The following is a 288,358-nucleotide window of genomic DNA, read 5'->3' on the forward strand; positions in this document are numbered from 1 at the left end:
ATCGTCAGCCATTTGAAAGGCTTTTCTGGAGGGTGCATGCTTTTTTTGAGCAATACACTGGATATGACTTACCTGTTGTATTGCGCTAATGATGAGGGGTGGCTCATATGTTGTGACCTCACCATTTCAGGTCAGCAGTGATGAATTATTTGTGTGTATGCAACTTTAAAGCAGCAAGATAGAAGCATGTCTTCCTTGTTATTGGCAAACCTCCTACGTATGGATCAGGAAGTTTTACTGCCAGGAGATTTCAGTCATGTATGTAACAGTGAGGATCAATCAGTATATTACGAACGTTAAGACCCCAGTTCTGCTGTTCTCACCGGCTTAGTTTGTGAGCATAACCTTGTCGACATTGGCCGACTAAAAAGCGATAGTATACATTTCATACATTTCCAAACCGCTTCGAATGCTCAACTTGATAGGATTTACGTTTCTGCTGGCACATTACCTACTGTACATGGATATTGGGTGAGGCCGATATTTTTCAGGGACCACTGCATGGTGTCTGTCCAGATAGGAAGGTACACTCGGCGCCTTCTCCAACCATGGTGGGAGCTATGGAAGCTAAATAATTCCCTCCCATTAGATGAAATTTTTCAGCATGCTGTAGCTGCTGTGCACGTGCAGATCTCTCAGTCTTTCAAAATGGGACTTTTTTAAACAGGAGGTTAAGAACATTGCTATTGAAACATCAACGCAGATCACATTCTTGAAGCGCCTTCACCTTTGTGAATTTAAGTGCACCCTGAACAAATTGCGTGAGCTGGAAAGAATTTCTCCGGAATCATATCTTGATGATATCAACACTATTAAAGCGCTGTTGCAACAGTTCAGTGCAGAAAAATATCCGGGTGCCTTGATTAAGTCGTGAACACGGAGGTTTGTTGATGAACAACCGTCTAGCTACGTGTTTAATGATGAAAGGCAGGCTGCTCTAAGGAGGTTTTAGAAATTCGTTGTGGAAGGGATACGTACACCGACACACCAAGTATTCTAGGTGCTTTCTTTAACTATTATACGCTGCTCTTCGGTGGTAGTAGTAACCCGATCAGTGGGTCCAATTTCAGTCACTTAAAAGAAGCATTTCCTCAACTTAAAGAGAAGCAGCGTGCAGTCATTGAGGGATCTATTACTTTAGATGAGGTCAAATCGGCCATATCTTCTCTACAGGGTCAGAAGTCTCCTGGCCCGGATGGTCCAAGTAGTGAGTTCTATAAAGCGTTTATGCCCAGCGTAGCACCTGCCTTGTTGGAAGTTTTCAGTGCAGCTTATGACAAAGGCTTTTTGCCTTCCACATTCTACATTAGTCACATCATATTAATCCCAAAAAGCACAGATGCAGATGAGTTGAATACAGTGGAAGGGTATCGTCCGATATCCTTATGCACTACGATCCAGGCACCAACTTCCAACTGTTTATTATATTTCCAACTGTTTGTTATATTAGGCTGATATGTGCGTAAGCAATCCGTTTCACTAACCTGTATTTGGCGGAATCTGATTTTCTATGCCAACATGCTAGTGCGGTTCGATAAGTGGCGGCTTCTGATAAGCATTGAAAGAAATGACTGTGGGCGGTTCTGCGGTGTATAAATGCATGTACCTCGTTCTTCGAATAATCCTTGTGCAACATGGGTTATAGGATATTTGCGAAGGTTCCTTCTTCTCGTCTGCAGGTGCTCGTGGCATTAGATTTATTAGGGCTGCACCAAATGTGCAGGATCAAAGGCTGTAGTATTGTAAGCACGATATGCGACCTTCGTCTTCATCTATACATATCCATCATCATCGCTCATCTTCTTCTTCGACGGGTTGGTCGCCATATTTGCGGGTGCCATTAAAGGTCGCTCCATCCTGCGCTCTGCCTCCCGTCTCACAAGTGGTGGAGTGTGCTCTCGATCCCTGCGTCCTCTCCGCCGCCAGACTGCAGCTACGTTCCGGTCGCCACCTGCTCGTACCATCCGCACCGATGGATACCGTCAGCGACAACACCACTCGTACTCCCGATGGGCCCCCCGTTCTTCTTCCTCTCGATTCGAACCGTCTGGAGCCAGCAATGATGACCCAACCCGGTCCTTCCCAATCTTCTGGACACCCTACTTGGACCATCACCACGCGCCAGCGCGAGCCTCCTATTTTTGCTGGTCTTCGTGGGGACGATGTCGAGGACTGGCTCGACCAATATAACCAGGTCAGTGCCTATAATCGTTGGGACTCAGCGATGAAACTTGTAAGCGTGTCGTTCTACCTCACTGCCGTGGCCAAGACTTGGTTCGTCAACCACAAAGATGCCATCCCGGACTGGGCTCACTTCTCGGCACAGATACGACAAATTTTTGGCACATCTGGTGCAAGCCCCGCTGTCTACAAAAAAAAGCTAGATACGCGCGTTCAGCTACCCGGTGAGTCCTACACATCCTACATTGAAGACGTGCTTGCCCTGTGTCGACGTGTCAACAGCGCTATGTCAGAGTACGATCGGGTACGTCATCTTCTGAAAGGGCTTGGGTCATTTGCTTTCAATACGCTTGCTGCTCAGAATCCAACGACAGTCCAAGACATCCGAACAACTTGCCATTGTCTTGACGACCTTCAGTCCCTTCGCTTAAAAGACACCTGGGACACCCCAATTTCACCCGACGTGGACTTACGCTCCCTCATTCGCTCCATTATCCGGGAGGAACTGCACGGCTCCACCTTACCGCCAGCCGACTACCACCCGCACCCAGCCCCGTTGTCCTCGCCTTTGCGTGAGCTCATCAAAGACGAGCTCGCTTTGGTCACTCGTCCCTTGGCTACGGAACCACCTGTACCGCGTTTTGGACGTACCTATGCCCAGGTTGCTGCGACACCTCCTGCTGCTGTTTATCCGTCCCATCCACAGCCCGTCCAGCAAACTCCGGTCTCTGTGTCCCCAAGCCCCGCAATGTGTCCTGTTTGGAGTCCGCTTGCACGTCGGCCGGTGTGTCACTACTGCGGAATTCGCGGACATGTTGCCCGTGTATGCCGTCGGCGTCAGCGCGACGAGCGCGAGTGGTACCCAGACTTTCGCAACGGAGCTACGTACTTGTCACCTGCTTACCGCCCGACGTTTGCCACCAGTCCTCCTCGTCGCCCATCGTACGGGGACTTCTCCCAAGACGCTCCACACACGCCGTACGCTTACCACCCCTCGTTTTTCGACCATACTAATTATCGTCCCTCCTCTCCCTCTACCTCTCTGGACCGCTCCTCGACAGTCAGGTCGTCGCGCCGCCGCTCCCCATCGCCTTTCCGCCGCTCCTCGTCGCCTCTACGTCCACCATCCTCCCAGACAACTGGCCACACGGAAAACTAAATTGTGCAGTTTCCGGAGGTAAAACTGCACCGCACGCCGATCTCTCAATTCCTCCTGCACAGCCATCGAACATGTTAACCGTTGATATTGAAGGCATTGTAGTAGAAGCATACGGGCGCCGCCATTTCTGTAATTAGTTCTGCTTTATGTTCTCGTCTTCGCAAGGTGCGCACCCCTTACAGTGGTCCTTCTCTCCGTGCTGCCAATGATGAATCAATGCGTCCTTCCGGATTGTGTACAGCACGAGTCACTATCGACGGCATCCTGCACTACATAGTATTTGCTGTGCTTCCCTCCTGTGCTTATCCCCTCATCCTCGGCTGGGACTTCCTCCACTCTGCGCAAGCTGTAATTACCTGCTGTCCCCCTACTCTACAAGCTACTGAATCCGACCTTTCTGCCGTTTCTGTCCTGCCTTCTCATCATCTGGTTACCACCGCTGATCATGTACTTTACCCCGGCTGCGAAGATGTCCTCTCTGTTGCTTCTGCCCACGTCAACGCTGGGGACGTTTTCGTCACACCAAGCCCCCGTCTTTTCTCAAGGGGCATCTTTCTCGTCGCGTCCCTGCTCCGCTTCACCAATGGGTCTTCCCTACTGTCTGCCTTCAACACTACGCCGGAACCCATTCTTCTGCGTCAAGGCACAGCCATCGCTTCTGTGGATACCACTCAACCTGTAACCGTTCTTTCCTCTGCCCCATCAAGCTTCGCTCTTTCGACCCCTGCTTCTGCCTCTGCATCTATTTCAGCTGCTATCAGCCCCGGTCTCACCCCGGCTCAAAAAGATGAATTGCTTGCCATCTTAAACAAGCATGCCGCTTCCTTCGATACCCAGACAACAACCTTGAGCCAAACCACCGCAGCTAAGCATCGCATCTACACAGATGGTTCGGGCATCATTCGCCGTCGCCCGTATCGTGTATCGTCTAGTGAGCGCAAGGTTATACAAGATAACGTAGCCGACATGCTCAAGCGCCACATCATACGCCCTTCTTCGAGTCCTTGGTCTTCGCCTGTTGTGCTGGTTCAAAAGAAGGATGGCTCAGTACGCTTTTGTGTTGACTATCGCGCCCTTAACAAGATCACTAGAAAAGATGTTTATCCGCTGCCTTGGATTGATGACGCCCTCGACTGTCTCCAAGGTGCACAATTTTTCTCTAGTCTCGACCTAAGATCCGGATACTGGCAAATACCGATGCACGAGGCCGACAAGGAAAAAACTGCTTTCGCCACTCCCGATGGATTATACGAATTCAACGTTATGCCATTCGGCCTATGCAATGCTCCGGCCACGTTCGAGCGCATGATCGACACCGTTCTCCGAGGCCTGAAGTGGAAAACGTGCCTATGCTACCTCTACGACATCGTCATTTTTCTTCGACTTTTTCTGAACACCTTATTCGTCTCGATGAAGTGTTAAGCGCACTTTCTGAGGCCGGCCTTCAGTTAAACACCAAGAAATGTTGCTTTGCTTCCACTTCTATCAAGGTCCTCGGTCACGTCGTTAGTCAGAAGGGTGTAAAGCCTGATCCCGACAAAGTGGCTGCCGTTTTGCATTTTCCCCGCCCATCCCGCGTCAAAGACCTGCGCAGTTTTCTGGGGCTAGCGTCATACTTCCGGCGCTTCATACGCGACTTTGCCTCTATTGCGGCCCCTTTGCATAAGCTCCTCTGCGCTGGCACGCCGTTTGTTTGGTCTGAGACCTGTGAGGTTGCTTTTACTACCTTAAAGAAGGCTCTCACATCTGATCCGATACTGGCACATTTCGACAACAATGCTCCAACGATTTTACACACGGACGCCAGTGGACATGGCATTGGTGCCGTTCTTCTGCAGCGGCAGCACTCCTCGTGCGAGCAAGTCATCGCCTACGCCAGTCGTACATTGACTGCAGCGGAACAGAACTACACGATCACTGAGCAAGAGTGCCTCGCTGTTGTCTGGGCCATTCAGAAATTTCGTCCTTATTTGTACGGCCGCCAGTTCACAGTTGTCACTGACCATCATGCCCTGTGCTGGTTGTCCTCGCAGAAAAACTTGTCTGGGCGCCTCAGCCGCTGGATTCTCCGTCTCCAGGAATATGACTTTACCGTCACCTATAAATCGGGCAAGAAACACCAGGACGCCGATGCGCTATCTCGTAGTCCTCTCGCCCAAACCCAACCTCCGTGCGTGTCCTCCGCATCCTCCAACTGCCAAACTACCCCTTCGACAGCTATCTCAACCTTGACCGCCGCACCCATTGACTTGATGCCCGATCCCAGTCTTGGCGATCTCGCCTCAGCGCAGCGGGCCGACCCTTACTGCCGGACTCTTATCGACCGTCTGAGCGGTGCTACGCGGCCACCGAATGCCCGCCTACGTCGCCAACTTAACTCTTTCAAGCTAGTCGACAACATCCTTCTTTGGCACAATTACAGCCCCTTCGGTGACTCATGGGTGCCTGTTGTGCCCCGTTCTCTTCGCCGAGAAGTTTTGCAGGCCTTTCACGATGACCCCACGGCTGGCCACTTAGGCTTTCAGAAAACTTATGACCGCATCAAGCGCCGTTTCTTTTGGCCTGGCCTCTCAACCGCTGTTGAAAAATATATTGCGTCTTGCATCGCTTGCCAACGTCGCAAACGGAGCACGTCTGCCCCTGCGGGCCTTCTACAGCCTCTCCCCTGTCCTTTCACCCCTTTTGAAGTCGTTGGAATTGACCTCTACGGTCCCTTACCATTAACACCAACGGGCAACCGTTGGATCGTCACTGCCATCGACCACTTAACAAGATACGCTGAAACGGCCCCTGTTCCTTCCGGCTCTGCTTCAGAGATCGCCCATTTCTTCCTGAACGCCCTCCTTCTGCACCAAGGAGCTCCTCGTGTCCTTATTAGTGACCGCGGCAAGTCCTTCCTCTCCAGCATCCTTGCCGAAGTTCTTCACGCCTCCCGAACCGTGCACAAAACCTCTTCAGCTTATCACCCTCAGACCAATGGGCTCACAGAGCGCTTTCATCGCACGCTGTCCGATATGCTAGCCACGTACATCCAGCCCGACCACACCAACTGGGACACCATGCTTCCCTTCGTTACCTTTGCATACAATACTGCCGTGCAAAGAACCACCAGCTTCTCCCCGTTCTTCCTTATGTATGGACGTCAACCGACATTCACCCTCGAAGCGTCTTTCTTCTCCGCCCCCTCAACCTCTTCCAGACTCTCTCACGAACAGTTTACTTCTCGTCTTACCTACTGCCGTACCATTGCCCGCCTGAATACCGACGCCTCCCAAGCCTCCCGGAAAAGCACCTATGATTTCTCCCACCGTGCCATATTTTTTCACCCTGGTGATGAGGTACTGCTGTGGACTCCAGTGCGTACCCCGGGATTGTGTGAAAAATTCTTGAGCCGTTATATTGGTCCGTATACTGTACTCAAACAAACGTCCCCGGTGAACTATCGCGTTGCCCCTGTTCATCCTGTTAATGATCGTCGTTGCCGAGGTGCCAAGATTGTTCATGTTTCCCGCCTAAAGCCCTTCGCCCGTCGCCCTCCTGTGCTATAACCTGCGCCCGGGCCGGTCGCTTTCGTACGCGAGGGGACATAGTGTAAGCACGATATGCGACCTTCGTCTTCATCTGTACATATCCATCATCATCACTCATCTTCTTCGACGGGTTGGTCGCCATATTTGCGGGTGCCATTAAAGGTCGCTCCATCCTGCGCTCTGCCTCCCGTCTCGCAGTATCTAAAACCATATAGTACATTCTGTGTTCAAGACAGTGTCAGATGAGGTCAGTCAAGTGGCTCTTATTCAGATTGATTTGGCAAAAGCTTTTGATAAGGTGCGTCATGAAAACAAATTCATTTGTAACAGCTCCCAACACGGATTCCACAAAGGCTTGTCAACTATAACGCAATTAGTTGAAACAGTACATGAGCTTGCCTTAACTATCAACAATTGTCGGCAAACAGACATTTTATTTCTCGATTTATTCAAAATATTCAATCAAGTATCATGCACAAAAATGTTTCACAAACTACACTTATTATTTGGCTCCGGGAATATAACACAATGGCTTTAGGCTTACCTGACTAATCGGCTCCAGTTTGTTGAATATGAAGGGCAACGTTCCGGATATGCTGAAGTAGTATCCTGCGTGCCTCGAGGCACAGTATTAGCTCCATTTCTTTTTCTTATCTTCATAAATGACACTGCAGACATCAACTGTACGGTTCGTATGTCCGCAGATGACTGCATCATGTACAAAGAAAGTAGTAGCTATGAAGATCAATTAATTCTTAACAACAGACTAGTGCAAGTACTCGAATGGTGCCAACACTGGCAGACGACACTTAACTTAGATAAAACTATCTCTATGACAGTAACCAGGAAAAAAAACCACTAATATTCATTATGGTACTGAGAACCAGAAACAAAACAAAGTTGATGAACATGAGCACCTAGGAATTCTGATCTCATGAGATTTGAAATGGAATAGACATGTTTTATTTATAACATCTAAGGCACTCAGTGTGCTTTATTCATTAACGTTTTTCCTAGCATCCGCTTCACCTGACACCAAATTATTAGCTTATAGTACTTCACTTGTTCGTTCAGTACTAGAATATAGCATCGTTTGTTGGTTTCCATCGACTAACCACTGCATTTATCAATTAGAAAGCATTCAGCAAAAGGCCATTAGATTCATTTATAATAAAAGTACCACCACAGCGAATCCTCAACAGCACTTTCACGCAAAGCTAGTCTTACAACAATACAAAATAGGGCCAAATTCTTGTGGCTAAAGTTTCTTTTTCAACTTTTAAAGGATGCTTTCAAGATAGATAAAAAAAAGCACTTGTCAGTTTCTAACTCGGTAAACTCGAGAACAAAGCGTACCAAGCACAGCGAATACAAATTTTCTAGCAACACATTCAAATTTTCGTTCTTCTGCAAGCCATCAGAGAATGGAATACTTTGCCGAATGATGTTGTCACCTGTAATTCTTAGATGCTTTTTGGAAGGATTGTCAAATCTTGAATGGGAATAAGTGCCGTTTTTAATTTTGTTTTTTTGTTTTCTGCGTGCGTGTTTTATCGCACTGAATTGCCTTTTCCTTTTCGCACTGAATTGCCTTTTGACCAAGATTTTTATTGTTTTTTCTTTTTATCGTTCCTGCAGTAACCTGACAGTACACATGTATTTTTGGCGTGTATATAATTTGACCCTGTCCTGCGAAAGCCTCTACGGTGAAGCTAGCAGTATGATGTAAATAAATAAAATATCTTGAGCCCTATGTCACAGCATGATCAAGAACACAGCAATTTGTGGCTTCTCACCATCACAATGCGAAATTAAGATTTTATCTTATGCTGATGACGCTGCCCTTTTCTGTGCTGATAAAAAAGTGTGCTCGAGGTTTTGCGTGTAACTGAGCAGTTTGTGATAGTCCGGATGCATCTCTTAACCTTGATAAATCAAAGGGTTTCTGGGCAGGTCACTGGGGTACAAAACTGAGCTTTTTTTGGTGGCAACAGGTGGGAAGCATTTACAGTACGTCGGGGTTCCCTTGCATCAGTATCGTAATAGTGGACCTCGCTGGAATTCTCAGCTCTCGTTAGTTAGGCGAAAAACCCAGGCTTGGCTGGGCAGGGAGCTGTCTCTATTTGCACGAGCAAAAGTTTGCAATATCATCTTATCTATGCCATGCAGGTGTTGCATTGTGCAAGGAAAAAAAGTACAGGCAATTCAAAAAATTTCTGCATATTTTGTGTGGCGCTCTCAACGGAGCCTATGCGTCGAGACAATTTGTTTCTCCCTCTGGAGGCTGGTGGAGCTGGTCTTCAGCTTGTTTCAGGGTTTTTCTTTTTTGAAACAGCAAACCATCCCTTCCTCTTAGCTGTGTTTAACAGACGAGATTAAGTGCTCATTTGCCTATTCTGTTTGGCGCCCACTGGTCATAGGAGTGAGGGGCCTTTGTGGGGTCTTCTTACAGAATTGGCACTTCTGGATCAAAAAGAGTATATTTTGCACAATTTCGAGATAAAACAAGTTGTTGTAGGCGTATTTGTTGACTTCACTCAGGCATTTGATTATATTCATCATAACATTCTCTTCGAAAAATTATAGCATTATGGCATCCGTGGGCTTCCGCTTACTTTGTTAAAAAGCTATCTTTCATATAGGTGTCAGTTTGTTTCTGTTAACACTTTGGTATCGAGCAAGAAGCAAATCATATCAGGCGTCCCGCAGGGTAGCATTTTGGGTCCTTTGCTTTTTATTTTGTACATAAATGATCTGGTTAATATAGCTTCAGAAACTAAATTTATTCTTTATGCTGACGACACCAGTATATTTACTGCCTCTCCAAATGTCAATGACGCAATTGTAAAAGCAAATGATGTCCTGCGAGCGTTAGATATATGGACGAGAAATAACCACCTAAAAGTTAATGCTACAAAAACAAAAGCAATAATTTTTCAACCTAGAGGTAAACAAGTGACCATGTCTACTGACCTAATATTTAAATCTTTAAAGATAGAAATCATGCTGTGCGTTAAAGTTCTTGGAGTATATTTTTCCGAACACCTGCAATGGGATGATCATGTAAATTCTGTGCTGAATAGGTTAAGCAGTACGATAGGGATAGTAAATCGAAACAGATGTCTTTTACCTGAGAGAGTTAAGTTAATCATATACAGGTCTCTGTTCGCATCCTACTTAAATTATTCATTTCTAGTGTGGGGCACAACCACAGAGGGTAATTTAAACAAGTTATTAATAGCACAAAAGAAATTTCTATGCATTATTGCTAACGTACCATTCCCGCAATCTACCGCTCAGCTTTTTAAAGAGTTCAATATACTTAGAGTTAGTGAGCTATATAGGTTTAGGTTATCACGAGAATATATTAGTCAAAAGCACGGAAGCAATACCCTAACTGACATTGCCAGACTATGCTTAGCCGATCCAGTATACACCACCAGGTCTGCTCAATTTTGGAAAATATCTACCGGCCGGACTAATTACGGTCGACAAATGCTGCGCGATCAGTTACCACGGATGCTAAATGACTACATAAATCAGGGTATCGACATTACTAAACTGACACTTTCTGATTTCATTGCCATGTTCACCTGTTGAAACTATGTAATGAATCTTACTCTATTTTGTGCACCATGTGATATGCGCTAAATTGGTGTATGTAGTTTGTTTTAAGAAGTTGCATGTTTGTAACACTTGGTATGGTTCCATTTTTATTGTTGCGTATTTTGCTTTGTTTTTGCGCTGTTCTCACTGCTGCCAGTGCTTGTTGTGGGGCCAAGGCCAACTCAAGCCGTGCCTGAACGGCTTTTCCCTTGGTTCCTTTTTTTCACTGTATAGTGAGAAAAGAAAATAAAATAACTGTCAACTGTCAACTAACTGTCAAGTTGCCGACACATTCCATTTCCTCACTGTACGGTTTTCCTCAAAATTCCTACACAGTCTATCCAGAAAACAGATGACAAAAATTCTGACTAAGAGACGTTGTTTCCTGTACCGATGTATTGGCAGCCTTACCTCTCCTTTCTAGACAACAATGTATTAAAAAGGATGCAATGGACGTGTGTTCAATCGGCCGCCAAAACTTTGTTTTTCACCTTCACAAGTCAACCTTACCTGTCAAAACGTGGCTTCATGAAAAGGGAACTTCTCTGCCATGGTCTGTGAACTGTCGTTTGTGTCAGCAGCCAGGATCTATTGATCATTGCTTCATGTTTTGTCGTGGTGCCATGTTTTTTTTTTTAACATTCTTCAACGGACTCTCAAAAAGGACATTGAGATTGCGCCCTATACTATAAGATTTGTGGCTACAGTGGAAGGTTCTAAGGTTCCATGTGTTCTTTTAGTGCTCATGAGACTGTTTAGCGTGTGGAAGAGATGCATGACAGATCGGCACGCAGAGCCACCACGTTCATGTTCAGAGAGCAGTGTGCTATGGTGCAGAGGGTATATGCCGCACAGGATCGCCCTCCTGCCTGGCTGCTTTTACTCGATGCATGTGTGTGTCTCCAGGAATTTTGATGTACAGGCAAAGTGAGAAGAGGATGCTGGTGTGAATGTGTATGACGGATTGCAGGATGCGACTTGGCCAAGTCGGGCTAGAAGCCTGTCAGGGTGGGCGCACTTCCATGCTATAAAGAAAAAAACTGCGGTGATAGCGTATAGTGCTATCAAGCAGCAGCCAGCAAAGCTGAAGTGTTCACGCCACCACGGGTTGAAATTCCAGTCGCGGCTTTTTTTAATTTATTTATTCAAGGTCATGGCTTCAGCGGTGAATTGGCTTTTGCAGCTTTGGTGATGAAGTAGAGCTTTAATTCGCTCTAAAAAGCAACCTTCTTGGACAATCTTTGTGACACAGTGGGGGCAAGGAGCGCATGCCATCAGTTTTCAGTTGTGTGCAGACCGTGTGAGTGCTCAGTCGATCGATCTCCGTGTGTACGTATCCCTGAGGGCAGCACAGACCCTTTTTGAAACTCAGGAACCCAGCTTTCATGCCGATCCTAGGATCGGTTTGGTTTGGCTTAGTTCATTGGGGTTTAATATCCCAAAGCGACTCAGGCTATGAGGGACGCCGTAGTGAAGGGCTCCGGAAATTTCGACCACCTGGGGTTCTTTAACGTGCACTGACATTGCACAGTACATGGGCCTCTAGAATTCCACCTCCATCGAAATTCAGCCGCCGTGGCCGCCATCGAACCCACGGCTTTCAGGCCAGCAGCCAAGCACCTTAACTACTGAGCCACCGCGGCGGGGTCCTAGAATCAGAAGTCGGGTGGAGCTCTCGGCTGTGTACTTGGCGAGCAGCAGCTTGGCATAGCTCTTCGAAAACATAGCGCAAAAAGGACATGGACGGCACAGAAGTGGACAGGACAGGCGCTAGCATGCAACTTGCAAAAGAAGCTGCCCTTCTTTTTTGTTGCGAATGCAATGCATGGCTTAATTCCTTTACTGCGACCCGTAAGACATATGACACTGATGGCAGGAATGTGTAGGCATCAGCACTGCAGCCGTGATTTCTGCCTCCAAAACAGGTGGGCCGCATATAATGAAAGAATTTTCACTGCGCAGGAAACGTGGTCAAAACAACAAAGCACAGCTTCAGCACACTTTCATTTAGAGCGCTGAAGCAGAGAAAACCACGAGAATAAAGGCGCGACTTAGAACAGAGCCAAAACTGCCTCTGCGCGGGAGATACTATGGTTCTCTGAGATGCGAGGATTTCTTTCGAGAATGTCGAATAAATTTATCTGTGTTCCATCACACAAGTTCTTGCAGCAGAGTGAAAGCTATTCAAATGTGAGCTCACGAGCTAAACAATGAACCGGCTATACACAATTCTCAAAGCCTTCGGCTGTTAGTTGGTGTACATATGTTTCCCATAAGACTATCTACAATTTTTAAAAACAGGCTTTTTGAGTCAGAAGAGCGATGTATAGTGATGTAGTACATCAGAGTACAGCTAAGATGTGCTAACTAGCAGGCATGGTTAACTATAACATTGAATAGCTAACTTTTTAAGTTCTTTTAGGCTCCTTAATTACTGAGAGGCGTGTTGCCCACCGTAAGTAATATCCATATCAGTTTTTAGAATTTCGAAAATGCAGTTACCCTCAGCACTGTGGCCCAACAAATTTTGGCTGTTTTGAGTTATGTGCACCCGAGAGGTCACTTTGCCTGCAAGTTTCTCGAAACTGCATGTATTTTGGTGTGATGTAGCCATAATTTGCTGAAAACAATGGATGTTACTTACGGTGGGCTACAGGCCCCTCAGTAATTAAGGAGCCTCAGAGTAACAGTTAAGAAGTTACTAAATATTAGTTAACCAGCCTGCCAATTAGCAAGTCTTAGTTCACATGCTCTGATGCATTACGCGACTGACAATTAACACTGTGCTGAAAAAACACTCTCCTAACACAAAACGCCTATTTTTAAAAATTGCAGCAAGTCTTAGGTAAAACACACTGCAGGCTCATGAACAGTTGGTTAAGCAAAGCTGTTTAGTTTATGGGATTTTTAACGTTCCAAAGTGACTCAGGCTATGAGGGACGCCGTAGTGAAGGGCTCTGGAAATTTCGACTGGGTTTCTTTAATGTGCACTGACATCGCACAGTACACGGGTCTCTAGAATTTCGCCTCCATCGAAATTTATCGCCGTGGCCGTGATTGAACCCATGTCTTTCAGATCAGCAGCCCATATGGAAGCCTTGAGTGATCAAGGCTTCCGTATGGAAGCCGAAATGTCTTCATATTAACAACAACCTTTGGTTGGCATTCCTTCCATTAAATTTATGAATCTTCTACTCGACCAGACGAGTTTTCATCGAGCGTTAGATTTCAAATTACTTAGGTGTTCTCCGTTAACTATTATCCCTAACTGTTCCCAATCCAAGCCTCGGAACATCTCCTGTAAACAGGCGGTGAATAGCATTGGCGAGATCGTATCTCTCTGCCTGACACCTTTCCTTATTGGAATTTTATTGGCTACTTTATGGAGAGCTATGGTAGCAGTGGAATTGTTATAGATATCTTCCATTATTTTCACATAAGACTCTTCTACACCCCGATTCCGCAATGCTTGCATGACTGCAGAGTTTTCCAGTGAGTCAAATGCTGTCTCATAATCAATGAACGCTATATACAGGGGTTGGTTATATTCTGCATATTTCTTTATCACCTGATTGATAGCGTGAATATGGTCTGTTGTCAAGTATCCTTTACGAAAGCCTGCCTGATCATTTGGTTGATTGAAGTCTAAGGTTGTCCAGACTCTATTAGCGTTTGCTTTAGTAAATACCTTGTAGGCATTCCTTCCTCCATGCTTGTAGGCAACAAGACAAGGACTTGGCCACCCTGGTGTAGTACTTGGCCACAGCCTTCTATGAACAAACAAATTAGCTCCCAACTGGAACCCAGAAAACACACAGGAAGCTGATCTCCCAATTGGAAGCTTCATTTGGTGCCATTTGGGAGATCCAATTGGAAAATATAAATGTGGAAGTCAACCAATAGGTATGCCACTGAGATCAATTGGTGAGCCATTTGGAATAGTTCGGACACCAGTTATTTCCAATTGGGAGCACCAGTTGGGTTCAATTGATCTAGCCCAATGGGTAGTGAAAACACAATTGGTTTGTGACCAATTGGTTTCAATTGGACCCAATGGTTTTTTTTTACTTGCATGAACAGTGCCCCCCCCCCCCCCCCCCCCTGATGGAGAGACCTGTGCATGCCTACACTCCACATCATACTTATGTTCTCCTATTTAATTTACTCTGGTGGTCTGGATCTGCAGTCTTTACCATCCAACCCCTTAAGTAGACATATACCCTTACCACTTCCAACGCTTCACTACCTGTCGTAAACAGCCGAAATTGTTGAACATAACTTCCGTTTTGTGTATATTAATTCTTAGACACGCCGTATTGCTTTGCCTGTATAGGTCTTTGATCTTTGCATTTGCAACTCGTCCGCCGAGTTACGCATCAAAGACAATGTCATCAGCGAATTGCAGATTGCTAAGATGTTGGTTTATTGGGGTTTAACGTCCCAAAGCGACTAAGGCTATGAGGGACGCCGTAGTGAAGGGCTCCGAAAATTTCGGCCACCTGGGGTTCTTTAATGTGCGCTGACATCGCACAGTACATGGGCCTCTAGAATTTCGCCTCCATCGAAATTCGACTGCCGCGGCCGGGATCGAACCCGCGTCTTTCGGGTCAGCAGCTGAGTGCCATAATCACTGAGCCACCGCAGTGGCGATTGCTAACATGTTTTCCAATAGCTTTTACTCCCAACTCTTCCCACTACAGATCTCTGAATACCTCTTGCAAACACGAAGCAGAGTACTGGAAGAGTAAAGAGATCATGTCTCCCTGTCTGACAGCTTAATTGGGATTTTATTACCTTACCTATGGCGGACTATAGCAGCCGTGCAGCTGTTCCAGTTGTTTTCTAGTAGTTTTACATAAGCCTCTACACCCTGGTCCCATAATGCCTGCGTAGCTGCTGAGGTTTTCACCAAGTCAAATGTTTTCTCGTAACCAATGAAGGTTATATCCAGGGGCTGGTCATATTTTACAAATTTCTCAATCACCTGGTTGATGGTATGAATATGGTCTATTGTCGAGTAGTGTCTCTGAAAGGCAGTCTGTTCTTCTGGTTGACTGAACTGTAAAGAGTTTGAATTACTGCGAGTCTACTGTGCATATACAGGGTGCCCCAGAAACTTTAGCAAGGGATTAAAATTATGCCACGGCACTGTAAAAAAGACGAGCAGCAGGGAAGAAAAGACGTTTTATTCCATAACGCAGCTGTATTTAAGGACGCGTGCGATAAGCGGTCTGCACAGGATACATGCGCAGTTGTCCGTTTTAAAGGCATGGAATATTGCTATGTCACATCTTCCCTTCTTTCAAAAGGAAAAAAAATGCAAACATGAAAAAAAAGAAAGAAAAGTTATGAACTTATGCAAACCAGGTTTGCTTTGCTATGTTTTACGTTCTGGTAGTGGATAATGCTGCGGTTCTTTGCGTATGCGTTCACTTCTTCGTAGAGTGCCATGAATTGTGTCCATAGGCGAGCTACTTGAAGAGACAGCACTGGAGGCTCTGCTGGGGATGCAGGGGCATGCGCCACAGCTTCTGTGGCCCTCAGATGCTCTCTCATGCGGCATAACAGCTGTCCGCTGCCTGTAGCCACGACGTAGGATCGCATCAGTCCTGCTGGACCGATCACTGTGGCGGGAGCCCATGTTCTGCTGTGTGTGTCGTACACAGACACCCGGTTTCCACTGTGAAGGTCTGGCAGATTGTGTGTCATTCTGTTGTAGTAACAACGCTGTTTGTCTTATTAAAGGGATACTGAGGCGGTTTTCGAATCAGCTAATTTTTTAGGGTTTTGAAGTAGTGTCATTGCTGATCACGTCTGTGAAATTATTTTTTTGATTTTGGCCAAAACAGTGGCGCAATCACCAATTAAAAACGCGATGTTTAAATCTCCCGTGCCCCACGCGACCGCAGGAGAGGAGAACAGCGGAGAGGGAAACCTCGTCCATGTCGGCCAACGTGACGTCCCGTTGAGGAGCCGGGGATACTTCGGCGCCCCCCGAGAGATTTTTCAGCGCACGTTATTTCTCGTGCTGCATGCGTAGTTCCTCATACTGCGTGCGTTGTGACATACAAAGCGCGTCAGCTGACCTTGAGAATCAGATTCAACATGAGGTACTACTCTGCTTTCGTGTCCACGAACTACGCCCGCGACTGTATCGTCCTCCACTGTTTTCCGCAAGATCATACGCTCGCAGCGCAAGCGCTCGCTGCTGTGACGAAGAATCCAAGCCGACCAAAGCAAGCGTACTCTGCTCGAAGCACTTTCGTGAGACCGGCTACATGCAGAGCTTGTCCCTACTGTGATCTCTGTCGCGGCTGAACCATGACGCAGTTCCTTTCATTTCCTCGCGCATGAGAGGCGTGTCACCATTTCGAAGAAGCGCCTCTTCTAAAAGTAGAAACATGCTCACTAAGCCCCTGCAGAAACCTAATAGAGGCTCAAGCATGTGTTGCTCTTCTCAGATTAGGTGCGGCCAGACCACCTGAGGCGTGCTCAGCAAGGCTCGGTTAGGGATTTTATACTCGGTTCGACGTGTGCAAGCAAGCAAACAAAGCAAAACACAATAAAGCAAAGCAAGCAAGCATCGAAGCTCTTCATATGCGTCATCTCGTTTAATCGTAGCTAAGCGATTAAAATGAAAGCGTTCGACGTTCTGATTTCGGATGCAAATTTAACAGAGAAATGAATGCCAACCAAGTTTTTGCAACAAAAAAAAACACCATGTCTCGCTATCTTAGTCGGTTTCTTCATCAAGTTGTGGCAGCGAACGAGTTGCAGCTAGCTTGGCTTTTAAACACACATATAGTTGGCCACTACTTCACTGAACCTAAACTGCAAATCTAGGAAGGGCGAACGTTTCCGAGGCAGCGATTAATATTTTCTGGCATCTGCTGAACGCGCCACGAGTGAAGCAGCAGCCTTGTGCGCATATTTACCTTGGTTTCCAGCGCACAATGATTCCTTCAATATCCTGTGGTCATATGCCTCGCAGTGCTTGGCCACTGCGCTTCGCTAATTTTGACATCAGCTTTGTGCTGCTTCATCGTTTCCTTGAAGTACTTTCTTGCCCCAACCTACCCTGGGTAGTGAGAATAGGATTTTTTGTACACAGCGCTTTGGGCCTTTTCTTTAGGATGACGCTCTTTCGGGCGAGCCAGGAGGTGTCCGGTGGTATTGTTCGCACCCCTTCCTTTCCGAGAATACCAGCCGAGGTTGTGCTGGCACCTTTTACATACGCATGGTCTGCATACATGTATTTCACGCTAGCGTATGCTTGTGCTAGGCGTAGAATTTTTGGCTCGTGTCTTTTTTGCTGTCTGGTGATACGTGGAATGAACAAACTGTGGTATCCTTTTCTTTGGAGGTCAGTAAAAAAGTAGTCGCCATATTCGCTTTTACAACGCCACGGAAAACTGCGATCTGCACTCAGCGCAGCGCCGAATCCGCATCGGCAGCTTCTCCAGTCCTCAAAGTGACGTCACGACCTCTCTTGACCAATCACGGGCGGCGGCGTGCCCCGCGGCAAAGGCCGCATATTTCTGCTAAAAAAGGCAATTCGCGCTTGTTTTTGCCTTATTTGGATGCAATATTCGAGCATACAGCATGAAAAACTATAGGACGCCGCTGCCAGCCGGATTTTCAAAAAAAGTTCTTCAGTCTCCCTTTAAGGCGGAAGGAAGCCTTTAATGCCTCATCGTTGTAAGCAGCTGTTGTCGACAGAAATGTCACGCTTTTCAATTGGTCTAAACGGTCGTGACGTCACAGTGCGCGAATTTCAAACGGGGCCAATTGTACTTTGGCTACTAACCATGCAACCAATTAAAGGGATCGTATAGTGATGTTTCAAATAAGTGGGACTGAGTTTAGTTAATTGCTTACTTAACCAATTAGCCTAATTAACCTTTCTAGTCAGGCCAGATAAATAAATAAAACCGAGTAGGAAATTGGCCGAGCTTGGGAATCGAACCCCGGTCTCCAGAGTGCGAGATGAGCACGCTACCACTCCGCCATGCCAGCTCGATGGTTTGGAATGAACAAAGGCGCGTCTAGTGAATACGGTGTCTTCGTTCACTCCCATCTTCCTCCCTTCCCGTTACGGCGAGGTTTAGGTGTCCACCAAGATGCGAGAGGCATATACATTTCCTTTCCTCAAAAACCAATTTACCGACGAGCAAGGCATAGAACCGAACGGGCGATGGAATTCTATGGACTCTCTGGCAGCGTTGCAAGACGCTGTCACGTTCCGCTCTGAGTCGAAGCTTAACATCTTAACCACACATCAGTGACACAAGCAGCAACACTGCACTTAAGGCTTTTGCCTCACTGCACTTTCGGTCAACAAAGTGCCCCCCTGAATTTTATTTCTTGTAGTCGCTGTCGAACAGCGTCGGTGGGGATCATCTTCGGCTCCAGGTGACAGTTGAGGACCGGAAGTCGTGTTCTGGTGTGACGTCCCATTAGCCTTTGAGTAGGGGATTGCAGACGTTCGTCCCTCAGAGTGTTCCTCCATTCCAACAACACACTGTAAAATTCAAGGGAGGAAAACGGGCATTTGTTGAGCAGTTTTTTAGCTTTCTGAACGGCACGTTCTGCCAACCCGTTGCCCCGAGGGTAGTATGGGCTAGAAGTGATGTGGTTGATGTTGAACTGACTCATAAAAGATTGGAAGTTTGCACTGCCAAAGAGAGGGCCATTAACACTACACAAGTTGGCTGGGATGCCATGCGTCGCGAATATTTCCACACTTGCATCAATTACAGCAGCAGCGGATGTCTGATTAAGCTTGCGAATATCGAAGAAAAACGAGCAATCGAAGAAAAACGCCTATCAACCCTCCAATCACCTCGTGCATTGCGCGTTGGAAAACCTCTGGTGCCGATGTGATGCCGAATGGCATCCGCAGAAACCTGTACCTGATCGAAGGGAATGCTCATGGTGCAAACACGTGAACTTTCTTCATCAAGGGTGATTTGCCAAAACCCTGACGCCGCATCGAGGGTGGAAAAATTGGCTCCTTGCAGCCGCGGTAGTACGTCTTCCCAAGTAGGCACATGGTAGTGTTCTGTTAGAATCGCCTTTTTTAAATCTGAAGGGTCCAAGCATATGCGCACCTTTCCATTTTTCTGCACTACAACCATATAACTGGACCAAGAGCACGGCTCCGTCACATTTGCAATGACGCCGTCGTGTTCCATTTCATCTAGTTTTGCTTCCAGGGGCTCTTGCAGGGCAACAGCAATTCTTCTTGCTGGTTTTACGGTGGCTCGTGCTTCGGGCTTCAGCTACAGGTGATAGGTGATATCCTTAAGTTGTCCTAGGCCTTGAAAGCCGTCTTCAAATTCCTTTATGAAATCCTGAGAGTATTCTGCGTCGACCGCATTTATGCGCTGTATCAGGCCCAGCGCTCCGCAGCATCTCTGCTCAACGTAAATGGCATACCTTGAAAAACAACGAAGAAGGTTGCTTCTGTACTTTGCGTCTTGTTAGAGACGAGAAGGTTTATCTTCACAATAGCCTTTCTTGTGTGGCCAAAAAACGTATGTAATGTAGCCGAGCAATTTTGCGCTGGCGCTGTTGCTACCTTTCGAAAGATCGTTTCTGGCATGACACAACAGTTGGCTCCGGTGTCTATCTTTCATTTCACTGTGACACCGGCGACATTTACCGTTGCTGACCAGTGCTCATCGCCGACTACTGCATGAACTTCCAACGTTTGAAGAAAATATCCTTCGTCCTCGGCCATGTCTACTTGCCGTATGCGCCGTCCTTCTGGTGGCGCTTACGAGCGGGACGTGCGGCACACACTCGCAAAATGATTTCGGATGTTACATTTCTTGCAATACCTCCCTAATGCAGGACACCTTCCAATTTTGTGCTGTTGTAAGCCACATCTTGAGCATGCGGTCGTATTTGCTTTTACCACGTCTATGCTTCTTCCTGGTGCAAAAGGCGGGACGGTTGCTGCTTGGATCTGCGCGAACTGCTCTTTACCGTGTTCCTTAGCACGACAGATTTCTACTGTTTTGGCATAGGATGGATTTTCCGAGATGAGTCTTTGCTGCAATTCTTTGTCTCTCATACCAAGGATTATTTGACTGCGTAGAAGCTTGTCCTCAAGTTCTCCAAATTCGCATGGCCTCGCGACAGTCCTGAGCTCCGTGAGCCAATCGTTGAATGACTCACCATCCCGCAGGTTCCTGGAACCAAACCGGAACTCGTTGAACGTGAGGTTTGTGGCCGGTTTGTAATACTCTTCAAACTTCAGGATTAAAGACTCAAAATCCTTTTTTCTGCTCCTCTTTTTCAAACTTGAAGGTACGGCACGCATGCCTTGCCTCTTCGGCAATAGCCATCGAAAAAGTAGCAGCCTGAACATCTGGGAGGTTGTTCGTTCAGCTTCGTCGCAGTTACAAAAAGTTCGCACTCACATTTCCAGACAGTCCAGTTGTCGAAAACGTCGCCTGTAGCGTCTAGAGGCCTTGGTGGAGGTAGCAGCGTCGAACTCAACGTTGTGGCTGCGTTCTGGAAGACCAGCTGCCTCGAACTGGGGTCTCGGGGACACTCGCCGGTCATTAGCGTGACGACTTGGCTCACATGCTACAGCTCGTTGCACGGCAGAAACGAACTGCCGGCGCCACTTCTGACACCATGTAAACGAGACGAGCAGCAGGGAAGAAAAGACGCTTTATTCCACCACGCAGCTGTATTTAAGGACACGCGCGATAAGCGGTCTGTGCAGGATACATGCGCAGTTGTGCATTTTACAGGCATGGCATATTGCTCTGTCACAGGCACCTGAACATGAAGCGACCGAATCCATGTTGTTGTATGGTGCAAGCCGCTCTATTTTTTGTATTGGGCTTAATTAAATAATTAGTCAATATTAATTGGTCTCTGCCCTGTCGCTTTCTAAGTGGCAGCACACCAGGCTAAATGAGCTGTTCATTCCTATGCGGAACATTTGAGAGCATTGTAATCGAGGCACGCAAGTGGGCATGTCACTTAGTTTTTTTTGTATTTCGCGGGCATCTGCAATGAGCGAAAAAAAAAATAGTGTGTAACAAATGGAACAGTTAGGAACTGTTCAATTCAACGTTTTGCGCCCCATTCTACAACTTTCTGATTGGAATTTTTTGGCTGTCTTTGTTGCCTGCGAAGTTGGTAAATAAATCTTGACTTATTAGGTAGTTAATTAAGCACAATACAAAAACAGTGCGACTTACTCCACACAATGGCCAGCATATTAAGCATTTCGTCGCGACGTCTTAGAATGCCACAGGATACCATGGCTAAAGTTAGCTGGGACACCCTGTACACTCTTAGTGAACGAAGGAAGAGGGAAAAAGGTGCCACAGCAGAGGGTTCTGGATTGATTATGACCACCTGGGCTTTAACATGTTCTGTGTGACGTCAGTACATGTACTGACATCACATCAAATAGTTGGAATTAATCCGGAACCTTCCACTATAATGCCACTTTCTTCCCTCTATTCTTTCCCTCACGCCCACTGAGAGCGAGACAGTTACTGCACCTATATTCCTGAGAAGTTTGTGTTAACGATAAATATGGAGCTTTCTCATTGGCTCATAATAAAATCCCAGATGCTATGGAGACATCAAAGTGCCTTTGCCAAAGCTGACATTTCATGAAATTTTAAACACGTTTCACAGAGGGGTCCACCCTGCTCACATAGCTATGCACTGGTGCAGCTGTGATAACCAATCTGTATACCTCTGAATGGCCGAAAAGCATTAGGCAAAAGTCTCAACAAAATGTGGTCCCAAAAAGGTCCAACAGCACTGCCCAAAAGACATCCTCGTGTGGTCAAGCTGACCAAGATACATCTAGTTCAAAGTGCCCAAGAATCCTGAAGTGCCCTCACTTCAAATTCTGTAGGCTGTACTACGTCTTGCTTCCTCTTGCATGCACATGTATGACCACAGACAAAACTGTAGACATCAAATATTTACAAGCAAAAAGAAAAAGCAATTGTGACATATCACACATCTGCAACACAAAAATACCACTAATTCATAATTAAATTCAGCATCAAGATTCAGCGCGAATCCACACGAGATTTTTGTGAAACTGATTTCCAACAGGTGAAAGTAACACCACATTCAGAGAGCCCATTTACGTGACTCGGTAGACAGCAGCACCTTAAAGGTTAGCTACAAGTAGACTTTCGCACCCCAAAGCACCAACAGGCTACGTGAGGCGCCACAGTCAGGTGCCACAATGTGGACCACTGCTAAGGCTCTCCCACTGCCCGACCACTGTGTGAGCTCCTGGGGTGGTATTCTGCCGGTGTCGCCTTTTGCGACATGTCGCATATGGGCGGGGCCTGAAAAAGTGCTTACAGATGCTAGAAGAAACGGAAAAAGCCGCCGGCACTTTCGTCTGCGGTGCATTCATTCACTCCGAGGAGCGACAATTTACCACTGCTGATCCACTAGCAGCAGTAGTTTCGTATCTTTTATAGCAAGAATATTTGCCATCACATGACGTCTAATGTTCAAAAAAACATTTGCAAATTTAATATAAACTCGCTTTACTTCATTTAAGTCTATAAAACGAAAAAGCTCCAAATCTATTTTTCTTTCGTTCCGGACGGTTGTGCTAGGTTTCGGCTGCGTTTCGGGCAGTTGCAGACGGTAGCAGTGTAGCTGGAGGTCCCATTAGGCTTGCGCGCTCCAGAATCGAGAGCGTATCTAAAAAACTAGGCTGAATTGCAGCTTAAACTTTATCGTCGAAGCAAGGTAAGTCATAGCGAAAAGTAACAACACCAGTAGTTGCCGGTAAACATGCCGACTGGAATCGCAAGGACTGCTGAATTGGCTGAAGCGGGCGGCTCTCGCTTGAAAGGACGTCGCCATGTTTTCACGCCAAGGGCGCAAAAGCCGCAACTGCCGATTGCGTTCGTACGCTAACGTCGCCTGCGCGAATCGCTTCAGCGCATTCCGTTGTTCGACTAAGCGTAGTAAATTGGGGCGACGTCACGATGACGTAGCAGGAAGGCGGGTCTGTGTCGTCACACCGCCGTCACCGCGGCTCGAGCCAATCAGCGACGAGCGAATGCGACATGCCGCAAAAGGCGACACCGGGAGAATACCACCCCTGCACATTAAATGCAGCGCCAGGTAAAAAAAAGCTGCTCTCCTCTGTTGTCAGTACAAACAAAACTTATCACTGAAAACTGATTACCGCTGTTGTCAACAAATGCCCTCCATGACATCGTGTTTCATGCAAGTACAGATGGAGCATGTGAAGACAGCGATGTAAAAAAAATGTGGCTGCGCTTGTTCCACCTTTTAATCCTACAACCCAGTGCTGCTCACTTTAGATGAAAAAAAGTTGGCAGTCATGTGAAATGTCGGTTCATGTCATGCTGACCGACACTAAACATGCTTTGAGGCCACGTACCCACTAACGAGCTTTCGCACAGCAACACTCTAAACCTTTTTCAGTCAGACAGTTACTTCATCAGAAACAAAAGGGCTAGCAACAAATGTGATGCTTGGAAAACTGCAGCCATAACTGCAGTTTCAGTGAACACCAACATAACAAACCACAGTACTTCAATATTTCATTTGGTTGTCGGAACCTTCAGTGCCACTAAATCTGTCCACTGTGAATTTTTACTCACAGGCCCACATACCTCGATGCAACACACTGTACTTCAAAATTCCAAATGCGGCACTTGAGCAGACGTGCAAAGAGCACCACTGCACACCCTATCCTTTGCAGCTAAAGGGCTAAGGAGGGAGCACAGTTGGGCACTCTACATATACTGTGCACCAGAACATGGTGCTCTGGTTCATTAACCATAAACACTTCACGTACAAACAGGAGGGACCAAGTGGGCCTAATTTCACGGGAAGAAAGGAAACCAAAGTGGGCATTGTCCGAAAACGCTAGCTAAATGTCAGGAACACCCCGAGCAGTTTTTCTGCACAGCTTTGTGGTGGAGAAAAGAGCAAACGAAGGCCTTCAGTTCCTCACTCATTGGACTTTGCCCCTGTAATGCTGCACTCATTATATAACTGCAGTGATGTGTTGTCCTTCTTCACTGCTGGTGGATGCGACAGTTGGAAGGAAAAAAATCACCTTGAAACAGAGTTGTCAAAATACTAGAGGGGTATGAATATTAAAGACATTAAAGCGGAAGCTAGGGCGAGTTGGTACGACATTTTCCTGAATAACAGCACGAACTTGGATGAGGACAGAAGAAAGACACATGGACGGGCGCTGACTTGCAACTGAAAATTTTATTGCTTGGACAGTGAAAATAAATGGGTGGCCACCAAACAATAAAGGAAAACAACACACTCAATCATACACACTCATCATTCATACACACTCAATCATGATATTGAAGGAGCCATACAATATATCCCTAGTATGTCGATAAAAAGTACAATTCTTTAGATGAAAGTGCTAAGGAGGGGCTGCTGACACAAGATTCTGCTGACCGGGTGATTTGTTCCGCTTCAGTGATATTACGCGTTAGCTGATTTTTGTGTTTACTTATCACCTTGGTTTTCTTGAAGTCAGACTCTTCCACAATCTCTGCAGTGAACGCCTAGATTCCCTTTCACGGTGTTATGCACGTTGTTGCTGTGTTCTTTTAGCCGTTCGTTTATATCTGTCCTCGTCAAAGTTCGCGCTGTTATTCACGAAAGGACGAATATTAAATTTTGGGTTGCGAAGCAAATAGTAATTCGTTCGAATAGTTTCTGAGGTCACTGCTGCTGGTTCACTAAAGAAGCTTGAAAGGGTTTTGATCTGAATTTCCACTGCTTTTCGGGCTGCGCATGACTCAGAGTATTTTACACTGTGTTTGTTTATTTAGAATGTCCAAACCTTGGTCAGAGGCCCTTCAACACTCATCCACCGCTTATAAAGCTCTGTCTAAATCCAAAATTTAAACGCCTTAGACCTGTTGGCCTACAAGTAAAGAATTCACTCTCTCAGCTCCCATTCCAAACAATGATATGTGGTATTGCACAGTTTCGATAAATCAAGCAGAAACAAAGCTCTGTTGAGTACTGACTCAAGTACACACAGCCCAGCTGAGAACAGTGCATGCATTGCACTGACCACACCTCTGCGTAACCTGCAGGTGCTTCAGAATGCAAAACATTAAAGCCCCAGCATTTTGCCACTGTTGCGAAGTGTAACACGACAAAACTAAGCATCAGAACTCGCAGCACCGCGCGGCAAACACTGAAGCACTCAACGTACCCCCTAATACCGCAATGTCACACATGCTGCACTACAGCACACAGTTACTACAGCACACACACAACAGGGGATCAGTGGGGGTGCTTGGCTAAGGATGAGCCAGACCGGGGCAGGGGCTCGCCCCGGCTGTGGTGATGGTGCAGAAGCTCCTGGATGGTCTGCACAATCAGATCGATGGCCACTGCAACCGAATCAAACACCGCATGGTCATGGAATAACAGTCGCACCTTCCACTGCTCTTGGCATGTGCTGAGAGCTATAATAACCAAGATGGTGAGACGGAATACGTGCAAATTTTGTAGGAAATCCTTCATACAAGCAAGAAGGCCTTGGGAACGTATTGACACCACAGAAAAGCATATAAAAATGAAGTTTCAGTGAAGATTATCTCACTACACAAAGGATGCAAGGTATGTAGAAAACCAGCGAAAAGGACGCATTCACAAGGAGGAGAAGTACACAGGACAACGCTGGAAACACAACTGAAGATTCTTTACTTCGCCAACATCAGAACAGGGCGCACATGCACGAGAGCACCACAAACGCTATCAAAACAGCAAACACAAAACTGATTAAGCGAGCGAAGAAACATGTGGCAACCTATGTCCCATTCATGAAAGTGTAAAAGAAATGTAATGTTAAACACCAGAGCATGTTCATCAAATGCACAACCGATGTTGTTTACTCGCTCCCACTGTCCTGTGGTAAGGCCTACATAGGTCAAACGGGTCAATGCGTCAATGACCGTATGAGGCAGCACCGCACTTTGCTGCAGCCAGGCAACACAGCAAATCTTCCAAGACATTGCAACCACTGCAAAGACTGCACCCCTCTGTTCCATAATGTAAAAATCATCGGCCGCGGCAAAACACAGATAGAACGAGAAATCTTAGAAGCTTTTAAAATCAAGCAGTTAGGAAGTGAATGCGTCAGCGACAGCTCTGTCAGGTTCACGGGAAAAGAGTACACTTTCATGAATGGGACATAGGTTGCCACATGCAACCTTCGCTCGCTTAATCAGTTTTGTGTTTGCTGTTTTGACAGCGTTTGTGGTGCTCTCGCGCATGTGCGCCCTGTTCTGATGTTGGCGAAGTAAAGAATTTTCAGTTGTGTTTCCAGCGTTGTCCTGTGTACTTCTTGTGAACGCGTCCTTTCCGCTGGTTTTCTACGTACCATGCACCAACTGGCCCAACAAGCTACGCTTCTTCAAAGGATGCAAGGTTTTGTTACATCCCCTCATAGATGTCTGCAAATGTGATACCTTGATACACATGTGTATGTACAGCAAAACCTTATTGATAAGAGAGCATCCAAAATGCCCAACAGAGTTGCACTGTTTTTCTTCCAGGTAATACTGTCGGGGATACAGAAAATACAGGAGATGCCCCCCCCCCCCCCGAGAGAGAAAAGGCCCCACCAACGGGGACATTCACCCTGAACCAAGGTTGTGAGACGGCCGCAGTCATCTCAATGGTGTCTCCTCTAGCTGTCCTGGCCAAAAACTGCAGCTACGCCATCGCAATGACTCAACCTTCAGGCAAAATGGGGAAACTCTCCCTTAAAGATGGAGACCGAATGGGTTCTATAAGTGGAAAGGGGGCGTGGCCTTCCTTGACGTCGTCATAATCAAAAATATGCTGGCACATTTGGTGAAATATCTTGGCAACATGTTGCAAAGACCCTAGAACACTAAACAAAACCACTCTCATCCTCTACAAATCAAGCGCACTACATAAATTACAATGTGAATGGTAAAACGGATCACGTCCGAGCACGCACTGATGTGCCCGGCTTCCAAAAGACGAAGTCTCGCTATCAGAACTGAGATCCAATCATTCCACATCACTTTCTAACTCGCCACTGCTGCTCTAAAAAAAAATTGGCAGCACCAGAGCCAACTAAAGTGCTTGATGTGGCCTCTCGCCACTAAGGAATGCGCGGCAAAACAGATGCCGTGATCACTGACCAGCGGACTACGTCCGGTCGAGGTTCATTTTTCACGTCGCCCTCCTCGTGTTAGAAAATTAAAAAACAAAAAGTAGCAAACTAGTTGGCGCAGCTTATCCAGGAGCGCCAACTTGAATTTTTGGTGGCAGGCTTAAAATGTCGGTTATCTATGGCCTATGGTGCGGTAGCGAAAGAGTCAATCAGTGCCCCGTGACACTGCATGTGGCACATTTGAGCCCACAGCCTGCTTTAGCTGGCGTGTCTGTTTCTGGGCCCTCTTGGCTGCTGGACAGATTGGCGGTCACCCCGCTGGCAGCCCCTTATGCCACACTGAGGCATGATTACTTGGCAAAAAACTGTTGCAGGGCGCAGATGACGGCCTCAGTCTGCGGAAATTTGCAGCATCCACGAAGAGCAGTGCAACAGTGAGGCTCACAAGAGGCACCATGGTAGCAGATGTCACTTTAAATTTAGAGCTTAGCCGGGGACATTACATCACAGTGCAGTCTTTCAAAGCCACACTCTGGACTGACAAGGGACTCTAAGAGGGTGCTGGCAGGGTGTCCGGCAGCTAGGAGGGCGAACAGACGTCCACGCCAGCTAAAGCAGAGTGTGGGCTCAAATGTGCCCCATGCAAAGTCACCAAGACAGGGGTACTGATTAACTAAAAACGTTAGAGGGCACTGTGAAAACCGCACTGGAGTAATGCGGAAGCTCCTCACCACATCTCACTGGTCCTCTTTGCCTCTGTGTCGATTGTGACGTCGTGTCTCACAATCGAATCACGTAATTCGCCTTAAACCACACTTAATGCACCTTAATCTATAATTATATCGCATTTATTTCACAATTAATTCATCTAATTCACACCTAATTTGCTTAATTCGCAATTTTGACACAATTAATCTATTAAATTCACAATTAATCTATTTAGTTCCCAATTCATTCACAAATGATTTATTCTAATTCACCTCTAGTTCATTCCAATGTATCATTAAGCCACATTATACCCACATTAATCCACCTTAATTTATAATTAATTCACCTTAATTCACCCTTATGCACTTTAATTCATCTTCATTTACTACTGGCGCTTCTATAATTCAATATTGACTACATTTTGATGAACTCCAAACCCCCCATCGTTTCACCTCGGTATTCATTTCGGACATTCAAATTTCGCGCCGCGCATTGGCTCCGCCCACCTTTCCAGTCATGTGGGCGAATCATGTGGTACATCACATGGTGTGTCACGTGGCACCACACTTCCGGCGATATCCGCGCCACTCCAGGTCCGACCAAGCCCACTTTTGGTCACTTTTTCAGCTCTTAATTAATTAACTAATGATCCGATAGGCACCACAACTTTTGCACCGCATCCTCACTTCATCCTCCTTCAATTATAACCACTTTTGAGACGATACCTCTTTATAATTTCCCACAATCGCTGCAGACACAGTTTTGATGACAGAAAGCCGCCAACATAGCCTAGTAAGGCTTTCAAATTAATAAAAGTTGGAGGACACTACATGAAGAGGAAGAGCGCTGTGGCAGACAGCTGTCGTGACGGCTTTCCAGCAATTCATAGGTGCAAGGGGACAAAGTATCCAAAAATGACAGAGATTTCGGATCCTTTCACCACTGCCATCAATGGACTGGGCGTTTTCGAAGTTCCTTTCATACCTAAGGTAGCACAAATATGGACAAAAGTCTGCGAGCACCAGAAAAGGAGTTGTTCACACCTGGTGCCAAGAAATGCTAACTGAAGTTTTTATGAAACCAAATTGTGAATAAAATGCTTTTTACCTCATTCAGCAGTTACATTTTTCAAAATTAGGTGTTCTGGATCATATGTTTTTCTAGATTTTTTTTTCTTCGCTTTCTTTTTTTCAATAATGTATCAGTGAAGTTTTACTGTAGTTGACATTATCAAAAATGCCTTCCTCAAAAATCTAGGACCACAACATACCCTTAACTATTACTACAAGCAAAGTCTGGCAGTAAACTATCTTCACTGGATTAAATACCTCGAAACCTTGGGCTCACATCTCGAACTACAATCAGCTATTTGTCAGAAGAGATGCCCTACCACATCCATGAGCTTTCACTCTGGTTTTCACCCCCTTGATCAGCAGAGAGGTGCTAGTGACTGAGCTGGCCTGCTGCACATTCAAACCACACTACACATGATGGCAGAACTGTGCAAAGAGACACAGGACAACAGCACACTTCTCTGTACCTGTTCTGTAACTTTTTGTTGTCCGCCATCATGTATACTGTTTACCATCAACAGCCTGACTACGCCCACTGCAGGGAAAAGGCCTCTCCCATGTCTCTCCAATTCACCCTGCCCTTCTTTGCCAGTAGCGGCCATCGTATTCCCGCAAATTTCTTAATCTCATCCGCCCACCTGACTTTCTGCCGCCCCCTGCTACGCTTGCCTTCTCTGGGAATCCACTCCGTTACCCTTAAGGACCAGCGGTTATCTTGCCTTCGCATTACATGCCCTGCCCAAGCCCACTTCTTCCTCTTGATTTCAACTAGGATATCATTAACGTGCGTTTGTTCTCTCATCCACACTGCCCGATTCCGATCTCTTAGTGTTACACCTATATCATTTTTCTTTCCATAGCTCGCTGCGTTGTTCTTAACTTAAGCTGAACCCTCTTTGTTAGCCTCCATGTTTCTGCCCCGTAGGTGAGTACCGGTAAGATACAGCTGTTGTATGCTTTTCTCTTGGGGGATATTGGTAAACTGCCATTCATGATCTGAGAGAACCTGCTACTATATGCGCTCCACCCATTCTTATTCTTCTAGTTACTTCTCTCTCATGATCCGGATCGGCTGTCACCACCTGCCTTAAACATTCTCTCCTACTACTTCCAGCACCTGGCTACCAATTTGTGAACTGCTGTTCCCTTGCTAGGCTGTTGAATATTACTTTGGTTTTCTGCATGTTACTATGTACTTGCTATGTACTGGTCAAAAATGCAGCAGATGCACCCGTCCACTCTTCACATCTCGTGCAGGGCTTTTCAGGACAGCAGGGCCCCATCTAGGGCTGCCAGCCATCCTAGAGCCGGCTGCAACTGTTTGTTGTGCCTAGTACAGACCTGCACAACACTCCGCAGACATTTCGCCCCAGCTGGCTCAAGCTATGTAATCAGATGGCCTGCAAGCACCCTTAGCTTAACCAATTAAGCAGCATGCATTGTTGGGCAAGTTGGTTCATACTGCATTAGAAAGATGGGATGCGCACATGGAACAATCAGAAGAAAGAAGACGGCACGGGCGTCCAATTAAGCTAAGGAAATCCAAGCTTTAGTTTTGGACTTGAAATGTTCATCTGCATTCGCTGAACTTCTGAAGCTAGGTTTGCATGCATCCCTAGGCTCTCAGAGAACAAGCACACTCATCTTGCATGCAAACTAAACTCCCTGAAGCTCAGTAACACCATGCTCTACCGCTCGCTGTAGCATACTTGTTGCCTCAAAAAACAAACAAACACATCCTCAAGTTTAACAGTTTCATTATTACACACAAAGCACCTTGTGACAATGCTACAAAATGCTTTGAACATGAAAGAGCACTACCGTGCAAGTATGTTCCTGCAAGTATCTTTTTTTTTAATGCACTGTGTATAAGAGAAGCTATCAACTATTGGAAGTCAATTATCACCCCCTTCCTTCACCCTCACTACTACCACGCAAGTCGTGCTGCCTTCCCTACATCTGAAACAGACATGACTTCTTTAATCCCATAGTTAGCCCCAGTCGGAGTCTCATTCCATGCTAAAATCAAAATAACGGCAAAAATCTGAAACAGACATGACTTCTTTAATCCCATAGTTAGCCCCAGTCGGAGTCTCATTCCATGCTAAAATCAAAATAACGGCAAAAATCTGGAACAGACATGACTTCTTTAATCCCACAGTTAGCCCAGCCACAGCTCAGCTATCTTTCTTCACTGCTCAGCTGTGCATGATGCGTCAGAAGGCCATCTATGCACTTTTGACTAAAAAAATATGCACTCAGCCCCAAAATATAGTAAGGATTTCAAACAGGTACCAAGCCAACTTCTGACCCAGGCCAGCTTTCCTGACAGCAACTATGATAGGCTCACAGTTTGGTCAGCAACTCATGCCTCATAACGGCACGCATTCTTTAAAGATTGGAAATGACAGTGGCACATACAACCTCTGCTCGGCTTTCTAAGCTAAGCTGTTAGTCTGTGCAAAAAACAAATTCCCCTTTGTCTATAAGACAAACAGTGGACTGCCCTCAATAACACCTTTTCAGCAAAAGAACATATGCAAAGCCACAAACCTTCATTGTCTGCACCCCTGGGAATTATAACATCAGCATACTTCTTGGTCTGCGCAAAAGACAGAGCACACAATCACGCACTGCAAACTACGGAATGCAGACAAAAACAGTTCCACACATAAAAAATTGGCAATGGCTTAGCTGTGGTTAAGCCTGGATACACAAGAGAAAAGGCTTGGTTAATGCACTGGGAGCACCACGATAACGGTGGAGGCGTTCGGCCGTCCACACACTGTCTGTACAGAGGCGGAGCAGGAGACGAACACGGTGCTGTCTTAGAAGATTGCTTTACAGTCAGGTACCGCGGTGTCCATTCCTTTCGGGTGTACACCAAGATATGAGAGACAGGCATTTCCTTTCCCTAAAACTAATTTTCATTTCATTTTCCTGAAGGTCCTTAGGGCGCGGTTAGGGTATCCACCGAGATATGAGAGAGACAGGTGTCGTTTCCTTTCCTTAAAACCAATTTTCTTTTCATTTTCCGTCCCTTACGGCGAGTGCCTTCGAAACGCCACCAAGACCTGAGAAAACGTCTCTCCATTCCTCTAGTAACGATCACCAGAGTCGCTCTCCCTTCAATGACTGAATTGAGCTGCTGTTGCGCGCGTTTGTGAAGAAATTTTATATTACGAATTTCGGGTATAGCGAACTACTTTATGATTTTTATGCGTTCGCTATAATGAGGTTTCACTGTAACAACGCCCAAAATCATACAAAATGGCACAGCTATTTCATCACTCAAACACACTTTTCCATGAAGCTTGTTCAAATACCAAACACTATTCACAAGACGCAAATGAAGTGAAAACTAACACACCGTTGATGGCAGCTATAAATTTCAGGCAGCAAAACCTATGGCAACAGGCCTAAGATAAAAAATTCAGGAAATGAAATGAAACATACCACTATTTTGCATATTTTTTAATCCGCAAAGCAAGTCATGCGTTTAATGCAATTAAAAAGCTGAGCGGTAACACACTGAATGATATAATGAATTGCCACCAAAAATTTAAAGGGGGAAACAAACTAAACTAGCCTCGTCTAGTAGCAGAGATGACGGTCACCTAGTGCAAACAGCAGTATTGCAATAGTGCACTCTATAACAGAAGGTCTAAAACACACAGAAACAAACAGCAAAAATGGACATAATTTCACTGCTGCCTCAAAAGAAAACCATACAGAAAAAGCCACGACTCAAATCCAGCAAAACCTGATGAATTGCACAAGGACTTACTGGCAAGCAGAATTCCTCAAAGGCAGGCTTTACAAAATTTGTATACTGGTGCAGAACTTTCTCCAAGTCCCGGCCTCGCTCTTTCACGTCACGCAGCACTGCAAAAGGATAGGACACGTGTAGCTCAATGCTCTCATTTCGGGCACCTTCTCCACCTGACCAAGCTGGATTAGCATGCATCAACTTTGGTCGCCGAGCTGCAAGAGCGTGCCAGGGAAGAAAAAGCGCACTTCTCCGACAAAGTTTGGCTCATTCAACAGGGCTTGTATATAACAGCTCCCCTGCAGCCGCAGAGCCACGACAGACAGCAGGACACCTGAAGCCACTGTCCATTCGGAAAGCAGAACTATAGACACGAAATCTTTGCTTGAGTGTTTTCTTATTTCAAATGATGCGTTAGAAATTAATATACATGAATCACTGCATGATAATCGCTTATGACCGCTAAATACTTTGAAACCTGAATTTCTTCTTGGCGCTATTTTGGTTTCGTCATCCGAACAATGGCTGTGACATGCAGTGGGATTTAGGATCAGGAAAGAAACAACCATATTGCCACCAGCCCTAAAGAGGGCAACAAAGATTTCGGAGGAAGAAGGGTGCGGCTCACGCTCCCTCCTCGGCCGTTCTTGCTGACCGCTGCGGTGCTCAACTCTTCGTTCTTGATTTGCCCGCAAGGCTACTTACCTACGTGACAATATGTCTGCTGATACGTTGTTTGTTGTCATTCCAGCTCTTGAAGCATTTTAGGGGATTAAAACTGCATATCAGCATTTATATTGCATTTCTTTGGGGCCTCAGGTGGACTAAAGTCCAATTAGATGTCACAGTCATTGTTCAGTTGACGAAACTGAAACAGCACAAGAGAAGATATTGAAGAATAAATTATTTAGTGGTTGTAAACAAATACCACACGGTTATCCGGACAGTGCATACTAACGTCTAGCGAATTCATTTGAAAGAAGAAAACACGCAACTAAAATTCAGTGCCTATAGTTCTTTAACAAGTCAGGCTAAGCAGGCATCTATTAGAATGCCACAGATTAGGGGGACGCAAAGTGTTGAACATTTCCAGGGCCTACTTGGCAATGCAGAAAACGTAGAGTGCAAGTTTTTATCAACACCAACATATTCTGCTGCACCAATGTGAGAGTAGCAGTCTTTGTGATGAAACTTATTGGAAGGTACAGAAGCAATGCAGGGCATGCCAATGCACCGGCCGACATCCAGCCATGCGTCTCCCGTTGTTGGTGTGCAAGGATGCTCCCCGGTCTTTCACATTCCTCGGGAGGGACTTGACTCTTTGCCACAAATGCTGCACTCACACTGGTGACCTTGGGGTGGTCACAGCCTTCTGTTACGACATGACCTTCATGGCAAACCTAATCTGATACCGCTACACATGCTGGTGGGTCATGAGGAACCAAAAGAAACGCAAGCAGCAGTTAATTTTCTTTTCAAGCCTGGTCTTGAAGAAGAGAAAATTTTATTAATCTAGTCATAGTAATGAAATCTTCAGGGAACATGTATTTTTGTGTACTGATTCTAGATATGTCATTTAACTTCATGTCTTGAGTACTTATGCAATTTTTATGCACGTATTTTGCAAAGAGTTTTGAAGAAAATTTACTGCGGTAAACTCGCTGAAATGTATGCCATTGGGTTCTCTTGACGCCAAAGAATGCAATAAGGGTAAAATTACCATCCTGGCTATCATAGAACTTGAGTTATAGGGTACTGAAGCTGCCACTTCAGAAACAGGAATACACACTTTTCGTCTTATTTCTGAAGCGACAACTTCAAAACCCTATAACTTAGATTCTATGATAGGCAGGAAGGCAATTTTACCCTTATTGCATTCCTTGGTGTCAAGAGAACCCAATGGCACACATTTCAGCAACTTTCCTGAAGCAAATTTTCTTCAAAACTCTTCACAACATACTTGCATAAAAATGCATTAGTGCTCAAGGAATTGTTTTACATGAAATGAAATGACATATTTAGAATCAGCACACAAAAATACATATTGCCTGAAGATTTCTTAACAGTAACTTCCTTAATAAAAATTTTTTCTTCAAGAACCCCCTTAAATTGGCCCCAGGGATCTTTCCTGCCTAGGAGAAGAAAGGGCATGCGGCCCCCTCAGGAGTGAACGCCCGTGACTGGCTGCATACTGGTCCCATGTGCGACTACAGTAGTCCAAAAATAAAGTGGGTACAAGAAAGGCGGGGCCTATGGCACTTCACTGCCCAGCACAAGTCCACGACCTGAGCCAGCCACCTCTCAAAGGAGGCAACCAAGATTTTTGTGAGTGCTAAAGACAGTCCCAGGACGTTGGAATTAATCCATTTCCAACTATGCCTCACAGCCAACAGCACTGCTTTTGTGCACAAATATTAATTTACCATTAACGTCCCATTTCAAAATCCAATCTGAGGACAATGGTAGACAATGTAAAATGGATACAAGCAAGCAGCGCCCTATCTGCATTGTGTGGTTTTCATACCGAAGAGCAGTGCACTAATCAAGTCAAACATGGAAAACCAACTAGGCCCATAAGCAACTTGACTTGCTTTCAATTTCTGCCCTCCCAGTTGAGAAAAATAGATGACACCACTCAGGCACTGAGTTTAAGCTTGAGCCTGGTCCAATAGCAAAAGCCGGTTCATGTGGGTGCTAAGCATCAAATCCAAAAGTGATTCTTTCTTTTGCCATTCACTGAAATCATGCATATGCAGCATTCAGTCAGCTACAACTTGTTTGGTTCGTTGGTTTATTGGGGTTTAACGTCCCGAAGCAACTCAGGCTATGAGGGACGCCGTAGTGAAGGGCTCTGGAAATTTCGACCACCTGGGGTTCTTCAGCATGCACTGACATCACACAGTACACGGGCCTCTAGAATTTTGCCTTCATTGAAATTCGGCCGCTGCAGTCGGGATCGAATCGGCGTCTTTCGGGCCAGCAGCCAAGCGCCGTGACCATTCAGCCACCGCGGCGAGGCAGCTACAACTTGTAACAAAGAGCACTAGCTCCCACACACACAAGCAGATAACTTCTGCATCGGGACCACTCATCTCATCAAGTTGCTCAACTTGGAAATGCATTTTTCTGAATCGGTACTGCCCAGCTTGCAGTAGCGCACTTCACGAGCATAGCCAAACTGACACAGTGTGGCCAGATGTTTGCTCTTTTCAAGCAGGTCTGCCGGGACAAAGCAGGCAGAAGGAGGAGCAGCCAGGCAAGGACGGTCACCTCGGCGGGCAAGCCGCGTGTCCGGGTCCGTGTCCACGAAGAGCTTCATGTGGAACATGTCTCGCAAACGCGGAAAGTAGAATAGGAGCACTCCTTCCACCAGAACCACATCAGCAGGTGCTATGCTGATCCACTGATCCCGCACCCTGCAACCACACAAGGGCATACAATGCACCAGAGCCGGCACACACCACAGCTAGCAAGTACAGGGCTTCGCAAAACAGGAAAGCCGCAGGTGCCTTACACATGCCACAGCAAAAGCAACAATCATGTTTCAAATTTTTCATGATCACCATCAAGTTCAGTGGCATAAGGGCATCTGTGGCCAGAGAGCGCCATGGCACATGGCTTGATGAGATTCACTGGCCACTGACCATGGTCAAAGCACAAACGACGTTTCAGGAGCGCCACGGCTCCCTTGTTCACAATGAGCAACCGGCTGGACGTCCCGAAACGTCATTTGTGTTTGGCCATGGTCAGTCGCCAGTGAATCTCATCAAGCCATGATTCCTGACCAGACGGTATGCCGTTGAACCCTCAACTACATGGCACAAGGTTTTTTCTCTGACTCAAGGTGGGGTCAAAGACCCCATTTCCCAAGCATTTCGCCCTAAAGAAGCCGAGCACCAGGCAGGGGAGAGCTTGTACCCACTGTATCATTGGTGGGTACCCAGCAGCACCAGGGATCGAACACCAGACCTCCTGGCGGATGAGCAGACCACTCGGCCACCGCTGCGGTCATGTTTCAAAGCTTTAAGACATCCTTAAATTGCACTAGACTGGAAGACAACAATGGCAGCCTAGTGCACTGTACTAGACTCCCTTCAAGGTAAGCATGACTGGTTCTCTCTTCTGCTTAATTAATACATGTGCCTGAAGGATCATGTCGCATACAAGCACAAGGTGACTCCTCCGTTACATGCTGGCAATGCAGAAACATTCCCTGCCAAAGTTGCCACGTGGAGGCTACACGGATGAGCCTGGTCCGGTCCAGCCAATGGTATTGCTTCCCTCTGGTGATGTCACCGACAATATCACTGCCTGCCAGCCAATCAGGATTTCTCCAGACGGCACCGGGTTTCGCTTCAGTGAGGGTTCTACGCTATGGCGTAATATATTCTCAGAGATCCAAAAGACACCCCCTGCCATCAACTACTCAGTTAATGAGGGTTTTGGTTTCCCAGGCAAAATTAACTCTTACCAGACAGGATCTCTGTGAAATATTCGCTCAAACCTTTGGCAGGCTATGCACACAATTGTGTACAAAGTGAACTCGCACCTTTTTCTAAAAGTGGGCTGCAACTAGCACTGATTTCTTTGTTTCAAGTAAATTTACATCCTTCATCGCACAATTAAGCTGTTTTTTTTGCACCATATTGCAAACACAGGAAATAATATTTCGTGAAACAGTGAGTGGAGTAGCACATTGTCCGCCATTTCTGTGCAAACATATTTTTCCACCGGTAGTAACGCCATTTCCCCCCCCCCCCCCCCAATTTCAAGCACGATGTGCACCTTCAAAATAGAAATCATTTCCATGATACTTCGAGTGTTTACTTGATAAGTCGCGCGATTTCGATGTTGCTGTTTACATCAATCACGACACTTTGTATGAAATTTTGCACATCTCTGCAAAAAATCAACCGAAAGTATTTTGCACTGGAAAACTAACAAATTGTCTTTCTTAGGGCCTGAATGTGCTATTTAGGCTGAAAAATAATTAATTTCACTGGAAACAAGAAATGATATGTCAACAAGTTAAGGCTGCTCCAGAAAAAGAAAAAAAACTTAAAAAGAGCCAGACTTCAAATCATATGAAATGTTACACTGCTCCTGCCCAGCTGAAACAACATTTCCTGTTCTTCTGAGCCTATTTTGTGTCTTTGCTCTTTCTTGCACTTTACATCAGAATTTGCACCCATGTGCACAAATTTGTGCAGATATTTTTTTTTTTTTTTGCGCTGTCCACACGAGCTAATCAAAACCGCCTGAACTGTTCAGCCAATGAGAATTCAGCTTTACTAGGTCATCCAAATCAGAGCCTTGCCAGCATGTATCAGCAATTTTATGTGCCTTCAGCATGTGTGTGGCTAATCAGATGTCATTACAGCACCCTGGGGGCAGTGGGTGTGGAAAAGCAGAATGGCACCTTGCCACCTGGGGCCAGATCCTACTTCGCTTCTGTCTCTGAACCGTTCCTTTACGGAGTGATGTAAAAATGACGACAGCGAACTAAACGGGGAGAAAGAAGGGAAAGCGAACGGCCAATCGGTGAGCGCCTGACCTTGCGGGAGCCTGGCCCACGACTGCCTGGATTTTTCAGGGGCCGTACACTAAAATATAGGTTGTTTTAAAAAGAAATCAAATATAACAAATAAATAGTAATACATATTATTTAATAAGAAGTCGCAATACTAGTAAGAGCGCGCAGTAAACAAATATTTTCACGTTTCTTTTGGTGCATGTTTTTTCTTCATGTCGGCAGATGGGATCGCATGCGCGCGCGCGGCACCGTCTGTGTGCTATTGACAGCAGTTCCCGCGAAGAGGACCTACTCGCCGCGGTTCCTGTGCCGGCAGGCGAAACGGTTCCTTTCGGTGCCGTGGCCACACCCCGTGACATAGACGAAAAACGCGGAGCTGCCTCCGGAAGTTTTTCGTCACGCCGGACATGACGACGGTCGGCCAATGAGAAGGACCGAAAGGAACTGGTTCCCGAACGGAACCACAGTGGGATCTGGCCCCTGGGCAGCAGCCAACAGTAGCGAACAGTGAGCAATACTCGACAAACGCTTAATCTTGAGCAAAAGTGAAGTGTGGGGGAGTCAAATAGTTCAACTCAAGAATTAAACAACCTCTTGAATAATTCTGCCAGTTAAGTGAAATACGAAGAAAACCTGAAACTGTAGGAACCATTCATATTTACTACCCCACACTGGTTGCATCTGGTGCTCTGGTGATCAAAACCTTGCTTTTCACTTTTTAACCAAGCTATTACAAGAAGAAACGTTAAAGGTTCGCCACCTGGCTAGTTCCTTTCCCTTGATGCCACTCAATCACAAAACTGGCTCGACAAGTACTGTACCGTGGCAATGAATGCTGCAATAAGCAAGCCCCACTTCTAAGGGCCGCACGTGTGTGAAATTTTTAGCATGGCTTAGCTTAGAGGAGCATTCACATCCCCTTTTTTTTTTTTGAGGCCAAAAAAAAAAAAAGGGGGATGCTCCTCTAAGCTAAGCATGCTAAAAATTTCGCACACGTGCGGCCCTTAGCAAAAAAAAAAGCGACGCGACCAAGGCACACCCTCACCGAGTGCTGGTGATGAAATCGTAGACAGGCACCTGCACCACCTTCTCCTGCAAGATGTCGCCCAGGGTCGCTGCCATCAGCTCGTCATCAAACACGTCTGCGTACAACCATGCCAGAGACTGTCACCAGAGACATCGGTTTAAACAAACGCCAGCTGAGTGGCAACGCAGAAATCAATCCTGCAGACGTTTCTATCCCCCCTCCAAACCATGCCATTTGACGATGCACGCCTGGTCTGCATACACGGTTTGGGTCAGAGGCCCCATGGAAACGCAGTGCTTCACCACAGTACCTGGCTTCTTCACAGCCACCCTTTCGAAAACAGAGCAGCAAGATTTGTTTTTTCTCATATACACACATGCATTCTGCTATATTCGATAACTTACCAACATAATGACAAGTCCTCAGAAGATGCTTCAACAATGTGTGCTGCAATCACCGCACTTAACGGCACAATGAACCAAGAACCAGTGACACTCGTACAATCTTGGACCCTTTTGCATGCGACCTTGAGCGGAAGTGCCACTCAGCAGACATTATCATATGCGTCAGCAGCGCGAACACCACACGGGAAGAAGAAGGAGAAGATGGTACAGAGCGCTGAACTTCAAAGTTTTATTTGAACAAGAACTCAACCCTCACTTATATACACACACCGGGTAAAAGCCCACCAGGGGGAGTAATCAAGGCGCGCGATCGAACTGGGACCCACACGATGTCCAGGGCATCAAAAGATAACAAGAATCACACTCTACACTGCGTTGCATGAAATGAAGCACAAATGACATGCGGAAAAAAAAAGGAAATGGGGGAAAAAAACAGGGTTGAGTGTACACTAATGACAAAAAAGATGGAAAAAAATGAAAAAACAGGGTTGAAGGCGATGGTGTTATTCAAGCAGACATTATTGAGCCTCCTCAAGTGCCGTTGCGACTAGTCCTTCCTGTTCACAGGCTGCAGCATGCGGACGGGCAGCACACCCCAGTGACACCAACATGCAGTGGAGAAAAGCAGACGCTGTGCCACACACACACCACTTGCAGGGCAGGGGTAGAAAGCAAACAGCAGGCACATTACATGCACAGCTCTGAAAAGGCAACTGGCTTGATAGGATGGAGTGACTAGGAGGATACATGGTTATTAACAAATTTTCAAATCTTGTTCATGAAAAAAAAAAAAACTGACGGTCAATTTGCCTAGTTAGGCCAAATGCGAATTACATGTGCTAGCACTTTGGTTTGGCTGTTCGGATCCACTGTTCATGGATGAAAGTTGTTCGGATGGTGATAACGGGTTAACGTTCATATATGCGGAATTTGTCATTCTCTACTTTGCATTCACAGATATACCTGGGAGCCCTTGTACCACTTCTGGTGCAGTGGTTAAGCACTGCCCTGCATTGCTGCCATCGATAGGGCTGGAGAGACAAGGCTGCCCTGAACCAGTCAGTTGGGCAACTTTCCACGTGCAGTATGAGCGCGCACACCTGGAAGGTTGGTAAGCCCAGCCAGGCTCGAATGCTCCTTAGACTCGGAAACAATGCCCCTTGGCAATGTGCAGCCTCCTTTTGCTCTGCCCTCCTTCACCTCTGGCAAGCTGTGTCTGACACATGGCAGCCGTTATAGCAGAGCTTTTGTTATATTAATACAGACTGCATTTTAGGCAAATGCCTATTTTTTTCTATGTGTCGCAGCTGCACCATTTTCATATACAAGTACCAATTGTTTGTTGATAATGATTTTAGTACAGTTTTTATAGTGCACATAAATACCTATTATTGGTGTTAGCACCTATACGAGTATATGGCTATTTCGTATGCTGGCGTCTAAAAATAATTCATTTTGGCAAAAAGTGCGTTTCGCTTTCCGTTTTCTTTCAGATCCATTTCGGTTCTAGTAAACAGATGTGGCAACATTAGACTACCCCGTCAGGTGGCTGTGGAGAACATTGTATCAACACACGCTGTGCAAACAATGGCAACCACGTCAGCTCAAAATTGCAAAACAACTAGTTTCCTGCCTCTGTCATCCTCTCTGCGATGGAAGATTGCAGCACAATTCGGCTGGCAAAGTGATAAACTGCCGTATGGTGCTGCAATTCGGAAAATATATGAAATGGGCTACGCCCACACGTTGCTAGGTGGCGCTCCTCTCTCTCTGATCAGCTACAGATCAGGTGTACAGCCATGCATGATCTGCATGAAGTGGCTAGTCTGTGGCAAGAGCACGCCATGTGGGAAAGCCGTCAGACTTAACAGGCGAAAAGGGCCTGGTTTACTGGAATCACTGCGGTTACCCAGTCACCACCACACGACCCTCGTTTGATCGCACCGGTTTATTTCATCACATCCCACAAAGTCTGGGATGGTGTCTGTGTGTTTGTCAAAAACAATGTATTGCCCCCGTATGGTGTTGTTCCACAAACGCTTAGCGGTTCAAACTATCTTAGCCTGCTAGTAAAATATTCAATTTATGTCGTCTGTAAGCGATGTCCATGCTCTTTTCTAGATTACTTGGAAGAAAGGAAGCACGTAAAACCTGCCGGGCACCAGGCGAATGTCTAACGCCGGGAGCCCTCAACCTCCAAGGAGTTCGTGAGAGTAGGTTGTAAGGAAGAATGCTTTATATGCTGATTTCATTCCATGGGAAAAAAATCTGGTACTGAAACAGCTTCTAGAGAGGTATAGCAATAACAATGTGCCGTCAGAATCTACACCTCTGGCATCTGGATGAAGCAGCCCTTGGAAATATATATGAGATGAGCTCCTGCATTTGGGTCTCTGTAGAAGAAACAACGGATGTGCAAGGACGCTTTGTTGATCATTTCCTAGCAGCTTGAATCAGATGACCTCTGGAGACGACCAATGGGGAAACCAAAGCCTACTCTGTTAGCCAGTCGTTGAAAGTACTCTACCCACCTGGTGTCGCTCGCCTAACACATAGCAGGCAACACGTATTTGTAAAGAACTTTAAGGATGTTATCTTCAGACAAGGCTGTATTTCTGAAAGCGCCTTCTCATGTGTGCTCGTTTAAAGAGCAGATATCTGAAGGGCATCTCCCGCGCTTCCCATTCCAAACGGCAGGTACCACAGAAGACGGTGGGGCTTCAGACACCAACTGCACAGCACTGCCTACATAAGTGGCAGCATATTTATTAATGCTGAAGCACCAGGTGTGTGCAAAGTGGATGAACCTAATTGCTGTAGGAATGGAGATTTTGAGGTCATATGCCTAATACTTTTAAAATAACGATAAATCTAGCAATTTCTATACATACAGTCTCCTGTCAATGCGTTTATTGCTCACCTGTAAATTTGTAGCATGACTTGGCTATTTTTTTGCTGAACATAGAACAACTCGCATTCTAATAAGTACCTCCAGAATTTTCAAAACATGTATTTGCATTTTATTGCTTGTTGCCGGGCGCATCAAAAGTGTTGGTAAAAGCGCTGGTAACACCATTTCCCCCGAAGATCTCGTGCAACAGAAAGTGACCACCCCTTCTTCATTGCTGACGCACGTGAATCGTCGATGATATATGTTGCGGTACAGCCTTAAAAGAGCTGCTCTTAAGGCTGGTGCCTTTTTCATGACCCCAAATCATCCCTCTTGCTTTTCGCCTTTTTTTGCGACAGATACTGTGCGCAGATGTTTAGATAAGAAATCATTTGAACCTGTGCTATAATTCACCTATTTTTTCTTGTTCGGTGCCTGAACTATACTGTTAACCGCCTATTTCTTGTGCCTAAAACATAATTTCTTAAGCATCTGACAATCCAGCTCCTAGTACTGCTAACTAATCAGATATAGAGCACAACAATTAATAATTAAAATGACTACAACCATTCTCTTAATATTTCAAAACTCATACTAAGCAGTCTGTGGTTCTCAGTTACCCTGACATTAACAGAGGCACCATCTTTGACCAAGCCTTAATGCAAAGCAGCAGGTTAACAAACTCTGCTGACATTGCTGTGAAGAGAAATGCCATTGTATTTCGAAACAACTCGCATACTGTTCTAGAGAAACCCCAGTTCTGTAAAAGCTGCTTTTTTTTTTCTTCACCGCAAAAAGACTCGGCAGTACTTCAAAATTACCTACCACCAGACCTGACCTGAATATGAAGCACTCCTGCGTGTTGCACACAGCCACTGCCTGTGCCAAGAGAAGAAGGCTTCAAAAGGAGTCCTGCGCAACATGTGGCATGCCTCTCCACAGTGAACAGGATACACTGCACGGATGACCACTCTCCAGCATTTGGAAGAGGTTTTACATTAACACATTCAGGTTGGTTAAGCATCTTGAATAAACAGCGCGAACGACGACGAGTACTGACTAACAATTAAGGTTTATTATTGATCATACAAGTATAAATACATAGATGTGTGGAAAGATATACAAGGTGCAAAAAAAAACCATAAATGTGACAACAACAACAACAGAAGCATGCTAGAAATCAGCAGGAGTGACAGCTCTTTTTGCAGTAGTGTTAGTGAAGGAGTGCTGATACATGCATTTCTCTGCTTCAATATGCTGTAGGCCTCGATAATTTCCCTTGCAGTTTTTTCCCGGTTTTTGGCAATGATTGTAGTTTCATGACTGTAGTTTGCCAAAAAGAGGGAAATAACTGCATCACCCCACGTACCTATAAGCACGAGAGTCAGGCATCCACTGACACAGTGAGCCATTATGTGCACTTCCTTTCCTTAAAATGGCCGGAGTGTAAAACGTGGTCAATGCCAACGCCAATGAACAGGCCTACGGATTCAGCGCCGCGTTCTGGCACAACATTGTCAATGTCAACGCATGCAGCGGACACCTGTCACTACCGCCATGTAGCTTAAAGCACGGTTGAGGTGTCCACTGTTCCAAGAGGGCAGCTGTGCGCCCTCCCTCTGGTTCAGGTGTACACCGAGATGTGGACACCTCGCCCTCACCTCACACTACGTATATCCTGGCAAAGCAGAGCTAAGCCACTGCCAATTTTGTATACACCACAAACCACGCAGATGACGATGCACAATCGCTACTGCGCACCAGAGAGGGAGAGAGAGGGAGGGAGACTGTCGGCGAGGCGATGGAGAGCGCGCGCGCCATAGCAACGGAGAGGCTGATGTCACACCATCTGTTAGGCATGGCGGCGGCTCGTCGGAAGTCCACGGACCACACGATGAGCAGTTAGGCCTGGCGTAGTATTGCTTTCGCAATGAAATGTGACTAAATGGTCTCTTCGTTCCTACCTCCCTCCCTCCCCCTTCCGTTCCACTTTGGGTTCCACAGAATATGGTCACATTAGATTTGAAGGATGTTGGTGACATTTTGGTCTTTCAGACCCATCAGCATTTCTTTTTCAATGAGCTCTAAAAAGTCAGATATCACACCTCGGACGGTGTTTAGGGATTGATGTGAGGTTACTGATACAGGAACCTCCCCTACTGAACTATGCTGGAAAGTTTTGAGTGCTGGACGATATCTTTCACTTCTAGAAGTAGGTCACCGCTCGGCATTTTTGTCAGCTTGTAGCCCGTGCCCAAGGCATCAGTCAGATATTTGAACACCAAGAATGAAGACATTGTTCTGACAGTTTTTTCACTGTGGATGACATGGTATTTTGGAAATGTCCGACTCGTTTTTCGAAAGCACTGGGCACTTATATCTTCAGTCTGCACTCGTTTCAGAGTGCGATCATTATTTAAACTAAAGGAAGCCATAAAAAATGTGTTTCGGCCACGGTGCCAGCCACCCAACATGGAGCCCTACAAGGGGAAGAAACAGGAACTTGCATGCAAGTCCTGCCCATGTCAGCTGTACACCCTAACTATAACCCAATATGACGCAATTCAGGGTAGTTGGCTACACAATGTTAACTCTTGCCGCCAGGAAAAAAAGAAAGAACCAAGAAGTAAGTAGGAGGTAGGAGAGTTGTGAGAAAGAGATAGGAAAGTGATAGATGTAGAGGAGGACAGGTAAAGGCGACTGCTGGTTTCCACCAGTCAGGTCGGGCCGGAGGTGCCGTCTACAGAAGCTGGGGCCAAAGTGCTGTGTTGTCTCCACTGAGGGGCCTTAAAGGTCCAAACGCTCGGCATCGGCTCCACCACCAGGATCCCCTTTTCCCCGGACAAGGCTGAGCCACACACAGCTAAGCGCGGGTGCTCGGGTCCGTGGTGACGAACTGCTCACTGGTGTTGCAACTCACCAACATCTGGAAGTTGCAGATGCCCCTGCACGGACGACTATAGTAAAGAATGCCTGGCCATGGTTATGTACTTCCCGCCGTTTCCTGCCCGTTTGAAGCCTGAAGAGGTGTCAAAGGGTTACACCCACGCTGCTGCCTGCAGAAGCAAAACCGTCGTGTTATCACCGGGCTCTGTGTTCGGACCAGTTGACGTCTTCAAAGGTTTCGTCTGCCCGTCCTCTAAATTCAAATCCACAACCCTTGTGCGGTGTCACTGTACGTTAAAGAACTCCAGGTCACCGAAATTACCGACGCCTTCCACTCAGCGTCCTTCATAGCCTGAGTCAGTTTGGAACAAAAAACTCCATAAACCCAAACTCAAACCGAACACGGTCATAACATCACCTATCGTACCTCAGCCTAGGCTATTCTAATATACTTTCATCTCTACCAACATAGACGGCACTGCTTTACCACAACTCATGGCAGTCAATTGAAATGCTTTATTGAGTAGAACGTGATTGCTATTGAGTTCATTTTCAAAATTCGCATACTCATAATTACTCATGTACGCATCAGTACACTAAGACACTTCACGAAGTCATAAGACCACTACGCATTCACTAAACCCACTTTTATTCAGTTTGAACCAATGAGCCTTCGTAGCATGTTTTGCGCATGCTTGCCTCGCAAGCTGAAAGACGGGTTTGATTCCTCGTTTTACCACACCAGCACCAACAACGCTAACACCGGCTTTTCTGCGACACGAGTTCCTTAATGCTCTCGCGCTAACAGGGCATGTGTTCGTAGAACGCAGCGTGAGGCACCGGGAAACAGCAGCAAGAAGCGGAGGTGGTTTAGCCGTTTCTTAACTACTGCCTCTTAAATGATGCTGAAGCCACAGAAGACGACACCATAATAATCATAACAATCATATAACCATGGAAAGAAGAACGTCAATCTGACTTAGATGGTGCATTATTTGAGACAGAAATGGTAATAGCGCTACAGCAAGTCGTACACAAGAACGTACACGTGCATGTCCTGTGTCAGTCTTTCTTGTGCACGTCTTGCTGTAACGCTGTTACCATTTGTGTCTCAAATCATGGAAAGCTTTGGTTTTCACATCGAATGAAACTCGCTTTATTTTTGTGGCCATGTTGTATTCATGTTAATGCTCGTACTTCCACAAGACGTAGACGATGTCGAAAACGTGACAATGTGACAACTGATAATAAATAATTATCACTTAAAGGGATGATAAGAGAAGGATGTAAGGTATTACTGGGTGTATTTTTTATAAACCAACACTCTGTGCTTTGTAAGCAGCCAAAGAGCATAGTCAGAGCCATGCAATCATCAACAACTGATACAGTAAAGGCCCTAATATAATGTATTTACTTGCATATAACCAGCACCAAAATTTGGAAAAAAAAAAACGCGTTTAAAAAGTGGGGGTGCAGCTCATCTGCGAAGAATTTTTTTCCCAGGGGGGAGGGGTTCACAGCAATGCGCGGTGGAGTCCCCCATGTAGTCCGCCATCCCCATCTACACTTGTCAAGCCGATGAGGGGCCAATGAAAGGCATAGCCAAATCCACTTTGATAGTCTGTTTATTGTTCCCCCTTGATTGGCCACGTTTTCTTCAGCCAGTGTTGTTGAGCCTAGTGGCAGGCGCTGTTTCGTGTACTTTACCCCAGTTTGCACTGTTTGCCTGCTTTGTTTTGGCATTGCGACTCGGTGGCAGTGTTTCACAGCGAAGTAGCCACTGCCGAAGAAATCAGCAACAGAACTGTTGCGAGACAGCATGACGTCGACGAGTCATGCATTCGCGACTGGAGAAAGAAGACTGGACAGGCGAGCGTTTCGTGGTCCGAAGACTGGCGCATACCCACACCTCGAGACGCAGCTGGCAAAGTTCATTGAGGAGCAAAGAAGTCATGGGCACGCTGTTTCGATTGAGATGGCACAAATTGAAGCCCTGAAGTTGGCCTGGGAAATGAACATTCCATGCGAGTTTCGTGCAAGCTGTGAATGGCTCCAGCGCTTCATGCGAAGAAATGGATTTTCTATGCGGCGGCACGCAACCATGTGCAAGCGACTTCCTGATGCCTACGAGGAAAAATTGTTGAACTTTCAACGATATGTCATCGCACTTCGGAAAGAGAATGGCTATTTGCTGTCTCAGGAGGGAAATGGTGATCAGACACCTGTGTACATTAAGATGCCGATGGACATGAACATGGAAAAAAAGGGTTCCAAATCAGTCAGCATGCTGACCGGCGGAAATGCCAAGCTGTGCTGCACAGTCACATTATGTGCTTTGGCTGACGGCACGAAACTGCGCCCGTACGTGATTTTCAAACGCAAGACGCTGCCTAGCACACCACTGCCACCAGGAATCGTTGTGCGTGTGGAAGAAAATTCCTGGATGAACAGTGGCCTAGTCAGTAAGTGGCTTCGAGTAATCTGAGAACCGGTGTGCCTGCAAGGCACACCGGTTGATGCTCGTACTGGATTCCTTCCGAGGCCACTGCACTGATGCGGAGAAAGCTCGCCTCGCCGAGACTGGCACCGACCTCGTTATAGTGCCTGGCGGCATGACGTCCATGCTACAGCCACTCGACGTGTGCCTGAACAAGCCATTCAAGGCACACGTGAAGCAGCTGTATGCCCAGTGAATGGCCGACAGCCTTCACGCCCTCACACCGACTGGACGCGTGCCCGATAGTCCATTGCTGTGCCAGTGGATCGTGGACGCACGAAAAGCAATACCGGCCGACTTGGTGCGTAAAAGCTTCAAAAAATGTGCCATCAGTGACAGCTTGGATGGTTCTGAGGATGACTACGTCTTTGAGACTGGAGATGAAGCCTCGGAAGGCAGCAGTGAGAGTAGCGACGATTGAGAGTAGGATAACCAATTCATTGGAATAAATGTTCTGAAAACAAAATGATCAATCACTGAGTGTGCAGCTGTATCTTTCTAGCGTTTTTTTTTTTTTTTTTTTTTTCAGGTAAATGTGCGGGTTATACACGAGGTTGTTTTTTTTTTTTTCATGAAGTTCAAAGTTAGGGGTGCGGGTTATACGCGAGTAAACACGGTAGTCAAGATTTTTCTCATCTGAGCTACTCAACTATAAAGGGGAGTACAGAGCACTCTCAGTGTGTCTTTTCTTGTTTGAGGCAGTGAAAAAACATTTAACAGCACCAAGGCATCTCTAAACTAGGTGTTAATGAAATAAGATACCAGTGACAGCAATAGTTTTTATGCACTTGAGAAAATGCTTGAGCAAGCCAGTAAGACAAGATGAACTCTCTTGAAACTGAGAATTGTTGACGGTTGGAAGTAAGAATGGACCCACAGGGTGCCTATGAATAAAGCAAGAATAAATATGAAAACAGTTTCTTATAGTCTACCGCATAGTGTGGGAAGTGTAAATAAAGAGCCTACTGAACATCGTATTGAGCACCACAAGCTTCACTTGTTTAAGAACACTTGAACACATCCAGTTTGTTTCTATCACAGGCAATGAAAAAGCAAACACCATGAAGTCTCAGACTACAATGCAGCCAGAGAGCTCAGTGGTGCTTAGGTTTTTATATGAAATCCTAAAGGCATGCCAATAAAAAAAAAAGCAAGCAAGGAAGCCTTGAACTGTTGAGCACACCTTAAACCAGGAACATAAGTGTGCTTTTCCGATCTGTCAATTCAAACTTTGATTAGTTTCACAAAAAAAGCTCGCAGAATGGTTACGAGTGTGTAATGTGAATGTTGTTCAAGCTATGGTGTGAGAGCAACGAATATTTCGTACATGTGTTTATTATTTTAAAGTAGCAATGACGGCCTTGTAATTGCTAAAGTGAATGGTTATAAGCTGAAGGTCTGCGATTAAATTCTGTTTTGCAGCTTCCATGGCATGCAATGCAGGACTGTTTTGCGAGCTAGGTGTTTTCACTCCTGATCTTGAGCTTGCTGAATTGCTTGGGGGTCTGATGGCACTGCTTCCTTCATGATCTTCCATTGTAAAGGATGCTTTATAACGTTTAAACTATTAAACTACACTCCGATGCTTGCTGGCTTTCTAAGCATCCACTAGTGCGGCCAGGTGCCCTGGAACTCTGCCAAGTTTACCAAGCACGCCACCGGAACTCCCGTCAAAACATAAACACGCCTTGATGCTGTCTGTGTGTGCAGCATCTTGGATGGCAATGCCCGGAAACTGAGGAATGAGCTAAGAAAGCTGTGGCTCTAAAATGACAGGCACAAGTTGAGCTTCCTCTTTGTCGTTCTTGGCAGAAGTAAGTTGCACAGCTTCCAAACTGCATGTGAGAGTTACTCAACTGCAGGCGAACACACCACTGAGGCCTTGAACACAAGCAATGCAAGAAATATTTGCATAAGCTTTTCACCAAAGACAGCTTCAGTAGCATAATGGAAATGAGCCACCTGAATAAACTGCCATGTCTGGGAGCACCTACATATGTGAACAGCTGCAATTTTTTTCCTGCTTAGAATGGCTAACCTCACCAGCCCAGAATGGCAGATGCAGTGAAAGCTGACTGTTACCTTTGCCCAGGGCACAACCACACTTCATGTGCTGCACCAGAGAACGGGTGTGAAACATTAAGCTAATACACACGGGAGGTACTATACTCCGTTTCATATATAGCAGGCAATGCTGCCAAAGCTAACACGCCTGTTCGCGCAGGCTAATTCCGCGCGCAAAAAGTAGTTCGCCATACAACTAAAGCGAACACAAACATATTTCGTAGCAACAAATCTTAAGTGCCGTGACTGGCACCTCCTGGACTTCCGTTTACCTCTTGCCACATTTTCGTCCTGCGACTCGTCGAGGTTTCGAGAAGCAAAAAGTACACGTGGCGGTGTGATACGCGGTTGGTAGGGCAAACCGCTTCTACTAATCTGCGCCCAAAAAGTAGTTCACTCTCCGTGAAAATTATGGCCAGGGATCCCGAACACTGAGCGCCTCACAGCTTTGACCATGATTTTCAATGCTACCACATCTTTTTATACCGCTCTCTGTACTCGTCCAAACAATGACCGCAGTTTCGAGAAGAACGAATGATATGTGTCGGAGTAATATGGTTTCGCGAACACACTATTTCAGCAACCTCCACAGCGTTGCCTGCTATGTATGAAATGGGGTATAGTTGGTTAGCAAACATGGATAAAGGTAACTTGAATCATTTAGGTTCTTGCTTCGTATTTCTGCATAACATGCCCTGAGGCCACAAATGAGAAGAAATTTGCTAAGCCCTGAAAGGAGTCAGCATCTGCAGGTGAGCAACCAAGTCACAAGAGAGGCTGCATGAGCACAGGCATCTGACAGAAAGAAGCGAGGCTGTACGTGCGTTCAAGGTCACGTAGTTCAAGGTCACACTGCTGTTTCCCAGAAGCCATGCCATACTGAGGCAGAGAGAAAATGAACGCATCATTGAGAACATGACAGCTCACAAATCTAATAATTAGGGTTCAAGGGGGTTTAATGTCTTACATCAACTCAGGCTACGAGGGACGCCTTAGTGAAGGGCTCTGGAAATTTTGACCGCCTGGGATTCTTTAACATGCACTGCTGACATCACACAGTACACGGCCCTCTGGAATTTCGCCTCCATCGAAATTCGACCACTTCGGTTGGGATCCGCATCTTTCGGGTCAGCAGCCACTACCACTAAGCCACCGCGGCGGCTAAATCTAATAATGCAAATGGGCTGCTACGCAGGCGATGACAGCTCAGAAAATGATCAAAGAACAGCAACTATGGCTACAACACAAGTACAATGCCCTTTTCAACATTCTTTTGTGAAGCCTGAAGGTAAAGCATGGGCTGTGGAATGCCACCCCAGTCACCACGCCATGAGAATCCGGAGGCATGTTCTCGAAGGGCCACAGCACACGAAGCCGCCCTCTGCACTCAGGTTTCACCGTACTCTCACCGCACCACGGTTAGTCCACATATACTAGTACAGTCAATCCCAGATGTATGAAACTCAATGAGGATCGTGAAAGAGTTCGACATAAATCGATGTGCAAAACGTGACAAAGGGTAAGCTCGCCGGCAGATTAGCAGCGCCACGCTTGCTCGGTGTCACTAGGCCTAGCTTCCTTCGCGTTGAAGCCGTAGCGGACAGTGCTTTGGAAGAAGTCACCACCGATCATGAAAGGTCCTATTCTGTTACCAGTACGCTATAAATGCAATAATATCTGAACTTAAATTACAGTACAGTTGATTTCTGTGTGCCTTCAGCAGCGAAGCAGGCCACGTGAGAGCCACCGCAAGCATTCGGTCAACTAAACTGGCTTCCCGACATGACAGTCAGTGCACCAAATGTCGGCTTCCCCACACGACAGCAGCGTCGTATTGAAAAGAAGTATGTCAGACTCAATGACACCTCATGTTGACCTCGTCACATGGTTTCGCAGTGCTAGTGCTGCCAGCAGGTGCTTGAGGCTGCGCAGCCGACCCAGCTGCCTTTCAAAAAAGCGCAACTTAGCACAGGTGCGGCCCAGTTTGGCATAAGGCATGTTCTGCTGAACAAGAGTTCGATGAACGCCAACAACACCGCTATACTTTTGCATGGGATTTTCATAGGGATATTCTGTTCGATATATCTGAGATAGACTGTATAAATATTTCAACAAGAATCGGCACTGTGATTGCGTAAATTTTTGTGTGTGTATGTGTGCGACTGTTTTCATTTCCACGTATATCAACTTCCATACAGCATAGAGGAGTATCCAGCTGACGCAGCTGAACTAGGCTGCAGCCATCATTCCGCGATGTCTTTCGAATGATGTGGCTAAGGAAGGCATCCATCACAGGGAAGATTTGCATCTGCTAACACACAAAGAACCCGGAAGGTAGCAGAGAGAAACTCGTAGCTGAACGAAGAGCCAGAAGAGTGCAGACGCAAACTCGCAGCCAAACGGAGAGCCAGGAAGAGCAGAGAGAATATGAGGCTGTCGTGAAGACTGTTTCATCCCTGAGGTTGCACACGCGCGTACCTGGAGATATGTGACCTGCAGTCACGGTACTGGTGCATAACGGCATGGATGAGTCGAAGATTGCTTTGATGGGGGGCCCGTATGTGGTGTGGAAGACTGAAAAGCAACAATTAAGTTAATTAGCACGATGAATGCGGCCCCTACAGTTCTTAACCATCCCTGGAAGGCTGCAAACTGGACAGCAAAAAGTCTGTGATGCGATGAGAGAGAGAGAAGAGGAAAGGAGGAAAACAGCCGAAGAAGAAGAGCTCTTCTCAGCTGCAACTCGTTACGCATCCTGTCCCATTAGATGCAACTTGGAGCACTGATTTACACTGCAGGCATGCTGTAATGCTAATGTCAAATAAATTCTCACCTGCGAGTTTTGTGCACAGTGCCAACTGGACATTCTCCACAAGCAGCATACCGATATGGGCCAGCAAACATGCCTGACACACAGGCCAGCGTAGAAGTTTCCCCTTGCGCAGTGACCATGACAACATCATCATCATCATCATCATCAGCCTGACTACACCCACTGCAGGGCAAAGGCCTCTCCCATGTCTCTCCAGTTAACCCTGTCCTTTGTCAGTTGCCGCCACTGTATCCCCGCAAACTTCTTAATCTCATCCGCCCACCTAACTTTCTGCCGTCCCCTGCTACGTTTGCTTTCTCTTGGAATCCACTCCGTTACCCTTAAGGACCAGCGGTTATCTTGCCTTTGCATTACATGCCCTGCCCAAGCCCACTTCTTCCTCTTGATTTCAACTAGGATGTCATTAACCCGCATTTGTTCCCTCACCCACTCCGCCCGCTTTCGATCTCTTCACGTTACACCTATCATTTTCCTTTCCATAGCTCGCTGCGTTGTTCTTGACTTAAGCTGAACCCCCTTTGTTGGCCTCCACGTTTCTGCCCCATAGGTGAGTGCCGGTAGGATACAGCTGTTGTATACTTTTCTCTTCAGGGATATTGGTAAGCTACCATTCATGATCTGAGAGAACTTGCCTTATGCGCTCCACCCCATTCTTATTCTTCTAGTTATTTCCCTCTCATGATCCGGATCTGCGGTCACTACCTGCCCTAAGTAGACATATTCCCTTACTACTTCCAGCACCTCGCTACCAATGGCGAACTGCTGTTCCCTTGCTAGGCTGTTGAGCATTGCTTTGGTTTTCTGCATGTTAATTCTTAGCCCCACCGTTCTGCTCTGCCTGTCTAACTGATTGATCATGCCTTGCTAAGCCACTCAGGACCACGACAACACAATGTCATGCGACTACCATGCCTCGGTAAGCAGAAGCATGCATGTCACACTCTTTGCACACACAGTCAAGAAGAAAGTGCTCTTCACATCCATGGCCGCTGTTATTCTGGTGCAGTTGCTACAACCCAGTGTGCCTGAAAACTAGCCATACAGACAGCAGTGAATGCTCCAAGTAAAGCAAGTTTGTGGATAACCTGGCAGGCACTTGAAGAAGAGCCCAGCTCAGTTCATGCTCACCTGGGTGGTCATAGTTGAAGAGGCCCCGGTTGGCCCGGTCTCGTTCCAGGGGTGACAGGCCCTTGTAGAAGTTGTCCTGATGGATACACACCACCTGGCCTTCCTGGCCCACCCGCGACATGATCTTGCGGCACACAGATGTCTGCGCAAGGTATGTGGAAAAGGCAGCGCTTTGGCATAATGCTGCCTCAACCCCAACCATACTAGAAATGAGCAGACAGGATGATGAAGAACGGTGATCACAACTTCCCAAAGTGCAGCTTGGCATACTAAATGGCCTACCAAAAGCCACCTGGGTAGGCCACAATAGCTGAGACAACCCTGTGATAAGCCAGGGCTAGGACTGAGCCTTAAGCAGCTGGCAGACTAAAATAGGTGATGAACTTAAATAAAGCTAGCAACAAAGAAGATGGACAGATGGCTAGCTTACGACTAAGCACACAGCGGCTAAGTTCTGCTCTGTTCAAATTTGAGAATACATCCAAGTTCTGTCTCATCATCGTCACTTTGTTCCTGTGCTATGTTTCTTTAGTCACTATATATAACCAACATGCCCAAGCCTATGCACCTCCGAATTCGAGAAACAGGTTTCTGAAGCAAATGCAGCAGTTTTCTTTAAATATGCAAAAACACTCTTCACCACTTGTTACAATGAGATTTTTTGGCAACACAACTGCATAATTTAAAGCGAAACTAAGCTTCGAAAAACTGTGCAGACACATCTCCATTTTCTGTAAAATTTCACAAAAAGAAAAAAAAAGTCATGGGAACACTATCAGTATTCCTGCCTCACAACACACAGAAGAACAGTGAACCAATGTACAAACAATTACAGATTCTTGTCTCTTAAAGGGGGGACAGTGAGGAGAGCTCTATTAATATTTTTTTTGTAGCAAAATCCGATAGTTTGGCATTTCATGGCTTTGTTGCCACTTGGACGGCAGCGAAAGATGCATTTGGATTCGAAGTTGAAAAAGTTTTTCCCGCCGCTCTGATTAAAACTTGGGACTCTCCTATGATGACACAGGACCAAGTGACGTGAAACATGACGTGCACATGACATAATGCAGACTCTGTGATTTATGACGGCCAGCAGAGTGGCCTAGCAGCAGCCGAAAAGAAAGCTACCGCCGGTCGCACGTTGAAGGCATCTATCGGCTATTGCGGCCGTTGCTACCGTCGCTTCGTTTACGTTTGCACCGGCGTTTTGCCAGCGTTAGGATGGATCCCGTTCTCAAAGTCGTCAACGAAGTTCTCATAAATAGACACCGTCATCACGCTTGTACTTGCGAGTTTGGCCTGTGGCAGCGATACCTGTATTTTGGTTCTTGCTCTTTTCTACGTTATAAGAGCTTTGTTGTCAGTATGAGTGGCGTTTTTGTAATCAGGAGCTGGTATTCTGTCGATACAAGCCAACTTCAATTTCTCCTCAGTGTCCCTTTGATTGGTTAATTCAAAAATTAGTTTTATGCCTCTCTGACATCTAAATACTAAATTGAGCAGCGAAAATATTTTAAATAAATGGCTAATTAAAAGAGCACCTAAAAATTCTCATACTCAACACTTTTACCCTTGCATAGAAACCAAAAGTTCTATTGCAATTCTAACCTAATTCTGTTCAGCAGTTATAGGCAGAGTGTGTTTTCACAGATGGTTGTGTCAAAGTGCCATGTGTTCAGATACCACAACCCATCTCCAGGCAGCGGAGGTACAGAAGAAACAGCAAGTGCCTGAAAAAAAAGTGGACACGGTGAAGAAAGAGCGACACTTTGGAGGGTGTTCTCACCCCTAAAGATGCACCTATCCATGCTCAAATGAGCCCCAGGCATTTTGATTATTTCCTTCTGCTTGAATGCTCTCGTGAGCTGAGCATTCTTGCAACCTAAGTTTGCTGTGTGGCAGGCATCTATTTCTGCCATCACAAAGTGGCCCAAATTGAGCCTAGGCTAGGATAAAGTTAGCAGAGCTGAAGGGTAACAAAAGAATTTGTTGACCTGTGGCTGTTACACCCGTGACAGTGATGGGCCCAGATCAGGCCGTGGCACTCGGCTGCTGACCCAGTGAAAGACACGGGTGCGATCCCAGCCGAATTTCAATCGAGGCGAAACTCTAGAGGCCCGTGTGCTGTGCGACGTCAGTGCAGCACGTTAAGGAACCCCAGGTGGTCGAAATTGCCAGAGCCTTCCCTCATAGAGTTGAGTCACTTTGGGACGTTGAACCCCCAAAAACCATAAAAACAGATCAGGCCTGAGCCAAATGACCTGTGCACAGCTCTAATGTGGCTAGCTCTAACACGATGGAAGATACCTGTGTGTAGGAGAGCATCAAGGTCAGAGGTCAAAAACCTTTTTATTTATTCATTTATGATCTGAATACCTACAGCGCCCATGAGGCATTACTGTAGCGGGATTAACTATGCATCATAATGCATGAAGAAGATATTGGGAACAAGTTGGCAAGGTAACACAACATACAAAAACAGAAAAAAAATGAAAAAAAAAATAAAATAAATTCGCAACTAGTTGGTATCAACAACAATGTAACATACATCAGCACAGTGCTCGTAAATCACAAAGTGGAGACCTTGAAAAGGGGCATCAAACTGTCATTTCAACAACTGTTTAAAATTGGCTGCACAATCACAAAATTTGTAAGATTGTTACAGTCAAGAATTGTGTTAGGGAAAAATGGATACTTAAATATATTATTATAGCACAGATAACTGTTAACCTTGTTCATGTTGTCTAGTCTCTGTTTTAGTTAAGTGCTTTTTATTAATACCGGTACAATCATTGTAAATACTGTGCAAGAATTTCAGCCTGCACATTTTTCTTTGGGTAGGCAGTGTCTTGCACCCAATATAGTTGCGAATTTCTGAGCTGTTCATACCAAAGTTGCAGTTTTTGTTTACAAAAATGCAGTGCATTTCTGTCCCCTTTCCAACTTGTCTTAGAGTACCGGTGAAAGGGTCCCATGCTAAACAAGCATATTCTAACACTGGCCTGACATTTACCAAATGCAGTGTTTCCTTCAGTACCTGGGGAGCACTCTTAAAATTTATCTGAAAAAAAAAATACAAATGACGAGAAGCTTTGGCAGTTACGTCAATGCGAGCTGTCCAGTTTAGGGATACTCTGAGAATTACATTAAAATGTTTTACCTTATCTATAGTCTGGATAGAGTCAGGGTTTAACTGGTATGATCCAATAATTTTTTTCTTTGTTAGTAAACTGTACGTGGTAACACTTGTATACATTCAATGCCATGCCCTACTCCAAGCACCAGTCAGAAACTTTGTCAAGGTCGGCGAAATAAACGTTTTGCAATGCAATTGTCAAGACGGTCTGCAACATATTCAAATCATCAAGGCACGTAAGGGAGAAACATTAAAGGGACACTGAGGAGAAATTGAAGTTGGCTTGTATCGACAGAATACCAGCTCCTGATTACAAAAACGCCACTCATACTGAAAACAAAGCTCTTGTAACGTAGAAAAGAGCAAGAACCAAAACACAGGTATCGCCGCCACAGGCCAAACTCGCAAGTACAAGCGTGATGACGTCATAGGACAAAACAGTGTTGCTAGAACCAATATTTCTAGTAACACTGGGACACAAGAAGCCACGAATCACTGAGGCGCAGCCAATGCATGTGCAAATTTTCTTGACGACGTCAGATGGCGCCACGTGTCCAGCAGCTACGCGCACGCCTGTAGCATCAAGACTAATCAGCGCCTGCTCACCGACGCTAGGCGGGCTCCCGGTATTCCGCTAGCGGTAACAAGGTACACGGTATGCTAAAGGGTATGCGGTATGCGAGAACTTCGCTGACGACTTCGAGAACGGGATTCATCGTAACACTGGCAAAACGCCGTTGCAAATGTAAACGAAGCGATGGTAGCGACGGCCGCAATAGCCGATAGATGCTTTCAACGTGCGGCCGGCGGTAGCTTTCTTTTCAGCTGCTGCTAGGCCGCTCTGCTGGCTGTCAGAAATCACGGAGTCTGCGTTACGTCATGTGCACGTCATGTTTCACGTCACTTAGTCCTGTGTCGTCATAGGAGAATCCCAAGTTTGAATCAGAGCGGCGGGAAAAACTTTTCAACTTCGAATCCAAATTTCTTAGAAATAAATGAATCTTTCGCTTCCGGCCAAGTGGCAACAAAGCCATGAAATGCCGAACTATTGGATTTTGCTAAAAAAAAAATATTAACAGAGCTCTCCTCACTGTCCCTTTAACATATACAATAGATCTGAGGCTGACACGTTACGCGTTGATGTATATGAGGAACAATGGTCCAAGCACAGAACCCTGTGGCACTACAGATAAGTTGACGCACCAGTTATAACCACCTGCTGCTGATTAATCTTTTAGCCAGCCAGATATGTAGCCCGGAATGCCAAGGAATGATAACTTTTGCAAAAGAAGGTGGTGTGGCACAACATCAAAGGCCTTCTCGAAGTCCAGAAAAATGGCATCGTTTGAAAACAGCTGTTAATATGGATGCAACGTCATGGATGACCTCAGTTGTGTTGTGTACGACAGCCCTGATTGAAAACCATGCCGCGATGAAAAAAAAACTGCTAATCTTGAAAGTGCATTCCAAGTTCAGAATATATATTATTTTGCAGCAAACAGGTGTAATTGCAGACTTGGCTGTAATCACTATTTGTGTGAATAGATGCTACATTGGCTATTTTCCAATCTATAGGCAGTTTCTCAGACCGTAGTGACTTTTTAAATAAAGTTGCCAAGAAAGGACTGATGTGGTTTACTCAGCGTTTCAGTATATGGTTAGAAGTGCCGTCGGGGCCTGGTGTGGAATGTGCATTTAGATTACATAGCAGTGTTTCCACACCTTGTTTGGTGACAACTATATTTGGCACTGCCCACATGAGTGATTGTGTACCGAGCACCAAGCTGAGAAGACGGAATGAAAAAATGAATTGAAACACTCCGCTCGTGCTGTGTTGTCTGTCACTGTTCTTGATGGCTCTAATACCAACAACATTGCTTTTCTTGCTTTTGATCAAAAGTGCCACACTTCTTTTGGGTTGGTTTTTAGTTTTTCTGCTAGTGAGGGTAAATACAAGACCAAAAATTGGACTGTGAGAACAGTGGTAATTGCCTGTGGTGGTAACAGAAGCAGTGGTAACAAAAACAAACTTGCAAAGCAGCTAGTCTGAAGCTACCAAAATCATGGACAGACAGAATTCCCCAAAGCTGACGTGAATCGAGACATACTTACAGGGTGCAGAAACATTTACTGACAACTGCTTCACACACAGTTGGTTGGGAGCAGCACATGGTGAAAGTTACAGGACTAAGAAGCTGTCGTCACATGTCGTTAAGCAGTACAGAGCGTTGCCACTTTACCATTTTCATGCTTGAGCCTCCTCAACTGAGCCAGCTCTGGTGGGCTGGTTGGCTTGAAGCTAGAGAAATTTGTTGTGATCTAAGTGGACAAAGCTTGGCCCTATGATCAGAAAGTAAACAGCCAATTTTTTGTAGTGGAAAGAGATTGTTCGGGTCTTTCCAAGCTTCCGGCAAATTTCACTATTGACTTCCATTTGCCACCTTTGCACAGATGAGAGGCACAATTAAAAGTCAGTTATACAGTTTTGTAAACAATAATCTGATGAGCGGTGAGCTCAGCAGGCCATAGGATAAGCACGGTTGCTGGAAGGTACGTGGGGGGGATGCCTGTAACACGCATGGCACATCTCTTTTAGTGCACCCACATTTGAATTTTTTAACACGATAGCGTAAAAGGTCCCATTAAGCAGAAAATCACCAGCATGGCCCATGCAGGTGGCGCCCAGAGAAGCAACCTAGGTCGCAGCGTCATCACAACCTGCCCACCGTGGCAGTTAAATGATTGGTCGCTCGGGATGAGCAACGTGGACCGCACAAGGCCCACCGCTTAACCGCTGCACTAGAAGTGGTACTCCCAGGGATATCCATGAATGCAAAGTAGAGAATGCGCGTCATACAAGTGTCCTCTCTAATTTTTTTCGTCGCTTTTGGTAGCACCAAAACACACTGATAATAATCGCATGGCCACATTCCTGAGTTTTAACACCCAAAAATGTTTAGGTTTAGTTTTATTGGAGTTTAACGTCCCAAAGCGGCTAAGGCTATGAGAGACGCCGTAGTGGAGGGCTCCGGAGATTTCGACCACCTGGGGTTCTTAACGTGCACTGATATCGCACAGTACAAGGGCCCAAAAACGCACGACAGAGTCTAGTCTTTGTCTGCAAGTTATCTTGCCCATACCGACCCGTTGTTGCACCTTGTTGTTCATGCTAGATGTCCAAAAGAGTTACAATACTCAAATAAAGAGGCGATTTTTTTTCGAAACCAGTAACGCATTCATAAAAAAACCTCGCTTAGCACCGTAAATGAAGTAAGCCCCGACCTTTCCAGATGCCGTACCACCAGCGACGCCAATCAAGAACGGCGTCTTCGTGTCGAAGCCGCTGAAGCTGTAGTACCCCACAGAGTTCAGCTCGGAGCCGCACTCCTCGGACATGGTCCCCTTCGGTCCAACGGTGAATCCAAAGTGCCCAGAGGAATGGCGCCTCAGATCGCTGTCATCTGAAAGCAGTGCGCCTTCTGCTTGCTCCTTCCGCGAAATGCAATCAACAAAAATCGCGCCCGAGTTTTCAGTCGCGCGGGTACGTCTCGTCCCTAAGCGCACGCATAGCGGCTGGCCGCCGTTATTGCGAAAATAGCGAAAATCCAAGCCAAATCGCTATTCGGTCGTTCCAGCCGGCCCCATCCGGAAGCAGCGAGCCGGTGATCGCTCCGCGCAGCGGTCGCAGTGTCAAAAATGAAAATACGATGTTCGAACATTCGAAAAGGCAAACATGTTTCTGCCAACACGCAAAGAGCACAAAACGCAGAGGCTGAGTGCGTTCGGCAGGTTCAGCCCCCTGACCCGTGTGTTCCTCTGGTTCCCCACGACCGCGCGTCGTCAATGCTTTCCAGTTCAGAGTTTTGTACATACGACCTTCATATGCGTATTGCAGCTACATGAAAGCTGTGCAGTAGTCAATACTTAAGCTAATATGAAGTACACTGGTTATATTTTGAGACGTACGTCGTTGCTGTAAACGAAGATTTTTGGATCAAACATGACTTTCTGGCCACAGCGCTGATAAAGGAAAGAAGATGACAATTCCATCTTTGCTTCTTGGAAATAATGCGCAAAGTGGCTCAATTACCGCAAATGTTATCAAATGTCGTATATGCTCACTCGACCAGAGCGTTATTGCCGCCGCAATTCAATATGCAGAATCTTGCAAGGAAGACCAAATAACCGCTGTCCATTTTCAGAGCAGTCAGCGACTGGGGAACAAAGCAGTCCGTCAAAACTTCGATTGCCGTGTAGTCTGAGTTATTGGAGCGTGCATAAACACTCCCACGAGCGAAACAACTGTGCGCTGTATATTTGCAGTTCAGTCGCATTATTTCAGCTGCCACGAAACCGCATACAAACCACGCCGCACGCGCGACCGGCGCATTGGGATCCAACCATGCACGCGGTGTCGCTGCGAGGTAGAAACGCATAGAGTTTGGCGGTACGGGTATATAAATCGCGGCAGTTTCGCTCTCCCAGTCAGTCCCTGACGTTTTGGTGTTGTTATGTTTTAGCATGGAGGAGAGGGAAAACTTCCCAAGCAACCACAGATATCCGTCGGACGTACGAGCTAGATCCCAACGTCCTTTGCCGAGATCGGACGTCCATCGGACGTACGAACACAATCCGATTTCGGATATCCGTATTCGTACATCCGCCGGACGTACGGACAGTGTCCACTTTTGTATATCCGCATGAGAGACGAGGTGTACGTCCGAAGGATGTAAGGCCGAGTATTTTCCCAGGCCATGAGTATGGACGTTTTTTATTTCACAGAAAATTCGCGTCTTTCGTGTATGTATACTGTTTTATTTGCATCAGTTGGAGAGTTTGACGCGAAGATGTTTGTAAATTGGTGCGATTCCACTCCTACCTGCAGTGCAAGAGCCGCCAACGAGCTAAATTTATCTAAGAGGAGAAGGAGGTGTTGCAGAATTTTGCAAGAACTCAATGACTAGTTTTATATTTGTAAAACTTCTCCAAATTAGTGCAGTTGTGAGACAGCTAAACTTGCCATTGAAACCATTCGTAAGAATCAAAATCCCGTGCATTCTGCTATCACCATATCATCATAGATGTCAGTTCGCGGTCAGTCCAATCCAATCCATCAGTACGGCTCCGTAGCGCTGTTGTTATGTCGCGTAGTGTTGTCGCGCAGAGCTTTATAGCTCTTTTATTATAATGTGTGGCTTTGTTCGGTCTGTGGACGAAAGTGGTATGTAACTTAAGCAATTCGAAAGATACGAGGAGCGCCTGAAGGTCTTCTGCAACACCGGAATCCCGTACTGCGTCGACCTTGGTTTAAAGAAGGCTTAGTGCACATGTGATTGCCTACGAAGGTATGTATCCAGTACACTTCTTGGAACTTGCTTCTAGGACAATGCAGCATGCTCATATAACATTCGTTCACAGGACAGTGGGAGCAGTAAGCGCGAGGAGATGGCTTCCATAAGTGTGTACTGTTCTCACACTTTCGGGAGCCTACATCACACAGCTGCGGGAGCCTTCAACTCGCGCGGCTAATTCCCACTCCTCTTCGAAGTTGCGGGACGGAGTATTTTCGCATCTTGGTAATTTTTAAGGCATTGCTAGTTTCACTGTGCCTGTATACAGAGTGACAACGCGCGAAAGGCAGACCATAGGAAGCACGTGTAGTTCGCAGTGGTTCGCAACGGGAGCTTTGCGGCTTTCTGTGCACAGTCGCGTACAGTGCTGCGCAGGTTAGTGCCCTAAGGCCCATGAGAATAAATAAAGAACAGATACATTGTCAAATGTGGTGTGGAAAAGTGAGAGCTGTTATTGCCTTATACTTATTGAGGTGTTTGTTAAAGTGCGTTGTCTGTTATACTTGCAGCACTTCTATTAATTGGTTCCAGTGTTTTTAACTTGGGCTGCTGCATTATGCCATTTGTTTCACATGACTGATGTTTGCCGCGTTCTTTTTTATTTCAGAAATCCTGTGGGTGGGAAGATTACGGATGTGTGTCCCAAGCTTGCCACATTTGAAGAGTCACATTTAAGAAATTTTCCGAATATAACCCATTGCTCTGCTGATGTATCATCAACCACAATAAAATATGCGTGCTATGCATCAAATTGTTTTTGGTTTTATTGCATTGCGCGGAGTGAATAACAACGCATGCACCATATATGCGAATATTCGAGAAAGATCCGCCAGTGGACGTACTCAACTGGACGTCCGTCGTCGGGCGAACCGTATACCTTTGGCCACCTTTCGGACGGCCGACGGACGTCTACCGGCTGTTTGCGGATGTTCAGCGGACGTACAGAACATCCGAAACAGACCTCTGTCGGCCGTCCGAAGGATATCGGTGGTTGCTTGGGTTTATTGCCGGAAAAGAAGGGTTCCTTCAGGATTCTAGCAGAAGGGCCCGCTATAGCTAGCTGATAGCTCTTCAGCGCTCTTGTCATCTTCTTGGTCTGTTGTTTGCGCTGATAATAACTGGCGGCGACCTGTTGGCGCGCGCGCAGCACTCTTCCCAGGCGTGGTGAGGATCCTCCGGGATGTGGATGAGGTCCATGAGGCCGGGGTAGATGTGGGCGTTAGGGAGGGAGTACGCCAAGCGGCCTTCGCAATTAAGCCATGTGTGCGTATGTTGTGATGCTGAAATAAATTTGATTTGATTGATTTGAAGCCACTCCCTCCCCAGTTTTTCGCTCCCTCTCGGTGTTGCACGCGTCTGCGCGGCCCGTGGCGCGGGAGTCATTTTCCAAAGTTCTGTTCTAGAGCACTGTACAAGAGGGAAAGCTGGCGGCTTCAGCTACGGACGCTTTATGGGCCGGTGAGCTAGCGGGACAGTCGCATTTTTCGCCTTCATATACCGTCGTTAGCAGACGCGTCGGCAGGAGTGTCGACAGACGCGTCGGAAGCCGTGTCGACAGACGCGTCGGCAGATTCGTCCGCCTTTCGGCGTCACTGCTTAAGGCTCAAGCATAGGCTCAAGGTTCCAGCATGAATAAAGGCGCATGTAGTTATTCATGGGCTTCATAAATAAAAGGAGTAAAGTCAAGGAAAGGAAAATAAAAATAAGAAAATAAACAAAAATAAAAACAAAATAAAATTAAGATGTGAAAATAAAAATAAAGAACAATAATATTAAGAAAAGGAGCAAAAAAATATGAAAACTAAAAAGTAAATAAAAACAAATAGTGGCCAGGAAACGCTTTCGCCTTGCTGCACGTGTCCTGTAAATGATTGTCATTGTACATGCACGACAAATAAAATTAAATACGATAGGACAAGTCGCACACGGAAGAAAAAAAAGAGCAGTGACTAGCAGACGGCCTCAAAACAGCCAAAATTGCGGAAAAGCAGCTCCAAATTCTTTTCCAATAGCTGCATTGTGTACAGGCGCAGAGAACCTACAGCGGGTACTGCTGCCGAGGAAAGTTTGAACACAAGGGTAATGAACAAACTATTGTGCATACTGCAGCGAGCAGGAAACGCGACCTCGAAATCGTGACCAATTCATGATCAGACGGCCGCGGTGGCATACTTATGAACATTGTCTGATTTTCGCATGCAGTTTTTCCTTTTCGCCCTGCCTCTCGATCGCGACTGTTTGATGCCCTTGACAAAAAAATGACAAGTAGCTCGGGTTATTGCGAAGCAACGTCGGCACGGCGTCCGGCGTCAACTCCGGTTTCCCGCGTGGTATGCGGACTCCTCCGTTTATAACGTGAGCGTAATCTCTGAGAATGCACGATGGCTCGAAGTGCAGCTTTCATACCGTTTCATCCAGGGTCTTGTCTTTCCGGTGCAAATTCCGCTCCCAGATCTTCCTGCGCGCTTCATCTTTTGGAACAGCGAAAAGCGACGGCTGCTCACCCTTAGTCCAATGGTAGCCTGTTGTGCACACAGGTGTAAAGCAGTGCCATTGCCGCCGACGATTCGGCATTTCTTCACTGTCGGACGGCCAGCGGCAATTATAGCACGAGAAAGGGATCACATGAAAAACTTTCTGTGAGCCGCGTACCACGCAGCCGCGTCAATGCACGCGTACGCGTCACTGACTAGCAGACGACAACGAAAAGCGCGCCTTTTCCCGACAGCCCACAAGGTCAATTGAAATAGGTCGCGAAGCCGGAGCCTGAATGATGGCGGTCCACATTTCCTCCATGGCGGTCCAGAACCAAGTGCTAGCGACATCAAATTAGTGGAGGAACTAAAGCGCCAAAATGAAATGAGTGGACAAACACGACTAGAAGAGGAAAATAATTAGGACATATTTTGTGTTTCAAAATCATTCGAAAACAATTGCAGTGATTCCTTTTTAAAATGTTTTAGTTGTGTGCATTTTGTTAGAAAGTATAGCGCTTGCTTTGTAAAAATTTTTATGACAGCGTTCGCTCAGAGCAGCGGCAATGGCAGCGGGACGATGCCAAGGTTGACGGTGCTCTGATATCATACCCTTGTCATATCTTTTGATCATTCTGCTTGCTTTTGTTTGAAACTCGATTCTGCTAGCCCAACTTTTTCCTCGTTGCTTGTTGCTCGAGTTCTTGGTGTGCATCGTTCGTGTACAGTTTCCGCTTTTCCCTTTTGCCAGCGCTTCTGTGTAGTTTCGTTCGGTTGGGTGCGGTTCTGTCGCTTTTGCCCCAAAAGGGCATCGTCTGTGGCCATGGGGCCCCCGCACGCAAAAAAGAGGTGTGCGGTTGTACGATGTGCGGGCGATAACCTGTCTGGCGGCGTCACATTTCATCGCTTCAGCGCTACACCTGCGACATTCAGCGCGACACCCGAGGCGAGGACGAAGGAAAAAGGCACAACGAGAACTGACAACCAAAAAATAGCGTTGGTGGTCGGCACTCGTGGTGTCTTCTTTCTTCGTTCTCGTGTCGAGCTGATTGATTGTAAAACATTTTATTCGCCGGGAAGAGCTTGGCAAGAGGTCGCGTTAAGTGGTCGAGAGTACATAGCCCTCGACGACTTTGTCAGCCCACTCCACCGCCAAAACTTGCGTTCTGGGGTCAGAGCTAGCCAGCACGGTCTCCCACCGCTCGAGAGAAGGAGCTGTAACTAGATCACCCGGAGGTGGCTCTATTTTGCAGTCCCACAGGATGTGATCGTAGGTAGCACGGTGGCCACAGTGTTTGCAGTTTGGGTTGTAAAGATCTGGATAAATGTGCGCGAGGAGTGATGGGGTGCGTATCGATCTCGTCTGTAGACGACGCCACGTAACCTCTTGTTCTTTAGTAAGTCTTTTGTCTGGAGGGGGAAAAATTCTCCTCTCTAGTTTAAAATGATTGGTGAGATCATGATATGTGATCATGGAGTCCTTCGTGAAATTCAGGGAGCCAGACTCATCCACTGCCCGTCGAGCTGAAGCGTCGCGGCGTTCAGCAGTTTATTTTTCCCGCCAAGCAGCACGTGACGCTGACGTCACGAATATGGCGCCACTAAAACACGTGACTTCAACGTCGCGTTTTTGTTTTAATTATGACGTCACTTTTTAGTTGTCCACGCGTTTCGAAGACGGCGCTGGCTGCACACCATGAGCCGCCATGTTTTGAACGTATGGACTTCTGTGCAGCCTACGCTACCATAGTACATCTACCTTGCAGCCCATGCTACAGCAGCGCCGCCGCACTTTCGACGCGCGCCGCGACACGCCAGTGCATGGTGAGCGGCGGCGCCTGTGGCCTGAACACACTACCCCATATAGTACACTATACCCACGCGCAAACGCAGTGAAAACGCAACAGCGCTTGACGCCAATAAAAGGTTTCTCTTTTCTGAAATGCCATTAAAAACCTCTTAAATTGTTTAAGCAACAGCATTTATAGCGTCTGTAGAGTTTCTTAGAAACGCTATAGACTTGATCAGGGGAACCGACTGCCTGAAAATTGGTTTTTGAGGACAGGAAAGGGCGCAGTATCTGTCTCACTTACCGGTGGACACCTGAACAGCGCTCTAAGGTGAGGGATAAAGGAGGAATTGAGAAAAGAAAGGAAAAAAGAGGTCCCGTACCTTTTACTTTCTATGCCTAGGCTTCAAGGCTATTGCCAGACGCTCTCTCTTGAGTATTTTCCCCCCATACATCCAGACTACTCACTGATCTCCACTAGGGGAGCTGGATGCCGCATCGGGCACCCGAAAGTGAAGCCACCGGAAGTAAGTGGCCTTGTCCCGGAAGTCAGCCTTTGGCGGTGCATGAAATCGGACCTCAGCACGGTTTTTCAGTTCCAGTTTTGTTTTCCTACTTAGCATTTCGTCGTTCTCGTCTTTTTACATGACAATGCCTACCTGTTGCGCCATCAACTGAGTGAGGAGACCAGCGAAGTCTTCGGGAAAGACGTTTCGAAAATAAGGGCCCATTGCACCTCAATGGGACTACACTAGCAGACGACAGGACGTCGCTACACGTATGGAGCCTCGTTTACTCGGCTCGGTGTCGTCCCGTTTGCCTAGCTTCGCCAACTCTGCTCTTTACTGTGATGCTTGTTCCCACGCTCAAGCCCAAGTTATGCTTTCAATGGGGGATAAATATAAGAAAGAATAGGTTGAAACATTCACCAGGCAGCTTACTTCGCAGCGACCATTTTACCGAATTATATCGCGTGTTGCGGAAATATACGCGCCCCGTAAAATGATTCTTTCAGCTAAACGGGCTCATTGTTCGAGCTCACATTTCGCACAGAAATGGCATTTGGTCGGCAGAATTGTTTAATACCACGTTTGCTTGGGGTACCTACCTGATTCGAACAGAATAAGTCGGATATTCACATCGTCTGCGGCGACGACGAAGGAAATTAAGCCGCTCTGTCAGCGATCGCACTGGTGGCGCCATCTCGTTTGTTCGCCGCGAAGTTTAAGCAAATGTGGGGGATGTTTGCGGGAAGTTTGAAGGCTCTCTTTCAAATGTTTTTTAATTGGTCACAAAAAACGCAGTTTGGCAAAAACTGCGCGAAATTCGCAACGTTTCGAATGCCTTTAGCAATAAATCTTTTCGAGCTTCGAGTGTCGTCTGCTTTCGTCTGTTCGCTACCGGTGCGGTTTGATGTCGTACACTGCCACAGAATAAACGCTATGAGCGCTCTGACACCCTCCTGAAAGCATTTTTGCATTATGCTATCTGTGTAGATACCATTTGGTTCTCCTTTATTTGCAGAGGATCGGGTAAGGAGTAGCGGCGGTGCGTTAGCTCCCACCAGGCAGGATTTTGGTGGCCCTGATAAGGGCCGTTTCGCGACTTGTTCTTGAGATCCTGTGCAGCTCAGACGTCAAAGTGGCCGCCGTTGGCTTGGATGCACCTCTCCAGGCGCTCTTCATAGTTTCTGAACACGTTTGCCCGCATTTCATCAGTGATCTGGTCAAACGCGTCCTCAATGCGGGCCTTGAGCGCAGCGATGCTCGTCAGTGTGCCGGCGCTGTATACAAGCGATTTTATGAAGCCCCAAACAAAAAAATCGCACGGGGTGAGATCAGGTGACCTCGGAGGCCAGGGCATGTTTTCGGACCCGCGGCCCATCCACTTGCGCGTGAAATTCTCATCCAAAAAACGCCGAACCTTTGAGGCGTAGTGCGCTGGGGCACCGTCGTGCTGGAAAATGCACACCTCTTGCTGCATGTGTCTTTCGTTCAGTTCAGGCAGAACATCGTTCTGCAGCAGCGACAGGTAAGAGTCGGCAGTGACAGTATCACTGAAAAAAAATGGTCCTACGACCCCTTCTCTCCAAATCCCGCACCAAACTGCCACACCTGGAGAGTGAACAGGACGTGTTGTTGAAAACCTGGGGTTTTCCCGGGACCACTGGCGCGTATTTTGCCTGTTCACTGCGCCGTCAAGATGGAAAATAGATTCATCAGTGAACAGCCCAACAAACACAAAACCTCCTCAAAATCTCCCAAAAATGACCCATCGGGACATTTGGAATCTCCCCAGGAGGTGCTCATTTTTCCCGAACACATCTAAAAAACGTCCCCACAACTAGCAATGTCCAAAAAGTTGTGCGTCCCATGGAAAGCCCCAAAAGGTTAATGCTCGATTTCTCGGCTCTGGTTCAATAAAATTATTCCTCATTTTTCGTGCAGCCTGCAGGCATCCAAGCGCACATATGTGCCAAATTTCAGGTGCATACTTACGTTACAGGTGGTGTAATCCACCTTTCCACTCGTCTGAATGCGTGCTGGCTCGGCCGTTCTGCACTTATCCGTTTACGTGAAATGTCCTAGCATTTTGCACACAAAGGAAATATGAACTCAAAAAGTCACCCGATTTGGCTCATATAAGAGCAAATAGCAGCGCCATACAGAAGTAATTTCAGTTTACTAGGTGTGCTCTTAGCACGAATTGCATCCTGTCGTCCATGCCGGCGACCGCACCATACACCACCACAATCAAAATGCATTCATGTTTCAGTCAAAGAAAAACAATACAGACCGAATTGAAAGTCCGTGCCGAAAAACTTACGTTCAACGGCGCAAATCTCAATGAATACAAACAGCAGACGCAAACGTATGCACCATTTAATACACAGTGTACATAACACTACGGCGCCATGCATATGATGGCCACTTTTTTCTCCAGCCCTGAGAAATCTGCAATATGAAGCAAGTAAAACAGAATACAGGCTGAAAGTTGATGCACCTTAAACGAGCATTCTAAGGGCTTCAAAAGCAGATATGCACATGCAAAAGCAAACGTATGTAAAGAGCAACTTCGGTGACAAAAGAAAAGACGAGATGGGCGTACGCTGCAGACACGCAGTTTCAGGTCACGGATTTTCTTCAAGTTGAAACCCCCCTCACGCTTAGAGACTCGGAGCAAGCTTCAGCGACGTGTTATCAAAACAGAAAAAAAATATTAGTTCTACTAGGCGAAAATAAAAAAAAATGCGAAAAGGGCCTGCAGTATGCTTAAATAAATAAATTAAATTAATAATTAAAATAAACCAACATACCTTGACGACGTTGCCTACGGAAACCCAGGGATGAAATACAAGGCTGCAACAGCTGAAACCATAAATTAAACGCAGGCTTCTGTCCTGCGCCTTCTCACAGCACAGCGAGCGCTCAAACTACGCGTTACATCCTCGTAACGATCCTGGGAGTTTTATTTTCTTGTGACTAAGTGTGGGGATAAGACTGCTTGGAGCCAGGCGGGAAGGTGAACGTGCTCAGGTACGTGCGGTGGCGCGCTGCATCCATGGTGCGGCAGACCGCGCATGCGGCACAGTCCAGCGTGGGAGTCGAGATCAAGGCACGATTAATCCAGTGGAAGAGAGTCAATATAACCACGCGAACACTGCACAAACTATACCGCTGCGGCAGGATGGCTGCGCGGTGGCGAAGTTGGTAGAGCAGGCTAATCCATGGGCACTCGCAGAAAGAGAGTGGTGGGTCTCGGAAGGTCCTTCCCGCCTCAGACCGTAGTAGACGGCCACGCTGCCACCACCAACGTGCTGCAGTCGTCGGAGGCGCTCAGGAATGCAGGGTGCGTGCGAGGAGTCACCTATTACCAAGAACTCCGCTGCCACGAACGCCGCCTCGAACAGCGGCATCAGTAGGGCCGTGGAGCTGCGCAAAGGACTTGCGATGCGCAGCCGCGGCATCAGTTCCAAAAGGAATGGTGTGGGCACGCCGAGGTGCGCGGGAAAACTTCCGTGAATCCGTAGCTACGAAGTCCACGACAGCCCAGTTGGCGCAGTGACGAGAGCAAGAACTGCCGCGCGCTGGGGCTTGTGCTCGAACGTCTGGGGCAGCGCGAATAAGCGTGCGCAAAATGGCGTCCGTCCAGCGAGGAAGCCGGGCGAGCGACGGGAGGCCATTACCGCACTTCTGCTAGACAGCGGCGCAGCGAGGAGTGCCGATAGTCGGAGACGCCTGGAGGGACCACCACACAATTTTGAAGTTGGGCGCAAGCTGGGAAAACGCTAGAAGACGGGAAAGATGTTGACCGCCGCCGCCTGCCTGCAGCACGGAGCCGACGGCCCACGTGCGAGAAACGCATGCACCGCGAGAGATGCGGGGTTAACCGCTTCCTTCGGCTGTTCTAATGAAACTGCCGTTTCATCTCTCAAAACGACGAGTGCAAGAGCAAAACCTTCCCTCCCCGCAGCTTGTGGCGCGAAGGAGAGAGAAAAGAGAGCGCGAGCAGTCGATTTTTATTTCTTGTTGAAAATCATTGGTCCCAAAACGTTATGCCCAGTTACATTTCTGGGACGAAAATGCATTAACTCGCTTTTGTTGCTGCTTAACACTCCAGAAAAAACGTTTCTAGACCTTTAGTGGGAGCACTGCCTTTTTGCTTGTGTTTCTATGTCGTGCCTCTATGGTCTGGAAACGTTTGATAAACGTTGTACTGGGACTGGGACATTCCATCCTTTTTTGGAGTTTCTGAGGAGGTTTTGTGTTTGTTGGGAGTATGAACTGCAGATGTCCAGGGTCTGCAGCAATTCTTCTCTGTTCTGCGCGACAGAACTCCAATCGTTGTGCCAGGTCCTGGGCGGTAAGCTCTTGGAGCACGCGAACTTTGAAAGGACGCAGTCCTTTCTTCCTAAGGTGTCGGCTCACTGTTGACGCTGTGGTGCCGAATAGCAAACCTGCGCGTCGGCAGGAAAGCCGTGGGTTTGAGTCGAAAGCGCCCTCAATTGCATGAGCAATAAAACTCCTGGAGCTTCCAACATCGCATCTTTTCGTTCTTCCGACAGTTCCAGTTGACAGAAACTTGTCGACCCACCTTTTCAGAGATTCTCGATGCGGCGGTCGACGATGGAACTCCGCACGAAACTTCTTACGCACGAAGCGCATGGAATTGGATGCGCACATCCATGACACGGCCATGGCCTTCTCTTCGTCAGTGTACGGTCTCATTTGTCGGTAGTAAGCTTCCGTACTTTACGAAAGAAGGCAAGACTGAAAGCACAGACTCAGAAGCTGCAGTCGGTAGCGAACAGACGAAAGCAGACGACACTCGAAGCTCGAAAAGATTTATTGCTAAAGGCATTCGAAACGTTGCGAATTTCGCGCAGTTTTTGCCAAACTGCGTTTTTTGTGACCAATTAAAAAACATTTGAAAGAGAGCCTTCAAACTTCCCGCAAACATCCCCCACATTTGCTTAAACTTCGCGGCGAACAAACGAGATGGCGCCACCAGTGCGATCGCTGACAGAGCGGCTTAATTTCCTTCGTCGTCGCCGCAGACGATGTGAATATCCGACTTATTCTGTTCGAATCAGGTAAGTGCCCCAAGCAAACGTGGTATTAAACAATTCTGCCGACCAAATGCCATTTCTGTGCGAAATTTGAGCTCGAACAATGCGCCCGTTTAGCTGAAAGAATAATTTTACGGGGCGCGTATATTTCCGCAACAGTCGATATTTAGCGAAGGAGCGAGGGCTAGGCTACTTATCTTGTGAGGTGTCGACGGTGTTCGGTTGGTTCACATTAGCGCCTCCAAAAGGTATGGTACTGCTTTTTCGACGGAGCATGTCATGTACTGATTCGTATTGGAGCAAGTTAAGCCTGAATGGGCTTTAATTCGTGGTGCTTGGTGCATTTGACTTCTAACAGCGCTTCTCACGCGCACTGCAGCATTCGTCTTTCTTGTCAGTCATTCCTCACGCGCTGTGCCTTTTCTTTGCTGCACGAAAATTCGGTTTTAAGAAGACCTAGCCTCATCATCATTCCACAACTTCTCCTTTACGCTCGGAAGACAGGAACCAGGCAAGAACATAGTGTTCAATGCACGTACCCCTTTGCCGAGGCAGGGTGAGACCTGCATGCCTGTTTTCTTCGCTTTCACAGAAATTACAGGGTTCTGCACACAATGCTCACATTTCTCGCGTTCAGCTTGCTTGTTCTTTTCATATAACAGCAGACATTACTCGACAACAGCGCAAAAAACTGAGAACGAAAGGTCGAAAGTCGCGACTTTTTGCATTGAAATACACAGCAGACACCCAACTTCTGGGACAAGCGGTCCAACTTCCGGTGGCTTCACTCGCGCTCGTCTTGGAAAGCGGGAATGCGGCATCCAGCCACCTAGTGGAGATCAGTGAGACTACTATGGTATACATAAGACAACTTAAAAAAAAAAACAGTTATGTTACTCCGCCGGCCAGTCACAACAGTAAACAAAACGTTAACAATGCAAGAGCGGGGGCTAGTTGGTGCTTCATACTTATCAATTCGCGCTACAAGGCACATACACACGGAAACACAAACGGACGAAGCGCATTCGTTCGTGCGCTTCGTCCGTTTGTGTTTCCGTGTGTGTGTGCCTTGTAGCGCGAATTGATCAGTAAACAAAACATTTTTTTAACGTTTGACTATATAAAACAATCCACATATCCAAAAGTATAGAGCTCATAATTTTTTTCTTGCTATAAGCTTCTTGCTTTAGTAACAAAAAACGTGTAAGCAGCGGACTACTTTTTTGTGGGCGGAGCTTCACTGAACGGCCGAACGATTAGCCGTTAGCTCTCGGCGCCAAAACTTTTAGCGTCTTAGCGCGAGTGGTTTGCTGTTTAGTATCGGCCCTAAAACTTTGAGTGGCTGGAGCCTTACGGTTTTAATGAGTTCATGGTTTCCGCTCATGCGTGTTAGCGTCAACAAGTTTTGTCTTGAGGAAACGTAGGAAACTTGACGAACAGTTGCCGTTTTTGAATTGTGCAAATGGAGCGCGGTGCTGCGACCTTAGAAGGATTGTTAGCGGCAGCGTCTGACGTGAGTAATTCTTCTGTCGTCTATCATTTTGAGCTCAACTGTTTTCCTATGTAACAGCGCAATAAAACGAACACTGCGAGCACGGACGGACGCCGTGAGCACGGACGGACGCCGCGAGCAGGGACGGACGCCGCGAGCACGGACGGACGCCGCGAGCAGGGACGGACGCTGCGAGCATGAACGGACGCCGCGAGCCATTAAAGGATTTCGCCTTAAAATTTCTCGCTTAGACGTCCACGTACTGGCGGAAACTCAGTGTGGCACTCAAAACGGGCGCCATTGGCACCGCGTCTTTTCACTCATGGCACGAAACGTGGTGTACGGAAACTTAACAAAACTTCTGTTTGGGCTAGATGGTGCATAGCTTATTTTGAAACGAATTCAAGCGCACAACAACACGCACACAAGAGAGGAAAGACACAGGACATAGCGCCTGTCCTGTGTCTTTCCTCTCTTGTGTGCGTGTTGTGCGCTTGAATTCGTTTCAAAATAATGTACGGAAACCGTAGTGTAAACTTGTGTTCCAGTATTGCAGACTGTTGAGCCTGCTGCCCGCACTGGTGGATGAGCTTTTGTTTCAAACAACGTGCGGGACCGCGCAGCAAGGTTCAGCACGAGTCTGAGCAGTGCGGCCAGTTTTTTTTACTGGATTGACCGTGCGAGGTTTGTTGTTTTGAATCACGTGTGAGCGAGTGCTGAAAATCGCGTACCTCGGACAGGGCTATCGGAGGGATCGAAATGCGCTTGAAAACCTGCGGAAGAGTTTGGGGGTCCCGTGAAGAAACGGCTGGCTCACGACACGCCTTCGCGCGTCCCAGACCCGTCCGTTAGCTGTTGTTCGCCCCAGGTCTCGTAGCTTGCGCTGTTTTTTGTTCAGAATGGTTAGCCACTTGTTGCACCTTGAATAAACAGCGCGGACTATAAGCACAAGAGACAAGGAAACGGACGACACAGCGCTGACCAACAATTGAGGGTTTATTGCTGATCATGCAAGTATAAATACATAGATGTGTGGAAAGATATACAAAGTGCAAAAAAATATATATAAATGTGACAACAGCAATAGAAGCACACAGATTTGTTTGTGCTTCTTTATTTATTGTGCATTTATGTCACATTTATGTTTTTTTTTTTTCACTTTATACCTTTCCACACATCTGTGTATTTGTACTTGTGTGATCACCAATAAACCCTCAGTTGTTAGTAATCAGCGCTGTGTCGTCCGTTTCCTTGTATCTTGTGCTTGTCGTCATTCCCGCTGTTTATTCAAGATGCTTAACCAACTCGCCCGCCAAAACGTGTCAACACTTGTTGCTCAGTGAACTCCGTATGTTCTGCTGAACTTCAGGCACGCCGATCAGCGTCTGTGTGCGACAATGCTTGTCTGGAAGTTTATTTACTTAATAAAAGGGGTGACTTATTTTTTTTTTTTTTGAATACTGCCAGTCTCTAGTTGAGACCATTGCAGGTGGGCATTACATGTATCAGATTTAACAAAGTGAATCTGATTACTCAAAGCAGCTTTTTGAAATTCAAAACAAGGAGCAAGTCTTGCAGTGCAGGAAACAAAAACAAAGTTAACAAATTTATACAAGCACTGTCATGAAAGGCAAGTTCAAAAGAAAACATTGGCACAACAGACCGCATACTGCAAGGGCTTTCAAACAACAGGCGTTTTCAGCAGGCACCAGCTGACACTGCTCGACCGTTGTCTTCTTTAACAACTTGCGAGCTTCTTCTTCTTCCTTCCTTGTGCGCATATCAGTGCATGCACCGCCTAATGTAACAATATCGACAAAACTAATCCAAATCATCAGTGTTTTTTTAAAACACAGTATCTAGTTCAGAGCAAAAAACTGAAAGTGAATCCGTGTTAGTAATGGATGCATCCAGGCTATTCCATTCTCTTGTCACTTGCGGGAAGAAAGAGTGCTTAAAGGTATCACTGTGATGTACATATTCAGTTAGTGTATTCATGTGCTGGTTTCCTAATGCTCGTTTCTGTGACAGTGAAACATACATTGATGAATCAACCTTGAACATGTTATGAAGAAGCTGATAGAGGAATTTTAGACGCGCGTGCTTTGCCCTAGTTGATAGTGTTTCGAGCCCGGAGATTGCAGCTAGTTTAGTTTGCGAGTCTGTTTGTGCCTTTTGTGAATGAACCTCAGTGCTTTACGCTGTATTCTTTCAAGATCTTGCTCTTCAGTTTTGATTGTTTTATTTTTGTGTTTTAACATTGAGAAGCCCAAAGGAGGGGAAATGCATCGTGCTTTCTCTTCCTGCAGAAAGATGCTGCAGCCAGAGCAGAGCTCCCGCAAAAGATCCAGGAGCTGCCCTCCGCTGAGCAGGGGCCTCTGTGGAGGGCCGTGTTCGACCAGCTCAAGACTACCGTGCTGCAGGCCATTTCAGAGAAGATTTCGGTGAGCTCCTGTCTGGTCATGCATAGTGGTGGCAGGTCTCGGCTTGGTAACTGTACTCTTCTCCTACATGTGCAGCTGTTGCTCTGAATCGTAATTCCCAGAAAAGGCAGAGCACACTTCACTGTCTTCCTTCGCATTTATTTATCGTTTACTTTATTTGGAACATACTGCTAGCCTCTTTCGAGGCTGTTGCAGGAATAATGGGTACGTTTTTTTTTTTTTTTAGGTACGTCGCAAAAAAAAAATCACAAAGAAGGTTCACACAACTGAAATAACATTGTAAAAGGGATTATCATGGGAGACAGTTTCAAAATGCAGGACGCAGTGTTAAACAACACAAAATAAAGCAGTGTGAAAAATATTTCTTTGAAAAAGTACGAGCAATGCCTTGCTAAAAAGTTCAAATGTACAATTATGACAGGTGACAAAGAAAACTACTCAGAGAATCACAGCTAACAACATTTGCAGGTAACATATTCCATTCCCTAATCGCTGGCGGAAAAAATGAATGACGAAAGGCGTTAGTATTAGAATTTATACTCTGTTAAATGCCGTGAGTGTTTCGTTCTGGTATTGCGTTTTAGTCAAATGTGTGGTTACTTTGTCCTGTCATTACTGCACATTCCAGAATGCACATGGGGTCTCATTAAAGCATTTCTGAGTCGGATTTCGGAACCAAAATTAGTCTGAGGCTGAATGATTGGGGCACTCCTTGCAAGAACATATCATTGTATATGGCACAAAATAACTTGTTCATGTTCTGAATTTGGTTAGGGGTTTCAGTGTGGGAAGGTACTTGAAAAATTTGAAGTTTAATTAAAGGGACCATGAAGTGGTATTTACTGAGCCATGAAAAAGTGCACTAGTACTTGTACTGCGCTGTAAAATTTCCTGCCTATCACTTTTCCACACGCTTTATCACCATCCGTCCCTTCATGGTGAATTCTTTCCATGAACTCCAGTTATCTTGTCCTGATCATTCTTACAAAGTAAACGCATTAACTGCCAGTCGTCCCATTATGCGTATTCTTTTTTACCGCGCACAATAACCGAATGGAACGCTTTGCCATTAGACAGTGCCACGGAATCTGACAACTTATTCACTCATGTTTCAACAACTAAAAGGTTTTTTTTTTTTTTCAGCCTACTTTCTTCTGCCTTGTCTTCTTTTTATTTTATATTTTTTGATTTGTACCTCGGCGCACTTTTTCCGGTGTCTTTTTTTTCGGTGCTGTTATTTATTCCTCAAATTTTGCTGCTATGTGCATTGTTGAGACTTCTTGTGGATGCCTATTTTTTATTAATATTTGTTGGTTTGGTTTGGTTGGTTTATTGGGGTTTAACGTCCCGAAGCAACTGAGGCTATGAGGGACGCCGTAGTGAAGGGCTCCGGAAATTTCGACCACCTGGGGTTCCTTAACGTGCACTGACATCGCACAGCACACGGGCCTCTAGAATTTCGCCTTCATCGAAATTCGGCAGCTGCGGCTGAAATTTGTGATTTCTATTTTATTTTAGTGGAATATTTTAACCTTAATTTAACAAAACTTCTGTTTGGGCTAGATGGTGCATAGCTTATTTTGAAATGAATTTAAGCGCACAAGAACACGCACACACGAAGAGGAAACACACAGGACAGGCGCTAACTTCATCCGATTTATTTGCAGGTAAGAGAGCAAAAATATAGACATAAAAGGAGACATGCGCAGCAAAGAACCACATCGTCAGTTCACAAAACGTGCTCAAGATACCTGTACTATGCCTGCAAAAGATAGACAGAGTACAGGTATCTTGAGCACGTTTTGTGACCTGACTATGTTTTTCTTTATTGAGCATGTCTCCTTTTATGTATATATTTTTGCTCTCTTACCTGCGAATAAATCAGATGAAGTTAGCGCCTGTCCTGTGTGTTTCCTCTTCGTGTGTGCGTGTTCTTGTGCGCTTAAATTCATCTCAAAATATTTTAACCTTGAACGAGTGCTTTGTACCCACTCCCGCCCCACATGTAATACCCTCGAATGAGGGCCTTTGGGGGCATTGAGAATAAATAAGTGATTGGTATTCCATCACTTGTTGTCAGAGCCTAAAATTTTTTTAAGCTAGGTTAAGATATTGCTCCTCCTCTCCCCCCTCAACTCAAAATAAATGTCTCAGAGTGCCCTGGCAGGTGTGGCTGAGAATGTGTTTGGGAGCAGCAGTGTGGTAGCACTACTAGGTTCATGTTCAGATTTTGCGGATGTCCCTGAAGCTTGCTTTGTGGACACCTTGCCAGGTGTGTACATCTGTCTGGCCTTCAAGGCCTTTATTTAGCATGTAAGGGCCTTAAGTGCCTACCGTAACTAGTGCTACTGCATAGCTCAGCCATGCTTGTTGGGAAAAAAACAGCGCTGAGACGAGGGACGAAGACAACAGGCAGACTACCAACTGAAAGCTTTATTAGAAACAACACGCAATATATACTCCATCGACAACCAAGAGCGCATGGATCAAGATACTTGAGTTCACAGTCATGAACTGTTACAGAGGGGGTGATGAATAGCAGCTTACCCGTATCCTTCAAGAGGAAAGTATACAGCAGATGTATCTACTCTTTTATGGGGCGGAAACTGGGAGGCTAGTGAACAGAGTTCCAGTGGAATTGAGGTATGGAAAGGAAAATAAGGGTAAACTGTGCCCCCACCCTACGTGCTCAGCTAAAAAACTGCTTGCAAAGGATATCAAGGGGCTGTCTTCGTTTCGCTTTCATATCTTGCTTGCTCAAAAAGTCTCAACGCTAGTAATGTCGTGGAAGGGAAGCCTAGTGTAGCATCTCGTTTCTGTAAGTATTATTTCCTGTTTCTTTAGTGCAGGCTTCTATTTCTTCTGGACAAGCTTTGCTGCGAATGCCATTCGCAATTCCTGTCCGACAGGTCGTTCTGTGCAATGGCTCCACAACATGTGTCGAGGAAACCCTTGTGCATCTTGAGCCTGTTTCCTCCAGTGTCATTCTTGAAGGAACCCCATAACCACCCTATTGTTGGTAATGAGGAGCAGGCTGGAGGGTGCCTTCTGTTGTCCTGAAAGCTTTGACTCTCCCACCCCAGTGCCAGCTGTTGTGACAGCACAATGGAGGAAAGGGGAGGGGGGGGCCTGCAGTGGGGGATGCACAGGTGAGGGAGAGATGAAAAAAAGACTTAGGCAGAATCGCAAGAACCGCAGGGGGGCCTTACTGCCAATGATGTCCCAGAATCTGGAACTCCGTTAGTGGGACTGAAGTTCCAGTGCAGGGAATGTCTGTATGCTGGACAGTGGAGGAGCTTTAAAAAAAGAAAGGACACCCCGTGTGCATACTAACATGGCTGGCATGCTCGTCTACCCGCCGCGGTGCCTCAGTGGTTACGGCGCTCGGCTGCTGGCCCGAAAGATGCGGGCTCGATCCCAGCCGTGGTGGCCGAATTTCGATCAAGGCAGAATTCTGGAGGCCCGTGTACTGTGCTATGTCAGTGCACCTTAAAGAACCCCAGGTGGTCGAAACCCCTTCACTACGGCGTCCCTCATAGCCTGAGTCGCTTTGGGACGTTAAACCCCAATAAACCTAAACATGTTGGATAGCTCACCAGGTTGGTTGAGTAGGAAGGGGGGCTCCTTTTAATAATTTGACACTGACTCTCACTGAACACTTTTTTGTGTTTTTTTTCTTGATAGTACTGTATTTTCCGGACTGCAGTCTGCACCGGGTGTATAGTCCACAGGGACTAATTGCGGCTGAAATAAATTTTTTAGATTGTCCGCTGATGTGTCAGAGGAGCAACCCAGATTTTTCAGGGGAACAGCCCACATCTGTGCATCTTCTTTTTCATTGCAATCAAATTCTTTCGTGCCTGCTTTGTTCAACTTTACTGCTTGTGCATGCTCCACTACACTGAGCTTGAATGCTGACAGGAGGGTTCCGCATCTTTTCGTGGCCATCGCAACCATGCAGGGACAACGATACAATGCCTCTGGCGTTATTCAGGGAGGCTTTTCACATGTGTTCACATATCTGAAAAGCAGCCACTCTAAGTGCCTGCAGCAGTGCTTGTTTGCATATCGAAGCTGATTTTGCTATGTGATTTAGCACGGAAAAATGTTGCAGCCACAATCGGTCCTGTTTTTTTTTGTTTAAACAGCCTTGCCAGCCTTCTTCAGATATGACAGAGGATCTTAAAAAATTACATCATGAATAGTCCGCGCCATGTGAAATATCGGCTTGCAAACATGTATGTATAGTCTGTGGACTGTAGGCCGTAAAATGCAGTAGTTCTCCTTGCCTGCATCATGCTTTGAACTTTGTGCAACCGCTGATTGCCACCTTGATTTATTCCTTCTCCTGTGTATTTTCAGGCGAAAGAGTGCCTTCCATTGGTTGCACTCTGTCAAGCAGCTGCCAGTGCTGGTATCGTGTGTGATGCTCTGGTCAGCAGCGTCCAGTTTCTGAATGGTAAGACCTTTCATAGCTCAGTTCATGAGGAATGGCAGCAGCTCTGCCTGCTGAAAAACTTTTTATTTATTTATTTATTTCGAATACCCTCAGGGCCCGGGTCGGGCATTACAGAGGGGAGTGAAATACACAACATAATTAAGATAAAAGCACAGGTATATATATATATATATAGTAATCCCTCGTTATAACGAAATCGCTTTACTCGAAATATCGCTTTATTCGAAATTTCTTCCGGTGCCGACCCAAACGCATGCATTTTAAGCCGCATTACTCGAAGCGCTTAGAGCGTAGTGGCCAGCGGAGGCATCGCCGCCGTGGCGGCGACCCTTTGCGCATGCAGTGCGAAATTAATTAATACCGCCGACGAATGCAGGCATAGAACAGGCCACAAAAGTACCACGATCGATGACCTGCCTAGTAACCGGCACCAAGAGAGTGTCCCTGCTCAGCGGGGCCAAATTCCATGGTGCAGCGCGCCCGAACCGTTAATCTCGGTCGGAAGCGCATTCCTGGTGTTCCCCGTGACAGAATCCACACGAAAAAAATTGGCAGTGGCTTAGCTCCGGTGAAGCCTGGATATACAAGCGAAAAGCTGCATTTATGCTTTGTTTGACGTCATGGCTGTCGCAGTACGCGCACACGGCACTGGGAGCACCACGGGAGCGGTGTAGATTTTGAGCCAACTCCCTCGCTACCACTTCTGGGTCTTCTTTTCTTCCTTCCATAGCGAATGTCTGCGTCTCTTCTACGGCCGCCGCCGCTCACACGTGCGTTCTCGCAACGCCTTGCGAAAGAACCTTCTCTTGGGACCGCGGGGAGACCGCGCGGCAGCTGCAAGGGGTAAACCGGTGGCGAGGAGGAGAAGTGGCGATGGAGCGCGGCATCTTTTATGTCCGCCGCTCAGGCGTTATCGCAACGCCTTGCGATAAGAACGTGATAAGAACCGCTAGCAACGGCGAAGGGTAAACCGGTGGCGAGGAGGGGGAAGGGCGGTGTTGACGAGCCTAGTGAAGCTTCAATAAAGTTTTCCTCGCGCTTTGCGATGCCAGAAAACCGCGGAAAAGTGGCCGGTCATGCTCGATTCGCGCCATTCGACCAGACAAGTGGTCTAAATGCGCGTTTTGTTGTTATGCCGGGAACACGTGCGAAAAGCGAGCGCGATTCAACGCGGCGCGAGGTTGCGAACGGCGCCGCAGCGTCCGATCGCAGCGCGCCGCTTGCGTCCAACCTGCTGCTAGATGTCAACGACGGGCTGCCCGCGGAGAGCGGCAGCGTCATGATGACGTAGGGCGCGCTCCTTTGAGCCGGGGCCGGTCTCGACGCGCTCGCTCGCTCGCGCGCGTCGAGACCGGCCGTGGCCTGCCGGCCTGTCGATCAGCCTGGATCCCGTCTGGATCACAAAAATGAGCTAAAGCTTGTTCTTGATATAGATAATAAACTCTGGTATAAGCAATTTGAAAACTGTATCATCTTTGAAAATAGCGGACCAATACTAAGTTGCTGGAAGAACAAATGTGCTACGAGAAAATTTTGTAGCGAAAGCTACATTGGCCACGAACTTGCGATTTCGCTGTGGCAGTAGTGCTCCGAGGAGGCACAGAGACCGACCTTGAGCCGTTGCCTAGCAACCGCCGCAGCTGGCGGACACCGCGCGGCGTCCGCCAGCTGCGGCGGTTGCTAGGCGACGGCTCAAGGTCATCCGCCAGCTTCCTCGCAGTTGTGGCGCAATTAAATCTCGACTGTTATGGCTTTTTTTTTTAGCGGTCGCTTATATCGAATTGTCGCTTATAACGAATTTTTTCGCCGTCCCGCTGACTTCGTTATATGCTGCAGGAACTCAGTCTATACGTTCTGAGCATTCTTAGAAACCTTGACTTCTAGGCTTAACATTAGGGAAATCTGCCCTGTGTGGCAGATTTCCCTAATTAAATCGGATTAACATCTGGCTCCTGCCTTTTTTTTTTAATTCTCTCCGTACGATGGGCGGAGTTGACCAACGCGTGGAGTGCCTTTCAGTCATGGAGGCTTGCCGCTCTGCCATCGGCAGAGTAATATGCGAAAGCAAATAGTCCGTGTGTATTTTTATTTCTGTGGGCTCGTTTTGCGGCTATATTATCTGCGAATGAAACTATTTATTCACGGAAACCAAAAAAAAGCGAAAGCAAAGCCTCCAAGGAGCTGGCTCCTTGCGTTGGTCGACTCCGCCCACCGTACGGAGAGAATGAAAAAAAAAAAAGGCGGGAGCTGGACGTTAGTCTGATTTAATTAGGGAAATCGGCCGCACAGGGCAATAAGTCGAAGTTTCTAAGAATGCTGGGAACGTGTAGATTGAGTTCCCGCAGGGGCAGAAAGACGAGTTCAGATTCCTCTTCACTGCACCTTTAACAAAGTGCATGTTAAACAATTGCGCAACGCCTGCATTGCGACTGCAGCAGCTCGATGACTAGACAAGCCCCCGTTGTATGGCACCATCTGTCTGCATTCGAGAGAAGCGCCAGGAGCAGGGAACAAGGTCTGGTCGCACCGCCGGGCGCAGTGTCAGCACCTGAATATATTCTCACACCATGGCTGTGACCAATCCAGCCTCACTGCAAGTCTGCAGAGGCACCTTTCAGCTTAAGAGATGTGTGCGCCGCAACTCGCGTGCCTCTTCAGACTGGAGCCACCTGACAGGTCACTGGCGCCTCCATACACGAGGTCTTATCTGGTTGTAGGCCCTAAGCACTCGCAATCCATGTTGGCGACCAGGTGGAGAGTAGTGTCCGTCAAACGACTCACCTAGTACTCTGCCTGGAGCCTTTAAGGGGGGACACTGGTCTCTGAGACCCAAAAAATGACCAAAAAATCTATTTTCAAAAAATGAAATGTTTGGAATCTACAGCTATTATTTTTCAACTGTACCAATTTTTTCCTTCAAGAAATTAGCATTTTGAGCATATTAAATTCAAATCATTATGTGGGCTCAATTTATGCAGGAGCAGACAATTTAATGACATGAAAATTTTGGACCTCTGGCTGTCTTAGTATGTCAATATCTCAACATCTAGGACAGATAGAGATGCCATACTGTTTGCTAAGGGAAGCTGAAGGCACAGTGTGTGCAATAATCAAAGCTGATTTGTTCAGTCGCACTTCAAAAATTTGTAATTTCGCACAAAGTTTATCGATGCATTACATTCACACCTTGAATATTGATATTCCAAGTGCTGTAAAATTACTAATGAGGGTAAAATGGAAAAATGGTTTTGATTATTGCACTCTTGACTCACCATACTATGTAGGGAACCCAAGCTCAAGTTTGGGAGCGCGACGCCAGCTCCAAAGCGGCGAGCAGCGGAAACTCGGGGCGCCGCTGGAGCAGACGCCCTGCTAGCTTTGTGTGCACGTGCGACGGGAGAGTCGCGCGAGGCGCAATCCTCGCGCTGACAGACGCGGTCTCGGCGAAGCAAAAAGGAGGTAGTACGAAGGCCGTAATGTAAAAACCAAAGCGTATGTACACGGTGATCCACTCTTACCGCGGACACGCAAGTATGCGGCCGCGCTCTTCGGAGAGCCAGTGAGTCTGTCCCTACCATGCACGAAAAAAGTGGCAGACGACGCGCAGGCAAGTCGCTCGCTGCTCGATTTTCCAGCCTTTCCACTGCGAGTCGCAAGCCGCTGAACCAATCGGCGAGACAGTCGAGCTTTTGGCAATGACGCCGCCCGCGGACAGTCGAGCTTTCGGCAACGGCGTCGCCCGCGGCCATGCCGGACGACGAACTGCGCTGCTCCCTCGCTGCCGTAGTCGTCGCTAAGCCTAACCTTTTCGCATCGATGCTGCAGCTGAGGGCACTTCGGAACTGGCCAGCGCTGTAATAAAGGTGCTACTCGCGTCACCGTTTTACTATGTTCCTCGTCACATAATAAAACAAAGACGTGATCAATTTCCATGATGCCTTTAACAGCGGGCCAGGTGACAACAGGTGAGCAGCACTGGGCATCAGCAAAGCAGCTTTGGGAAAGAAATATGCTTGTATCGCAGTTATCACTTCTACCAGCAACTCGGTATTGGCCAACGATCCTCAAAAATGATTCATTTTTGACGTTGCTCTACTCCAGGGCTTGGTATGAACAAGAACAAACAATATTAGCGTATTTTTCTGACGGCGGCGGTAGGCAAACAGGCCGGCAGGCCGGCCCTGAGAAGCGCGCTGCTGCCGCTGTCATCATGACGCTTGTACAACTGCGGTGCACATCAATACTGTCACGACATCCTCCTGGTCGCCGTAGTGCATTGCGAATCGCACCGAGAGACACGGTCAAAGCAGACGAAATTCTCGAAAGCGCGCAAGCAATGTTAAAGGGACCCTGAAAAGCTCTTTGCCAAGGTTAGCAAAAGCCCACGAGAGATCGGTATTCCATCACTTGTCGCCGCACCGCAAAAAGTGTTAAGCGAACTCCATCAACACCGAAGATATCGCCGATTAAAAATGATGCTCCTCCTCTCCCCCACATACCACCCTCAACTCATACACGCGGGGCTCGCTCCGAAAAAAAAAAGAAAAGACGGGCCGATGCTCCGCCCATGCAGACGTCAAGCAAAGGCGCTCTGCTTGTTTACTTCCGGTGGTCGCAGACACATGTGCGAAAGTGAGTGCGATTCACTGCGGTGCGCTGTTGCGAACGGCGTCGCAACGTCCGATCGCAGCTCGTCGCCTGCGTGCAACTTGCTAGATGTCAACGACGAGCCGCGCGCGGCAAACGCAACGACGGGAAGCGGGAGCCAAAGCGAGCACGGAGAGCGGCAGCGTCGTGATGATGTACAGCGCGCTCCTCAGGGCGCTCGGGGCCGAGCCACGCCGGGCCGGCCTGCCAGCCTTGATGCCGGCCGCCGGCGTGTGAAAAACCCGCTAGTATTGTTTGTTCACGTTTATAGCAAGCCCTTGGATAGATGCATGTCAAAAATGCATCACTTCTGACGGTCGTTGGCCAATACCGAGCTGATCGTAAAAGTGATGAATGCTATACTAGCAAATTTCATCCCATAGCCGCTTTGGCGCTGCTGCGGCGCTTCGCCTGCCGCCTGCTAGCTCCGTTGCTGAAGGCGTCGTGGAAATCGAATATATATTCTATTATGGGACGAGTTCGCAGTAAAGCGATGTGAAGAGTAGGCTGTTTGATATAGCGCAAGCGACTTCCGAAGCGCCGTCAGCGATGCGAAACCATTAGGCCTAGCGACGACTAGGGCAGCCTGGGACCAGCGCGCAGTTCGTCGCCCGGCGTTGCCGCAGTCGGTGTCGTTGCCGAAAGATCCACTTTTGAACAGACATGTTGTCGTTGCTCGAATCTAGGAAGCATCATCTCTGGTAGAATGGCTGTTTTGTATTTCCTTGTGCGAATGTCAAGTACGCCGAGCATGCCGGCCGGCCGACCGGCCTGGATCAGGTCTGCCGGCGTCATAAAAAATGAGCTAAACAGTGTTCTTGACGTAAATAATAAACCCTAGGCCAAGAAATGTGAAAAATGTGTCATTTTTGAGGATCGCTGACCAATACAGAGCTGCTGGTAAAGGTAACAACTGTGATACGAGCAAATTTCTGGCTACAACCGCCTTGCAGCTGCCGCTGGCCTGACGTTGGGGTCCGGCTCACCTGGCGCCCGCTCGCTTCGCGGCTGAAGGCGTCGCGGAAAGTGACCATACTATTACTTTATTGTGAGATGATGCTGTTGACTGCAAAGCGATGTGTAGAGTAAGCCTTTTATTATAGCTCAGGCGACTTCCGAAGCGCCGGCCGCTGCCTCTTCGACGCGAAACGAGCTATAGGCCTAGCGACGACCACGACAGCCAGGCAGCAACAGAGCTCGTCGCTCGGAGAGCCCGCGAGCGGTGCCGTTGCCGAAAGCTCCCAACATAAGCAGGCATGCTTTGTCGCTGCTCGAGTATAGCTGGCAGTCTTTCTGATGACGATCGGTGCCGCGCCATCCAAGTTTTCGCACATCTGTCTCCTGATTGCTGCTCGAACAGCATGGATCCGGAGCTCGAAGCGCGGCTGCGTGCAGCCACCGCTGAGATGGGCTTCGAGCCTTTCAGTACACGCCATACCGAGACCCACAGGGCGACGACAGCAGCGATATATATAATTCTAGTACACTATAGCAGCGACTCGTCGGCGCAGCTAGGAAACTCGCAAAGGCAGGCGTCAAGATGTGACGAAAACACATGCTTTTGTGAGCAGACGGATTTTCTTCTTTACCGGAAGTACCACATTAATTTCAAGAAATGCGCTGGATTCTTACCTCTGTATACGTATGTTTTAAAAAATAATAAGCAGTCAATAAAATAGCATTTCAAGGAGCATCAGTGCTCAGTTTCAAATGAAATATTGCAAAAATTGCGCGTGACGTCAATTGGCAGAGCCAATGAGAAGGGTCGCCCAGTCCATGGCCAATGCTGCCCAGTTTACGTCAAGTGGTAGGGGCGGGTAAAAACGCGCGGTGAGGTGTCGCCCTAATCGGCTGTGAGCGGCAAGTTTGAAAAATTGTTTGTAAATTATTGGTTCTACGCGCAGCTTTCTGAATCATACTAGAATACTCGCAGAGACCACCTCTACAGAGTTGTTGCAATAAAATATGATTGAAGAAACCATTTCAGGGTCCCTTTAATCCGGAGAGTTTTCGTTTCAAGCGAGAAGGCGACCCGCAGGTCGCACTTGCAAGTGTGAACAATGGTGGTCAAATGATTAGGGGAATCCCCCAAGGTGGAATTGAATGTTGACGAACTGTTGCCGGTCGCATGTCCTTTCGACTTGCACGTAAGTGGATCGACCTGCGCATCGCATGCAACTGACAACTATAATCAACAAGTGTCTCGCTGTATTTCGCAGAGCTGATAGTACTTCGCATATTTCAAGCATATAATTATACAGTGGACTTACCTCTAGTTACATGTCATACAGTACGACGTTATTACTCACTCGAGAAACGCATTTTAGTCAATTGCTCCTCCTCGTCGTCGATCGTCTGCTCCACACAGTAGACGCGACTAATCAGTTTCCCCCCTTTAATTAAGTTTGTGTTGCGGAACTGCGCGCCAGTCTGAACGACCTTATTGCGGCTCATGCAGGCGATACATCGCGACAGCGCGGGCGCGTGCACGTGCAAGAAAGCGCGTGGGCAAAGAAGCGTGGTTAAAGCAGCGCGAGCAGCGAGCAGCGCCCCAGTTTTTACTTTTCTCCCATAGATGGCGCTGCACATCAGGCGCAGCAGCGCCACCTGGCGATGCTTTGGGAGCCTGTAGCCATGGGTTAAAAATGATTTTTTATTGAGCAGTTTTTTTTTTGTACCGAGGTACTGATGAAAGACTAATTAAAATTAATTATCTTGGGAGCAGACTAATTTATGAGAAAGGTAATTTCATTGTTGAAATCAGTATAAAAAAACTTAGCAAGGTGGTACAGCTTCATTAGGATTGGGCTAAAAATAAGGAAAATAGGTCTGAGACCAGTGTCCCCCCTTAAGGTATGACAACTCTCTTGAAACACAGTTTCTTGAAAATTGACGTTTTTTATTCTTATTTGTATTTATGTGTAACCACAAACATTCTTCGACCTTTTGGCCGCCGCGGTGGCTCAGTGGTTATGGTGCTCGGCTGCTGACCCGAAAGACGCGGATTCGATCCGGGCCGCGGCGGCCGAATTTCCATGGAGGCGAAATTGTAGAGGCCCGTGTACTGTGCGATGTCAGTGCACGTTAAAGAACCCCAGGTGGTCGAAATTTCCGGAGCCCTCCACTACGGCGTCTCTCATAGCGTGAGTCGCTTTGGGACGTTAAACCCCATAAACCAAACCAAACCATCTTCCACCTTTTGCACAAAAAATTATGATTCCAGCTAGTGGGATTCAAAAGTTACAGGCTGAGTTGTTACTTGCACCATGCTAAATGAAACAAAGAGCAAAAAACGGAAAAGAAGGTGAGCTGCTGCACGTGCAGAAAAAGACGAGGGAAACGCTTGGGGAGAACTTTCCGATGGGTGTGGAGCATTTTAGCGCTCCAACATAGATAATGCTGCACTGAGTGAAAATTTCTTTCTGAAACCTAGCACTCTCCTTTATTACATTCAGAGACCTGCCACGGACTAGGATTGTTGAAATCCACTAAAAATTTTTTGTTGTCTGTTATCTGAACATCCATGCTTTCGGAAAGTGAATATTAATGTTTTCAGTTTTTTTGCAGTAATTGCTGGCAAACTCATCATGGACTCTTTGCTCCAGCTCATTGCACAGCTAATGGGTAGACCTGCATAAATTCTGAAGCATGATGATGTGCACTAGATTGTTTGCGAGTTATCGCTGTTGGCATGAGAGGCAAATTGAGGACTTTTCAGAGCAAGGTATTATGATTAAAAAATTGCTAAATATTTTTCAGATGCTTTATACCCGGTGATCATATTAGCATGGTATGCCTAACAATTCAAAACAGTAAAAAAAAATTTTATTCGATCAAATAAACATTTTTCTTTCATATGGTGTTACACCTTACGGTGGTCTGGGTAAAAAATATTTTGAGAATTTTTGCCTGGATTCTCTCTAAACTTGCGAAAGCAGAATTCATGAATGATGATGGCGGTGAAGACGGAGAATTCTCTGTCTGTGTCTATGTGCCACACGTGGAAATGGATGAAGGTGATGTGCAATGCAGAGCGCGAGAGTGTGTGTGGTCGGCTGCGGCAGTAGCGTAGTGCTCTCGTACAACGCTGGTCTGTTCACGCCACGAGTGGGATTGCCGCAAGTCTCATTCTCAGCGATATTTGTTTGATTTATTTTTATTTATTTCACTTGGCACAAAACGACAATCGTAAGATACTTCGCTCAAACCCACAAACATGGATGGATGGATAATGGCTTTACCCTTTGTATCGGGCGGCAGCTTGCGCCACCTAGCCTATGCGTCCCCCATTGTTAATTGATTTTTATTTTCCTGTTCTTTCAATTTCGCTCTCACAGTGTCTTACATTGCAAGAACTTGCTCAGGGTTTACCCATTGGAATAATGCTTTCACACTAATTATAAAAATACAGGCAGTGGAAGTGGGCCACTCACTTGGGAGCCTTTCTGCTGCAGTGGTTTTTTGTGTGGAGAAGTAGCTTGTGCCTAGAGTGCAGTGACAGTGTTGCCGCTCGATAGTTTCAAGGTGAAGCCGGCCTTTGGTGCTTGTCTTCTCATTTGGTGGGAGTAGGAGCACTACGGCGTTCCTCATAGCGCTTTGGGATGTTAAACCCCGTGGTGGTCCCGGGTGGATGCCAATGAGTAATTACTCCCTTATTATAAACCCCATAAACCAAGGCATAAACTGCAGGCATTGTGCTGTTCAGGAACGAGGCGCCAGTGGCCTTGGTCTCACTCCATTTGTTGCACTGCAGGTGTGAGGAATATGCTGGAAGAAGGGGAGCTGAAGAACGCCATCCATGCTTTCTGCATTGTCTGGTGTACGAAGAAGCTCAGCGGGTGGAAGCCACTCTGGCTGAACACATTCATCAAAGTTGTCGACCACTCCCTGATGAAGCTCTCCAAGGTAACCCTTCTGTGTGTGCATGCGGGCAACTACCACGGGGTAATGCGTCATTTGAAATGAAACACGCTAGGAACAATTTTGTGTCTGTAGTCCTTTAAAGGACTATAGACACTTCATTTTGGTAGCATAATACATTACAATAGATGGATCAGCACATGGTATTTGCCTACGACCACTAAATTATTTATAAGTGAATTTCTTCTTGACACTTTTTTGCTGTCAGTTCCATGAACCAAACAATAGCTGTGACAAAGTTGGCTTTAGGTCACATGTGGCATTAAAAAAACTAATATAACAGTTGATACGTCGTTGTCATTCTAGCTCTTGAAGCTGGCTGCTTAAGCATTGTAGTAAATTATGCATCGATTAAAGAGCAGTTTTTTTCACGCCTCATGTTTCCTAAACACACTCACATTAATGGTGGCATGCACTCTTCATGCCTGGTCTGAGCAGCTGATTTGATCGACATCCTCAGTGCTCTTGTAACCACCAGTGCAAAACAAACACAGAAGATGCAGGCAGGGCGAGCGTAGATGTTCAACTGAAGTGGCACCTCCTTCATCACCAACAATGCACATCATGCGCAATAACTTCATCCCACCGGAACCATTGAACAGGCATTTTATAACAAATTGTTGCGGGCCCTGCAAATCTCGCATGGGTATGATGCTTTAAAAGCCTCATTTATACGATGGAAAAATATGCACTCCCCGCTTCATATGATGGGGACTGTTTGGAATAAGAGACACTGGCGGCGCACTTTATTGGCATACGTGATGTGAACCAAATTGGTTCCAGAGCGGAATCAAGATCGAGGTACGTGCGTAGCGATGCGATCAAGAGCATGATGGCTTGTAATGATGGTTCTGCTGGCGGCTCGGATTCGGACTTTGCGCCTGCGACCCACAGCTGTCGGTGCGAGGCGGCTTGCCTGTCCAGTTCTTCTACGTGCTTCGCTGACGAAGGAAGTAGGGAAATCAACTGTACGTTCCTACCAGCGTGAAGTTATTGTAATGAGATTAGACATTTCTACGATCATCGGCGGCTAGTTGGAAATCGCTTTGCGCTGCGGCTTCAGTGCGGAGTACGTGGGGACCAAGCTGGGAGCGTGCTGTCACCCAGTGGGCCGCACAGCACTGCAGAAAGCGAATTCGTAGTAGTACAGACACTGCGAAGTGACAGTGGCTCTAGAGGAAGTCTGACTGGAAAGACCTGTCTGTGCTTCGAAGGGTCATCCAAATCATTGATTTTGAGGCACATGCGACGCAGGGATGAGAATGCACCTCGTCTAAAGTAGCCTCTTCAAAGCACCTGGCTGTGTGTGGTCTTGGAACTCATTCTCGCAGGATGAAAACGGGCGCTTTTGTAAAATAACTTTAATTTTTGGATATGTTTTTTGCGCGAATGAGTCACTTCTGTGAGATTTTCGATTATAGGTCTCCTCGATTTGGCTGCACGCTCTGCATTAGTTCACAAAAGTGCCATGCCAGTGCTGTTCTTGCAGTGTGAGTGTAGCCTGACACTACTGTTCATGGGTGCAGCGGCGAAATCGAGCGCAAAAGTGCAGAAATGTTCATCTACTGCGGCCGTGTGTCGGTGTTTGTCCCATGGTTTGACATATGCACGGGATTGTACAATGTGCATTTGTTCGAAGTGGCGCATATCTCGTGGAGTGGCTCAGAAATTTGTTAATTCCAAAAGTGGTGCAGAAGTTTACACCAGTCCTTTCCGTTGCGTTGTGCAAAGTGGCGCAGGCTGGTCGACCGTCACCGACTCAGTGGGTGCTTTGACGAGGCAACAGACTTTGAATTCGAGAGGTTATCCAGACTTCTGCACGAGACAACCTTTGACAGCTCATACACGTGATTCAGGCTGTTGCCGTTCTATTGAAAAGTGACTGCCGCAATTACAGAAGGAAAGAGTTGCCTGATTCACAACAACTCTCGTCCACTGAACGGTGACGGTCGAGTGGCTGACAGAGGCTAACTGGCAGGCCCAGGTGTGGGCTGACAGCAACCTCAAAGCTGCTGTAAGCGGAGGTGCAGATGGTGCTGTAGTGAGTTGCCACAAACATTGAGATCACCTACGTGTTAAAAAAACATCTCACCATCTGCCTCTTATGGAAACGCACCATCAGGCTGCGGGTGATAACAATATTTGAAAAAGAAATGGTGTATAGAAACACGCGAGGCTGGACAGAGAGGTGAGTGTGCCATGCCAGCCAGTTGCTGACATGCGTACACAGCCATGTGCCCTCGCCGGGAGGCTAGTGCAAGAAGTGCCGGAGAACTCGTGCAGCACTGTGTCAACTCGAGTGCCGAAGGGCAGGTGGCGCTGGCTGCACTGGCAAATCGAGAGTGCCTGAACTGGTGCAGAAAGGGCAGCCTGATCGAGGAGACCTTATACAACACCTGGATTACTGCATGTAGTCGTGTAAGGACGCACTTTTCTTCAGCACTTCTGACGGGGTGTGCCCCTTACACAGCCGTCGCCGTAGCTCAGAGGTAGAGCACCAGTCGCGTAATTCGGAGGTCGTGGGTTCGGATCCCACCGGCGGCATGTGGTTGTTTTTTCTTCTGCTTTTCTAATCAATTGGCTTTAAGCGATAACATATTCAGTAATATTCTTACTTGATTAACACCACAAAATAGATTAATTAAAAAAAAAATCCCCTGTGCTCCTTGGTTTCTGTGGCTGTTGGCTTCTGTCATTTTACCGTAAAGTTTTTCAGACTACAGCAGAGCCCTGAGTAGGTGTTCCATTTTTTTATGATGAATTAGTGCAGCCCCAGTGAATCCTTAAAATACACAATGCATTCCAAGCGTGGAAGACCAACGACCGCCGCAAATTTACTACATAAAGCAAAACAGATTGCCAGATCTTACTGGCAAACGTCATGTGATTCTAAGTTAAGATGAAAATCCTCCGGTCTGGTGCTCAACAGTCAGTAATGATGCGTTGGCCGACGGTTCGGAGTGGCGCGCCACACACATGATCCACGTCCATCAATGTTAGGAGGTATTTGCCTGGCCTGCTTTTCCGCGCACTTTGCTGTTGAAGGCATCGCTGAGACCGATTGCACGGTCATTTTAATGTGTGGTACAACAAGGTGAGACCTTCACTAGATTGAAAGCACTTTGCTAGGGGGCTTCGATGCACTGCCGACATTGGGTGAGCGTTACTACGGTGCGTATTGCTCGAGCCCAGTGGGTGGGGCGTGGCCATTAAGGGGAGACTACTCTAAGGAGTGAACTTTGAACCGCTTGCTCAATTTCATTGAAACTTGCGAACATCACTGCTGGGACCACCTCTGCCAAATTTTATAACTCAGCTGGGGGCTTGTCTTGACACTGTAGTGCTTAAAATAAAATGGGATGATTTTCAATCATGTGAGTCTATTTTTCTCATCTCCTGTTTCTTCAGCCAATTATGAGCTTAGAAAAACTATCATTCCAATATTACTTGATAATATTGGTATTGTAGCAGGTTTTCTGGAGCGAAATTTTGAGGAACACAACTTTGTGCTCAGTTTGTCTATTTTTTTCCTTTTTTCACACAAAAAATGACTAAAAAATTTGATGCAAAATGAAAATCCAATGTCATTCTTTATATGGTATCATTCTTTCAAAATATAGAACTAAGCAAAATAATTCCACTGTTGTGAGCTCTGGACATTCCCAATGCCACATAACACAAAAAACTGGAAAAATTACACTTATTTTTCAAACAACAGTTTTCCTAAGCAAGCATAGTTATCCTTGGCACAAAGGTTGCATAACAAGCTTCATACTTATTCTAGAATAATTAAATATAGTAGAGGTGGTCCCAGCAGTAACATAAACTAGCCCACAAGTTTTAATGAAATGGAGCAAGTGGTTCAAAAGTTCACTGCTTAGGGTAGTGTCCCCCCTTAAGAAACGCTGCTGGCATTGGAACGCGCTATTCTAGTTTTTGTGTAGCCGAAAGCTTTTTCCCTGACACCGAGCGCACAAGAAGAGTTGGCTCCGCATGCTTGCGGTTCCAGGCAGAGACTGGTGTGTGTGTCTGCACGACGACGCGTGCGGGGTTGTGACGAGTGTCGCAGGCAGTTATCGGCTGCCACCTCCCTCCGTAACCTGCTATGTGGGCAAAATTTGCGCACGTGAAGCAATTATTTTGGCTGACTTTCTTTTTTTTAAATTGCTGGGGGCAGCCCTTGCACGAGCATTTATGGTATACAACTGTTTCACACTGTCCCCTGAAAGTCATATAATCGACGGTCTACTGTAGGTTTAGAAGAGCAAGTTGCTGGGCTAGTTGGTGCTGTTGCATCGTGGTGGAGCAGCGCAAAGGACGGGACACAAGAAACAAGGAAAGACGTACACAGGCGCTGACTATCAACTGAATTTTTATTGCGAAATACAGAGAATATATAGCGATCATGAGGGGGTGGAACATAGATAAAAGGTTGCTCGGTCACCGGAATCCAGAAGACAGTCACGTCAGTAGATAAAGTATGTTGGTGAAAGTGGTGGCGGTGAAAGACGATAAAGAGAAGCGGAGGGTGTATAGGGCCAAGGCGCGAAATAACGGATGATCGGTAATGAAAGATGAGGTCGCCCTAAAGGGGCTAAAAGCTATAGACAATCAATAACAGAAATGATGGCATTAAAAACATAAAAATCGTTAAGAACATTTAAAAAAACACTTTAGAAACATTAATGCCTGGTAGGCTGGGAGGTATGAAGGGCCGGCAATCAACAAACACATTAAGGCCTCACGGAAGATAAATTTTTAAGGAGGCCAAAAAAAGGGCTAAAAGCACGAAACAACTAAAAGGAGGAGTAAAGGCCTGCGACGAATAAAAACTAACCCTATATCACAATTAAAAACCCGGGGAAAAACAACACTAAAAAACAGGAAGGGATAAAAATCAAACGCCAAGATTCAGAACCCATGCCCTGCTGTTCTCAGAAAATCCAATTCTTTCTGAGATAAACTAATGGAAGATGTACTGACACAGTGGTCTTTTGCACGACGGATGTTGCAAGCCTCAATTATTTCTCTCGACGTACGATCTCGTCCTTTCCCAATGATTGTACATTGGTTAAAAATTGGGGCGCAGGTTTTGCTTTCACATTTTTTGCAGTGCTTGGCCAGATTTCCAGTGATGGCTATATTACCTACATTATTATTATGTTCTTGAAGTCTGACATTGATGCATCTTCCCGTTTGACCAATGTATTCCTTCCCGCAGGATAAGGGGACAGAGTACACAACACCGGAGGCACAAGGAACGTGGGGATTGCTGTGCGTATGCCCACAACCACGGTGAACTTGCTGGTTGTTAACTCTCCTGCAGAGAGAGGCGAGCTTGTTGGGCGCAGAAAAAACCACGTCGACGCCTGCGCGTTTCCCAACTTTCTTAAGACCGTGGCTAATATTGTGCAGATAGGGCACAACTACAACATTTCTGCGGTAATCCTCCTTCCGGGTGGGCAAACGTTTTTTCTTTATGCTGCCTGCAACTGATATCAGGAGAGGTAAAGGGTAGCCCGCCGCGAGGAGCCTACGAGTCTACATATCTTTCGATATGTAGACGACTATCTCGTCCTTTTAAAATGCAACAGTGAAGAATTCAAAATTGCAGTTCCCGAAGTTCAGTCCTTGTTTGACCAATGTTTGCATCCTCTCGTATTAACGTCTGAATTCCCAGAAGATAACAACATGCGGTTCCTTGACCTACGTCTTCATTTTTCTCCCGCGCATGCCTGCTGGTCATACGAACCCAGAGGTAAAAAGCCGCTCCTCTCATACGCGTCAGCACATTCGAAGTTGATAAAGCGAGGAATCATCAGCCTGTGCTTCCGCAACGCCCTTCAAAAAACCTGCGAACATCGACTTCATGACTGTCTTCACGGGCAGGTGGGTCGGCTCCTCGCGGCGGGCTACCCTTTACCTCTCCTGATATCAGTTGCAGGCAGCATAAAGAAAAAACGTTTGCCCACCCGGAAGGAGGATTACCGCAGAAATGTTGTAGTTGTGCCCTATCTGCACAATATTAGCCACGGTCTTAAGAAAGTTGGGAAACGCGCAGGCGTCGACGTGGTTTTTTCTGCGCCCAACAAGCTCGCCTCTCTCTGCAGGAGAGTTAACAACCAGCAAGTTCACCGTGGTTGTGGGCATACGCACAGCAATCCCCACGTTCCTTGTGCCTCCGGTGTTGTGTACTCTGTCCCCTTATCCTGCGGGAAGGAATACATTGGTCAAACGGGAAGATGCATCAATGTCAGACTTCAAGAACATAATAATAATGTAGGTAATATAGCCATCACTGGAAATCTGGCCAAGCACTGCAAAAAATGTGAAAGCAAAACCTGCGCCCCAATTTTTAACCAATGTACAATCATTGGGAAAGGACGAGATCGTACGTCGAGAGAAATAATTGAGGCTTGCAACATCCGTCGTGCAAAAGACCACTGTGTCAGTACATCTTCCATTAGTTTATCTCAGAAAGAATTGGATTTTCTGAGAACAGCAGGGCATGGGTTCTGAATCTTGGCGTTTGATTTTTATCCCTTCCTGTTTTTTAGTGTTGTTTTTCCCCGGGTTTTTAATTGTGATATAGGGTTAGTTTTTATTCGTCGCAGGCCTTTACTCCTCCTTTTAGTTGTTTCGTGCTTTTAGCCCTTTTTTTGGCCTCCTTAAAAATTTATCTTCCGTGAGGCCTTAATGTGTTTGTTGATTGCCGGCCCTTCATACCTCCCAGCCTACCAGGCATTAATGTTTCTAAAGTGTTTTTTTAAATGTTCTTAACGATTTTTATGTTTTTAATGCCATCATTTCTGTTATTGATTGTCTATAGCTTTTAGCCCCTTTAGGGCGACCTCATCTTTCATTACCGATCATCCGTTATTTCGCGCCTTGGCCCTATACACCCTCCGCTTCTCTTTATCGTCTTTCACCGCCACCACTTTCACCAACATACTTTATCTACTGACGTGACTGTCTTCTGGATTCCGGTGACCGAGCAACCTTTTATCTATGTTCCACCCCCTCATGATCGCTATATATTCTCTGTATTTCGCAATAAAAATTCAGTTGATAGTCAGCGCCTGTGTACGTCTTTCCTTGTTTCTTGTGTCCCGTCCTTTGCGCTGCTCCACCACGATGCTACTGTAGGTGTTGTAAAATGGCAGTTTGGGCGAGTTGGTTATGCATCTTGTAATAAAACAGCGCATGGACACAGGACAAGAGCGAAGAGAACGGTTCAGCACTGTGTGGGTCTTCTCTCTGTTCTTGTCGTGTGTCCATGCGCTGTTTTGTTACAAGATACTGTAGATGTATCTGGCTCTTGAGGAGTGGCATGCAGTTGCTGTTCACCAGCATACTAATCTGATAAGCAGAGGACTAGAAAGTGTGTGTAATTCTCGACGATAGTGAGGTACAGTATCTGCATGGTAAGGAAATAAATTTGTGTTCACTGGGCTCATTCGCGTGGTGCATTTGACTGTCATGAAGCTGTGGTGCATGTGCATTGTGGGTGGTGAAGGACGTGCCTCTTCAGTGAAGTCCTGTCTGCATCTGTCCATTGGTGTCTTGTGTTGATGTTGTTGTTCCCACTAGACCTCCATAGTGCGCTGCAAGTTTTGATTCCGATCTGACAGTGCAGCCACTCAACGCTCGCTGTGCATTTTCCTTGCCTCGCATTACTGTTCCAGGTGAAGACGGACAGCCTAGTTGCGACCGTCCTCATCTTGAACGATGGCCTGGTGGACGACAGCATCCATTGTGTGCAGCTGAATGGGGCTGATCGCAAGGAGCTCTATGGGCATTTGGCCAAGTGTGCTGTCTCAACAAACTACCTGGACAGGCCCAAGGTGATGCGTTGGAAACATCAAGTAGCGACAGGCGTCGAAATTAACGCTTGCACTCCAGTCAGTCAGTTGTTTGAGAACACTGTTAGTGTTTGTGTCAGATGAACATTGGAATCCCTCTTGCAGCAGAGGTCATTTCATCTCAGATGCTTTAGGCGAAGTGCTTGTAAACAGAGTGATAGGTTTTCGCATCTAAATGGAGGTATATGGCTGCCCCATTGAGAGCCTCAGTTTGCACAGAACAGTGAGCACCTACGCAACCTTCGTGCCATACTTGGCAAACTAAAAGAATCCGGCCTCAAGTTGAAGCTTGAAAAGTACCACTTTTTCGTGCCACAAGTTGAGTACCTAGGGCACATCATCAGCAGGGAGGGCCTATCCCCGAACACTGCCAAGGTGGCTGCCATTTTGCATGCTCCTGCACCACAAAATGTCCAGAAACTTCAAAGCTTCTTGGGTCCCATTTCTTACCCAATCTTTCTGCACTCCTCCGTCCGCTTCTTCGTGACGGAAGGAAGTGGGGACAGGAATGGCAAGATGCACCTGGTAACTTCAGCTCCAGTTCTTGCACATTTCCGCCCCGATAGGCCTGTGTGCATCACCGTATGGCATAGGTGCAGTTCTGGCTCACAAAGATGCTGATGGCCAAGAACATCCCATTGCTTTTGCCTCGAGGAGCTTGTCTAAAGCATAATGAAACTACAGTCAGCTTGGCAAGGAGGCACTGGCTATATTGTTTGGTGTGGATCGGTTCCACCAGTGCATGTGGGGCTTATCGTTTGAGGAACACACTGACCACAAGCCACTTCTTGGACTGTGGGGTGCCAACAAGCCTGTTCCAGTGCAAGCTTTGTCTCGAGTGGTCAGGTGGGCCCTGAAGCTTTCCGCCGACAAGTACAAACTTGTGTACAAGCCTGGCAAAGAGCTCAGTCATGCTGATGCTCTTAGTAGACTGCCACTGCCCAACGACAGCATCACACTGCCTCGCCCTGCTGTGATCTTCTTGCTTGAGGATGCATGTCCATGACCCCTGTCACCTGCTGTTGGGGCACGAGCCCCTAGGAATGATCCAGTTCTGGGTCATGTTGTTCTTTCTGTTTTGAGAGGAGAAAGCCTCCCAGCAGGACCAGAGTGCGAAAGTGGCAATGAATGGGGAAGCAAAATGTTCATATCTGTCACCAGCTTTTTAATTATCTGACACAATAGTTGCAGTGGCACCACAGTGTGTTAATGTGGAGGTATAGGCCTGATTCGTGTATAACCCGCTCCTGTGAAAATTTCATGAAAGAAAGTACCGCTTATACACGAGTATATGCGGTGTAACGTGCTTGGCATGTTATCATCGAGATGTTTGTCCACCGGCCTGAACTGCTTATTACACACAGTTTCCCACGCACCCTCTGACGTGCGCTCAAAAGGCAGGCATGTTGACGGTCGGCAGGCTGCTGTCGATAGACTGAGAGAGAGTCAGATCTGGTAGTTTCGAGCTTTGCCATCAGTGCATGGCGACGGAGGCTAGTGGCTGTGTATATCAGCCAACCAGCTGGGTGGTTCCAGTGGCAAGCGCCCGTCGGTTGTGCCTTCTGATGCCCTCTTCCTTGCACGGTAACCCTCTTCCTCCTTCCCTCGACGTGGTTTCCATTACCGGTCACGCCTTCTTGAATGACACATCATGGGCTGGTTGGTTCATCACAAGGGACAAGAAAGTAGACACACAGCGTCTGCTGTCTTGTCCCTGTGTAGCTTGCGCTGTTCTGCCTTGCCACGCCTTCTTACACCGTACCCCCTCCTTTTTCCGGTAGGCAAAGGCAACCACTGCAATCTAATTTTAGCAACATTGCACTTCTGCCAGGGGATAATCCGCGCAGTTGATTGTCGGAAACATCTGATTGAACGGCAGAACCCGGGGACTGGAAGGTGCCTAAAAATCGACCTCTTTATGCTGAGCGGGTTGTAGAATAATGTCAGAGACAAAATTATACAGCACTGCTTCCGACATTCTGGTCTCAGCTTTCTCCGGAGAAGACGGAGCGACTTTTTTGTCGGGTGAGCTCGACGCAGCCGTCATGGGGCTTGATGATATGTGGAACCAGTTGTCCGAATTTCCTGGTGCTCTTTGTGATGGGGCAGCCAGCCGTAGGGGACTTTGTCTCCATGGCCAACAACATCAAGACTGCGGGAGAGCTTGCGGACAGACATCATGGCAGACTTTGCGGATAGCCAGGGCACCATTGATGCAAATTGCGACGAGAACTTGAGAGAACATGTGCTTACGTGTTCCATGTGTTCAGCATACTTCATTGATACACTGCTCGTCAGTCGACAGCTACGGTCGCAGCTGTTTGGAGTCCATCGATGTCGTTGAGAAATGTTCTCTCCAAGGCAATGAAAATGAAAAACCATAATAAATTCACGACTATTTCACTGGGTAATCTGCACGCAGTAAGTGGCTATCATAGAAGCATTTTTTTTTCAATCTCAATGTGTTTGCATAAAATTTGCTGCTACTTTTATATCAAATTACACGTTAAGTATATTGAACTCGTAGGCATTTTTTTGTGAGGTCAGTTTATGCGGGTTCGACTGTATGACCCTAGTTTCTTAAATACTGCTACAAAGAAGAGATTGGAAATTTGCTGGTGCAGTATTGAAAGAAAATAATTTTTGAGGCCTTATTGAATGTCTAGGAGGACCATGTGCATTTTGACATCTTTGCTGCAGCCGAGAATTTGAGCTTGTGCTTCAATTTTTGTAGGGACGGAAGGCTGTCATCTTTTTTCTCTCGCTGGACAAGAACCTTACCCATGCCATCTACAAGGAGGTGGATAAGGCTTTGCCATTCATGACAAGGTTGGTGAAAGCTGCTGCATGCACAGTTTCGTATTTTGTATCTGACTGGCAACCTCTCTTGACTGAGGAACTGCTATACTTGAGCCATATTTACTGGCTTTGTTTTGGTTTTGCTTTCATCTTGTCAAGAAAATTACTATCAAAGAAGACTTATCTTCACAAGCATACTTGTTGCAATGTCCACCAGCACATGGTATGGATAGGCAGCTGCTGGCACACATGCTTGTGACGGCAGGCTACCTTGAACCGCAGTGGAAATTGACAGGGGCTTAAAGGGGCCCAGAAACACAATCTTAGTTAACTGTTTTGCCTGTTGATTGCATATAGTGAGTTATAATGGTGCTATTAGCGTCGGTAATACCGCGTACATTCCGTTTTTTAATATTTTAATGTCCTCCCAAAAACAACTTCATGGCTCTGATGGTGTCGCCACACAGTGGCGGGTTTTTAGCAGCGGATATGACATCACCTGGCGCGAGCTTGATGACCGGACATACAGTAAATATACTGCAAATTATGTGAATAAATAGTGACGCATTTATTCACCTGTCTGCGTTTTATATTAGATCAACAAAAACAATTTGTTTGTCTTAGATAAAAGCCCTGCAAAGCAAGTAAAATAAAAATACACCACCAGGGGCGCTCCGGCATGGAAACAACGCTGCCAGTCTCACAGAGAGCAGGCAACCATGGAGTACACACTTCCGCGACGTGCTCTGGCTGGCTGTTTTGATTGGTTGCGCCAGGTGCCGTCATTGGGAGAGCGAAATAGGAGTGGGAAGCCCCGCCAAAATTGAGTTGAGGGCAGCGTTTTGTTTGCTTGTATTTTGAAATTTCTTCACTGAATAACTCCCGTTCCTGTGCATCGATTCCTGTAATTCTTTTTAAGTCAGCATCTGTGTGACATAAAGAATCCACCTGAAGTATAGCCGGTATTCCCCCAGGCAGTGTTTCGCAACCCCTTTAACGTAGTTAGACCGAGTAGACCTGCGAAAGCAGGTGTTCAATTGGAGGGGGCACTCAAACTCCGCCTTGGGGGTGTGGCATGATATCTTTAGGGCCCACGTGTGCTGAATTGGTCATTCCTACTTGAGATTCATTAGGAGTCCTCATGTACCACTACCAGTGCAGCGGTCGAGCGATGCGCCACTGCCCCGGCAGGTGGCTGTCTCTGTCCCGGCCACCCGTCGGGATTTGGCGACCCATGTCGCTCTCCCCAAGCAACCTCTCCCGCAGATGGCACGGCGCTCGTCCGAACTTACCAGAGTTACTACCCGAGTAAGTCGTGCAAGCTCGGGTAGTAACTCGGGTTGCCAGGCAACGGCACTAGGTCGTACGTGCTGTTTTTGCCAATACGCTTGTGGTCAAGCGTTTGGTTTAGCTCGTGCCGGCGTCATGAGCTGTGAAACCCAGCGGCTGTGCGAGGGTGGTGCCCCCTGGGTGTGTGGGCGCCATCTGTTGGAGCGCAGCTGAGGCTGTTGCTAGGCAACGGCGACTCAAGGTCGTCTGGTATGCACGAGCATACGCGACGAGCCGAGCTGGTCTCCAGTAGTGTTGCCTTGGCAACAAAAGAAAGGGTGCTTTGACATTCATATTTGCTAGCGCTTGGTGAACACACGGGACAAGAACACAAATACACAGGACTAGCATCTGTCCTGTGTATTTGTGTTCTTGTCCCGTGTGTTCACTAAGCACTAGCAAATATGAATCCAAATGCTTTCCAACTAGCCCAAGTTTCCGCCTTAATAGGTGCTTTGACAGCGTGGCTGTGCTGTGGTGAGAGAGTGGCCACTTAGTATGACCTTGAGTGAGTGCCGTCGCTAGGGGCAGCAGGTGTTCAGGGGCCTATCCTCTCTGCAGATTCTGCTGGCATTGCTATGGAGCACATGCATGGAAAATGTTAGACTTCAATCGGTGTTCAAAGACAACCTTGATATATGCCTGTTTTCTCTTTTTACCTGATTAATTCTGAGCAGGTTGAAGCTATCATCTCCCAATACTTCCATTTCTGATCATGGAGAGAGACAGCTCAAAGCGGGCACCAAAGCCAACCGCGGTGGCTCAGTGGTTACGGCGCTCAGCTGCTGTCCCGAAAGACGGGGGTGTGATCTCGGTCGTGGCTCTTGAACTTCGATGGAGGTGAAATTCTAGAGGCCCATGTACTGTGCGGTGTCAGTGCATGTTAAAAAACCCGGGTGGTCTAAATTTCCGGAGCCCTTCACTACGGCGTCGCTCATAGCCTGAGTCGCTCTGGGATGTTGAACCCCCATAAACCAATTAAAGCGGGCGCCAGAAGCACACACATTGACTTGTTGCTTTGTCTGGCCAATTAAAGAGCTGTTTCATGGCATCATGCCTCCAATAGCAACGCCTGAGTGGGTGACTGGCAGCTCAGCTTACTGGTGTACGATGTTTGGCAGGACCGCCTCGCGCATTCCCTTCAACTACGACTGCAGAGATGTGCTTTGATCTGCTGCCCAGAATCTTTTATGCACATGGTGCTGCGAAAAGTTCATAATTATGCGTTACCGTATTTACTCGCATAATGATCGCGCTTATTTTTTAAATTGATGCAAATTGCAGGGTAAATTTTCACAAATTTTTGAGCAAGTTGAAGCTCAGACTTCTTACAATACCTGTTATGATTATAACCCAAAATAAAAGTTGGGTAAGGCTTACCTTTGTAATAGACGCACACATTGCATAGGCATCACATGAACTGCTCGTTGCCCTTTTTATTTTTTTTTCTCATTCAATAATTACTCTGTTCTGAGTTTGAATCCTCGCTGTCATTGCTGCACAATTCACTGTTGGAAACAGCAGTGTTGTCGCTGCCTTCTTAGAGCTTCTCAAAGGTTGTTGATTATGCGCTCGAGTGCAGAATCAGCAGCCTTCATCTCGAATATGGCCGTGCACGCCGCCCCGTGGTGGAATGGCACCGAAACTTGCGCTCAGCCAGAAAGTGCACCGCAGACTTGCAGAGTGGCGAATGCGCCTTTTTATCAAGAATCATGGGAACGCATTTGCCGCTATAACAATGCAGGACATCAAAACAAAAATGGCGACTGACAGAGCAAGCCAAACGTAGAATTTGACAGATGGCAGACACGATCATCATCAGCTAGACTTGGCACATGACAAATCGCAGTGACAAGCTGAAGGTGTGATCATGTGCCAATTTTTTGTTTCAGTGATTTTGTACAGGTGTTGGCCCAGATCTATATATCTGCATGGAAAGAAGCGAAAGAAGCGGCTGGCAATGAAGTGGCAACGGTGAGGTGTCATGCTTCTTTTTTTTTGCACGCTGAGCACTGCTGTGTAACTTGATTATGCAGTGCACTTGGCTCTGACGCTTTTCTGCTTTTCAAACTTGTATGTCTGTGTGTGCTAGCTCAGTTGGTGTCAATTGGGCTGCATGAATTGGCGAATCTCGAGTGTGAATTGATTGCTGATCAATTGAAAGGGGTGAATGGTTAGTCGCGTAAACAGGGCCTCATCTGTGACATGGTACTATGCGAGTGCAGTTGTCTTCTGTGAAAACTTGCTACCTGCAGTCTTCCTGTCCTGACGCGTTGAGCGCCTTGCATGTTGGCGTTGCGGTTGGACCACCCAGAGCAAGCTTACTGCTATACATAGCTACAGGCTGTGTGCTATGCTTTGTAAGGATAATACATGGCACCAGTAGAGTCAAAAACCAGTTGTTCCCAGTGTGCTGTCGGGGGCGTTGGTGAGAGACCGTGCAATGGAAAACTGGGGTCAAGAAACAGTGCCACTTGGTTGCTCATGTGGATGTTGCAAAGCTACAGTGATGCCAGAGAGCTGTTGGTTATTACCAACATCATTCGCAGTTGGTGAGACAGCACTGGCACAGAGGTGTGTTGAGTGGTGCTTGTTTTCCACTCTGCATCACAAATTAAGGGCACAAAAGTATCTTGGTATGCAAAGTATGTGGCACGAAGACATTTCGCCATGACTGTTGGAATTGTGGTCCCAGGATTAGTTCTCAATGCATCAAGAAATTGGTTGTGCAGGTTTCATGTCTTCAAGCAGCAATCATGGTGTGGCAAATTTTGCATCTCGGAAGGTGCAGATGTCACCAAGAGCTGCCGCGGTGGCTCAGTGGTTATGGCGCTCGGCTGCTGACCCGAAAGACGGGGGTGCGATCCCGGTCGCGACAGCCAAATTTCGATGGAGGCAAAATTCTAGAGGCCCGTGTGCTGTGCGATGTCAGTGCACGTTAAAGAACCCCAGGTGGTCGAAATTTCCGGAGCCCTCCACTACGGCGTCCCTCATGGCCTGAGTCGCTTTGGGACATAAAGCCCCCCATACAAATGCCACCGAGAGAAAGTGGCTAATGCTTTGTCTGCAGTGCAGTCCACTTGTTACGATATTGAGAAAACTGGAAAATTCGATATCTTTATATCTGGACCGGCAAAAAACAATTTAAAGAGAGCAAAAAGAACACACCCATGTATTCCCCCCTGTGAAAGGCAAGGCGCACAGCGTCCTGGCGCTCTGCCAAGTTCTCCGAGTGAGCCACCCCTACCAGAGATCCCATATCAAAAGATAAACACACCGTGATGTTAAGAGTGGGCAGCATCTTGACGCGCTGCCAAGGTTTGCGCTACGGACAGAGCGAAATGGGGAATGCACTAAGAAAAAGCGAACGCTTAAAAAAAATTGTTACTTTTCAATCACAAAAGTGGGTTCGGAGATATCGCATTGCGCTTTGTTGCTGCCATTTTTACCCAGTTCATGAACGCACAGATGGGCGGAAACACTGGAAACTACTGTGGGGGTGCAAGGAGAGAGAGCCGAGCTGGTGCCACAGCTGCCCGCTCCCTTTCTCTCTTTCCCTCTCTCCTGTTGTTCCCTTTCTTCCCGCTGGCGTTTGTTGGACGGAAAACAAACCAGTCTGCACGGAATCTCTACGTGGTCAAGACGTCTCTTCGTTTGCCTCTTGGACGAATCTGGCGTGCGCTGCACTCCATTTGTGTGAGAAAGCGTTGGGCGGCAGTGGCCGAGCAAGCTCTTCCCGCCTCCCTCCGGCGATTGCGATGATGATAGCACTTGGTTCCCAAGGCCCTAAGCAACACTCTTACGGATATCCCCACATTAGCCGAGTTCTCATGTCGTTCGGTAGTGCAAACTGCTGGGCTAGTTGGTTCATACTGCATAGAAAGGGAACCAGCGAAAGTAGATGCGAGACAAGAACAAAGAAGGCACACACCACAACGCTGGAACTGATTTATTGCGATGAAGAATTGCTCATTTTAAAAGAATTTCCTGCCTGCGCACACACCCTACAGACAATACACTTCACGCACCACATGGTGACATGGCTACTATAATGACAAAAACTTGCACTCCTTTTCAGTGATAACCACAGATGGCTCACTGACGCATTTCTGTTTATTCTTTCTGATCAGGAAAGCCTCCAATAGCTCACGCTCACGTTTAGATTTACCCCGCCCGATAATGCTGGTAGTGTGAAAACTAGGAGAACATTTGCAGTCCTTGACATGCAAGGCTAGATTGCTGCCAGTGCCCAAAGTTGTGCGATGTTGCCTCAGGCCCTCATTCAAGCATGCTCCGGTTTGGCCTATGTAGATTTTCCCGCATGACAATGGGATTGAATACACCATGCCCACTGCGCATGTGGTGAACATAGTCTGGTGTTTCGTCTTGCAAACACCAGTTCTGCGCAGGTCTGCAGAGGTTTGGGCGCGCAAATGTCATTCACTTCATTGTTTCTTTATCAAACTTTCGGACAGATTTTGGAGATAAACACCTTCCGGGTGGCCACAGTCCTGTCGCTGTATCTGTTATTTCGCCAATAATTTTGTCGTTATATTTGGATTATTTTTACAATGGGGAATTGATAAATCTAAAGATTTTATTGTTATAGGGGATATGTCGTTATGTCTGTTACGTTATAAGTGGATTACGCTTTATTGCTGGTGATGAAATAGCCTAGTGATATTTGTTGTACTGCAGCTGTTGCATAGTGGTTTGAGCATCCTCCACGCATGCGGGGGTTTGATCCCCAGTGCCGGCGGGCACCCACTGGTGACGCAGTGGGCACAAGCTTTCCCCTGGCCTGGTGCTCGGCTTATTCAGGGTGAGATGCTTGGGAAATGGGGCCTTTGACCTTACCTTGAGTCGGGGAAAAAACCTTGTGCCATGGCGCTCTTTGGCCACAGATGCCCTTACGCCACAAAAATCCATCATCATAATTACCACCACCACCATCATCATCACATTCGCTTGTTTCCAGCTGGGCACAAGCAGAGTGGGTTTTAAGGCAAAAGGAACTGTCTGAACACTGCTGTAAGGGCCACATTATGATAGTGACAAGAGCTCTCAGGTGCGTACGCTCTGCAGAATCATTCTGCCATGTCTTCAACCACCTGCTCGTCTGCTCAGTGGTGCTGAGCTGCTGAAGGTTTCCTCCTCCCCCACCGTTGTGGTCACACGGAGAGAATTTATACCCCTGTTGCATCTTGAAGGCCCTCGATGAGCGCTGCTACACAGGCAGCTCTGATGGTTATCGAGTCAGTAGCCTGCAGAGTCAGTTCAGAACTCCATTGAAATTTCGAGGGCCTTCAAATGGCGGCAAAGCGCTCACAGCAACGCACCAGGAAATTTGAAAATGATTTTGCAGAAGAATAGACAGAACATCAAAACAACCAGCACCAGCTTCCTCAAAAGTGCATGAATGCTACTACAGCTTGCCCAAGACAACCAACTTCATTTCAAGAATGATTAATACTACTGTGATGAATAAACATTTTGTTTTTAATCATTTCAGGTTAAACTTTTTGGTTGATTGCTAACATACCTTCAAAATTATTGCTGGCAACAGTGGCGCCACACCAGCTTGGTGTGAAATGGTGGAACCTCTCGACAGTGATTGAGTTTGCCTTGTAGCAGTGGCACAACTCCTTGGAGTTAGATGGCAATCGATAGCCTTTGGATATGGCTTTTGATGGGGCTATTAATTTTCAAATTGGGTTATTGCTGCTGTGTATATGCTTCTGTGCCCAATGCTAGCTTGGCTGGTAGCTGAAGATTTTCTTGCTGGTCTGACGTTGCAGGCTGTGGAAGAAGACATGCAGGAAGTAATGTACTGGAGTGTGAATGGAGACCTTTCCGAGGCCCACCACGAAAAGCTGTTCAAGGTGAGTTCTGAATGTCCTCAAGTGTGTTTTATACTCCTGTCAGACTAGCAAATTTAATGTCATTCTAATCGAATGATATTGGTTCCTAATGTCATTAATCGGCTGCTGCACGGAAACATTTAATGTCATTAGTTCGAATGTCATTTGCCATCGAATGAGTTTGGGGAACTCATTCGCATTCGATCTCGAACCCGATTTTAACCCGGCGCGGTAACTCAGTGGTTAAGCCGTTAGGCTGCTGTACCGAAGTACGCGGGTTCGATCCTGGCCGTGACGACCGAATTTCTCCTCCAAAGAAATTCTAGAGGCCCGTGTACTGTGTGATGTCAGCAGTGCACGTTAAAAAACCCCAGGTGGTCGAAATTTCCGGAGCCCTTCACTGCGGCGTCCCTCATAGCCCGAGTTGCTTCGGGACGTTAAACCTCAATAAACCAAAACAAACCAGTATTTTTCAGAATGCAACTCTCATTATATTCAGAACCGTGGCACGGATATCTGTAACGAGATATTTTTTCTTTGCTGCTCGTCAAGATGCAGTGATTTGATTGCTGCACCAATTGCGCCAAACTACGCCAAAATGCAAAGGTGCTACATTATTACATGTAGCAGCTGCTACATTATTACAAAATACGAGTAATCCGTGTCAAGTCTGCGCCAAAACTTGGTGTTTACTTGGAACAAAATCCGCGTGTTATCCTTTGTGAACGTAGGCATGCTGCATATCATGCTGGCTGTGCCCGTTGTCACCCCGCGTAATGAAAACAGAGGAGCGAATAGGATTTGCGCAGGTCATCCCATGCTGTGCAGGGCACGCTGGAAATGCGCATGGCAAAAACATCCGCAAACAGCGTTGGTCTTGACATCCAGGTCCTTGCTCGGCTGAAATGGGGAAACGGGGCAAGTTTGGGAGAACATAGTGTAACTAGACAGTTATAATAAAGAGTAATTACTAACTGACGTCCACCCGAGCGCAGCCATACGGCTACAAAGGAAAGCTAAACAGCTTTCTCAGAAACTTGGCAGTTAGTTCATCCTGGTCCGGGGTTCGAACCCGGGACCACCGCTTCCAGAAAGCTGTTAGCTTTCTTTTGTAGCCGTATGGCTGCGCTCGGGTGGACGTAATGTTTGTTCTTGTGTATTTCTGCATGAGCACCGTGGCATTAAAAAAAGGAGCATACCATTCTGACTGCACGATTAATGTGTAATGAAGTGCTTAAAGGGTCCCTGAAAAGGGTGTTTGAGGTTGGCTATACATACAGTTGCATTATGTAGGCCACCGAGCATTCATGCCACATACAGGACCTCAAAAGCGAGCTGATCATTCACAATGTATTTTTAAAAATTCTCACTTCTACACCTCGGGGGAACTCCAGCATGCGTCGGAGGGGCCGGGTGGGTGGGGCCGGCAGGGGAGCACCAACAAAAGTGACGAGAGGAGAGAGAAAGGCATGAAAACTTTTAACCATAGATAACTCAGCTTCCACAAAATGCATTCAAAAAAATTCTTGCTGGAGGATATTTGTGTAGTAGCGTCCTTTAACATCCTAGGCACACCGCAGCATTATTAGGGCCCCTTTAATGCGTAGCTGCGGCAAGAATGTTTCTGCAAGCCTTGCTGCCTGCTACTACCATTCAAGCAGTGAAAGGACTTTGGTGCAGTGCCTCTCACAAGGGGCAAGGTTTTCTTCCTTAGCCACTCGATATTCTGCACCCATGCCTCTCAACGCCAGTCATCTTTAGCTCTTGGACCTGTGGGGATTTCTCCCTTGTATTTGCCCTGTGTGTAGTGCAGCTAATGGGGCGAGCACAGAAGAGTGCAGTCCGTAATAGGCACCTTGTGGAAGCCTGCTCTTCTGTTTTTTCTCTGCAGTTCCTGAAGGTGCTGCATGCTGCACGCAAGGACAGACCCGTGGCTGTGATGCTGTGCAGATGCTACCTGCCCATTCTGTGGCGGGGCCTCAAGGTGAGAGCTCGGCTGGCTTGTGTTCCCACTTTTGCGAGGGCAAGTGTGGCCTGGCTATTCATTGTCCCCCCCTGTATTGAGTGTGCAGCACAGGTTGGTTTTTCACTTTGAGATTTAAATCTTGCGTGAATGTCGCAAGAGGAGGCGAGCGTAATAGTGAAAGCTGTGAAAACGGGTTGATAGGTGTCCTGTTGTCCATGGATGGCAACAGCCAGAGTGGTGCCCAGTGAGTAGTACCATGCTAGCACACAGGTCCAGGGAGACGCATAGATGAGAAGGGAACCATATCCAACATGTGGAGGTGAGCGCTCTGCAGACTGTACGTTTCAAGGCCTGTTTGTGTTTAGAAGGCCTAATCAGTGAACTGCCGGAGCCGTATCTGGTAGTTGCATATTTTAACGCTCGTTCCCCATTTTGGGGAAGGGAACGCTGCCACTCTAGGGGCCAACAAATGATTGAAGATTTCATCCTCACAAATAGTGTATGTCTTTCAAATATGGAAGAGGCCACATACTGCTCCCCTACCTCGGGGAGAATGAGCTGATGAGATTTGTCTTTTAGTTCACCTTCTGTTTTTGGCAACTTCAACTGGGATGTTCTCGACAACCCATATGGCTGCGGTCACCTCCCTGTACTAATCAGTTTCACTTCTCCACCAGAAATCATCCCAACACAAGGAAGCTTCATTTAGCAGCGTGGCAATTTTTTACATCAAAAGCCATTTTAGAAGAAATAGTTTTGGAAAATTTCAGCATCGATCAGATAAATGAAAAGTTCACGAATTGTATCATAACTTCTGCACACTTAGCGATTCTTCAATCTTCAGGAGCAGTGCGACAAAATCACAAAGTGTGGTGGACACAGGGGAGCGAAAAGGCAGCAAAATAAAGCTTGGGGTATATTTCGCGGTGCCCCACACAGGAGAACCTCGTACATTTTAAAAAGGCAAGAGTGAAAGCTCGGTACGTCTGTCACAGTGCCTCCTGGCACGGTTATGTTTCATATATAAATAGTCAGATAACATCAAAGACAGTGTGGGACCAGGTTCAGAAATCAGATGGCAGCTTCTCACCGTTCACAGATCCTCTTCTGATAACACCTGGAACACAAACACTTCGCGGCAGTTCCCAGTTCGTCTCACTGTACGCAGTAAGTTTTGAAATACAAAAATATAGCCGAAAAAAAAAAGACTTCCAACAAGTGGAGGTGCGAACCAAGAATAAAACAAGTTAATTACTCTCAAAGAAATCAATAGAGCAGCAAAAAAACTGCCCCAGGGCCCGACCAGATACACTATGAAATGCTTGCCCATCTTTCCCAGCCTGGCGTAGAGGCACTCTTAAATTTCATTAACAGAATATTCATAGAAGGAAAAGTACCTAAGGAGTGGAAGAGAGCCGATGTAGGGCCATTCCTGAAACCTGGAAAACCACCAACTTCCCCTAGTAGCTATAGGCCAGTAGCACTTACAAGCTGGCTCGCCCAGTCTTTTGAAAGTGTCCTGAATATAAGACTTAATTTTTGTCGCAAACTTCTTGACATCCTTCAATGTGGTTTTAGAAAGGCATGCTCAACAACTGGCCATCTATTTCGTCTCAAAAACACAATCAGAGAAGCTTTATTTATACACCAACAGCACTGTCTTGCCTTGCTCTTCGGCATGGAGAGAGCATATGATGCAACGTGGAGGTTTGAGGACCTGCGTGTCCATGGCAGGATGTTGTGCTGCCTGAATGACTTCCTTTCCAACCGTTCTTTTCATGTACGCCTGGGCGCAAGTCTCTCAAGGAACTACATTCAGGAAAATGAAGTACCTCGGGGATGTATATTAAGCACGACCTTATTTATGACAAAAATGGATTCCATAACTAAAGTAAACTAATCTTGAAGTTCATCTTGTATTCAGTCTGTGTTAATGACCTTCAAATAGCCTGCACATCCTCAGACGTAGCAGAGAGACAGATACAAGTGAATGGGCAGATAAAGATGGGTTTCAGTTTTTTTACGCTAAAGTCGGTAGCTGTTTTGTTCTCGCTTAGATGAGGACTGCACACTGATCCCACCCCCATCCAAAGCTGCCGTGAGATCATCAGTAGTGTGCAGTAGTTGTGTAACCGTGGATAGGCCATGTCGAAAACCATGCTGTCCCTCAGAAAAGCAATTATTATTTTCCAGAAAACTGCTTATGTACTTAATTAAAAATGAAGTGTTCCATCACCTTGCTAACGGTGCATGGGAGTGTAACGGGCCTATAGTTAAATGACATTGTTGAGGATTTTGCGGGGTCGCAGCGGAGCACCAGAGCAAGAAGACCAGCGTGGCAGGCTTCTAGTGGCAGGTTCCTGACACCGGGTCAGGAACCTTTTCAGGCAAAGTGGGGCTGGTGGCAACCGCCATGCTTGTTACTGCTGTCACCGGGTTGGCCTTCTCGTCCTGCTCCTGATGACAATTAGTGCTCTGCGGACCTTCTGAGGGGCTGGGAGTGTGACAAGCAGGCTTGGTCGTTGTCGAGGGCTCTTTAGCATCAGCGGGCGGCGGCTTCAACCTCGCAGCAGAGGCCTGCAGAGCTGTTGGCGGTAGTGACGAGGTAGATGGAGATGCCGGAAGCCTCGGCACGGCTGAGAGTCGTCCTTAGCTGCAGGAGGCTCTGGCCAGAAACGTGGCTAGGAGAGTAGTGGGAGCAGGACGCGAGGCGAAGCTCGAGCGGATCCCACCTGGTGTGGCGTCGAGAGGGATGGCCGGGCTGGAAAGGCTGTGCAGGAGTGGCGGCGAGGGGCTGCTGAGGCGGGCCGGGTTCTGATGAAGGCTGAGTGGGCGCGGGTGAGGCCGGTGCAGGGCCAGAGGCTGGCGGCGGCGAAAACGGGTCCGCTGCGTCGTAGAGCGGCGGCGGAACATAGTAGGCGCCGAAGTCAGCCAAGACGGCCGCACGCAGCTCATCGTATGGCCGGCAGCCGAAGGCAGAGTAGGTGAGGCGACGCAGGAGGTTGGGCGGGAGGATGTCGCAAAGGACTGCGTGTTTAAACGGCTGGATGGTGATACTGTTCAGGTACATCGCAGCCTCCAGTTGGGCGAACCACCCGCCGACGCCTGCAGGCCGGAACGCCGGGAGCGGCGGGTCGAAACTTGGGTGCTGCCAGTACGCCATGCTAGGACGCCGCTGGGATAGAAGGCACGGTTCGCCGGGTCACCACTGTTGAGGGTTTTGCGGGGTCGCAGCGGAGCACCAGAGCAAGAAGACCAGCGTGGCAGGCTTCTAGTTCCGAACAGCCCGTGCCGGGCGTGCGCTCCGAGCACGTGCTGTCCACCTTTATTTTCTTCTAGCGCGCTCTGTAACGCCGACCTTAGCGCAGGCGCTTTATAGCGTCGCCGGGTGCTATAACACTAGCCCTGTCTCCAGACTTGTGAATGGGGATGACCTTGGCCATTTTCCTATCATTGGGAATGGTAGCTTTTTTTTTTTCTGGACTCTCGTTGAATATCATGAGCAGATACTTTGAGCACCATTCCGTGTATCTAAATTGAAAGTTGTTGAGTATGTCGTCCGGACTGGCAGACTCTGTCTAAATTTAGCAGTGATGAAAAAATGCCTTGTTCCGTAATGAAGAGGTTCAGCCGCTTGTGTTTGGGGAATGCAGGGCTAAGATTGTCTGCATTTAAAATTACAGCAGCAAAATACGCGTTGAGAGTCTCAGCTGGGTATTGTCGCTTGGCTTGGCATCGTTCAGACTAGGCACTATGCCGTGGCACACTGCGTAGGTTGACCGCTATGGTTGCAACCAATCGCATGCAACGGGGGCACTAGGGGTACCAGAAGAAAAGACTCTGCTCATACATCTGCAAAAACTACAATTTCGGAGTGCTGGAGATGCTGGTTTTGTCATCCATTGCTCAACGACAAAAGCTAATGCAACAGCCGGGTACAAACCAGAGAGAGGTCAAGCATAGTTGCCCCGTTTTGCCCTCTTTACATCTTCTCCTCCAGAGAGGCTACACAGCCGCGCCTCTTAGTGTGAACAATTTGTGGTGCAACACATCCACATTCGAATGAATGGGCTGTATTTTACATCGACTCCAATGGAGTGTGGTCGGACCAAGTTGCACAGTTGGAGTTGCCCCAAAATTCGAATGAACGAGGTTTGAATTAACGCACTTTCTCTGCATTCGGAAATTCTCGAATATGTACCGGATATCAAACATATTCGATTCATATTCGAAATTTTGAATGTTCACTCACCCCTACTTTTTGTGTGTGTGTGTGTAATGTGTCCCTTGCTTCTTTTCTCGTGATGCAGGCTCTCCACTTCAGGGTGCGCCACAATGCAGCCAAAATCTTTTTTGACTCCTTCCCACTTCTGGAGAACACTCAGATTGTTCGGCGGGAAGATGAACTGGTGGCACACTATCAAACGATGCATGTGAGTTCCTCCCTAGCCCACTCTTCAAAAACCTTGCTTTGCAAAGACTTCTTTCTGGTTATGCTTCTTCTTCTTCCTGTCCTCGGTGGTGTAGAAGTTCACTCTCGTGCCCCGCCGCGGTGGCTCAGTGGTTTCGGTGCTTGGCTGCTGACCCGAAAGACGCGGGTGCGATAACGGCCGCGGCGGCTGAATTTCAATGGAGGCGAAATACCAGAGGCCCGTGTACTGTGCGATGTCAGTGCACATTAAAGAACCCCAGGTGGTCGAAATTTCCGGAGCCCTCCACTACGACGTCCCTCATAGCCTGAGTCGCTCTGGGACGTGAAACCCCAATAAACCAAACGAAACCATTTCGGGAGAGCAGGAATGCAAGAAACACCTGTTTGCAGAGTGTTTGGTGCACATCTAAGCATTGGAAAGGTTAATCCAGATGCTTCTACTGCAGAATTGTTCGCAGCACAGAGTGGTTGCTCTATGGTGAATACAAGGGGGGGTACTGCGCACAAAAAGACAAGGACAAGAAGATAACACAACAAGCGCAGAGTGGTTGCTCTATCATTTAAAGTGCAGTGTGTAAAAACCATATGATCTTGCGTAAGGGTGGCAGTGGTGGCTGGGCCGGACTCCATTCTGGACTGGATAATTGAAGAATAAATACTCTTTGTTGATGGGTGGCACCTGGAAAATATAAGTTTGTACGATATTTATGGGAACACAGAGCTCAGTAACTGCAGACTCCCGTTAAGGGCAATTCTTGGATGAGGTTTTCCGCAGGATTCAGTTTGAAAAAATTTCTGCGGTCTTTGGTTGGGACCATTTTCCGCTGTGACTGCGAGCCGTGGCGACCCTTTGAAATGTTACTCACAGATGTCGAGGAGAGAGTGATGAAATGTGCTCTTGCCAGTGCTGTGTTGGCTTGAACAGTTGCGTGTTTTCAACTGATATCGGTGGCAGAAATGAGGAGAAGGGTATTCTTTGCTACGGAAGAGAGAAAAAGAATAAAAAAAAAAGAAACCAATGCCACTTTTCAACATGAGCTTGTTTCATGGCAGCACACCATATCTTCTCACTGCAGGGCAGTGTTTCTGGCTGTTTTGATGCGACACATATTTGGACACACCTAGCATGCTGACATCTTTTGTTTGTTTGTTTGTTTGTTTTGTAACCGGTGCAAGTCTGTATTATCTTTTCTGTTCTGCAGAGCCTTCTGGCTGACCCATGTCCAGAGGTGCGAGTGATGGCAGTCAAAGGCGTGTTCAGAGTGTTCACTGATTTCTTTGAAATGATTTCCCTTTACGTGAGTAATGCCTTGTTTGGTCACTTGTGGTGGTGTTCCAGCGCAATATCGTGTGGCTTTATTCTTACAGGAACGACAGGAGCTCGCAAACGACTTGATGAGAAAAAGTGCTGTGGACATGAACTGTGTTGAATCAAGAGTTCAGGTTAATAAGGTGAGATGGTGATGTGAAGTCGAAGGGGACTGTCAAATTGTGTGGAGTTTGTCACGGCTTGTTGAACTCGTGCCGTTGACAGGACCAAAGGGGAATGAGCGAGATTCTGGGTGCCTTTTAAAAGCGCCCTCTACTTGACTCGGGTTTAACGTGAAAGGTTGATGGAACGCGACAGAAGAGTTCTTTTTTGTGTCCAAATTATATTGCTTGAGACTTAATGGTGCACTCTGCGAATCGCTGGATCACAATTAGGCTGCATGTATCTTTTCCAAGATGTGTAGAAAGATGGCGATGGAATTTTTTTTTTTTGCTAATATTGTCTTCCATAGTATTGCTAATGTTTTCCTTTCTTTTTTTTTAATGAGAGGCATTTCATGAACAGATTGCCTCGGGAGGCTGGAAAAGAGCCTGACGTGGCTATGTGCCACCCTGGCAGCATTCGCAGCAACATAATCTGACATCATTCCGATGTCATTCAGACACAGTATAGTCAAAAATAGTTGTAACAATCAACCGTCTATTTGCGATGTCTAACTGCCAGGCGGAATGGGTACCTGTAGGGGAAATATTACACATTAAACACTGTTTTTTACAGTGGAACAGCGGTTTTGCACTAAATGAAATTAAAGTAGCAGCAGGGCACCAGGCTGATATAAAAGGATGGAGTAAGCAGTAATTATAAATGACTTAGCGCAACGGGGACACAACAAAGACTATTTATTTGTAGTCTATATATATTTCGTATATATATTTCTATATTTCGTATGCTATATATTTCGTATGCTGTCTCTTGATTAAACAGTTGGAGTAAGCGCCCGTGTTGTCTTTCTTGTGTTGTGTCCCCGTTGCACTAAAAGTAATTTATTATGTCTGAAAACCAACTAGCCCAGCAGTTAACCCTCTTCATCATCATCATTTATTTACCCTTAAGGGCCCCAGGGGGCATTACATAAGGGGGGGGGGGGTCGAACAGTAATCAAGTCACAAAGAACAAAGTTGGAACATAAACTTAGACACATGTAGATACAGCTGTGAACACTTCAAAATAAAAACAAGCGAGTAAGTAGGTAAACACAAGAAAAAGAAAGAAAAAAAAAGAAAAGAAAAAGAAAAAGGGCCTTCAACGGGAATCATTTGGGGAATAAATCAATTAACATCTGTTTAAATTTTAGGGAATTAACTTCATTCACAACACTGTCAGGAAGGACATTCCACTCGGCTATGGCCGCTGGCAAGAACGAGGAATTGAACGCATTGGTTGAACCATGAATGCGTTGAATACTACGGCAATTAAACAAACGTCGCGATGATCTTAAAGGGGGCAAAATTAGGCTCTCACGCAGTTGGGGAAAATTATAATAAAGTTTATGAAATAGACAGAGCCTTGCTATCTTACGACGGGATGCCAAGGAAGGTAAACCAACGGAGGATTTGATATTAGTAACACTCGACCAAGAATCATAATTTGATGTTATGAACCGAGCAGCTCGATTTTGAATGGCCTCTAACATATGTGCTAAATACTCTTGATGGGGATTCCAAATGCTCGATGCATATTCAAGTTTAGTGCGGATGAAAGTTTCGTATGCGATTAGTCTAACCTTAGGGGGAGAAAATGTGAGCGATCGTCTGATGAATCCTAGTGATTTAGAAACGCTAGCAGCCAGGGACGTAATGTGCTTCGACCAGTTAAGATTACTTGTTATTTCTATGCTGAGGTATCTGTAGGATTCAACTTCAGATAGCGCGGTCCTGTTTAGCGAGTATGAAAAGTGCAGGTTAGATCGTTTACGGGACACGTGCATAAACTTGCATTTAGTTTCATTCAATTTCATGAGCCAGGTAGAGCACCAACTTTGTATCAAGTTCAGGTCGTCCTGCAGCAATGACTGGTCGTTCGTAGTGCTAACACGGCGGTAAAGAACGCAATCATCTGCGAACAAACGGATGGATGATGAAATGCCAGCAGGAAGGTCATTGATAAAGACAAGAAACAGGAGCGGCCCAAGAACTGAGCCCTGAGGCACTCCGGAGGTAACTTATGTAACGGTAGAAGGATGGTTGTCGATGACGGTGTATTGCGAACGATTAGTTAGGAAACTGCGAATCCATGATAATATCAGCGGGTGCAGTAACCCTCTTAAGCAGTAATTTCTGAGCTCGCAAACTCTGAAAGAAATATTGCTTTTTGCTTGTTTCTTAAATTGTGTTGAAGAGGCTTTATTCTGCAGGAGGCTCTGCATATTGGGGTATTTTATTTAGGAGTTCTGGAATTGGTGATGTTAACCTCTGTAGACCATAATTTGTACGTGATTTGGCCTTAACCATCACATTCTGTGTTAGTTCATATGGGGTCTGCTTAACAGGATATTTTTCTTCAAATGACGTTCAGTTTATTTTCTGCCTGTGTAGGGTTAAGTTTAAATACAGTTGACGACCAATTTTTCGGACTCTCTAGGGACCGCGAAAACGACCGAAAAATCGGGCAGTTCTGAAAATCAAATTTCACCGAAAAAATCACGAACTTATTAGCAGTATGCCAGAGAAAGCGGCTAATTGTATTGCACACATTCTAAGGCTCCTCATGACTATATTTCGCCGCGCGACATACCATATAAACGCATATAAGGGCGGCACTTTTTTTTTCCAGATTCGAGGGCCAATTTTTGGGGTGCGGCCCATACACGCGATGTGTGAAAAAAAATTTTTTTTAAGTAAAAACACACCAACCAGGGAATGAGTGGCATTTACTCTATGTTCTGTCGTCAATCGCAGAGTCTTCAGACTCTGAGCTGGTGCTGTGCTTTGGTGCACGCTCATCCCGAAAGAAGCCGCTCAGCATGTCCGCTGTCAACGCGTAGCCGTTGTTCCGAAATTCCATCACATAGAAGAGCAGCTCTTCTTCCGGGAAACTCGCACGGCTTGCCTCGGAAAGCGCGCTTTTTGCAGCCTGTGCTTCTCTTTTGGTTGCACCTTCACCGGACGCACTTCTCGGCCACGACAAATTTCCTGCCCGCCGCACGCTTACCGTGTTTGAGAGCAAACTCCCAGCCGTATAGCTTAAGGTGCTTGCCCATCGCGCTAAAACTGCGAAGCTCGGCGGCAGCACGCGAAAGCCACAATCGCAACTATTACGGTGAACGCGCTAACACACCACAAAAGGCTGGAGCCGGCGATACTGATGTGATTAACGGAAAATCGCGGCAAAGAAAAAAGTTGATGATGATGATCACGGCCTCGGGCGCCATCCATGACGGCACTTGGAAGCTCCTGTGTGCACGTGTGGCCTCCGCGAACGGCGCGCACCATGGCCGCTGCGATCTGCTCCGGCGGCGCGCCCAAAGCGCACTTCAATCACGATTAAACGCTCCGCGATCGTATTCGCAATCCGCATTCGGGACGAAAGACTCGGCACAGATGACGTGAACTCAGACCACGCTTCAAGTTCGTGCGGCGGAAGACATTCCAGAACAGTATGAATTCGAAAACACGCGAGCACTATGTGCCGACTCGCGCACAATTTCAGCGTCGCAAGTTAAGAGGCTCCCTTTAAGCTTGAATTTCTTTTTGTTTGATCAAGTTTTCGATCTCTCTTGCAGTTTGAGTTGAGGTTCCACTGTACACATTATATGGCGGCTTGGGTACTAACGGCGAGTGCGAACGAGGTCCGAAAAGTCGAGTGGTCAGTTGCGGTGCGTCCGAAATTTCAAGCGCTCTTACACACTGGCTCTATGGGCCATGTCACGGTGCCACGAAAAAGTCCGAATAATCAAGCATGTCTGAAAAATCAGGCGTCCGAATTTTTGGCCGTCGACTGTAGCTGTTTTAGTGGCAGAATGTTATGGCGGGTGAAGTACGGAAAAATGCTTTCTGTAAAAGGAACATTGCCTGTAGTGCTATAAAGATAACAGTGAGTTTAGGTTTGTCTCGGGTGTGGTTGATCACACCAGAGGAGAGTATGTAAAATGTGAGTGAACACAGTAAATTTGTCGCTTTGCTTTTGGAGGTACCTTAGTGTATTTACCGTCCCAACAGCTTTTCTTAAGACATGGGGTCTCCACAAAATGTTTGAGACTCCTTTATTGTGTATCTACTTGTTGGAGAGATGTCCCATGGAGTTGCAGCGGCAGAAGTTGATAGACAAGCAGCTCCTTTAGCTTTGAATAACAAGTACTTTGTCTTTCGTGTATTTAGTTTATTTGCCTTTAACCACATACTACGGTTTTCTAGCCATAGATTCGCCTCTGTGAATATTTCATATGCATTAACCCCATAGAAGAAAATGTTGGTGTCGTCTGCATATAGGACCACATTTCTATGCCCCAGAATGCTAACAAATCATTTATGTACCGTAAAAATGACACAGAATAGGCCCCTGAGGTACTGCGTATGTTATGGGTTCAGTTTCTGAGTTGACTTTATTGATAACTATGTATTGCGCTCTGCTGCTTAATCAACTTTTTATTAACAACAATGCTATACCACAATACCATAGAATGGAAGTTTGCGCAAATGATTCCTAGTGTAAACAGTTTATTCTCTATATTGTCAAGAATTTCTTCTTTAATTCGCACAAGAGCTGTTTCCGTCAATTTATTCGTATAAACTCCGAATTGCTCCTTTGCGATTGTATCATGAACATTTAAAAACCCTGTTATTCTTTGTTAATGATATGCTCAGCTATTTTTGAAGATGCAGACTGAACAGAGGTTGGAAAATTGCAGCGCAGCAGTAACAAGGAGCGCTTGTGTTTGCGTCCTTCTCGTCTCGTCCTTCCCAATGGGCATTGAACGTCCTTTGGACGTCCTGAAGACATCCTGAATGTCCCCAGGACGTCCAGGGGAGGTTCAATGTCCATTGGGTTGTTACTGGTGCGCTGCAATTTTCCAGTATGCAGTACCAACTAGCCAGTCACTATGTTTTGAGCAGAACAGAGATTGGTCTATGGTTATTTACTAAATCAACTGAATGAAGTGGATGAAGTTTTTCACTTGGAGGGACGTTTGGGAGGACGCTGTCACAGAGGCAGCAGTGAGGTGACGAAAGTGGTGAAGCACACTTCCAGCGCCTGCTGTGGAAGAAAATGAACGCCACCGAAGGCAGGAGCATTATTGCTTGTAGGAATCTTAACAGAAATGGGGAAACCTCACAGTCTGTGACGTCATCATTGAGCTTCTGTGCACTCTCCTGTGAGGAGAAGCTTTAATCGGTGTTTACATCACCATTCTGAATGCTGACATCAGTGGTGGAACTGCTGCGCCAATTGCGCCAAACTGCGCCAAATGGGAAATCCTGCTACATGCTGCTACAAAATCGGTTTTTTTGCCTACTTTTGCGCCACGCCTGCGCCGAAATATCTCTGAATAACTCCAATAACTCTGCCGAGAACGAAACCGAAACTCATTTCCGTGAAACCAAAACTGATGTCTGCCGGCAACACTTCCGGCAACGCATCTGCCGGCAGCCACATCGCCATCGCTGCTTTGCAACCGAAGGTGAACAAAGGGACCGCTGTCAGCGCACTGCCTGTGTGAATTAATTAATTAATTAATTAATTAAAGGATTAATCAGAGTGGTGAAAGGATCGCGGAAGCGTCAGCTGCAACGGTTGGAGGCGGATGCAGGAGAAGAGAACCGTGCAAAACAAGCGAAACAAGACTGTGATGTAAAGGACTAAGACACCCAGAAAAGAGGTCAGAATGAAGAGAAGGTACAAGAAGAGATCAGACTGACCAGGAATATGATCACCAATGCTGAGCTGCTTTTCACAAAAGATGTCAAGTCTAAACATTTTGCAGACGTTGAGAGTGGACAAGCCCTTCTGAAGAATGGACAGGAAAAGCTCGCAGCGGCACTGTCTAAGCTGGAGTGATCAAGAAAAGGCAAGAAATAGTACCTGAAAGTTTGTTTTAAGAACGGTATCATTTTTTATAGTTCTGTTGAGCATCTCGTTATGTCGCTCTTCTGAATAAAACGGCAGTGTTTTTAGGAGAACCTCTTGTTTTGCTTATTTTCGGCTCTTTTTAAGGAACCAAGCACTTTAAACTGCATTTGGGATTGAAGCTTGCTCTTGCATGGCTGTGGTTGCTAAAAAGGTCTGAGCAAATGCCTGTTCCAGAAATACAACAAAGCTTCTTTATTTAAAATAACTGTTTTTTGGCATGAAATTTTGGTACGAAGCTTTTTTTTTTTTTGTGCTACAAAAGCTCGAATTCTGCTACAAAATGCCATTTTTCCTGCTACAAAACTTGCTGCTATAAACTGCGATTTCTTCTGCTACAAAAGCTGCTACAAGAAGCCAGTTGCCAGTTCCACCACTGTGACATAGATCTTGATCACTTCTGCGCTCTTTGTAGCGAGTATTGCTTCATATATCTCTAATGAATGATGTATCACCTGCTGGGAAACCCTGATGTGACTACAACCCCATTTGTGTTTGTTTGTATGTTTGTTCTTTTTATTGTTATGCATGTTCCCATCATCGCCGTTGTAAACCCATATGTGCCCCCCCTTATGTAATGCCTTCGGGCCTTTAAGGGAACAATAAATGAAATGAAATGAAAAGAACATGGGGTGCTTTACCTGCAACCTTCGTAGGTTCGAATCTCTGTTTCAGGGACTGGAATACATGGTCCGCAATCCATTGACCCACAACCTGCTGAAGGTTCTGATTGGGAAGAACAAGGACTCCTTGGAGGACGCCTATTCTGTTCAGCTGTCCTATGTCTCCCTCTTGTTGAAAGCACGCCAGATACCCGGATTCAAGGTACTCTGCCCAGCAGTTGTTGGGCCCTGTTTCTCCCTAAAGCATTGAGTATTTTTTTTTTTCGACTACTTAATGTTACTGAATTGGAATTATTATTACAAGTTGGAATTTGTTAGTAGTGGTGTTGCCCTGTTACAACAAAGTAGACTTCAAGTGGAAGTGCATTTGATACTCACCTAGAGAGTAGGCGCATGACTTGAAGCTGAAAAATGGGTGATGGGTGGAAAATGGGTGAGAGGTGAGCATGGAATTCAAAATATGACATATTTGCATAGTGATGAGTAGCATCTGGTAGAAAAAAGGGGTGTGCGAATATTTCAATACTTTGCAAAGAGAATTCACTGTTCGATTTGATTCGCACCGCATTTTCCCTATTTGAATTATTTGAACCTCTTGAACGCTCACAAATTACAAAATTCCTGTTCATCTGAACTCATAGCCAAACATGGACCAACATATTCTAGCTTTTATTTCGTTCTGTTGAATTATCCTCCAAATAAATGTTTGCTGTAGTGAAGTTTTACTGCATGAAACATTTATGCTTATGTTAGTCTTGAGTTTCACGTCCAGTTTTGCTTATTTCTTGTTCCCTTGCTGCTGCTGCTGTGCAAGCCAACAAGGAGTTACCATATCTACTCGCATAATTTGCACACTGTTTTCTCTTACAATTAAGGCTTCAAAAAGGGGATGCCCAAATTATGCTGAGATTTCGTGAACACGTCCTAGAAACTTCTGCCCCGCCGCAGTGGCTCAGTGGTTGCGGTGCTCGGCTGCTGACTCCAAAGACGCGGGTTCGATCCCGGCCGTGGCGGCTGAGTTTCGATGGAGGCGAAATTCTAGAGGCCCGTGTGCTGTGCGATGTCAGTGCACGTCGAAGAACCCCAGGTGGTCGACATTTCCGGAGCCCTGCACTACGGCGTCCCTCATAGCCTGAGTCGCTTCGGGACGTTAAACCCCAACAGACCGTATCTACTTTGTGTGACATTGAGCAGTGGTCGGAATGGTGTGCGTTTCAGTTCTGGGATGTGGCGGAGCCGCACGAGCTGCTGCCCCTGTTGGCGGAGGGCAAGCCGGAGCTGTCGCTGAAGGCGGCCACCCTGTTGCGCAACTGCTACTTCAACCCGGAGGCCGACCAGCGGCAGAACCTGGAGCGCTGCCTGCTGCTGCACTCCCTCAGCCCGGCCGCCTTCCGCACCTTCTACGACTGCCTGACCGAGATTGCGCCTTTGCTGCCCATCGGTGCGTATTGTTCACAGAGGTCTGTTTATTTGGTACTTGTTTTTTTATTGGAAATACCTGCAGCGCCTGTAGGCATTGTTGCAGGGGGGGGGGGGGGGGGATACATAACAGAAGAATAGGCCAGAAAAAAAGGAAGCAAGGCATGACACAGCTAGTACAAAATGAATGAATATGAAGAAACAACAAGGCATGACGAGAAAGTACAAAAGAAACCAACTGCACACTCTCACATCCGACAGCAGCACGCGGAACATAGGTTCGGAACGGCACTCAACAATTTCATGGGGCAGGCGATTCCAGTCATGAATGGTATAGATGGAAAAAATGCATTTTGATAAGTGTTAGTTTTGCATTTAATTTCTTTAATCTTCCATCCGTGGTCAAGTCTCTTTGACCTGAAATGCGGTGCAAGCAAATAACTATCTTTATCAATTTTTATTTTTCGGTGAAAGATTTTGCGCAGCATTTCTAAACGAGAGTTCGTACGGCGTTTCCATAGCAGCATAGGAACCCGCGATAGCAGCAGCAAACGCCTTTTGCAGCGAACGATGCGGCGTCATGATCGTGGCTGACCGCGTGCTTCCGTCGGCGGCTGATGAGTGGAAGGATGGACGACGACACTCGCAAAGAAAAAAAAAGTTCTTCGCTCGTCCGTCCGAAGTCATAGCCTTTCATGGGCGTTGGCTGGGACCGCACTGACAGAACTTATCCGTATTTCTGAATTAACAGGGCTCGAAATAACGAGTATTTGCAAGTTTCGGAGGTTGCGCAGAAAAGAGGGTAGGCAGCCACCACCGCGGGCTGCCAACCCTTACCCTCCGGTGCCACCGGCCGCCGCACTTTAACCACTCTTCCATGGGTTTATTATCTGGTTCCATCTTCTGTCCCCGTTTAGGACGTGTGCAGCATCTGACTATGCGGAGATGCTTCTTCTTTTTTTTTTTTTTGGCCACGTGCTGTGTGCCAAGCCACCCAGACGCGGCGGTGCGTAGTTCGAATTATCCGTAGCGGAACCGACCTGCTTTCGAATTAACGGGCTTTTTATACACAGATCTGTATGGAGCTTGTCCGGACCAAGTGGTGCAGTTCGAATTATCGAGTTTCGAATTAACGAGCTTTCACTGTATAGCTTTCCTCTGTAGCCGCATGGCTGCGCTCGGGTGGACGTCAGTAATTACTCCCTTATTACACTAGGTGTTATTAGGGAAGGGTTGTTGTGGCCAGCAAGATTAAGTCCCATTTTTCTTTCTGGTCCTCGTGCTCAGTCAGCCCAGCATTGTGCGTCGTCCCCCTTTTGCGTTGCAGTCCGGTTCTTGGTGACCATCTGCCAGGTGCTGCGGAGGAACTGTCTGCTCCTCCGCAAGGGGGCCTCGTCCAAGGAGAATGTGTCTCCGGGCTGTGTGCCGGCGGATGGGAGCAACACCGTCATGGGGAAGCACTCGGTGCACATTCTGGTGGAGACGGTGGCAATCACGTACAACAGCGTATCTGTACGCAAGGAACTCACCTCCAGTGTAAGTGTCGTGGCCATGATGCACAGAGTGGCTCCATTTTGTACAGCTATTATGCATGCCATCTGTATCCACTGTGCAGTTTTATTTCAGTATAACACTAGGCTTAACTTTTTACAGGGCAGAGATAATTTTAGTGCTTTGCTTCCGCTGATCCGGATCATGAGAGGGAAGTAACTAGAATAAGAATGGGGTGGAGCGCATATGGCAGGTACTCTCAGGTCATGAATGGCAATTTACCGATATCCCTCAGGAGAAAAGTCTACGACAGCTGTATCTTAATACAGTGGAACCTCGATTATACGTCCCCCGGTCATGCGACGACCCGCATTTTACGACGAATTTGTGCGGTCCCGGCAAAACCCCCATAGAGACAATGCATTAAAAACCTCGGTTATACGACGCAATTTTAGGACCCCGCTTCGTACGACGGCTGGCTCGTACCGTCCGTCAAAAAAGGTCGTCAGCAAACGCAGGCCGGGATGTGCCGTATTTTCGCGATTCTAAGCACCCCCCTATTTTCGGAAAAAAAATTCTGAAAAAAAAAAAAGACTGCATGCGAATCTAAGCACCCCCGTTTTTGCGCGGAAGAGAGCGTTGCCGAGGCCGCCAAGTGCACTTGCTCTCTTTTTCGTCGAGCCTGTGCAGTCGGAGTCCCAAGGAGGCGCGGCCTGCGTGTTGTTGTTGCGACTGAGAGAAGGATGAAAAGGAAAGCGCACGGGCCCGCCTACTGGCGTGAGCCAAGCCACCACCGCTGCTGAGAGGAGAGTTAAAAGATCAGAGGAAAGATAAAGAGAAAAGATAAGACGCGCGTCGGTCGCAGCAACAGATGCGTCCGCAGGAGCCGACGCTGATGAAAAAACAGATAAGCGGGCGAGGCCGCGCTCGCCCAAGCGAGGACAGCGGCGTCCACGGCGCTTTTTGTAATGGAAGTAATGGATGCTTGTGCCCCACGATAAAACTTCCGACGAAGAGGAAGTGGACAACGATGCAGAGGTTTGCGCTCCCATTCCTAGTTACGCGGACGTGTTGCAGAGCGTCGACAACATCCGGCGCTTTGCTTGCGCGCGCGACGATGTTGGCGACCTACTGCCGGACGTGGCAGCCCTTGAAAGAAAGTTGATGCGCCGAGGTTGGGCAAAGGTGCAAAAAAAAAAAAATTACCGATTTTTTTTAAACGGTAATAAAGATTTTTTTGCAAATCTGTTTCAAATAAATGCTGGGTTTTGCCTTTTTTAATCTGATTGGCGTACTTGCCGCGGGCTTGAAGCCGGTCAACAGTTTTCGGCGCAAGGCCAAGCGCCACTGGCCGCATTCTTTGATTTTTGATTATACGACACCCGGATTATACGACGGTTTCGCGCGGTCCCCTGAACGTCGTATAATCGAGGTTCCACTGTAGTACTCACCTATGGGGCAGAAACGTGGAGGCTAACAAAGAGGGCTCAGCTTAAGTTAAGAACAACGAAGCGAGCTATGGAAAAAAAAGCGATAGGTGTAATGTTAAGAGATCGAAAGCGGGCGGAGTGGGTGAGGGAACAAACGCTGGTTAATGACATCCTAGTTGAAATCAAGAGGAAGAAATGGGCTTGGGCAGGGCATGTAATGCGAAGGCAAGATAACCGCTGGTCCTTAAGGGTAACGGAGTGGATTCCAAGAGAAGGCAAGCGTAGCAGGGTGCGGCATAAAGTTAGGGGGGCGGATGAGATTAAGAAATTTGCGGGGACACGGTGGCCGCAACTGGCGAAGGACAGGGTTAATTGGAGAGACATGGGAGAGGCCTCTGCCCTGCAGTGGGCGTAGTCAGGCTGATGATGATGATGCTTGAAGCTGTGTTTATCTGTTCTCTAGTTTAGCAGCTTTGAATTAAAGTTGACTAATTCCCTTTCCTTTGAGGCCGCAAGTTTTTGTTTGGCCTATCCAAAGTTTATATGTAATGTACTGTGCAAGATAAAAAAGCCCATTTCAGACATCAGCCTATATCTTGTCCATTTCCTAATTGCAGTTGAAGACAGAGGCTATTTTATTTTTACTTAAGGATGAAATCATGAAAAGCAAAGGCTGGTGATTTGTGTTGTGTGCATCAAATGGAGAATGTGGTAGTTTGCCCCTCTGATTGCTTTAAAAACATCGTGGGCCACATGAAATTTAAAAAATATTTGGAATTTCAAATAGAATATGTTGGTTATTCAGTTCCTATTAGATTTCTTGATATAACGGAGCAGTGGAATACTTGGGACTGTTGTAAATCCAAACGTGGCAAAACTACAATACCTGGGGACAAATTACTGAACGCTCTCAGTCTGAACAGTCTCAAAGCCCCGCTCCTATTGGTCCACCCTGGTCACAGTCGGTGTGGTCAGGCTGACCAATAGGAGTGAGACATCGGGACTGATTTGAGACCGTCATCAGATAGTGTTCTGTAATGCGGCCAGTGGGCAACTCATCCTTGTCAGAGTTTAGAATGCCTGGAAAACAGTACAAACGCATCCTCTTTCTTCCCCGTTGTCTATCGCGTCCATTCAGCGCGGTTGGACCTCAGGTGAAATTTCTCGGGGGGGGGGGGGGGGGGGGGGGGGGCTTTCTCGCATGCTTGCCGCACGGGATGAGAACAAAATGGCTGGCCACTCACCCCAACCATCTCATGGAGAAGAATGTTGGAGAGGCTGTTATGTCACATACCTTGGAAGTTGGCCGGTGCACATGCACAGCAGGTGACTGTGCGTCTGAGGATGCAGACCATGTCACTGCGCCATACTCCCCCTGTAGTCCTTGAACACGCTACTTCCTCTTCTAAGCCTTCCTGCCGCACATGGTTTTTCGTTTGATCCATCCATGGGATCCTGGACGTGCGCAGAGGGGTGGGGGCACAAATTTTGTTCCCTGCCACCCAGGAGACATGAAAGGTATTACGATAGTGCCTATACTCCGTTTCATACATAGCAGGCAACGCTGCGGAGGCTGCTGAAGTAGTGCGTCCGCAAAACCGTATTACTCCGCCACATACCGTATTTACTCGCATAATAGGCGCACTTTTTTTCCAGAAAATCCGGCTCAAAGTTCGAGGTGCGCCTATTACGCGGGGTAAAATTTCCGGAAATTTTTCGACTCTCAAAATTGAACACACCGAGTAAACGAACTCGTGTACGGGCTGCACCCCGTTTTCCCGAAGAAAATATTTAAAAAAAAAAGATCCGTGTAAGGGCCGCACTGAAACTCCACGACCCACGCGGGAATAGCCTTCGGAATGCACGCGCCGCGCGGCAGGTCGGAAAATACGACGTGGCCGAGAAGTGCGGCAGTCCCTGAAAACTGTGTGCGGCTGTTCTACGCGATGTCGTTGTACGTGCTGTGGGTCCGCAGCAGGACTAGTAGTCAGTTCAGCAAAAACTTTGTTAAAATAAAGGTTGGGGAGCAGGGGGTGGCGAGGTGTCGGCTTGCAATCGTGTAAATACAGTATTGATCACAGTGCCAAGTTCGGGGTGCGCCTTTTATGCGCGGAAATAAAAAAAACCTGATTTTTCGCACCCAAACTAGGGGTGCGCCTATTATGCGAGTGCGCCTATTATGCGAGTAAATACGGTATCATTCGTTCTTCTCAAAACTCCGGTCATTGTTTGGACGAGTACAGAGAGCGGTATAAAAAGATGTGGTAGCATTGAAAATCACGGTCAAAGCTGTGAGGCGCTCAGTGTTCGGCTCCCTGGCCATAATTTTCACGGAGAGTGAACTACTTTTTGGGCGCAGATCTAGTAGAAGCGATTCGCCCTACCAACCGCGTATCATACCGCCACGTGTACTTTTTGCTTCTCGAAATCTCGACGAGTCGCAGGACAAAAGTGTGGCAAGAGGTAAAACGTGTCCAGGAGGTGCCAGTCACTGCACTTAAGATTTGTCTCTACAAAATATGTTTGTGTTCGTTTTGTTTGTATGGCGAGCTACTTTTTGCGTGCAGACTTAGCCTGTGCAAACAGGCGCGCGCTAGCTTTGGCAGCATTGCCTGCTATGTGTGAAACGGAGTATGGTTATAATAAGGCAGCATTGACGAGGAGGCAAGAGCTGCCCCGTTATTTCGATGCACTCGAGAGGTGCTTGCTTCATCAGCCTGACACGCTTCTCCCGAGGCCTTTTCAGGCCACTGAACTGGCTGCAATGGGGCCATTAGTTTTTGCCGATTTATCTGATGCTTTGCAAATGGCACAGTTCCTAATTGTAGCTTCAACTTTATTCTCCATTCCGGGCCTCAAGTACTGTTCTCCGAGCTGTTGTTACAACATGTGGATGCAAAGGATGCGACATCATGAACAAACAGGCACGACCCATCCAGCGTGAAACAGTAGCCCATCTAGCACTGACAGTTCTTCTTTGATGGGGGAAAAAAGAAAAATTGTACTTTTCCGGCTAAGCAGCTGTTTTCTGGTCATTTGGACGTAACATACCGTATTGTGCTACCTTGTGTAGCAGCAAATCATCTACTTCTTCCTTCACAGGTTCATTCTCGGTAGGTGTCAAGGGTAACTGAGAAAGCCAGAAGGCTTTTTTTTTTACGTGCTGGTAGGGCTGAAGTTAGGTGAGCAACCTGGCCATACATGGGAAAGAGTGCCAAAAGTGCTCAGCTTCACAGCACTATACCATCATTGGCTGCTGAAGGTCCAGGCACGAGCGCAAACTGTCAGAAGCGTTGTTAGTCAAAAAGAATGGATGTGCTAGCATATCATCACTGACAAAGAGTGGCAGTTTTTGTCTGGGTTGTAAGGACTTTGATAATTGTCGCATGCATGTGCACTTGTGCAAGCGAGTGGCTTTAAATATGTGGTTGAACCAATGATAAAGCAGTTGTAAGTCCTTTTCCCCTGGCTCTGCTCACTTGAACATGTGCACCCAGCAGCTTTGCGCTTATGGTAATGTGAGCTTCGTTTTGTGGGGCCTTGGGTGTTGTCACATGTGCAGTATCTCAGCCAAGTTGCATGGTTTTGTGCAGACTGCCATTACTGCTTGGTGTGCCTGAGTTCTCATATTCCCCGCCAGCATGGGTGATGGGCAGCTCACGGCTAGCTTGTCTCTCATAGGGGCAGTCCCTAAGCTAAACTTTGGCAGTATAGTTTCATGGCAGTACCCATCTTTGCTGCCCCCTAGTTTGATTGGTGTACCTTTATTCAAGCACTGCATTTATTCTGTTCTTTGCATTTCCCCCAAGGAGCTCAAGACAGACTGGAAGCTCCTTGTGGCTGTCATGAAGAAGGCCATGAATGAAATACTGCAGCTGACTGATGTAAGTATTTGCAGTCTCTCTATTTGGGTGATGGCAGTCTCGCTGAAAATGCCTTCTCTACACTCGGCAGCCACCACAATTTTTGATTAAAACTTGGACCGAATTTAGCATTCTGTTGTAAAATAAAATAGTGGCTGATGAATGAAGGGTGGCGCTTTTATTGTTTTGGTGTTTCTTGGCAGGCAGAGGTGCAAAATTTTTAACATTTTTGCAAGTGATGTAAAAAAAGAACATTATGCAGTGTCCATTTAAAGAGCAGCATATTGCTGTACATTGTACAGTGGTGCAGTTCTGCCTACAAGCGATAATATGAGACTGTATCTGAGCCATAGTCGTGTCATGTCTGCACCCTCGCACGTCACGATGCCAGACAGTGCGCCACGTCAGTCAGTTTGCATGGGACAGTCGCAGAGATGGAGAGCTAACCCATGGGGAGACGCCTCCTCCCTCCGCCCCTGTACTTCGTTTGCTTGCATGGGTGGCGTTGTCCAAGCAGCGCTGCTGTTGTCCTCTCGTACTGCACGCGCTCTTTGTAGGCCATCTCGATGGCAACGGAGACCGTCCCCATTATCTCGAATGGTAACAATGGAGCCAAGCCTATCCAGGCCACTTTTTTCTGTTCACTTTGTCAGTCCCCACCAATTCCGTTTGTAAATCCAAGATTGTGCCTTTCACAACGGAGGAGAAGGGTTGTGAAAGTGATGCCTGCTTGCGTCTGTAATAGGCCGAAATAACAAACTTTCGGTTGAAAAATGGACTCTGTAGATATGTTGGAGTCTATTTTAGTCTGAAAATCGTTGCTCTTGAAGCCTTGATGAGCATGTGGACAAAAAAGAGCAGCATACAACAGAGCTAGCATTGGGAGTCATGGTAGAAGCTGTGAGGTGCTCAGTGTTCGTGCCCTGTGGCCATAACTTTCACTGGGTGTGCGCTACTTGATGGGCGCAGATGGAGCGGTCTGCCCTACCAGCTGCGCATCATGCGTGTCATTTTTACTTCTCCAAGTCTTGATGAGTGAAATGTGGCACGAGGTGAAACAAAGTGCAGGAGGTTGCCAATCACTTGAGATACCATACAAACGCGTGTAAGGGCCACACTTTTTTTTTCCAGATTCGAGGGCCAGTTTTCAGGGTGCGGCCCATACGCATGATTTGCGAATTTTTTTTTTTTTTTTTTAAGTAAAAACACACCAATCAGGGAATGAACGGCATTTATTCTGCGTCCAGTTGTCACTCACAGAGTATTTCGACTCTGAGCTGGTGCTGTGCTCTGGTGCATGCTCATCCCAAAAGAAGCCACACAGCATGTCCGCTGTCAACGCGTAGCCGTTGTTCCGCACTTATAAGAGAGCAGCTCTCCTTCTTCCAGTTCGGGAAACTCGCAAGGCTTTGCCTCGGAAAGCAGGCTTTTTGCAGCTTGTGTTCCTCAATGCATCCTTCTGGTTGCACCATCATCGGACGCACTCCTCGGCCACGTCGAATTTCCTGCCCGCCGCACAGTTGCGTATTCGAGAGCTGACTCCCAGCCGTGCAGCTATTAAGGCCCATCGTGCTAAAACTGCAAAGCTCGGCGGCAGCACGCGGAAGCCACAACCACCACAACAACGGCGAGCGCCACAAAAACAACAAAAGGCTGAAGCTGGCAATGCTGATGTCGATGTGGATGGCGGGAGGTCGCGGCGAAGAAAAAAGTTTACGATGATGATGATGATGACTGCGGCCTTGGGCGCCATCCATGGATGGCACTTGGAAGCCCCTGTGCATGTGCGTGGCCTCCACGATTAAGCGCACTTTTGCTTGCAGCCGGAGGTGATCACGGAGGCCACGGCACGTGCATTTAGAATACTATTCCGACCTGGGTCGTAGAAAGTTTGGGTGTGGCCCTTACACGGATTTATTTTTTTTAAGCATTTCCTTCAGGAAAACGGGGTGTGGCCCATACACGGGTGCGGCCCTTACACGCGTTTATACGGTATATATTGCCGCGGATCTTTGTAGTGTTTGTTTGTTTACTTTTTTCTTGTATAATGGAAGACGCACCAAGATTTATCTCGATTGATCGCATCCAGGTGGAGCCGACTCTACGTTGTTCCAGAGGGTTCCAGTAACTTTCCAAGCTCTATCTCGAAAGTTCGCCATCAGCTTTAAAGTGAGCACAGCCGAGAGTTGAGGGCATTCTGTTCGACGACCGCCGAGCGCGCTTGTTGCTACGCCACCGCCGACGCATCAAGTCCCTTTTTAGGCGCGAGTCAGCCCAAATAGAGACTTTTGTTTAGAAGCCATTTTCGCTGCCTTCGTGCTCTGCAGTCACTACTACTACATGACAGGCCCTGGTCATGGGTTTGATCTTGCAGCCACAGTGACTGCATTCCAGTGGAGGGGGAATGACACATAGTTTGCTTTCTTGTTCCTTTTTTTTTTGTGCTGTCCCTTCATCAAAATGACACAGTTTATTTGTCACACTCTCAAGTTTTGTTTGCAGAACAATTTTTGACTGAAATGAGTGTCATGCCCTTCACTGCAGCTTGCCTTTGTAAACCAAGGTTGCACATGAGTTAGTTTTGATGTTTGCTTTCTAGTAGGGTCGGTGCCTTGTGCAAGGCATCTCTGACCTTTCCATGCTTGATGACTGGGAACAACAGCTCATTTTGCCAGTGATCCACAGCTGTGCATTGAGGCAGATTGTCTTCCAACGCCCGCAGTGCCTGGGCGTGCAGATGTCGGTGCTGAGTGCGGCCTGCCTGCTGCCCCCCGATGAGGTGAGCAACCTGGCCATGCGCTGCCTCTCGATGCTCCGGGGCTACCTGGCCGTGCCAGAGACCCGCACGCCTCCTCCCGCCCTCTCCGTGGAGGCCAAGGCCTGTACGCTGTTCTTGTGCAACATGCATCGGGCAGCTGACGTGCTCGGCATGGTGGCCGACTCAGTGGAAAAGCTCAAGGTGAGGGCATTTGTGCATTAGCCATGGCACTTGGCTGCTGACCCAAAAGGTGGTGGTTCAATGCCGGCCACGGTGGTCGGGGGCGATATTCTAGAGGCCCGTGTCAGTGCACGTTGAAGAACCCCAGGTAGTCGAAATTTCCGGAGCCCTTCACTACGGCGTCCGTCACAGCCTGAGTCGCTTTGGGACGTTAGACCCCCATAAACCAACTAGTTTGTCCATTCAAGATTGAGAGAACTGACAAATTTGCGCACACAACCAATTGTTCTGACTTTATTGAGGAATTGTCATGCGCCTTATAGAAATGTGTGCGTATTCATGGCCTATATTTGAGACTCTGGAGAGGCTGAAAGATCGTGGCTGAATTCATCACGAGGGAGCATTGAGCAAGCATATTCAGTGGACAGATGGGTGTCCACCGAAGGGGAAGGCATGCCCTGTTTTCATGCTCCCTGGTAGCATGCGTTCGAAGAGCGTCTGTTGCAAGATATGGAATGGGAGGCTTACTGTCTCTCTGGCTCTGATTGCCCTGGGAGTCCTGGTGCAGTGGTGGGAATTGCGCTGTGCTAGGAAGACGCACACAATGGTAACAGTGGGCCCAGAGGCTCTGGAGTGGTCTTGCTCATCATCTGCACGCAGAGACTGCTGGCACTGCAGATGCTTCTGAAAGTTGACTGAGGTACAAGGTACGGAGTGGGATGCAGCACGAGACTGCCTTCAAACTGCCTCACAGCGAAAAAACGCTGCAGAGCATATTCTTGCCAACAGATCGTATCAGCAAACAGCCGTGTGGGATGCATGAGCACAGAAGTCAGGTGTGGCGCAACACCGAAGAAGCAAATGAAAAGGGGGTCAGAGATAACAGCGCCGCCGCGGTGGCTCAGCGGTTACGGTGCTCGGCTGCTGACCCAAAAGACGCGGGTTCAATCCCGGCCGCGGCGGCTGGAATTTCTTTGGAGGAGAAATTCTAGAGGCCCGTGTACTGTGCGATGTCAGTGCACGTTAAAGAACCCCAGGTGGTCGAAATTTCCGGAGCCCTCCACTACGGCGTCTCTCATAGCCTTAGTCGCTTTGGGACGTAAAACCCCATAAACCAAACCATAAACCAAACCAGAGATAACAGCAGATCCTGAAAGTAAGAAGGCACTTACCAGAAGCACAGCTCAACTCTTTCGCGCCCTGGGCCCTGACAGACGTTTCGAACCTGCAGCCAACGTCTCCTCCCTCCTGCCGGCACTTCTTCTTCAGTGGGCAATGTGGCTTTCAGCAAAAAGTTTTTACATTTTTTGATGTGTTTGTATGAAATTTTGGTGCTTATAGAAATGATTTTATGCCTGCTGTCAGCAAATTTCACTGTTGTGTCTCCAGAAAATTGTTTTGTAATATGTATTTTTCCTCTGATGAATCTTTTGAAAAGGCTGCAGAGCTAAGATGTGCAATCCTCACAGTCTTGCCTCAAAGCCACAGCATTGGCTGGCATTGTGTGTTCCCACTCTTGAAGTGTTCCAGTGTGATACTTCTCGAGATCCGAACCGTCTCACTGAGTTTGTGTTTGACGTTGATGGTAAATAAAGAAAACAGAATAGTATTGCCGCAACTGAGATTTGAAGAGGCCACTGCACGAGAGCACTGTGCTTTCACTGCAGCTGATCACTCGTCGTGTTAATGCACTCCTTCGCTGTGCCTTCATCAGCTAGTACCACCATCGAACTGATATTACAGTCAAGCCCACTTATAACAATATTCAAGTGCCATGGAAATACCATTGTTATAGCCAATAATTGTTATAACAGGGTTGTGCCAAAAAAAAGAAAAGATGACAAACTTCAGACCATTTATTGACAGTAAATATCCGGAGTGGTTTGATTGTTCTAATGCCTGTAAAAGCTCGTTAATTTGAACTTCAGGGAACCGGAACAATGTTCACTGTTCACCGATTACCAAAGCACCGCCATCACTGCGCCACCGGGAGTTTCGCGCACCTCCGCGTCACAGGAATCAAGCCGGCTTTCCGGAAGTGATTCTTACGGGAAATTCAAGAAGCATGCAGAACTAAGGGTGCGGTGACAGCTGAGAAGAGAAAAACCGCGCTGGTTGCACGCACGCGCATTGCACTGACTGATTGGGGGTACGCATGGCGTGCGTAGCCAATGCAGCAATGCAGCAGCTCTCGTGACGCGATGACGCCTGCCTCTTTTGCTTTCGTGGCGTTGCTGCGCCAGCTTAGTCCATTGGTCGGCCCCACATGTGCGCGCTTTTGTGTTGTAAGCATGGTTTTGCTGGTGTGGTTGTGGCATTCCTTTTTTTTTTCTATAACGGTTGACGCTCAATTGCAAGATTTAATTGTTATAGCCAATAATGTGCCTTGACAGCATTGCTATAAGCAGTTTATTTTACCATAGAACACATAGCAAAGCTGATGGTGCCATGACTGACCATTGTTATATCCGATATATTGTTATAACCAGTATTGTTATAAGTGGGCTTGACTGTATTGCCAGACATGCTGGTGACACAGGAAAGCACCAGGCAGCCAGGCTAAACATGTGCTTTCGCATGTTTAACTGTGTTAACACCCTGCTAGTACTTGTTGACGTTCACCGTGGCTCCTAGGAATGCATCGCAACAATAGGGATCAGAATGAGTGGCACAGAAATAGTCTGCTCCCTGACCTGTTTACAGAGGAAGCAGACGCCCGTGAAGGGGGGCCGTCGGGTGCACTTCCGGGTGGAGCCCAGTGCCTGCCACAGTGACCTGGCCCTGCAGACGCTGCGCTTCGTGCTCGAGTCCCCCCAGCTGCAGGCCATGGTGCTAAGGGCACACCTGGTGCCCCTCTTCAACACCTGGGGGTCCCTGCTGTGCATTGCGGCAAGTGCTGCTTGCGATTCCTTTCTGGATGGGGATGCAACTGGATGCCATTGCACAGCCCCTGGCGTTCATTGATTACGAGAAACCTCACCAGTCATGCAGGCATTGCGGAATCAGGGTGTGGAAGAGAAAAAACTGGTAATGGCGCGAGAAACGGGGACACGGAAGGCGCACACAAGACAGGACTGGGGGTTTATTGCACCAAGCCTGCCTCTTTGTGCCACAACCAAGCCGTATTTGTTGATACAGCTTGGTTGTGGCACAAAGAGGCAGGCTTGGTGCAATAAACCCCCAGTTGCAAGTTGGCGCCAGTCCTGTCTTGTGTGCGCCTTCCGTGTCCCCGTTTCTTGCACCATTACCAGTTTTTTTTTTTCTTTCTTCCAACATGAACTAACTCGCCCAATCCCCGCAGGGAGGCGTCTGCAGCATGCAGACGTTGGTGAGTGGCGACACCACGGGGTTAACCCGAGCATCCGCAGGGACATCCCCGCAGGGGGATGATGGTGAACAATGCATCACCACGGACCCGAGCATCCGCGCTTAGCCGTGCGTGGCATCGCCGTGTCCGGGGAAAAGGGGATCCTGGTGGTTGAGCCGATGCCGAGCGTTTGGACCCTTAAGGCCCCTCGGCGGAGGCAACACACCACTTTGGCCCCAGCTTCCTGTAGACGGCACCTCCGGCCTGACCCGACCGGGGGAAATCGGCAGTCGCCTTTTCCTATCCTCCCCTCTATCTTTCACTTTCCTATCTCTTTCTTACAACTCTCCTGTCTCCTCCTCTCTTCTTCGTTTGTTCCTCTTTTTCCTGGCGGCGAGGGTTAACCGTGTGTGACCAACTACCCTGAGTTGAGTCATATTAGGTTATAGTTGAGGTGTACAGCTGGCGTGGGCAGGACTTGCTCGCAAGTTCCTGTCGCGTCCCCTTGTTGGACTCCATGGTGGGTGGCTGGCACCATGACCGAAAAACATCAATTTTTTATGGCTCCCCCACTTTCCAAACTTGATCGCTCTCTCAAGAGAGGGCGGAACGAAGCAGATGTTTTTTTCCAAAAAAGAAAAGTGAGTTTTCCTAAATACCATGTCATCCATAGTGAAGTAGAAAATAAGCAAGCAAGAATCCTGTCTCCCTTCCTAGTATCAAAGTGTTTGACAGAAGCCTTGGGTATTGGCTACAAGGTATCAAAAATGGCCAGCGGTGACTTACTGCTCGAACTGCGAGACAACATCCAGCACTCAAAACTCGTAAACATTGTGTCTGTTGGAGATATTCCTGTCTCCGTGACTTCACACCGATCTTTGAATACCGTCCGGGGCGTGATATCCGAAAATGATTTTGTCCACATCACAGAAAAAGAGATGCTCGAAGGTCTGAGTGACCAAGACGTGATAGACGTTCACAGAATCAAGATCCGGAAGGATAATAAGGATATAGACACAAAACATATGATCCTGACGTTCAGCACTAGCACACTGCCCGACACAGTCGAAGTAGGATATCTGAAAGTTAACGTAAGACCATACATTCCCAACCCTCGCTGATGTTTCAACTGCCAAAGGTTCGGCCACGGCTCGCAAAGTTGCCGCGGTCGGAAAACGTGCGTGAAGTGCGCCTCAAAGGATCATTCTGATCAATGTGACGCAGCCCCGCACTGCGCAAACTGTGACGGAGACCATGCAGCATACTCCAGGGCGTGTCCGTCCTGGAAAAAAGAAAAGGAGATAATCACCATAAAGACAAAGGAAAACATTTCATTTCAAGAAGTGAGAAGGCGTTTCGCACTCACCAACTCATTCTCCTTCACAACAAAACAAAACTTCGCCGATGTGGTGCGTGGGCGCGGCGCACCACACCAGGCTTCGGCACCCGTCCAGGTCACACGCAGTGAGCCTGTGGCGGTGCCATCCGCGCCCCAAGGCAGAGCAGCTAACACTGCTCCGCCAACTGCAATCCAGGCTGCGCAGACCCCCGGGTCGGCGGGCCTCAAGACCTCTTCCCACAGGTTGAGGTCAAACTCGAACGCGACCGTGCCTCCTGCACGGTCGTCCAGCGCCTCCGCAGAGGCGATGGACACGGCCCCGGGCAGCCCCGCGCCGTCCACGTCGGACGGTCGGCGGAGCTCTCTGGATCGATCAAAAAAAGACAGGCCCCGAGTCACGGGGCCAACAACAACTTGATCTACCTTTCCACCCTATAGAAACACAAAATTAAGATGGCTTTCATAATACAATGGAACTGTAGAGGACTTTTAAACAATTACAGTGACATAAAAGACATACTAGGAGCACACGCTCCTGTCGCCTTATGTCTACAAGAAACAAATTTAGGTCCCCAAAAAAATAACTTTCTAAAGAATTACACTGTTTTCCGCCGCGATCGGGAACAGGCGAGCCGACTATCGGGAGGCGTTGCCATCGTAGTGAAAAGCGGCGTCCCGGCTCGAGAGCTTAAACTAAAAACAAGACTTGAAGCTGTCGCAGCCACTCTGGTTGCCCATAAAACCATCACAGTGTGCTCACTATATATCGATCCGCACTTTAATTTAACACTACATGACTTAGAGGATCTTTTAGAGCAGCTACCAGAGCCATACCTGGTAGTTGGAGATTTTAATGCACATTCATATTTTTGGGGAAGTGAGAAAACTGACGCCAGAGGCCATCTCGTAGAGGATTTTATTTTATGCAATGACGTCTGTTTACTCAACTCTAATAAACCTACATACTGCTCCCCAACCTCGGGGAAAATGAGTGTTTTAGATTTGTCTTTTAGTTCACCGTCTGTTTTTAACGATTTTAACTGGAGTGTTTTAGACAATCCATATGGAAGTGATCATCTCCCTGTCATAATAAGTCTTTCATCCTCGCTAACAGTTATTCCCACAAAACCACGGTGTTGGAAGCTACATTTAGCTGACTGGCAACTTTTTACAGCACAAGCTACATTAGAGAAAATAGTTTTAGAAAATGTTGCCATCAATGAGATAAATGAAAAATTCACGAATTGTATCTTAGCTGCCGCACATTTAGCTATTCCTCAATCCTCTGGAATAGTAAAACAAAATCACAAATACTGGTACACAAAACAATGTAAAGATGCAAAAAAGAAACAAAACAAAGCCTGGGGCATTTTTCGGAGATATCCAACACATGAGAATCTCATAAACTTTAAAAAAGCAAGAGCAAAAGCACGATACATCAGACGCAACGCAGAAAGGGCATCATGGCAACAGTACATATCCTCGATAAACAGCTCAATAACATCCAAAAAAATGTGGGAGCAGGTGCGGAAATTCACTGGAAATTTTACTCCTTTCACATTTCCAATGCTAACAACACCCGGTACTCAAACAACATTAGAAGAGCAGGCCAACATATTGGGTGAGCATTTTGCTACAGTATCAAGCTCAGCCAACTACACACACTCTTTTCAAAAGCACAAAACAATAGTAGAAAAACAAACTTCCCTTCAGAACATGCATACATGAAGACTACAATCAGCTAATTACAATGCAGGAACTAAACGCAGTACTAACATCCGGTAAAAAGACAGCACCAGGCCCAGACAATATACATTATGCCATGCTTGCTCACCTCTCTGAGACTGCCATAGAAGCTCTCCTAAAATTTTTCAATAAAATATGGATGAGTGGAGAAATCCCCCAAGCATGGAGAGAAGCAATCATTGTACCCTTTCTAAAACCTGGCAAACCACCAACTAGTCCCACCAGTTACAGGCCAATAGCACTCACTAGCTGTATAGCAAAATCATTCGAAAGCATTCTAAACATCAGACTAACCTTCATACTTCAGTCCCGGCAACTTTTAGATATACACCAATGCGGTTTTAAAAAGACATGTTCCACAACTGATCACCTTGTTCGCTTTGAGAACACAGTCCGGGAAGCGTTCATCCACAAGCAACACTGTATCGGGGTTTTCTTCGACCTGGAGAAGGCTTACGATACCACGTGGAGGTTCGGTATCCTCCGTGACCTAGCGGACCTAGGTATCCGCGGCAGGATGCTGAGCTGTTTGAACGACTTCCTAACCAACCGCACGTTCCGAGTCCGCCTAGGCGCAACCTTCTCCAACACTTTTATTCAAGAAACTGGCGTACCCCAGGGGTGCATCCTCAGCACGACATTATTCATAATCAAAATGAACTCAATAGGCAAAGTAATCCCAAAATCCATAATGTACTCAGTTTACGTAGATGACCTCCAAATAGCATGCACGTCTTCCAGCATACCTACCTGTGAGCGACAGATACAAATAACAATAAATAAACTGGCCACCTGGGCAGATAGAAACGGATTTAGATTTTCTCCTCAGAAAACAGTAGCGGTTCTATTCTCTTTGAGACGAGGCCTACAGGCCGACCCCACACTATATCTAAACCAGACCCCATTACCTGTCAAACAAGAGCATAAATTTCTAGGGGTAACTTTTGATAAAAAGCTCAGTTTCTTGCCACATATAAACAGCCTAAAGAAAAAAGCTTCCCAGGCCCTCAATGTACTGAAACTACTGTCAAGAAAACGCTGGGGGTCTGATAGGGCATGCCTGTTACACATATACCGTTCTCTGGTTCGCTCTAAGTTAGACTATGGGTCCATCGTATATGGCTCAGCAAGACCATCCTACATAAAACGACTGGATCCTATCCACAATCTTGGTTTAAGGTTGTCTTCAGGTGCTTACAGAACTTCACCAATAGCAAGTCTGTATGTGGAAACGAATGAACCTTCCTTAGAAGATCGAAGAACTGCACTAACTTGTACATACATCCTCAAAATCCTTTCACAGCCCAAACATCTCTGTTACCCAATTGTCACGAAATGCCCATCCCGAATGCTCTTCAACAACAAGCCCCATGCAATTAAGCCGTTGCTCTTGCGCTTCGAAGAAAAATGTCAAACTCTGAACATACTAAATGAAATCAAAAATATTGCCCCAAGACACGAAGCGCTACCACCGTGGTACACTCTCCCCAAAGTGTGTGACGTCACACTAACACGCTTCAGTAAAACCTGTACGCCACACGACCACATAATACAAGAATATCTGGCACTACAAGAAAAATACAGAAATTACACTGCATTTTATACTGACGGGTCAAAAACTCATGCTCATGTAGGAAGCGCAGTAATACAAGGAAAAAATGAAAATGCAGTACGACTGCCCTCATGTGCTACAGTTTTCACCGCGGAGTGTTATGCTATTAGTGTTGCGGTACAGAAAATAACAAATGAAAACATCAAAAATAGCATCATTTATACAGATTCACTGAGCGTCCTTACAGCATTAAACTCCAAAAATGCCACAGAGCCACTGATTGGAAGCATCATACACAATATAGTAAAGGTCACAACACGAAAACATGTTATAAAATTCTGCTGGGTTCCCAGTCACGTTGGCATTAGGGATAATGAGAGAGCTGACACGTGTGCTGCACAAGCCAGAGCCATGGAGGTGAAACATGTGGGTTTGCCTCCGAGGGATTACATGAAGTTAGTGCATAGCAAACTAAGAGCCAAATGGCAAGCTTCTTGGGAAAATGAAGGAAACAACAAGCTGCTTACTGTAAAGCCTATTTTGAAAGAATGGAAATCATGCCGTCATAAAGAACGTTTTATCGAAGTAATTTTATGTCGTTTACGCATAGGCCACACACACATCACCCATAACTTCTTATTAACAAAAAAAGACAAACCTGTGTGTGAAATGTGTGGTGAGGAGCTCATAGTGAATCACATTTTAATCTCTTGTTCGCATCTCGAAGAACTTCGAAAGAAAATTTTTACGGTATTTTACAATGAACACATTCCATTTCATCCCGCATTACTTTTAGGCGAGCAAACACTCGTCGAGTTTTCACTTGTTTGCAAGTTTCTAAACAAAGCCAATGTTTTAAATTTAATATAATGTAACTTCTATACACTTAACATAACATCATCTAACCTTGTGTTTGGCGCATGATAGCCATAGTTGCTTATGCGCCATAAAACCCCATATAACTATAACTATAACTCGCCCAAACTAGAGTTTTACTTCCAGAAGAGTGTTATGTGAATAAGATATTTACAACGATTGTACAGCTACCATACTCATCCATAAGGTCAGCAATAAAATTCAGGGAGGGAAGCACGATCGCACCAGTGCTTTCCACCACCTGTTTACAGGGGGTATTCCGGGGCCTGAATTGGGAACAGTTGGGGATAAGAGTTAATGGGGAACACCTGAGTAACCTGCCTTCCTAAGTCACTCAGAGGACAAACTGTTGATGAGCATGATCTATGAGTTAGACAGGCAGAGCACAACGATGGGCCTAAGAATTAACATGCAGAAAACTAAAGTACTGCTCAGCAGTCTTGCTTGCAAGGGAACAGCAGTTTACAAATAGGTAGCGAGGTGCTGGAAGTAGTAAGAGCATATGTCTACTTAGGGCAGGTAGTGACCGCAGATCCGGATCACGAAAGTGAAATAACTGGAAGAATAAGAACACGGTGGAGGAGATACATTCTGAGTTAAGAGTAGTTGGCAAACAGTACTTTAACATTTGACGCCCGTAATTTGTTCGGGTGCGAGGAACTGCCCAGCGGTCAGTGCTATGTGTGTTGCACGCATTGGTTTTCAGTGTTAATGAAGCAAGATCTTTACACCCTAAATTTCGTGCCTGAAAGGTGTAAAGGTCTAAATTCGACCTCCAACTACTAAAATATTTCGCTCCTACGAAGCCCGTAAATTGCGATCTCGGAGCGAAATGCGGCCAGACATCGTGCCCGTCCCTTCCTACGACTGTGTCCCCGATGGCCGCTGCCTTGGTGTTGTTTATAAGCTGGTCCCCACCACCTGGTACAACTCACTACTGTGGCGGCCTCTACAGCGACCTCCGATTGGCGCATTTCAAACGAGATTTTCTCAGCTTCGTGTTTTTTTTTACCAACATGGCTAGCCTTACGAAAGTTTTTATTATGTTTCTGTGGTGCCATTTCAATTAATCTTACACCATTGAATTGAGAAAGAACTAAACTGTGGAGCTATGCTGTTTTTGTTTGGCTGATTCGGACATTTAAAATTTTGTGAACCATAACGTCACCCAAACTGCACTTCATAATTATGACGCTTGGACAAAATTTAACATTTTTATATGATGATGTACTTCAGCAAACAATGTAATTAGCATAGCTCCAGATGGCAGGTCTCTGGCTACAGCCCCATTTTAATTGAGACCAAAAATATTGAGTGTCTTAACGACATGCTAGAATTTAAGTAATCGGGCTTTGGTTATTTTTCTGTAATATAGGAGCTGATTGAGATATACTGAAACTAAATATATTTTTGAAAACTGGAAGAAGAAACGTGTGTACACACCTAATTTGATCTCTACTCTATGTTTAAAGGTGTTCACTTCCTGACCCACCCCTCCCCTTGAGGGAGAGGGAGTCCCTACAGTGCAAACTGCTCGTGCAGTTTTCATGGAGGCCTTCTGCTATGTTCGGGCCATTGCCTTCCAGGAGAAAATTTAGAAGGGCATAAAGTTGGGTAATCTTGCTGCGGTCTTTTCTATTCACTTTCGTTAGTTCGGTTCATTAGAGCTGAATTGGTGCTTCTGCGTGGTTTCAATTAGGGGGGGGTCTTAAAACTGACCTTTTTATTTGTGGCTAGAATCTCATGAAATTTTGCACACAGATGTGTTTTTCTCTTCTCATTCCAAATATGTGATCGTAATTGAGCTGGTGGTCTCAAATCAAAAGTTATCTGAAATTCTAGAGTGTAATTAGGTAATTTCTTACGCAGCTTTCATGAACTTTCTCACTGCATTTTGTTGCTTTTTATTACATGAATTGATAGCCAGTGAATTCCCATACCCGATGACATTCTTACTTTCTTTGTTTAGGCCATGTATAAATAGCAATTTACAATTAGCTTAACGAGCTGCAGTGTCAAGTACTGGAACCTTTTACTCTCGACATAGTATATCAAGATGACATGCCTTTTGAGAAAAACGAAGAATGTCACCAGGTATGGGAACTCCCTGGCTATCAATTCATGTAATTAAAAGCAACAAAATGCAGTGAGAAAGTTAATCCGAGCTGCATACTGGTCGCTTAAGTGAGCTGGTGTTGACTATTTAAGTGTGAGAATATCAAGTGCTTTTCAGAAGCATGTGCATATTTCGAGGTGGAGGCGAGAGCACCCGTTTCTTGCCATGCGACTGCCCACTTGGCTTTGCTTGGCAGCTCACCGAGGCAGGAAGGGTCAACTTTTACCGATCGTGCCTCTGTGACCGGAGTGGCATACCGACACGCAACGAGCGCTCAACATGAACCCATGCACACAAGTTGCATTACGTGACCACACAGAGGCTCAGTAGACCCTGAATATCACCATCAAGCTGACAGCTTCGAGCTCCCTGCACGATGCACTCGGCAGCTGTGAGCAGTGTATTACATAGCGTTACGGAGAAGTTTAGAAAGCATTGAAGGACTCTGGCACAGCCTAGAAACGGCAGCAATGTGGGCGTCTCAGGGCTGCACTGCTTATTGTGAGCGCCTCTGGTGGGTAGAAGCCTGAAAATTGGCACGCTGTGGTAGGTTTAAGTGTACGATCGGCAGTCATGCGCATTGTACATTGAGTGCTCTGCTTTTCCAGGACTCTCTGCAAGACCTGCTTCGCAACTCCAATGCCAAAATGCTGATTGAAAGCACCATGATGACAGCCTACGAGCTGTTCCTCCTCCTCACCTACGTCATGCACGGCCAGCAGCATCCCGTACGTTGTCGCTTGCAGTTTTGCTGCTGAGTGCACACTTGTCTGGCACGCTGATTTTAAAGCACTGAATTTTTAAAAAGCATGCATCGGATGAAATTCATACAGCAATTGTGTCAGTGTTGTGCATTGAAAATGCACATGGGAGAGGCCCTGCAGTGGGCATAGTCAGGCTGATTAAAGCAGGTGTATGCTTCTAGAGATAATTCTTTCGCTGGAGAAAAGCAGCATGGATGCGCAGGATGAAGATTTAATTTTGTTTGTTCTGCAGCTCTATGCTCACGGCTGTACATCAGACTGGAACCACATGAGCCAAGCATTCTGGAAGCATTTCTCCGCTTGAGACTGTACAACTGAAGAACGAAGATTATCCACTTGAGAGTCTGGTACAACTGGAGTGCAAAGCGGCTTTTCCCCGTTAAAAGACCCCAATGGCCGACTCTTGTGAGCCTGCTAACGTGACGGTGCAGGGAGTGGCCGATAAAAGGGGAAAGTCCCCCCCTCCCTGCATTGTCACGCTAGCAGATCCATGAAATCGGCCACTGGCTGGACGGGGAAAAGCCGCTCCGTTCCTGAGTTGTATCCGTCTGCAACACTGAGACATTTCGAATATCAGATTGAATGGGATATCAAATGGTTTACTATTTCATGGAATACAGTAAAAGCTCGTTAATTCGAACTCCACGGGACCGGGAAAAAAGTTCGACTTATCCGATGTTCGAATTATCGAATGGCCGCGAAAAAACTGGCAAGAGCCATTTACATTAAGGTATATGTCCCGTATTTACTCGCACAACGAACCCACTCGCATAATGAACACCCCCCCACCACCTGATATTTGCCAAAGAATCTGAAAAAAAAAAAAAAAAAAAAATGCGTCCCTGCGTTTCGCGTTGTCGGTCCACAACGCATTTCTTGGCGGCGCGCCAAGATGCTGCACAGCGATAACATCATGGTGTGTTTACTTGTATTTACTTTTGGCGCTAGCTCTAGCAAGGGGGGAAGCGAACTTGGCAGAGTGCCAACGCTTGTCGGGTTGTGCAAGCCTCGTTTTCAGTACGTTCGCCTTATCGTGCCATGGGCGATTGGGGTAGACGCCTTCTGCTGCCACTCATCGAAACGCACGATAGCAGCAGCAAACGCCTTTTGCAGGGAACGATGCTAAAAGCCGGCGTCATGATCACGGTGGACCGCGTGCTTCTGTTGGGGACTGAGGGGTGGAAGGATGAACAACACTCGCAAAGAAAAAGTTTTTCGCACGTAACGTAATTTGTAGCGCCCGCCCAAAGTCATAGCCTTTCACGGGCGTTGGCTGGGACTGCGCCGACAGTACTTATCCGTATTTCCGAATTAACGAGTATTTAGTTGCGAGTTCCGGAGGTTGCGCAGAAAAGAGGATAGGCAGCCGCCGGCGCCATCACCGCCGCCGCCAACCCCTACCCTCCGGCGCCGGTGATGGCGCCGCATAGGCTTTAACCACTCATCCACAGTTTTATCTGGTTCCATCTTCTGTCCCCGTTTAGGACTTGCTCCGCCTCTAACTATACTGAGATGCTTTTTTTGGGGGGGGGGACGTGCTGTGCGCCAAGCCGCACAGGCGTGGCGGCGCGTAGTTCGAATTATCCGTAGCGGAACCGACACGCTTTCGAATTAGCGGGCTTTTTTATACACACATCTCTATGCAGCTTGACCGGACCAAGCAGAGTAGTTCGAATTATCCAAAGTTTGAATTATCGAGTTTCGAATTAACGAGCTTTCACTGTATTCGAAATTATCAAGTACAGTAAAACCTTGACACATTTTTAAAAAAAAATGAGAAAAAAATGTGACTGTTGATAAGGGACAAAGGCGTTCGCTGACATTTTCACTTCGCAAAAATCTTGATTAGGATTCCTAGGTCTGAGCTGCTTCTTTTCTAATGCTCGCAGTATTCAATCCGTATTTGTATTTTTTTTTTTTTTTTTTTGTGGGGAACAAAATTTTGCAACACGTCCGACATGTTTATGGCAGCGGTCTCTTTACGGATGCGTCACCCTCTAGCATGGATGCACTGCAGGGAAGCCAGCGGCGGCTGACTGTCGCAGTGTTCATGCTCTACATTTTCCAGACCCGGCCTGCTCGTATGTAATCGCATCTGTGTGTTTCTAAAATTCGTTGCCCTAAGGCACTCCAGAGAAGCCAATGCGTCTCTCCTTTGCATGTAGCATCTTAGCGGGAACAACCCATTCTTACGGAAACAGTGCTTTTTTTTAAATACTTTTTCCTTTTGCACCAAGACGGTGCAGAAAAGCCACCATGGCAGGTCACTGCTGCTGCATTCCCTCTCTCCCATGCCCCCGGGTTTGGCCCACTCACATGTTTGCCCATGGGCTGTGACTGCATTATGCCACCAGATTGTGTCTAAATTTTGAACACAGTAGCCAGCAGAATGTTATTTGGGTAATGATTAGCTGGAAGGAAAATAGTGTAACTCTGTGGGACATTTTTATTTCCCACGATTTTGCACGTTTGAAATGGAAACATGTCGGTGCGGGTGTACCCAAGGTGCCTTCTATAGATAGTTAGTGCATTTAACTTCAGCCATGAAATGTGAGCTTCTCTCTGCTCACAGGTGTTGCTCCACTCATTGCACTTGAATGGGTACTCTCTCGTCTGGGCTGTGTGGCATCTCTGTAAAGCTGTTCACCTTGCGTGCAGATGACAAAGGAAGAGTTTGTGGCAACGGCCACATTTGACCGCCAGATGAAATGGATCGAAGACAACCTGCTGCCAAAGCTTCGGAGTAGAAGTAGAGCGAGCTCTCGAGGCTTGTACATCCAAGTTGTGAAGGTGAGCCCCTTCTTGTGACATTTAGTGTTGTCCTCAGGGATTAGGCCTTTGTGTTCAAGGTTGGAGAACGAACATGTTCTCATGATAAAACATGTCATCAAGTGAGGAAAATAATTGTGCAATAAAGCCCGTGTGCTGTGCGATGTCAGTACACGTTAAAGAGCCCCAGGTGGTCGAAATTTCCGGAGCCCTCCACTACGGCGTCTCTCATAGCCTTAGTCGCTTTGGGACGTTAAACCCCCATAAACCAAACTAATTGTGCAACAAAGGAGAGAAAATGCACAGTGTCAAACTTGCAACCATACTGTAACAAAACGGAATCCACCTGAGGAACTAGGAAGTGCAGGCTTTGTAGTTCCTTGGGTGGGTTTGGCTTTCCCTTCTTTTTTATTGACAGATAATGCAATAAATAGCTGCAGGAGAAGCGCTCTCTGATAATCAGGATTTGATGTGCTGTGTCTGCTGTTTGTTTGTTGTACACTTTGCATCATCTCGGCAGTGCTTAGTGATACCAGAGTCTTTCAGTACAGTTGAACCCCTGAAAAACCGAAAGCCCTCATGATCGAAATTCTGTCGGCAACGAAAAATCTGGTGCCCCTGGTGAACTTCCATAGAGTTGAATGCATTTGCCCACTCTCAACAGTGAAGAGTTTTTAAAAAAGCAGTCCCGCACTAACAAAAGTTGGAGGCAGTGATCTGAAACATTTTTTCGGCACATCAGCCAATTGGGAACAGAGGAGTGCCAAGACTGCAGCAGCACACTCATCTGACAAGTTGGACATGCACATTTCTGCCAACAAGTATCGGCACGGCCATTGCTGGTTACATTCTGTCGGTTGAATAATGATGACGATAGCAACGAGGTTTTTTTTTTTGTTCGCTGAAAGCGGCTTTTTCCTTGTGGCAACTATGCATGCACGTGACGTTTCACGTGACGACACCATCGGCCAACCGGCAGTTTTTTTCCCCCTTGCTGGCTGCTGACACTACTTGCTACCACGCTATCTTGCCGTCTGCCGCTTGCACGCCAAAACTCCGAAATCACCCGTGCCGTGCTTACGTCCAGTGCTTTGTTTGGCCTGTTGGAAAGATGCCGCCTCCTGTTAAGAAAGCGCAAGTTTTTGACGCGGCAGGAAAAGTCTGCAGTCATCACCAAAGCTGCAAAAGGCAGAAGGAAGTGGACATTGCGGAGGAATCCCATGCAGCTCACTTTCTACGATTCTGCAGTCTAAACACAACATCATGGAGGCACTTCAGATCGCATGCGCAGCACAAGGCTGTGGCTACGCGTCTCTGTGAAGGCATCAACAAAGACAATGGTTCTTCGACAAACGAGCAAACAAGCTGCCTTTGTCTGGGTGGCTAAGCTGATTGAAAGCATGGCACTGCATAATCTCCAAGGTGTTGTTGGGGAAGTCTGCAAGCATCGACACTGAAGCTGCATCATCCTGGATGCAGGAAAGTTGCCCCCACAGGGACATCTGCTTCATGCAGATGTTGGTGAGGGACATCCCTGCAGTGAGCAGTGCGCCACCACCACCCGCACTTAGCCGTGCGTGGGGTAAAGGGGATCGTGGTGGTGGAGCCGATGCCGAGCGTTTGGACCTTTAAGGTCCCTCGGCGGAGGCCACACACCACTTTGGCCCCAGCTTCCCGTAGACGGCACCTCCGGCCTGACCCGACCGGGGGGGGGGAATTGGCAGTCGCCTTTTCCTGTCCTCCCCACCATCTGTCGCTTTCCTATCTCCTTTTTTTTCCTGGCGGCGAGGGTTAACCTTGTGTGACCAGCTGCCCTGAGTTGTGTCATATTCAGTTATAGTTGGGGTGTGGGCAGGATTTGCGAGTTCTGTCCCCTAGTTGGGCTCCTTGGTGGGTGGCCGAAAAGCATGCATTTCATGGCCCCCCCTCTGCTGGCCCACCGGCGAAGCATCTAGGCAGAACCCTTTTTGTTTTCGCTACCACACCAACCGTGCCGTCTGCCTCGTGCACGCCAAATCCACCCCATGACTTGCATGTGTCGAGTGTTTTTTTTTTTATATGCTGCCTCCAAGGGGTTATAAGAGTGTCAAGTCTGCGTACCAGGGGAGACTCATCTGGCGGGTGTTGTTAAACATCGAAATGAAGCGACAGATGGGAATTGATATTTTCATGGCGCTGGAGATGCTTGCCAGGCCATGGATGGGGGGTGCGTGCGTAGGGCATTTTATAAATCAACCTTCGGAAAACCCGTAGACATTTGTTCTGGTCCCTTATACCCATGAGTTAATGAAATTTTTCTAGTGGTCTTGTTATTTATTGTTACCAGTCTTGTCATTGTTGTGGATTTCATGCATGACGACATTACAGGTTGGATACTATTGTGCTGTCTAATCATGTACTATGCATTTCTGTGCCCATCATGTTTTTTTTATACGGTGATGAGGCGGTTACGCTATTTTTCAAAAATAAGGGCAAGAATGTTTGCTTGTTTATCATTTTCTTAAATTTGTTCTGAGCAGATTGTTCTGAGGTGTTCAGTGGCAGTGTGTGGAAACGGATTGCACGATGCAAAATCTCTACTGATGCACGCCCGCTCACTGCAGACGCCTGGCAGGTGCTCGAGTCTGTCGTCGTGAGCATGGGAGTTGGTTGCACGTGCGCGCCGCTGTACCGTGCCAGAAACATTACTCACTCGAGATGAGTACACTCAGATTTGAAATAGCAAACATTTAGATGGAATCAAGTACGGAGTACTTTACTGTGAAACAGAATATTTGCACATGCCAATACATTCAGAAGCTTATTTATTTATTTATTTATTTACCCTCAAGGCCTAGGAGGCGTTACAGAGGGGGTGGGTACAGGGGTTGAACAAAATTTCAACAAAGCAATTTGGAGAAAAAAAAAAAGAGAAAGCACACGCGTACAGGCACTCCTGCTTGGGCAGCACTGCTGCCCGCAGTATTTGGAAATAAATAAAAACTGAAACATATGTTGCAGGGCTTAAGAAAAGAAACAAAATGCTCCAGACACAGCAAACAAGTGACAAGAAAAAACATGAAATAAGCAGGCTAGACAGTCAAAAAAATTTTTAGCGCGTTTTTGAATGCCACAGGGTCTTGAATATAGGCAATGGAGGGGGGAAGGTGGTTCCAGTCCGTTATAGTTTTTGGCAAGCAAGAGTCAGAAAACAGATTTGTACGGCAGTGTGAGGCGCGAACTTTATATGTGTGATCGACACGCGTTGATAGGTAAGTAGGTTCAGAAAAGAGTTCACTTTTAAGTAAAGGGTTATTGAAATAAATTTTATGAAACAGGCACAAACGGGAGATCTTCCTTCGAATATGCAAGTTCGGTAGACCTAGTTGTGATTTCATTAAGGAAACACTTGCAGTACGGGCATAATTAGACAGAATGAAGTGCACTGATCGATTTTGAATTGCTTCGATGTCGTCGGTTAGTGTCGAAAAAGCTGGGTCCCATATTGCGGAGGCATATTCTAGTTTCGGTCGAATTAATGTTTGATATAATATTACTTTGAGATGATTTGGTGCTTGAGAAAAGTTCCTACACAGATAACCGAGAGTGCGATTAGCATTGCTGGTAATATATTTCACATGAACATGCCATGAAAAGTTGTTTGTTATGTAAACACCCAGATATTTGTAAGATGTGACATTTTCGAGAGCTATGGAGTTAACTCTGTAGCTGTAAGGTATAGGCAGGTTGGTACGGCGGGATATTGTCATGATTTTGCATTTACTAGCATTTAAAGTCATAAGCCAATCGTTACACCAGTGTGAGATCGCGTCAAGGTCGGACTGCAGGAGTATGTTATCATTAGCGTTTGTGATTTCACGAAAAAGAACACAGTCATCGGCATAAAGCTTTATGGATGAGGAAACACAGTCAGGAAGGTCATTAATATATATTAGGAACAATAACGGGGCCAAAACAGAGCCTTGTGGGACACCGGATTTTACAGAAGAAGTATATGAAGTAAAATTGTTAGCTGTAACAAACTGGGAGCGATTAGAGAGGAAACACTCAATCCATTTTATGATGCAGGGGTCGATGTTCAGGATGCTTAATTTTAGAAGGAGCAGGTTATGAGGGACTTTGTCGAAGGCTTTTGCAAAATCGAGGAAAATGCAATCAATTATTGATCCATGGTCGAGAGAGGAGGCTATGCTGTTAGTAAGAGATAATAGCTGTGTTTCACACGAGTAGTGCTTGCGAAAACCGTGTTGGACAGGAGTAAAAAATGAGTTTAATTCGAGGAACGTTATGAGGTTAGAGTAAATTATATGCTCTAAAAATTTGCACGGGATGCTCGTTAATGTGATTGGTATATAATTAAGAGGGGAATGAGCATTACCGGATTTGAAAAGCGGAACCACCTTACCCACCTTCCAGTCCTGAGGCAAAATGCAGTGCTGTAGGGACTGTTCAAAAATGCTGGCCAAAATGACGGATGAATATACCTCAGTGTTCTTCAAAAATTTTGAGTTTATCTCATCAACCCCACAAGAAGACGAAATCTTCAGACCTTTTATCAATTTCATTATTCCGACTGAATCTATGACGATAGGATCCATTGGTAAGAATGTACGATTACGTAGCTTGGGTGCGAGAGCATTCGTGGCATCTGAAAATGACTTAGTAAAGATGTCATTGAGTACATTACAGCAGTCGTTGCTGGGAATGACTTGGCCTTTATCGTCAGCAAGTGCTATGGCATTTTTCTTGGGCGGGTTGATAACCGACCAAAATTTTGAGGGGTTGCTTGAAAGAAGGGAAGGAAGGGTGTCATTAAGGAATGATTTCTTTGCTTGTTTAAGGGCAGCGCGATACTGCGAAAGGACGTCGTGGTATGCAAGCCAATGTAAAGGGTTGTTGGCCAGCTTGGCTCTAGCATGGGAACGGTCTCCTTCTGGCAGCTGAGTGCTTCTGCATGTGAAAGCGGCACACCCCGTGTCTGCCTCCACCGATGTGGGCTATGAAGGGCGTTGGCAACATGCTGCCAGCTACTGCTTCAGCTTGATAATTAAAATCAGCACAGTAGAAGTTGGGGCATGAAGGTTAGTCGAACATTCATTCTTTTTGGCTGGTTTTACAAAAATCTAGCACGACTTGAAGACTTCACTGCCTGCACCGATCAGTGTGCGCGGCCGCCTTCATTTTGCACCGCCTGCAGGCTGTGTGCTGCCCACCTTTTTTTTTCTGTTTCTTGTGAGCGAATAAACCGTATGTCTGCTGCACGAGTAATAGTACAATATTTACTCTAATGTAATGCAAGGGGTGACTGTACATGCTGCCCAGTGGGAAAAGATGAAGCCATGAATGTAATGCAAGACCAGCATGTGCAAAAACAAGTATCCACCTGTAATGGACATCATGGCCAACACACTCCCTCTTTTTTAAAACATTCATCATCATCATCAGCCTGACTACGCCCACTGCAGGGCCTCTCCCGTGTCTCTCCCTGTCCTTCGTCAGTTGCCGCCACCGTACCCCGCAAATTTCTTAATCTCATCCGCCCACCTAACCTTCTGCCGCCCCCTGCTACGCTTGCCTTCTCTTAAGGACCCTTAAGGACCAGCCGTTATCCTGTATTCACATTACGTGCCCATTTCTTCCTCTTGGTTTCAACTAGGATGTCATTAACCCGCATCTGTTCCCTCACCCACTCTGCCCTCTTCCGATCTCTTAACGTTACACCTATTGTTTTCTCTTTCCATAGCTCGCTGCATTGTCCTTAACTTAAGCTGAACCCTCTTTGTTAGCCTCCATTCCTCCTATGAACAAATCAATTAAAACATTCATTATACCTAATTTCTCAGAGTCCTTCTTCTGGTTGTTGACCTCCTGGACAATGTCAACCTCGGTGCCATCGAGGTTAATTCAATATGGGAACACTTCTTCGATCTATGATTCGGTATGGGCTGCAGACGCCCACTTGGCAATCTGTGATGTGCACGGTTGGTTGATTCTCCCTGAGGGCCTGATCCTCCTGGATCCAGTCGGTGTGCAGTTTCCCACACCCTGTCCTTAGGGGGTGTAGGGTTCTTAAAAACTTTTTTATTTGTCAACATGTCTTGCTGAAACCTAGCATGCTGGTAGATGACAGTGCTGACTTCAAATATGCATTTAGATTTCAAATGTCTCACCTGGAAGGAAATATATGGCAGGGTAACATTCTAATTAGGTCATTTCTTATGAGCTTTTATCATAAAACAAAGGCAGACGACGGGTGAAAGGTTGGCAGAGTGCCAGCAGTGGGAACATGTGGAAAGCTTCCACTGCGTTGTGGTTGACGCATGTACCCATCTGACAGTGTGTGTGATGTAGCTGTAGGGGTTAAAGATGGATGCTGTACTGAATTGGACGAGTGTCGGAGTTTTGGTGATGAGTGGACAGCCGGCTCCTTCGAGGCGTCATGGTGGACTGCGACGGAGAGCAAGCCAAGGTGCCTCTGGTTGAGGCAGAAGTGGAGCGCCTGATGGTTGGGCAGAACAGCGGAGAGTCGAAAAAAGACGTTTGCTGCCGCCTCTTCTAATGGTGTCGTATTCAGCTTCCTGTGGGTTGGTTAGGAGCTTGCAAATTTTTCTTTTCTTACGGTGTGATGTCTCAACATCACATTCAGGAAACAGTGCGTCGGGAGGCCATCGAATAACCTTGGTACAGCCTCCATCTTGAGCTTCGGTATCTCGTGCTGCAACGTGACAATGGCATCTTTGACAATTCCACTTTCGACACGAATGATGTCACAGACATGGAGCTGAGCATAAAAGCCCCATTTTACTGATGTGGTGTGGCCCGCTTCCGCTGTTTGTGTCGTTTGTTGCCGCCTTTTCTTGCTACTTTCCTCTGTTGCTGGAACAGCATCCACAGGCACACAGCAGGTGTTTGGTATCCTTTGCTGCACATCATACCAGTTGGAACAAGGGGGAAAATTATAGGCCGATCTGTCGTGACATCGCTGACCTTCCCTGTAGTCACCCCTTCAAGGCTCTGAAAATTATTGAGGGACCAGGCAGCTGTCACCAGACCTTGCTCCAGAATGCTTTTCCTGCACTTAGACGTCCTCAATCCACTGCCCCCCCCCCCCTTTTTTTTTCAGATGTTCCTGACGGTGACTCGATCTGTGCTGATGACAACATGGGTCAGCTTCGAGTTTGCAGAAAAGCTTCTCAACTTCTTGGTTCTTTGCAAGCAGACAAGTGAGAGTTTTTATGTTATTTTTTCTTCATCTGCAGCATGTGATTAAAAAAGCACGATGATGGAGAGGTTTTCTGTCTGAAGCAACCTACAAGTGAGAGGAAAAAAAAAGAGTTGACTTTTGAGGAGGACAGTAATGTGCATAGTGACACAAAGTGCGCACACTCTACATTTTCTTGCAGCTTGTGTGGGGACATGTTAACACAGGGAGCCATTAGGAACTGGAGTTTTGTTTGGGCAACTACAGATGAACCTCGTTATAGCAAAGTGAAATTTTAATCAAAAAATGCTTTTGTTGTATTCAGTACTTGTTTTAAAACTAGGCACTTAAGTTTTTATAAACATCTCGCCTTCGATTGAGGGCTGCACTTTTTTTTTTTTGCAGTAAGGACATTTTTAATAAACAGTTATAGCGAAGCGTGTCTGGCCGTGGCGACGTATATTGTGTGGAATGGTAACATTGCAGCACGTGTGCAGTTGAGTACTACTCAGAGCATTGGACATCTAACACCCTAATCACAAGGTCAACAGTCAGAGGCAATTGAATACTCAATTATGAGAACAAAGAATAACTGCGCAAAAAAGGACAAGACAAGACAGAAGACCCACACGGGACAAACAGCGGGACCCAAACTGCGTTTGTCCCGTGTGGGTCTTCTTCTCTCTTGTCCCGTACTTTTTTGCGCAGTTATTCTTTGTTCTCATAATGTCGTACCTACTAGCCCCTCACCGCACTCTTCTGGATTTCGAATACTTAAGATGATAAAACGGTGCTCTTTGAGTTCGCTCAGCCACCAGGCTCTGATGAAGCGAGGAGAAGCCAACTTATCGAAGGCTTCGGAGCCGTCAGGAAGTTGTGCGGCGCGCACGGAAAAAAAAAAAAGGGCAAAGCTGGCTACGAACGTGGAAAGAAGGCGGCGCGGATAAGGGAAGGGAAGGAAAGGGCTTACATTTGCAGCAGAGGTGCAGTGGCACTGCATGGGTGGTTTTGCAGTGCTCGTTTCTGTCACACGCGTTGGAACTATTGCCTCCCAGTCGAGGAGAAGAGCATCGTAAGAACGGGATGGAAGGTATTTCTGAGTGTTTCTTTTATATACTGACACTGTATGTTTAGTAACTACCCAGTTAATTACTGAACAGCACCGTCAGAGCCATGCCACCGACGACACCTGATGTCGTGAAGAGTCTGGTAAAGTGTAAAGGTTCTCGCTATATTAGTTGTTTGAGCATTCAAAGATGGGCCTGCGAGCATACATTATCAGCAGCAGCCAATTGCCTACATGCCAAAACAATCAGATGCATTTACTAATAATCAGCATGATCATCAGCCTATGCCCACTGCAGGGCAAAGACCTCTCCCATGTCCTTCGCCAGCTGCAGCCACCTTATCCCTGCAACCTTGCTGATCCCATCCACCCACCTAATTTTCTGCCATCCCCTGCTGCACTTGCCTTCCCTTGGAATCCCCTCCGTTACCCTTAACTCTTTCCTTACCACGGGAAAAACGACCATTTTTCACATGTCTCAGACAAAATTTTTTTTTAGAAAAAGTGTGATAGATAAAATTATATAAAATGCATAACAATAATTCAGATAGAATGCGCTTTATAATGAAATTTATTTGAACACATATTCTGCTTGAAATGTTGTGAAAAAAAAATCAGTAAACACAACAAAAAGTAAAAAAGAACAAAAGTTTTGTGTTTATATCACAATAACTTTCCAAACACTTGTACTAAAAAAATTCTAGAAATGACAAAACAATTCAAATTCTTTCTAAAACATGGCATTAAAGTTTGAAAATTATAGCTTGAATAGTTTTCGAGCTAGAATTTTTTTTCTTTATGCCTCTTGAAAAGGCTCGTTTGAGAGTGCCCTTTATATGATTTTTACAGTCCAACAAAAAAAAAATGGAAGTGTAATGTTATGCGCCAAACGAAAGCTTGGTAAGCGTGGTTTAAAAATACAAATCAAAACTTATTTAATTTACGTCAAAAATTGAAAAAAAAAAATATAAAACACAACAAGTATAGGTGTGATATTGCGATATATAGTATGCGATAAGTATAGCTGCGATGTAGCTGCAGAATTGAAATCCGACGTTACAACATCTTCGTCCGAGTCACTGCTGCTCGGAGGATCTTGAAAATCAGCTGCAGAGGCTGGAGAATCACGTGCAGCGGGACTCTTCCGAGCGCGCGAAGCGCCCGACCTCGACGCGACGCCATCCTCACCGCGTATTATGTCGCAATAAGCCTATGCTCCAAGGGCACTTCAAAAATGCACGACTGGCGGGGAAATTACGAACTAGGCCGAAAATGGAACTAACCGTCTGAACAACAAACCAGATGCGCCCGCACGAGCGGACAGGAAAAAGAAAGCGAAACTATCAGGCCAACGTTCCGGGATCAGTTTGCGCAGTTACAGCGTCTGAACCAAAATCCGACAATGCAACATCGTCACCAGAGACTCTACTACTCGTAGCATAGATAATAATTGCAGTCAACGCAGTAGAATTGCACGCAGCAAGGTTTTTCCGAGCGCGCGCTGTCTGCGCGCTCGATGCCATGCGCGGAGCGTCCGCGCCGTACCCTCCGCTTCAAGGGCGTTTAAAAAATTCGCGCGTCGTGGGAAAATTGCTCTCTACGCAGAAACCGAAACTGTAGTCTCTGGAGAACAACTTAGATGGCGCCACATCACCGTAACGGCTACGATGAGGAGCTTCGGTTCGCACAAACAGACCGGAACGAGGAATCTGAACGCACAGGCGAGCGTTCTGGGCTCTCGTTGCCCAGTTTGAGCTTCGAAACAATACCTGACGATACAGCATCGTCGTCAGGGTCCGTGCTAATCGATACATCAAAAATATGTGGTGCAAACGCAGCGGAATTGAGTGGAACGGGGTTTTTTCGAGCGAGCGCCATTCCCGATGGTGACGGCTTGTTCGGAGCGCCCGACGCCGCACACCCAACTTCAAGCGCGTCTCAAAAATTGCCGCTTTTTGGCAAAAATATAAACTAAACAGGAAGTTTAAGTTCAATGTGTGAACAACAAACCGAATGACTCAACAAGTCCGTAGCGGCCGCGGTCGCGCTGCCATAGCGCTTCGAATTTTTCGATCACTGGTGATCGAAGCACAGTGGCGTGGTAACGAAAGAGTTAAGGACCAGCGGTTATCTTGCCTTCGCATTGCATGCCCTGCCCAAGCCCATTTCGTCACCTTGATTTTGGCTGCGATGTCATTAACCCGCGTTTGTCCCCTCACCCACTCTTCCCTCTTCCGATCTCTTAACCTTACACCTATCATTTTCCTTTCCATAGCTCGCTGCGTTGTCCTTAACTTAAGCTGAACCGTCTTTGTTGGCCTCCACGTTTCTGCCCCATAGCTCAGTACCAGTAAGATACAGCTGTTGTATACTTTTCTCTTGAGGGATATTGGTAAACTGCCATTCATGATCTGAGAGAACCTGCCATTAAAACTGCATGTAATGAAAAACTGTGGACTTTCTTCCATTTCGTTTTATCCAGGTTTAACTGTCGCATATGTGCATTCAGTACAATGGTATATACTAGGGCTGTGGGAATATTGAACTTTTTTAATATGAATCGAATACGAATTTGAAGGAAAAAAATTATTACTGATATAGAATGCGATATCTGTTCAGTGTGAAAAAAAAGTAAATAGGCAAATGCCGTTGTTACTTTATTATTTTTTTTTCAAAATAGTGTATATTGTTTTCAACTGAAATTAAACAAAACTTGATTTTACTAGACACCATGTAAAAAAAAAAGAACTTGCAGAAATGTATACTGCTTGACCAGACAACATAACAGAATGCAACATGTAATGTCATGCAAAATTAGTGCAAAATTGAAATCCATGAATTGACTGGCAACTAAAATAAAATGCCATGATGGGTAGTAATATGTAGTGATAAGCCTCCCCTTCTGGAGGGGAAAAAAAAAATGTGAAAATGCGCTCGTGGTGAGCAGTAGCTTTGCACAGCTGTGTTTCACCCTGTCTTCACGATTGCAGTGCGGAGAAGAGATGCTGCACATGATTTCTATCCCCAGAACCTGTTTGGCCACTGTGGTTTTATTTCTGTGCACAGAAGCTGACTTCCAGGGTGCAGACTGTGCATGTGAGATGGCAGGGCCCAGTGAAACTTCCTTGGGTTCTGCCTTCAGTCGCATGCGTGTCTGTCTCTGTCTTGGCCCCTTCTGTCCATTTCAACCCTGTCCACTTTGCTCGGTAGCTCCCCCCCGTGTGAATTATGAATCAGGGGCTCACTTTCCTGGATCTGCGACGTCCTTTCCACATTCATCTGTGCCGAGATCCTTCGTCTCAATACCGCTTTAGCATGGCAATTTTTTAAAAGGACTCTGCCAGCTTGTTCTCACGAAGCATTACATGCGGGAAGGCCCACCTGCAGAATTTCACAGGAAGTCCAGCACTGTTCGGTAACATTAGCTGCGGTATGTGTCCAGTTCACGCCTTAAACGCTGAATAATGCGGAGTAGGCACTCGTATTAATTTTCCTCACTCAGTGGTCAGATAATTTTTTCAAATATTGTGGTTTTGCCTTGGTGGGGTTTTTATGAGTCATTGGTAATTGGCTGCTGCTGATTATTTGAACATTTTTTAAATATCCCTTTTTCGAATCAGATATACGCTGAGTAGCAAACATATTCGGTTCATATTCGAAATTCAGAATACTCACACACCCCCTAGCATATAATAATGACTCGGGCCCCTAGCTTCCTGCCATTCTGCAAAAAAATCTTGCATTTGTGGAATATTGTGTTGGCGTTCATTTTTTAATGCAATGGTTGTGGACATCAGTAGGAACAACAGAACGGTGGGAAAATTAGTACCTTATTTGCACAAATACAACACGAGGGGAGTTCAGGAGTGTTTTGAAAGAGGTATTATTGCGATGATAGCAAAATGAAACTGTTCAGGACAACCGAAGAAGGATCCACAGCAAGTGTACCAGAAAAAAGGTTTGAGTTTGCAAGCATGCCTGGACTTAGTCAAGAATCGCCCGTCGTAGTGGCAAGTGTACCTGAAAACTGCCTAACAATTGAAATGCAGTGACAGAGACCTCACACAGTCTCTTTCTAAGCTGAAGGTTTCTACGTCCTTGGCTGGAATTGCACAAGTGACCCCAACACACTCTTCCATTGCATTCATTATGGAGATCTTGTATTAAACAAGTGCTATTCTTTGAGTGAAGGTAACATAAAACGTTACTTGATGCTGAGTTATAACAGCCACCTTCAAATTTAGAAGATGGACTGCTGCAGCATGTGCTCAAACAATGAACCTGCATGTTTCTTTCATGTCTTGCGCTTCTCGTGAATCTTTATTCTGCATCTGCGGAATTTTGAATTTTTGCACCGCCAAAAGTTAGGGGCCTTGCACGTGTGTTTAGTTTTCGCAGTGCTGCTGAGGGGCAGAGCAGAGAGCAATGCCAGCTTTGTCTTTGACGCAGCAGAAGAGGACCAGTTGAAGACTGCCATTGCCAGCATTCCTCCAGTCGTGAGCGAATTCATGGAGATCTTTGCCGAAGAAGAGGAGCAGGCTGCCACCATTACTGCCCTCATGGGCAAGGTTTGCTTTGAAGTGCCCCGTGCAAAGTGCTCTGGTCGTGAATCCCGCTTGCAGTCGACCACTGGTGAAGACACTGCAGCTGCGTCAAAGTGCCTGCATCCTGACATTCGTTCACAGCGTGCTTCTATAACAGACACACCCGCGGACATTGAAGTTGCATCAAAGTGCCTGCATCCTGATCGGGAATCCCACATTAATTCACGGCGTGCTTCTCTAATAGACACACCCCCTGACATTGAAGTTGCATCAAAGTGCCTGCGTCCTGATCGGGAATCCTACATTCGTTCACGGCGTGCTTCTATCATAGACACACCCCCTAACATTGAACTTGCATCAAAGTGCCCTTGCCGTAGTTGCCAATCCTACGTTCGTTCACGGCGTGCTTCTAATATAGGCACACCCACTGGCCGTGAAGTTGCATCAAGGGGCCCTGGTCGCAGATCCAACAGTCATTTGAGGGGCGCTTCCGAACTGGACACAGCCTCTGGTGGGGACACAGCAGTTGCTTCAAGGCGCCGTGGTCGGGAATCCAACATTCGTTCAAGGGCCACTTCCAAAGTGGACACAGCAGCCGTTCCATCTAAGCGCCCTTGTCACAGATCCCTTAGGAGTGCTTCAAAAGCGGACTTGGAAGTTCCATCCTCAAGTTAAATCCTTCTTCCCATCCACCATGTGCAGGTTTTTTTTTTCTCTTGCGTGAATGATGCTTTTATTTATATATTTGTTTTAGTTTGAGGTTTTAAAGATAAGACGATGTTGGGCAAGTCTGTTCATAGCGAATGCCAAAAAAAAAAAACTACGCGAAGACGACTGGAACAGGCACAAAGACGCACACGCACTGCGCTTTGTGTGTGCCTCTTCTTGTCCTGTCATCTTCACGTTTTTTTTTTAATTTTTGTTTTAGCCCACTGCCTGAGGACAGAATTGCTTCTTAGGCTTTTAGCATCTTTGATATAAGTACTATCAAATCATGCCATTTTAGTCACTACCATACACCTGTAATTTGGACAGAATAAACAATTGTTGCAAAAAAAAAAGTTTGACTATTTGCTGCATATTTCTGGTGATATGTTTCTCGCCAAACAGTTATTAAAAGACTACAAACACATAATTTTGGTTGTGCGATTTCTTCTTTCAAATGTGTTATACGTTAGAATACATGGATCACCGCCTGGTGTTTGCCTGCAATCAGTAAAGAACTTATAGTTGAATTTCTTCTCTCCTGCTGTTTTGATTCCAACCGAACAATGGTTGTGACATGTTGTTGGCTTTCAGGTCACGTGACACATGAAAAAAATTGCAGTGTAACAAAATGGACGTACACAAATTAAACTAGATTATTTAAGCTTTGGCCAATAGGGAAGACAAACTAAAGAACTGGTGGGATGGACAAACAAAAAGCTTGGCACTGTGGGTAAATAAACCAGAAGCTGAAGTGGACAGAAAATGGGTTAACTGAAAATTAGCAGTCCCAGTGGTTCTAAAAAGCAAATAGAAAGGATAGAAAAGCAGTTAAAATTTTATCTTGACTCCACGAGTAATAAGACTGGCTAGGGTGGAAGAGCGGGCTAGTTGGTAGTTCATCTTGAGGAAAAACACAGCGCACTCCTAAGACATGGACAAAAAAAGGCAAGGCGATACAGCGCTGTATTGTCTTGCCTTTCTTTGTCCGTGTCTTAGGAGTGCACTGTGTTTTTCCTCATAATAGGACTGGCCCAGAGCAGAGGTTTTTAGTCTCGGCTCAAGGTATTCGGCTAGGAAGGGAGGAGGCAATGAAACATACGAACAACGATGACAGAAAAATTTAAAGAGCTTGGAAGAGGATAGACCAGTTATTGCAATGGTTTCGCTTGAACAGAGTGGGGAATGCCAGAGAAGGTTCCTAGTAGCATGTAGATAGGACATGATGGTATTGCAGTTGCGTTAATAAATTTAGCCCAATATCTAAGTAAACATTGAGAGGTGGTGAGCAAAAATGGCTGGCGGTTTCGCATTGCTTAGCACCACAGTGACCGGATAAGCCACCCTGATCACTGATGCGCTGAGGTCACGATCGAGAGCCAGCCGTTTCCCCGCCAATTCCTCTCCGTGACGCTGATCGCATCTCACAAGTGCGGAATCGCCGCATGTAGCGCTAATTGGACGCGACATGCTACGCGATGGCTTCGGGCGATGAGCAGATAGTGGTTTCCTCGAAGCTGCCGACCCCGCTTAATCAATACCCATGGATCTAAATGGTTAACTGGAAGCCTGGGAGGAGCTGTGGAACAGGCGCTGTATAGGGCATCCCTTCGTTGTGCTCCGTGCTGTCGGAAGGCTTAAACCGCAGCCTGCTGTCTTACAACTTCATGCGAATGTACCAGCGGCAGCGTCGCGAAGATCGCTTCATGCGGTACAATTACCGCTAAACTCTTATTTCCGTGACGACCGGCCCACAGGGTCTTTCGCGTCGCATTCAGCACCATCACCCAGTGTGGCGTGTACGGCGAGACCGCCGCCGCATTTCACCATCCCTCTCTACTGCGCTATTGTGCGACGCGTACACAGGCACGACTTTAGGGCATCAGTGTTTTTTGTACTTGGCGCCAAGTAGCAGACGACAATGGGCTTCTTCGATTATCCGCCTCTGGCAGCCCGCGGGTTGCTTGCGGGCTGCCTGAGCGCGCTCGATTTTCTCGGGTTGCTCCGCCCACTTCCGGTGGCTGCCCGGAACGCGTTCGTTTTTCTCTGGCTGGACGGTTTCGGGCTGCCAGCCGGCGGCCAGACTCGCCAGGACGATTTTGTGCTGGCAGCGCTCGGGCAGCTAGCAGACGACAGAGAGGTCTATGGTAGCGGGAAGCTCGCGCGGCCATCTTTGTAAGGACTAGAAGGACCGCGGTTCTTCATGCGATGTTTTGCGCGATGCAGGCGCTTGTTTCGACTAGGCCACGGTGCATATCGACTGTGTCGCCTGCAGTGGCGCCTTTTGCGGTAGTTCTCGCTGTTTATTGATATGTTTTGCGTGCGTATGCGCGATCATATTTAGATCGTCTCACCACCTCGCAAGCACAATTGCTCGCTTCATATTACGATCGCATACTTCTGATTCACAAAATATTTCGGCTGTTAATTTCGTGCGCCCGGCGGATATTGCGATGGTGTTCGAGGCCTTTCACGAGAGCAGCCGGATTCCAGTTCCGAGTACGCGTTCAGACGCGCGCATATATGCATGTGCTGAACGTGTTTTACGAAGTGTTGGTTGAGCGCGATACGGGAGCGTATGGTCTTCATTGCGTTTGGCGCAGTGCAAAAGTGGATATGCTTTGAAAAACGCTTGACTGAAACATGTCCTTTATTAAAAGCCCTCACGAGCACATTGCTCGATCGAGACATCTCTGCGGGCATATACGAGGTCCGTTAGAAAAGTATCCGACTTTATTTTTTTTTGCGAACACCTGATGGATATGAAACAAGCGCGCTTGCACCAGCCGACCTTGAACCTTCGTGCGAATGTTCGAATATTTTCCGGCCTGCCGATAGCGTCAGTCGCTGGGACGCAGCGTTTGAGTGAGGCAGTGCGCAGTGCTCTCGTCGGTTTTTTATTGCAAGGAAAATGGCGGAGCGACAGGAGCAGCGCTACTGCATCAAATTTTGCCGGAAACGGGATGACAACCAAGTGGAAACTGTTCGTAATATTTAGTGCGGTTTTCGGTGAAGATGCTATGAGCAGCACACAAATTAAACAGTGGTACAATTGGTTTAAAGATGGCCGCACATCGGCGGGGACCGAGCCACGCTCCGGTCGGCCATCATCATGCCGAAATGACCAGGTCATTGCCGAAGTGAACGCTGTGGTGATGCGGGACCGTCGTGTGACTATCCGAGAAATTGCGGAAGAGGTGGAGATCAGCAATTTTTCTGCACATTCCATTATCCCCGAAGATATGGCCATGGAGAGAGTTGCGGCGAAATTCGTGCCGAAGCTGCTTGGCGGAGCAAAAGCAGCTTCGTGTTGAAGTCTCGCAGGACATGCTAGATTCCACAAACAGTGACCCCGACTTCATAAACACCATAATCACTGGTGACGAGTGTTGGGTGTACGGGTACGACCCGGAAACCAAATTGCAGTCGTCACAGTGGAAGCATTTCATGCCACCGAGACCAAAGAAGGCCCGCCAAGTGCGCAGCAATGTCAGAGTGATGCTGACAGCTTTCTTTGACTCCCTCTGGGTGGCACACCACGAGCACGCACCCTACAGGGTCAAACAATGATCAAAGAGTACTATAGGGGCGTCTTCCGTCGCCTACGAGACGCAAAAGACCGGAGGTGAGGTCATCAGGAAATTGCCGCATCCATCGCGACAATGCTCCTGCACATTCCTCGTACTTGATTCAGACATTTTTGGCGAAAAACCAGACTCCTGTAGTTCAACAGACGCCTTACTGTCCTGATATGGCCCCCTGCGACTTATGGCTGTTTCCCAAGGTCAAGAGGACATTGAAAGGAGCGCGATTTCAGACAAGAGCTAGAGGACATTATGGCTGCAACGACAGCTGAGCTAAACTCCATTCCGAAATAGGCCTTTTCGGAATACTTCCAACAACGGCAGCACCGCTGGGTGAAGTGTGTGGAGTCCCAAGGAGACTACTTTGAAGGTGATTAGGTTTCCAACGCTCCAGTTATGCCAGTATTTTTTATTCGGCCAAAGGTCGGATACTTTTCTAACAGACCTCGTATGTGGCAGTTGTCGCGCCGACCAAGTGCTGATTCTTTCGTCGCCAACTGTTGTACGTGCTCGGGCCTTCTGCCACATATGCTCAAAATATCTGAGAAGTACCGCAGGCATGCACCTCCTCGCGTTTGGATCATTAAAAAAAAAAGATAAAAATGAGCTCTAGCGCTGATCGATCGTCATGCAAACACACGCGGAACGTGAGGCGCCGACACGCAGGGCTTTATTGTAGCGCCTTTCATTCCAGTGCCAGTTCTCTGCTATAAAGCTGTATTATTACAGAAACGATACGCAGCTAAATTTATACAGTGCACCCGCTTGTTCTAGGTGGACGTTCAACAAGCTGATATGCGCTTTTGCCGAGATTATGCGTTCCTTGCCCGCAGCAAAAGCCAGCGGCCGACAGACTACAGTTGAACGAACGTATCCCGATTCTTTTCTGCTTACAGCTTACAGGAAGCAGGTTACGAGCGTAGAAATCGCAACGACCACAGCAGAGTCCACCAGGGTCGATCGTCGGCGGTCATACTTATGCGTAGTAAGCAAACACGCAATAATCCGAGATTACGGCTTGTCGTTTGATAAACAACGCACGGGCAGTTTTTCCGTCCTATGTGGTGTCGACTGAAACACGTTAGATTGCGATTGCTCATCGTATGCTTTTGAGGATTTCTTGAAGCTTACACAGTGCACCGAAGGCACACGCTCGCGTTGTCGTTGCCGATGTATACGAGTGCGAGCTTGATCAGCTGCATGTTCTGGAGTCTGCGGCACGCAGCCCTCAATAACTGCAAGTCGTTGTTTTCGAAACCAAGCAGCCTATTTCTACCGTACGCGTGCGTAGCAATGAGACGCAGAACGCGAAGCTAGAGAGAGCATCTGCCCTCCGTGATCCGCAACTTGCTTGCCGCCGTGATTGCCGGAAGGCTGGTTCCGGTGGCCGCCAGCCCACGTGACCATGATGTGTTTTCCTGTCAGAGACGAACTTGCGGGCCGCCAGCGGGCTGCCCGAGCACAAGCGTTTGCGGGACGGCAGGCTGGAAACGCTGATTGGTCAAAAAAATATGACGTCATACGCGTGACGTTATAGGTCACGTGATATTTAATGACGTCATGTCCGGTTGGGGACAGGCATGTTTTAAATACGAGCACGACACTAGCCACGTGCTCCTGGGGAAACGGCGAAAGCCGCAAGCAAAAACTGCACAGAAATTTCAGCTGGCTGTCGCCGCCGAGCGCACCACGCACGAACGCCATAGCTGCACACGCCTCGAAACGAGCGCGCCGAGGATCACGAAACGAATGCCCGCTCACCACGCACGCGCGGCGCGGCGGGTGCACCTAGCGATTCCCCAGGCGCTCTAGGGAGAGGTCGAGAAAGGCGCGCTGACGCCACGTCCGGTTGAGAACGAGGGCGAAGTCAAAAAACGTCACGGAGAAGCGCATCCCATCGACCAATCAGCGTTTCCAGCCTGCCGTCCCGCAAACGCTTCTGTTAAGGCGGGGGTACCACGGCGGCCATCTTGGACAAGACGTTAGTTGAACCACCAGGGCGGCTCCACTTGTCCGTGGAAGCGAAAAAGCGCTCCTTCGAGACGGTCTGGTCCTCCTCTCTGCGTTACCTTGACCTCCTCTCCCTCGCGTTGTGGCAGAAGGAGGCGGTTAGTCACGGAGGGGGATAAACGCCATGACAATGACGACCGCGCTCGAACGTGTTTGATTGAGAGGGTGTTGGTTTGGCACACGGGTACTGCTTCTTTCGTCCCTACCCACCCCTTGGCGGCCCTGCCGTGGTACCTGGCGATTCTTTTTTAGGAGGCACTATTTCGAATGTGACCTTTTGCGGGGCTAGTTGATGTGACATTGTGTTCAGTTGGAGTCAGCGCCCGTCCTGTCCGTCTTTCTGTGTGTTTTGTGTAGAATTTAGCGCTGTTTTTACTTTCCTGAACACGAAGTCTCTATATCTGTGACATTTACAGAAATTATATTTTGTTTCCATTTTTTCCAGAGTTGTACACGTTGTTTTGTAGTTATTCTTTTCTCACGACCCTGACAAATATTTTGATGACTAGCAGCGGCAGCCACGGCAAGCAATATTACAAAATAAAGCTTCGTAGGTTCCACTGGCATCCATAACAAAGGGCCACAAGACATCTATGGGCTATGGCCTTCGTAAAACTATGGATGATGTCGAAATGGATGCAGCGGAATAGTAGATGACCTCTTGGTTTCAAAGGGTTGTTGCCATGCGTGTTGTCACAGCCTTTTCTGCGGTCAAAGGCGCGTGGCGCGTAGCTTGTGTGCTATTGATTCTCGTTCACCATACAAACGTTTATTTCGCAATTACAGGAAAAACACCAGCAGTGAAACATCAACCCGAGATTTCGAAGCATGGCGAGTGTTTTTATTTTTTACTCACACACTGCCAGTGCTATGTAGAATTCTAAGAGACAGCTGATATGGTAACAGTAAATAAGAGAAAATGGGCAGAATAAGGCATATCAGAATGGTACAAACATATTGCGTTCAAGTCGTTGGGTCAGTAGCTGCGGAGAGGTAGTCTGTGACGTTGAGATACGTTGCAAGTAATGCTGATTTTCTTTTTTTCCGCCCGCGCATCCGTGTATGATAACAAAAATCCCGAAAGCGCTTAGGGCCGCAGCCGGCAACATTCTTTTCGTTCACTTTTTATTGTCAAATAAACTACTACCACCACCAAGGTTCGAAAAACGAAAAGGAAACACTGGCTGCGAAACTTCCACTGGAGACTGCGGGACATAGCTGGCAAGAGCTAATAAGTACTCATTACAATCGCGTCAGGTTTCTCCCTACTGTGGCCTTAGCATAGCATTTCCATCCATTCATTGGAACTGCATTTTGTTGCCACACGAGGCAACGTTCCTGCTTTTGAGATATCGTTTTGTGATATCGGCGAGTGTGTAGTCTCAGCAGCCGTGCTCCGCTGTAAATAAAGTTTTATTTTTTATTCTGGTTCTTAGTGCGAACTTTTTTTTTGGTAATGAGCAACTAAATATAATGTACATACCTGAATAGAGCTACTCTCGCTCTGCCAGTGACGACGACCCCTTTCCGCGATAGGTCTAACGATTCCGCAGGTTTCGTGTGTGCAATTTCCGCAACCGTCGAACGCGAATTCACGTTTTGGGGAATGCAAATGGCCAACAAATGAAGTTTCCACAACGGTGACCTAATATCGACTATTTTCACAGTGCAGGATGCACATGCAATGAAAGGAAAGCTCTGGTCGGACCCAGACTGCCGCGCTCTTGGGCAGCCAGCAGCAGTCACCGGCGTCGCTTGTGGATTAGGAATAAGGACGTTTTATTTCGCCATCGAACGTACTTCAGGATAAAGCGATTCAAAATTGAATATCACATCGGAGAAAGCAGGGACAATTAGAAGCGTCGGTCCTACGCGATGTTAGCAATCCGGCCACCGAATGTTTCCGAGGCGCGCGATCACATCGGTGGTTTCTACAAAGTTGTCGCGCTGCATAAACAAGCAAAGGAACAACAGGTACACAAATAGGATTAATAAAACAAAAGCGTAGCTCTCGTTTTACCTCACGCGAACAAACATAGCTGTTTGCATACAGCGCTGTAAAAAGGAGTACTGGTGTGCAGTCGCCCTGTGTTATTGGCGGAGCGAAGGGATGGCGACGTCAGTGCGGGCCGTGTTCGTGACTCGAAGGCATTCCAAAATCTCGAATGCCTTCGCGGAGCTCCATTGACTTGATAGTATGTCAGCCAAATGCCATTGAATAGTTCGTGCAGCTGCACAAGGCGACATCCGACTCGAATGACACTCGGTTGGAAGGTATTTGAAACGCCCGTGTAGCAGAGATATTGCTAATCTCAGGCTCGTGATGTTTTCTTAGATAACAGCATGCTATCAGACGCGAAAGCAATTACATCTGCTATGACATATTTTGCAAATATTTGCGAAAACAAACTAATTTTCACAATGTGCTGCAGCACCGATCGTCACTACCTGCAACACCCATCGTCACTATCATCATTTCCAAATAGCACCTCTTTTTGCCATGTGACAACGCAATGAAAGTGCCATTCGTTCATGGGGAGTGCGCTTCGTGAAAGTATCACTAAAGTTGCCGTGTGACAGGGGTATAAATCCCCCCACGCACGCGCACAAACACATTCAAACACGGAAAATGGTACGGTTTCAAAAATATCTTTGCCGTGTACGATCATACACAGTAAACCATTTTTGAAAAGTCACTAAATTGCGTTTGAAAACTATCAAAATGTAGCAGTTACAACTCAAACATGATGCCACTTCATTTTCAGAAATTATAACTTTTTATCGTCACGTGTATACAAGTACGCTGGACGAAGTTCCTACGGTAAACTCAGATTTCTAGATTTCCTGCAGCGCATACAGACCCCCCACCCCGGCGGCGCAACATGTAGGCTCTCAGCCCTGATTTCTCTTCACTGCTGCCGAAAAAAAAAAAATCGACTACACGTCTTTCCGGGTGGACGGTCGCTTTTAGATAATGGGACTCTGTCAGCTAGGGGGATAGGGGAAATGAACAATAACGCCCCTGCACACTGCTTTGTTTTCTTTCTCCACATGGACTCAACAAACGCACTCGCGCAAGGCCTCGCGTATTTGTGTGTGTGTAGCTATTTTCGTCTTGTTATATGTCCGCAGCTGTATCCATGAGCAGGCAGAGAAAAAAAAAAGCTGCTGTGTTGGTACTATCATGTCAGCAGTTCGGATACTCGAGCCAGTACTAACGGCTTACTGTATTGCATTATGCCAAGTTTTCGATTAGCGTACCCTCCTAGCGGCCGCCAGGCGGAGCACGTTTTATGTTAGTGGTCCAACAGCGATACCAGACACTCACAGAGAAAAAGACGACGTACAAGGAGGCTCCTTCTGTGTGTCTCATCTTATTCTGTGTCAGTGTCTGGCAGGGCTGTTGTCCACTCAATCCCTATGTATCAACTCCAAGTAGCCCAATCTGCCGTTCTTCAGAAACGCGTTTGCAGGGTTGCCTGAACGCCCTTGAATGTTTTCTGCGAAAATGCATTTATAATTGTGGGTGCAGGTGGTCTCCAGAGCAGTAACGGGCAGTGCTGGCTTCAATAGGCAGAAATGAAAGGGGTGAGTCATCTGTGGACACGCCTTCCCCGGTGCACTTTACAAGGCTACGCTGGCGAACCTGACCGCGTCTTGTCGCTCGAGTCTGTTGACTGTCAGGACCACGCATGTAACTGCGAGCGCATAAAGGCTACTGGCAGTGTACGTTCCCCCCACCCCCCGCAGTTGTTGACGGAGCAAGCGTCGTTCCTGGAAAGAAACGCGGAACGCACCGCTTCACCACGACGGTGAGAGCAAGGGTTGGGTGCCGCGCTAAAGATTTTTATTACAAACCCCACTGCGCCCAGGGCGGGTGCGCCCTGACAAGTTGTACCCACTCCCCGCAGCAGAGGCACACAGGTCTGTCTCCTCTTTCTAGCCTGGCCTTGGCTGCAGAAGAACCTTGGATTGGAACGGCCGCATGTCAATCGCCTTCGCAAAACATCAGCTTCGCAGAACTGTGAAACCCCCTCCCTATTGTAAACAGCGTGACGTCAAAAAGTTGTGGCCCGATTGGCAGAACTGACAACTTTTGGTTCTGAGCCGGTGTTGTTGGTCCCGAGGGCTCCTTCGCCGCCTTTTTACCCCGATTCGAGACGCCTCGCCGGCCCTCACAGGATAGAAGAGGGGAAACGCTTGCGCTGAATGACTTAGGCCGGGTGGCAGGAGCGCGCTCCGGGCGCCAGTGTATCCGGCCGGTGCCTCATAATAGACCTCTCCCTGATGTAAACAGTGTGACGTCAAAAAGGTGTGCCCCGATGGGCAAAATCGTCGAATTTCGGTTCTGAACCGGTTTTTCAGGTGCCGAGCACTCCCCCACCAGCTTTGTTCCCTGATTCGAAACGCCTGGCAGCCTTCTTCTCCCAGTGTGAGCCTTCTCGGTACGGCGCATGTTTTGCCCTTCGGGCCAGAAGCACGTGCGTTGATGACGTGTGTCTTGAAGGAAGCCAGTTTTCTTTGCACGTGTTGGCCTGCCTGCAAATCTGTATGCGCAGTCGCGTTTTTTTTTTTTTTTCAGGTGAGAAAAATGTAGAGCCTAAGATGTGTGTCCCAGAAAATAGTGAAAACATTTTTTTTTTTCTGTCAACTTGAAGGAGCGAAAATTGCTAAATGATCACGTGCACTCAGTGGAGCAGATTGTCAATGAAAACTACCTCCATGGGGAAGTGACAAAGTGTGTGTCCTGAGTGAATCAACTTGAAATTCGAGGCCAATACAATGGGGTTTTGTTACGTTTTGCGCTAATAATAATAAACACAATCTTTATGCGAACATAAAGTGCCTCTAAACAGATATGCGAAGCTGAAGAGATTACCGCGCATGCGGGAACACTTTATTTGCAGAGCCATCGCTATATGTGCTCATTCATGTGCAAGCAAACATTTTGACTTAGAAGTTACATTCAGCCAGAGCAATGCCTACTCCCGTAATATCTTAGAATGTCATGAAATATTGAGGAAAATAGATGTGTGTGTAAATGATGGCAGATTTTTTTCACGTTTCATGACCATGCACACAAAAGCAACCGCTGTGGCAAATGCTATTTCAAGGCCGGAATGCGAAGACAATGCAAGCATGCTGCTGCTGTATGCTTTTTTGTAAACAAGCATGAGGAACCGTCCTGAGCAAGAGGCTGAAGCGTTCGTCAGATCTGGTAAAATGTAGAGTTCCGGACCCTTCCAATTAGGGTTTTTTCATAACCACGCTAATGAAAATCTGGTCGTAAATGTTTATCAGGTAGACGAGCACCATTTTGAAAATATTTATGGTCTTTCTTCTAATTTGTAAATACGGATCGACACTAACGTCATATTATGTTCCCCGCTTTGTAAACCAGGTCAAAAAACAATTCGCGATGTAAAACCTGCTTCCCACATAACCTTGCTGAATTATCCTGAAGTCCTTGATGGTTTTGCTGAGAGAGCTTCGAAATCTGCTGAAAAATAGCTCTTAGACAAAATGTTTTCACCAATGTCATCCACAGACCACCCAGCCAAAGGACTTCATACCGGTTTCCAATAAATTTCACCAGAAGCTCTCGGCCCCTCGTGTTCACGGAACTATCCTGAGTAGTAGTAGTAAGTGGCTTTTATTGTAAATGAAAAAGAAGGTAAAAGGATTCTTGCCAGCGCCGGCATCTGCTATCATGTCTAGAAGCACCTGAGCTGGGGCTGGGGGATGGAAATGGAAAGCGAGATGACAGTGAAGGGGAAAACAAAGGGTAGAGAGGGAGGGAAAACCTTCCCTCCTGCTTGTATTTCCATTATGCGAGGCGATACAGCCAGTGGGAAGGACCGCGAAAGTTGCCGGCGACCTGACACGTGAGGCGTGCACTTCGGGAGAGGGCGACCGCACTCTCTCTCTCTCACACACACATACACTACGCTCGCCCGCTCCGCAAGCTCCCCTCTCACTCGCATACACCAAGCTGCCCCGCACGCCCGCAGCACAATTTTCTCCATTCTTGACCGGAGCGGAATTCCAGCCATGACTAACAATGAGGGACACCACCGCTTTTGAGCACCCGCGAGCAGATTGGCACTTGCGCTGGCACGTGGCAAGTGCCAGCGGTGCGAGCAGCAAGCCCACCATAGCAGACTTCCATATTTATGCAACTCACCTACTCCTATCTAGACACTACACGCGCAATCGTGCAGCGCCATGCGCAGCAAATGTCGCTGTACTATTGTGGAGCAGCTCTTCCGGAAACCGCCATTTACAAGAGCTAGTTTTGAATCATAATACCCTGTAGCCGAGACTGACAACTGATTGCATTTCTAACGATTTCGGTATCCGTGGTTTGCACACCGCTGAGGGAAAGTACTGGTATTTCATGCAGTGCAAACAATGGCAAGAGATGCTGGCATTGTTTTTGCTGCATTGCGCGCATGCATATCACCAGCTACGCTCCCATATACCTTTCAAGAATGTTATCCGTGCATTCTTTTTTTCTTGCAGTGTGTGATTGACATATAATTTTGGGGGCATGCTTTGCCACTACAATGCTAGTGAAATCGCACTGTCCACACATGCACTTCGCCACTGGTAGAGGCAGAAGCAGAAGGCTTCATTCACTTCCATTGATGTGCATTTTCAAAAGACAAACGCATGTTCCTTATAAAAACAGGACCATTTTATTGCAACATCTGCTAAGCACGTTCAGATGCCTTGCACAACTCCCCCACACATCATGGTGGCAGCCTGCAAGCAAACAAGACCATACCAATGTCATATGTGAGTCTATTTTCAGGAAGTGACAGGAAATGTCAGTGCTCAAAAGTGGGTATTAGCTTGTTCTTTACTGCTCAACCATTGCAGTTACTTTCCATTGACTTAGTGTTTCAGTAACACACAAACACATATGCTTACCTCCCGTCATACAAAAATGTGAGGGCAGTAACGGAAAAGGAAAGAAAATATGTGCATAAACATAGCAAGTGGACTGAAAAGTCCTTACATACATCTAAGTAATTTGCTGCCACTGTACCAATGAGAGCAGATATGTTAGGATAAAAGCCTGCTGAGCACGATAGAAACATATTCTGCTTATGCCATACAGGGTGATACAAAGCTGCTGGAACAATGATACACTGCTTGTTTTGATGTCACCAGCAGTTCACGAAGGAAAAGCTTACCAGCAGAAGGCTGTATCCATTACACACAAGCAGAAAAATGTGAGCTGTGAGGTTGAATATCCCTTGAAAGTGTATATTGATACTGTGCTTCCAAGGAAAGTGAACGCCACAAGCGGGCTAGTAGCAAAAGAAAAGACGCAGCTATAGAACAGAAGAAAGGAGCAGGCATAAGAAGTACAGCATGTCCAACTAAGCTATACTTGGGAAAAAGAAACAACTCAACAGTGACGTTGCAACGGACATATAAAAGCCCCACATTTTTGAAAATATAAAGCGGAAAGAAATGAAAACACACTGTTTCATGTTTCATATAGCAGGGATCTCAACGGTTACATTTGAAAATCAATTACAAGCATATTTAGAGTGCATTCATCCACAAATGTGCTTCAGCGCCTTTTCAGCTAAGGAAAACACCCAACTCAACGAGGGCTGTGTAGCTTTCAAGCATTTGTATGAAACAAGTGATAAGTTTATAGCAAAAATACCCTCTATAATGATTTTACCTCACATATACTCACCTACGAGGCCATAACAGGAAGGCGGAAAGAAAAACTATATTGTTGCAAAAGAGCAAACGACTAGGCGCCTTACGAAATGTCACAGTGCCGTGACACTGGTAATCTTGCACACGCGTTCATGAAAAACCGCACTCGATAACACACACTACGAGGTAGCTCACGCACGCGACACAGGTACAGTTGGGACTTCAATGCACATACTAATAACAAAATTGCGGTCCGAATGGCTCACCTGCGTTTGGCCCTGACATCTGCCATGCGCGTACGAAGCTTTGTGATCGTCGACCTTTTGCGTTGAAGGTATCGCCGCCGATTCCCCATTTGACACTTTTACACAAAAAAACTGGCAAGATAACGTGATAAAAAACGGCGCTGCACATAAATACAAAAGCACAGTAAAAAAAACACCAACAAGCAAAACAGCACGATACACCGATGACAGCCTGCGGAGCAGCCGAAGAAGCGACCAAAAGGCAGGACAGGCTTCAGCGTAGTCATACCGGGGCGAGAGTTGCGGGCGTCACACACACAGGGGAGGCGCTGCGCACACGTTTCAGTAAACCCCAATAGTTACTGTCTCGTACGTCTTGCTTCAAAATGTTTGACAGCGCCACTGTCGTTGACCGGCGGAACTCCATTGTTGAGTCAAAACGCCCGCGAGATTCAAATGCAGCAGCCCCGTCGACCAACAAACGGGGCGAGTGCGAGCTAACATGAGTCGTTTATCATACCCAAATTTACATCACTGGTAGTTTAAGACCAGGGACTTCAGTTCCTGTCAAAAAAGCCTGGAATATAACAGTGATCTTTCGCGCTGGATGTATTTTGCGGAGGTTACGGCGCACCAAAAAATAGCGCAATTGAATGGCGAAGTAATACCGTTCTGTTTGTCATAGCGAAATTCGGACTTGAGCAGGTCCTTGAATATTTCCTAAATATTTCGCGTGCAAAATTTGTTCCCTATACGACGTTTACTTCCTTCTAAAACTCAGATCAAAAAAGCGCAGTTTCTAGGTTACGACCAACTTTGAACAATGAAAACTAAAAAATTATGACATGTAGCTCAATGAAATTTTCAAGAATTAACAACATGGGTACTATCTACAATCCTGCTAAATATGTTTGTGATTTATGAACTGGACTAGGAGTTATTAATGCGCCATTCTTTTAAATTTCACACTTTTTTATGGCACCAGTTCTAAATAACCACCCAATATAACTCAATAAATTGCCTGTAAGGTCCTCGAGTCACACTTAATCTAAAAGCTGCAGAAGCAGTTTTCTTTTCGGAGCAGTAGTTTTCGTCAACAGCAAATCCAACGCAGGCAAGTCGAGCAAAAATATCGTTTTATGCCCCTCGCTCTTTTGCTCACTGCTATCATACTAACGTGAATAGCTTTTAGCGACACATACCATCGCAAAGAAGATACAATTATCTTTACAATGCGCTCAATATCATATTTCTAGCGCAAACGGATGAGCCACGCCGCTCACACAAACATGACAAAAAACGGCTGCTGACCGCCGCTAGCGTGGTACCGCCTCCTTAATCGAAGAGGCCCAATGTTTATTTTTTTTTCATACTTTTTTCTTTATTTTTAAATTTCGTCATCCGTTTACGTGCCTTGGCGCCGCCCCGATTTAAACGTCACGGGTATGCCCCGCTCTGGGCGGATTGGCGAATATCGAGAATCGGGCCCCTGGAGAAAATGATGGCGGCGAATTTCAGCCATTTTATTTGCAATGGCGGCACAATGTAAACGTGATGAAACGTCAATCTGACATCACTCCAAAATGTGTGCGTATCACGTGCTTTACGTGACATTGTTCCAACCAATCAGATTCTAGGAAGTTGCAATTTCCGGTGTGCAGCTATTTTCTCCAAATTGGCAAGTCGAGCGCAAGTGCTCTCGTATGGACCACTTGTAGCTTCTTTTCCCTTCACAATCACATATATGTATTAGCCGAGCGCCAAGAATAGCGGTGCGAAAATACATTTTCAATGCCACGTCAAATCGACGTCACCGCGAAAAGTGCTCCTGTAACCGACCCTGATTGACACGCCCATTGACGGCGATTGACACTTCTGACAGCCAATCAGAGAGGAAATATGGCGCCGCAGGCGAATGTAAATGCAATTGCCATAGAATGTGAATATCGAGAATCGGGCCCCAGCTCGCTGCAGCGGTGGCGTCGGGAATTACAAAAAGTGTCCAGAGCGTCGCCTTCTCCGCAATACACGGTTGCTTGGACACCACGTGATGGCGCTCTACCAATGGAGTCGCGAGCGGCGTTTTGAAGTCAGACGCGTAAAGGCCCGTTCACACTTGCGAGTCGCAGAGGTCGCGCGACTGTTTTGGTCGAAGAGCGACAGTCGCAAACGGTCGCCCTGGTCGAAAAGCGACAGTCGCGGGCCAGTCGCTCGCTGCTCGATTTTTCAGCCTCGCGACTGCGAGTCGCAAACCTCTGAACCAATCAGCGAGCGAGCCAAGCTTCCGGCAACGACACCGCTCGCGGGCGCGCCGGGCGACGACCTGCACTGCTCCCAGCGGGCTGCCGTAGTCGTCGCTAAGCCTAGCCGGTTTCATATCGATGTCGCAACTGAGGGCGCTTCGGATCCTGGCCAGCGCTAGTAATTAAGATGCTGCTTTCGTCACCGCTTTATTGTGGACCTTGTATCATAATAATATCAAGACATGCTCAACTTCCGCGACGCCCTCAGCAGCGGGGCTAGCAGACAACAGTCGAGCCGCATGGAGCAGCAGCAGCAAAGCGGCTCTGGGAAGAAATTTGCTTTTGTCGCTGTTATCCCTTCTACCAGCAACTCGGTACTGGCCAGCGATATTCAAAAAGGATTCATTTTTTACATTCCTGTAGCCAAGGGCTTGGTATGAACGCGAACAAGCAATATTTGCGCATTTTTGTGACGCCGCGGCGGCCGGCATACTGCAGGCTGGTAGGCCGGCCCTGCAGAGAAGCGCGCCTCTGTCATCATGACGCTTGTACGACCACGGTGCACATCAAAACCGTCACGACAACCTAATCTTCGCTCGTGTAGTTGTACATTGCGAATAGCAGTTTAGACGACCAAGCGCGATGTACAGGAGGCGCGGCCAAAACAGACGAAACTCTCGAAAGCACGCGAACAACGTCATTCCCGAGAGTTTTCGCTTCAAACGAGAATCTAACGAGAAAGCGACCCGCTGGTCGCGCTTGCAAGTGTGAACAACGGTGTTGTCGAGCTGCTGCTTGGTCGCAAGCGACTGCTGGTCGCGTGCCCTTTGTGACTCGCAAGTGTGAATGGGCCTTAACTCTACTATTCTCCAAGCTGGTCGCAAGCGCGCATCGCCAGGCGCCACCGAAGCGGTCGCTGATTGGCCGAAAGTGACAACGGGCAAGTGCGCCGAGATCGGCGGGGACCGGCCGGAGGGAGAAAACAGCGGGCCGCGACAGCGAGGGGACGTCAGGTGAATACCTTCCATTTTTTCCCTCTTTGTTGTCGTCATCTGGCCCCGTCAGCCGCACGACCAATCCAGACGGCAAGGGTCGAAGGTCAAGCAGCCAGCGATAAACCCAATAAGCGTTTGGCTCCGGGCAAATCGTCCTGTCCTGTGTTGTGCCCTCATTCGCATTTCCGCCGTGAGAACGGCCGCGCGTGGTGTGCGATAGCGGGGGGAGCTCGGAGTTCACGGCCTCGACCTCAAAGGAGGCTCGACGGCCTAGTAAGAACCCCCGCAAGCGTTAGAAGAGAGGATACAGGTAGGGCGGCAATATACACTATCTACAGATACAGTATATTGTACTGATATTGGAATGATAGCCGATAGAATGATATTGGAAAGATAGCCGAAGGGTGTACGAAGTGCCAATGGCACTTCGTAGTTAATTAACTTTTAAGTTAATTAACTACGAACTTTTCCGCTTCCAATTAACTTTTAAGTTAATTAACTTTGACGAAACAGTTTCAATGACTTTAACGAAAAAGAAATGTAAACTTTGTTTCCCTTACGGCTATAGCAGAAGACTGTCATCACTGTATCAAATAATCTCGGGTGGGCTGCTCACGTAGAGCACGTAGCAAATAAGGTGATGCGTAAGCTGATGCTTCTGAAACGAGCCCAGCGGTATTCCACGAAGAAAGCCAAGCTTTGGGCGTATACAACGATCATACGTCCGATCTTAGAATACGCACGCGTCGCCTGGTTCCCGTTTACGCCAGATTACGTGACTGCGCTGTCCAGCGAAAAAGTGCACGTTTTATCTATGCGCACAACTGAGACGCTTGCTAATCGTGCGACTCTTCACCGGCTGAAGTCTATATGCGCTTGCATAAGAAAGTTCATTCTGCTGCTGCATACATTACCTTCAACACTGCTAGAGAAACGCGTCACAAAAAGAAACTCACAATAGAAAAATATTTCTGCCCAAATAATACCTTTGTGCTTTCTTTTTTTTTTTGCGCGAGCTGGGGGGGGGGGGGGGGGGAGTGGAATTCCTTAGGCGATACGGTGATTGTACAGCCAACTATTGAGAAATTCTTGTCAATAGATGGAGTTAAGATTCGGGGTTCGTTCTTCAGGCTCCACCAAAGGTGCCCCACTGTCCGAGACGGTATAACAGAGGAGATCGGGCATTAACTGAAGCTTTGTACCGGAATTTACATATTTACAGCAGATTGACCAGCGAGCACAACAACATGCACAACTGAGTAAAGGAAAATCTTTCCTCCTTGGCATCGCCGAAGATGCAAGGGATCTATAGCTCAGAACAATTTTCCAGGATCCGGGGCCCGGTTTTAAAAGCCTGGCCCACATTTTACATCACCCAATCACAACAAACTCAACACATGATTGGTTTACAAACTGCATGGCACGCCTTCCACTTTCCGAAAGGTTCGAAACCATCCCCTTAACGAAATAAAAAGGAAAACACATCAACAGACATCAAAACACTCCCACGTGTCACCGGCTTCCTGAAGACTCGTGACCCAATCAGGGCAATTATCCGCTTCCAACAATCCGCGAGTAACAAACGGAAGCGCTGAACCGCGTTTCCATGCTACTCGTCTTCACAACGACTGTTGACAGGCGTCCCCTGAAATCCGGTAAGTGACACAAACCTTGCTGTTGCCGCCCTTGAACGTGCGGCGGCATCCCTTTTGGCCGGCTGCGTTTCGTTATGCCAACCCGCTTCCCAGGAGCTGTTGACATACAACATCCTCGGGCGTCGAAGTCGTCACGGAGCCTGCTAGCCGCGTCCTTGCTAATCGTAGCGCTTAATTGCTTCCAGACGATCCTTGCTATGCCAGGACGAGGGAGCGGTCGGCGTATGGCGGCATCGACGGGCCGACGGCCCCCACCACTCTGGGCGCCTCTTGCGCGAAGCAACTCCGTGCAGCACCAACCCGCGCATCCCGCAGACGGGATCTCGGGTGGTTCCGGGAAAGCGTCCTTCCCTATGTCGCGGCCTTGGCGGGTTTGCCTGGTGCGCTTCTTGCCGATACACACGACAGGGGTTAACGAGGAGATCGCCGCTTCGGGGCGCCGGGACGGCAACAAAAGGACGGATGGCCCTAACAACGCCGCAGGCATCCGCGTATCCCTTCCCAAGATTCTACAAGGGGCCCAAATGGCATGTGTATAATTATAACCAACCAGGGATTGTTTTCGGCCACAAAACCGCCCTGAGGGCGACCTAAGCAGCGGAAGCACTTAAAGGGCCACGGAACAGGGGTCTGGACATTTTAGAAAAACAAGCCCACTGCATAGATGAGACATCCAAGATAACCTCGGCAAAATACTAGAGCCAAGCGCGCCCCGAAAAGTTGTAAAAATTCAAATCAAAGCCCGTTTGCTCTTTGCTTCGAGAAGCAAACGTCCTCATCCTCTACTCTGGCTCCCAAGCCTTCAAGCTGCCGTTATCTTCAAAATTTTTGCGCTGAAGGCACTCTTTTGGTGCGTCGTTCTGACTGACGGGCGAAGGGTGGGCGTAGCCGGTTCGTCGCGTTGTCTGCTCGCTGCGCACACTTTGCTGCGCCTTTCGTTTTCGCACTCGCATACAAGCCCCTATGGAGGAAAAAAAAAACTGAGGAGGGCACGTCCGGCGACAACCTTGAAGCCTAGTCATAAAAAGTAAAAATATAGTAAAAAGGAGAGAGTCGTTTCCCCCCTCCCCGGTGATCACACCGCGTGATAGCGTGCGGTGATATCCAGCCCAGCTGCGCGCGAACATGCACGGACCAACGCGGCAAATGGACTGTAGATCAACCTTCTTGCTGTGGACACCCGCGCCATGGACCGTGCGTTTCGAACAAAAGCGACTCTTGCCCCTCCAGTCGTAAAACGGTGGGAAGGCCTCACGAAAAAAAAGAGGAGCCATGAAAATGAGGCTCACTAACTGTGGTTGTCACTGACAAAAACAGATATATGAAAGGATGCGCTCGCTAACAAGTTCAGGTGGTCGAGCCGATCGCGTCTCTCGATCGTTCAGTGTCCGGAGAAAAAGCAACGACGCTGTTTCGTTGTTAAATGCGCACGCAGCGACTGGTGTCGCACGAACCGGCACAGATTGCCAGGTGATTATGCCTTGAGTCGTGTCTGGCTCCAACGCATCGGCCTTGCAGACACAACGCTCAAGAATGTGGTGGTTTGCGGAAGATACTTCACCCCGGACGACTACGTCCACGATCCAAGGCTACTTCAGGCAATGAAGAGCCACGATGGAGAAGCGGGGGACGAACACAGGCCGGGAAAAGGCAGGGGTCAAGCATTTTTGTTGCACACTCAACCAGGAAGGACAGGGAAGGGAGTGGAGAAGGCGGACAAAAGAGCTTCAAACAAGCAAAAAGAACCGGGAGGGGGGGGGGGGAAGTAGGGAAGGAAAAAAAACCATGTCGCAACACCGCGAGGAGACCCAAAGAAGAAAATAGAGTGTTGGGAAACACGCCGCGTCTCCCCGCCCCCATCAAATATACCGGGTAGCAAAAAGCAAGAAAAGAATTCTTTTCAAGGCGGGACCATGACGTAGACATGTGACGCACTCCACCAGACACCATGCCTCCGGCAAACCTCGGAGGAGGAAGGGCGATTTTTCCTTGCGGAGCCTACTGGACGAGGCGCGCGAGAGAAAAATCTCGGGGAGTGGACAGAAGGGGAGGAGCATGGCTAAGTAGTTGATTGCGATGGCTATTAATGAGTGTTTTCAAAAAATATTTGTGACCGCGCCTTCCGGGGACGATGCCTCGCTACCAGAGTGGTAGGAAATATTTTCTACCAAGGGGTACTCCACACACGTTTTTAAATCTGGCAGTTATCCCAAGCAACTTAAGATAGCGAAAATAATACCGGTCTTCAAAAAAGGTGATTCAACTCTGCCAAATAATTATCGACCGATTGCAATTCTTCCCTTTTTTTGACAAAATTTTAGAAAAAATAATTGAAGTAAGGTTGTCTAGTTATATTGAAAAAATTAACATATTGACAGATAGTCAACACGGCTTTCCGCGCGGACTATCTACAGATACTGCTATAGCGTCTCATAGATTACGTTAGGCTGGCAATTGATAAAGGAATGTTCTCAGGAGCAGTTTAAATAGATTTTAGCAAAGCATTTGATTCAATTGATCACTCCATCTTGTTTCACAAATTGGAATCCTATGGTATCACTGGACCTCCCCTAATGCTCTTGAAGAGCTTTCTCTGTGACCGAGAGCACATAGTCTCTATTAATGACCATACATCTAACATAGTGCAACGGATAATCTCCGTGAAGACGACGTAGAGGAAGTGCCCGGTGTGTGCGCGCTTGCCGCACACACCGAACCCTCACACAGTCCCTGGGCCTCACCCGTCGTACTTGTGAAGAAAAAGGATGGCTCCTGGCGTTTTTGCATTGATTATCGGCACTTGAATAAGATCACTAAAAAGGACGTGTACCCCCTGCCGCGTATCGATGACGCCCTTGACTGCCTTCATGGTGCCAAATTTTTCTCATCCATAGATCTTCGCTCCGGCTACTGGCAGATTGCTGTAGACGACCAGGACCGTGAAAAGACCGCCTTTGTGACACCTGATGGGCTTTACCAATTCAAAGTTATGCCTTTCGGATTATGCAACGCGCCAGCTACATTCGAGCGCATGATGGATGCCCTTTTGCACGGCTTTAAGTGGTCCACCTGCCTGTGCTACCTCGATGACGTCATTGTCTTTTCGCCCACGTTTTCCACTCATATCACTGACCTTTCCCAGATCCTTTCCGTCTTTCGTCATGCCGGCTTGCAGCTCAACTCGTCTAAGTGCCGTTTCGCACGCCGCCAGCTCACCATCTTGGGTCATGTCGTCTACAATACGGGGGTCCACCCTGACCCTGAGAAGATCCCAGCCATCAAAGACTTTCCCCAGCCACGTTCTTCTAACGACGTCCGAAGCTTCTTGGGGCTCTGCTCCTACTTTCGTCGATTCGTTCAAGGCTTCGCCGACATCGCCCGCCCCCTAACCAACCTTCTGAAGAAAGACACCACCTTCATCTGGGCACCCGACCAGGCACAAGCGTTTTCCGACCAGGCACAAGCGTTTTCCAACCTGATATCGAAGCTTACTACCGCGCCAGTTCTGGCCCACTTCGATGTGACCGCTCCCACTGAAGTTCGCACTTACGCCAGTGGCTACGGCATCGGCGCTATCCTCTCACAGAGACAATCCGGAGAGCACCGTGTGATCGCGTACGCCAGCCGTCTCCTCTCTGCCCCGGAGCGGAATTACTCAATTACCGAACTCGAGTGCTTAGCTCTTGTCTGGGCTGTTGGGAAATTCCGCCCATATTTATACGGCCGCCCCTTTACAGTTGTCACTGACCACCATGCGTTGTGCTGGCTCTCTTCCTTGAAAGACACCACAGGACGGCTTGGTCGCTGGGCACTGAGCCTGCAGCAGTACCATTACTCTGTACTCTACAAGTCTGGCCGCTTGCACGCCGATGCCGACTGCCTTTCCCGTTACCCCGTTGGCCCGTGTGACAATCTTGGCACTGACAGCGAGGATGCTCTGTGCTCTCTCTCTGTCCTCGCTAACATGGCCGAAGAACAGCGCCGCGATGCCGAGCTGCGCTCTATTATCGACCGCCTCAACACCGCCCCATTCGACCCTCCGATGCGCCGCTTTGTGCTCCGTGATGGAGTTTTATACCGCAGGAGCCTTAACCAAGATGGCCCAGACCTCTTCCTCGTTGTCCCCGAGCACCTTCGCACTGCTGTCCTCCAAGAGCTGCATGATCTTCCCACTGCTGGTCACTTGGGTGTCTCCCGTACTTACGACCGCGTGCGTCGTCGACTCTTTTGGCCGCGCCTCTACCGCTGTGTACGCCGCTATGTGGCTGCCTGCGACGAGTGCCAGCGCCGGAAACGCCCCACCACTCTGTCAGCCGGTCTGCTTCAGCCCATTGACGTCCCACCCGAACCTTTCCATCGCGTCGTCTTCGACCTTTTGGGACCATTTCCGGAATCCGCCTCGGGCAACAAATGGATAGCTGTTGCCACTGACTACGCTACCCGTTACGCGATCACACGGGCACTGCCCACCAGTACGGCTACTGATGTTGCCGACTTTCTTTTGACCGACCTCATCCTACATCATGGAGCTCCCCGTCAACTTCTTACCGACCGAGGCCGATGCTTTCTGTCCAGAGATGTCGCTGACATTCTTCGGTCGTGCTCTACGAAACATAAGCTACCGCCTACCACCCGCAGACGAACGGCCTCACAGAACGCTTCAATCGCACTCTCACCGATATGCTGGCTATGTACGTTTCTCCGGACCATCGCGACTGGGATACCGCTCTCCCCTATGTGACCTTCGCCTACAACTCCTCCCGCCATGACACTGCCGGTTACTCCCCTTTTTATCTTCTGTACGGCCGCGAGCCCCTGCTGCCTCTGGACACGCTGCTTCCCACTTCTACTGCTCCGCCGTCTGCATACGCCCACGACGCCATTACTCGCGCTGACCACGCTCGCCAACTCGCACGCTCCCGGCTCCTCGCTTCCCAGACCTCTCAGCAGGAATTCTACAACCACCGTCCCCGCAGAGTCTCTTTCTCTCCTGGCTCCCTCGTCTTGCTTTGGTCGCCATCTCGCCGCGTGGGGCTCTCTGAAAAACTTCTGTACCGCTACATCGGCCCGTACCGTGTCCTGCGCCAAGTCACCGCAGTCACCCACGAGATCACTCCGGCCTTCCCCGGTGCCACGTCCTCTCAGCATCAGACCGATGTTGTGCACGTTTCTCGCCTCAAACCCTACGTCTTGCAGTCCCCCTCACTACCCTGATGAACACCGAGAGGGTGCCTTTCCGACCGGGGGGCCATGCAACGGATAATCTCCGTGAAGACGACGTAGAGGAAGTGCCCGGTGTGTGCGCGCTTGCCGCTCGGGGCTGGCTGTGATCTGGACCCTGTGCTCCGGTCGTCCTTGTGCCGACATAGACTTCGGGCCACGTAACAATAGCTTTAATTAACAAGGGTGTTCCACAAGGCTCGAATCTTGGCCCTGTATTGTTTTTACTCTGCATTAATGATTTACCATCCTGTTTAAAGAAGTGCAATAGCATACTATACGCAGATGACTCTACCATGATATCATCGCACCAGGACATTAATCAGCTGATACTTAACCTACAGAATGATCTTAATTCTCTTGAGCGCTGGTGCCACATTAACCGCCTGTCCGTGAACGTCACTAAAACTTGTTTTCAGATTTTCCATCCCCCTCAGAAGCCATTGCACATCACACCACTTCTATACCTCAATTCGGCTGCTATTTCGTCGCAAGATCGAGTTTCTTTTCTGGGTGTTATCATTGACCCTCACTTAAAATTCCATCATCATGTAGCTGAAACGTGCAAGAAAATTTCTTTTGGGTTACGCGCACTGATTAAAGCTCGAAGCTATTTCCCAGTCCAAACTTTATTATCTCTTTACTACGCATTCATCCGCAGCCACTTAAACTACGGTATCTCATCTTGGGGTAACGCCTATCATATTCATCTCTGGCCTTTAATAAAACTGCAAAAGCAAGCCACGCGCATCATAACCTATACCCCTCGAATGTAACCCTCCCACATTTTGTTCATAGATTTAAACGTTCTACCTATCTCGGCCCTTTATTTTTACAACATTGGTATCCTATTCTTTAAGAGTCTTCATCATCATCTCCCGCTAAGCATATTTTCTCCCGGCACGATCATCAGCAACATCGTCACACGTTTTGCGCTGCGAAATAACTTTTTACTACCTAAGGTCAGAAATAACCACGGGAAACAATGCCTGCATTTTCCATCCATATCATTTTGGAACTCTTTGAACTTAGACATCAAACAAACTAATACGCTTTCTTTGTTCAAGGTCAAACTAAAGCTTTTCCTTCTTAATGAGTGATTTTTTTTTGTTATTGATCCTATGTATCGCGGCATCTGTGAGTGTTTTATTGTACATTCTCCTGCATTACATTGTTTGTATTTAAATATTTCAGTAACACATATTACAGTATGTACTGATGTGCTCGGGGATCGGGACCAGGGTCTTCACCGCATTAGGGCGAAGCAGGCAGACTACGGAGAGAAGCCTTCGGGAGCAATGGCAAGCTTGAAGGTTTATTTTACATTTTGTACAGTAGCAAGTAGACCAACTCAGAAAATGGGGGAGGATGATCTGGCACCCTACAGATTGCTGCTTAAATGCAGTTCACATTCCCCAGAAAAACAGGTAGGGAATCTGATCTCTGGTTGAGCGTCCAATGGGCTGCTAGCGTCTTCTTAGGCTCCGCCCTCCCCACGTGGCCGCGCACACCGCACAGACACGCACACACACGGGCAAGGAGGAACTTGGCGTCTATCAGTCGCGAACTGTTTGACCAGGCCCAAAAGGTCGTTCGCTGCTGAGTGACGATCCTGATCGATGGGGACGCGAGCGCTGACCGCTCACACCGGTGACCTCTTCAGTTCGGTGGAAGGGACAAATCAGCCGTGTCGCCTCTCCGCTTTGTCTGCTGCTCAGGGCGCACGAGGGAAATGAGTTAGCGGCGCCGCCGCCCCGCCGTCGTCGCCACTGGGTCTCGTCGGTCAGTCCACGGGCAGTCCGGGAGAAACACCGCGCTCAGCCTTCCCGGCGAAGGGGATTAGACGCCTTTGTGTACGCCGACGCCGTCGCCAGAAGCTGCCCCACGCAGTGTCTCTTTTGTCTCCCCCGAACAGCAGCGCTTTCCGTAGCAGTAGCCTGATGACGCCTGACTGGCTCGCCTGTTTCCGCTGCCAGTCCCCAGGAGCGCAGTTCGGCACCAGAGCTGCAGTCAGCATCGCCGGCGAAGGGGATTACAGCCTTTGTCCGCCGACGCCGTCGCCAGAAGCCGCCCCCAGGCACCCTTTTCCTTGCGTCTTCTCCGAGAAACAGCAGCGCTTTGGCCGCATACCTGATGGCGCCTGACTGTCGCGCCGTTCTCCGCTGGCTGGGCCTCCGATCATTACAGTCCGTCCGCCGCCAAGAAGACGTCACGAAGTGGTTGCAGCTGATCGGTGCACCACGAATGTACGTCAGTGTCCGAGTCCTGCTCGACAGGTCGGCCAGGAAGCCCTGCACATCTTGCAGTGGTCCTCGAAACGGAGCATTAGTGATCAGGCCTACACTAAGCCCATACCTCCAACAGGGCAGCACACGGCCAACCTCAGAGAACTGCCAGGTTTTCGGATAAGGTTAAAACAAAGACTGTAATTTTCGATACACACCACAGCCCTCGCTCGAAAGCGCATGCCTGGAAAGCTGGCCTACCGGACCTAGTTGAGCCAATTTTTGTTTTCTTTTGTAATGGAAGCCACTCGCTTCCGAATTTTGCCCAAAGGAAACCGCTGCAACTAGACGACAAAGAGAACAAAACGGTGACGCTTCAGAGATGCAAATGCGGAGAAAACAAATCCAAACTTTTTTTCTCGGGAACTTTCAGCACTTCCAATAGGCCACGGAGAAAACACGTGCTGAGGCCCTCGCGTTTCAGTTTTCTCGCCCTCTTTCTAATGGAGTTCAATTCGTAATTACCACTAGAATTACGAACGTGCTTACTTCCCCTCATTTGCATGACCGCATAATGCCGTCACCTTTGCTCCGCCTGGCAAAGCTTTCCTCAATATCGGCCTGGCCTGGCCGAAAAGTTTGGATTTGTTTTCTCCGCATTTGCATCTCTGAAGCGTCACCGTTTTGTTCTCTTTGTCGTCTAGTTGGAGCGGTTTCCTTTGGGCAAAATTCGGAAGCGAGCGAGCGGCCAGGCCAGGCCCGGGCAGGCAGGCAGGCAGGCAGGCAGGCAGGGCAGGGCAGGCCAGGGCAGGGCAGGCCAGGCCAGGCCAGGCCAGGGCAGGCCAGGCCAGGCCAGGCCAGGCCAGGCCAGGCCAGCCCAGGCCAGCCCAGGCCAGCCCAGGCCAGGACCAGGCCAGGCCAGGCCAGGGCCAGGCCAGGGCCAGGCCAGGGCCAGGCCAGGGCCAGGCCAGGGCCAGGCCAGGGCCAGGCCAAGGCCAGGCCAGGGCCAGGCCAGGCCAGGCCAGGCCAGGCTGGCTGGCTGGTTATTGGTTGCAAGTGAGTTTTGGACCCCGCTGGGTCCCTGGGCCACTGCGCGGTTCCGCACTGCACCAGACTGGTCATGTCGGGGCATGATGTCGGCAGCCCGAGTCACCGCAGCAAGCTGCGATGTAGGGTCTGCAGACGTGAGCAGGACCTCCCAGTCCTCCCAGCTCGAGATGGCGTGCTGTCCCTGCGGGGGAGGGTCAGCAGGGCAGCCGAATGGGATGTGGGAGAGTGGGCGGAGGGTCACCTCATAGGGAGCATGCAGGGGACGTGCCACAATAGTGGGGTAACAGCTCAGGGGATGACAGAGAGTGGGTCTGGAGGCGTCTGAAGAGGATCTGTTGGGAGTGCGTAAGAGAGGAGTGGGAAAGGGGGTAAGTCCGACTGTCCAAACGGGACATTTGCGTGAGCTCTGCAACGGTGCATGTGCGCCCGCTCCCTCCCGGGCCGAGACTGTCCTGAGTCCGGGAAATCAAACCTCGAGCCAACAGACTGGTAATGCAGGCTGCTGTTGCATGGGTGCAAGGAGGCGAATGAGGGAAATGTGCTAGACTGCTTTTAGCGCGAAAGCGTTGAAGGCCCCGTTCACCGGAAAATCCGGGGTCGGCGTTGTGAGCGAAAATTCACGGGCATGGCTCTGGCAGGTGGTCCGTTAAGACGTACCCAGGACTTCACCGCAGGACGATAAATCAGGCAGACGACGAAGGGCAGCCTTTAGGAGATGCAGAAAACTTGAAGGTTTATTTTACATATTTACAAAGGTTTCGGGAATACGTGCGAGCCCGTAAGAGAACAAGGAGACCAAAAGTGTAAATGTGGAGAAGCGCTGAAACCCGCCAGCGAGCGGTTTAAATGAAGTTGATTGTACCTAGGCCCCTAGCTAGGGAATCTAACGGCTTGACGAGCGCCCAGTGGTGCGTTAGCAACTTCGTAGGCTACAGCGCCACCACACGTGACCACACACACACACACACACGCAAGAAGGAAGCTTGGCGGCTTGAAGTCGCGAGCTGTTTGTTTTCAGCAGTGGGGCCGACCAGGCACAAAGGGTTGTCTTCTTCATGCGGCGAACCCGACCGTGCGAAACAGGGGATCTGACGAGTCCCACCGGTGAATTCCTCCGTCCGGAAGGTGTCCATTTCCACCCGCGCTTTATCCAGCCGCTTCAGCGCAAGCGACCGGTGTCTTCCTCGCCGCCGCTGGGGTGACACACACGAAAACAGTGCAGACTTCGCGAAGGACGCAGAAGGGGGAGAAAAGACACAGGTGCTGACTAATAAGTGAAATTTTGTTGCTCTGACACATCGGTAAATTTACTCAAGGCATCAAAACAACAAGAAGGATAAGACATGAAACATAGACAGTCGCAGCAGGAAGCGAGCAGGAAATCATGAATGCTGTGCTGTCGCAAGGAAACGAAGCCGGCTAGCAAGAGACTACCCCCGGGTAAGACCTACCTGAAGGAGAATGAGCTTTGTCTTCTTCTCGCCGACAAGGAAGGAGGATTCGCAGTTTTACAGAGAGGAGACTTCATGACCAAGGCCTTCGAAGCCATAGGGTCGTCCTTCGATGAATGCGACAATGCGTCCTTGAAGAAGGTAAAGAACGGGGCGAGGAAACTGTGTGAACGCCTGAACTTGCAAAAATTATGTAATGCAATGAACCACAGCAACTACTTGTGCTTAGAAATGTTTTTCTCTGTTAAAACTCAGACAGAGACTTGGCAGAAATCTGTTGCATCATTTTTACAGAAGCAACTAAAGCTACTAACTGTAGACGACCCATTTTTGGTAAAGGATGCAGATCCTGTGGTTAAGTTTTTAAAAGACAACTCCGAAAAGGCGTTCGTAGGCTTTTCTATTTACATTAAGGACCTATACTATGCCATCCCTCATGACGACTTCATCACTTGCATCAAGGATTGCATTGACCAGCATGGATCCGTAAAATTCCAGAACGAGAGTTGCATTTCAACTGGCGGCTTTCTCGAGCTACTTTTTGCGTACTTAAGGTCCACATTTGCAGAATGGAATGGTTCATTTCTTCTTCAAAAAATGGCGTATGTATAGGTTCTTCCATTGCTCCGGTACTCAGTGATCTTTACTTAGCTATGAAGGACAGAGCGTTACACAGCCTCTTTCAGCGTAGCAATGTTAAGCAGATGTTCTGTTTTGTCGACGACTATCTTGTTATCCCAGACTGCGAACATCGGGCCCTCCCATTCGAAGCTTCAAAGGTTCTTTGCAATTTTTCTAGCATACTGAGCCCTTTGATTACCACCCACGAACTGCCTTCGAATGGTTTCTTACGTTTTTTAGAATCAGGACTCTATTTTGACAACAATCATGTGTGCTGGGCCTTTGAGCCTCGAGCCAAAAAACCACTTCTGCCCTTTGATTCAGCTCACTCGAAGTTAGTTAAGCGCAGTATCGTTAACTCTTGCTTCTATAACGCAGTCAAAAAATCATGCAATCATAAGCTTGAAGATAGTTTTTTCAGTGAGCAAGGGAGCAGCTGCAAGATGCAGACGCATCTAAACTGGCTCGTCTTTTCTGTGCAGGTTTTTGCTACATGCGGCGGTCCCTCCTACGAAGATGTTGCTCCACCGGAATCACCGTGTACCTGCCCCCACAGTTTGCGTGCACCTGTCTTGACCATCATCACACGTCACAGTTCAGCGTTGAATTCGAGCGATGCGAACTTATCGGAACTTTTCCGTGCGCCTCATGGACAAGGCAGAGTGACATCGACATCGTTGGATGCGTCCGGAAACGCCCCTCAGGCGTTCTTCGTCAGTGAGCAAGGGAGCAGCTGCAAGATGCAGACGCATCTAAACTGACTCGTCTTTTTTGTGCAGGTCAGTAACAAGCAACACCTTGAATTTAAAAGTGATTCTTTGTGTTTGGTTGTGCTCCCTTGCTCAGAGGTGCTATGTGAGTGTGTTGCGGGTTGCTTTGACTCATTTTGTCTACTGGTGCTCTTGTTGAGTGGCGATGTTGAAACCAATCCAGGCCCCACCTTGTCAATGTCTGATCAGTTGGAAACCATCATTGAAAATCAGAAAGTGTCTGCAACTGAGCTGAAATCTATCAGGGAGAAGTTGGATGGTCATATATCAGAATCAAACCGAAGGCTGGCTTCAATTGAAGGGAAAATAGAATCTATCACGCAGACATTAAAGAAGGTAGAGGAATGTGAGAGTTCAGTTCTGGAGCTACGAGAACAGATTGCTTCACTGAGTAGCAAGGTTGATGACCTAGAGTACCGCTCTCGGCGTAATAACTTGATTATCTTTGGGGTCAAAGAAGATAGCACGGAAACTCCGACGAGCCTGAGGGATGCTGTGTTAACAGAAGTGTTTGAAAAAAAACTAGGTATTACGGTGGGGAGCGTTGAACGCATACACCGCTTTGGCAGGCAAGTAGGAGAAAAGAATCGACCAGTGATAATGCGGTTCTTCGATTTTAATGAAAAAATGAACCTTCTTAGGAATGCGAAGAAGCTGAAAGGTTCAGGAATGTCATTATCTGAGGACTACCCGCTTAGAATTCAAAGAGTGCGGAAACTGCTGTGGTCCACTGTTAAAGATAATTGCAAACCTGACGATAAGATATACCTAAAATTTGATAAGCTAGTTTTCACCGGTGACACATACATCTGGGACGAAGAAAGGAATGAAAGACGGAAACTTGCCGTTTTAAATGAGCGCAAAGATGATTCCGAAGGCGAAGATTCTGCCAGTGCGAATGCTGCCACATCACCGACTCGTGTTGGCACACGGAATCAGAAGCGAAAGACTTATAAATGACCAGCTGATAATGTCAGACCGTTGCGACTCGTTTGCTTCAACGCTCAAAGCATCGGAAATAAGACAGCCGAATTCGAAGGACTTCTTTACGACCTGGACCCGCACATTACGTTTCTGACAGAAGCATGGCTTCATTCTGAAATCCCTGATAGCTTAATTGTTCCCCCCGCCAACAGAATATTGCGATGCGACAGACCGACACGTGGCGGAGGAGTCGCGATAGTACTTAAGGAAAGCATATCTGCTGTGATGCTACCGGGTATTCCAAGCCATGAAAGTCTTTTCTGTAAGATCGATTTCTGTGGCAACACTATTGTACTAGGTGTAGTATATCGACCTCCTAACGCGGATGTCGCCTTTGTTGAAGAGCTGTGTGACTATGTTCAACGCTTCCGGGGCGACCGAGCGAAATTGATTTTAGGTGGCGATTTCAACTTGCCTGATATAGATTGGATCCACATGTGTACTATGGGTTCCAATTCTGGTCATTATGAGCTCCTTTTGGACACTGCCTTCACGTGTAATCTGACCCAGATTGTTGACAGACCAACCAGGATCTGTGCCTCTGCATCCCACATTCTTGACTTAGTGTTCATTAGTTCTGCCGTTAAGTGTATTTCTGTTGATGTTTTGAAGGGTGTATCTGATCATAATCTTGTTTCCTGTGTTTTTTCCTTATCAGTTGTGGGAATCTGGCTTTCCGCCGTCGCCTTTGCGCGGCTGTGCCGGCCTACCGCGTCGTTTCTCCTCTTTCCCTTGCTCCCGCCTCAGGCGGTGGAGAGGCGGCTGGGTGACTAATCACTGTCATTTAGCCACAGCTCCGCCCCGGCTCCCCAAGGGCCTTTGCCATTGGCGCCTTTTGGCGGGAATCCGGGACCCGTTTTGGCGGCCGCGCATCCCGCGACCGTCCGAGCGGGGCCCAGAGAGAGAGATCCCTCCGAGACAGCGAAAGGTGCGTACGTTACTGTTTGTCCCTGCCGGCCTTTGCCGCTCGGACCAGTGCTTACTCGAGCTCGCCCGCACGTGTCCTCTGACCTGCAGCGGCTCGAGCCTGTCCAGCGGGGTCCAGCGACCTCAGACAGGCGTACCTTGCGTTGATTGCCCACTCTCTCTCGCAACCGGCCCAACGGTCGACACGAGAGAGAGATCACAGCACTGCCGCGGGGACATTCTCCTGCAGCGGCGTGCTAGCGGCGCATATTGCTCTAGTCGCTTCGTGCGCGCAGCGGAGCCTTGCTCCTCGCGCGCCCCCGGGACGGGGTGACGATTGAGTGTGTGTGTACTGCTGAAGGACGACGTGAATAAACGTCTCCTTTGTGAACTTGGAGGCCTATTTCTTTGCGGCGAATCGCTCTCCTCCCAGCGGAGGTTGAGTGCACCGCATCGGTGTCCCAGTGTGTGTGTGGTGACGGCTGATCGGGGCCCTTGGCTCGCGCGAAGCTCGAACCCGCGGTGGGTGGTGGCCTGTGTCCACGTAGAAACCCACAACTGGCGCCCAACGTGATAAGTCATTGGCGCTTACGCCTTTGATGACACATTAGCCGAGCAGGTCGCCTTGCCGATCACGCTTGCGCACCATGTCTATCCCCAGCGGGGCACTCGGTAGCTACATGTCGGCTCCCTACGGAGTTGTAGCGTCGTTTGATCCGCTGGCTGCTGTTCCTTCGAATAGCCAGACACCGTGGTTGGCCGCGGCCCCCGTTGGGGTTTACGGCGCCACAACCCAAAATGTCGACCACGCGGCTCCCATTGGAGCTGTATCGGAAGCACCCTGCGGTGCATCTGCTGGTCACATGCCTCAGCTGTGCACGCTTTCCGCCCAGTGCGAAAGCAGTTCGTGTCACGCTGCCGCAACCGGCAGTTTCGAACAGCAGCAGCCGTGCCCCGCGAGCAGTCAATTCTGCTCTGGGAACGGCGAGGCGCTGGCCCGGTTCCCTGCGGAAACCGCGCCGCTCATCGAACTAGGAGCCTTGCCTCCCTCGTTCGTGCAGCCCGCCCAAGCCTCCACTGAGGCCGGGGCGCAGGCGCTGCTAGCCAGTGCTGCCCAGATGATCCAGTCGCTGTCAGGGGCTGTTGGGACACTTTTGGCCACGCCGAAGTTGTCTCACCCCGCGGTCAAGTTGCCCATGCCAACATACCGCGGGTATGATGACCTACTCAGTGCCCGGGATTTCCTTGAGTCCCTCACCCATTATCAGAGAACTATGGGTCTCACTGAGCAGGTGGTGCTTGCACACATCATCCCCGCAGCGCTGACTGACACGGCAGCTCGGTGGCATCGGCTTTCCGGCCACCGGGCAGCGACTCTCGAGGAGTTCCGTGCAGCATTCCTGCGCGAATTCCTGCCCGCTGACTACGAGCGTAGGATGCGGCGAGAGCTGGAGCTCCGTACTCAGGCTCCGGATGAGTCGCTGCAAGAGTATGTTCGTGCGATGGAAGACCTTTTCTCAATCGCCGAGCCCAGAGCCTCGAACGAGGAGCGTGTCGAAAGGACGATCAGGCAGGCACATCCGACCTTTTCGGCTTACCTGCGCGGCGGCCGATTCCGAGATTTGGAGGAGCTGGCCGCCGAGGCAAAGCGCATTCAAGGCGACATTCTCGCCGCGCGCACCTATCGTCCGCCACCGCCGGCAAGCGAGGCCCTTGAGCCACGTTGTGCATGGAGAGGGGCCTTGCCCTTACCCAACCGGCGACCACCCGCACAACCTGCCTTTGCAGCTGTTAGCGGGCAAAACGAGGCATGGGAGTTGAGCGACAGAGCTCTCGATCCCTACTCGTACGGGAGACGGGCAGCCTGCGCTGCACCGTTTTCCGAGCCGCGTGCTGATGGGCGCCAAGCGCTCCAACGCACAGCGGAGGGTGAAACCCGACTCGGCCGACCCTTTGGTCGTGCAGCGGGCGGACCCAGGCAGGGAGAGGCGCCATTGTCCCGCGACCAAGCTCGCGGCGGTGTGCGCTGCTTCCGCTGCCAAGAGAGGGGCCACTTAGCAAGAGAATGCACCGTAGCCAGGCCTCCTGCGAGGCAGGGAAACGGCGGCGGGGGTCGGTCGTAAAGGGACCACCGGCCCAATCTCTGCTAATTCCCTGTGCGTACAGAGCAAGCTGCCTTGCTAATGCGCACGCGCCGTTTATTCCGGTCACCATTGCTGGCCGCGAATTTTCGGCGTTACTGGATACGGGAGCCAGCGCTTCCTTGTTCGGTGAAGAGGTGTTGTCCCACTTGCAAAAGCACTCTGTGCGCTTGCGGGACTGCCGTACGGCATTCAACCTTGCGAAAGGCGTAGCCCATTCGGCTGGCGCCGCGAGGCTGACTGTCAGGTGGGGAGAGCGGACGAGACGCACGCGTTTCATCCATCTCCCAGGGCTCAGTGTGCCCATGATTCTCGGACGGGACTTTCTCCTGAAAACCGGGATCGTGGTGGACATTGCGAATGGCGGCTATCGCGACGGACCATTTTCCCAGCTTAAGCCGTTCATTAGCCCACCGGCGTCAGTATCTGCCTGCGCAGTGAAGGCGTTCGGAGAGTGCCACGCTCAGCGGACAGGGCCACGCCCTTGTGTCGAGCGTTCCGTCGTTCAGCCTCCCCTTTGGGACCGAGCGGCGCGGCACGACCAGGCACCACATCCGCTGGCCGCCTGTGCGGTAACATTGGATGACACACAGAAGGCTCGTTTGACAGCGCTATTGCGTCAGTACGATGAGCTCTTCACGGATCAACCTGGCTGTACCACTTTAGTGAGCCACAAGATCCACACTGGAGACGCGCTTCCTTTGAAGTGCAACCCTAGACCCGTCAGCCTTGCGAAAAGGCAGGTGATTGATGGGTTGCTGGATGAGATGCTGTCGGCGGACATTATCCGCCGCTCGTCCAGCGCCTGGGCGTCTCCGGTGGTGTTGGTGCCTAAGAAAGATGGCAGCCACCGTTTGTGTGTGGATTATCGCCGTCTAAATGCGCTGACTCGCAAGGATGCCTATCCGCTCCCGACGATCAGCTCAATCGTAGGAAACCTGGGCAGCGCGCGGTACTTTTCCACGCTAGATGCCTCCAAAGGTTACCTACAGGTCCAGATGGCTGACACTGACCGGTCTAAGACCGCGTTCACGTGTCACAGAGGGCTGTTTGAGTTCACTCGTATGCCCTTTGGTCTCTGCAATGGTCCTGCGACTTTTCAGAGGCTCATGGACCGCGTCCTGGGGGAAGCGAAATGGTCCCACGCCATGTGCTACCTGGACGATATCGTGATTTATTCACGAACCTTCGATGAGCACTTAGACCACATTGCCGACGTGCTCGAGAGGGTACGGGCTGCTGGGATGACTTTGAATCCTGCGAAAGCCCAAATAGCGCGGACCCGGGTTCAGTTACTAGGGTTCACGCTGGGCGAGGGCTCCATTGAGCCTGATGCGGAGAAACTTCGAGCCATACTCGAATTTCCCGCGCCCAAGGACGTACGCGGCCTCCGCCGCTTTCTGGGAATGGCCAATTTTTATCGGTCGTTCATCCCGTCCTGTGCCCGCGTGCAGGCACCCTTGACCAAGCTCTTGGGAAAGACTGCAGCGTGGCGATGGGGGCCCGAGCAAGAGCGATCCTTTCGCCTCCTGTCTAGTGCCATTGCCGAGACAGCGCAGCTCAGGCTACCCGACCTGACCAGACAGTTCGTAGTCCAGACTGACGCGAGCGATCTGGGTTTAGGAGCAGTTCTCCTACAGGAATTCGATGGCGTGCTGCAACCGCTGGCCTTTGCCAGCCGCTCCTTGCTGCCCTCGGAGAGGAATTATTCCGTGACCGAGAAGGAGTGCCTCGCCATCGTGTTTGCACTGCGCAAATTTGACGTCTACCTTGATGGAACGCAATTCGTGGTGCAGACAGACCACAGTGCGCTCAGTTGGCTGATGCGGCTCCGCGAGCCTGCGGGTCGGCTGGCGCGCTGGGCTCTCCTGATACAGCATTACGACTTTTCGGTGCAGTATCGAAAGGGGAGCACAAACGTGGTAGCTGACGCGCTATCCCGTGCCCCACTCGCCAGCGGCGCCTTGACGCCTGTAGGCGGAGGGGGCGAAACAGCGGACGAGCCGCCGGGCGGCAAGGAGGGGGAGCCCGCAAACGGGTTAACCCATTCCGCTAACCAGGCAAGCAGCGCTTCGCAAAGCGGACGAGAGGCAAAGCTCTTCGTGAGCGCCTCGGAGTTTCCGACGCGAACGGAAATTTTGGCTGCAAACCTGAGTGGGGACGAGACCAGGCTCCCCTCTGGGATGACTGGAATCGTTTTCAGCCGTAAAGAGCTACTGAAAGCCCAGCAAAATGACCCCTTTTGTCGCGAGGTGAGCGACGGTCTCAGGGAGACGGAGCGCCGTGACGCTACTGGTATTGTAGCGGGCGCAGGGGGGCAGAAGCCAGCGTGTGTCGCGGCGAACCCCGGGGATTCATATTTGCTGGACAATGACGGGCTCGTGCTGAAGTACATAGCCACCGATGACGAGTCCATCGACCCGTTCAAGGTGGTTATCCCCAAAAGTCTGAGAGGCGCAGTGCTGCGATTCTCTCATGACGAACCACTGGCCGGTCATCTGAGTGGCTCCAAAGTTTTTGCAAAACTGAGTCAATCGGTGACGTGGCCCGGCATGAAGCGTGACATTTTCCGCTATTGCCGTTCCTGCCATGTCTGTCAAGCGGTGAAGTCACGGGGCGGCAAGCCGCCTGGAATGATGAAACCAATTGACAGTGTGCGTCCGTGGCAGATGGCCACCTGCGATTTGATGGGGCCTTTCCCCAGGAGCAAGCAGGGGTTCATTTACCTGATGGTAGTCGCTGACCACTTTTCCAAATGGGTTGAGTTGTACCCCCTTCGGAAAGTGTCAGCACGAGCGGTGCTGGATAAACTCCAGGAAGTGTTCTGTCGGTTCGGCTTTCCGGAAAGACTGATCACGGACAATGCGTCCTATTTCACCGCTCGGGTGTTCGGTAACACGTGCCGTTCCCTCGGAATCGAGCACTACACCACTTCACCCTACCACCCCCAGTCCAATTTGACCGAGCGAATCAACCGAACGCTCAAGCCAATGCTTGCGGCCTTTGCCGAGTGTCAAAAGGATTGGGCAGACCATTTGAGCGAGTTTGCGTTCGCCATCCGAACAGCTGAGAATCGCTCAACTGGTTTCTCTCCCGCCTTCCTCAATTTCGGGAGGGAGCTGGCGAATCCGATGTCAAACGTCGTGCAGGGCCAGCTCGGGGATGAGCAGACGCGGGAAGACTGCTCTGCTTATGCGTCGACGCTTCGGGACCGGCTTGGTCGGGCTCTCAACAGAGCAAGGCAGAGTTTGGCGGCAGCCAGAGCCCAACAGAAGGCTCAGTATGACCGCAAGCACCGCCGCCTGACTTTTCAGGTGGGTGATCTTGTCCTGAAGCGCAACCACGTCCTTAGCGATGCGAGCAAGGGGTTCTCAGCCTCGCTCGCTCCTAAGTGGCTTGGTCCGTACCGAGTGGTCAGAGTCTGGTCGCCACTCGCGTACCTGCTGGAGGATTCCCTTACGGGGAAAACCAGCCGTGCCCACATCGCAGATCTGAAGGCCTACGCGTCACGGTCTGACGAGCTTGCGCCAGTACCCATTGGTATCAAAGGCAAGCGCAAAGGCACAACTGGTGCTGCGGAACGCAAGCGTACGGAGCACCGGTACAATCTGAGGCGACGGTCACCGGTGTGATTGATGCCGGACGGCGGACTTTTCCGCAACCGAAGGCACGCAGCCTCAGCTAGCTGGCGAGCTTTCTCGTCAGGCCCTACCCAGGTGAAGCACGGTGTGTTATTTTTTTTGTTGTTTTTGCAGCATGCTCAGTTCCAGCCTTGTGTGTTTCTCAGTTTATTTATTTGTTTTGTTTTAGTCAGTTTCTAGCCACTTTCGTTTCCTGCTTGTACGTCTGTTTTCGTTCTTACGTACCGAGATGTACATAGGCAAACTTCAGCCCGCTCGTGCTTGCTCTTATCTTCTAGAAGGAATAGATTGGATTAGGTGTCGTTTGTATAGCGCGCCTTTTCTCATTTCCGGCCCGACTGTGGGTGGTTGGCTCGTTAAGGAGCCGTGTGTCGCGGTGCGAGTTTTGTGCGGCAAGGTTACACATCTGGACGCCGCCGAACGTCCTCGCCCGTTTCAGCCGGCGTGAAGGGGGTGCACTAACTCTCTTGTGCCGAACGTGATGTCGTGTCCAAGGGCGCGAGGTCAGTGCTCTGCCGCGGCCCCGTCGTCATCAACGCACCCTACATCAACGGAAAGAAGACCGCCATCAGTCGTCGGCCCTCCCAACCCGTTCAACTTGAAGTCTGCGAGCGGTGAGTCGCCGCCGGCCTACTGGGCCGCGCCATCGAACTTTGAGGCTGACATCCACCTGTCACATAGTTGTACAGTTGAATTCACATCGCCTTGTGTACCGTGTATATAATCTGCAAGCTGTTTTGATTTACTGAAGCGTATGCAAGTGTTGTTTGCCTTGTTTTTCCTTTGTTTTTTTACATTGTTCTGGCTGGAACTGAAGTGTATCTAGTTTTTTTTTTGTGTTTTCATTTCTTTATTTTGGAACTGAAGTGTAGCTTATTTTTTTTGTGTATTGATTTCTTTATTTTGGCCGCGTGCTTTGCCGATGGGTAGGAGGGCATTTAAGGAGAGGGGGATGTGGGAATCTGGCTTTCCGCCGTCGCCTTTGCGCGGCTGTGCCGGCCTACCGCGTCGTTTCTCCTCTTTCCCTTGCTCCCGCCTCAGGCGGTGGAGAGGCGGCTGGGTGACTAATCACTGTCATTTAGCCACAGCTCCGCCCCGGCTCCCCAAGGGCCTTTGCCATTGGCGCCTTTTGGCGGGAATCCGGGACCCGTTTTGGCGGCCGCGCATCCCGCGACCGTCCGAGCGGGGCCCAGAGAGAGAGATCCCTCCGAGACAGCGAAAGGTGCGTACGTTACTGTTTGTCCCTGCCGGCCTTTGCCGCTCGGACCAGTGCTTACTCGAGCTCGCCCGCACGTGTCCTCTGACCTGCAGCGGCTCGAGCCTGTCCAGCGGGGTCCAGCGACCTCAGACAGGCGTACCTTGCGTTGATTGCCCACTCTCTCTCGCAACCGGCCCAACGGTCGACACGAGAGAGAGATCACAGCACTGCCGCGGGGACATTCTCCTGCAGCGGCGTGCTAGCGGCGCATATTGCTCTAGTCGCTTCGTGCGCGCAGCGGAGCCTTGCTCCTCGCGCGCCCCCGGGACGGGGTGACGATTGAGTGTGTGTGTACTGCTGAAGGACGACGTGAATAAACGTCTCCTTTGTGAACTTGGAGGCCTATTTCTTTGCGGCGAATCGCTCTCCTCCCAGCGGAGGTTGAGTGCACCGCATCGGTGTCCCAGTGTGTGTGTGGTGACGGCTGATCGGGGCCCTTGGCTCGCGCGAAGCTCGAACCCGCGGTGGGTGGTGGCCTGTGTCCACGTAGAAACCCACAACTGGCGCAAAAAGCGTCCCATTGTTGTGAAAAATTTTAACAGAGCTGATGATGTAGGAATTTTGGATTTTCTAGAGACCCACCTTGACAGCTTTAGAGCTGAGGAGAATGTGAATGTGTTATGGTGTATGTTTAGAAAGATATGCCTCGACTGCTTGACAATGTATGTTCCTAGTGTTATTAAGAAAAAAAAACATAACCCATGGATTACGCGGGATATTATCCACACTAAACGTCGGCTAAAGCGAATGCGGCGTTCACGTAATCGGAATGAGTCTAATGAGAGCATGCTAGGCAGTCTATTAAGAAACAAGATCAAGCAAGCTAAGGATTCCTTTTTTAATATTACGCTTGGGCGCTTTCTGAGTGAAGCACCGGAGAAGTTCTGGCGATACATTAATGGCGACAAACAACGCAATGTGTCATTAATAGTTGATGGTTCACCTGTCACAGGGTCAAAAGATACTGCTGGTGTGTTTAATGAGTACTTCCAATCGGTGTATACCGATAAAACCTCGAGTTTTCCTTCTAAGCCAGACGACTACATTTCTTTGATGCCAGATGTTACTATCTCCCGCGAAGGTATTTTGAATCTTCTTCTGAAACTTGACGTAAAAAAGTCTAGTGGGCCTGATAACATCCCTCCAGCTTTTCTCCGCCGTTACGCAGAATGGTTATCACACTACTTGCATATTATTTTCAACGCTTCTCTGTCTCAGTGCGCAGTCCCATCGGAATGGAAAACCGCACGTGTCGTACCTGTTTTTAAAGGCAGTGACCCATCTCGCGTATCTAATTATCGCCCAATATCTTTGATCTCGACCAGCTGCAAAATGTTCGAGCATGTGATCTGCCGAGCTCTGACGGAATTTTTGGAATCGACCCATTTTTTATGTGATGAGCAGCATGGTTTTAGGCGTGGTTTATCTACGGTCTCACAACTGATAACCACTTGCCATGATTTTTTTATTGCAGTTAATAACAAACAACAAATAGACGCTGTTTTTATTGACTTCGCCAAAGCCTTTGATAAGGTTCCGCACACTAAACTCATACAAAAGCTTTACACTGCCGGAATCAATCCTAATATTATTGACCTTATTAGAGCCTACTTAGAAGATAGATTTCAATATGTTCGTGTTAACGATGAGTACTCTGATGAACTTCCGGTTTCATCTGGTGTTCCGCAAGGATCAGTTCTGGGGCCTATCCTATTTTTAGTTTACGTAAATGACATAATTGATGTGGTTGATTCCGAAGTTAAAGTTAAACTATTTGCAGATGACTGCGTTTTATATTCCTTAGTTAACTCCTCACCGGACCAAATTAAGCTTAACAGTAACCTGCAGAAGATCTCAAACTGGTGTAACCAATGGGGTATGTTTCTTAACGTTAATAAATGTTCCGTACTTAGAATTTGTAAAAAGAAAACTGTTCTGATACATCCATATTGTATAGCTGGCGTACCACTTCCAGAAACCTCGTCTGTGAAATACCTTGGAGTTCAGATAACTAATTGCCTAAACTGGGATGCTCACATCGATATTACAAGCGGGAAAGCTCTGAAGGCTCTGTGGTGTTTGAGGCGTAAACTGTCAAAGGCCCCAAAACATGTCAAACTGGCAGCGTATAAGGCTTTGGTGCGGCCTCGTCTGGAATATGCTTGTTGTTTATGGGACCCATTTACGGCCAAGAATATCTCCAAATTAGAAAGAGTGCAGAGGACAGCGGCCCGTTTCATTTGCAATCGATACAAACGAACAGATAGTGTATCAGCTATGATCAATTCTATTGGCCTAGAATCTCTTCAGACAAGGCGCACTGAAGCAAGATTGAAATTTTTGTTCCTAATATATAATAATCTGACTAGAATAAACACCCATGATTATATTACTCCTGTTTCACGAGCAAGTACGCGTTATAACCATGGAAAAATGCTGCAAGAATTTCGTGCATACTCTAACACAGTAAAACACTCATTTTTTTCAAATCAATAGCAGAGTGGAATGAATTGCCGAAGTGTGTAGTGAACAGCCCAAATGTGGAAACCTTTGTTGATAATTTGAGAGCCTTTTCTATGTGAAACCCATGTCTTTTTGGTTTCTTTTTTCGCATTATCGTTTGCTCTTGCATGAAGTTTGTGCATATCTTGTGTCTTTTATTTGTATCTGTGCTCATGCCCGTGCTCATGCCTGCTTGGAGTCGAGCGACTCTGCAGTATTAAATAAATAAAAAAAAAACCAGACGCGCCGACTTGTGCAGGCTGGTTACCCTCTCACGCTCTTGTCATCGGTGGCCAAGGCCATGTTGACAATAAACGAACCACGTCAAAGGGACAGAGGTAAGAAGATCGCCGTGATTCCTTACTTTCATTTCATTTCATTTATTGTTCCCTTAAAGGCCCGAAGGCATTACAAGCAACGAAGCAACGAACCGCCAAGTACAAGTAGACCTAACGCTCACTTTACGCATCTGAACGTCCGAAATGCAAAAAAAAGTGTTGAAAAAACTGGAAAAGATGCTTACATGCGCTGTTGCTATCAGGCTTTTATAGTCTCAGATATCATGCTCTAGCATAACTTAACTCTCAACAGTTGAATCAAACGAACCGTGATTTCATAGAGTATTCGTAGACAGTTACCTTCACGGGATTTCACACGGGATTTCACATTCCCAGAGAAAAATTGGGAAAAAAGTAGAAATAGATGTAATATTTTCAGCCCCAGATCGTCTGTAAAGCCTGTTTAAAGGGAAGCTGAAACGGTTTTTTGAGAATTCGAGGTTATTCAAGAATTCGAATCTATCAAGCTTCTAGATAAAGCATGAAAAGTATTTTTGCACTAGCATTCAAAATGATGTCATAACCATCGATTAAAACCGCGACTGTGTTTAGGCTTCTTCTCACTACGTTGGAGGAGTGCGGAGAAACTCGGCAGTGACGTCATTGTTGCCGAAATTTCAGATGTCCGCTGCTCACGCCTGCAGCTGCTGTGTGTCGTCAGATGGCGCCAAACGATGCATCGTGAGCTTCACCTTCGATGGCGTCGGTTTTCTTCCATGGAATAGCCGTTTCTTCGCTGGAAACGTAGGGCCGTCATACGTGACGTCATTATCGGGGTCTCTGCCCGTCGCTGTGCACTTCAGTGAAGCCTGACGCCGACGACGACTTTATTCGGCGATTACGCCACCATTTTAAATGCTAGAGCAAAACGATTTCGCAGGCTATACGTGCATGTTTTGAACATTCGACAACATTAAACTCATCGAATTCTAAAACCGCTTCAGTAGCCCTTTAAGCGTGTAAATCAGATGGGTCGCAGATACGTTGGCTGCACCACGAATCATCGCGATCGGATTGTTTCCTGTGCTCAAGGCGTAGTCTACTCAATTCGCTTGTCTTGTGGTCATGCTTACGTAGGACAAACCGGCAGATGCCTTAACAAAAGATTGTCAGAACACAAATACAATGTAAGCACACGAATCTCAGGCCATCTGGGCGTTCATTGCCGCGATTGTAAATGCACTCCTCACTGGAGTGACACGAGCGTGCTGAGCAGGTGCAGTGACCAAATCACGCGAGAGATAATTGAAGCAAAAAAAAAAAAAATCGCAAGCCTAAAAGACCGCTGTGTGAGCACCCCATCCGTGGCCCTTCTGGATAAGGAATTTCGTTTCCTTGCGACAGCACAGCATTCATGATTCCCTCCTCGTTTCCTGCTGCTATTGTCTATGTTTCATTTCTTATCCTTCTTGTTGTTTTTGATGCCTTGTGTATATTTACCGATGTGTCAGAGCAATAAAATTTCAGTTGTCAGTCAGCGCCCGTGTCTCGTCTCCCCTTTCTGCGTCCTTAGTAGAGTTTGCGCTGTTTTCGTGTGATGGAAAACCAACTAGCTCGTGATGTGTTCTTCAAGCTCGGCTGACCCATCCGCTGACTCTCCTCTGGAGTGCACAGAGCGTGCAAAGAGCCGCATTCCGCTTAGGTTTGGAGAACTCACATGCGCGCGTCGCAGGCGGGAAGGAAGGAGAGGGTGTACTTCGTGTCCGGCGCCAAGGCGCACCTTGTGTGAAGCAGGATCCCCAGAGGATGCAGTTAGGCCACCACATCCTGTCCTAAATTATTAATTGGTCACTCGGGAGAAATTATGCGGATTGAAATCCCCGATGATGGGCACGGTGTCGGCGAATTTTCTCATCGGTTCTGTTTTCTACTGGGATGGGATTTTTTCTTTTTTGCCGGAGAACGCAACGCATCCGATGTAGCTTTGGTAAAGGTTTGTACTTGCGCGCCAGAACAGGACAAAAATGAAGACACACATGCGACGTGTACAAGGCGCAACTTCCAAGGGGTTTATTTTCAAGAAGGCAGCAGGGCAGTGAGGGCAACCGCAAAGATGGTAAAATTTCAAACATGTGCTCACTTCGTGTAAGTTATCCATCGCCAAGAGAAACATCACATCTAAACCTGATGCGATGATCACTCTCGGCTGAAAGGTGACGAGCAGAGATTCTTCAGTCCGGTCGCCGCAGGCAAGGCCCGATCAATCAGCTGCCGCTGGTCGTTCGCTGGACTCCGGGCAACTAGAGGAATATAGAGAAGGTTGGGAAAGCTGTTAGTCTGGCGCCAGCAAAAGGAATGTGAGCAGTGGGAAGGGAGACGCGCTCGCGTGCCTTGAAAATGTGTGTCGTTGTAGGTTGAGGGTACGCCGGTGGTAGGCCCTCGGTTGGCAAGAGCTCGTGCTTGGGCGTAAGCGACGGTGTTGTCGGCCAGTACTCCAGATAATGTTGTGTGGGCCGAGGCCTTCAGTGATGCTGCCTGGGTACGTTTGCGCGGCCCCTTGGGAGTCTGTGAAAATTAGTAGAAAGTCACTCTTGCGTCACTTGAGAAATGCGCAGAATATAACCAACCCCTATACGTAGCCTTCATTGATTACGAGAAAGCATTCGAATCAGTGGAAACCTCAGCTGTCACGCAGGCATTGCGGAATCGGGGTGTGGAAGAGTGTTATGTGGAAATATTGGAAGATATTTATAACGATTGCACAGCTACCATAGTCCTCCATAAAGTCAGCAATAAAATTCCAATACGGAAAGGTGTCAGGCAGGGAGACACGATCTCGCCAATGCTCTTCACTGCCTGCTTACAGGAGGTATTCCGGGGGCTGGAATAGTTGGGAATAGCAGTTAATGGAGAATACCTGAGTAATTTGCGATTCGCTGATGACATTGCCTTGCTAAGTCACTCAGGACAAGAGCTGCAAAGCATGATCAGTCAGTTAGACAGGCAGAGCAGAACGGTGGGGCTAAGAATTAACATGCAGAAAACGAAAGTAACGTTCAACAGCCTAGCAAGGGAACAGCAGTTCGCAATTGGTAGCGAGGTGCTGGAAGTAGTAAGAGAATATGTCTACTTAGGGCAGGTAGTGACCGCAGATCCGGATCATGAAAGGGAAATAACTAGAAGAATAAGAACGGGGTGGAGCGCATATGGCAGGTTCTCTCAGATCATGAATGGTAGGCTTACCAATATCCCTGAAGAGAAAAGTATACAACAGCTGTACCCTACCGGTACTCACCTATGGGGCAGAAACGTGGAGGCTAACAAAGAGGGTTCAGCTTAAGTTAAGAACAACGCAGCGAGCTATGTAAAGCAAAATGATAGGTGTAACGTTAAGAGATCGGAAGAGGGCGGAGTGGGTGAGGGAACAAACGCGGGTTAATGACATCCTAGTTGAAATCAAGAGGAAGAAATGGGCTTGGGCAGGGCATGTAATGCGAAGGCAGGATAACCGCTGGTCCTTAAGGGTAACGGAGTGGATTCCAAGAGAAAGCAAACGTAGCAGGGGACGGCAGAAAGTTAGGTGGGCGGATGAGATTAAGAAGTTTGCGCACTCTAAGAAAAAAAGGTGTGATCTTAGTCCTTTAAGGGGGTAAATCCACTGACGCTGTGGCGAGCCCCTTTTGGTGCAAATTTGCACCCTCGTCGGTGGACTAAGTGCGTACGATGTAATGTTTAGGCTGGAATAGGACTTATGTTATTCCGTTTGGTCAAGTGCAAGCATAAGCCCTTGATGACTAACGTTACCCTTCCTAAGAAAGACTAACGCTTAGGCCATGAAAGTGGCTGGAATAGGACTTATGTTATTCCGTTTGGTCAAGTGCAAGTATAAGCCCTTGATGACTAACGTTACCCTTCCTAAGAAAGACTAACGCTTAGGCCATGAAAGGGCAAACATATGCTTTACTTTCTGGTGCATGTTTGCACCCACTCGGAATAAGCTTATGCTCTATCCCAAAGCGTAAACTTATCCTCGCAAGGGCTACAATTAAGCCTATAAAATGAGCTTACTACAACGCTCCTGAAGTGCAACTTTACACCTTATCAATGGGCGTAACATTGCTCTGCAAGAGCATATGGTTTTGATCTTTTCAGGTGCACATTTATACCGTGTTAGAAAGGGTAATGTTAAGCGTAAACTTACCCTCACAAGGGTTATAGTTAAACCTACCTAATGAGTTCATAACAACGCTCCCGAAGCGCAGCTCTGCACCGTATCAGTGGGCATACCATTGCCCTGCAAGTGTGTATGTTCTGCTCGTTGAGGTGCATCCTTACGCCTCTTTTGGTAGGGTAACGTTACCGTCCAGAGGACTGTGCCCCGTATTGCAGTGTATTGATACACCTTCTCGAAGGTAAGGCGCAGGCGCGTTCGCTGTGATACGAGGCATCCGTTGTTATTAAAGTAAGGCTGTTCTTGGGCCTGGAAACTAATTCCCTATGTAAGTGTGTGGTAACGGTGCATCAACTGTACTGTATAACTCACATTGCAACTAAACGCAGCATTATAATACACCTACAGAACAAAGCTGCTTGCTGAAAAGACATAACTACCTCATTTACGTGCAGTTCAGAGACGTTTTTCTCTTCCACAATCCTGGTTATGTTTGTGTTAGTGCGATAAGTTTGTGGCGTGCCGTGCAGCACATCAGAGGGCAGTTTTGCACTCCAGTGACAGTACACCAGTACGCACGACAGGGTTTATTTCGTATTGAGTTTAAAATAACAACATAATTCTCAGCAGTCTTCTGTCAACGTCGTGATGGCATCCATTCTCCAAGCGAACCTGTGTGAGAAAAAAAAATCATCGTTGAAATATGCCGGTAAGTACACATATTTAAAGGTGCAGTGAATAGGAATCTGAACTCGTCTTTTTGCCACGGGAACTCAATCTACACGTCCCGAGAATTTTTAGAAACTTAGATTTATTGCCATTTGTGACCGATTTCCCTAATTAAATCGAATTAACGTCCGGCTCCCGCCTTTTTTTTTAATTCTCCCCCGTACGGTGGGCGGAGTCGACCAACGCGTGGAGTGCCTTTCACCCAGTCCCGTGGCAGCTTGCCGCTCTGCCATCGGCGGAGTAATACGTAGTAATCCGTAGAAGCAAACAGTCCGCTCGTATTTTTATTTCTGCGGGCTTATTTTGCGGATGTATCATCTGCGAATGAAACTATTTATTCAGGGAAACCTAAAAAACAAAATAAAGCGAAAGCAGAGCTGGCTGAAAGGCACTCCACGCGTTGGTCGACTCCGCCCACCGTACGGGGAGAATTCAAAAATTAAAGGCGGGAGCCGGACGTTAATTCGATTTAATTAGGGAAATCGGCCACACAGGGCAATAAGTCGAAGTTACTAAGAATGGTCGAAACGTGTAGATCGAGTTCCCGCGGCAAAAAGACGAGTTCAGATTCCTCTTCAGTGCACCTTTAACGCATAAATTTTAATTGAACATTTGCGGAAACCTGTAAGTTGTCTTTTCTGCAAGGCTTGTTTTCCAAACAAAAGGTCTCGAACCCATTGGGTGCACAACAGTTTTCAAGCGTATGAAACCTGCGGATGGTAACACTGGCTGCAGCGGACTAGGCAGGAAAAGGAGGGAGATCATCCCTATGGTGAGTGGGTTCCGTGTTTTTTTATTTATTTATTTCTTGTACACCTCAAATGCCCCTGAATAGGGGTATTACATGAGGGGAAACAATACAAAAAAATGAATCTGAAATGAATGACATGGGGTTTAAAACAGAACATTTTCAATGGCTTTTTTAAAATGGACGGGGCTGGTGTGGAGTGCGGCATCGGCAGGCAGGCCATTCCAGTCTACTGCAGTCTGGGTAAAGAAGGAATAAAGGTGCGCAGTGGTGCGTGCGCGGGGGGGTGGGGGATAAACGGCTTTACTGTGACTGGTGCGAGGAGACACGTGATGAGCTGGTTTTAGATCTGCAAGGGATGAATGATAAAACTTGTGGAAAAGGATTAGTCGGCAGATTTTGCGTCTCAGCTCGAGGTCAGGCAGGTTAGCTCTTGACTTCATGGCAGTCACACTAGAATGATAAGAGCAGTCTGAATGGATGAATCTAGCTGCACGGTTTTGCACTGATTCAAGTGCTTTAGTTAGATAAGAAATGTGAGGGTGCCAAACTGCGCATGCATATTCCAGCTTGGGACGAACCAACGTTATGTAGGCGAGAGTTTTAATAGACGAAGAAGCTACTGACAAATTACGTCGTAAGTAAGACAGGACACGATTAGCTTCATTAGTAATGGCAGTGATATGGGTGGACCAAGAAAGATCATGCGATATGTTAATTCCCAGGCACTTACATGTTGATGTCGGAGAAATAACGGAACCGCAAAGTACGTAGCAAGGAGTTGGGTAAGTGCGTCGCCGATGAAAAGAAATTAACGATCACATTCAAGGACATTAACCATGTTTTGCACCAAGTTTCTATGTGTGAAAGGTCAATTTGGAGGGCATGAGCATCGGCTTGATGGTTAATAGGACGGTAAATAATGCAATCGTCGGCAAATAGGCGAATGGAAGATGAGATGTTTGAAGCAATGTCATTTATATATATTAGAAAGAGTAGAGGACCAAGGACAGTACCCTGAGGCACACCTGAAAGTACGGGAGACCTGGAAGAGGCGGTATAGGCACCCTGCGCATCTAACTCCAGCGCGACGCGCGCGCCACTGGCGGCGGCGCGCGCGTCCCTGTCAGGAAGGCGGTGGCAGCCCGACAGCTCCCGCTCTGCTGCGCGCGCCGTCCCGAAGCAGTTTTGGGCGTCCTTACCGAGCAAAAAATGGCACATAACAACAGCAGGACACACTGCTCTGTTGCTGGATGCAATAATGCATATATAAATTCGCCTCGGACAAGGTTTTGTGGATTTCCGACGTGACATTGGGAGACTGCCCACCCTTCGCAACGAGCAACACGCACGCGCGGTTTCTGGTCAAGCAGTGGTCAAACCCGTGCAGAAGCTTACTTGACTCATGCATGGCTGTAAACAATATGTGGTCTTTAAAAGCCACGCATAACTCGCCCGCAGTCACGCCTGTGGAAGAAGGCGAAATTTTGCCCAGTAAAGAATCGTTTACCTTACTTTCAGTTATGCGCGGAATCCTTGCTCGCTTCCACTGCGCCTTGTCGTCCAGCGTCTTTTTCGACAGTAAAGGCACGTTTTCAGAGGCAACGGCAACATGTTCCTGATAAATCTTTGCCTCCACATCTGAACGACTGGGTGATAATTTAGTACAATGCTAATGTCGAAAATTTAGGGTACTTGTACTGAATGTGTAGAAATTAAACAAAGCTTGCAATGAAATCCCGCTTTTTGAGCACACGCATTCTGCAAGAATCCTGCATGAAATAGCTGGGATACTCCTTTTTTGCACAATCCCAGTCAAAAAGTTTTGTTCTCCGCAGGAGTTTAAGTGAGCACAGGCGCTTCGCCGCAGCTTGCATCCTTTTATGCTTGCCAAAGTTCGTTCAATGGACATCTCATATCATCAAAACACTCACGCACGTGTTGCAACGATAAGGACCTGGCAGTTGCTGGAAAAATTAGAAAATATGAGCGGCAGATTACGCCATGGGTACATCATTTCAAGGCGTAGTTTGAACCGGGCATTTCACATCGAACACCGAAGTTGCGGCAGACGAGAATGTTATGAAGTCAAGTTTGCGCCGCTCGCTCAAAAACTGGACTTTTCTAATTACCTTCAATGTTATGCCGCCTGGACGTCTTTGAAAGTTTAGAGTAAGTTTTTTTAAATGCAGGAACACTGCAGGCTTGCGGGTGGCTCGTTGTGGAGAGCGTTTCACACCGCTCCAAAAACACGGCAACGGCAGCAGCGCATTTACATTTGCCTGCGATGCCTGCCTTGCAACTACAGCTTGCGGTAACAAGCTGTCTACTGGAATATAGCTACATAAATAAAAATGAGTGAGAGTTCAGCGGTAACAGGCACCAGATACAAATATTTCTTAGCGTTAATTTGATGGTTTTCGGTGGCGCAGGGATGCTTGTCTGCGCAGTGCACCGGGCTGCTACTTCGCTCCCGTCGCAAGATACCGCCTCTTTCACGTTGTGTACATGGCCTGCTTCAAAAAGCTTCGTTCCTTTTCTGACGTTCGCTCCTCGAAAGAATTTGTCAGCCTTGGTTGGTTGGTTTATGGGGTTTAACGTGCCAAAGCGACTAAGGCTATGAGAGACGCCGTAGTGAAGGGCTCCGGAAATTTCGACCACCTGGGGTTCTTTAACGTGCACTGACATCGCACAGTACACGGGCCTCTAGAATTTCTCCTCCAAAGAAATTCTAGCCGCCGCGGCCGGGATCGAACCCGCGTCTTTCGGGTCAGCAGCCGAGCACCATAGCCACTGAGCCACCGCGGCGGCGGTAATTTGTCAGCCTCATGAATGAATAGGTCGAAATCCCGCCTCTACGAACAGCGGCACCCGCTAGCAGACGCCATCCCTTCGAAGTCGCGGGGCGAGCCTTCCTGACAGGGACGAGGAACTGGCCGCGCGGGGGAGCTGAACGCAGCCTCGACGGTGGCGGTGCCTGGCGGGTGCAGGGTGCCTTGTTAACATACACAAACTGCTGGCGGTTAGTTAAGAAATCACATATCCATTCATATATGCGCATATCAAGGTTAAGGCACGAAAGTTTTAAAAATAGCCGTTTGTGAGGAACCTTGTCAAAAGCCTTTTCAAAGTCTAAAAATATAGCATCAACGGGAATGTTATTATCGAGGCTAGAACTAAGATCATCAATGAATAATGCTAGCTGAGTGTCACAAGAGCGACCCTTACGAAACCCATGTTGGTTGGGAAGGAAGAAATTATTAGATAATAGAAAGTTTACGACATGCGAGTGAATTACATGTTCCATTAGTTTAGAACAAACGCAAGTGAGAGATATAGGACGATAATTACTAGGTGACTGTGAAGGGCCTTTTTTCGGGACTGGAATGACCTTGCCTACCTTCCAATCCTGTGGAACAGTGCTTGAAGAAAGGGACTGTTGGAAGATATGAGCTAGAATGATACTTGAGATGTGCTTGGTATTAACTAATATTTTGGCGTTAATTCCATCCACACCAGCAGAAGAAGTAAGTTTGAGTGATTCAATTAGTTTCAGGATTCCGCGAGGTTCAAATATTAAGTCAGGCATTAAAGGGTGATCAAAACACGGAAAAACTGGTAAGGTGGTATCGGGTTCACGCGTAAATACAGAGCAGAATGTTGAATTAAAAACTCGGGCAGCGTCCTGGTCTGGTGCAGTGGTTCCATCATGGTCGAGCAGAGACAAGGGCTTGGAATAAGTGGGGTTAATAAGTTTCCAGGATTTTTTTGGTTTATTACGTAGCATTGAAGGCAGGGTAGTTGAATAAAAAGATCGTTTTCTTTCTTTTGCCTAGGAATCAAATGTTTTTTCGGCATCGTAATACTTGTTCCAAGCTCCTGTATACAAGACCCTTTCGCACGGCGGAATAATCGTTTTTTCCTCTTATACAGACGGCTCAGAGTATTATCAAACCATGGGGATTGTGTTTTCTCGGCTATTGTGACAGTAGGTACATGCGCAAGGATAAGAGCTTGCATTTTGTTCCTAAAGAGTTTCCAGTTGGTGTCAACGGAGCGCTGGTGGAAGTCGATTAGGAACCAGTTACAAAACTCACAGAGTGCTTCATTAATTTTTCCATAATCGGCTTTATCGTACAAGGTAATTTTCTTCTTAATTTTATCGGAATGTGGAATGTGGCATTCATAAGTTGCATGAATTGTTACATGGTCGCTAAGCATGGGAAGCTGCGAAACCGACAAGAAGTTATCTGGGTGTGACGTGAGGATGATGTCGAGGATGTTAGCTGATGTATGCGTTTGCCTGGTTGCGAAGTGTACCATTTGCGATAAACCAAATGTGAGACATGAATTTACGAAATCACTTTCAGAACTCTGTTTCGCTGTTGTTAGCGTCATATCCGTCCAGGTTATAGCGGGGAAGTTGAAATCTCCAACAATTATTATGGGGGCATGGGGGCGTAACCTAGTTAAGTCCTCGAGTGCGTTATGAAAATGCGCATTGAAGGAACTGTCAGCATCTGGCGGTCGGTAAAATGCTGCTATAGTTGTGGTTGGGAAAGTAGCGGAACAGGAGATAAAAACAGCCTCAAGTGGGCAGGAGATGTCGAGGCTAGTGCACTGTAGGTTGCTATGTGCGGCGATAAGGACACCGCCACCACGTTTACCAGAACGATCACGCCGGAATACATCAAAGTTAGTTAAGGGAGAAAGTAATTCGGAATTGGAAACTGAAGAGTTTAACCATGTTTCAGTTAATACAACAACATTACTATCGGTGGTGTTAATGAGGCTGATAAGAGAATCACGTTTTGGGATGATGCTTCTAATATTGGCGTATAGAACTGAAAGACAGCTAGGATTTAATTTCTGGTGTGCTTTAGCCCGTAGCTATGCAGGTCGTAAAATGACATTGTGGCTCACCTGGTCGAAAATATATGTTTTTCCGTCAACTTCTAATCTTTTATACTTAAGTTTCAATTTACCGGGTTGGCCTTTGCCGAATGCAATGAGCTGTTTTCGTGCTAACCGAGTGCTGGGTGAAAAGTATTCAGATATGCTGAAGTTCTTTCCCTTTAGCTTTCCAACGCATGACAGCACTTTGTCTCTATCTTTGAAGTGCGCGAATTTGACAATAATTGGTCGTTTTTTGCTTGGTTGACTGGTGCCAATTCTATGTGCGCGCTCGATATCTCTAGGCTGCAAAGTGATACCTAGATCAGTACTGCAGTGCCGTAGAACAATTTCCTCCGATTGTGCCCACGTTTCACCCGCGCTGTCGTCATGGCCGTAAAACAAAAGGTTGCAACGGCGTGCTCTGTCCTCACTATCATCAATTCTTTGCGTGAGGTCTTCAATGTGTTTAGCATTTTGCCCTGCAAGTTCTTGAACATCCTCAACGACCGCCTTCATCGCGAGAAAATTAGAACAGTCATTTTCTATTTTACTGAGGCGTTCTTTAATATCGTCGAATGTCTTTTCGTTCTGCGATAGTGTGGCCTTAATTGACTTAACATCACTTAGCAAAGATGCTTGTCCAGCACGGATTTCATCAAGGACAGCTAAGACGTCAGATAAATCTTTAGAATCGTTGGAACGAGTGTTGGGACCGGGGTTTTCTTCAACATCACCGCATAATTTAAGAAGATTAAAAAACAAACAGGTGTAGTCATAAGCAACAGAAGCACAAAACCGTGGGCTCGGCAGCACTATTAATGCGGCGTAAGAGGTACGCGGGGCGTACAAAGAATACCGATTGGTTACCTGCACAAAAAGCAGCAAAGGCAGGTGAGGCGTATGCATCGTGGCTGCGCTGCCGAGCCCACTGGAGACCGAGTAGATTTCTGCAGTAGTGATGGCAGTAGCGATGTGGTTGTCCAAGGTGGTGACGAGGGTGGTGGCCAGAGGTAATTCTTATCGGGAAAAGGCAGCGCCGGGCAGGAGTGCAGTGCGTCGGGCGGTGTGTCCAGAATGTTCCAGCGATGAATGGCACTGTCTGGCGTGGAAGCTCAAGCTGCAAGCGGGACGTTGTCGACTGGTTTCCGGGGTAGGGTTCTTCAGCGTTCAGCAGAAGACAAGCGGACATCTGCACAAAAAGCAGGAAAGGCAGGTGAAGCGTATGCATCGTGGCTGCGCTGCCGAGCCCACTGGGTGTTCTGGCTAGGAGTGCGGGGGGAAGGAGGGGGTCTGAAGGGAGGAAGTTAGAGGCATGAGGTTGTTCAGCAGAAAAAAAATTAAAAAACTTCGTATGAGTTAGCTCATGATGTAAAAAATAGCGCACAGGGAACACAAGGGACGGGAAGTAAACGACGCAGACAAGCGCTTGTCTGCGTCGTTTACTTTCCGTCCCTTGTGTTCCCTGTGCGCTATTTTGTACATCATGAACGTTATCCAACTTGCCCAACTTTCCGCTTTGCTGGGAGTTAGCTCACCACTGGGCACAGGGACAAAGGCCCATTTCCTTCCACTTCCTGCCTATAGCCTCTACTGCAGTGCTACAGTAGGTTGACTGCAACCCCCTTTTCTATACTGTACCACTGTACACTCTTTTGACGGCCCTCTCGGGGTCATCTTAACAAGCCAGTTTTCTCGGAAGGGGGAACTTGACTCTTCGTTTCCACGAAGAATGTGAGTGTCGTCTGGGAACGAGACCTTTTGGTTGGAAAATAATTCTTGCGGAGCAGCTGATTTACAGATTGCAGGCCAAGAAATAAACAAAAGAATGAACAACACAAGCTCTGGACACCAAATCATTGTAGAATCGTTCATGCTACTTGACAGAGGAACATGCATGCCCCTACAAGTAGACCAAACTAGAAGGCTGTTACATTTGATGCACATATCAAACATGCACTGAAAGTAGCACGCAGCTCCCACTTCGAAAATGGCCCAGTTTTTTTGTATTCCTTTTTTATTTACAGCGTTCTTCCGGCGTTGATTCAAAGGGGCACGATTATGCTGCTGCAATCAGGAAGACATATGAAACCGAACCGCACTATAATTGACGGTTCTAAAAGGACAGGCAGGGTGTTTTTATTCACCTGTCATGCATGCAGTGGTGCTACCAATTATTCAGTAATATTATGAGCCTGGAACATTTTTCGCAAACAAAAATAAACTGAAGGGAACTCTTGCGCACTGAGATCTTGCGTTTCTTTCTGCAACCACTTGCAAAATTATATAAGTCAGCTCCTCAAGAAGGATGGTTTCCGACCAAAAGCACTCGTTTACAGAGAACAGTCTCGCATTCTTTCTAGAAAAGGAAGGTGGGAGAAGCCCCTAATCTATTTCGGGATCGACTGACGCATTTCTTCTTTTGTGGGCCGAGCAGGAAGTGATAATGCAGTCTGGGGAAAAAATCTTCTGTGTTAAAAAATATTTTCTAAGTCAGCGGCAATTTTGCAAGTTGTGAACTGTTGTGAGGGTTTATTGACGTGAAATAGCGACAGAAAAATGTTTGCGGGTGAAACTTGAGCACGGCTATAGCGACTTGGAGAAAGAACTGAAAATTGGTTTTGAGGAAAGGAAATGAATGACGCAGTAAGTGTCTCACCTATCTCGGTGACCACCCGAACTGCGTGCGTCTGGAACAAAGATTGCCAAATGGCTTTCGGCCGCATAATAAAAAAGTGTTGGTCTCCAGTTCAATTACTTTTTTTTAATTTCAACCATTCAGAGAAATCATCAAGGTTCATAAATGAAAGTAGGACTCAACTTCTGAAGCTTAAATGGCCTAATAGCTTCACTCATGCTGGAAGTTGCATGCATTTTACAACGTACATCCGCCGTCAAGAGCTCATGAAAGGCGACTGCGTCGAAAACATGTAAAAGCTGCGCGTCCAAAACTTATTGCTGGAGATATAAGGGTGCACTGCGCAATTTGCACCATGAAGATTAGTCTGCATATATTTTTTCTATGATGCATGGAAGACGGTGACGAAATTGAATTATTTTAGTGAAAGTGTACGTGAGCATAAGTAATTCCTCACCCTTCTACAAAATACAAGCAGATTCGACAGTACTTACCAGGATTGATGACGTCGTCGCGAAGCAAGCCTGTTGGCAGGCTATCGAAACGCGTTATTCCCTCGGCGACTGCACACCACAGAGTCGCATGGCAGACAACATGAGAAGCACGGTCCGGAGGCGCGAAGTGCATCTGGCAACACCTGCCAGTAACACGCAGTACACGCAGGCGCTCTATTCGCGGAAGGACGAATGAGCGAACCCACGTGTCCCTTGCAACCTTTCTTCATGCCCTTAACCCTTTCCTCCTTCTGCAGGCAGATTCTTGCTTCTTCTTTTCCTTCTCTGAACCGGTTTCCGCGTGTCCCCGGTGTCTGCTTTCTTGGTATGTCACCTCTACCGTTTCCCCCCAGAACAGCCGAGGAAAGACAGATGAATACAAATATTTTTTTTACCCTTTTCCCCCACCTCTTTTGTACATAGGAAAACAATGAACAGTGGTACAAACTGCATTCCATACTCAGAAAATGAGGACACAGCTGACACAGCTCGGTTATACATCAGTCTTGTACACCTTACAGAAAGTAGCAAACCGATTACAATTAAAATGGCTCCATCTGAAATGTAATTGATTATCGTGGTGAATTTTACCTGTGCTACACGGATACGTTAGAATGAGATCTTAGTCGAATGGCATTCGTGACTTAGAATGACATTCGGACTCGACGGACCCCCACGGTGGTGCATGACACTTTCCAAACACATTCTAATAAGCCTCAGCTTGTTTTAAGAGCACAACGAAGACGACGGCGGCAGTCACACTAGTCGGACAACGACACTGTCACGGTCAACAGCAGCGTGTGATTATAGTGAACTATCTAATGCACTGTGGTAGAGAGAGGGTGTGGTAGATGGTCCTTGGCGATCACAAAATGAACAAGGGAGGGGAAAACCTCAGGTTGCTTGAGCCAACGTTTCGACAAGGGGACTTGTGGTGGGAAAAGTTCCTTAGGCCAATGACACCGACGAATTCGATCGGCGGACAGTCAGCCTTCATGTTCTCGGCAGGTCGGCGGCTGAGCGAAAACACCCTGATGAGGCGACGGTGTGAAATATATTCGCGCTTCTACATTATCCGTGTTAGAAATATGCGAAATTAACGGCTATATTTCAGATTTGCACAAGTGAACACTCACCAACGATAAGCGCTGGCGAAATGTCAGTCGACGACTCTCTTCCCTTTCGCGACCACTAGGCCTAGCTAGTCCGCAGGGTTCGGTCTGTGACTGCGGTGGTTGTGAATAGTGAATTCACAACCAAATGCAAATGGTCCGCGAGTGTAGTTACGACAACAGTGACCTGAAGTCAACCGTTGCTTACATCGCAGGGCGCACATATGATGAACGGGAAGCGCCGATGTGACCCAGGCGGCCGAGCAGTGCTTTACGGCCAGGAGCAGTCGTCGCCTACGCTAGCTTGTGGATAACTAGTTAGGCCGTTTCAGTTAACGCGAACGGTCACCAAACATACTTCTGGATAAAGTAGTTTAAAATAGAGTACTGCTCACTTCGGAAGAAGCAGGGACAATTAGCGAGAAGTGCCGATCCTACGCGATGGCAACAACCCGGCTGTCAAGTGTTTTTCAGGCGGGCGATCACATCGGCGCTTCCCACAGATTCTCGCACTCCCTAAACAAGCACGGGTACCACCGGTACAAAAGAGAAGAGATTGTTTAATAGAACTAAAGCGCAGATTGCGTTTTATTTCATGAAAACGAGCACTAGCTGTTCGTACGTTGCGATGTAAACAAGAGTATTAGTGCAGTCGTCCTCATCGGCGCACTCCTGGGGAAATTTCATGGTTTCAAATTTCATAAAGCATCTGAAATTCATGAAATTTGAAATTTCATGAATTTCAGATGTTCATTGGTGTACTTCCTCCAAGCGCCATTATTAAATAACGGCGAAGAGGATGTCCCAGTTATCAAAACAATGCAAATGTCACATTGTAATTATCGCAGGAGAGCAAATCAAGCCAATCTGTTTTAAACATGTAGGCACTAGTTTATGAAGCTTTTGCTAAACATACATATATAATCGAAAAAAGGTGCATGAAGAGATGGTACACAGGATGATCCACAGGTTATGGGACAAACATGGATATGTGCGCTTATCTGAACGTATTGAAATTTTTTATTAAGAACATACTTAATAAAGATAAGTTTTACAACGTTTATTTATTGCAGCTTTTACACATGTATCTAGCATTCGCACTCACTTGCGCTTGCAGTATCAAGTCAGTCGGAAAGCTCGTTATGCGGGATAACTTCAAACCATTGACTGTACTCGTGCGAACAGGGAGTCAGCATTTTGCAGACAGCAAGGCAATCGCACGGAGACTGGAGAGCACGGAGTTATTATTTTCCAAGCGGTTATCAGGGCTGCGAAACTAAAAAGCTCTAGAAAGCTGAGCGTCCGCGTCTCTTTCGCTCCTGTACTATACTCTAATGACAGCGTGCTTTGCAATATTCGTTCGTTCCTCATTGGGGTCACAGAAAAATTACAATAAAACTCTACACAGAGAATTGGAAGGTCGGTCTTCGCGTTTAGACGTCCGGCAAGGCATTGGCCTCTGGAGTGGCGCCGCTAAGCCTTCGTTTCCATGTTTTTGGGGAGAGCTCATTCTATGTTTGATAGTTGAGGTCATTAAGATGTCGCAGTTTTCGGCCGGGGCAGCGGAAAGCTACGCCGTCGGCTCAGGGTAGATATCCTTCGTTGCTGGGGTCTTTTTTTCTTTTCGCTTCCCGCTTAATTTCATGCTTTTTTTTTCTATTGCCGACACATTTCTTTGGAAGCTTGGCGGACGCCATGGTGCCGGCAGCGCTGGTCGACACCTGGCCGCGCCTGACTGATCTTTTGTGCAAGTGCTTCCGCGTCGGGGAACGCAAGAGAACCCTCACGAGAATATCCAGGGCGCTTGGAGAGGGGAGGAAGAGTAGGGGGCGAGGGTGGACAGGATGCAGCATTTCAAACCTCCAGGACACTCCATGAGTAAAAAAAAAAAAAAAACTAGACCAAAGAAGCAAGCAGCCTTTTCGATAGTGGTTTAGGCAATGGGAGATGGACGAAGTGATCTTAAAAGAGCTTGTGGTCCAGACTCTTTGTTGGTAATTAAGTTAGAGAGAACGCCAACCAAAAAATTAAAAAAAAAAACACGTTTCGGAACCTGCTCGGTTTTCTCATCACGTGCGACTGTGGGCGAGTTGTAGCTTGCATTTTTAAGCATTCTGCTAGTCATCCGCCGGGTCACTGAACGTAAACCGTGGATGTAACAGGGGGGAAGAGTTTCTAGGGAGTTGTTTACATTGCGCCGCGTGTGGCTGATGACTCAAGTAAGAGCCTTCTGCGGCGGCGCGATCGGCCTCGTACATCGGCGAGGTTACAGTCATGGCGAGACCAAAAACTTCGCTGAGCAAAAGGATGTCAAACAAATGAACAGGGAACGAAGCGCAGGGGCGGACACTGTGAGTGAGGCTTGTGACCACAACATTGACTTCGAGGGAACTATTGCACTGGACAGCGAGCCACGCCCATGCAGAAGGCTCTTATCATGATATATTCAGCAGACACGGAAACCAGGTTAAGTGACGAATGCGCGCCCTTCCGCGAGCTTCATCGGTTTCCGAGCGAAGCGCTCTTGCCCCCTTTGGTCGTTTATAAATGCGGAGTAGTGGACTCGCGACAAAAAACTATTCGGACTACTTGCTGCAGTCATACGTGGCCGAAGGCGCCTTCCTTTCCCTCTTTCGTACACAGCCCTTTCTAGAGAAATTTGTTTGCGAGTGTGCCATGAGAAATATGAGATGTAACAAAGTTTGAGCATTCATTCATTGATCACACAATAATTAATGACAAGCAGTATTTCTGCTCTCTGTTTTTCTCCTGGCGCATAGTATTCAAAAGTACTTTTCAGATTTAGTGGAGAAATAAACAAAAAACTTGCAGTGCTAGGGAGGAGGTTAAAGTGGCCGAGGACTCAACTTGCTTCCCAAAAATCATTAGTTTTTCTTCTGTTCCTATGTAAAATATTACCGTAGGCTCACCCCCGCCCCCGTCCTGCTAACAGGAAAGTTGCCAAGTGCGAACTGCGTTTAGGTTATTTAAGCACTCGCAACATCGACTGATGCAATACGTAAACCACGAATGTCCTACAGACAAACGTGAGCTTATGATGTAAGGGTAATCATCACACTAAATCGAGGCCCGCCGATCTTGTTGTTACGTGCAGCTGAGCGCGAGGTGTAAATATTGCATTTTCTTGATAATGGACACAGATTAAATGCGCATAGAACGTGAGCGTAGGAGTTTATCGTCGAATCATGTCATATTAAAGCATCGAATATTTTTTGTCGTACTAGAAATAGCCTATAAGAAAAAGAGCTCTAAGGATTTGCATTCCGTTTTCAGCATAGACTGCTCAGCTTAATCTTTTTACTTGATGTATTTGCCACACAATAAAAATCGACCATTATATACGTTCTTCGCCGTCCCTCTATGAAGTAGAACGTTCTTGTGGCCTAGTTGGTTCATTGCAGAAAAGCACGAATGGGACAAGACAGGAGAACGAGGAACACAGACGACAACTCTATGAAGACGGCGCGCATTAAGGCCCTCCACACAAAATTAGGGTGCCTCGAGGCGCTCGCCCTCTCCGCCGGAGAGGGCGCCAATCGAGGCACCCTACACAAAATGCTGCACGAGCGCCCCGTCGTGGAACACGAGCAAACTATAGTCTTCCCGCTGTTTTAGGGGCACGAACGGACGCGTAGTTATCAACACTGGAAGAGAGTGTAAGTAGGGTGCAAGTTTTCTAAAAGGGGGTAAGTGATCGGGAGTGTGTTTTTAACGGGTGTAAAGTTATTCCTAGGGCCATCTAAAGGGTGTAAAAGTCCATGCTATGCCCTTTTTACCCCTTTCTCACACCCTTTTTTCTAAGAGTGCGGGGATACAGTGGCAGCAACTGACAAAGGACAGGGTTAATTGGAGAGACATGGGAGAGGCCTTTGCCCTGCAGTGAATGTAGTCAGGCTGATGATGATGATGATGACTCTTGCGTGCGCCGTCGGCCAGGGCAGGTGACAACGATTGTGAGGTGGTGGTTTGCGTCGAGTACCGTGACCCATAGATGGCAACATCGACGAAATGGCAATGAGGAGTGACAGCGCTGAAACCTCTTGACACGTGCGGTGTACGCCCTATAGGTGGAGGCGGGTGCACGTGCCTGGGTCTACGTAGACATGCCGACATCCGCCATGCCAGCGATTTGGTGAAGGCAGTCCGGATACTACAGGCGATGTGTTCCACTGGTGTGTGTTCGTAGGAGCTGGGTATTTTCCGGCGTCAGCAGCGCCTCGGAGCGTTCGGTAAAGGCGTTGGAAACACCCACTTCCATGAGCAGGATGTGGGAGTCCAAGGGCCAGCTTACAGGCCCGCCCCAATATGGCTTTCGCTTGTGGACGGAATATATGGTGTGAGACTGATATCATCATCGATGACGATCATGATGTAACCCGACTCACGAGGAGAGCATGGACCAGGCGGCGGCTGTCTTCTTCCCTGAGCCCCCCGTCTACATGTGGCTACTCGGAAGACACCTGAGTGGTGGAGGTAGCCAGCAGCCGGATGGTGTGGCCTGCATGGGCGTAGGGTATCCACCACCGCTATTGGGTAACCCTTAAAGGGTCAGTCTACTGAATTTTATCGACCATATTTTCTTTGCGGCAACCGATAGCTCTATACTCAAATTACCGTTTAGCCAGCTGTGGTGCCAAGGAGTGCGGTAGAACATTTTAAAATAGAATTTATTAATGTGGGAACACATCTGTATGAGATGGTAGTCTCATCTGGCAACCATCTGGATTTCCGCCGCGCGGCGACAAACATGGCGGCGCCCGTCGAAGCCGGACCTCTCGCTTCGGACTGAATTCTCGTTGTTGCTGCCTTTTTCAGTGCGTTCACTGGCCATAAATGGGGCGCCTGTCTTTCGCTTCGTCTCATCTCGCCTATAAGAAAACATATCAAAGATAAATTTGCTTTATTTTAATAATTAGAGTGACGATTCTGCCGCTCCTAGGCTTAAGTGGAGAGTCGGTTTGTTTACAGCAATGGTTCCCGTCCTGACGACCAGACGGCGCCACTATAGGCTGAGTTTATTTTTGCGTCTCTGCTAGCATACGCTGCAGTAAAAGTGGGAATGTGCCTGCGTTTTGCGTACGTGTAACTATAAATATTCATGTGATTTACAGAAAAAGCGAGCGGTACGCCTTCTACAGTTTACTAGAACAAAACGTACGTTTCTCTGACATTGGGGCATACAAATGGTACGTAGTATATTCACTTATGCTTCTACAAAAAAAGACTACCACTTTCTTGAACAAAATGAACGTTTGGGGTCGCCACCATGCTTTTTTACGCGACTTTTAACGCCGAAATAAAATATAAATTCCTGCCTAAACCGGGCGCAGACCCCTCGCTATTGATGTTATATATGCTGCCAACTACCAGAATATGCCATTATTTATACACTCATCTCGGTGAGTAGACTGACCCTTTAAAGGTGCACGGAAGAGAAATCTGAACTCGTACTTTTGCCGCTGGAACTCGATCTACACGTTCCGAGCGTTCTTAGAAACTTCGAATTATTGCCCTGTGCGGCCCATTTCCCTAATTTAAATCCAATTAAACGTCTGGCTCCCGCGTTTTTTTTAATTCCCCGCAGACGGTGGGAGGAGTCAACCACCCTTTCAACCAGTCCCGTGGCGGCTTGCCGCTCTCGGCGGAGTGATGCGATTACCGCAGCAACGACAGTGCGACCGGGCCGTATTTTTTCGTTCGCGTCGCGCCATGTGAAACAGCCTTGATATGTAGTGATAGGCGAAAGCAAAGAGTCCACGCGTATTTCCGTGGGCCTAATTTACAGCTATGTAGTCTCTGACTAGATCTATTTATTCACGGAAACCTAAAAAAGAAAAAAGCGAGAGCGAAGCCGCCACGCGAGTGCCTGGAAGGCGCTCCTTGCGTTGGTCGACTCCTCCCACCGTCTGCGGAGAATTAAAGAAAAGGCGGGAACCGGACGTTATTGCGATTTAAATTAGGGAAATCGGCCGCACGGGGAAATAATTCGAAGTTTCTAAGGATGCTCGGAAATTGTAAATCGAGTTCCCGCGGCACAGATTCCTCTTCAGTGCACCTTTAAGCCTGAGGCGAAAATGAATTGTTTTGTCATATCGAGAGCGAAGCAGGCGCAGAACCTCCGACTTCTCCTGCGAACAAGCGATACTGCAGGTCCTTGCTCACTGATGCGCCATGTTCGCGGCTGCCCCCAGGGACCTCTAGGTGAGCCAAAGGGTCACGTCATCGGCGTGAAGTGCATCATGGGCCCGAGGAATGGCTTTGAGGCGTGCCCAGAGCCCTTTCATAAATATAGAGCTCTTACAAAGGCGATTTCACACTGCGCACAGCAGGTAGAGCCACTGGGGCGGCCGTCATTTCTGGCCTTCAGAAATGCATTGGTGGGCAGAGTGAACCTCTGTTCCGCGGCTTGTGCGCGTATGTCAGGTCAGTTTTATGGGGGTTATTCTTGTAATTAGAGGATTTCGCTGCAGAACAGGTATTCCGCTTTACTGTGGAAGACGACCGTGATGTTGAAACAATGAACGGTAATCTCACAGCTATCGTTACGGAGTCCGCCGTAGAGGTAGGTGGTAGAATGGTTGACTGGATACCGGCAAGCTATCTCACGAGGCGAAATATCTGATAAAGAAACGCCAAGGCACGACGAAGTCTAACTCTACTGACAGAATAGAAATAACAGAGCTATCAAAGTTAATAAATAAGTTCAAGGTAGCCGACATAAGGAACTTTAATATGGAAAGAATCGAGCATGCTCTAAAGAACGGAGACCGCCTAAAAGCGGTGAATAGGAAATTACGCATAGGTAAAAACCAGATGTATGCGTTGAGAGACAAACAGGGCCACATCATTAGCAATATTGTGACGAAGACGCAGCTGGCAGTGGCGCGGGATGGAGCGCTCGCGCTAGGCCGGCAGCCATTAAATCATCTCTTGGTCATGGTTCACCACGTTTCATTCTTCGGCTGGCCGCCACGTAACATTTGGTGGAGGTGCGGGGGTCCCTTCATCGCCAGCCTGGTCACGGAGCTTCGGCGTCCTGGGCCTGCCGTGGACGTCGGCCGTAAGTACCTGGTCAGCGCCGCACGGCCGTGCCCCAGCCCGCCCGACATGAATCGACCTCGCCGCTCACCCCAGCTCCGTCCCCCGCCCGGACTACACGACACGACGACCCAAGACCCGACCGACCCAAGACCCTGCCCACACATGAGGACACCGTCCCCCTGCCCCTGCCGTTCGGTGCGTCGAAGGACCTCGGCCGTCAGCTCCTGGCACCCTACGGCCCGGATGCTTCGTGGACCGGGACTCATTCTCTCATCTTTCTCATCGTGGCGGCCAGCACTGCACCATCTTCTACATACTGTTCAACCCCCCACTCAAGACCATCGCCATTTCGCCGTCTGTTCGTCACCGATCGGGACGATCGCTCGGAGGCCCCGGGTAGTGTGACGAAGACGCAGCTGGCAGTGGCGCGGGACGGAGCGCTCGCGCTAGGCCAGCAGCAATTAAATCATCTCTTGGTCATGGTTCACCACGTCTCATTCTTCGGCTGGCCGCCACGTAACAATATGGATTAGATAGTTAAAGTAGCCGAAGAGTTCTGCACAAATCAATACAGTAGCCAATGCAATCAGACCCTTACTGAGAGATACCGTAGCGCACAGCAATGGGACATCCCGCCATTACAGAAAAAGGAAGTAAAGAAAGCTTTAGGAGCAATGAAAATGGGGAAAAGCAGCTGGTGAGGATCAGGTAACAGCAGATTTGTTGAAGGACGGAGGGGAGGTTGTGCGAGAAAAACTAGCCACTCTGTATAGGCAATGCCTTGTAACCTGGAGCGTACCAGAAGCTTGAAAGAACGCTAACATTATCTTAATTCTTAAGAAAGGAGACGTCAAGGACTTGAAAAATTACCGACCGATCAGCGTAACCCAACCGATACAACCGACCCCCATATATTGCCTTCATTTTTTACGAGAAAGCACTTGACTCAGTGGAAACCTCAGCTGTCATGCAGGCATTGCGGAATCAGGGTGTAGAAGAGCCTTATGTGAAAATGCTGGAAGATATCTATGACGACGGCACCGCTACCATAGTCCTTCATAAAGTCAGCAATAAAAAAATGCCGCCATCGTCTGGAAGACGTTGAAGTAACGAGCGTTAGCTGCTCGGTAGCGCCATCTATCGTCCATGCGATGTATTGCCACGTGATTAGGCTACATTTACATGCCTTACGGCGAGCGGGCGCCTACCGCCTTGAGGTCGGATATATTGGACCAATTTGGGCCGAAAAAGGTTTTCGACTCTTTGGAGGGCCATTTTTCCTTACCTCAAGGAGGTAGGTGCACGGTCGCCATGAGGTATGATATTGTGAGCTGCCGAGTGCTGACGACATGGCCGCAATGTTAAGCCTAACCATAAGTAAGTATTGACCTAATTAGACAATATTGGTTTCTAACATGTCCTACTCATCGAGCCCGTTACGAATATCCATTAGTTATATCATGACGTTATCGGTTAGTTAATTATAAGCAATTACATATAAGCATAGTCATAACGAAATATTCACTTCATTAGTTAATTTTGGTGTCTACGCTGTTGTACTCATATAGAGGATTCCAAATATCTAATTCGTTTTATGATGCTTGATTAATTACCGAGTTAAAAGCGATTAAAGATAGTCATTTATTTATTTATTTATTATCAATACCTCAAATGCCCCAGGAATGGGGTATTACATGAGGGATGGGCTGAATGTTTCACTGATGAGAGATTGGATGACAGCCTTGAAGTGCAGTGGATCGGAGTGGTGCACGGAGTCGATTGGCAGGCTGTTCCAGTCTCGAGCAGTTTGCACGAAGAATGAGCGAAGATGAGCTGTAGTCTGTGCTGGGGGAGGGTAGACTGCTTTGGGATGGTTGGTACGGCTTGATAAGCGATGAGCTGGCAAGATAGCTGAAGCATCAAGTTGGCTGGGATAAAATTTATGAAAGAGGCAGAGCCTAAAGATTGTGGGATATACAAATATCCTTCATCGCCCCCGCGCCGAGTCACGCGACGAAAGCTCGCGCCGTTGGGAGTGGGGAGAGGGGGGCACCCGGCCACTCTCCTCACTCCCAGCTCGGACGTGACGTCACGCCTACGCGCTGGCGTCTTAGGGACGGGGTGAACGACTCTCCTTGAAGGTAACCGGTTGCCCAAGGGGGGGGGGGGGCAATGTCGTAGGGGTTATAAGGAGAGCATGCGGCGGGAACGTCGCTCTCGGCGCGGTGCTACTGCCGCTTTTGCCCCGCCGACGCCCTTCCTGCCCGCGCCTCCCGGATTACCCAACGCCGGTCGACGACCACTTGGTAAGCTGCTGAACCTTATATTATCGGATAGAACATTCTTCCGCAGTGTGCTTTGCCTTGCGCTAGGTTAATAAACGGTTTCCTAGCGTACTCTGTTCTTTGCCTACTTCGTCCGAACCCGCCGTGGCTGTGACTTTGCGCCACGGGTTGGGGACACGAGAACGCCCGCGATAGCTGGCATGGAAGCTCGCCTTCCCGGCCGGCTGCACGCGGAGTGACCCCATAAGATGCAACGTCTGGACTCGAGATTAGTAAGATTAGCCTCAGATTTAAGTGAAGTGACGCTGGTGTGATACGAGTAGTCCGAAAAAATAAATCCAGCTGCGCGATTCTGAACTGATTCGAGGGTGTTCGAAAGGTTATATTGATGAGGGTCCCAGACTGAGCATGCTTACTCCAACTTCGGCCGGACAAATGTGAGGTATGCTAATGTTTTAATTGAAGCAGAAGCGAGTCGCAAGTTCCTACGGAGGAAGCCAAGAGTGCGATTGGCTTCGTTTGTTATGTGCGCTGACCAATTAAGTGTGTTGAAAATGTGATGCCGAGATATTTATACGATTGAAGAGATGCTATTTCAGATGCACTTATTTCATACTTGAAGGGTTGATAGTTTTGGCGCCGATGGAAAGAAAGCAATGACGTTTTATTAGTGTTTAAGGACATTAACCAAGTGTTGCACCAGTCTTCAGCAGGTTTAAGGTCGTCTTGAAGTAAGCGAGAGTCAGAGGTGTTATGGATGGGGCGGTAGATTACAGAGTCGTCTGCAAATAGGCGGATATGAGAAGTGATATTATTAGGCAGGTCGTTAATATAGATTATAAAAAGCAAAGGCCCAAGCACAGTGCCTTGGGGGACACCGGAAAGGACCGGGGAGCAAGATGACGAAAGTTTATTGGCATACACAAATTGTTTCCGGTTAGTGAGAAAATTGCGTATCCAATCTAATACAAGGGGTTTAATGTGTAAGCTTGAAAGTTTAAGTAGAAGTCTTTGATGGGGAACCTTGTCGAATGCCTTTTCAAAATCCAAAAAATGGCTGAGGCTTAGCTAAGGTTAAGCCTAGTCAGATGCGAAGCATATTGATGGCTAGGCTTGGTAATACATGGCTTTCCTTGGTTGAATACTTGGTCATTTTAATACAACCACTAGAAGTATAGCAAGGATTGCCGTGGTAGAACGTTGTCGCCGAGCCGCATATTGAGCACGCCGCTTAGCCAGACGTTCATCACGCTCTTCATCGGTCTCTGTGGCACGCTTTCGCTTCTCGTTCAAATCAGCCCTGCTTCTAGGCGGCATCCCAACACCTGGCCGCCTCGTAAGTGCCCGGAGAGCGAGGCAAGCTCAGCTTTATACCGCTGCTGTAGCGTCACGTGGTCAGCTGCAGCGCCTCTGATGTGGAGCCTCCACCGCCGCGGCCGACCGCGCGAGCCGGCAGCCCATCTCTCCTCTGCTTTGACGTCATGTTGTCACGTGGTCAGCCGCCGCGCCTCTGATGTGGAGCCTCCACCGCCGCGGCCGACCGCGCGAGCCGGCAGCCCATCTCTCCTCTGCTGTGACGTCATGTTGTCACGTGGTGTCACGTGGTCACGCTAAGGGTCAATGGTAGCTCCACCGCCGCGCTCGATAGTATAGTTTGCGGAATAGTGTAGCTCTAGTAATATGCTTATTATAGGCGGGTAAGAGGTATTGGAAATAACAAATATAATTTCTAGGGGCGATGATATTTTTAATTCGATGCATTGGAGATTTCCGTGGGCTGCTATCAGTACGCCACCCCCAGGCTTGCCGATTCGATCCCGCCGGAAAATATTTAAATCGGAAGAAAGCGAGAGAATTTCAGAGTCGGTGATTGATGATGTGAGCCATGTCTCGGTAAGAACAACAAGGTTATAGACTCTGTTGTGTGAATTATATTGCTGAGAGGATCAAATTTAGGCAAAAGGCTTCTGATATTAGTATATATAAAGGATAAGTAAGAACGGCTAGGTTTCAGACAAGTGTTTCCTACGTGTGTAAAGGGTGGGGGACATCCATCTGATTACTGCGGTCAAAAGTATAAGTTTTCTTTCCGATGGTTAGTCTGTCATGTCTGAGTTTGTATTTAGTTTCTTGCTGTGCCTTTGCGAATTCCACAAGGCGCTTTCTAGCGGCAAGAGTACTTGGGCAGTAGTCCTCAGAAATACTGTAACTTGTGCCTTTGAGTTTTTTGGCACATGAGAGAACCTTTTCTTTTACCTTAAAATGCGCAAATTTAACAATTATTGGTCGGTTTCGGTCCGCCCCAAACTTTCCCAGCATGTGAGCTCTTTCGATATCTAGGGGAGCAAGAGTGGTGTCTAACTGCTCGCTGCAGCGTTGGATAATAAGGGCCTCTGACTGCGCCCATGTTTCCCGTTCGTCATCTTTATGGCAAAAAAAAACCAGGTTTGATCTGCGCGACCTGTCGTCCGAATCATCAAGTCTGCTTTTAATAGCAGCAATCTGCTCAGAGCTCTTTTCGGAGAGCGCCTGTACTTCGTTCACTTGTTTCTTTACGCGATGTGACTATTATGGCGTCACAAAATCAGTTACGTTACCAATCCCCAATTCGATATACTAATGACATCACCAATCAGTCAGCAGTTGGGTTGCTATATCGATTTACTATGGGGGCCGCCATCTTGAATTCCTATTACTTAGAAAATTTCACGCCGAAGGGAGGTGGTAGCAGACCCCAAGAAATCGAGAAACGTGATGAATAAGAGCTAACGCTCTTAAAGTTCCAATAAAGAAGGGTGTCAGGCAGGGAGACACGATCTCGCCAATTCTATTCACCGCCTGTTTGCAGGACGTATTCCGAGGCCTAAATTGGGAACAGTTGGGGATAAGAGTTAATGGAGAATACCTGAGTAATCTGCGATTCGCTGATGATATTGCCTTGATAAGTCACTCAGGACACCAACTGCAAAGCATGATCATTGAGTCAGACAGGTAGAGCAGAAAGGTAGGTCTCAAAATTAACATGCAGAATTAAGACCAAAGCAATGTTCAGTAAAATGGCAGTTTGGGCGAGTTGGTTAAGCATCTTGTAATAAAACAGCGCAAGGACACAGGACGAGAACGGAGAGAAGACACACACGGCGCTGAACTTGCAACTGCGTTTATTGGAAAAACACGCTGCTTTTCAAGGCAGGGCGTAAAGAAAGCGCGCGCATGCGCTTTGTCAAAAAATGCACTTGTCGGGCAATAAAATGTCTCGTAATCGCACGTGTGATTACCGGTGCTAAACACTGTTTAGCAACTGCATTTCCTTAGAGGACAATGCTACTGAAGGCTGGCGGACACATCTGTTTCCTTTTCTCAAGATATGAAATGCCTCTGCTACTTCCCTCGTGCTACTATCATTATGTATGAACAAGACTTCGGTGTCAACGACAAACGGGGTGCACTTACACTCGAGACAATGCTTGGCCAAGTTTGTTGAACACTTTCCCAAAAACATTTGGTGCTCCAAAAGCCGTACATTAATGCAACGACCTGTCTGGCCAATATAAGTACGGCCACAGGACAGAGGAATCTGGTAGACCACAGCAACCTTACACGAGGCGAACTTGTTTGCATGGTTAATTTTACACCCTGTTTTCTTTCCCATTCCATCTCTCTTCCTTTCAACAGCTGCCCCCACCTTGCCTACCTTATTAGAAGCCGAGAACACAACGCTGACACCATACTTGGCCCCCACTTTCTTAAATCTGTGCGAAAGGGAATGTACGTACGGCATTACAGCTATATTCTTTGTTCTATCGTCCACACTGAAGCGCTGCTCAGAGTCACGTTCGGGATTTTCAATTTTTTCAGGATCTTTTCCGCACACGACACAGGAACTGAGTCCGGGAAACCGGCCTGCTTACAGCGGTGTACCTGGGCGCAAAGGCTAGTATTCATTTTGTGAGAACAGGATTTCTTTAACGCCATACTCATGCACCCAGTTACTATCCCGTTTTTTACTAGTTTGGAGTGGCAAGACCTATAGTTCAACAGGGGCTTCTCGCTCCGAGGGGAGTATTGCCAGCACACGTGATCTTTTTCAAAGACCAGCAGTAAGTCCAAAAATTGTAGTGTGTTTGTTATGCTGAGGAATTTCATGCGTAAATTTCAGCCCGGACCCGTTCTTTACAAAACAATCTAAAACACTTGACATGGTTTCTGCCTGAGGGGACTTCACAACCACAAGGTAATCATCAACCTACCTAAAAATGCGTATGAAACCACCTGCCAATTCATTCGCCACTTCCTTGTCGACATGACTAAGGAAAATGCTCCTGAGCACCGGGGCTACTTTTGATCCTATACACACGCCAGACTTTTGCAAGACTGTTTGGTTTTCCCAAGTGACGTACGTATTCTTGAGATAGAAGGTGAGGAGCTCCAGGAAGGATGCGGTAGAAATTCCGCACCTATCTTGAAAAGCATGCTCGTCAGTTTGGTCTTTAATGGATTGCTGTACATATTGCAGGAGTGGCACATGCGGTAGGGAAAAGAACAGATCTTCCACATCTATGCTAAAACCAGAACAGTCTCCAGGGTTGTCATTGAATAGAAAGTTCACAATTTCCTCGGAGTTGGGAACCAGGAACGGGTCATTCACATGCAGTGTTGAAAGATGTCTGTTCAGGTACGTGGAAACCACCAACTGCCAACAGCGGTGCTCTGAAACTATTGCCCTGAACGGAATCTCCGATTTATGTGTGTTGGCCGCGAAGATTTCCAGAACCCCTAGCTCAGCATCTTTCACCTTCTTTGCTAGCTCTTCTAAATTAAGTTTAAGCAGCAGAGCCTCTGCCTTCTGTTTACGACGTGCTGGTTTTACCTTGGCGGTCCTGAAATTCTTCATCACTGTATGGCGGGCTTTCTCGGCATAAAGGTCTTCCGATAAGACAACAAAAAACCCTTCTTTGTCCGACTGCACCGCTCGAAGCTGCCTATCTGACAGATAGTTTACCAAGGAACAAAATCGGTTACTCTGTCCTTTAGTAGTCTCACAATGACCTACAACATCTACGCACTCAGAAACACATTTTGAGCGGTCATCTACTGCTGCCCTAGACGATACACTGCGAGCAAAACCAAGCTTTTCAACAGTCTTCATACCGGTTTCCAAACAAAACTTTGGTCCTAGGCGTAGGGTCTTCTCCTGGCGAGGATCCACGGTGATGTCCCCAAGCACCAAAAGTTTACCTTCAGCTTGCTGCCGCTTGGCTGCTTTTGGAAACGAAGAGCGCACATTTTTCCACAGGAATTCAGTGAGCTCTTCTGTAGTCTTGCACCACTCGCGGAAGAGGCGTTGATTGCGGCGTAAATCCTCGCAGCAGCACCTTGTCCGAAGCATGTCCTTGAAAAACCTCGACTGTCGCCAGTATTCACTCTGGATAATCTTGCACATTCTTCTGGTATGGCCCACAGATGGTCTCAGCATTCCACACAAGGCTTGCAGATGCGTAGGGCAGGTTCCATGACGGAGATGGTAGGAGGCTGAGCGGGCACGGCAAATGCACACGGCGATGAGAGGAGACAAAACAGCTGGTTGTGACAAATCTAGGTGTCCACATGTAAAAGAGGCCCCGGAAGTAGAAATGAACTGAAGTAAAATGGCAGTTTGGGCGAGTTGGTTAAGCATCTTGTAATAAAACAGCTCATCGCCGTGTTCATTTGCCGTGCCCTCTCAGCCTCCTACTGTGGTGTTCTTCCGCGCAAGCAAGAACCACGACGCTGCAGCAAAGTGCGTCGACGGAATTTCTTTATTCCATCTAACAAAGTTATTGGCGAGCGCCAGCAGAGCTGGGCCGACGTCAATGACAAGCTAGGAAGAAGTGCCCGCGACCGCGTCGGTGCCGCGGTATATAAGCCCTTATCAAAGGGGCGTGTTCCAGTAGCGCGCGTTGTTATCAGTAGGCGCGCAGCCACTACACTTCCCCGTTCTTATTTTCATTCGGGTACATGGAAATGAAACACGAAAACATAGTTCATGGCACATAGCGGTCTGGAGGGCGTCGGTGCCTCTCAGGATAACGGCGCTCTGTCGTGGCTGGCTCAGGAGATGGATCTTGCTGCACCGCCGTCGTCGCTGGATGCGGCTGCTCGGAGTCATGCTGTTCAGGCGCAGAACTCGAGTCCATGCTCATAGCCTGAATGATGTGGTTCTGGTGACGGTTCCAAACAAACACACCTTTAGTGGTTTCCACTCGCAGTCTGTACGATACAGTTCCAGTTCTTGCCACCACAGTCGCAGGCAACCAATTTTCACCGCGTCTGAAATTTCGCACCAGAACACTATCACCCACAGCAAATGCACGTGTACGCTGCTTGCAACGCACTGTCTGGGCGAACTGTCTTGTCGCAACATTCCGCTGCAGCGATGGCTTGACTGCGTCCAGTCGGGTGCGCAGCTGCCGCCGTAGCAAAAGAGTGGCCGGCGCCTCGCCCGTGGTCGTGTGTGGAGTGTTCCTGTAAGACAACAAAAACTCCCCCAACGTTGTGCTTAAGTTTGCGGCGGTACTTTTACGTAATGCCGCTTTCAAGGTTTGGACAAATCGTTCAGCTTGTCCATTACTGCTGGGATGGTAGGCTGATGTGCGCACATGCCGCGTGGCAATGCTTCTAAGGTAATTCGAAAAAGCAGCCAAAACGAATTGCCCGCCATTGTCGGACACCACCACTTCGGGATGACCAAACCTGCAGAAGATTTCGTGCAGCCGGTTTACAGTGCTTTCTGCGGACGTGTCACGCATCTGGCACACCTCAGGCCACTTGGAGTGAGCGTCGACCACAACCAAGAACATGGCACCCTTGAAAGGTCCTGCAAAATCGATGTGCAGACGTTCCCATGGTCTGGTTGGCCATGCCCACGGGTGCAAAGGAGCAGGGCAAGGCATTGTGCGCTGCGTTAGACATGGATTGCACGAACGCACATGAGCTTCAATGTCACGATCGATTCCTGGCCACCACACGTAGCTGCGTGCCTGTTCTTTCATTATAACAATGCCAGGGTGTCCCTGGTGCAATTCTTCGAGCATTTGAGGCTAGTATTTGAGGAATAACAACACGCATTCCAAGAATGAGGCATCCTAGTTGCACAGAAAGTTCACAGCGCCTGTGAAAGAACGGCTTCATTTCTTCATTCACGACGCGCTCAGGCCAGCCGTTCATTAGGTGCTGCCTGACTTGTCTTAGAAGCGAATCTCGGCTCGTTTCACGTGCCACCTCACGATAGTCAATTAATAATAATAATAATGCCTTTATTTTTCATCACAAGGATGAGGGAGGCAGAGAGAAAAAGCTAGGGGTGTAGCTTGACGAGCTCTCGCCTCCCCAAAAATAGATATAACTTGTACAGGGAAAATATGCAGACAACATAACAGCATACCGGCAAAACTTAAAAAAAGAAAGAGAAAAAAAAAGAAAAAAAGAAAAACGTGGCAGTAATACTAACGAAATAAAGGAAGCATGAACAGAACCTATTTTCTGACACAACTGTAACACTTTGTAACGCGTAAAAATCAAACGTAAAGGCAAAATTACACAAAAATTACAAATTGCAAAATTGTAATAACATAAATTTAAACACAATTACAGGAATTACAATTTAGAAGTTACAAAATAACAACCACAAAAATTATACAAAATTACAGAAATTACAATTCAAAGTTACACCCGGTTACATATACTTGAAACAAAGTTTTGCAACTCTTTTTTTTTCGAGTGCTCAACAGTCATGTTGTGACTATGGCAGAGGTTGAGATAGTGCGGTAGACTATACCTAAGCATCTGTTTGCCATACCCTGTTCTGTATGCATAAATGTGCCATATTTCGTTGTTTCTTGTTTTGTACGCAGGGACTGCAGGGACTGCATGCGCAGGAGATAAAATTGCTCATCCGAGCGTTCTTCACTGTCACTCGGCAAAGGCAAAGAGATAAGCAATCTGCGTCGGCGTTTTGAGACGACGGTTTATACTTCAAGCTAAAATTGTAGGCAGACAGAAGTACAGCCCACCGTTGTAGTCTAGCTGCGGCAATGGTTGGTATTCCCGTCTTGGGACCGAAAATTGTCCGCAAGGGCTTGTGGTCCGTAACAAGAACAAACGAACGCCCAAAAAGGTAGTAGTGGAAACGCTTGACGCCAAAAACTAGAGCAAGTGCCTCTTTTTCCAACTGACTATAGTTTACCTCTGCTGAAGATAGTGTACGCGAAGCGTACGCCACCGGATGGCATTCACCGTTTGGCTGCACATGAGAGATGACAGCTCCTATACCATATGCCGATGCATCACACGACAACTGCAGCGGTGCGCTGGGGGTGTAATGCGTAAGAACCGGTGGTTGTGAAAGCAGCTTCTTGATGTCCGAGAACGATGCTTCGCACTCGTCATTCCAGGCCCAGGGGACATCGAGCCGTAGCAGTCTGTTGAGAGGAAAAACAACGCTTGATAGGTTGGGAACAAACTTGCCGTAGTAGTTTATCAAGCCCAACAATGAACGCAACTGTTGCTTATCCGTAGGACGAGGAGCCTTTGCAATAGCTTCTAGCTTGTCAGTAGCTGGTTCTACTCTGTGCCTGCTAATGCCATGGCCCAAGTACTGCAGCTTGTCTTTGAAAAATTCACCCTTTTCCTTCTTTATTCTGACGCCTCTCCCTGACAACCGTTTCAGGACCGCCTCCAAATTCTTCAGATGCTCCTCTTCCGTCCTACAGGTGACCATTATGCCATCGAAGTAGCAAGTAACTCCGTCAAGACCCTTCAGGACGTTATCCATGATCTTCTGAAAGATCGCGGGTGCTGAGGCTATGCCGAACGGCAAACGATTAAGCACATACAAGCCTTTGTGCGCATTCAAAGTCAAGTAGGCTTTCGACTCTTTGTCCATCTCTACTTGCTGATAAGCCCTATTCAGATCGATTTTCGAGAACTTTTGACCTCCTGCCAACGATGACAAAAGTTCATCCAACTTTGGAAGCGGGTAAGTCTCCATATCTAAAATCGGGTTCAGAGTGAGTTTGTAATCGCCACAAATTCTAATTGACCCATCGCGCTTCACTACGGGAACAATAGACCGATTTCACAAAGCAAACAGCGCATGCGCGAGTACACCGGAAGTTGCCCCGCCGCCATGCTTGTTGTAGTACAGACGGAGCGCCGTGGTATTCCAGCCGCTGTAGCCGTGGCCGCTGCGACGTTTCAACGCAAGATTCCACGCCTGAGGCTTCTTGGCAATCCGTTGTGTGGGACGTACGCAGGAGCTTCTAATCATCGGTATCGTTTCTCATGTAAGTATTTCAACGTATTATCGTGTTTTGATAAAACACTTTGGAAAGGAAACTTGCTCCTCACCGCCTTGTCTGCTGCCGTATTCGCATCTTTTTTCAATGTAATCCTGCTTTTTGTTTCTTCATTAGCCCCTTAGAAAAAAAAGAAGCTGCTCGCCTGGGATATGGCTTCTCAGAAGTCTCTGCGAACCATGATAAAAGGGTCGATATAGTACGTTCTGTGAAAACCTCCGCGGAAATATTCAAGGGCCCCTCTGTGTCAACACACTTGAGTGAACTGCGCAGGTATCGAGCCTGTCGACGGTTGCGGAGCCGGACCGCCTTCATATTGTGTTTGGTCTGCAGTCATTCGATAATAAAGAAAATAAGGTTGGAACTGTTTGGCGTTTTGGATCGGTGATCGAGCACGCGAAGGGTCGCGTTGTTTCCTGTATATTGGCAACGCGGAGTTCGTTTCGAAAACTGTTAACTGCGCGAAATGCATGTTTGAGAACAACAACCACTGTAATATGAGCCTGGATGACAGTGAATGACTGCTCAAAAAACATTTAGTGTGCACTAGCTGTGTCGTCGTCCGTAGGGGCTCGCCGACTGTCGAGCGCGACTGCGGGTTCGCACCTATGTGTAGGTGTGCATGATTTATCTCGGACGTTCATGGCAGCACAGTCTAGCGACTGAGCTTGTTTTTATACTATATTTATATACTATACTATAAGTACTTACAGGCCTCTTGAACTGTGCAGACAGCATGCGACAGCTTTGTGGGTTCAATCAATTTTCTGTGCAGGCCAACGTGAAACCAGATATGGCTGGACCCAGCGAGCTGAACCAGCAGGAATGGACTCACGAAACGAGATCACTGAACCAGTTTTTTGCAAAAGAGCACATATACAGGTATGAAATTCATGGTGCAGAGGCCCGAAATGAACTCCTACTTAAATTAATTAACATAAATTAAACGCACAAAATAAAATAAAGCTCCAATTAAGGTTGCTTTTTCCAAATAAAGCACCGTAATAAAATCACGAGAAGAAATGATGCCTTTGTAAATTGCTTTCGGCAGCTTTGATCGAACCATAGTGGGCAAAAAGCCAATTTTTTAGTGATTTGCATGTTGATTTTTTCAGTGATGTCTCATTATCAGGGGCCATAGTTACTTGGACCACTGTGACTCCCACACTTCTTCATAGCATGTCATCCAAACAGCGGCGGTTTGATGCATCCTTGCTTCTGTGTTTATTATGCAGATACATTGAAAAAAAGGGAGCCCGCAAACACAGAGAAGATGGCCTGCGCCTGTTTACGTCTGGCCACCTACACAAGCTCGAATTTTCCACCAGGGCATCTCCAGCAACTATTGTGCGTGCTGAAGTGCTGGCATCTATGTCCACACGAACGTTGTACAAAGTGAGCACTGAAGTCTCAAAATGTGATGGTGAAGTGATCACTGGCCATTGCTCATGTGTTGCAGGAAAGGGAGGGGTGTGTAAGCATGTTTGCTGTGTGCTGTATGGCCTCATGCATATTGCGCAGCATGACCTGCGTAGCGTACCAGAAGCGGTCTCATGTACAGAGACAGAACGCCAATGGTACCATCCAAGGAACCCAAGAGCAATAAGTGGACAGATGAGCAACCTGGTGTTCAGCAAAGACACAACAGAAAGGATTAGTCCTGCTGTAAGCCAGCACAAAAAACGAATGGAGTATTGATCTCTTGGGAGCGAGAATTTAAATGTCCGCACCTCACAACTGGTCAACTTGCATGCAAAGCTTAAAGCAAGCGGCCTTCACTGCTTTGCTGATGTGCTAGAGGCGAATGATTTTTTGCCTGTCCGACAAGAGAGAACTGTGGAGTCAGACGCAGCCACAGCGGTTAAATTGCCCACCCGCTGGTTGGAACGGGTGAAAGAGAATTCTCCGTCCGCCTTATACACACGCGAGGAGGTGACGGCAATTGAGGTAGCCACCCGGCTGCAAAGTGCAAGTCCCCTGTGGCACTCCTACAGGGAAGGCCTCATCACAGCCTCAATTGCACACAGGGTCTATACATGGGTACACACTTGTAAAACAAAAATGGGACCCCATGATGCCCGGTCTGTAACTAATGCAGTCATGGGTAAAAAACCACGCGTTACTTACGCAATGAAAAGAGGGCTGCTACTTGAAGCTGAGGCACGAGCAGCTTTTATCAGCCAGAATAACAACCATGCTGACATCAGTGTCAAAGAATGTGGCCTTTTTCTTTCATGCCACCAGCCATTTCTGGGTGCAAGTCCAGACGGCATTGTTTCCTGTGGCTGCTGCGAAGTTCGCCTCATTGAGATCAAAATCCCAATGGATGTGGAGGCACTTAGAAAGCGTAAACTACGTGATGGGCATCTGAAGCCCACAAGCAAGTACTACACGCAAGTGCAAATGCAAATGGGTGTGGTTGCCGTTAAGTCATGCGTGCTGTCTGTTTACAGCAAAGAGAAGTGCCTGCAGGTTACAGTGCTCTTCAGTGAACCCTTTTTCATTGAATTAGTGGACCGTTGCTCACATTTCATTAAGATGTACAGCCTTTGTCAAAAGTTTGGAGCCCAGGGGGTTTTCTTTCGAGCCACACTGTGTCGTTCTTAATGGATCTCTAGCGCTCCAAATTTTCTGGACACGAGAAGATTTCTGGTACTGGCTCCTGCAATAGGTAGGACTTCCATGAATGCTCCTGGAGTCCCAATATGAAGCTTTGGTCCGCTAGGTGGCGCCGCCCTGGTTAGCTGGCTGCCTACCGCGCTCTGCTTTAACCTGCCCCTGGCCTGGTCCAGGGCCTCGCCCGCCCCTGGATTTACACTCCATCGCTTCAGGAAGGCTCCCGCAGCACGTGGAAACCATCGGCATCACGGCCCGCTGCCGAACTGGCCCTCCAAGCGTCTCCAAAACTGTGAAGCGGCGCGGCGCCTCGCTAAACCTAACGCGCCGCGCCTCCACCGCCGCAATGCAGCGTCTGACCAAGCCCCTGCAGCCCAGACCCACCGATGCCGCCACCGCGGGCCCTTTTCCAACCACGTCGACAGCCGTCTCTCAAACGGGTACGTTCAACGCCGCCCACGCAACCGAGCACATTCCTGCCGCACTGCACGCCTTGAGCGACGCTGGGAGCACCGGATCGACGGCCGCGGCGCAGCCGGCAGCGTTCGTCGTCGGCGCAGCGTCCACACCTAGCCAACTCCACGCTCTAAGGGACGCCAAGAGCTTCGGGGCCATAGACGCGTCGCAGCCGGCTGCGTTCGTCGCCGCCGCTGGAGCCGCTGCACCTACTCCAGCCAAAGGTCCCACTGACACCAAGACCTCCAGCCCGGCACCCGCGTCGCACACTGGGACTCCGGCTGAGGACTCAGACATGGACCTTACGACGTCCCCGGCAGACGACACTCCTTCCCAGGAAATCGGCTGGACCACCATCGGTGCCAACCGTAAGCCTGCCACCGCAGCCCGACCCCGCGCCGAGCTCATCACAGTTGCCATCCAGCTTCCCCCTGGAACCCTCACCCCCAAGCTACCTCTCTACGACGTACTCGCCGCAGTCGCCTCCGCTGCACAACTTTCCTCGAAGACCAGTGCCGACATCACCCTTCAGGCCAGGCCAGCCCAAAGCCTTGTGTTTCTAAAGACTCATTCTCCTCTCACCGCCCACCTCCTACTCTCTGTCACGCATCTTCAGCTTCATGGTAAGCCTGTCACCATCAAAACTTACACCCCCCATCCTCCCATCTCATGCCTCGGCGTCATCCATAACGTTGGGGGCCACTTCACTCCTGATGACCTCATGCATGACCTGGAATCTTTCAAAACAGATATTCTCGCTGCTCGCATGATGGGATCCACTCAATCAGTGCTCATAACGTTCGCTGGCACCGTCATCCCCCACTTTGTTTATTTCAAACGCGTTGCCTTCCGGTGCCGTCCTCATAAACCTAAGCCTCCCACCTGCACCCGTTGTCTCACTCTAGGCCATCGCGCCCACCAATGCCCCCAGCACAGCGTTCCGGCCAAGTGCCGTCGCTGTGCTGCTCCTCTACCCGCTGACCCTCCCGCTCATGTGTGTGCCCAGCCCTGGTGCGCTCATTGCCAGGTGAACACCCACCCCTCCCTCGACCCCACTTGCCCCTTCATCCTTGCTAAGCAACGCGAGTGTGCTAAAGCTGCATACCTCCGACGCCTAGCTTTGCGCCGGGCCACTCAACCCACCACCCCTTCCTCCTCCCCCGCCTCCTCCTCCTCCTCTAATCATGAATCTCCATCATCTCCGATCACGTCACCACCAGGCTCCTACGCCGCCATAGTTAAAGGATCCTCGGTGCCAGCGTCCCTCTCTTCCACTACACCACCCTCTCCATCCTTGACTGACGAGAGCCGCTCCTTCGACCTCCGGCTCGCAATGCTGGAACGCCAGCAGCGAGAGCAGCAGCGCATTTCCCACGATCTACAACAGCAGATACATGCCTTGACTCAAACCCTCCAGACAACCACCTCCTCTCTTACCTCCCAGCTTAGCAAGCTAAATGAGCACCTTGCCACGTTCACCACTCCTTCCTCCAGCGCCCAGGTCGCCCCTTTGGCTGACCTTGTAGAAACCACCACACAGGCACATCACACTCGCTTGGTTCAGCTGGAAACTTCGGTTCTCCAGATCCTTACCACCCTCCAAGCACAATCAAAGCAATTGGAATCCTTCGCATCTATGCTCCAATCCGTCCATGAGTCACTGCCTCCGGCAAAAAAGAAGGAACGCGTACCATCGCGTTCCTCTCCACTGTCATAATGGCGTTTGGCGAGGACCTCGAGATTGTGCAGTGGAACTGCCGAAATCTTTGCCACAATAAGACCCCCCTCCACCATTATCTACTCACCCGCCCCTCCCTACCTCATTTTCTCCTTCTCCAGGAGACCCGGACGGCCCGCAATGTCCCAGGCTACCGCGCCTACCACGCCACTACGGCCACACCACTTGCGTCTATTTATGTACGCAGTGACGGGCTCGTAGAGCAAATTGACATCCCCTCCACCCTCCTTAAATATTTAGTTGGTGTGGTTTATTACCACCCTTCTTCCCGCATCTCACTCGTCCTTTTGTCTTTTTACAACCCCCCTGTCACTTCCTCTTTATTCTCTGCTCTGGGCAAATTCCTTCACTCTCTTTCTTCCACCTCCCATCTCCTCTTTGGTGGTGACTTTAATGCCCCTCACACACTCTGGGGCTACCCACAAACCTTCAAACCCGGCCGCCTCCTCCATTGTCTGGCCCAGGAACGCCACCTCACCCTTCTTAATACTCCTGGCTCTCCTACTCGAGCGGGCACTGCCTCACAACGCCCTACGACACCCGACCTCACTTTCTCTCGGGGTTCACTTTCCTTTCACTGGCAGGTGACAGCCGAAACTCTTCTAAGTGACCACTTTCTCATCCATATCACCACCTCTCTCTCCCACATCCCTCGCTGTCATCCGATTATTCACACTGACTGGCATGCTTTTCGCACTAATCTCGCCTCCGACTCCTTTCAATCCTACGACGACTGGACGTCGCGCATCTCTGCAGCGCTCACGTCCAGTAGCCGTCGCGTTCGCTCTCGTTACCCAATCCAAGACCCAGATCCTCACCTTCTCCGTTTATGGCGTCGCCGTAAACGTCTTCAACGCTCCTTTCGCTCCCAACCACACAATGCCCAACTTTCCTCCCGGATCACTGCTTTGCGGGCCGAGATCGTCGCCCACTGCGCCTCCCTCGAGCACTCTCGTTGGAGTGCTCTTTGTGACCGTCTTGACTCTGCATTGCACTCGCGATCCACATGGTCTCTCTTCAAATCCCTCCTTGGCACTAAGCCTGCCCTTGCTCCCACTGTAGCTAAGGCCCTCACTCAAGGAACTCCCTCCGATGTTTTTGATCAGCTCGCCTCTCTCTATCTCCCGCCCCCTCTGGCACCCTCATACCCGGTGTACTGCGGTGGACCTAACCCCGATCTGGACCAATCCTTCACTCTCCGGGAGCTCGAATCGGCTCTGGCTGCTAATGCTACACGCTCGGCTCCCGGTGAGGATGCCATTACATACACCACACTTCGCAACCTTCCTGACTGCGCCAAAGAATTCCTCCTTAAAACCTACAATGATGCATGGGACAGCGGCTGCCTGCCCAGCTCCTGGACCTCCTCCCTCATTTCTATGATTCCAAAGCCGGGCAAGCCTCCCTCTCTCTCTAACCTCCGCCCAATCTCCCTGACATCATGTGTTGGTAAGACCCTTGAGCGAATGGCCCTGACTCGCCTCTCTAATTTTCTCGAGACGAGGGAGTTCTTCCCTCATTCTCTCATCGGCTTCCGACGCCACGTCTGTGCACAGGACATGTTTCTGGTTCTCCAGCACACGTTTCTGTCACCTACCCCCACTCAAATTCACGCACTTGTGACCGTCGATGTTCGCAAGGCCTTCGACGGTGTTTGCCACGACCACATCCTTTCCCAACTCGCCTCCCTAGACTGTGGCTCCCGCATGCACTGTTATATCCGCTCATTCCTCTCTAAACGTGTCGCTCGCTTTCGAGTCGACACCTATCTGTCCGACCCCCACAACCTCACCCGAGGCACTCCTCAAGGTGCTGTTCTCTCTCCTACCCTTTTCAATCTTGCTATGGCCCCTCTCGCCTCCCAGCTAGCTGAAATTCCCGACCTGCATCATATATTTTACGCCGATGACATCACTCTCTGGTGTTCATCTGGCTCTCCCGGTCACGTACAGGACACCCTGCAACGTGGCCTAGATCTCATCGACTCCTTTCTCACCACCGCTGGCCTCTCTCCTGCTCCTGAGAAATCCGAGCTTCTCCTTCTCAACCATTCCTCCTACCAGCGCTCACACAACCACTTCGTCTCTCTCCACCTTTCTGGCTCTCCCATTCCTGTCGTCACACAGTGCAAAGTTCTTGGCTTCCCTTTGCATGCGGCTAAGAATGTGCAATCCCTTCACCGCGCTGTCACCACCTGCCACTCTGTAACTCACCTCCTGCGGCGCGTGGTCACTCGACGCTAAGGTCTCCACGAGGCTCACGCGTGCCGAGTTGCCCACGCGCTGGCCCTCAACAAGGTCTTGTACTTTGCGCCCTACGCTTCCTTCACTCAGACTCAACTTAACGCTCTCGAGACTGCCCTTGTGGGCCTCTACAAGGCAGCTCTCAACCTCCCTATCACTACCTCTACCACTAAGCTCTTTGCCACAGGCCTCTTCCATCCTCTTCGTTCTCTTCTCAGTCTCCATCGTGACTCGCAGCTTGCCCGGCTTTCCCTTACCCGTCAGGGTCAGTGGTTATTGACTCAAGCGGGTATCTCGCCCATTCCAATCTCCCCGTTTACCTCTCCTATTCCCATCCCCGCCCCCAATCTTCGTATCCTTCCCCTCCCGACCAACATGTCCCCCGTCCTGCACGCCGGACGTCGTCATGCGGCCGCGCAGCACCATTCCCCTCTCTTTGATACCCAGGGTGTAGCTTACACGGATGCCTCCTTCGTGGCTCCTCGAGGTTCCTGCGGCTACGCCCTGTACCATCCACACCTCCCTGCTCCTGAAACCCACACCAGCGGGCCGTATCTACACCCTCCAGACGCATTGTCCCTCGAGGTCCTCGCCATTGCGCATGCCCTCCAGTCATTTTCCCTCCTTCCCTCTCTCCAAGAGTACACAGTCTATTCGGACTCACAAGCCGCTATACACCACATACAGAAACGCACCCTGACCCCTTCTCTCCAACAGGAAGTCGAACGAGCGGTCTCCGCACTGCAGCCTTCCATCGTTTTCCTCCGCTGGGTCCCTGGGCATTCAGGAATTGACGGCAATGAGCTGGCCCATCAGCTCGCCCGCGACACACTTTTCCGGGCACCGTTGATCCCCTGGCCCAAGCCCTCGGAGGACGGTGGGAGACTCACCCTTCGCCGCACCATAAAAGAGGTCTACCTTGAGCTCCGCCTCGACAAACGCCTTTATCCTCCCCCTCATCCATCACTCACGGTGCCGGAGTCTCGCCTACTTCGGCACATTCAGATGAATGCAGTTATCACCCCGTCCCGCCTCTTCCTCTATCGCTATCGATCGGACCCTTCCTGTCCCAACTGCCCCTGTATCTATGCGGACCTGGCCCATTGCCTATTCTATTGCCCGGCTGCTCAGCAGTCGGGTTCCTTCCCCCCACCCTCTCTCTCCATCACCACCTGGCTCGACTGGCTTGGCGCTGAAGGGGAAGAACAGCGGCTTCTGGTCGCCCAGGCGGTCGAAATGCTCGGCCTGTAAATTATGGTCGATTAAAAGTCTTTTACTACTACTACTACTACTATGAAGCTTAGAAGTGAACCTCGTGGGCTCTAAACTTTTGACAAAGACTGTACTTGCTGCCGTTCATTTCAAACACACGCTGAAACAAATCTTGAAAGAATGGCATCAGTGTGCATGTGTTGTATGTGCGTGTTACAAACAAGAGCCTAAACTCCTCCTAAACTCACATGAAAAAGCAGTCTCTCACCGTACTAAATGATTGATTTAAATGGAAAAAGACTCATGTTACTATTTATTTGAGTAAAAAAAGTTGTAAAGTGCGATGTTCCATGTCCTAAAGCGACATATGGCCTCCAGATTGAATTAGACTGCATGGGGTCCTTCAACAGGCTCTGACATTGCATAGCACATGTGCATGTCTTGTATGTCTTCATCAATACATGGCCACAATGCGTTAAACACAGGCTCCCGGGATCAGTAGCCGAGCACCTTAACCACTGATTTTCCCCTTTATCACATGCAGCAATGAGTGTTGTGCAAGCTATTAAAGCAGCTACGACAGTTTCGTTTATGGGGTTTAACGTGCCAAAGCGACTCAGGCTATGAGGGACGCCGTAGTGAAGGGCTCCGGAAATTTCGACCGCCTGGGGTTCTTTAACGTGCACTGACATCGCACTGTACACAGGCCTCTAGAATTTCTCTTCCAAAGAAATTCAACCGCCGCAGCCGGGATCGAACCCGCGTCTTTCGGGTCAGCAGCCGAGCACCATAACCACTGAGCCACCGCGGCGGCTCTACGATAGTTTGCGTAGTGATGTTGAGGCTCCTCTATGTGCTCTAAAGAAAGCGTTTTAGGCGACTGTTAGGAATTAAGTCTGGAGTGCATTTATAGCTGCCGATCACTGCGAGGAGAAATGTCTGCTCATTTGCTTTCTGGAAAAAAAATGGTGTGTGCCTTTTGATATTTGTGTTATTTTTATTGCTCTAATCATTTTTATCAGTCTAGCATTTCGTTTTTCAATGCATATCTGTGATTAACAGGTGTATAAAGAGCAATGAATTTTATTGTTCAAAGTCACTCAAGAACTGTTGGTTCTCAGGGAACGGTATTTTCAGTACAAATCTGTAATAAGCATGCATAAGAATACCAAGAAGCAGTTGTGATTAGTACGTAAGATACATAATTTTTTATGCAAATTTATTTGTGCAATGCATGGTGATACGTACAAATAGAGAAACTACTGTGAGATGCATGAAACAATTTGTATCACTGGAAAAATGTTAAGTTTGTGGCTGTATTTATGTAAATTTTACTATTTTTTTGTCTTATTCAGAGTTCTATTACATATACCTAAAAAAACTCACACGAGTATTGTCTGTTTTGAAGTGTTATAAAATAAAACTGCATGTATAATGCAGTTGGGTACTGCCCGTGCACTGTGTCTCCAGTGCTTTGTTTTCAAAGCATATGTGCATTGTGTCAGTAGACAACAGTCAGACAAGATGGTCCATTTGTGAATTAAGTTCCTTGTGCTGTGGTTCCTAGAGTAGTGAGCATTCAACTACAAAATCTCCTGAAAAACTGCGAAGAGCTTTCTTCCAGGAAGTGGCCCATAGACTGTGAGAACAGTGCAATCGAAGTGACTCTTGTGGACACAACAAAAGTAGGCTACAAAAGCAGAAAAAGGAAAATATCAGCAGTTGAGGTACACTGCGACAAAGCATCCTGGAAAACAAGAGCCGACCTAAACAACTGGCATGCAACTCAGCATATATGACAAAAAGCATTTAAAATGCACTTCTAGGGCACTCTGTAAAACAGTAGAGAGCAAAGGTTATTAATCGTATGCATGTATGCTCCATAGGAATAACAGATGGTTGTTGAACAGCCCTCTGCGTGTCTAAACAGGAACTTGATAGCAACAAACAGTTAAAAGAATGGGTTAGCACCTGCTTTACAGCAGTATACACCACATACTCAATAATCCCACTTTCAGTGTTAATCTCTCATGGCAATAATATTCAATAGCAAGGAAGTAGGCAATGTTCTCATCACATTAAACATGAACATGTGCCTGAGAAAGCTGGTCCCGATAAAAAAACGCAGTGATCAGGCTTTCATGCCACATGCTGAGAGCTTTACAATTACCTACAATAACCGCCATGTAAAAAATTCAGGCAACTGCATGCGGAATGGCTACTGACTTGTTTCCTGTACTCTCGAGGTACTTGCACCACTTAATGTTACTTACTTTAGCAAAGACTGAAGGCAAAATTGATAACTGTTTAAAAGAAATATAATTTTAAGTAGCACAGTCATACCTTGTTAATATGAGCACTTTCGATCTGATCAAAACTGTCCATAAATTAAGCCATGCATAAAGAATCAATAAAAAAGAAAACATTCAGGACTGATTAAGGCCACCTTCAGTACACTGCAGTGAAGAGGAAATCGGACAAAAGTTTGGGAGCTTCGAGTGCATTACCCTGGGTACCATTATTTTTTAAATAATGCGGTGCAGTTTGAAATTAGTGATCGTCCAAGAAACGTGTTATCACGCCTCAAAACATGATGAGGTATCTGCTATTACATCAGTTCATGCCCCTTGAACTACTAGCACACATCTGTATCCAGTAGCCTGAAAGCAGCTTTCAGGCTACTAATTCATTGAATATGGCAAATAGTAAGGCCGCTTGGCAATGCCAAGCAGGCAACAAGAAAAAAAAGGGCTGTAACAAAGGGATCAGCACTTTAGGACTGCCTTTCACTGGTGTCTGTAGTCAATGTACAGGAACCTCTGATCGGGGCAGGCATGATTTTGTTCTTGTCGCTATCTATACTAACACAACAAATATACATGGATATAAGCATTGCGCATTTTCACTCTGCCCACTGTTTGGAGAACTTTTCATACGGACAAGGCATAAATATGAAATAGTGTGATCCGCAGAAAAAGTGTTCATATTAATAGTGGTCTCGTTAATGGAGTACGGCTAACGACTCATGCAGGTGGTGTCACCATCATTAAATGGGATGCACAGCACTATTGTGAGCAAAAGTAAGTGGTGAGCTGTTCTCGAAAATAGGAGTGGTTAGTCAGGTGGCACCAGCATGCAGTTGGGCATATGCTGGTAGGAGTTACTTCGGCTCACAATAACAGTTCGTTACTGTATAGTAGTTAGAGTAAGGGCTGATCAACAAAGTTTGTTAGACGCGCACACACATGCCAAACCTTGTTGAGTTGATCTGCCATGCTGTTGGGAAAAACTTGCGTCAGGATTCGGAAGTTTTTCACCCTTCCAATTACTCTTTCCACATGTATGCGAAGGCTTGCTATGCGTCTTGTCTCTGCTTCATCTTCTTCCGACAGTTGTGGACGCCCATTCATGAAGGGGGGGGGATGTTCAAGTGTAGCGAGCGCTGCTTGCACTAATCAGCTATTGTAAATCCCCTGTCGGCCATCACACTGCGCCCAGATGAAAACATGTCAAGAACGCCACATGACTCTGTCGATGCCTTATCTGAGAGCCTCCCAGGTGCAAGATCTGAAGCAAACATGACAAACCCATTGGGGCTGCACACTATTAGGCCTTTGGCAGTGTTGTACTTTTTGTAGAGCGAGTATATTTCGCTCTGAACCCTGAAGGATGAAGGGGTCTCTATAAATATCTCCGTGCAGTCCATGATGCCGTCAACTGTGCTGTATCCCTTTTCAGTGAACACTTCAGGCCGGTACATGTCACAAACGGAGGGTGGCATCCATGTCGGCACCTGCATAAAAAGTCCCAAAGGATCATTTTAGCATTTTGGTTAATACATTTGAGCATCTGCTAGAAATTTTTTGCAGTTTCTTCATACCTGACACAACCTGTTGTTCAAGAAATCCAGCCAGGTGATCCATATCCGTGACACCGTAGTCACTGACACTCCAAACCTATTAAAATATTTCATTTTTCTGAGAATGTTTTCAAGAAGAGATTACCACAAGATGTTTTATTGTAATATGGCAGCACATAAGCTTAAAAGAAATGCGCTTCCAATCATTTTTATTCATTCTCCAGCCAAACATGCACAATCACAAAACAACTTTGCATCTGGCTGAAAATGGCACCCATTAATTTTTAGCAGTACTTTTATTTATTTATTTATTACAGATACCTGCAGCGCCCAAGGGCATTATTGCAGGGGGGGAAACACAATAACGTCTGCTCATTTGGCCGAAAGATACACGTAATAACAGAAATATAATCACACAACTAATAAAAGAGAAAAAAAAAACATGCAGTGAAGGAAGACAACCACGCTCCAGAAATAAAATAACACTAATGAAATGAAAAATACACGCGCAAGACAACTGCGCGCAAACCGAGTGTAGCTTCTTACCGCAAACTAGCTTCTTAAGTTCGCTATTATCCAACATCATAAACAATCTTCCCATATTTCCTTCTTTCCCTCTGCTTTACTACAGAAAGAATTCTTTTCAGCAGTAACATTTAGCTCGGGTTTTATTTGTTATACATAGGGGCAGTAAACATGGCGCCAGAGGCCACAAGTGCACTGCTTACCTGTAGGCTAGGTCAGTGCCATCAAGGCCCAGCCGCAGACACATTAGCACAAGGATCAGCTGGGTCTTCAAAGGCAAAAGAAACCTCCTGTTCTCACCTTCTGCATTAGACATTTGCCAGAAGCGTAGTTTCTTGACTTCCGGCTCTATGAAAAACCAAAAGGCATCGAGCCGTTCACTTGATGTGAAGGCTGTGTAGTAACTCAGCATTTTGGGGTCTTGAATCAGGGCTTCGCAAGTAAATTCACTTTTTTTGGCTTTAGCTTTCATGTGTTTAACTTGATTGTACAACACCGATAAGTCAAGCTTCAGTAACCTGTTCTTTTGCTGCAATCGACGGTACATTTTTGTTGCTTCAGCTTGTTCTTTCTGCGCCTTTGCTAGCTCTTTCTTAATTGCCTCAACCTCGTCTTTTAAACTGGCCACTTCATTTTGAAGCAGTGATATTATGTTCTTTTGTTCAGCAATCTTGACAAGGGCACTTTGGTCGTTTTCTTGCCGGAAGCCGTAGCTGTGATCTCCACTTGCAGCATGTGAAGTTGTGCCATCGACGGCAGAGTGGCCAGCCTCATCTGTAGCAGCAGGCTGCTCCACTTGTACTGCAGAAGTGTTCTGAGTGGGCTGATTGAAGCAAGGAGGGAAATAATATTTATTTGGGAAATAGGGTAGCAGTAAAAGAACAAGCAAGCAGGTTAAGAAAGTCAAATAGTAAAAAATAGCACAAAATGAGTAGAACTAAACCACAATCATGTGTACTGCATATCACGAATGTCGAAGGCAAGATTACCTGACACTGCTGTTTATAAAATAATAACTACTGTCAAGAAAATGTCTAAGAGAGCTACACAAAGATTCTGCAGCAGTACTTAGAACATTACAGGCTCATGCTGTGACTACTTCGAACCCAATCCTATACATTTAAGTGTATTAACTTGAAACTAGCAAAACCCTGTGCAATAAACAGATGCAGACATCAAATGCTCGGCTTGTAGCTGGCTATTATACCTTTATTCGCATCAGCGGACGTCTATTCATCACCTTTTGTGGCTTTAGGGGAAAGACTGTGGGCACTCGAATCATATAGGTCTTTTTTCCTCCTTCAAAGTGGGCCCCACAGACTCTGTGGCCTGATGTCGGAACAAACCGCGAAAATCTGTAAACAGAATGACCATGTAGTCACAAGCCGTTTGATGTGCTTACTATGAACATTTTAAACAATACCAGTCGTGGCATTCATGCAGTAAGTAGGTCCTTTATCTTTAATTTGGAGTTTCCTGCACCGAAGATGCACATCAGCTACGAGGGACGCTTAACCTAGTGGAGACCTCCAGATTGATTTGGACCACCTTCAGTTGTTTATCGAGCGTTTGTAGGTATATCGCTTTCAGCGAAAAACAGCAGTTGCGGTCACGACAGACCCCGCGACCTTGCGATCAGCAGCCGAACGCAAGCACCACTGAACCACCGCGGCGGTAGGTTTTCTCTTGAATATATAAAACAAGCAATATAGGAATGCATCCAATTATTGTTGTTTGAAGGAACACATGATTAAAAACACCAGCCCAGTTAGCAGCGCACTACTGTGAATCCACTGAGCATGAAAACGTGACAACGTTTGAGACATAACATCTGTCGGCTGCCTGCGCAACACTGAACTGAAAGGAAACAACAGCCCTAAGGCCACTTGCAAGAGAGCACCCGCGCACCACTGGGGACTGAGGAAGGGCTTAAAAGCAGAAGAACAGCAAGAGAATGCTTACTACATTCGAATAAGTGCGAAAGCACGGACCTGTTCATTGATCTGTTCTACGTAGCAGACGACGATTTGCGGGCAGTGCCGCGGGACGGAGCGCTCGCGCTAGGCCAGCTGCGAGCAGACAGCGCAGCAGACAACGGACGATTTTGCTCGGGGTCGGTACCCATCGGATTTGTGCTTACGCACTAATAATATGCGTTGGCCAATAATGACTCAACCTGCGAGCCTCGGAAACGACACCGCTGCGAAGCGGAATGGGTGCCGGCGGCGTCTCTACTGAGCAGCTAGTCTGTTACGCACGGACTACATCGCTCATACAGCCTCCTTGACACACAAACGCATCTCTTGCAAATGTGCACATACGACCGCGTAATCTATCGCACAAAACGCTAAGAGCACCGTTCATATAACTTACCTGCCAGTTTGTCCAGCTCTGTTGATCTTAGCGATCCATTACTCTCGTAGCTTCTTTTCCTTGGGAAAAACGTAAAATTCAAGGCCTTTGTGCTTGCTGCTGTTATTGTAGCAACCCGGAACACTACAAGTGTATCCAACCATCGTGAAATATCCGCGAACACGACGTATTTGATGGTATGCCGCGCAGAACTGCACTAGTGGCGTGCAAACAGCACGAAATCCGACCGGAAGTACCACAACTACCAGAATGCATCGCGGCAGCGGTGGCGTAGCGCAACTCCTTGTGAAATCGGTCTATTGGCGTAGCGTACTTGCTACTGGCGACGCGAGAAATGATTCTCAACTTCTCGAGCTTTTGTAGTTCAGCCTCTACCCCTTCTACAAGAGCGAAAGGTACACTCCGTGCCTTCAGAAAACGGGGCACTTGGCCATCCTTGAACCGGAGGCTTGCCTGCTCTCCCTGTATGGTTCCTAGCTCGTCCTTGAACAGGTCTTCGTTTTTTCGTAGCATAGTTTCTAACGCTGCCGGCGGACTGCCTGAGGACACCTTGCAAAGGCGTTGGAAGCCTGCCCAATCCAGCCTGATATGCTGTAGCCAGTTGCGACCTAAAAGTGGTGTCCCGTTTTGCGGTAGAATGTACAGCGGCAGTAAAGCCTCTTGGTAGTTGTAGCGTACGAGCACATCTATTACGCCAACAGGTTTCACAGTTTCCCCTGTGTACGTCTTCAGTTGCATCTTTGTTCGCTGCAAACGTATACCGGGAAAGTACACTTTGGCCTGACGATGCGACATGACCGATACTGCTGCTCCAGTGTCAAGCTCCATTAGTAAGGTAGTTCCTTCCACATTAACTTCTACCATTATGGGTGGTGTCCGAGACATGCCGACACTGTTCAGCTCTGTTAGGTCGGGCTGGGCGTTGCACTCAAGAGCGCGCATGCACTGCTTCCGTCCTTTCGATTCTGTCCTTTTGCACATCTTGCGTATGTGTCCTCGGCGGTTACATTCGAAGCAAGTAGCTCTTAAGTGCGGACATGCTGGCGCGTCATGCTTGACAGAACCACAACGATAGCATGAAGGGGGCTTTTCGCGACTGTTCTTATCTTTTCCACCATGCATTCGGTAAACTTGTTCAGCACTGTCTGATAAGTCATGAGCTGTCGCTGCATTGTTCATTGCGGCTTCCGAGGCCAATGCGCGGTCAACTGCCTTCTGAAACGTTAAATGCTTGTCTTCGACGAACAGCTGTCTTTGACTGTCAATTCGCCGCATGCCACAAACAAACTTGTCACGAAGCGCATCGTCGAGAAAAGAACCGAAGTCGCAGGTTTGAGCCAGCATGGGTATTTCTACAAACTGGGTTATCGTTTGCGTTTCACGCTGCGTTGCTCGATAAAACTTCGCTCTTTCGGCAATTACGGAGACAGATGTGTGCTTTGGAGACAGATGTGTGCTCAAAACTTCTCTTAACGCGCTTAGCGACTTCGAAGTAGGCGTATCGGGAGCAGTCAAGGACTTTAAATGTTGGTAGGTTTTCGGACCGATGAGACTCACGAAAACGTCGACTTGAAGGTCGGCTGGAACCTTGTTCGCCCTCAGGTACGAGGAAAGTCGCTCGTCGTACGACGTCCAGTCACTGGTCGAGTCGTCGAAAGGCTCCATTTGTCCCAGCTGCAAGGCCATTTCACAGTAGTCTCAGTTCCGAAGTGAGGAAAACAATACCAACTTAGCTCCAGGTTCCCGCTGTAGATGCGTTGATCCTCGTCGCCATTATGTGGTGTTCTTCCGCGCAAGCAAGAACCACGAAGCTGCAGCAAAGTGCGTCGACGGAATTTATTTATTCCATCTAACAAAGTTACTGGCGAGCGCCAGCAGAGCTGGGCCGACGTCAATGACAAGCTAGGAAGAAGTGCCCGCGACAGCGCTCGGTGCCGCGGTATATAAGCCCTTATCAAAGGGGCGTGTTCCAGTAGCGCGCGTTGTTATCAGTAGGCGCGCAGCCAATACACCTACCATCTCCGTCATGGAAACTGCCCTGCGGATCTGCAAGCCTTGTGTGGAATGCTGAGACCATCTGTGGGCATACCAGGAGAATGTGCAAGATTATCCAGAGTAAATATTGGCGACAGTCGAGGTTTTTCAAGGACATGCTTCGGACAAGGTGCTGCTGCGAGGATTTACGCCGGAAACAACGCCTCTTCCGCGAGTGGCGCGAGACTAGAGAACAGCTCACGGAATTCCTGTGGAAAATTGTGCGCTCTTCGTTTCCAAAAGCAGCCAAGCGGCAGCAAGCTGAAGGTAAACTTTTGGTGCTTGGGGACATCACCGTGGATCCTCACCAGGAGAAGACCCTACGCCTAGGACCAAAGTTTTGTTTGGAAACCGGTATGAAGACTGTTGAAAAGCTTGGTTTTGCTCGCAGTGTATCGTCTAGGGCAGCAGTAGATGACCGCTCAAAATGTGTTTCTGAGTGCGTAGATGTTGTAGGTCATTGTGAGACTACTAAAGGACAGAGTAACCGATTTCGTTCCTTGGTAAACTATCTGTCAGATAGGCAGCTTCGAGCGGTGCAGTCGGACAAAGAAGGGTTTTTTGTTGTCTTATCGGAAGACCTTTATGCCGAGAAAGCCCGCCATAGAGTGATGAAGAATTTCAGGACCGCCAAGGTAAAACCAGCACGTTGTAAGCAGAAGGCAGAGGCTCTGCTGCTTAAACTTAATTTAGAAGCGCTAGCAAAGAAGGTGAAAGATGCTGAGCTAGGGGTTCTGGAAATCTTCGCGGCCAAGACGCATAAGCCGGAGATTCCGTTCAGGGCAATAGTTTCAGAGCACCGCTCTTGGCAGTTGGTGGTTTCCACGTACCTGAACAGACATCTTTCAACACTGCATGTGAATGACCCGGCCGTTCCTGGTTCCCAACTCCGAGGAAATTGTCAACTTTCTACTCATTGACAACCCTGGAGACTGTTCTGGTTTTAGCATAGATGTGGAAGATCTGTTCTTTTCCCTACCGCATGTGCCTCTCCTGCAATATGTACAGCAATCCATTGAAGACCAAAATGACGAGCATGCTTTTCAAGGTAGATGCGGAATTTCTACCGCATCCTTTCTGGAACTCCTCACCTTCTATCTCAAGAATACGTACGTCACTTGGGAAAACCAAACAGTCTTGCAAAAGTCTGGCGTGTGTATAGGATGAAAAGTAGCCCCCGTGCTCAGCAGCATTTTCCTTAGTCATGTCGACAAGGAAGTGGCGAATGAATTGGCAGGTGGTTTCATACGCATTTTTAGGTATGTTGATGATTACCTTGTGGTTGTGGAGTCCCCTCAGGCAGAAACCGCGTCAAGTGTTTTTGATTGTTTTGTAAAGAACGGGTTCGGGCTGAAATTTACGCATGAAATTCCTCAGCATAACACACTACAATTTTTGGACTTACTGCTGGTCTTTGAAAAAGATCACGTGTGCTGGCAATACTCCCCTCGGAGCGAGAAGCCCCTGTTGAACTATAGGTCTTGCCACTCCAAACTAGTAAAAAATGAGATAGTAACTGGGTGCATGAGTATGGCGTTAAAGAAATCCTGTTCTCACAAAATGAAGACTATAGCCTTTGCGCCCAGGTACACCGCTGTAAGCAGGCCGGTTTCCCGGACTCAGTTCCTGTGTCGTGTGCGGAAAAGATCCTGAAAAAATTGAAAATCCCGAACGTGACTCTGAGCAGCGCTTCAGTGTGGACGATAGAACAAAGAATATAGCTGTAATGCCGTACGTACATTCCCTTTCGCACAGGTTTAAGAAAGTGGGGGCCAAGTATGGTGTCAACGTTGTGTTCTCGGCTCCTAATAAGGTAGGCAAGGTGGGGGCAGCTGTTCAAAGGAAGAAAGATGGAATGGGAAAGAAAACAGGGTGTAAAATTAACCATGCAATCGAGTTCGCCTCGTGTAAGGTTGCTGCGGTCTACCAGATTCCTCTGTCCTGTGGCCGTACTTATATTGGCCAGACAGGTCGTTGCATTAATGTACGGCTTTTGGAGCACCAAAATTTTTTGGGAAAGTGTTCAACAAACTTGGCCAAGCATTGTCTCGAGTGTAAGTGCACCCCGTTTGTCGTTGACACCGAAGTCTTGTTCATACATAATGATAGTAGCACGAGGGAAGTAGCAGAGGCATTTCATATCTTGAGAAAAGGAAACAGATGTGTCAGCCAGCCTTCAGTAGCATTGTCCTCTAAGGAAATGCAGTTGCTAAACAGTGTTTAGCACCGGTAATCACACGTGCAATTACGAGACATTTTATTACCCGACAAGTGTATTTTTGACAAAGCGTATGCGCGCGCTCTCTTGACGCCCTGCCTTGAAAAACAGCGTGTTTTTCCAATAAACGCAGTTGCTAGTTCAGCGCCGTGTGTGTCTTCTCTCCGTTCTCGTCCTGTGTCCTTGCGCTGTTTAAATATAAAATGTTCAGTAGTTTAGCAAGGGAACAGCAGTTTGCAGTTGGTAGCGAGCTGCTGGAAGTAGTAAGGGAATATGTCTACTTAGGGCCGGTTGTTACTGCTGATCCGGATCATGAGAGGGAAAGGTTGTGCACGTGTTTGACGGCGTAAGCAGACGACGAGCGCAGCCGATGTTTTTTTTTGTTAACATCAATGGCCAACTGAAGGAAGTTTTTCCCGTTTCTCGCGACAGCCTGAACAGCCTCTTGAATTCGAAGCTGAAATACCTAGCTACTACGCTTTCGTAGTAGTTGGAGATTCTGTTGCGGTCTGTCCGAACTGTGTTGCTGCAAAAGAAAGCACCACGTCGGCTTCCTCATCTTCGCTGTCTGACGACTCAGAAAATTCCATAAAAGTGGATTCGGCGATGTCGTAGTCCATGACTCCACGAGGCACGAAAAACAGACGCGACGCACCGCAACACAACACACCACGCTACAGTGAACTAGAATGTCACGCTGAAGGCTCGAAATGCTAGCGTAATGTAGGCGCGCGGCGCGCACACCAGCTGCATGCTCTGACGTCACTCTGCGCATGCGCACAACTGACGAGGCGGCCGGCGACTGTTCCGCCGTCGGCACAGCGGCGAGGCGCGCACGCCAGCTATGGGCTGTGACGTCACTCCGTGCATGCGCACAGCTGGCGGATTGGTGGTGCCACGGCTAAGCGCAGCACAAACTGACCTCGTGAAGCGGCTGGCGTAGTGTAGCTACGGCTACAATAACTGGAAGAATGGGGTGGAGAAAAGTAAAAGTTCAGTTTGTAACCTCCAATGAAGTGAACTCACCCTCGGCCCCAGTTCAATCCGGCGTTCCGCAAGGGTCGGTTCTATACTCCCGTTTCATACATCATGTGCAACGCTGTGAAGGCTACGGAAGTAGTCCGTAGAAAAAAATGGAGAGGTGTATCACTCCGCGCTGTTTTGTGGCCGTGTGGTCTAACGCGTTGCTCCCTCCGGAGAGTCGACAGGCAGTGGGGGTGCGCGGGTTCAATCCCGGATGGTGAAACTTTTTTTTTCGCACATTTTTTTTTTTCATCGCAAGTTGAATTTCGCGTGACTTGAATGAGAAAACTCGTTTTGTTCAGAATCGCTTGAATATTATGGCGTGTTCTGAAATGAACTGCATGCATCTGTTCATTTGATGCATACCGCGTTAATGTGAGCTCGCACCGGCTTTTGGTCACGAGTAGCGGTTTTCTTCCCGATTCTGCAGCATTGTGACTATACTTTCTAGATGCAAGCGAGAGGTTTGTGCGAAAGATGACGTTCATTCGTCGGGCTTAATTAATTAGCACAGTGGTGAGTGCTCCGCCGTGGCCCGATTAACAAGTGGTCTGCAACTTTAGGGTCAAATTATTCTTGTACACACCACCTCGATATGGCCTGTTTTCCCGTGTTAAGTGTTAAATTTAGAACATAGTGTTGATTCACACAGTGAGAGAAAATAGCACTGCCTCAAGAATTAGATTTGTTGTCGTGCACAAATGTATATGAAGGCAATACAGAGGCAAGTCAGCTTGGCTCGATTTCCCTGCTCTCAGACGAAGCTGCTCAGGCAGGATTTCCATGCAGCCAGCTAAAAAGAGTTCCAAGCTGTGGGAGCGTCAAGTAAGAATGCAGAAAAAGTTGTACAACCCTAGGTAAAAATATTTTGAAAGGGCAAACAATAAATGAGACAGGATAATAAAAAATGCTGACCCTGCAGTGTTTGCGAGAAATGGTTTATTCTGGAAACAGCCAGTGGTGCTTTTTCAAGAGCCACGCTATGATATGGAGCATTGTCCATGACGACAATGCTATTGGCTGGAATGTTTGAAAAAACTTGTCGGTGAACCACTTCTCAAAGTAGTTGCCATCCATCTCAGAGTAGTAGTCAGCGTGGTTTCCCTTTTTTTGCTCTGAAGAAGTCAGCAGTGTCTTCCACGAATCCTGTTGCACTGCTCCCGCCATGTACAAGGATCAAACGGGCCCATTTGCCCGAAGGCGCAGCCAATCCCGTTGTTAAACCTTTCTTTACAGTCTTGTCCTGCCAGACGTATTCTTTGTGTGCCCTGCGTTGACCCAGGTTTCATCTAGGTAGACGATGCACCTGCAAATGCAAAACAACCGAGTACACGAGTCAATGCTTGTAAGTAAACAAACACGCTGCAGCATGTAAGTAGGCAATGCACTGCAACAAACGCACTGCTAACCCCTGTCTCACAAACAGCCGCTCAAAGACACTCGAGAAAAAGAATTATCTCAGCTTAATTGCTCCCTTGTTCGGGCTTATATTTCACGCCCAGGCGGCATTTGGTAGCCAGTTTATATTCACTGTATGTTTGCATGGGGTACTTGACTAATTCGTCTTCAAAATTTGGCTAATTCGGCAACGTTTGAAATCTCTTCACTCGCGGTGACTGCGAACAAAAATTGCCAACGTTCGCAGCAGTAGCGCCAGTAACTCGCACCACCGAAGCAACTGGCAGTGTACAGTGGGTGTCCATTCGTTCCTACGGTGACGACGAGATGACACTACCCATTGCAGTGCTACATTTCTGGCAGTTTTGCTGTTTTTGCTTGCCGCACCAATTGGGATTTAGCGATTTAATCTGACCCATGCAGACAAGTGCCCCACCGAAACGTAGCACAAAACTGGTCGTGAAAATCACCACTACGCAAAAGGTCGGCAAGACCAACGTGGTTAAGACGATTTGTTCTAAATGTGTTATCCTGAAGCAACACTCACTGTTCCGACTACGAGGTTGCAAAGCTAACATCAAGCTCTATGCGAAGCCAGTCTAAACGTGCTGCGTAAGAAAATAAGCAAGGAACGACCCGTACCTGCCCTTCCTTGATCGGCCGCAGGTACCTGCGACGCCAGGCAATGATGTCACTTCGCTCGATCAGTGCAAGATTCTGTTTTCTTTTATGAAATGTGAATCCGATGTCCTTCATCAACCTCCACAATGTGGTTTTGTTGAAGTTCGGCAGGTCGTCGTCCTCATTGCCAGCCTTTAGCACACTGTCTAGTGTTGGGACTTCCCTCTTCGCGTACATACTGTGCACTTTCAGACGGATGGCATGGACTGTGAAGCTGTCATTCTTGACTATTCGCGAGCTTGAAAACTTCCCGTCGCGAGGTCTTTTCTTCGGAGACGCCACAGGCCCGCACAGACGCTCCGCCTTGATTTTGGCAACGCTACGGGGAGATACTCCGGTGTCCTCCCTCACAGCACTCAGTACTTCCCGAACAGACTTCTCCGGAAAACGGATCGTGGTGCGGCAGAACACATTCGCAATTACTTGCTTGGCGTGCACGAACCTTCGGGAAAATGCGTACAGGAGAGCTGGCCGCGGCCACTCAGCTGGACGCCATTTTCTCAAAAGTGAAAGGGAGGGGGACGGAAAGAGTAAACACGGCGGCCAGCGGGGGCAACGAAAACGTGAAATGGAAAAAGACGACAAACGCAAAATACAAAATCACAGATTTCGACCGATTCGCTCGCAATAACATCGTTTTTTGTCACGCTGATGACAAATGTATTATCCACGAAGCCTGTCGGCAAAGAATTTGTTATTTTTCGCTCACCACAAGCAACGAACTATTTTCTGTTACGGATGCAGACTGCGCAAAAAAAGAGCGCTAGCTTAGATAGCGTTGCACCTGATGAATGAAACGGAGTATAGGTCCTCTCTTATTCCTGATTTACATAAATGTCTTATTCTCACGCTTCTTCCGAAATTTGTCTTTTTGCAGACGGCTGTGTTTTATACCGTAAACTAACTGATGCTTCAGATGCATATTACTTCAGAATGACCTAAATGATATTGTGGAATGGTGTAATACATGGTGTATGCAATTAAATATTAACAAATGCAAATCAATGAGGGTATCTCACACTAACCACATAAGTCCCACATATATGCTTAATAAAGTCTCATTAGAATCGGTGACATCATACCGGTATCGGGGTGTTCTCATTACCAATATCTATCTGGGAAATCGCAGGTAAATTACATCAATTCTAAAGCCAGTAGTACCCTTGGATATGTACGCCGAAATTTCCGCCTTGCACCATTATCATTAAAATTATTATTGTACACAACTTGCATCCGTCTACAACTTGAATACGCGTCATCTGTCTGGGATCCCGGTCACGTAACACTCATACATTCTCTTGAGGCAATACAAAATCGCTTAGCCCGGTTTATCTTAAACAATACTAAAGGACCGCTAGTGTTACTAATATGAAAACCTACTTACAACTACTACTTTTATCGACCCGAAGAAAGCTATCTCGCCTGTCTCTCTTTCATAAAATATACTACCATAACACAACCTTGCGCTATCTTTGGGTTCAACCACCGTCATACATTTCAACTCGCCGTGACCACAGCAAAAACATACATATTCCACACTCAAATACGCTTGCATATTCATGCTCGTTTATTCCTCGGACAAGCAATGACTGAAATAACCTATCAGCATCACTAACAAGCATATCTGAAATTGAGAACTTTAAATCCGCATTACAAAGTTTCTTTTCATAGCTGGTGCTCATATCATCATTATAGCTTTCATAAATTGCGTTCATATTACCATTATGGCTGTTTGTTTATTAGGAACTGTATTCCTTGTTTTTTATTTGTTTTCTTTGTCATATCTTTCTGTATTTACTAACACCATTCCCGATTTCGAAATTTACTCTTTGTACCTTTGTTCTTTTTCATTCTTTTTGTGTGCTTACTATTGTTTTTGTACTGGTTTTACAGAGATTGTGTATATTTTTTACTAATAACTTTTATGCGAAGCATACTAAAATAGCCCAACCCAGCTCCTCGAGCGCGGCGGTGTCGTTACCATTGACCTTTCCTGACCTCCATGTCATACCACGTGATGCGTGACGCCACAGCAGATGAAAAACGGGGGCCCAACTCGCGCCGTCGCGCGAGGCGTCGTGACCAAGGATGACCACGTGGTGCGTGACGTCACAGCAGATGAGAAACGGGGGCCCAGCTCGCGCCGTAGCGCGAGGCGTCGCGACCAAGGAGGACCACGTGATGCGTGACGTAACGACATAGGAGAAACGGCGCCCCAGCTCGCGCCGTCGCGCGAGGCGTCGCGACCAATGTGTTTCCTGCTTCTGCCGCTAGGTGCGCTGTAGTGAACACGTGATGCTGGAGCGGCGGTATACAAGGGGGTGCGCCTGCCTCTGTTAGGCGTACACGGGATAGAGATGCCTCCTGGAGACAGGGCTGCTCGTTGGAATGAGAAGCAAAAGTTGCGGCGTGCTACAGAGACTGATGAAGAGCGTGAAGAACGTCTAGCCAAGCGGCGTGCTCGATATGCAACTCGGCGACAATATGCTTCGCATCTGACTAGGCTTAACCTAAGCTAAGCCTCAGCCATTTTTTTTGTGTACAACGTGTAGGCCTCTGCATCCGCCCCTCCCTCTATAATGTACATTTGTACCCTGAGGGTATAAATAAATAAATAATAAATACAACAGCTGTATCTTACCAGCACTAACCTATGAGTCACAAACGTGGAGGCTAACGAAGAGGGTTCACCTTAAGTTAAGGACTACGCAGCGAGCTACGGAAAGAAAAATGATAGGTGTAACGTTAACAGACCGGAAGCCGGCAGAGTGGGTGAGGGAACAAACGCGGGTTAATGGCATCCTAGCCGAAATCAAGAGGAAGAAGTGGGCTTGGGCAGGGCATGTAATGCGAAGGCAAGATAACCGCTGGTCCTTAAGGGTAACGGAGTGGATTCCAAGAGAAGGCAAACGTAGCAGGGGACGGCCGGAAGTTAGGTGGGCGGATGAGATTGAGAAATATGCGGGGATGGGGTGGCCGCAGCTGGCAAAGAACATGGGAGAGGCCTTTGCCCTGCAGTGCGCATAGTCAGGCTGATGATGATGATGATTTTTGTAATAACGCTCAAAGGGCTAGAGTCGCTTTCCAGCACCAGCGTGCCAGCCCTAGCAGTCAGAGCTGTGGCCCCCAAACCGCGGTGCGGTAAGTCGCCACACCGGCAGTTTCGGGCCAGAGAGGATAAACACGAGTATTCTACTCGGACTATTTATTTATTTCGAAGATACTGCCAGCCTTCATTTGAGGCCTTAAGCAAGAGTGGGAAATACAGGTACAATCAAACAGAACACAGCATAAAAGCATTGCAGGACATTTTTCAGCATAGTTTGCGCATGCAAAAATGGAGGCACATGAGTGTTACTTATGGACCATCGCTGTGACAGGGAAAATGACAACAAATAAATAAACAAAACAGGTTACTCTTTATCTGTTTCCAATAAAAGATTTACATATCTATGTTTTTCTTTTGCGCGCCGCAGAATGACTCGGACGACCGACTTTCCACTGTGTCTGGGGATAGCAAGTTGCAATCTCGGACCGTTCGTGGGAAATACGAATTTTTGAAACCATCAGTTTTGCTAGAATATTGCTTTAATTTTTTTGAGTGGTACGATCCCGCTGGACGTCTAGTGATGGATTCATGTACCTATTCTTGTCTACTCCTACTTTATCATGGTACAGTAAATACATGAATTTCGGTTTCGTTTATGGGGGTTTGACGTCCCAAAGCGACTCAGTCTATGAGGGACGCCGTAGTGAAAGGCTTCGGAAATTTCGACCACCTGGGGTTCTTTAACGTGCACTGACATCGCACAATACACGGGCCTCCAGAATTTCGCCTCCATCGAAATTCGGCCGCCGCGGCCGGGATCGCACCCGCGTCTTTCGGGTCAGCAGCCGAGCGCCGTAACCACTGAGCCACCTCGGCGGGGCAAATACATGAATTTCAACCTTTCTCTATAGCGTCTGATTCGTAGTGGGTCTAAGCCAGCCTGTTTAACAAGTGTGCTTGCTGAAGTGCGCCAGCTATAGGAACTGAATATAAATCTTACCGATTGTCTTTGGATGCTCTCCAACTTATAGATGTTTTGCTGGGTCCATGGATCCCATACAATAGAGCAATATTTTCAGGATTGGTCTAATATAGGTTTTATACGCTAGAAGTTTTATTTCTTGTGTTGACTGTCGCAAACATCTCCTCAGATATCCCAGTTTCTGCATGGCCTTTTTTGTGATGTAGGTTATGTGTTCATTCCATCTGAAGTCGGATGTTAAAACTACACATAAGTATGTGTAACTTAGTACAGATGAGAGAACCTCTTCATTGATGTAGTATTTAAAGTGTAATGGTTGCCATTTTCTGGTGACTGTCATTGCTACAGCTTTCTTTGTGTTCATCTTCATTTGCCATGCAGAGCACCATGCTTCGATAGTGGTGAGTGAAGATACGGCCTGATCTCTTGGGCTGTTAATTTCATTATAAAGGATGTCGTAGTGGTGAGTGAAGAGTTTAATACGGCCTGATTTCTTGGGCTGTTAATTTCATTATAAAGGATGCCGACAGTGGTGAGTGAAGAGTTTAATACGGCCTTATCTCTTGGGCTGTTAATCTCATTATAAAGGATGCAGTCGTCTGCAAACAACCTGATTTTTAGCGGTATATTCGTTACTATGTTGTTAATAAAGATAAGAAAAAATAACGGGTCGAGAACAGATCCCTGTGGCATGCCGGAACGAACAAGAGCCGGCCTTGAACACTCTCCATCGATGAACGCGCTTTGTTTCCTTAAAGAAAGATATGCCTCTATCCATTGTAGCATTGAGTCACTTTTTAATATCGGTTTTAATTCTAGGAGGAACTGTTAGTGACACACGCGGTCAAACGCCTTTTCGGAATCTAAGAAAATCATATCAACTTGACCTTGCCTATCTAGAACTGCCGCGATGTCGTGAACAGTTTCGACTAGCTGCGTTGTAACCCTTTACGGAACCCGCGCTGCCTACAATCTATGATGTTGTTAAGTTCGATAAAAGTCGTAATGTGCTTGAAGATAATATGCTCGAATGTCTTAGCGCATGTGCACAGTACTGAGATGGGCCTGTATGAAGCGATTTATGAGCGGATCCCTGTTTTGGGTATCGGTGCAATCTTGGCATATTTCCAATCATTTGGTAACTCTGCTGGCGACAAGGCTTTGGTAAATAATAAACATAAGTATTTTGAACACCATTCGACATACCTTACAAGGAAGGCGTTTGGTATGCCATCTATTCCCGGGGATTTTTTAGTATCTAAGTTAAGCAACAATGACAGAATGCCTTCTTGTGATATGCAGACAATATTGATAGGAGGGAAATTAGCGGGTAGGTGTATAAATGAAAGGCTACGAGAGCACCATAACTCTCTGACTCCGGCTGTCGGAGCAAACTTGCCTCGCCATTGCCGCGATTGCGGGTGCTACCCGTTGTTTTCCAATGTCACTTTTCTCGGTAGAGGCAAGGGTAAGGTTGAGCGGGAAATCCTCGAAGCATTTCACATTAGCAATCATGGAGATAACTGTGTTAGCACGGCTTCTATCACGTTGATGCAGAAATAATTAGGTTACTTGTCCCGTTGACACTGCAGCTTGACTATCTTACGAGCTCGCTGTTGTTGTTTTTTGTGCTGGTTTTGCGGTGCCGTTGAGCTGCGCATGCTCTGTTGGGTTTTCTCGGAGACTGGCTGTTTTTCAATAAAGCACAGTTGATCGTCCAGTCGTTGAGTGTGCCTCGTCTCTCCTTTGTCCCCGTCTTTTTGGCTGGTTTTTCTTAAGTATAATGTACCAACTAACCCAGATTTCAACTCTTCTGCTAGGTTGAAACTTGGTCTTATAGCATCGTCGCCTGTAAACACAGCAAAACAACTCATTAAATGACACTGCTATGAATGCTTTATCGGTCATGGTTTCATTAGGTATGTAAAAACTGGACAAGGGCACCTTTTTGAAAGAGAAGTGGCGCTAAAACTTTGCCGGGGAAGAAAGGAGAAAATTCTCCACAGAAACAGTGTAGAAGTGTCTTTTGGCTCTCATGATGCTGTCTTTCAACTGAAAACGCAATGCGCAAAGCTTGTGTGCATTAGTTGCCGAAGGGCGCCTGCAATGCTGCTTTATAATTTTTTTCGCTCCTCTTCCCAGGCGTACAATTTCTTTTATTTTTCATGGATTCATTTGTTGCGTTCCCTTTAGCCGGACGGGAATGAAGCGCTTGATGTACCTCAGAACAAGTTCTTCAGCATTGGTTTGGTTTGGTTTATGGGGTTTAACGTCCCAAAGCGACTAAGGCTATGAGAGACGCCGTAGTGGAGGGCTCCGGAAATTTCAACCACCTGGGGTTCTTTAACGTGCACTGACATCGCACAGTACACGGCCCTCGAATTTCTCCTCCAAAGAAATTCAGCCGCCGCGGCCGGGATCGAACCCGCGTATTTCGGGCCAGCAGCCGAGCACCATATATCCACTGAGCCACCGCGGCGGCCTTCAGCATTCAGTTGACTCAGAAAGAAGGACAAAGTTAGAGAATGAGCTATCTGAGGCATCTAATATGTCGACGTCACTTGCACGTGAAAAGATTGGCACTAAACGTTCTTCTTTTTTTGTTTTTGATTGTCACATGTTTGAGTTCTAAGGATAAGCATATCATTTTGTGGTCAGATATGTACTCAGCAACAAGTATTTTTGGATCACGTTGAAGTAGGGTACTGCTGACGAGGAAAAGATCTAATATCGAAGAAGTGTCGTTCAGGATGCGGGTAGGTTGATTTACCAATTGTGCTAAGCCGTGCAAAATTATTAGGTCAATAAGTGGTCCAGCTGCCTTAGACAGGGGATCGGGAAATGGGCCGTCCCAATTAATGAAATGAATATTGAAGTCGCCGCCTAGTAACATGTCTGAAGAAAGACTTTCGGTAGAACATATAAATTCATTTAGTTCATCAAAAAACGTACTATCACTATATGGGGGCCGGTAGAATCCGCCTACGATGAACTTGCACTCTTGCTACGTTTAGCGCTTCTTGAAATATGATTGCCACACCACCACCTCGGGAATTCCTGTCTTTTCGAAACATACTGTAACCTGGCGGTGTAATCTCGTCGTCGCGAGTGCTAGACTTTAACCAAGTTTCCGTTACAATTATTATTTACGCTTTATACTCTGATGCTATCCTCTCCAGGTCTTCGGATTTATTTATGATGCTCCGAGTATTAAGGTTGACGCATCGAAAAGGCTTTTTATTGCAACTTTCGGTTCAGCTTTGACGGCTATGCCTGCTTGCCAACAGGAACCCTTTTATTGCTGGCTTCGTCCCATTGAAACAGCTCATTATTTATTTTGATTTTGTCGTAGAGCAGCTTAACTTTCTCTCCACTTCCTCTAATTTCGCTTGGACTGTCCCACAATTTCTTTCGCTTCTGTCTAGTGGGCACTGAAAAATCCTCCGAAACTGAGATGTTTTTGCCTTCAACTTGAAGCAGTTCTTTAGTACGTAATTTTTTTTTTTTCACGGTGGTCGATTACTTTTATTATAATTGGTGGTGATTTATTTGGTTGAATCCGGCCTATCCTGTGTATTCGTTCAGTGGACGTTATTCGCACACCAAGCGTGATATCAAATATGTCCTCGACTACACTTTTAATTTTAGTTTATTGGTTTATTGGGTTTTAACGTCCCAAAGCAACTCAGGCTATGAGGGACGCCGTAGCAAAAGGCTCCGGAAATTTCAACCACCTGGGGTTCTTTAACGTGCACTGACATCGCACAGCACACGGGCCTCTAGAATTTCGCCTTCATCGAAATTTGGCCGCCGCGGCCGGGATCGAACCCGCGTCTTTCGGGCCAGCAGCCGAGCGCCGTAACCGCTGAGCCACCGCGGCGGGCCTACACTTTTAATTAGATCATCATGTGTTCCTTCATCTTTCTCGGGAATTCCATAAAAAATGATGTTGTTCCGCCTTGAGCGGTCTTCTAGATCAGTCAGTTTGCCTTCTAAACTTCTCGAATAGTTTTCTCGAGGCTACATATTTTTAGGTTCATTTCCTTGATGGCTGTTAGTGATGCTTCTACAACTTCTAGTTTCGATTAAATTTCATTTAGGCGACTTTGGATATTATTTTGGCCCTCGAGTAATTCAGCTAGCATTTGTTCAGTCGGGAGCCCGGGGTTGGGCTCTACATCGCCACAAAGCATCAACAAAGATAAACCAAAATCATTGAAATCAAGGCAGACCACAGCGACACTATGCGGGCACGTCAGCTGCATGAAACATCGGTCGTTTGTTTTAACAGTAGGAAATGTGTTGCTGACCTGCATGTAAAATACGAGCGCGTTTGACATGATGGTGACACGCGGCCAGCCGACGTGCCCACTGAAGGAACTTGAAGGCAGCGTGCTTTTTATAGCCGGAGTTTTTGATGTCGATGAAGCTGGCCGTGATAGAGCACAGCGATCGTCATAGCACGGTGGTTCTTGTGTGCAGCCTCCGTGGGAGAAGGGCGCTTGGATGACCGGGTACACAGACGCTTGACAGGGTGGCTGGTATGCGCCGTCTCTGGCGCGTTTATAGTCCGACGTGTTCAGCGCGCGGGCGAGCGTCGCTCGCAGTCTGTCGCGCTACGCCGGTTTCGCTGCGCCGGCCAGAGCGCCACCCCCTCTATACTTCGATGCGTCCAGACGCCGCGCGCCGCTTCGGAGCATGCGCAGAACGACCGCCGACTCGCGCGCCGATCGTCGACCGGCGGGTAGTTTGAATTCCGTTCGCGCCTCTTTCTGCGTCGCCTCATCCGTTTCGCTCCATTCACGCCATTGCGGCTACTATATGAAATATGGCTAGGGTGTCATCCGCGCGACAGAAAATTGCTCTCGTGTTACTAGTCCACCGCTTGCGGCGAAAGCGCAGGCGCTCAATGTATGTGCGAAAGATTTTCGCACAGCGGAAAACAACAGGCGAGTACCACCAGCTTGTGCAAGAACTACGGCAAACAGACCCAGAGTACCATCTCAAGTACTCTGAAATCGAGTCTTTTTGTGTCGTATACACAGGGGTGTTGTTTTATGGCTTCAATAAAGCGTTCCACAACGATATCCGGCTCGGTTTCGGTGTTTGGGCAGCTCGCGCCACTCACGCCGCTCGCGCTGGCATCCGCCATTTTTCTCCGCGCAATGCATTGTGGGTCGGCGCGGTCGGCGGCGCCGGCGCGCATTTGGAGCAGGAGCCAAATCTGCGCCGGGCCAACACCACCTAGACAAGTTCAGGCCTCAGCGCTCCCGTCGTGACGTCATGCGTCGAGGCCTGCGGGCGCTGCGGAAGCAGATAAGCGCGCGCAAGATTGGAGGAGCTCATCGCTTGGCGTACAATAATGTGTTTTAACAAATTGTTCCCAACAAAACGTGTTACGGAACGCAAGTTCGTTTATTTGCTTTTTAGGGTTTCAGCTTTTCTTTTTTTAGATTTGTTGTCGTCATCAACGGTTCTGTCATTCATCCGGCTGCAAAAGTTTTTGAGAAGGATGTTAGTGCTGCACCAAAGAATATGTTTAAGCACAAATTCGCAGGTGTGTCCATCGTCACAGGCATCAAATTCACACGAGTCGTCATTTGTGAGCAAATCCATTGTCAGCTCCGTGACGAGCTTACGCTGGTCTGGCGCTCTTAAAAACTCCGCGTCCTTTGCAAGCTGTTGAACTACGACGTAATTGTGTGCGACGGCATTCACTGCAAACATTGCCGGGAAAACAAGTCCTCCGCGATCCAGCTGCTTAACAAGATAGTAGTTTTCCTCGTTGGGCGAAACTGTGATGGTCTTGCTCACTGTTAGCGCTGATCTGCATTTTGTGCAGTTTAGCCTCTTCAGAGCTGTATGCACGGCGTATCCCGCAACGTACACAAGAACGGGGATGATGTCTGTTATCTTTGATAAAGCCGCTGCAGTCACAACGACGTTGAACGAAGGGCGCGGCGTGTCCACAGATCCGTGCAGGTGTTCCCACTTCTCAGTTTTTTCGCTTGTACAGATTTCTTGAAGTTTAGGCAGCGTGTTTTCCAGTCGTAGTTTATTTTCGCCTTCATAAATCTGTCTTAAGGAAATATGATATTGTGCTCCAGCCAGCTGCCTGTATTTGCCGAATCTTTCCTCTAAACTGTCCGTCTGCACCTTTCCCAGAAGAACGTAAGATAGATTAAGCTCTTCAAAGCAGTATCGGGCTACTTCGATGAGTGCGTGAGTTGTGTGGTGTAAAGCAGTATGCGTCTCTTTGGTCAAACAACCGCTGTCGAGGCGTTTGCTGTGCCACTCATCGAGCCAGTCCAACAGCTTGTACAAGAACTCCAGTTTAGGATCGTCCACAGAGGGGAACACCGGCTCTTGAAAATGGTCGCGGAGTCTCTTCCCTTTGTACGGAGTCTTTACATTCACGATTTTCCACCATTTAACTATGATCTCAATGAAGCTAGCAGTGTGCTCTGGGAAGTTCAGGTTGTGTGTTTTTCCAAGCGCACGAAGTGCGTGAGGTAAGCCATCGCTGAAAATCTGTAGAGCAAGCTTGACGTTTTGCCTTTCAAGATTGGATGGAAACAGCGCCTTCCTTGATAAACTATGACCGTATCTAAGAAGTTGGTCACACTCAAGGTTGTATGCGTTTCTGATGGTGGCGAATGACGCAGTCAACATGCGCCGTGGTTGTGCTGTATCATCCTCGAATTCGGGGAAGTAGAAACACAGCTGGTCATTTTTCTGGTTTAGCCAGTTGTTCCGAATGCATTTTAGTATGTGGACTGGGTCGATCACAAAAAACAACGGTCTCGAGGAGTCACATGGATGGGGATAAACGATTCCGTTTGTTGGCGGAGATGCAAAGTAAGACATTGCCTTTCTGTTTATCGAGTTGTTGTCACTGACTATGCAGGTAACTCTGTAACCTATTTTCTCCAGGCCAGTCACGACATCCATTATTGACTTGTGCAGAAACACGGCATCAGCTTTGCGGGCAGGGATGATGTGTGCAACTTCCTTAAATGGACAAGTAAGGCTTTGCACCATGAAAACGAATGCACTATTGGCAACCTCTTCAGAATTGTGCGCAAGTCCAGCAATATTGCCACCCTTATAATCAAAATAAGGCTTTATGTGAATCTCGTCAACCATAAGCGTCACATGCCGCTGTCTGTCATCGAGCTCGCAGATCCTTTTCGCCATGTAACTGAGAAAGGCTGCACCGTGGTGCTCCCGTTGTGGATTCATTCCATATGATGAGCAAACTGATCTGATGGTCATTGGATGCGGCATTGTGATTGCTCCATAGCTTCGCATGTATTTATAGGCATGGGGTGATATCATGAAGAGAATGCAACAATACACCATGAAATCTATAGAATAGCGCCTTCGCTCCTTCTTTGCAGACAGAAGCTTCAACTGTTCGCTGAGGAATTGGACTGCATGATCATTATCCTCTGACTGCGCTGTAGATATCTGGCCAAGCAGGAAATTGATGGCATCAAAAACTTCTTCATTCGAGTCTCTACAGCTAGAAGAAAGGCTGCTGTCCCAAACCTTGATGCTTTCAAGAAAGTCAGCGAAAGCCCTCTTACTTTTCGCCTGAGGAAGAACGAACAGGTTGGACCCTAGCCTTGTGACTGGCGTCTTTAGGAAATGCAACGTGATAGACAAATCAGCCTTCACGCAAACTGAGTACTTCACCCAAGGAGCATCATCTTCAACAATGTGCAGTAATATGAGGCGGCCACTGCTCAATATTGTATGCCAGAAATGAGACTTGCTTGTTCGCACGTGTTCGGCTAAGTCGTTTAGGCTCCGAACTGCATCTTTTTCCTCTTCGGCTCTAAACGTCTCGAGGGAGTCTGCAAGAGCTTTTTCAGTCGCAGCTGCATCCAAACGCATTCTTCTAGACTCCGGATTCTCCCTTCTGCTGCAAACCTTCGATAAATAGCTCGGGCAGTTCGGGAATTTTGACGGAACAGCATCCGGTCGGAGACGCAAACGGAGCATGGGTGCAGTTATCGTACGGCCCGTAGTATCATCCACATGACAATCCTCTCGAATGATGTCACCTTCAGTGAAGTGCAATTCGCAAACCTGCATGTGAATAGAAAAAAAAAATGCCTAACATATTGCAGTGAAGCCTCCCTCAAAACTAAATATATAACTGCTGAAATTCCACTAACAACGCACGTGCACGTGTTTGCTTTGTATTTTTCAAGGAACAAAAATAACGATAGCAATCTTACCCTGGAATGTGCCGAAGGAAGGAAGCCCTCTCGGGGAATAGCGCGCAGCCATGCTGTCTTCAGTTCTGCATCTTCAGGAAATTTGAACACATGGACCTTTGGTCCGGATTTGTAGTGTTTGTCTGTTTTCTTTCTTTCTTTTTTGTAGTTTGGTGTGATCTTTGCCTGTTGTTAAATTGCCCACTCTGCTTGGCCCTCGGGCTGCAGTATTTTGTAAATAAATAAATAAATAAATAAATTTGTAGTTGCCGCTACACCCAGGCACACAGCATTTGTTTGGCATATTCACAACTGTCCAAGCATAGCAGCGCACGTTTTCACCACTTGTAGGACACTAGCGTGAACACGAGCAGCCCAGGGCCGAATAACTATTTCACAAAGCACCTCACAAGCGAGAAAATCACCGCAGAATGCAAGCAGTGCACGGTACTGCTCCGCCGGCCGGCAAGCCCGAGCATGCTCCGACAGTGACTAATCGCGGCGGCGGCGGCGGCGGTCAGCGCGTCGGCGGCTAGGCCTCTAGTCGTGACGTGGCACTGACGTCAGCCTGGAGAGCAGAGGCCTTCTTAGTCTAGGTGGTGATGGCCGGGCCCGTCGGGGCACGCTGGCAGCCGCCGGTTGCGTTGGCCGCTGCAGTGCGTCGAACTATAGACGGAGCTGTTTTCACCAACGCAACGCAGCGTGTGCGCGCGCGCTCGCTCGCTTGCGTTACGTCGGACTATATTCGCGCCTTTAACACATGTGCGACAACTTCGCCGACGCGCCGCACCGATCGTCGCGTGCGATCTGCCATCCCACTGCAAGCAGGGACACACGGAGCGGTGAGCATCGCTGCGCCGCTCTACCCAAGCTCCGCCCACAACCGCTGTCACACTTCGCCGCCGTGCAGCGGTGCCTCAGCGCTGCTTGTGATCGTGTACAAATATCCCAAGAAAATACAAGATTTCCTTGTTATCAGAAAGTCTGCTCGAGCAGCGACAAAGCACGCCTGCTTATGTTGCGAGCTTTCGGCAACGGCACCGCTCGCGGGCGCTCTGGGCGACGAGCTCTGCTACTGCCTGGCTGCCGTGGTCGTCGCTAGGCCTATAGCCTCTTTCGTATCGAAGCCGCAGCGGCCGGCGCTTCGGAAGTCGCCTGAGCTATAATAAAAGGCCTACTCCACACATCGCTCTACTGTCAACAGCATGATCTCACAATAAAGTAATAATATGGTCAATTTCCGCGACGCCTTCGGCAGCGAAGCGAGCGGGCGCCAGGCGAGCCGGCCAGCGGCAGCTGCGAAGCGGTTGTGGAAAGAAGTTTGCTTGTATCGCAGTCGTTACCTTTAGCAGCAGCTCAGTATTGGTCAGCGATCCTCAAAAATGACATATTCTTTCACATTTCTCATCCCAGGGTTTATTATTTAAGTCAAGAACACACTTTAGCTCGTTTTTATGACGCCGGCAGACGGGACGGCTCGGCCCCGAGCGCCCTGTGCATCGCGCTCTACGTCATCATGACGCTGCCGCTCTCTGCGCTCGCATTGGCTCCTGCTTCCCGTCGTTGCGTTTGTCGCATGCGGCTCGTCGTTGGCATCCAGCAGGTTGGACGCATGCGACGAGCTGCGTTCGGTCGTTGCGACGACGGTCGCAACGACGCGCCGCAGCGAATCGCACGCACTTTTCGCACATGTGTCCCCGCCTTAAGGGGACGGTGCGTGGGTGACCGAGCATGCCGATGCTTGCAGTGCGCTGGCCGTCAGTGTCGAGACAAGCAGGAACATCTGCATGTAAAATACGAGCGGGTTTGACATGATGCTGACACGCGGCCAGCCGACGTGCCCACTGATGAGCGTTTATCGCTCCCGAGCAATAAAGAACAGCAACCGAACAAACAACCGCCGCAACGAGGGAGTGTTCACGTACGGGGGTGAAAAGCACAAAAGGGAAGAACGCACGCGAAAAGATGGGGGAGGAGTGTTCCGCTTAGCTCGCGTGGCTTCTCGCTCATGGCTGTCGAATCACACGCGGGGCGATGCGGTGCCGGCCGCGGTCTCCGTGGCAGATCTCTGATCCGTGCGTGTGCACGGCTCCCGCCAGAAGACGAGCGAGCCTCGGGAGAAACGCGCATTCTCCCGGGCTGTGGAGAGGAGGTATCTCCGTTCTAATAGGGGAAATGGGGGAAGTCACCGCGGGACGAGAAAGGAAGCGGAGTCGGCGTGAGTGCCCTCCCTCGCAAACCTCCCGAACGGCGCGCGCATAACATCGCGTGGTAATTACGCGCGGCCGTTACCATGGGGCAGGGAATTCAGGTGTATCCCCGCAGTTTTTAACACCACTGCTTCGATGCGGACGTGCTTTGTATTTTTGAAGCAATGTGCAGGGAAGTGTAGCTGATGTTCCTATGCTCGATTGGGGGTAAATAATTCAAGAAGCTCTTCACATACGGCGCAATTCATAGCACAGGCCGCTGTTTTCTGAGAGCTGTCTTGCAAGTTCGTGCTTGGCTTTGTGAGGAAAGAACATCTGTCGCCTTCTGCCATTTCAAAAAAGACAAAATTATCACAAATTCCCAGCGGCAGCTTATTTCAGCGCAGGAATTAGATGCGAGAATGAGGCAGTGATATAAAGCGCCGTTGTATGCGCGGCGCGTTATTATTGCAGTTAAAATTACTTCATGGCAATGAGTTTATCGTTTTGTACGGGCTCACTACGGCGTCTGCTGCCGACACGTTTGGTTACAGACCAAAGCTAGCGTGCACGCTATTGGCCCAACTGTTTGTCTGACGTGCCGTTCGTTCTATTTCGCCCGGTAAAGCTGAAGTGACTTAGCTGAAATTATTGAAAAATACACGGAGTGGTTCAGCGGGCTCCGCTGTAAGGGCGTCTCCCGTACCGATTGTTCATGCTCTTCCTAGGCGACAGCAGCGCTTTGGCCGAGTCTACGAGAAAGCTACAGCTTGTCCAAGCTGGTGGCTAAAGCTAGCTTCACATGTTAGAGGTAGAGGGTCTGCGTTTTCTAAGGAACTTTTCGGTTAAGAACGCAGAAATGCCAGTTCGTTTGGCATGCATGGTGGTAGATTGAAATATTAGACAGCTTTAGCGTAGCCGTTTAGCCGTACGGTAACACGTTGCCGGTGCTACCGTTATCAGGCTTTCGTAGCCACATTTCCCGCACGGCAACAGTTACCGTAGTTACCGCGCTTATCGTACAGCGGTGCTAAAACTCGCCGTTATTGCAGCTTTCCCTTGTAAAAATTTCTTTAGGAAGTCCAGAGAGTGTCTATAGACTTCAGTCCATGAATTCTGTAGGCTTTCTATACACAAATACTATAGACTAGTCTATAGACAATCATAGATTTATGGCCGTACACTTTTAGCAGACTTTTATCTATAGACCATGTCTAGAGAAATGTCTACTGAAAGTCTAATAGACACAGGTCTATAGACAGTCTATAGACAAGTCTATTGGTCCAGTAAACGCAGGTCTAGAGACTGTCTATAGACATTCGATAGGTTTATTCACTGGCAATGTTATAGACCTTTGTCTATAGGCAGTCTGTAGACGTCTGTCTACTGAACCTTCAGTAAACCATTTTTTATAGACTGTCTATAGGCAGAAAATCTACAACCGTTGAAAAAGGTCACCACACATTCTTCACTGTAATGTAGTAGCGTGCGGCAGCCGAGCGGCCGCAGCAGAGAACCAGCGAAGACCGGTGCAGGACAAGGAATCAGCGTTTATTTGTCTGACGCTTCTTTTATACGCAGCTGTTGCTTATCCGCTGCTGCTATCAGTGCGCGTCATGGCAAAGTGACGCGTCATGCACTTGACGCTATCACATTCCTTCCCTCCAAGATCTTCGCCTCCACTCATTAGCTGCAGTGGCGGAAATCGTGGGTGGTATATCGGTCTGGTGGTTTCCGGGCGCGCTGGCTTCTGCGCAGCGTTGTTTGTGGAGAGTCGGAAGGCGCTTCAGCTTGCGCCTCAGGATGTGCGTTGTGAGCAGCTGGCAGCTGCAATTCTTGCCCGTCTTGTGGTGGCGGGGTCGGGGTTGGTGCATCATCGCGAAGAGGGGGTACTGCCGCGTCCGCGTCATGCTGCGCCTCTTGTGGTGGGGAGGGGAGCGTCTCCTGAGGACGCTCAGAGTCGTCGGTGTCGGGTCGTCTCGGGGCTTCCGCCCCGGTGTCCAGTCCTGCATACTGGAAAGAGCTGCGCGATCGCAAATGATCAACATGAACGTGCCGAACTGTGTTCTGAGTCTCTACGAGATAGGTCACAGGGCTGACTAGAGCCGCACTATACGCCCTTCCGTCAATGACACCTTCTCTTGCCGGACAGTCTTCACGTACACCCACTCTCCTTCCTTAAACGAACGGAAAGTTGATCTCCGTTGGTCATGCTGCTGTTTTAGCCCTTCTTGCCTACTCTGCATGTCATCCCGAAATGATGGCCTTAGTAATGACAGTGTAGTGCGTGGAGTTCGCTTCAGAAACAGTTCAGACGGACACTTGCCTGTTGCCGTGTTAGGGGTTGTCCTATACGCCAGCAGGAAGTCGTCCAGTCTCTCCCGCATCGATCTGTTGTTACCTCCCTTGTTGTCGTGCAGAAGCTGCTTACGAAGACTCCTTTTTACAGTTTGCACCGACCTTTCGGCAGCCCCGTTGGACTGCGGATGGTATGGCGGGCTGTACGTGCGTCGGATGCCACAGGCATCGAGGAAGTCCTGGAACTCCTGCGCTGAAAACTGGGGGCCGTTATCAGAAACCAGTTGTTCAGGGTATCCGTAAGCAGCAAACAGACTCCGCAAGCGCTCGATAGTCTTCGCGGCTGTAGTAGAGCGCCTTGCATTTGTGTTGGGCATGGTGTTTTCACATTGTTTTCTGTTTCGTTGCAGCGATATTTTTGCGCATTTTTATTTGTTGCTTGGAGGTCAGTTCCATTTTTTGATATGTTAAAACTTGGCACCGACTGGATGGTGCTGGTGTTTTGTTTGTCGTGTTCCGCCTTTGTAATCTGTACTTTGTATCACTCCTATCTTGGTCCTGACCGGACTGATAGTATCTCTAATAAATAAATAAATAAATAAATAAATAAATAAATAGGAAACACTTCGATCCACTTTGAAAACGAGTCCACGCACAAAAGAAATGTCGTTTTTTCAAAGTCAAAAAAGTCCACATGCACTCGCTGCCAGCAGCGGGCGGGAAACGGCCATGGCTTGAATGGAGAACGGGGAGCGCTATTTTGCATTTGTTGGCAAATGCTACGCGTTTTTACCGTGCTTTCGTTCTCTGCGTCTAGCCCTGGCCACCAGAGCAAGCTACGTGCGAGAATCTTCATGCGTGAAGCACCGGGGTGTTCCGTGTGCAACAGACTGAACACTGCATTTCTCATCTTTGTTGGCACAATAACACGACTGCCCCATGTGACGCAGCCCGCTTCCAGCGACAGCTCCGCACGTCTGTTATAGTACGGTACAAGTTGAGCATCTTTGATTTGTGCTGGCCATCCTTCAAGCGTATATCTGTAGACTTTGCTGAGAATGCCGTCATACTTGCTAGCTTTGGCAACGTCTTTAGCCGTCAGTGGCGTAGTTTCAAAAACAGCGAGCGTATGTGTCTCATCAACGCTGTTTTCGGTTGCAACAGGCAGTCTGGACAGCGCGTCCGCCACTTCCATTTGAGATCCTTTCCGATATCTCAAGTCGTAGCGATAAGAAGCCAGGATTAACGCCCACCGTTGCATTCGAGCAGCTGCCAAAGATGGGACCTGCTTCCGTGGCCCTAAGATGCCTAGTAATGGTTGATGATCCGTGAACAACGTGAATGCCCTTCCATATAGGTAACGATGAAACTTCTTGAGAGCAAAGATTATTGCCAGCGCTCCTCGCTCGATCTGGGCATAGCCACGCTCAGCTTGCGATAACGTCCTGGAAGCAAAAGCGACAGGCTGTTCTTGCCCACTGGGAAGTATGTGAAAAAGAACCGTGCCGAGCCCATACTGCGACGCATCACAGCTTAGAGCCAAGGGTTGCTTCGGATTGTAGTAAGCAAGTACCGGACTGGTCGTGAGCAAGTTTTGTTTTTCGAAACGCGCGAGAACATTCGCTTGTCCATTTCCAACGCGTGCCCTTCTTCAGGAGCTCGTAGAGCGGCGCAGCCACAGTCGCCAAGTTCGACAGGAACTTGGAGTAGAATGTTACCATTCCCAGGAAAGACTTCGGTTCAGTACCATTTGTAGGCTCCGGTGCACGCTCTATTGCCCTTGTTTTCGATCCCAGTGGCTTTATTCCATCCGCTGAAATTATGTGGCCCAGATAGCGGACTTCACTGCAAAAGAGCTTGCATTTTTCCATGCGCAGCGTCACATTGTGCTCCTGCAATCGTGTCAAAACTTCTTCCAGCCTGTTCCGACATTCATTCTCACTTGAACCTCCAATGGTGACATCATCAATATAACACCCTACTTGAGGGATACCCTTGAGAAGCCCGTCCATGAGCGACTGGAATATGGCAGGAGCACTGACAATGCCGTAAGGGAGCCGCTGGTACTGGTAAAGGCCTTGGTGGGTGTTTATAGTTAAAATCGCCTTTGCATCTTCGGCAAGTTCTACTTGCTGGTAAGCGGCAGCAAGGTCTAGGACGCAGAATACTTTTGAGCCTGCCAATGTTGTGAACAAATCTTCTGGCAAGGGAAGAGGGTAGTGCTCAGTCAGCAGCACAGGGTTCCCCGTGACCTTGTAGTCACCGCACAACCGCACTTTTGCTCCTCCGTCTTTCGGTGCCACTACCAGCGGAGTCGCCCAATCGCTTCTGGTGACCCTTTTCAGTACCCCCGCTCGTTCCAAGGCGTCTAGCTCTTCGGACACAGCTTGCTTCAATGCAAAAGGCACGGGACGGGCCTTGCAAAATACTGGCTTGCTGTCTGGCTTCAAGGGGACCTGTGCTTTGTAGCCAGTTATCAGCCCCATCTACGGTGAAAACAAAGCCTGAAAGTTCCTCCACGGCGTCGTCTTGCTGTATAGCATGAACTTCCTGCCAGTTTAATTTCAGATTCCTCAGCCAGTTGCGGCCGAGCAGACACGGCAACACTTTCCCACCGTCATCTACTATCAGAACAGGTAGAACGTCAGTTTGATTAGAGTGCTCAACACGCACATCAGCCGACCCTACGACCGGCACTAGTTCTCCTGTGTACGTTCGTAAAGGAACCGTAGCCGTCGTTACTGTCAGATGGGGAAACTTACGAAGAAAAACTGACTTCTGCATGACGGTGACGAACGCCCCTGTGTCTATTTGCATCATTACGGCCTGTCCTTCCACCAGAACTGTGACATAGTATGCAGACTTATTTGTTGTCATACTGTATATTTCTTGCTCTTCGTCAGACTCATCGGCCGAGCTATCGATCGCATTCAGCGCGTTCGGTTTGCCTGTGCGCTGCCTGCACTTTGATTTCAAGTGACCTTGCTCTCCGCAGTTATGACACTTGTACTTGCGATATCGGCAATTATTGGCCGCATGGCGTTTACCGCAACGGAAGCGGGCTCAGTCTTGCTTTGATAGTTGTCCTTAGCACGGTAGCCTTGACTCAGAACATCAACTTCTAGTCCTGAGCGCCTTTGTGGTATACTTTTGGTTTGGTTTATGGGGTTTAACGTCCCAAAGCGACTAAGGCTATGAGAGACGCCGTAGTGGAGGGCTCCGGAAATTTCGACCACCTGGGGTTCTTTAACGTGCACTGACATCGCACAGTACACGGGCCTCGAATTTCTCCTCCAAAGAAATTCAGCCGCCGCGGCCGGGATCGAACCCGCGTCTTTCGGGCCAGCAGCCGAGCACCATAGCCACTGAGCCACCGCGGCGGCATGGTATACTTTTCAGCTCTTCTAGCTTTACTTGTTGAGTCTGGGTGGTGGCTAGTTCACGATTTAACGCAATTTTGCGCGCCTCTTCGAACGTCAGCTTTTCAGCGGCAAACAGCTCACGCTGAGTGTCGACGCAGCGTAGCCCGGCGACTAGCCTGCCTCTAAGCGCTTCGTCGAGAAACTTGCCAAACTCGCAAGTTCTGGCCACGTGCTTCAGCTGCACAATGAATTCGGCTACAGTCTCTTGCTCAAGTTGCAATCTTCGGTTAAATCGGCACCTTTCCGCAATCACGGCCTTTCGGGGCTGTAGTGTGTTTTCAGTAGCGCCGTGACCTCGTCATACGTTTTGCTGGCAGGGGAATTCGGAACTAGCAGGTTCTTCAATACTTCATACACTCGAGGTCCTACTACAGTCAGGAATACGGCTAGCTCCTTGCCTTCAGCCACATCATTTGCCAAGACGTAAAGCTCAAAAATTTCCAAGTAGGACTCGAAGCTGTCGCTCCTTTCGTCAAAAGTATCAATTTTTCCCACCTTCGCCATTGCAGCGTCCGCCAGGCAGTAGTCTTCAGCAGCAACCGAAGAAAGTGTAGTGTTTCGCAGGACGACACATGGATGAAGACTAGTGCGTGGCCCCCAGGCCCACGCCCAAAGGAAAAAGCCCCGTTTATTGCAACCTGACAAGTATATATACAGACACTGAGTACGTCACGCATGCGCCGAGCATCACAAGAATACACGTGCACTTGCTACGATAGACACTATCACACGAAGATCGATAACGCCACATCTTCCCTTTCCCTTTGAGAAAACTAAAGCAGCAACTTGCAAAACAAAATACAACAACTATTCAATGTAAGCGGTTCCATGAGTGGCATTCACAAATACCGTACCGTTCTGGCTTTCTTACTTTTCGACCAAAGCGTGTGACATGTTCACCCTGTACCGCAGGCGAAGATGTTTCCGGCGGCGGTAGCAACGGATCACTTGGGAGAGCTTCCGTTCCGTTCTCCTCGGGACCGTCTGGTACAGTTTGTGCAATAGAAACAGAGTTTCCGTTCTCCTCTGTACTATCTAGGCTAGACAGAAATTCATACTCCCCGTCCCTGGAATACGAGCCTCTGTTTGGCGCCTGCTTGATTAGCGCTCGCCGGTTTCGTTCAATCTGGCCCCCGCTCTCCAAAACCACAATATACGAGCGTGGCCACTTTGCGCGCTGAAGCACCACACCTTTTCGCCTGTAGTCCTTGACCCAAACAGAATCACCTGGTACCAACGGGAACATATGTCGGGCAGCATGCCGGCGATCATAATTTTGCCGCTGAGTCTCCCTGAAAGCTGCGTCTTTTTCCCTTGCTTCTTTGAGATTGGGGGTCTTTGGTGCCAGCTTCTTTGGGTGGAGAGGCAAGGTAGTGCGAAGGCGCCGCCCCATGAGTAGCTCTGCTGGCGTTTTTCCTAGGGGTCCCGGCGTGTCCCTGTATGCTAACAAAGCCAGATGTAGGTCACCAGATTTTAGCAACAGCTCTTTCACAGTTTTTACCATTCTTTCTACTTCCCCATTTGCCTGCGGGTACCTAGGGCTACACGTCACACGTTTGAATCCATAACAGTTCGCGAACTGGCTGAACTCCTGGCTGACAAATTGAGCACCGTTATCGGTTACCAGCGTTTCCGGTATACCGTGAGTAGAAAACACCTTCTTGAGATGATAAATAACTTCTGTGCTGCTAAGAGAGGTCAGCGGACACAATTCTGGAAATCGAGATAAGTAATCAACTATGAGTAAGTAGTTACAGCCTTTCACATGGCAGATATCCGCGGCAACCCTTTGCCATGGCCGAAAAGGTGTCTCGGTCGGGATCATTGGCTCGCACGGCTGGAAGCGAAATTGGGAACACGTGCGGCAGTCGGCATTGAATACCGCAAGCTGAGCGCTTAAACCTGGCCACCACACAGACTCCCTTGCCCTTGCTCTACACCTTACAACACCCTGGTGGCCCTCATGAAGCAGTTTTAACATTCTGCTTCTAAGGCAGTGTGGCACAAAAATCCGAGTGCCGTGCATGAGGACACCTTTACATACGCTCAAAACGGCGCGATCTTGCCAATAGGGCCTCAAAACGGCCGATAACGAAGGTAGACTAGGCCACCCCTCACGGACGTAGCGACACAACGTACGACAAGTCTCGTCCTTCGCCTGTTCTTCGGCTACTAGCCCGTAGTGTTGCGACTCACTCAACTCAGATAACACGCCGGCAACGTAACAGTTGACTTCATCGACCGAAAGAAAGTTCTTCGTCTTTTGGCCTGCCACTGGTGCTCTGGAGAGTGCATCAGCTATTTCGAGATTTTTGCCCGGGACATACTGCACCTCAAAGCTGAACCGCATTAGCCGCATTCTGAACCTTTGAATGCGAGGCGGAACCAGATCAAGTGGCGTCTTTCCTAGCAAAGTAACCAACGGTTTGTGGTCTGTTTCTACAGTAATATGCAGTCCACGCACATAGCTTTCGAGACGTTCCGCGGCCCATGTTATAGCTAAAGTCTCCTTTTCAATTTGCGCATAGCGCATCTCAGTTGGTGTCAATGACCTTGAGACGAAAACAACTGGCCGCTTTTCTTTATTCGGTTGTACTTGCAGTAAAACTGCTCCTAGGCCGTACGACGAAGCATCTGCAGAAATAATCGTTGTACGTTGTGCATCAAACTTAGCCATACACCTATCTGAGCAGATAGCACTCTTCACGCTATCGAAAGCTATCTGCTGAGGCGCTGCCCAGACCCACTCAGTGTTCTTTTGCAGCAGTTGACGCAAAGGCGTCGTTTGCTCAGCCAAATCTGGAATGAATCGTGAACAATGATTAGCAAGACCTAAAAATCTGCGCATTTCTGCAACGTTCGATGGCGGCTTTAGATCTGCAATTGCGCGAACCTTCGCTGGATCCGGGCGTATGCCATCTTGGCTCACGCGGCACCCAAGAAAACAAAGCTCTTTTACACTGAACTGGCACTTTTCTTTGTTTAGGGTCACACCATTTTCGGCCAAGCGTTCCAAGGTGCGAAACAACCGTTCGTCGTGTTCCTTCTGAGTAGAGCCAAAGACAAGGACGTCGTCCATTAGGTTCACTACGCCCGGAATTCCCTCAAGAATCTTGCACATTTGGTTTTGGAAATACTCCGGAGCCGAAGTTATGCCAAACGGCAGCCGCTCAAAGCAATAACGGCCAAACGGAGTAATGAAGGTTGTCAGCGGCTGACATTCCTTTGCTAACCTCACTTGATGGAAACCAGAGTTTGCGTCGAGTTTGGAAAATTTGACTGCACCGCTGAGCAACCCGAGTGTCTCATCAACAGTGGGGAGCACAAACCTTTCGCGTTGCACCGATTTGTTTAGTTGAGTCAGGTCAACGCATATTCGCACTTGTCCTGACGGCTTCAAGACGGGCACTATGCCAGCACACCACTCCGTAGGCCCTTGAACTTTACGAATGACCCCATTCTTTTCCATCTCTTTCAGCTCTTGTTTCACGCCATCTCGCAGCGGGATGGGTATGTGACGAGCAGTGTGAATGGCATAGGGCACGGTATCTGGTTTAAGACGAATGCAGTATTCGCCTTTCATGGTCCCCAGACCGCGGAACAAGGAACCAAATCGCGTCTGCACTACCTGATGAACTGATGCTTCGTCCACAAATTTAACTATTCCCAGCGCTTCTATTGCGGGTAAGTCAAGAATCGCATTGCTCACTGAATCGACAACGAACACATCCTGTCTAACCGAAGCACGCTTCCACAGAATGTCGGCAGTAAACTTTCCTTTCAAGTTCAACCTGTCACCGCCTGGTCCCATCAGAATAACATCCGTAGGCTGTAGTACCTTCGGCAGCGCTGGAAACGACCCTGGGACAACATTTACCTCGGCTCCCGTGTCAACTTTCGCCGAAACAACTGCTCCATTAATAGCAATCTGAACAAAGCGAGCCTTTGCAGATGACACAGCCAAATCTCCCACGGAATATGTCACACAGTTCACGTTCGGCCGCCGCGGTGGCTCAGCGGCTATGGTGCTCGGCTGCTGACCCAAAAGACGCGGGTTCGATCCCGGCCGCGGCGGCTAGAATTTCTTTGGAGGAGAAATTCTAGAGGCCCGTGTACTGTGCGATGTCAGTGCACGTTAAAGAACCCCAGGTGGTCGAAATTTCCGGAGCCCTCCACTACGGCGTCTCTCATAGCCTCAGTCACTTTGGGACGTTAAACCCCATAAACCAAACCAAACCAAACCAGTTCACGTTCGGTTGCTCACCCTGAGGACTGCGGATGCCTACCTCTGAAGGCCATGTTTCGGGTTCCGTGGTCCTTTGTGTCCGTGAGCAGACAGCTGCGAAATGTCCCCGGCGCTGGCACACGTAGCACAGTGCTCCTCTGGCAGAGCACGACGACCTCGAATGAGGGCCCCTACCACAAGCGGCACACGTCTGCTGATCCGGATGTCTCTGGTTCGATGTCCGCCTATAAACAGTGTCGACATCAGCCCTCGTCAGGGATTCATGCACTTCGCGGTCCACAACGCTCCGAAGATACTGCTGCTGTCGCTGCACAGCTTCTTTCAGGCGTGCCTTGGTGAGAGCACTTGGTGAGAGCACTCCGACGTCTTGTCGAAGTTGAAGCTCGCTGGCGGCTGTACCAAAAAAGGCTGAGACGAAACCTTCGTTTCTTCCGACATTTTCTGGCGGTTATCCGGCTGGTATACGATGCTCCTGGCGGCCGGCCACAGGCGGTAACCTTACGTCTGCCGTGGGTCCCGTATAACCTGGGCAACCACTTCTGACACCATGTAGTGTTTCGCAGGACGACACATGGATGAAGACTAGTGCGTGGCCCCCAGGCCCACGCCCAAAGGAAAAAGCCCCGTTTATTGCAACCTGACAAGTATATATACAGACACTGAGTACGTCACACATGCGCCGAGCATCACAAGAATACACGTGCACTTGCTACGATAGACACTATCCCACGAAGATCGATAACGCCACGCCAGCCGCCTCGATTCCATCCTCGTCGCCAGTGTAATGTAGTAGCGTGCGGCAGCCGAGCGGCCGCAGCAGAGAACCAGCGAAGACCGGTGCAGGACAAGGAATCAGCGTTTATTTGTCTGACGCTTCTTTTATACGCAGCGGTTGCTTATCCGCTGCTGCTATCAGTGCGCGTCATGGCAAAGTGACGCGTCATGCACTTGACGCTATCACATTCACAAATGACATGACAAAGCATATACTTACCAATTTAGTTTATTTCCAAGCTATCCAGGCTGGGAGTATGCAATACATGCACCATAAGATTGCGCAACATTATACAAATAAATGTCGGAAGTAACGATCCAGCTAAAGTTTCTCCAGAAGCTTTCTTGCGGCCTGTTGTCTGCAGTCAATCATCCGGGCATGTTGACCTCTATAGGGCAAAGGAAGAAATATTGTAAGGGTTGCGTGTTCGAATCAAGTCCGGAGTCACCAAGTTTGTGGAGATGAATCACAGACACAAGTCGTTGTCGGGTCTCCACAAATTTATTTGGCAGGACCCGCTCAGCCAGGTGTGAACGGGACAGCGCGCCTCCGGCATCCAGTTGAGCAGCCACGAAATCCAGTCTGGGCGTGCTTGGCGGCCGTGCTGGGGCTGTCGTCGTCTTCTGCGGCCCGACCACGATGGCACGCTGTAAACTGAAAGAAAAACGCTACTCCGTCTCTACAGACGTGCTACAGACAACGCAAGGCATATCTTGGATATCTAATTCTAGAAAGGTAATCTTCACCTTTTGGTTTTGTTTCATGGGGTTCAAAGACACAAGGTGACTCCGGCTATGAGGGACGCTGTAGTGAAGGGCTGCGGATAATTTCGACCTCCTGTGCTTCTTACCGTGCACTGACATCGCACAGTAGACGGGCCTCCAGCATTTAGCCTACGTCAAAATGTGACCGCGGAGGCCAGGATCGAACCTGCGTCTTTCTGGTCATCAGACAAACACGACAACTGCTGAGCCGTCGCGCCGGCTTCATCATTTCAGTAAATACGCATGACAAATTCGAAATGGTTTTCATAAAACATTGCAACAAAGGCCCGTAATCCGGGAGCAATCTCCTCTGCACTAATACTTTTTTTTTGCCAGTCAGTCAATCAGTTTATTCTGCACTGCAAAGACACTTCACAGATTCAGGCCTGCCGAAGCCTCATTGGGCTTGCATGGCAGCGCCTGGCAGGTAGCGGCAAGTTGCGTGCCACGCTTTACAAACTAAGAATAACAGAAAGCAACAGAAAAGTAGGACAGCAGTAAAACGTTGAGCACATCACACATCACAGTTAACTAGAAAAAGACGCTGAATCCACTAAACTACATCAACAACAAATGTATATCAGGCAATGTAGGCGATGAAAGTCCAGGAATATATGACCATGAAATGAACGACGAGACAAAACAGGCGATAAATTGTACCAAAAACTTCAACACAACGTTAAAGGTGAGATGAAAACAGATGAACGCAATAATTTTTTTAGTTTACAATTTGTACTCAAAGAAAATGCACTTGACGGCAACACATTTAGTAACGAAGGAACATAGAATGCATGAGTTCTTTTACCATAGCGAGTGGAACAGCGGGGAATGCTATATCTCTCTTTTGGTTTGAGAGATCTACGCGGAACATATCAACTTTATACGCACTTTCCCAGGAATGTTTGTGTACAACCGTTTCAAATAATAGAGTATTAAACTTTGGGAGCCTTAGAAAACTAAAAACATCACATTCCTTTGGAAGTTATAAATCGTAAGAACTGTTTTTTAAGATTGAGCGCAAGATGTTCTGTCGTGCCAACGAAGCGCAAAATGCCCATAAACTGTTATGCCATACCTTAAAACACTATAACCCAAGGCATGAATTATTGCTTTTCTAACGGAAAAAAGGTATGTAATATCTGATATTGAACAGCAAGCAAGAAAGAGCGCGTAATTTCTGAGATACATGGTGAAGGTGAGAATTCCAAGTTAAGTCACTATCAAGCAGCAAACAAAGATATTTTACACGGGAAGCATAAACCAGTGGTATACAGGAGCACGGTGCGCAATCAAATGTATGTAAAAGTAAATACCGGTCGAGCGTCACCTTCTAGAAGCATATCAGATTTGTTTTGGATACGTTAACGTTGATAAGATTGTGAGCGAACCAGTCCATAACTTTTGTTGCAGTACTTTAAAGATCATTAATAGCAAACACCAGTTAAAGATATCGGCCTATAGTGCGGCAAGCCGAGAAAGGATAACTTGTGCAGAAGAAGAATGTGGGAAACGGTATCGACCGCCTCTTGGAAATCAAGTAGTAAGCAATCCGTCTGTAGGCCCAGATCATAGGAAGCGTAAATGTCATGCGAAAATTCAGTTAACTGCGTAACACAAGACCGGCCAGAACGAAACCCATGCTGGTAGTCAACAAGAAAGTTAGTATTATTAAGGTGTTTGATTAAATTTGAGTAGATAACATGTTCCAAAGTCTTGCAGCAAACACTAGTTAAAGATATCGGCCTATAGTTTACCACTTGGTTCCGAAGTTCACCCTTGTGAACAGGCACAACGTTACCCATCTTCCAGTCTGCTGGTAAATCACAATTAGCAAGAGACAGGTTTAAAATTATGGCTAGATATTCGGAAATAACTGTTGCGCATGATTTGAGAACGAAGTTTGGAATACCATCAGGGCCTGAAGCTGAATTCGGCTGTATTTTTTTTGAAGCAATTTGTATATACTGAACTTGTACTACCAAAATGCAGAACTAACTATGGATTCTGTATGTTACGGTATATTGTGTCAAAGTTTCTAAATACCTCATTCAGTGACCAAGTGAATATTTTGTCTTTGTCTGCCATCCGGAAAAGCTTTATTCAGCAATTTGTGCTACAGTGATGCGAAACGTCTGGGTGTACTATGCCACTCTGTGTAATAACCTCACTGTCTTTTATTATAATTATTACTGCCAATTGCTAGATATCTGTTTCCTATAATACATTGTTCTTCATAAGCGCACTTGTATCCACTTTTCAACAGTGTTTTTTTTTCTCTTTTTGCCTCGTGCCAACTGCTGACTTGTAAGGATGGTGAGGCCCGTCAAGCGGTGTATCATTCACTGCTTTTTTCTCACCGTCCCCAGTTTGCGTGTACAAACTGAAATAAATATTTGATTGTCAATGAAGATGTCAGGCATAGGTTCACATATAAAGGTTGAGTGAACCGGCAGTTGGCTAGGTACGGTTCTTGCAAAAACCGATTCGAAATATTCATTAAAGCAATTTGCCTTATCGGTATCGCTATTTATTGTGGTATTATTAAGGGTAATTGTCGGAATGCTGACGTCGTCTTTGCGGTTTGACTTAACCCACTTTCAAAGTTCTTTAGGTTTCTTGTGCAACTGCGCAACGGCACAAGGTCAGATGACAAGAAGGGACGATACACAGCGCTGACTAACAACAGAAGTTTATTCAGGAAGCCATGCTTATAAAGGCGCCAGCGACACTGAAAAACAGAAAAACACAAAGAACCGTGACAGATAACCCTCCGACCAGGCACGTTTTGATACCGCAAGGTTAACACGTGTGCAAAAAATCATGTTCTTTCTTCAGGATAGCGACAGAAGGGGTGCTTTCACACCTCTGACCCCACTTCATGATCTCAGACGCTTCGATAACTTCTCCAGTCAGCTGTGCTTATAAACAATCCTGCTTTTGTCGTATAAAGGCTGGCAAGAA

The 288,358-nt window shown here is 47.8% G+C and overlaps 4 protein-coding genes, 1 long non-coding RNA gene and 1 pseudogene across 9 annotated transcripts in view; 3 read left to right on the forward strand and 3 right to left on the reverse strand.

Annotated features, from left to right (window-relative positions):
• Nucleotides 1-21,139: 21,139 nt before the first annotated feature.
• Nucleotides 21,140-61,241, reverse strand: Uck (Uridine-cytidine kinase). 4 transcript variants are annotated; one of them, XM_089562787.1, is made up of 9 exons: nt 60,889-61,241; nt 54,471-54,612; nt 52,988-53,083; nt 43,888-43,974; nt 39,787-39,883; nt 36,479-36,624; nt 33,227-33,324; nt 31,993-32,041; nt 21,140-25,901 (listed from the first exon to the last, which is right to left on the reverse strand). In XM_089562787.1, exons 1-9 carry the CDS (start codon nt 61,000-61,002, stop codon nt 25,792-25,794), a joined length of 939 nt encoding a protein of 312 aa, XP_089418913.1. In that variant the 5' UTR covers nt 61,003-61,241; the 3' UTR covers nt 21,140-25,791. The 4 variants fall into 4 exon arrangements, with proteins under 4 accessions (XP_089418913.1, XP_089418914.1, XP_089418915.1 ...); XM_089562788.1 differs by having other exon boundaries at nt 43,888-43,941; nt 60,889-61,239; XM_089562789.1 differs by lacking the exon at nt 43,888-43,974 and having other exon boundaries at nt 60,889-61,234.
• Nucleotides 61,242-62,203: 962 nt separating this feature from the next.
• On the forward strand, nt 62,204-63,711 carry LOC149326014 (uncharacterized). The gene is made up of 2 exons (XR_016286140.1): nt 62,204-62,951; nt 63,565-63,711. It is a non-coding gene; the product is annotated as an uncharacterized LOC149326014 (long non-coding RNA).
• A 10,257-nt stretch (nt 63,712-73,968) lies between these two features.
• Nucleotides 73,969-162,640, forward strand: LOC149326015 (condensin-2 complex subunit G2-like). Of its 2 annotated transcripts, none has more exons than XM_089565140.1 (22): nt 73,969-74,302; nt 76,591-76,725; nt 81,088-81,184; nt 90,585-90,736; nt 98,437-98,595; nt 101,348-101,442; nt 104,634-104,715; nt 108,540-108,623; nt 110,494-110,586; nt 114,879-115,001; nt 116,203-116,298; nt 116,369-116,452; nt 123,069-123,218; nt 124,235-124,457; nt 125,763-125,971; nt 131,166-131,240; nt 133,942-134,178; nt 136,861-137,046; nt 145,702-145,821; nt 148,516-148,647; nt 155,750-155,849; nt 161,343-162,640. In XM_089565140.1, the coding sequence occupies exons 1-22, from the start codon at nt 74,252-74,254 to the stop codon at nt 162,110-162,112; spliced, it is 3,453 nt and encodes a 1,150-aa protein (XP_089421266.1). In that variant the 5' UTR covers nt 73,969-74,251; the 3' UTR covers nt 162,113-162,640. The 2 variants fall into 2 exon arrangements, with proteins under 2 accessions (XP_089421266.1, XP_089421267.1); XM_089565141.1 differs by having other exon boundaries at nt 73,971-74,302; nt 161,346-162,637.
• Nucleotides 162,641-234,619: 71,979 nt separating this feature from the next.
• LOC149326016 (uncharacterized) lies at nt 234,620-242,947 on the forward strand (annotated as a pseudogene).
• Nucleotides 242,948-246,657: 3,710 nt separating this feature from the next.
• LOC149326017 (uncharacterized) lies at nt 246,658-254,202 on the reverse strand. Its single transcript, XM_089564102.1, has 5 exons — nt 252,094-254,202; nt 250,928-251,075; nt 249,924-250,543; nt 249,217-249,292; nt 246,658-249,129 (listed from the first exon to the last, which is right to left on the reverse strand). Exons 2-5 carry the CDS (start codon nt 251,000-251,002, stop codon nt 248,788-248,790), a joined length of 1,113 nt encoding a protein of 370 aa, XP_089420228.1. The 5' UTR covers nt 251,003-251,075; nt 252,094-254,202; the 3' UTR covers nt 246,658-248,787.
• A 14,374-nt stretch (nt 254,203-268,576) lies between these two features.
• Nucleotides 268,577-288,358, reverse strand: part of LOC149326018 (uncharacterized) — a 23,856-nt gene continuing 4,074 nt past the window's right edge. Inside the window, exons 4-7 of the mRNA XM_089564450.1 lie at nt 276,353-276,450; nt 275,786-275,915; nt 271,725-271,889; nt 268,577-271,572 (exon numbers count right to left, since the gene is read on the reverse strand). Of these exons, the coding sequence (XP_089420576.1) occupies nt 268,894-271,572; nt 271,725-271,889; nt 275,786-275,915; nt 276,353-276,450 (3,072 nt within the window). The 3' untranslated portion in view covers nt 268,577-268,893. The remainder of the gene's footprint in view (nt 271,573-271,724; nt 271,890-275,785; nt 275,916-276,352; nt 276,451-288,358) is intronic.

This window comes from Amblyomma mixtum, chromosome 10 (genome assembly GCF_055824585.1).
Source record: "Amblyomma mixtum isolate Tamu chromosome 10, ASM5582458v1, whole genome shotgun sequence".
Lineage (NCBI taxonomy): Eukaryota > Metazoa > Arthropoda > Arachnida > Ixodida > Ixodidae > Amblyomma > Amblyomma mixtum.

Coding starts and splice junctions, on each gene's coding strand:
- Uck (XM_089562787.1), bottom strand. CDS start 61,002: ATGTCCGAGGAGTGCGGCTCCGAGCTGAACTCTGTGGGGTACTACAGC. Junction 33,325..36,478: donor CACGCGGCTTGCCCGCCGAG/GTGACCGTCCTT, acceptor ATCCTTTTGCAG/TGCTGCGTGACGTGAAAGAG. Junction 32,042..33,226: donor TTGAGGAATTCTGCTTGCCA/GTAAGTCCTTGT, acceptor TCTTTTGCGCAG/ACCAAGAAGTATGCTGATGT.
- LOC149326015 (XM_089565140.1), top strand. CDS start 74,252: ATGGAGCGCGGTGCTGCGACCTTAGAAGGATTGTTAGCGGCAGCGTCT. Junction 110,587..114,878: donor TTCTGTGGCGGGGCCTCAAG/GTGAGAGCTCGG, acceptor CTCGTGATGCAG/GCTCTCCACTTCAGGGTGCG. Junction 134,179..136,860: donor ACTCAGTGGAAAAGCTCAAG/GTGAGGGCATTT, acceptor ACCTGTTTACAG/AGGAAGCAGACGCCCGTGAA.
- LOC149326017 (XM_089564102.1), bottom strand. CDS start 251,002: ATGATTCGAGTGCCCACAGTCTTTCCCCTAAAGCCACAAAAGGTGATG. Junction 250,544..250,927: donor GTCCGCTGATGCGAATAAAG/GTATAATAGCCA, acceptor TGCTTCAATCAG/CCCACTCAGAACACTTCTGC. Junction 249,293..249,923: donor GGCACTGACCTAGCCTACAG/GTAAGCAGTGCA, acceptor ATATTTTAATAG/GTTTGGAGTGTCAGTGACTA.